Genomic DNA, 272,678 nt, shown 5'->3' on the forward strand with positions numbered 1-272,678 from the left:
TCACTCCCTTGTTTTCTGACACACTGAACTGCAGCCATCAAGTCTAACAGTGAATGAAAGTAAACTGGCCAAATTGTAGTGTTTTCTAAGGTCCAAGGGGCATCGCAAGGGTCCAGTCGTCAAACCTGAGTACTGTATGAGAAGATATTATCAAATAAAAAAACCTTTTCACTGAATGTACTGCATTGATGTAGCTACAGACAAACCGTCAAGACAGGTGGGTTGGCTGAAAGCTTGGTCTTTAGACCTTCCTCTGCAGCCACCCACACACTCTTTCTCCCTTTATCTATTTTATTCAATAACAAACTTTACAATACTCCAGGCTTGGAACAGGGAAAAAAAGAGCACTCTGTTTTTACATCTCAATGATCACAAATTAGCCTATTATTTAATACTATTATGAGGACGCTATATTCTAACTGAGACTGTAAAACCATTATTCTGAGCATTATATGAGGGACATTTCTATAAAAAACAAGCTTCTAAAAATAGTTTTCTAATTATTTTTGTCTCTAAAGGCGTCCAACAAACCTCCTCCTTGGCTCCTGTTGTCTGATAAGGGTCCCCAAGGGTCCTCTCGCTCCTTTCTTTGGTTGGTGGGGATGGTGGTCACCCTCTCAAAAAAAATAAGAAAAGTAAAATAAATAAAAAAACTCTGTCCATGTCATAGGATCTTGACGACACCCAGAGGTGACAGGAGTCAAAACTCATCACACTCAGGAGGACCTCTGGCGCTAGGGAGCTACATGATGCGTGAGTCAGGGCAGAGGTCACAACGCCGCAGCCATGCCGCCTGGGCCTCACCTCCACTTCACATTGTCTAAGAGCTTCTGCTCCTCCAAGTCAAAATACACACACACACACACACACACACACACACACACACACACACACACACACACACACACACACACACACACACACACACACTGTCAATATACTTTGCTCTTTTGTCTGCACTATCACAGCTTTTTCAGAAGTGACCTTTACACATATCTCTTTAGGATGCGTGCGACTTAATGTGTTGTATGCGAGTAGAAAATGTGCTTTTATTAAAAATATCCGCTACAAACACTTCATTCTTGTACAAACATGGCGTGCCGGATTGCCTTCATACATTTATTTATTTGCCTTCTCATAATGACTACCTACACACATCCAGGCACTGAGAGAAAACTCAGGAGAATGAATCATACTGAGCTCCATGCAGTGGCTTCACCCTGAGGTTACAATTGCTTTGTAGTAAAGGGTACACTCGTTACTACGATGATCAAAAAGACATCTTTAATTTGATTAGTTTCTATAAAACACAATTGTTTCTTTGATACAGTATTTATCAGTGCCAATCGTAGAAGAGCAGCAATCTGTGAAGCTTGCTTCAGAAAAAAGAGATTCAGCATATAATGTGGCACAATTGCACTCACGGTCTCTTAGAAAGTGAGATGTTCTCATTGGCTAAGGTTATTATTTTCTAATCAATTCACCATGTAAATGAAATATAAAATAATAGCAGCAATTATCAAACAGGCTGGTTTATTATAAAAATGATACATACTGCTTAGAGATTTGAATGAAAGTGCATATTTTAAAGTTGGAATGTCCATTAAGCCTGCACTGGATCAAAGCGTGGATGCAATAATCTGCCTTCTAAAGAGTCCAGGAGTTGTCTGCAGTACAAGAGGCAGTGACCAGGGATATCCTGGATTTCCAGACTCTTAATATCTGTCAGCTGTGCTTTATTGATGGCTTATGTCAAATGCCATTCTGACAGAGCTCATTAGGATGAAGGGGATCATCTAGGTAGAGGCAGGAGAAGGCAGAGCTGGCGAGCTGCCTGATCACTGTGTGCACAAAGCTCACCGCACTACCTAGAGGGTGATGTCTCTGACAGAAGTTAGCTGACAGGGCTGCATGTGTGTGTGTGTGTGTTAGCGAGTGAGAGATGCAGTGAGGTGGGTGAGGGGGAGCACTGGGGTGCAAAAAGAAAGTATATGTGTATGTGTTGATGTCATTGCCTGGGTTACCGGGTGTCACTGAGCAGGTCCCTGTTTGCTTGATGCCAGGCCTCCAAACATAACTGACAGGCTGAGAGTCATCTCGCTTTCGCCACTCACAAATACTCAAATATTTATCCATGTACAGCCCTCTCAGTGCACTGCATGGCATCAGCAGTCTTGTGCTACAAGGACAAGGCCCTGTGGAGACTTCAGAGACCTTGAGAAGATGAGTCAAATAATTTCCTCACTGGTTCCCGCTCTTGTCCGCTCCACAGTAAATATAACAGCCTCCAATAGTCTTTAAAAAAGAGACTAAGATTACGTTTTATTTGCAGGTGAGCCGTCGCTCTTATTATGCTTCTCATATCAGAAAAAGCACATTTTACGCATCCCCATTCAGTGATTACTCTTTAATAGGCAGCAGCCTGTGTCTAATACTACCCTAAACAGCTGAATCCATATTTGCTATGGCCAGCAGCATTGCTGATGAGCTCAGACTGTTATGTGACATCTTAATATAATGATTAAAAATGCATGTTAGGAGGCCAAGCAGAGGGGTGCTCTGGGTGCTCCTGCCAGGGAAGATTAAATCATATACTTAACAGGCATGCAGGGGATTCGGGTCAATGTAAATGAGCGAACTGTAAAACATAAAATTCAGCGGTGGGTTTTCTAACAAGCAAAGTGATAAGATCAGAAAGAAGAGGACGATGATCAATAAAAAGTCTGGCTGTTAGCCTGCGCACGGTGAGCTCTAGTGACAGTGATATAGCAGTGCTAATTCATATCACTGGTGTCTGTTCAAGAAAAGAATTCCACATTTTAAGTCGGATAAAGATTGGATTCATTAGAGGAGGGATACAAATGCTCTTTTTTAAACTCAATGCATTTGTTACGTAACTGTCAAAGAATGTGACACGAGTTTATTTGAGATCTCGTCAGCATCCAGTTTCATTAACATCCTGCCAAATGGTTTGGCACGCTGCAGCACATCAGCTCTGACAGAGGCTGAGCCAGTAAAAGTCGAGACAGCGTTAATGCCATCTTATCTCTGAAGTTGTTTGTAGCCTGACCAAAAGCAATGCTGGGCCCGCTAATCCCATCAGCCAAAACACATGTCAATACAAGACCCGAGCTGAGCTGAGCTGCACGGATCGATAACCTTTGCTCTTTCATTGCCAGCACATGTGATCATACACAGGTAGACACACAAACAGACCCTCAATTTAAAAAGAGGATTGCAGCCATTCATTTAAACTTGAACACTAAGTGCAACCTGTTAAATTCCAGAAATATGAATTTACAGTGAAAACTGTCATAGTTATTTAGTCAACGAGGGAAAATTATGTTAAATCACACATTTTGTGTTGTTATTTAAAAATTACAATTAAAGTATAATTGATTGAATATTTATGTAATTATTTTTTACAGTAATATTTATTGTATTATTAATACATTTAATGCTGGCCTTATTACATGCCCACATTTAACAAAATAAAACCCACACTGATAAGACATAATTGAGCAAATAGTTGCGATGGTTACTTAATGTTGCAATTTTTGATCTGTTCATTTTATAATAAAACATTCCAAACGAGCATTTCACTGAGTCATCCAGTTCATTCAGCAGGCTAATTTAAAAAAATATAATCACCAAATTTACTAAAGTATTTGATCACATGGCAAAAATTACTTTTCACTGCTTTCACTCAGTTATTTTGATAATGTAAGCTATAGAGGTATTTTACCATCCAATGTAAAGCCTATATCTCGTTCCTGGCAATTAGTCAGCCTCCAACATATAAAGCGATGCTATTGTATACAGTATCTTTGCTTTTTTTTTCTTGCTTTTTTTTGATACCTTGGTGGGTTCCTGAGAGTTTTTAGCATCACCATTTACAATGTTCCAAATGCTTTTAGAAACACTGACTGTCACGGCCTTGTGCTGAATAATACAGCTTTAGAGAGAGCAAGGGAATTTTCCTCAGGGCACAGGTGTGCTCTGATAGTCTCATAAGCCCCCGGCAGCACAAAGAAAGATAGCTGCTTTCTTGGTGAAAAGGAATATGGAGGCACAAGGTGGAGAAACAGATCAACAATGGCTTCTTCGTTTGGGTGTATTTGGTTTTGACCTTCAGACAGAGCTTCAAATAAATGCAACACCGAGGGGGAAATCAAAAATCCCGATGACCCTGAATCTCTACACCCTACGCGGGCCTGGAATGAATATGTGATGTTGAAAGATGTAATACATTTTCAGAAAAGCAGAGAGACGACGTGTGCGGGTAAGGCCTCTCCAGAACTGGCAGCACCAGCAGCCGCAGTCACTTCTTTTCATGTATTCATACACTTGAACACAGAAGTGCTGCCAACATAAACCTATAAATGACGATTTAAAAAAGCATAAGCATCGTTCCAGTAATGCGTACCTAAATGTACACGTGCTAATTGTCTTAACTAATCTTTTGGATAAGCTTAAATTGCTCACGACAGTATAGATAAAGACATGTATTCTACATTTCAGTCTTTTCCACCGTGCTCATAACTTCTGTCTGCAGATGTGGCTGGATGGGACTGAGATGCTCGACGAGCAGTGATGGAGTTGACAAAGTAAGTAGTCAGACTGCTAAGTCAGGCATTCAGGAGAAAGGCAAGACACTTATGGAATGAGAGGTGAAGCTGAGGGAAGTGTTTGCTCAGGAAAATTCAATGGATCTGTCAAACAGGGGAAAAAAGCAATAAAAAAAACTGTAATATGGGTTTGAGAAGAGAATATAGATCTGTATAAGGGAGAAGGTGATAGCTTCATGCATACATACACAGCAAATATCTCAAGAGTGTGCTTGGGAGAAATATCAGCATTTCAAATGGCAAATCTCCCAAGCAGGGATGCCTACAGGGAGGTGGGGGCTCAGAGAAATCCTGCCTGTCCTTGTGTGTCACTTACCAGCCACAGGAAAAGACTTTTTTTTTTTTTTTTGCTGATAGCGCAAAGTGTCTCCATGAGGCTAATGCTTTATGTCAGATTCTATACTAACTGGCACATTAGAAAGAGAGGATCCACCTTTACTTTCCCCCATAAAAGCATTTTCCTTTTGCTACAACACTCAACCGCAGTAAGGGTTTTTTTTTAAAGTATCGACACAGTTGAGAAGCTGATGACTAGGTTCTTAGTAGGTAGTAGAAGGGTATTGTAAAATCCTCTGCCATTCACCCTGTTTTGTGTATTTTCTCTCCGTTTTATTATCTGCACTTCAGCAATGAGGAGAGCTAGACAAGTGAATTGATGGGAGGGTGGAGCGGGGTAGAGGGTTTGGGAGGCGGTGTGGGGGGTGGAGGGGAGACGAGGTAAGGAAGAAAAACAAAACAAAAACAGACAAGGAGTGCCAGGCTCTGGAAACTGGCATGCTGCAGTTGTATGTCAGTCACCTAGCAACAAGTCCTCCCCATCACTTACCCCCCACTTCCCCATCTCCTGCTGCGCTCTCTAATTCAACAAATCTGCTGAGAATGTATGGTTGCTCCTCTAACAAAACGTATTCTGTGCTGGCGGCTAAGGATGTGGGCCTCCACTGAACACACCACTCAGCTGCCCATTGACCACCGGGGCCTTTCTCTGCACACACTAAGGAGTGAGGGACAAAGACCCTGAAAGCAGGGGCAGCTCCACAGAGAAAACATTTGCTTGTAATTGTGTTTGACTGCATAATGAAAATGATGTTCTTTTTTAATTTGGGCTTGTTAAGGCCACAACTATTTTCCTCTGGTCACCTGATTATTATAAAGAACCAAACCCTCACTTGCCCTATTGGGCGCAGAGGGGGGAAATATTGAAAACGGTCCAAAGACCTCCCCACTCTTTACTTTAACCCCTCTTGTGTTTCGAGTGTTCACTGGTAAAAACATAAATATGTAGACTCTGTTCATTACAGGATGGGAGCGTATGCTAGAATGAGTTCCCCCTTTTCTTTTTTTCCCTTCCTTCTAGAGAAAGGATAATAACAGCGAGGCACACATAGGTGCGCACACATACACAAATGGGAGCGCAGCCATGCTTGCCCTGAGTTGTGAAGCTTTGAGAAGGTTAGCATTCCTGGTCCTACTTCAGTAAAACAGACCATTAGTGGGAGCATCGGGGTAGCACCCAAAAGAGTGCTTCAATGGACACATTCACATCCAGTGATTATTTGCACTTTTTAGCCCCCAATTTCCTGTTTTATTTATGTGTGCGTTTCCACATTCATTTGGCTTTCCTCTTTTTCTGCTCACTACTCTCGTGTGGCAAAGGTGAGGAGCATTCAGGTGAATGTTCAGGCTCAGATAGAGAACATTTACAACAGCTTTTGGTTTAATTATTGTTTATGAAGGCTGCTCTACACTATATTTCTGTATTTTGTTAAAATAAATAAATTATTTGAACACTATTATGCCCTTTTTTTCGCCTGGCCGTGTTACATATGATTTATGTCAGAGAATCTTACGCATCTTTGAATCCCTGAAGGTTTCCATTCAGCCTCCCTATAGACATTTATTCAGTGATTTAATTGATTCGAGCCAGGGTCTTGTATTCACAGTCATCCCCAGGAAACTCCTTGGTAAAGCATGAGTCTTCTAAGAGGTCACAGGTAAGAAAAATAAAGGGCTGACCTCTGCTCACTGATATTCAAGCATATATACTAGTTTTCTGCCCTGCAGGCCTGACTGCCACGTTGGCTCGGGTGACCGTGATGGTGGCCTTCCTAACAAACTGCAACACCCTCTCAGGTCGCACCTTTCTGCAAGTGCAACCTCAGAGTCATCTCTGTTATTGAATCTCACAGCATTTATAGAATTAGGTGGATTATGAGAACATCCTCCGGTATGCTTTCATAATCCCTCCAGGCACAGCTAACGATTAACTTGGCTTTCACTGCTCTCCTGATTATTTTCACGTATATGATCAAAGATTTGAACTAGAAAATTCATTATTAAAACTAATGCAGCCTAATGCACCAACACTGCTATTAATTGTGTCTTCAGTCGGTGCACTAATATCAGTGAGGCTATACTAATTACTAAAAGCATCTTTCAGTAAAACACAATAATTGTCCCCTCAGTTTCAACAACAACTGACCATTACAAGCTTTAAAGTACTGCGGCACTTTCATCTTACACTGTGACATACATAAATACACATTACACATAAAAAGGAGAAATGCTAAATGACCGACAAATCAAAGTGCTTTATTATATCCTGTAAATGTACTATTACCATAAAGCAGTCCACCTCAATGAGTGCTGAATTACACTGAATTGCTTTTTGGAGCTAGCAGTATTAAAAGGATTGCCATACTGGCATAGAATACAGCAAATTTAATCTATGCAATATGCAGATTTGTCGCTTGGCAGAACATCAATATTCAACACATTTAATCATTTTAATTTTGGTCATTTTTCAAGTAATAATGCTAAATATTACTCTAGGTCTCGATTCTAAAATGTGAGCATTTCCTTTTATATCAGTGTAGTTAAACAATTTAAAGTTTTAGCCAGGTAAAACAAGCAATCCGAACAAATCACCCCATTCCTTAAAATTAATATCAGGGGCTTTTTGTGCTTCCTTTTTTTAAGAATGACATTTTAGGGATTATCCATGCAAATAACTGCCAGATTAAATGATCCTGAAAATAAGCGTTAAACTAGACAACACCTAAGCCTAATTCTGATCAAATGATGAGATAAATTTCCTCCTCAAGGTGGAAGCCCTTTGAGATTCAAAGCAAATCTCCTCTGTCCTCCTAACTTGTTGTTGGGACCGAGCAGGTGTAAAGACTGAATAGTCTGAGGGGTCAGATGGGACTGACTTACGTCGAAGGATCCTGTCAGCCTGGAGTGGCTAGAGGGTCTGCGGTAACACCCCTCCCACTGAAGATTAACAAGTTTCAGCGCCACATTGACGAGGCTCTGCTTCATTTATTGTTTTTTCCCCCCTAAGTGTCAACAAGTGAGCATGTCTGTCTGTGTGTATTTTCAGGACTTTCACCATAAGGACCCCACCTTTGACACCAATTAAAGAGATTATGTCTTAAGATGAGAGGAAAGCTATAGTTGTGTGTTACGGCAAGTGATTGCTTTTGACAAGGTCAAAGGGTACCGTGCAACAGTGCGTGACCCCAACAGGGCGGAGATGGGAGCAAAGAAAAAGAGAATAATTACTTTTTTAGACACTGAGACGTATTAATGTAACAGTGACAAATACTTGGCCTGGAAAGTATGAACAGCAGTATGCTATAGGGGCAATAAAAAACAGTAATGAACTCTTTCTGAGGGCTTATAGCAGCAGCTCTCTTCTCAAATAGCCTTTACACATCAGCATAAGAAGACTAGAATTGCAAAAATGATTAGTTTTATTTCAGAAAGAATGGCAGTAACTTTATACATCTTTATCATAATTTGGTTTAGCTTCAAATAATGCTCCAGAGTGCAGAATATCACACCCTGCACCCTGAAGAAAATTGATCAAATTGTGCTGGCACGGGTTTTGAAGCAGCAGGTAGATTAATGCATTTGCTGTAGCAGCTGAAAATGTGTCATGTACTCCTCACGTAGATATGAAAACTCATCTGGTATCTTATTCATACCAGGCGTGCAAAAATGACCATCATGTAACAGAAACTGTAAATAGCATTGTCACACTGCTTTTCCATTTGCCAAAGAAATCAGTGAAGTACAAATGAAGCTAAACTTGACTTGCTATGAATAAAAGAGGCAGCTCTGATTCTCCAAAGACAACAGATAGGGCTGATGAGCGTGACATGATGGATCCACTTTAATAGATTATTTAACCTCTGTCATGCGTTTGTGGGTTTTTTTTTACCTTTCTTATTGCAGTCACTAACGCTTTTTTGTATTTAAAAAATGTGCTTAATGTTTTGTTTTGCTTAATTTCTATCTAAAGTTTTCTTATTATGATTATGCAATTTCTCCCAGAGGTTTTACGACAGCCTTAAAGTGTGGAAAATGAACATCATCATTAATAAACTAGCTTAAATAATCGATAAGACGCGGATGTTCATTGTATTTGCGTGGGCTGTTAATTTTTATGACTTCCACGGAATCATTTTTGTTATTTAAGAAAGTAGTATTCTTATTATTGATCAGAAATAAAAAGCTTTCGGGATATTTTATAATGAAAAACATTTTTTAGCTAGGTTATTTATTTATTTAGTACCTTTTAAATGAATGAAAATAAATTATAAAACTGTAGGACATTATTATAAAATGATGGTAACACTTTATAAAAATATATGATATAGTTCCAAGTCTGTAATGGCGTATTTATTTTACAGCTGTCTAGTTTTTCGAAGGGTGACAACGACGATAAGATGTTAGAAAAATGTAGCCCAACCATCTAATTTCTTCTTTAAATATGCAACAGAGGAAATCAACTATATAAGCTTGACAAGCAAAAGAAAAAAATCATTGTTGTGTAATTAACTTTTAAAGAGTCTTAAAGTCACAGCACCTCGAGGAGCTGTGTGCTGCAAAGCCTGTGTGCTAGCTAAGATCATTTCAGAGAGTTTTTAATAGTTTCCGATGTCCTACCTTGATGTGGAGGGCAGGTTCATCCTGACTCAAGTTTTGAGCCAACGGGAGGAAACTCATCGGCCTCCTCCTCCCCGTCTGTACTCCCCCCACCTCCTCCTTCTTCTTGTTGTTGTGTGTTTTCATGTTAATTGGCAGCAGTTGAACTGTGAGCCGTAAATCAAGAAGTGCACAGTGTATTAATGAGTCGGACCACCCAGGAAATCTATTTTCTCCGAACTTTCTTAGCGGACAATAAGAGGATACTCGAGTCTGCCATGCTCCGAAAACTATGAATGAACATTCACAAGAGCAGTGCTCCCCTGCTGCCACGTTTCAGCTAATGGCTGCTATAAGTATTTCTTAAAAAAAAAAAAAAAAAAGTGAAGAATTGCAAACAATAACAAATCATTTGTGGAGGGGGGTTATATGTATTTTTATACTTGAGCTTGGAATCAATTAAAAGACCTTCATTTCTGAGAAAAAGTTCTTTATAACTCTGTTAAAGGTTTGAGCATTTTGCAGATCATTTCACCCATAATAACTTTTTTTCTAATATAGAGGAGGAGTTATTAATGCCAAAATTTTGCAGAAAAGTCAACTTATGGCAGGCTTTATGCAAAAAAGAAGGAAAGACATTTCCCATTACAAGTCCTTTTTAAAAATCCACCTAAAAAAGAAAAAAAAAATCTTACTATAAATAAATGTTTTTTTTCTCCATAAGAGTGGATCCTCAGAACTGAAAGCAGTACTATAATTGTCTTCCATTATTAAACCCCACAAAGCTAGACCATTGGCTACTAAAATACCAAGGTTAGTCTTGATTAAATGTCTTTCCAGGGCACAAAAAGCATGTTTTACATAAAACATCCTTCAAGGGGATTAAAGTATGATGTTGGAAAAAATATATATAAAATATTGCTGATGGCAAGGCCAAGCATCCCATTTCTCAAATGAAAGGTATCAAAGAGATTAAAGAAAAACCATTACAAATCAACATACCACTAATATGCCTGCATCTGCCCTATTACCCCCTCCCTTTCCTCCCCCTCCCCAATTCAAGTCACAGCAACAAGAAAAAGCTGCAACTTTAATCTTTACTCAAAGTACATTTTTAAGATTTCACATGAATGGTTATTAGTGCATATGCAGTACTTTACCATTTTCCGTTTTGGTGACAGGCATTCATTGTAAAACACAAGTTTCAGAGTCTTTTAGAAGCAGCTTACAGGCTAAGGGCTGTTTGACAAAAGGGCTCTTTCTGTTGGTCTCTTACATAAAAACAGCCTGTGAAGGTGAATATTAACTATAGGTTGATTCTACCCTTACAGTTTACTTGAAGCTTTTCTGATCTTTTAACGTTAACCATTATCAGAGCAAACAAGTCCAGTTAATTCAGCTGGTATAAATGCTTCCACACAACCAGCTGCATCAAGGCTTCCCTCTTCTTTCCTCTGCTGAGCAAGGAAATCCTCCTGCAGGCTGAATGCCCCTTACTGGCGACTTTTGTTCTCTCACACTTACCCCACACACTCCAAATGTAACATCCTTCTTGCTGAGAGAGAGAGAAAAAAACTATTTCCTCTCACACCTGTTGATGAATTGTGTTAGTGTACAAGGCTCAGACCGAGCTGTAACACGTGTCCTTATACAAACTGCACATGCCCAAAATAGTAGTTTCCTCACATGGGTAGTGGTGAATAGGGAAACCCTTTTCACAAAAACAGCAAAGAGGCTTGAGGCCAAATTACAGTAATCGTCATTGACAAACAGAAAATAATTCCCAGTTTGGGCAGGAAAGTCATAAGATGCCTCAATAACCTTAGCAGAGGGGGAAAAAGAAGCTGTTTGTGCTTTGTGGGTGAATGGTGCTGAATCCTTGCAGTCTCATTATGCTAAGAATATAGAAGAACAATATAGGAAGCCAGCTTTTTTCAAGTGCGTCTTCATGGTAGCTGCAGTTTTCACAATTTCAGAAAAAATATATGATATAAACCTGGAGGAATGGCTTTTACAAACACACCGCAGCTGTGTGTGTTCAAGTAAACTACTTAGATACCATGGAGCACGAGTAATATCAACTTTTCTTCTGGGCAAAAGTCAAGGAAATCTGAGAAAGCTTCTTGTCTAATTAAAAAAGAAAAAAATGTTTTTCTTGCTTGTTTTTAAAAAAAACAGTATTAAGCTTTATCTTGGTATGATGATGATATAGCAGCTACAAATGACACACTGAAGAAAAAGAAATAAAAGTAAAGGCAATGTTTTGTTTTTTTCTAGGAAATTAATGAAATGTATAGGCTCCTTCTCTTTATGATGCTGTTGCCAATTCCAACTAAAAGAGTACTGAAAAGAACACACGGTATGAAACTACAACTATGCTGTGACCTTACTATTCAGGAAAAAAAATCATACTGACATACATGCAGTCATCAGTTATAGAAAACTATATAGGCTGAAACCAGTATGGGCTATTCAGCTATTTCATATTCAGCATTTGGATCATCTTTTGTTCTCTCACCATGAAGCTGATTAATCTTAACAAATAGAGAGAATTTCTCCATCATCTGCTTTCAAAGGCAGGAGTTGGAGCTCTCGCTAAATAAACTTTATGTGTTTTTTTTTTTTTTGGCCTGTCCCGTTTGGCTCTTTTGCCCTCAGAATTGTTGTCTAAAGGCAAAGAAAGATGCCCAACGGATTTACTTTACCAAACTGACCATCCCAGCCTTGCCGTAATGGTCCATTTGATTCACCTTTTATTGTTTATTTTATTTTCACTTACTGAATACGGGACAGACTTGACTGGGGGAAAGAAGGGGAGAAAGAAAGAGGGAAAGAGAAACAGCTGAGAGGAGGGACGGGGGAGAAGGGCAAAAGACAAAAACCAACAGAACGGGCAGAGAAAAAAAAAATGCATATGTGATTTTTGAAAGAAAGTGCACCGTTTTTTGTTACCAAAAAATAAAAAAATAAAAATCTGATGATAATGTGGATTCAACTGGGCTTTTTAAAATTTTAAAACCTAAAAAGCCATAGAAACTGTGTGGGAGTGATATCAATTCATCCAATAGCTAAATAAGAAATAAAATAAAACTATTCAGATCATTGATAAGTTAGGCAGCAAAAGTCTTAAATGCTTACTTTGAAAACATGTACGTTTGTCGCCAGACTGCTCAGCTCCTGACCTCTTCCATTCTCGTGTCTGCTTATTTAGTGAAAAAAAAGCTTTGTGTTACGTATTCATGTTTCTTCAGAAAAAGAAGAGCAGCAAGGTGAGAGATGATGCTCAATAAACCGGGGGCGCGTAACCACTCGTGTGTCACATAACATAACTCTGTGCTGACGTAGGACATACTGCTACAGACGCTTACAATGGTTTACAACAGAACACAACACACAATGGAGAGCAACAGTTCAAGGTTTTAATTATGGACACAGATTCAGACAGAACATTATGTGACTGTGATTTGTTCCTATCAGATCTTCAGGCCTTGATTTTGACCAGAAGATACAACATAGTTCAATAAAGTACAGTACAGCTTTAAGCTTTGGATTTAAGTGCTGATCCATAGGCTGTGTTGGTTAAATGATCTGTGGTCGTACAAGCAGGAACAGAAGTGCTTGGGTCCGTCGCTCAGGAAAGATTCAGCCTTTAAATCAGCAACTTAGCTCAGCACCACTGTTGATTCAGGTGAAGTTTAATGATGGACCAAGAAAAAATGAGAAGCACAAACCCTAGCGAGGTTAGGTAGAGGAAATATGCTTTATTAAAACAAACCTCCACAAATCAAAATATGCAAAATAGTCTGCGATGGCGGACCTCGCTGAGCTGTTGCACCTGATTGCTTTAAAGGAAGCATGCCCCCAACAGGAGCACAGAGTATTGCAAAATATGTTGACTACTCCCAGTCAGCCGTGTTTAACATTTGGACCAAGCAGAAACTAAATTGAAAGGCTATAAAATATATATCTGGAAATTTCACACATATAAAAGATGTAAGCGCAAACAAAGAGATTCTCCTCTACTCGTTTATGCTACGGGGTCACGTTAGCTAAAGTTCCAGAGGAGATGGCAAGCTTTACCTCTACAGTAAATGCACAGATGGACAATTACATTTTGGACATTTTTCTCATTTCCCTGAGCAAAAAGCCTTAAAGCTTTTCATCAGGAAAGGCATAACGGCTCAATAACACGGCCAGCAAACAGTCCAGATCTCAACTTCAGTAAAAATTCAATGTGGAAATTGAAGAATAGTGAATTTGCCCACCCACCATAAAACCCTGAATGGCTGCAACAAAGTTCAATTTCCGGGATTCAATTTTTTTTCACCCCAACATCAAATTAATCTACTTGCTCACCATTTCTCACCATTTTAGACAAAGCTGAATGGCTAAACCAACATGCTGGATTTCCTTCTTGAAAGACTTGTATAATCATTTCCATTGTTTCAACTGACAGCTCTCTTGTTAGAGCCATGCTTCCTTTCATTACATCAAGCGCAACAACTCACTGTGGTCTGCAAACACTCTCTTTTAACTGCAGACTATTTTGCAGATTTAGATTTGTCTATATTTGTTTTAGATAAAAAAAGATTAAAAGATGTTCCGACTGTTTTTCGTTTACTGGATTTGGGGAAAAATGTGTCATTACTAAAATAACTAAATTTATTCAGAGTAAATTTCATGCATCAAGAATGTTCAGTTATTGATCAAAAAAGGAACAGTTTTGTGATTTATTTAGTCGTTAATAGTAAATCAGTCAAGTGAGCATCTTCTAAGTGTGTTGATTGCATCATTTTTGCCAGGGGTTGTACAGCTCATGTGATTCCTCTCTATCAGCAACATGTATTTAGGGCTTTAAAACATAAAGCCCCTATAAACGCCTGTTAACATTCAACATGAAGGCAATTTCAAAATCACCTTCGCTGAATACACTGTTGGCATAGAAACAGTGACTTGTCAACACTGGTCCAGTGGAAAAGCTGCAAGAGTTGACCCTGCTGCTTTGTAGACTTACAGTGAATATTACTGCTGTGACTCCATTTACTGGCCTGGTTCCTTTAAAAATGGGATTTACTACTTCTAGTCCATGATGTAAAGGGGGGAAAAAATCCTGACTAAGCTAATCAGAAACAAAACTTGTATGCAAAGGCAAAAGCACCAAAAATAAACCATTTAGCAGCAAACTAAGAGGAGTTTTACAGTTTAGTAGCTGCAACTAGGGGCAATACTTCAAGAGCCAGATACAGTTGTGGTCAGAAGTTTACACAGACTCATCAGAGGGATGAATGTTATGGTAATTATGTGCTTTAATGGTTTCCTTGAGCTGTTGTTTTTCCAGGTGGAATAACTGTACAGCATATATCTTTAGTGACTTTAAAAAACAAGAATTGGGTGTACAAGTTTGACACCAGGTGTATCTCTCTAATACACCTGCGGTCAAAATTTCACATATAGGTTCAAATATATAAGCACATTTGCAGTAATATTTGGTTAAATATTCCTTAGCAAGCTGCACCTTGATCAGATGGTTTTTGTAGCCATCAACAAGCTTCTGGCATAATCCGGGCAGGATATTTGACCACTCCTCTTGGCAGAAATAGCAGAGTTTATTTAAATTCGTTAGTTTTCGGAGACGGAGCTGGATTTAGGCATAGTACAGAAATTTTCAATTGGGTGAGCCTGGAATTTGGAAAGGCCATTCCAGAAACTAGGCTGCTAATGCTAGGCTGCTTTATCCATTACAAAACCAGTTTTGATATATTTCTGGGATCACTGACCTGTTGGAACACTACACTGTCTACCTGTTGAGTTGAAGTTGAAAAATTTGAAGGTAGTACTGCTTGCTTCATTATTCCATCAACTCTGCACAATGTTCCAGCACCACTGGCATCAAAACAGCACCAGAGCATGATGCTATCACTTATATGCTTGATAGCTGGTACAGAGTTTTTATGGTTGAAAGCCTCACCTTTACTCCTATAAACATTTACCTGGTGATTTATACAAATAGCTCAATTTTCATCTTATCTGATCACAAAAATTTCCTCCAGAAGGCGTTTGGCTTTTTCACGTGGGCAGCTACAAATTAGAGTTTAGCTTGAAGGTTTTGGAGCAGGAGCTTCTTTCTTGGTCAGCACCCTTTCAGTACAGGTGATGTAAAACGCGGTTCACTGTAGACAGTGATGCTGGTGTTTCCACATATTTCAATTCATGACAGGCTTGAGCTTTGTTGGTTCCTTCGTTGTTCCTGAAGGTCCTAACCAATTTATTCTCATCTGAGGGTGATTGATTGAATTTTCCTCCAAACCTTGGCTGGTTTGTGTCAGTGACATATGTGAATAACTTGTACTTATATAAAACTATTTAATTGATGATCCTGGAATCGCCAGTTGTTTAGAAATAGCTCCAAGAGACCTTCCCAACATATGTAAATTCTCTATTTTAGATCTTCACAGAGTTGCTTGGACGTTCTCACTGCTCTGAATTATGATCAATCCGATGAGTGCTGTCAAACAAATCATTTTATGTTGGCAAAGAGAAAGAACCAGCTCTAGTCGATTCTGAATACTAAAGAAAGGCATCACAGAATTTTCAGCACCAGTTATTAAAGATGGGTGTATGTATATATTTGAGCCTCTTTGTTTACAATTTGACTGTATGTGAATTAGAGAAAGTCCAAAATAATTTCAGACTTGTGCACGCAATCCTTATTTTGTTAAAGTCATTAAAGAAGTATGCTGTACAGTCATTTCACCCTGGAAAAAATGGTTGCAATAAATCAATCACCACCTCTGCACCTCTATAAACTGGCAGGACATATATTTATATATACCTTTATAGCCTTATTCATATTACTCAGTTTTGTCTTAAAACTTGTTATGAGATGTTTTCTAGAAAAGAAGACAAAACTAAACCACTTCAGGTGTTTCCCTTAGTCTGGCTGGCCCTGATGATGCTGTCTTTTATAATTTCATTAAAACCTGTGAACTGAATTTCACAGGTTCATACAGCTCAACTGCCTTTATCTGAGCCTTAGGCCTCTGAAGTGTCCTTGCATACCTGCAATGTCTGTTTTGTAGAAAATGTTCCTGTAGTGTGATAACAGAGAACTCAATAATAGAGTTTGAATGACAGCTTTTTTTTCATGATTTGCAGACTACAAGAGTAAAACAGTCATCACACACACCTTTAACACGTTACTAAATCGGTTTTGTGTGGATTTCTTTTCCAGCTATGTTGTTAAAATAGTTGGTCCGTAGACATATTAAGTTAAAACCCCTCCATAATAACTTATGAATTTCCATCTTTGTCTTATACTGTATTTAAAATTACCGTATACTTACATAACAGTTTGAAAAGACTGGACGCTGAACACGCCGGGAGTGAAACGATGAATGACTACTTGTGTTTTGGAGATGTAAACCACATTAAATAAATTATTTAGTGAGGGTGGATAATTACAGTGATCGACAAATGCGTGGCAACTAATGCTTGCTTGACATGTTCTGATTAGCCCTCATTTTAGCTGAAACCACGGAAGAGGAGGATGACTGGGTCCTGGGGGAGGAGAAGAGCAGGATGAAGATGAGGTGAAGTTTATAGACACGGATGAAGTGAAGTGACGACATGCAAGAGGGATGACTCAATCACCCACTGGCTGCATGCTACCAGAGGTCAGACAGCATGCAGAGGAGATGGGGAAAATGTATGAAAAAGAGACTAAATCCTTGTGACATTATCTGTTTCTTTCTTCTTCTTCTTTTAAGCAATTAATCATTGAGGACCCACTGAGACAGCATGATGACAAGAACCGCATGCTCAGATTTCTATCTTACTGCAGCTCAATGACAGATAGGAGAGCATGCTGGATATGAGAAAATCTCCAGTCAGGTACAAAAAGAACAAATGTTTGATATGAATCATGCTGACATATTTTCACAGTAAAGAGCAGTTGGGTCTTACACACATGGAGTGTGGCTGGTATGGATTGACACAAGACTGATGGAAGTTCAGGACAAGCTATTATATTTGCTCCTGTCAGGTCTATAATTTTGCTCCCCATATCTGAAAGTTTCCATTCCATGTTGGTCTATTTGAAGATGCATGGTTTGCTTCTGTGAGACAAGCCCACTACCTGATACACTCATTTTGCATAAATCATCACATCTAAAGAGGAACAGACATCAGCAAAGAAATCTGGACATCCATGGTTGCAACACCACTAAGGCGAAGATGGCTCATTAGGGCCTGTCCCAAGTCTCCACTCATTTCATTTCATTGTTCCCTCATGCTCACGGTCAAATGCCATCAATTGTTGCACTTCACTTGCCTGCCAATCAAACACATTTTTCCAAGCTGTTGGAGTCTTCTAGTCCTGCAGCCAACCAACCATGCCAAGGCAGGTGTCTATCTCATTGGACACGAGCCCATGTGGGCTCTTGAAATGCAACATTTTCCTTCTAAAATCAGAAGAGGTCCCCAAGTTTGCCGTTTTTGATCGTTGGCATTGAAAATGCTGCCTGTGGAGGACATTTTTACAAATTCCCAATTTAAAACATTAGATTAAAAAAAGTAAGTTGCATTACATCAGTGTAACTTTGATTAGATGCAGGTATGGTAATACTGTAAAGTCAGCATGGCATGTAGTCTACAAGACTGTGGAGCTCTCCTTCTGCTGCTTTTTTTAATCTAAATAAATAAAATGTGTTTTACTTACCAAAATACACTGTCTGCATCCTTCAAGTTTAGCAAAATTGTTAAACACAAGCGGCCTTCCTCTTCACTGCCTTTGTTGCCGTGCGGCTGCTGCCAACTGCATGTTGGAGGCTGGGCATGTGTATCCTTATGTAAGTGCACAAACTGATACAGAGCATGACGCCAAAGAGAAGAGTCACTTTCACCTATACATAAAGCAAATACGCATCCAAGTCATGGTCATTTTTTTTGCTCAAAATCAGCAAAAATGTTGACAAATCAACCAACTAGGCATCTTTTGCAAGGTTCGAGATGTCTCAGTCATTTTGCTAATCCCTTGTAGCTGTGAAACAACTAGTCAGCCACTTGCCAGACGAGTTATTCTGAGACAGGTTTTTTTTCCCCCTCCCCTTCCACACAATGAAATATGAATAGAAGTGGTGGGGATAGTTGGCAGCTGTCAACAAATTCCACAGCTTCCCGCCACCATCGATCAATCAGTCCCATATCTGAAGCACAACTGTGCTAACCCGTTGGCTAGAACTGACATTAATCCTAAACCTTCCAGTCAGCGCGAGGGAATAACAGGATATAAGGTGGTGGGAGCGAATGCTGATACAGGCACTAAAGAGGAAAGATGCTAATGAGTGTATCTGTGGCTCTTTAACGAGCCCGATTTGATGTCCTAATTTACAATGAGCTGTGTCTCAGGGGCGAAGGATAATGAGCAGGACCGGGATTCCCAAGGCAGAGGCTTGTGTAACCCATCTCATGCAGGGGACAGTCACTCCCACAGAGTGTGAGTAAGAGACAGACAGTAGCACAGAGAGCAGGAAGGACATATTCCATGTCTGTAGGAGAGAGGAGGGTGCATGTCATCCCTGCCTGATATGATTGTTTGTACACACCAATCATTGAATCGCTGCGTCCAAGTGAGAAAAGCTTGTGTTCTCTGTGACAAACTGACCTCGGGCAACAAGAGCACTCACAGAAAGAGGAAATGGAGAAGGAAAGCATGGCGGGTGGGGGAGAAGCAGCGGGTTTGGAGAACAGATACCAAATATTGTAGACTGTGATAAAACAATACTCTATTTTCTCACTTTCCTTTCTGTGCTTAAATTACACAAAATTTTGCATTGAAATTTTTATGCTGAGCAGCCCTGGGAAAAAAGAAGAAAAAGTCTGATTCTAGTGCACTCTGAAGCAAATTAACAAATGTGGAGCTCAGTGACCTCAGTGCAGAGACCATGCACACACAGTATGCAGTGCGCCCTACCACCCCCACCTCTTACTGCTGCGTCTGCATGGCTGCATTAGTCAAGCTCTGATGGGTTTTTCCGCCATGAGAAGCAGAGCATGACATGCGCTCAACAATGGCAGGCAGATGACGAGCCAGCTCCATTTGATGATGGCCTCTGTCGCAGCGGCCGCTTTTTTTGATGTGGAGGAATACAAGGGCAGCGTGATTCATTATGGGTGCACAGGTGGCCCGAGATCTAATGAGTCACATTTTGTGCAGTTCAAACGGCTCTCTGAGAGGAATGCACATGCTTAAAAACAAGCGCGTATCAGAGCTCTCGTTGCCACTTTTGCTGCAGAGGTATCAGCTGCTTTTCCTCATGTCGGGAGGACAGATTTCATTCTACAAATTTAAAAGGAGCACCACAATAAGCTTCTGCAACCCTACCAATAACCTGCAGTGTCTATTGCTGATATTTGGATTATACATCTGCTCCTAGTTTCTAGTTAAACCTTTAAACCTCCCAGCATTAAATTCTGCTTAAAAACATTTTAAAAATACAATCACTGAATAAACACGGTTTTTAATCAATCAGATTTCAGAGAACTGTGCATCACAGTTTTAAGTGTTTCTGCTGGCCTCTCTAATCAGTCTTGGTTATTAACACTGCCCCCCTCTGGCTAGTTGGCACTCTGATTAGGACATTGTTTTGCATTGTACTGTACTTTCTAAAGGATCTAATTTATCTATGGCACTGGAAAAGTCTAGAAATTAGAAATCATATTCTGTCTTTCTCATAACAATCATTTAGACAAAATATTAATAGTTCTTCCTTCTATGGATATTATTTGGGAAGCATGTTCTACCTTGTTTAAGCATTCTAGTCAATTCATCACAGGAGCCACAACAATCCAAATTGTGCCTGATCTATTAACTGCTTGCCACTGAGCACCATTTGAACGTTTGACCTTCTAGCACAGCTCCTGACATTATGTTGACATTTAAAGTAATCCCTCCCGCAGTTCTTAATCCCAGTTGTCGTGGACTGGCCTGGCCATTCTCTGAGATCAAGCCCCTCATAGTACATGCTGCTCTCACCACACCCCGGCAGAAAAGGCGTTGAGAAAGGAACAACTTTGACACTGCCAGTCTGCGACATCCTTGTGCTTCGGAGATCACGGCTCAAAGCATGTAGCAATACACAAACTGAGGCATTAAGTTGAATGTACACTGTCATTACACTTTGACAGAGCTAAGGATTAGATTTTCCTAAAATAAATAAATACCAGGCAATATTCAGAGAATCCAGATTAACAACACATACAGCTGTTGTGAAGGCATCTCACATCTGGATGAGGAAAACACTGGGTTTCATGGACACACAGAAAAAAAATGATGAACTCATCTGATTTCCTTTTATTAAGCATGTTGTTCCCGATTTTTCCTGTAACCCTTCACTTTCACAGCTGAGACAGCTTTTAATAAAATGTTTGGCGTTACATAATCTAACTGCAGAGAACGTGTCATTCGGACAACAGGCCCCGACAGATAAAAGTGATTAAATGAGAGGTACAAGATGACAACCCATTTATTTAGTAATACATTCTGCAAACTAGAAATTTTATTCAAACTTCAAAGGCTAAAAAATGAAAGAAAGGAGGGAGGGAGATAGGTGGGGGGGGGGGGGGGGGGATTTGAGTAGCAGGGAGAAAAATGCATCTATTCACAAGCAAGGAATGCAATTTGTTCAATCGACAACACAAATAGAACAATTTAGTTCAGGGAGCAAAGCTTTTTTTTCCTTTTCTTTTTTTTTAAACACATTTCTTTTTTTTCCCGCCATTCCTTTGGAGCTAGAACATAATACAAAATATACAGTTATTGAACTTTGTAAAATCACTCACAGAGGCCTCTGAGAAGCATTTGAATCAACACTGACAATACTTAACTACAGCACTCTAAAGCTATTCTTGAATGTAATCATAAATAGAGCAGACATTAATGTATGTATGCACATTTTGAATGCTTACGAGGTTACCATGTTAAAACACTTGCATTTGTTGAAAGTATGACATCATCTGCAGTGGAAATTAAATAAGCTTTCATGACACAGATTTGATACAGTAACATGGAGAGAAGAAAAACCAAACAAACCCGCAAAGGTTGAAAAGTTCTAACTGGTGACAACCTGGCAAAGTCACTTTGCTGATAGCTTAAGTACCTTAAAATGGACAGATTTCATTTTCTGAGAGTGTAATGTTAGCAGCATTACTTCTCCTCGTAGTGTTTTGTTGGACAAGTACTTTAGGGGGGCAATGTGAGTTTGGGTAAGGCAAATCGGTGAGCTTATTTATGAGCTGAGAAAAAAAAAAAAAAGAAGAGAGAGAGAGAAAAAAAGGTCGAAGCGAGGCTCAGCACGTCCTGTAAGGGGACGAATAAACCACCACCACTAAGGGTCACACAGTAAACGCCACAACTGAGGTACATAAATATGCACAAGAGGGCGCAAGCTTTTAAAATCTCTTCAGCTTCTGCCAGGTAATCCTCTGTACAAGAATATACAGGATGCATTCCAGGCAACCAAAGTAACTCTGTAAATAGCTCTATAATCTTTTTTTTTTTAATACAATAACAATTTTCTGAAAAGAAGAAAACAAAAGCTGATTATATAGAGGATCAGTGCATATGACTCGTCATGTATAGTCACACTTATTTTCTCACACACCTCACATGTTTAAAACCCTGAACTCAATACAATTACAGATTTGAGCTAAGTGAGCATCACACAAGTGCACGAGAAGCTGAAATTACACGGGTGAGTGTTTGAGGGCATTGGCTGGGGTTGAGGGGGAGCTTTACAGGACAAGGCCGATAGTGTTCCTACTTACTAAAACAGGTTGTCTTTTCCAGTAGTTTCTTCAATCGTTACTCTTATTTGTTAACATCAGCACAATTCAGGCAAATACTGTACATGAGTATAACCTTATACCAATCAAACAGACCAGTGTTAAAGTAATGGGCTCTAGGGGAAAAAAAAAACAATAAGGAAAGGCTCTAATTAAAAGTAACTGCTGAACTAAAGACAAAAACACTTACTATTGAGATCACGAGGTATTTAAGGTAATGGAAAAATAAAAAACAATATATGCTTGGAATAATTTTTGTTCAGGTTTTGGGGGAAATAACAGGGGTGCAATGGAAATTTGCAATCACTGAAAACATGCACATGAGGACAAATTATAGACGGGCCACTCTTAGTATCTCACAACATTTCAGCTACAGCTATTCTGAATATTGAAAGGTGCATTTCTACTGTAGGAAGTGGATAACAAGCAAAATTTAAGGAAGGGCCACGACATTAGCTTTAAATTATTCATGTGAAAACACAGGGGCATGAGTTTTGTCAACTGTCTCAACATACAAAGAAAAATGTTTGTTCATCGCTAGGCTTGAAGAGAAAATTACCAAAGTTAGAAATACCTACCAGGATTGCAACAAGCAGTTGGGTGCTGACAGTTGTTAGGTAAGAGACACTTAGTGCACTTAAAAAAAATACAAGCTATGCAGAGCAAAATAAATAGCTTACAGATTAAATATGAGCTGCTCCACACCAAAAAAAAAAAAAAAATCAAATCCACATCCACATCCACTGAATAAATTGAAGTATTTTCAACTGAGTACAGCAGGTTTACAAGTATTATGGTATCATACTAGCAGAAATACAACTCTTAATTTTAAAACCAAAAAGATGGAAATGAAACATTTTTACTCTGCTGCTTGTCTTTTGTTGCAACTTGATTTTAATAAAGGGAAAGAACATTCAGTGAAACCACATCTTCATGCAAACACACAGATTTCCTACTTGAGTTAGCTGCCACTTCAGCAAATCTTTTGATGGTTGTCATACTTTTGTAGGATTACTGGTTAAAGGTACACTATGGAGTCTCTCAGTAAACGTACATTCAACACGTCTTAGCAAATTCATTTTTGCTTTAAGGCCTATCAAACTTTTTCATAAAATCATATTTTCCTAGGCTTCATTCCCTAAAATCATCATCTGGTTTTGGAGTATTTTAATGGTTCTTTGGCACTCTAAAAGGCCCTTCACATGTGCGACAGCATCACAGCTGCACTCGGATATTGTTGTTTGCACAATTCCCTACGCGACAGGCAAAATGCAGCGAAGGAAAACTTGCCTGTTCCACACGATAAAAACAAAACACAAAAAAACCCCTGCAGAATTACAGGGTGTGCAGCGATCAGCGAAACACAAATTTCAGGCCATTCACTTGGCCACAAGCATAAACGAATGCAAATTTCTATGTGAAAGGGCCATTATGTCACATTACTATGACACCACTTGTTGATATACAAATTACTGCCCCCTGCAGTCAGCAAAAGTGCATTTCACATCACCTCAAGGACATTTCTTGCACTTTTTTTCCCTCTAAAGTGTGCACTTGCAGTGCGAGGACCTGCTTATAGATTTCTTTTCAACCAATGATCATAAACTCCACAGAGCACCTTTAAAAAGCAACCAACCAAAACTAAGAAAAATAAACTACAGTTAGTCCAATAAGTAAATATTTATAGCTAGTTTTACTTGTGAAGCGGGCTTTGTAAAACCTCGGGGTTCTTTGGCATTATTTGCCACATTAAGCACATTAGAAAGTAGCTTAGGATTATTATCAAAGTTAGTCTTTTTCCCACTCTTAATAATTAGCCAAATCTAAATGTACTGAAATGGTTAGGATTGTCATCATGATAAATCAAGGAGTATAAATTTAGTACATAATTACTTTGTATTTCATATATTTGGAACCATTCAGTATTAATCACAGGAACACCAAATGGATTAAATGGAAAACTTGGTCAAACACAAACATTTAACCAACCACCTGAAGACAAACAAGAAGGAAAAAAAAAAATACCTAGCTCAAGCAATGATTTATTCCTTAAAAATTTAAGCTGAAAATATATACACACATACATAGGTTTCCAACAATGCAACACACACACACAAAATGCCAGAAAATAAATTTGAAATAAAACTATTTCTCTTCGAGAAATATATCAACTATGTGTGTTAAATACAGATTTATTCAGCGACTATCTTTACAGGGGAGTGGAGCCAGGGTGTTAACCCACAGATCTAACACAATAGCAGCAAACTGTATTGTGCTGTGCCTTGCAGTGTCGTGGTGAGAGTTTTTAACTGGAGAAGAAACTAATGGGAATAAAAAAGGTGCCGCACAACAAGAAAGCTTCGTTAGCAGATTTGTTCTTGTTCTGAATGCCCAAAAGAAAGCCTCGTAAGTTTTAGAGCCAGCAGTTTCTTCTATTTTCAAATTGCCAATGCAAAATTTTGTTCAGTGCTTAAACTGTTCACAACAAACAGATCTTAATCAGATGTAAAATGAAGAAGCTCAAACATATTTGCAACACATACAAAAACTGCATCTAATGGGGGGGCTTGGCATAGGCTGACTAAAGCTGAAGGTGTAATTTAAAAAGAAAAGAAACAAATATGGCACCCACAGTGGTCACTGGTATTCATCTACATTTACAAATTGATATTTAAATATGACACGATGGGATGTGTAAACCTGAATAACCTCCAAACATTTCAACTGAATTACTAGTTTCATCTCAGGTTCTGATAGATACATTTTAAAATCAAACAGGGTAAGATGTAAACTCTGTTGTCCAATGGTGTTTGGAATTAGAAATAATGAAGCCTGTGTTGAGCTGATATGAAACACTGGCTGGGGAAAAAAGGGGGGGAGGGGGCTGAAAACAAGTAAGGGGAGAGCACTTCTTTTAAACTCCAGCCTAGTTTGACCAAAACACCATGCCAAATTGAAATCTGAGCTGCACATCCAAATCTGCATTTTACCAACACATGTGCACACAAACACCCAAGCACGCTTGCAAGTATCTACAGACAAACACGTTAACATGGGACCCATCAGATACCTCTCAAAATTGAAGAAAAATAAAATTCCACTTCATACTTGATTGAGAAACACCTTGCCATTATTATTTGAGCATGTACAGAAAACTACTTACAAAAGTAAAATATAATTAAAACAAAAACAAAAAAAAAGCACAGGGGAAAATAATTAGGACTCAAATGGTTTGATATAGAGCTTACTGTGCTGTCAACTATACAATTTACCCGTTTCTTAAAAGGAGCATAGACTAATTGGAGGAGGAGGAAAAAAAAGAAGAAAAAAAAAAGAGAGAAATAAAAGCGCAGAGACATTGTGCCTGGAGGACAAGCGATAATATTCACTGAATAGACATTTGTTAGAATTCCAGAAGAGCAGGAAAAGGCAGATAGTGCATAAAAGGTTCTCTTTTTCCATTTCTTTCATTTTTTAACTTAAAATCAAGCTGCATTAAATACAGGCTGTTTGTACAGGACAATTGCACTTCACAAAAACAGAAATATACAAATACACACAAGGAAATGTGAATCAAATTAATTACAGCAAAAAAAAAAAAAAAAAAACAGAAAGGGAAAAAAAAGGTGGGGGGAATCTTACTACTTAAGCCGATTATTTAACAAAATGGAAGAAAACTTTGTGGACTCACTTGTTATGGATTACTTTAGAGGAGAATATTTAGGTGGGTGAACATAAAGGGGAGACAAGACAGCGGGGATCCTGAACTCCAGAGTGGACCGGTGCTGCACTGTTCCAGGTTTGTGTGCATGCATCTCCTCTTCCTCCTCCGCCTCCCATGAAATTCCCTTCTTAGAAACCAAAAGCTCAGAGTGACGGAGAGTGACTGCTGAGCTGAGCTGCTGTGGGTCTTGAGAGGATGGTGGTTTGTAAACTCTATGCTGTGTTAGTGGTAGGAGGTTGTGTTACCACATGTCGTCTGTGGATGCAGAGTCCTTGATAAGAGAGGAGAGGACGGAAAAACCCTTCAGACTCTGGCTTTACATCCATCAGAACTCCATAAGACCAAGAGTGCATAGAGATATGTAAAAATTGATGCCAATATAATTACAGTGAAATAAAAGATATGTAAAAAGTATCAAGTACATAAAATAACAATATAAAATCTTCACAGAAAATTCATTACTGATATGGCTGACAAGTGTCATATGTGATTTTGGTTTATAAGGCCAGCTTGTTGTCCTGTTGTTGTTATGGGTCAAGTTAAACTTCAACTGAGGAAGATTCACTTTACAACATCACAATACTGATGCAAATTATGGAACTTCTAAGAATCCTAATCAAAGTTTAAAACTAATCTAAAATCAAAGCTAGGACTTCATTTATGAATGTCTTCTTCGCTAATGGAAGTAACATCTGCCAAATTTAGTGAGCAACACTGCCATTAAACGAATCTCAATCATGAAAGATGATAAGCTCTAATGTTAGTTTCTACTCTGCTGGTTTTCCCATTTATCACAGGTGATGGCTATAGTGTAGCCTTCCACATTTTATACCACTAGCTCCATTTCTTATTTGCGATACGATTAAAACATTCTTCCACTATGCATTCATACAATATACTTTTGTCCCCCTTGCAGTATGTATGTGAGTGGCGTGGGCTGCAGCATTGCGCAATACACACAAGCCGCTGCGCTGCACCACATAATGAGTGCAACAAGTGTGGAAAGCTCTATGCATCTAAGATAAGAAACAAGGGCAGTCTGCTAAAACATCTACTGAAAGTACATAAGATACGGACGAAACACAGCACACTGACTGTGAGGATCAAAGTGTTTTGTAATGTAAAATGGGTTCGACATCCCTTAACTAAAGTGGGCCAGACCAGTGAAACTCCTCTTTCTATCAGTATAACAACATGTAACGCATTTAATCCCTGAGAAGTCTTAATATGAGGAAAAGAAGCGCACCTTCAACAGTAAGCTTCAGTTTTGCTACATAACAAATGTGTAAAATTACAGAAAAATGTATGCTAGCTCAGTGCCTAGACAGGAGATATTTCTACAGTAGGTAGTGAAAAGCAAATACTTTTCTGTCATTTAATTGTTTATCTATTACTTTGACAGAAAAGGCTTTAAAACTTATGAAAATACACTTGAGTTTAAAATCGATGCACTCCTTCACACTTTTCAAAAAAATCTCATTCAGTGGGTCAGATTAGAGACCATCTGGGCCCTATGTTTTGACACCCCTACTCTAGTGCCTAGTGTACTCTAGTGTGCCTGTGTTTTGATTGCCCAATTGTATGGTTCAAATGTTTTCACTAAAATTAGTTAGAGCAACGGTCCCCAACCTTTTTTGCGCCACGGACCGGTTTATGTCCGACAATATTTTCACGGACCGGCCTTTAAGGTGTCGCGGAAAAATATAACAAAATAAAACTGGTACCGGTACCGAAAAAAAAGAAGATTTATTCATAACACACGTGAAAAGACCCAGGAAAACTTAGTTAAAAGATAAAAACGATAACAAAGTAACGCTGAAAACCGATAAAAACCCTGAAAACCATACATTTCACACCTGAGCCTCAACGCTCGCAGCCCGGAACCAAACGACTCATGGACCGGTACCGGTCCGAGGCCCGGGGGTTGGGGACCGCCGAGTTAGAGTACAGGTAAAGTACTTGGTCACAATACCGATAAGAGTACCATTAAAATATTTATCCATTCACATTTCTGATATTGCAATATTTTAAGTAATCTACTACGAAAAACTAGAGTACTGCATTGCAGTTATGAAGCAGTCTGCCACTTCATAGATGAGTTTTTGTTGTTCCTAAACGCTCTCACTTTTTAATAATACGACTAATAGTTGATCGTGAATTATATAAGTAGGAAGAAGTTTCACAAACTGACTTGTTGTAACGATGTCATCCTATTACAGTACTACATTTGAATATAATGACCTCTTCAGAACGATCCATTAGGTTTTGCAAGGTCAAAGGGACCTTGAACTTTGAAAAAATCTAAATGTTTTTCTTTCACTTCAAGAGAAATCTGACCAAGTTCCTACAGGGGGGAAAAATATGTACAATACACACACTTTTGTTTATAACATGTAGAGATTTGATTTTTCTTTAAACTTTTATTTTTAAATGTTTAAACTTAAGGGTTAATTATTAGATTTTACACATTTCTTTATTGATATGATGCACTAAGAATATATTGTGACTACTGTATTAAATAAGTCTGTTATGCCGTTATATTTTTGTCAATATTACTAATGGCGGCTTTCTGATATGGTTTTATCTTAGCAAAACCACACAAAATTGGGTAATTATGTGAGCCATACAGAAATTTTTCTGAAAATGAGAAAAATGCCTCGAGGATGCCAAAAGCAGTACAAGATGTCTCAAATTAGATTTCCCCTGCTATTTAAAATGCCATTATTATTATTATTACAGTTAGTGTTTACAAAAATTACCCACATGATCTAGCTCTGACATATAGCTCGTCTGCCATCATCCTCCCTGCTGTGCACCACAATATAGTAATAATAAAAAATAAATGAATAAATAAAACAAGTGCAGATTTGGATTCAAAGAAACTAACAGCAGTAGTTAAATGCGATAATTTCGTATCCGGATACAGTCATTAGCATTACAATAGAACATGGCTACCAGCTGACAGCTAAAAGTCCACATCAGCCTCCGATGACAATTTTGTAAAAAAAAATAAAAATAATAATAAAAAAAAAGAACATACTTCATCCACCTCCTTTGTGCCTTCCATGTTTTGCAAAGTACACTGCAAAACATACAAGAAAAAAGTTTCCACTAAAAGTTGGAAACACCAAACTTGTTTCATAACTTGAAGCACTGTTGAATACAACCAGGCTATGAAGGTACTTGAGGAAGAGATGCTAACAGCTCATAATTTGTGACCGAAAAGTAAACAAATGACTCAACCGTGCATCACTGGAGCACCCTCTAATTTGCACTCTATATGACGGGAAGAGCAAAATGATGGATGGAATTCACTGATTAGGGTTTCTCAATGAAAAAGCAGGGCTTTAAGAAGCTGACTAAAAAGCTCAACCAATTCAACTCAAGTCAATTATATGGCAATATTATTCAGCCTCCTAAAGGGTTTCAAGGTTAAGTTACTTTAGTTATTGTGCAAGTGTTAAGCAGTTTTGTTATTGCTTTTACTAACGATATCCATGGCAACTCATCTGCTAGTCATTTAAAACAAGAGAAAAATATTTGACTCATCAACTAGTCCACTTTAAATGGACAAAGGTAAACATTTCCCAAACAATTATTTCTCATGTATGTTAGGAACTACATGAAACTTTAATTCATAGTCCTATAAAACCACATTTCAAATGTGTCTTACATGTGTTGCACTTTGGAAACATCGACAGATAACATTTTTGAACTCGCAATTTCCAGTGTACACTAATAAAATAATAAAAATACACTATCTGAATTTGATGTGTATTTATGTAGTCATGCAAATCCTTGATGTTGCATAAAATTTTCATAAAAACCACCACATAGGGTGCGTCCTATGAGATATTTTTTATATATCTCCATTGTTGCACCATGATCCTGGATCCTGCTGCAACAATAAAAACACTCTTCTGTATTTTTTTTTCCTATATTGTCAAGGATATTATTACAAACTTCCTTACCATCCTTACTCTCTAACATGACTACTAGCAGGTTCAATTAAAAGGCCCTAATGGAACACTCAACTCCTCAAACTTTGTTATATTTTATTTTGCTATAGTTTATAATATTAGAATGTTCAATTGCAGATCTTAGTCTTCATAAAGGTTGACATCAAACAGTGAAAATTTTCAGTCAAATCATAGTTAGCCTGTATATGAAAAATTAAGAGACGGGATTTTTTTTTTTGAGAGCTTCAAACTGATGGCTGTTGAACAAAAAAATAAATGTTTTAAAAAAAACACTGAATATTAGCAGTTTGGATCACGACCACAAGGATGACTTAAACAAAGAACATAAGCTACATGAGCTATAATAAAAAATCTCTCTAGATAAGAAATTTATCTTAAAAAATAAAAATAAAAAAAAAAGTCAGTGTGAATATCAGAAACAAATTCAGTACATGAAAGCATAAAAAGAAAAAAATAAATCAGGAGGCTGTTTGCATGCAGTTAACTGATTGTCATCTTCAAGAAACTAGTTTGAGATTATTTGAGCTTTTTCACATGATACGTTATCTTGCTGGCTACACTACCGTCATTAAAGCGGTGGACATCAGTAAAAATGCTAAACTGGCTGTGGTGTTTAAACAATGCTCGGGTTCATCTTAAGGCACCCAAAAGGTGCCAAATAAATATCCCCAAACCATTATGTCAACAGCAGCAGCCTGAATCGTTGATACAAAGCAGGAGAGATCCCTGCTTTCGTGTTTTTTTAAAATTGCTGAATTCTCACCTACCATCTGATTATTGCAACATTGTTGCAGGAGAATCATCAGACCAGACAACGTTTTTGTCCAGTTTTGGTGAGCCTGTGTGAGTTAAAGCTTCAGTTACCCATTCTTAGCTGACTTGAGTGGCACATGGTGTGGTCTTTAGGTCTTCAACAGCAGTATGCGGTCATACTGCTGTTGAAAACCTGCGCCATGGTTTGAGGTGCCACCTTTGTCCTAAGTGGGGTTTTTTTTGAGTTGCTGTTACCTTCTTATCAGTTCATTCTCCTCTGATTTCTGGCATCGACAATGCATTTTCACCGAGAGAAACTGGTGCGCATATTTTCTCTCTGACCATTCTCTGTAAACTTTGAAGATGATTGTGTGGGAAGATGACAGTAGATCTGCAATTTCATAAATGCTCAGTTGCAGCCATGCGACTGATTAGACATTTACATTAACAGGTGTACCTAATAAAGTGGCTGACAGTGCATATTTTCCTTTAAGACATAATAAATTACCTTCCACGTAAGCCTATATGACTTTATTATATTTAGAAGTGTGAAATAATGTGTTATAGTTACTGCTGAAGTTTAGTATCACTGTATTTTTTCCCATCAGATTTGGCAGTGTCACAGTATGAACCTGGCACAGGTTTCCAAAGAGTCACTTAGTCCATAGGTTCATCATGTCTCTATTTTCTCACTGTTCTGTAGTGACAGAGGTTTATTCAGGTGCTAGCAGACCATTTTGCTACCAGCCAGCTAACCCTACCCAGCATGCCATTTGGCAGTGTAATTATGTAAATGTATAATCATTGTGTTATAAAATGATGGGGCAGTTAACCTGGTCCACTCTCAATCCATTCTATGCAGCACTCTTTATGACCAATCATATTAAATTTTGCAGTGCTACAGTAGTTTAGCTGCATCTCAACAATTGATCAGTATAGGCATACATGAAAAAAGACAAGATATTAAAATGGGTATAATTACAATTTTACAATCTATCAAACAAATCTAACAACACACAGCAACATTAGAGTTGCTTAACACAAGGAGTGACGGTCTTTGGAAGGCCAGGACAGACCTCAGATTTTATCTTCATCAACTTTGTCCCCCTTGGAACATTACTGGCGGTATCCCTTGTTTCTCTTCTCTGAAATGACTGGTTTCTGTCATATTTCAGGCCTATTTCTAAAATGACGTGGAACCTGTTCTAATGATTGTTAAACCACATCTTTATCGATAAATATTGAGGTGCGAAAACTCGTAATTGAGGGTACCCGGGGGGTGGGGGGTAATTTTGTAAATAATCTAAGTTAACTTCACATCTTCCTCCCTGAGTTTTGAATACATCTGTATACAACTGCAATGATAACAAGTTGTGAAAATCTTAAAGTGCAAATAGCACCAAAGGTGATCTATTCCCTTAAAAAAAAGCTTGAACGAACAAAGTGTAGAATGTCACTTTAAGTTGACTGTAACAGTTTCTAAGAAGCCTAGTGCCCTCTGAACACAGAAATCTTTGTGTAAACTGGTTGGAAAAACAAATCTCAATTTAATCAATTAGCAAAAGTGAGTCAAAAGGTTTGAGGGTTGTTTTTTTTTGAAGAAATTACCAGTGAAAGTAAATTAAGTAATTAAAAAACCTTCCTTACACAAACATGAAATACAGGAACCAGAGGACAAGTTTTACTGTCAAGGACAAGATGATGTGCACTAATACGTGTAGCTGACTCAATGAGCCTATTTGATAAAAGGCACAATATCTGAGTGGACAGGGGCAAAAGCTCTGAGTCCTGTTTGTATGAAAAGGACTTATGAGAAATGTTCATTTTGAATCAGTTTGAAGAGGACCATTTTTATGCCACACTTATTAGTGACTTCTTTTTTAGTTCAGTTGCATTAATTGGTGAAATTAGCTCATGGTTTTAGTTAAGATAAACATTGATGACAATTGTCTGAACTGCTTGAGTCAATCCATATTTTTTTCTCCCCTGACTGCATTTTGAAAAAGATCTCTTGGCAATATCATTGTTTTACCTTTCTGAATATTTATAGCATGCATGGGATTAGTACAAGTGTGCTTAAAGAAAACAAAAGCATGCATACTTCAAAGAAAGCACATCTGCAGGAAGTTAAAGCAAAATACTTACTGTGTCATCACTTCGATACGGGATAAGTTTGTTGTACACTGCTTCAATAACACTTCGTCTGAGGGGGAAGGCAAAAAAAAATCAATGCTAGTTTTCATTCAAAATGAAAAAATATATACATATGACACCCAGTGTCACAATAGCATAGTTTCCATTCTAACCACAAATATCACTTACTTGCTCGCCAGCTCCCCACCAGGAGGAAGGTTAGGGATGCTCTCAGATGCTAACGTCCGCATCACATGGACCAAATCCGGGACACCTTCATCCCCATGCTTTTTGATTATCTCTGTTGGAAAACACAATTTGATTAGATTACAGCTCTGTTTAAACAACACCAGAATACTTCTAAAAATACACAATTGATATGAGCAATTAAAATATTATATATCCATGTGTACAAGGAGGATAACAAACTAACAAGATTAATATTGTCCAATTTAGACCAAATCACAGCTGTTTAAGTGTGAATATATGTAAAATAAAAGCTTTGTCATAGTAATACTTCTTCCCTGATGTAACACAGAGGCCACAAAACGGTCATCCCAACTAAATAAAATATTGCTAACTTTGATGCTTATTTTTAATAGTAAGCGTAGAAAAAAATTTAATAAGCCTACTTTCATCTATTACATTCAGCCTAAGCTTTGCACAAAATATAAATATAATATAATATAAATTATGTTTGTCTCTGCCTTCTGCTGTTAATGACATTACTAGGGTATCAACCACAAAAGACAATCATCTTTTATTATTACTGGCCCTGGACTTTATGAGCATCTTATAGGAATTCACAGTCAATTTTGTTTAAGGAGCAAATGTAACAGCTATGTAAGTAACTCTTCAGAAATACAAAGTTACGTCATGTTAAGATATACAGTGGGGCAAAAAAGTATTTAGTCAGCCACCGATTGTGCAAGTTCCCCCACCTAAAATGATGACAGAGGTCAGTAATTTGCACCAGAGGTACACTTCAACTGTGAGAGACAGAATGTGAAAAAAAAAAAATCCATGAATCCACATGGTAGGATTTGTAAAGAATTTATTCGTAAATCAGGGTGGAAAATAAGTATTTGGTCAATAACAAAAATACAACTCAATACTTTGTAACATAACCTTTGTTGGCAATAACAGAGGTCAAATGTTTACTATAGGTCTTTACCAGGTTTGCACACACAGTAGCTGGTATTTTGGCCCATTCCTCCATGCAGATCTTCTCGAGAGCAGTGATGTTTTGGGGCTGTCGCCGAGCAACACGGACTTTCAACTCCCGCCACAGATTTTCTATGGGGTTGAGGTCTGGAGACTGGCTAGGCCACTCCAGGACTTTCAAATGCTTCTTACGGAGCCACTCCTTTGTTGCCCGGGCGGTGTGTTTTGGATCATTGTCATGTTGGAAGACCCAGCCTCGTTTCAGCTTCAAAGTTCTCACTGATGGAAGGAGGTTTTGGCTCAAAATCTCACGATACATGGCCCCATTCATTCTGTCCTTAACACGGATCAGTCGTCCTGTCCCTTGGCAGAAAAACAGCCCCATAGCATGATGTTTCCACCCCCATGCTTCACAGTAGGTATGGTGTTCTTGGGATGCAACTCAGTATTCTTCTTCCTCCACCTTCAAACAGGTGCCATTCATACAGGTAACGAGTGGGGGACAGAAAAGCTTCTTACAGAAGACGTTACAGGTCTGTGAGAGCCAGAGATTTTCCTTGTTTGAGGTGACCAAATACTTATTTTCCACCCTAGTTTACGAATAAATTCTTTACAAATCCTACCATGTGAATTCATGGATTTTTTTTTCACATTCTTTTTTGCCCCACTGTATTAATTAGAGATATAACAACTGGCAACCAGACAAGTTCATTCTACCATCTAAAACTGAAAGGCTATCATTAAAATTTGGTAACATGATGCTCAAACAGAACAACATAAGCCCAGGCAGGAATCATGCCAACAGGTGCTACACCAATGGTGATGGTGTAGCTGGCAGCACTTGCCTGTTTTTTTACCTTTACTTGCCACTGGGATACTACATTGGTGGACTGGGACCAAATTTGAATCTCGACTGCAATTTCACCGACAGTGACAACAAAATAACTGGATAAACTGACTATTCTTTTGCATTTGTTTTCACTGCAAAACTCATCTTTTTTATTGTCTTTGTTATAAATCAGACGCTCCTATTTAATTTGTGGCTGTGCATTTTTAACCCCTGTCTAAAAGCTCAAGGTTATTACTGAGTTTATAGTCAAGGCAACACAATGAGAGCCCTCAGTCAACAATCTATTTCAAAGTTAGTAAAAGTCCCAAGGTTTCCATAGTTGATCCTATGGCTGGATTACCGTTTCCTGCAGGTGCTTTGCACTACAGGTATTTTAGAATTCCTCCCCTGGTATGTTTTAAGTATCAGGCAACAGTCTCCCTGTTGCCAACCAAGGCCACTGCCACCTTTGACTCTGTTCGACCCCATCTGCACACACAAACACCCCGTAGTGGATGCAAAAAGACAGGGACTGATAGTTGTCCTTTTGATATCATCTTTATGGACACCATAAATCACTTACTAAACTATTATCAGATGAACCTCCACCACTTCCAACTTTTCAAAAATGCATTTGTTTCTCCATAGTGTAGTGGTTAAAGCATCTGCTTAACATGCAAAATATCTTCAGTTGAAAACCAGGCTGTTAATTTAAATCTTGCCTGGGAAAAACTTACTTTACCTGTCAGCAACACCCTTCATGAAGTTTCACACCCTGTTTTACACTTAAAAGTTTTTTGGGGGGTTTTTGGTTTTGTTTTTTTAATCTAAAGGTTGAATACTTCCAGAACATTAGGGGGTAAAAAGGAAATGATGATCACTGGCAGCATTTGAGAGACTTGACATCACTAGTAAGATATTGTTTTATTGATACATGTGCAAGATGCGCAAATAAACTTAAGATGTCAATGGCAGTCTCACTGTAATCAATGAATTTGAAGTCCTTCATTTGGTGTTTCAATGCTTCATTATACAGTATGATTCAAATATCTACCTTAAATATATCAGATATTTAAGACCCAATCTACAGACATTACAAACAAAACACTTCCCGTTTTTGCTCTTTGATTTTGCATTTTTCATTGCCTCTAAATATAAGTAAGATATATGAGCATTTGTAAACTTGATGTTTTACTCTATAATAATGTCAACCAAAAGTGCTTTTACTACCTTCTACTCTGGCCTCCAGATATTTGTCCAGCTCAGCTTCTCGTTTCACTGCTTCTGAAGATACCTTTGGGGCCCCAGGAAAGCAGACTAGCACAACACTCATATTGTCCCGGCTTCCCTGCAAAGAAATCAAAGATAACAAACAAGAATTTATGTAAATCAACCATTGTACCAAACAGTTCAACAAAGTGTCAGAAGAGGGTTTGTTGATGGTATACCTTGTACAAGCAGGTGTCAACAATTTCATTGCTGACTTTTTCAAGATCATCCGTAACCTCTAGCCTTGACCTCACAAAGTCACACAGTTCTTCATTGGCCATGACATCCCAGATGCCATCACAAGCTAATATAATGAATTCATCTTCCCCCTCGCTTCTCTCTATTGCATAAACTTCAGGCTCCGGAGAAACAAGCTGCTCTGTCGGGCCTTTTCCATGCACGCATTTGTAGTCGAAGTCTCCCAGAGCACGGGACACTGCTAGGGACCCATTAACTCGCTGGATCATGACTGAGCCACCGGCATTCTGGATCCTTTCCTTTTCCAGTGGGTTGCTAGGTTTGTGATCCTGTGTGAAGAAGTGCACAGTGCCACCCCGGCTGAGGAGCCCACGCGAGTCGCCGCAGTTGATGAAGTAGATATGGCTTGGAGAAATCATTACCCCCACTGCAGTGGAGCCACTTCTGTCCACACCGTGCTTCTTCTCGGAGATGGTTCGCATGTGTTCGTCAATCTGCAAGAACCCAGTGCGGATACCATTCTTCACGCTGTCCACACATGGGTCATCCTGAAGAGCACTCTGGAAGTCTGAGTTGCTGGTGATGTGCTCCAGCAGGTGCTCACAGCAGTACTTGGCCACCTGAGAGCCAGCATGCCCATCATAAACAGCGAAGAATGACCACAGGTCGAGACCATGAGACAGACCAATTACCGCTGTGTGTGCATCCTCCATCTCAACCCTCCAACCCTGCATGCTGCTCAGCCCATACCTCAGGTTGTTACCTTCACCATGGGAATTATACTTTTCCATCTTTGGTTTGTCCAGAAATGCACCCATTGTGTCCCTTTAAAAGCCTGTAACACAAAAGAAATGACAAATTCGTTGATTAAGAAAGTGCAGTCCAATCAAAGCCCCAATTTGGAAACTAAAACAATACATGTTGTCTAATTATGACAATGTGAAAACATAAAACGAGTACAAATCTGACAAATTTTCTGAAAAATAGTTTTCTAAGAAATAACCAGAAAGAGGCACCAATTCTATCAATAAACTAACAGCACGTCTTAGATCCATTTGTGGCAAAAGATTAACATCTTGGAGTTGAGTTCAGCCCCTACTAGTCTAAAAATAGTAGACTTGTGTGCACATTTTGGCCACACATTAGGAACACTGCTGGTGTGGATCAGACTGAAACGCCCTCAGGCCAGTGGCTGTCTAGAGTTTACCAATAAATGTAACGAAACGTTTTAAGTTATTTACTTTCATTTTGATAGTCCACTAAACCACTGTGACCTCCGCAATGCAGACCACTTCACCATACTAGCTACCTGGGGTAGTAAAGAGTTGCAGCTACACGCCTGTAGCGCTAGCCCCAGCTAGCAGACTCGATAACCATCACAAGACATAAAATCGGTCAAAACCAACTCTAACGCTGTAATGAACTACTTTACACCATAGTCACGTTTATTAAGGCTCAATAATGCTGCTGGGTTTAGTGAGAAACTTTGCTCTGCAGCCAGTACCGACTACAACTGAAATAAACAAACAGCCTAGCCTACTTACGGGCCTTGACCCTTGTCCCTCACAGCTAACTGACAGGCCTCCCTCCCTGCCGTGGTGCGCTAATATAATATTGAGGCAGGCAAAGCCCTTGGCCTTGCTAATTGCTACATGCTAACACAGCTAAGAACTACGGCTGCCCAATGTTCCTCAACAGCTGCTGGCTACAAAGTAAACATTTAATGACTTACCAAATACCAAAATACTAGTCGACACCAGCGGAAGATACAACAGGGACGATGACCGACTGGCCGCAGTTCGCACCAGAGAGGGTACACCGACGAAACTAGGGGGTATACGGCGGTTTAGCTAAGGTAGCTAGCCAGTTAGCAGCGAGCAATCGTCACTCAAGATTCGGTGCATATAAATTGTGTAGGTGCGGAGATCCCTCTTTGCGTACGTCCGTGATGCATTACATTATCTCAGCTGGCGAGAATATTCAAACGGATTTTCTCGTGGCTTTTTGGGGGGTGGCCGGTGGTTTATGCGGCCAAGCCAGGGGAAGGGAAGCTGAAACGTCTGCCCCAGCCTCTCCACTTGACAGCCTGACAACTTGCTAGCTAACGTTAGCCTGAGCGGCACGGAGCGACGGAGACAGGACCCGGATGTTGCAGGTTGCGCATTCGAAAACATGACATCATTCCTAAAGATCTGTGGCTGGCTGCTCCAGCTGCTACATAGAAACATGCTCGCAAAGCATGTATACCACAACACGGGCTTCCAAATCTGATATAAACAAGCCCGTACAAAATGACAATTAATTCAGTGCAATCCTGCAAACGTGCTGCATAAGTGCTTCTGTCAAAATATGTCGTTATTGCACAAATTCCTGCTTCTTGTGCAATTTCAGTCTGTAGAAGGGAAATGTGGCACCGTTAATGTTGACCATTGCTTGATTTTTGTTTTTATTAATTTTAATTTATTTTATTTTACCCCCCTCCCCCGCCATGTTCTCCGGCGCCACCAATAGGTCGAATTATAGGTGTGTTTATGCACTTTAATCGCTTGCTTTATTTATTTATTTATTTATTTAATTATAATAATTTACAACTGGAAGGTTTCCACCACATTCCTACAGCAAATTATAAACAATTATAAAGGTTAACATGCATGCATAAATTGTTATGTTTAGCTGTTAAGTATAATTCGTGAGGTCTGTCCAAAAAGTTAGGTTACAATATCATAAAAATGAGTGAAATCTTTTTCTTATTTGATTTGTTGTTCCAAAGAATTTTCGAGGAAATTTATAACCTATAATATGTGCAACCACAAAACAAATGAGTTCTACTTTTCAGATGATTCCTGTGAAAAAGTTTATTTTTCATTGACATTTAGCAATCATTTAGATGTACATGTTTCTGGGATTATATATTACATAATATTTTATCTGCAATTCATTATTTTGTTTTACATGTAGTATCTAAAACGTAAGAACCGAAACTTTATGGCAACTGGCATCTACAAACAAAACATTCCCATAAAACTTCCCACGATAGTTTTATTTTGCTGCTGTAGAAACATAAACTAGTCTGATTCACCGAGTGTTTCTTTGAGGTCAGTCACTGTCATACTGTATTTTTTACAGAAGCGGGTTTCCTAAAAAGCTGACAAGTTTTTGCTGGGTATATTTGTAACAGAGGATCTTTAGGCCAAGTCTCATAAAAGTTAAATGAGATGACACAGAGGTTGTGTGTGGCATTGCTCGCTCTTCTGTAACAGGCTTTCAAACCCAGTATCCAAAAGCCTGTGGGTAGAAGATGACCACCATCTGCACCATTTTTACTGTGGACAGTTAGGGGAGAACTTTCTCTAATAGATTGAATTGACTTTGCTGTCCCAACAGGAAGTCTTTTCAATATATCATAACACAATACCAATATTTACTTTGTTTGTTTGCTTTTTTTTATTACTGAGTTCCTTGTTATATTATAATCAGCTTTTTAAATGTCATTTGTTATTTTATTTTCTGATTTTTGTTTTTTAAGCTCATTCATTTTATATTGTTTGACATTTTTATTTTCATGTAAATTTATATTCTTGAGTATTTTACCTTATAGCTATTTTTGTTTTGTCATGTTGTATTATGTCATACTGAGCTATTCTATTTAATTTAAGCAATTCTGTCTTAGGTTACAGCTGCTCTAGCATAATTTCCCTTCTGGGATGAATACTGTAGTATCTTATCTTAAATGCCCTTTAACCTTGCTGAGTTGCTAGACTCCCTTATCATCGCTGTAGCTTTAATGGTTGACAGTTCTTTAAATGAGCATGGTATTCACATGGATGCAGGGGTCTCGAAAATTAAGATGTAATCAAGAGGAACTGAGCAATACATGAATCAATGTAACATGTCATGATCCATTTACTCTGAAGGGTCTGTTTGGTAAAAATGAGATATTATTTAAAGAAAAATTAAAAGATATGTTATGAAAATGAGTTAAAATGTATTACATTTACACTAGACATCCATGAGCCAAAATGTGTCCAGTGTGCTAAGCAATCAAAATTAAGTGCCTTGTGTCTAACTGCACTTGGCCAGTAAAATAACCACCACATGCATGTTTTTCAGTTTGGAGTGTTTCTAAACCCATTAAATCCAACATGAAAATAACACTGTCCTCAGTTAGTTAAACTAGTCAAGATCACAGTTTTTATACTATGCAAATCCGTCCTGCATCAGGCTTGCATAAACCAATGACCGGGGGGATATAGGTTATTTTAATAATAATAACAGATAATAGATGGATATAGGTTACTTTAAAATGAAATACAACATGCAAAACTGCATATCGCTAATGCCTCATACTGGGAAAACGTGTGTTTGCTTGTATTACTGAAATATATCCCCTCATCTTACTTACTGCCATACTATACTTACATATCTTACTGTCTTGGAGCAACTGTGACCACATAATTTCCTCAGGGATTAGTAAAGTATTGTGAGTCTGATTCTGTTCCATTAAATCCTCTCTCATCTAAACTCAGGGCTGGGTTTGGGGGTTTTTTGTTTGTTTTTCTTGGAGACTCGCAGGGTTCTGCAGGACACTGTGTAACAGCTGTGGTTCAAGTTCGTTATTGCAAAAGATAACTGTTATACTGTTATGCAACCTGGAGAAGAGCGATAGATAGGAAGAAGCACGTTTATTTCTGAAGATTTAATTTAGAAAATAAAGCGGAAGTGACGTAGACATCCTTTAACTTAGTTTTGGTTGTAGCTATGGGGTTAGGGTTACTGCTTCATTATTGCAAACATTTTAAGAGATACTTATTATTCTTAACATCTTAACAGATACTCTGACCTGTAACTATCGTAAAATGCTTCGACCGTAAGTAGACACCGTTCGCACATGCGTGGTACCGATCGGATTTCCGGTACGGATCGGGTAGTGACAAGCCACTTTAAAAGTATACGCGTGTACTGTAGCCCACTTGCTTCCACCAAATGGACTGCTGGATTGTGTCTGCTCTCAGCTGGTTTATACCAGTTTATTTACTCATCCATTTACTCTGCTTCCTTTTCGCGGATGCAGACTTCACTCTCCTCTGGGCAAGTCTAGCGGGGCACAAGCCAGGTGAGTCAAACGAAACACACCACATGTTGTCTTCACCTTCTTGTTTATAACGAAGGGAATCCGTCCTATGAGGGGACAAGCACGGGTAACCTCTCTGTTTGTGATTGATCGGTTGAACTGTCAAAGAACAATAAGTTGATTTTATAAGGCTTCGTCTTCAACTCAGATTGACCTCTGAACTCTTTAACGGCAAAACGTCATTTGTGTTTAGAAGATAATGTGTGCCATGCTAACTTTACTCTGATGTGAGCCTCAGCAGAACACACAGCTTCTTATATTATATAGACATGTAATCATACAACAAATTCCGTATAATGTTACAATATGCACTTAATAATTTCTCTGTATGAATGTCAAAAGTCTTCCATTTTAGTGCACTGGAACATTTTCTGAACAGTGACCACAGGTAGTCAACAAAAGTACTAAAGGCAAAACTATCCAAGAGTTCAAGAGTCTTCTGTGAAAAAGATAAAATAAGTAATAATAATTTTGGTGAAAGTAAGAGCATACAATAAGAGTGCCGTATTCAGTTAAAACAAAATCAGGCAATCTTTATGACTCCTCTGTTGCTAACTGCTAAGTGTCGTAAAAGAAATTCGCCTTGTTGACTGTTGTGGTTTGTGTCAACCAGAGAGGAAGCTGAAAGGGCTGGTGGTGTGGATCACTGGAGCATCCAGTGGTATTGGAGAAGAGCTGGCCTACCAGCTGGCAAAGTGCGGCTCACGTCTCATCCTGTCTGCCCGCCGTGAGGATGAGCTACACAGAGTGAAACGCCATTGCTTAGGTAAGATAAATTAAAATGATGTTGTTATGTATTCAACATCCGTGCTTTAACTTTTTACCTTTTCAGTCAGTTCGGTTGCAACTGGGCATTAGCTTGATTTCAGTTCAGTGTTACTTGCTTGTGATCAGCTGAATCATTTTTATTCTTTTATTTTCAAGAGACCTCCAACCTTAAGGATGACGATGTTCTTGTTCTTCCCCTTGATTTGCTGGAGAGGACATCACACGAGGAAAGAACAAAAACAGTTATTCGCTACTTTGGGAATGTAAGGCTTAGTTCTTAGTTTCATTACCACATTAATATTTCCTGACGCCTGCAACTTATTTAAAAGATGCTGGTTTTAAACCAGGAATCAAACAATGACCCAATTAAAATTCTATTTCACCAGATTGTAGATTGATAACTTTTCAAGTCACGTCATCTTTCTGCACTTTTTTTATCCTATCTTATTTTTTCATCCCTCATCAGATTGATATACTCATTAACAATGGCGGTCGAAGTCAGCGCTCTCTGTTCTTGGAAACCAGCGTGGATGTGTGCCAGGCCTTGATGGAGCTCAACTTCTTAGGTACGGTCTCTCTAACCAAGCAGGTGCTGCCTCACATGACGCAGCAAGGCAGGGGGAGCATCGTGACTGTCAGCAGCCTAGTCGGCCTCGCCGGGGCGCCTCTTGCAACAGGATACTGTGCCACCAAGCATGCTCTTCAGGTGATGCGATTTCTCATGACTCTGTGGTTTGAATTTAACTCATTTAATGTAATTGAATGTTTCTGCATCTCGTCTAAACTTAGCGTTAGTTATATATGGGGAACAAAGGAAGGGAAAAAAAACTATTACCGGTCCCAACTGGGTAAGTGGTGTTGCTGTATTTTCCACAGGGTTTTTTCAATGCCCTTCGACCTGAGCTGACTGATTATCCAAAGATACTAATTAGCATGGTGTGCCCAGGGCCAATCCAATCACAGATTATCAGCAACGTCTTCACAGAGGAGCTAAACAAGGTAATGCATTTTATTTGCTGTTGCGATTTCACATTTGTGACATAAGTGCTTTTTGAGAACGTTTGCTTTCAGTAACCATTTTTCCTTCCATTACGTAAAGCCTGTGGCATCAGTTGGAAGCCAGGAACACAAAATGCCAACAAGTCGCTGTGTGCATTTAATGCTAGTGGGAATCGCCAATGGTGTCAAGGAGATGTGGATTGCACAGCAGCCCTTCCTCCTGTTTTACTACGCCTGGCAGTATGCTCCTACGTTTGCCTGGTTCATCACAGACCTGCTGGGAAGGAAGAGAGTTCAAAATTTTAAAGCTGGTGTGGTACGTACATAATATGCACAGGGTGTATGTAAAAGATGGGTGTAGCCACCAAGACAGCATGCCTTGGCCTCTGGACTCGGAATTCTGAAGGCATCATGTTGATTTTTTTTTTTTTTTGCGCCAAAAGTGAACATATTTAGATCAGAGGGTGAGGATATTGGCTCAAGTTAGCAACATGCTAATTAGTGATAAATAGCAGACTAATAAAACTAATGCACAAACTGACAGGCTGTACATAATAGCAGGGGATGTTAAGCAGCACAGACCCAGTTAAGAGGTCCAGTTCAGCTCCCCGTGTCTGTAAACCTGTCAGTCAAAGCATTCAAACCCCCAAATTTCAGCTTGATAAACAGGCAGAGCAAAACATGTTATGAGGGGAAACGGGCTATAGAGACTTTGCTGTAGATGTGTTTTTTCATGGCTGAGCTTGGTTATTGGGTACATAAAAGGTTGATGAGGCCATTGCATGTCATCCATTAGTTTCTGGAGTCTGCACTCAAGCATTTTTGATGCAACCATGTTTTATTATATTTATATATAAATTAATATAAAGCACAAAATCTAAAACTTGTGTCTTATATTGTAGGGTAAAGACCACACAATAATAGATCCTATCTTCTTGCCCTGGTTATGCAGTTGAGCCTTATTTGTGTCCTTTTCACTCCCTGTCATTTAAGTGTGTGAGAATTTTAAAAATGTCTATAGCTCATACATAGAGTCCAGACCTGCTTTAATTCTTCATGGCATAGATTTAACAAGGTGCTGGAAACATTCCTCAGAGATTTTGGTCCATAGTCACATGACAGCACCACACAGTTACTACACATTTATTGGCTACACATCCATGAGGTGACTCTCTGGAGTCCACCAAATCTCAAAAGTGCTCTATTGGGTTAGGATTCAATGACTGCAGAGGTTGTTTGAGTACAGTGAACCCCGTGTCATGTTCAAGAAACCAGTTTGCGTTGATTTGAGCTTTATGTCTCAGGTTATCCTGCTTCAAGCAGCTGTCTGAAGATGCGGTGATAAAAGGGTAATACTCAATTGATCCCAAGCAACCCAAATATCCATCCTTTTATTTTCTTTACACCAAATTCTGACCTTACCATCCAAAGGTAGCAACAGAAGTTGAACCTCATCAGACACGGCAACATTTTTCCAGAGTTCTGTTGTGCAACTTTGGTGAGCTTGTCTGAATTGTAGCCTCAGTTTCCTGTTCTAAGCTGACAAGAAATGGCACCCGGTGTGGTCTCCCTATTGTGTCAATGGGGCATTTTCACCCGAGGAACTGTAGCTCACTGCATATTTTCTCTTTTTCAAACAGTTTCTGAAATACGCTTACCAGCTACATTCATACATCTGCTGCATTCAAAGTTACTCTAATCACTTTTCTGCCTCATTCTAATGGTCTGTTTGAACCTCAGCAGGTCATCTGAATCTTCTTTACTTGCCTAAACTCATTGAGTTTGCTACCTTGTGATTGGATGGTTAGATATTTATGTTACTGATCAGCTGACTAAAGTGGCCAGTGAGTGTAATTATGTCAGTATTTAACGGAGAGGGAGGAGAATGCATATAAATTGCACACTGGACCTTAAATATAAAGAGGTTAATTTACAGAAAGGTCATTTTGCAGCTGGGTGGCCGTTGCTTCAGAAGGATCATTTTGAAACAGAAAGAGCCTAAAAAAACATGAATAGCATAACAGTGAAATCCCTGCCTATAAAGCTCGTCATCTTGTGACCACCTTGAAAAAATTTTTTTTTAAGATGTACAAATATTAACAGCATGTCTATTTGGACGTTTTCCTTTAAATTATTTTGATTTGATTCAGGGAAGTAGAAAATCAGTGCTGACAGCCGCACTCTTCCTTTTGCAGGATGCAGACTCTGCATACTTCACTAAACCAAAGACCTCCTGAAAGCTGCGTCCTCAGGAAGAAACACTTCAATGTGTTCCTAAAGTTGGACTTTGGATTTTTTTTTTCCATCCAGAAGGAAGAATTCAAGGACATGACTGTTTAAAAGCTCAGTTTAAAAGCTCTTCTTGTCTCAGGCGTAGTTAGTCTGTTTTTCCCCTGGGTTTTGGTTTTTGTTTTTTTGTGTTTTTTTTTTTTTTTGGCCTAAAGAATGATTACAGATTTGAATGACCTTTTGGATGACTAATAAAGTTTACTTTAAATTTTCTTTTGGGCCAGGTTGTTTAATGAAACATTAAACTGCTGTTTGATGAGCGATTTTTTTTATTTTTTTATTTTTTATTGTAAGCATATGAAAGAGTAGAGGACTTAGAAAATTTACACTTCCTTTAAAGGGACAAGTAAAATTATCAACACAACATCACACCAAACACTATGCAGATACAGCAAGACCCAATCCAATGCACGTCTTCATAGAAGCTTAAAAATCCTTGTGAGGTTATTCTTTCACAAATCTTCTTGTAGGAGTCTTTGGAATCACGCTTGGGCACTCATACTCAGACTTCACCTGAATAACCAACCGTCTAATGAAATAACGTTCTTAATAGCCTACCAGTTTTGTCCAGGCCCTGGAATCACAATTTTAATGTGATGAGACTAAGTCTCAATTTTAGCTGTTTCTAAATCATGGTGAATTTACTGACAGTCACCTGTTTGTGTTTCATGCACTTTGCAGCTTCAGTTTTAATTATATATATTTTTAACATGTTTCTGAGACACAGAAAAACAACAACCACTATGTAAGTTTCAAAGACTTTTGAAATTGGTGTAAATTCTTGACCCTTATTCTTCATAACCTCTGAAATTCTTTATGGCAAGCTTGATATCAACTTCCTTCCTATTGGTGTCAAGATTGACTCATAGTTTAAAAAAAAAAAAAAAAAAAAAAAGGCCTCAAAGACTAGCTTCTTACAATGACCAGGGAGCAATTTGATGACACTTTGGTGCATTTTCAAGCATGATGGAAAACCATGTCTCTAGGCTAAAGTAATATTTAAATGGTTCAAATATCATCAAATTAACATTTTGGATCCATACACAAGAAATATGATACATTTGGTCTTTTGGGGTAAAAAGTGGGAACCCACAAGTTAATCAGCTTTGAACTCTAACAAGGCAGGAATGGATCCCAATCAGTCGAGAAACCACAGAGTGTTTTAAAAATTATGAAGAAGAAGAATAAAGACTTTAAATATCGCTCTCTAGGTTTAAATTTGAAAATACTAGAGAGGAAGTGATTACACAAGTGGTTACACTTTAACCACCTCTCATTATAGGTTGCGGTGTAGTTACTTAAATCATAAGTTTGTTGGTTGTGCATGTGTGTTGTTTTACAAGGAATGGAGTCCTGCACTGTATCTGCACTGAGCTGCTTCATAGCATTTTGTTTACTTGTCTGTTTAATTGGCTTCATTTTCGCGGATGCAGACTTCACTCTGCTTTGGGCAAGTCTGACAGGGCAAAGGCCAGGTGAGTGAAAGAACCATCCCCCAGAACTGTGAGAAGTTTCTTATTAATAAAGAAGGGGCTCAGATTTGTGATCAAATGTGTATCTCTGCAACTGTTGGGGACAGTAAAAATAAAAAATGTTAATCAGCAAAGGCTAAGTAAGGCAAATTTTGGAAGAGATCATACATTTTTCTCTTATCAATTATTCACAAATGTTTTCGTATCAGGGAGCAGTGGCAGTCACAGGAGGCCTCTTCAGAGCCTGTTGCTGTTACTAAGTGCAAAGTTATCCTAAAGGGAAAGCACAGACTGTCTGTCAGCCAAGGGTTTGTTCTAAACAGAAACACATTTACTTAATAAAACAATCTTTGATAGCAATGCGGTGATTTTTGTGAAGCTGAAATGTGATACCTTAAAGAGGGAAGTTGTGCCCAAGGATCACTGTTAAGGACAACAGCTACAGAGAGCTAAATTAGACTGAAAACCTGCACTGAGACCTGAAGTGTGAATTCATTCTGTACTGTGCTGTACTGAAGGGGATAAAACCGGGATTATACTGTACCATTATAACTAGGCCTGCCATGTTAATGTGTAAGCAGGAGTTTGATGTTGTAGCTAGTCAAATATAGGTCAAACTTTAACTATTTTTATGCTGTTAGATAGTTTTGTAAGGAGCACTTTAGTCTTCACCATAATTAGAAAGTAAAGCATGATGCATAGAGTATCATTAAAACTTACAGGAATCTGGCCTCTTGTACTTGAGTGTAACCAGTGGTTTCCAACTTGTTTTAAACTTTCTTTATTTCCATTCATGAAGACATCTCTTGATTTGACAGCTTAGCAATGATACACCTATCTCTTCGAGAGTTCTCTTGACTTGTTTAGATGTTACTGAAGGGAAAAAAAGGAAAGGATACTGTGACCAGCCACTTTAGTTTTCATCTGTGGTCTTTCAGGCCTTTTTGGTATTTTTGAGATGGCCATCCTTCCATGCACACCCTGGAAAATTTCAAATCAACAGTTAACCTAACCCCACTAATTGCATGTTTTTGACTTGTGGAGGGAAGCTTCAGTACCTGGAGAGAACCCATGCAAACATGGGCAGAACATGCAAACTCCACACAGAAAGGCCCCCACCAGATGGTGGAGTGAAACTTTATTTCCTTTTTACCGATGTACCAGATTATGGATTTGGCTGCTCCTTAGGTTTTTGCTATCTCTCTGAAAGTTTATAAAGACCAAAGAACTGTAGCAGGAAATGTTGACTGTTGTGGTTTGTGTCAACCAGAGAGGAAGCTGAAAGGGTTGGTGGTGTGGATCACTGGAGCATCCAGCGGTATTGGAGAAGAGCTGGCCTACCAGCTGGCAAAGTGCGGCTCACGTCTCATCCTGTCTGCCCGGCGTGAGGATGAGCTACACAGAGTGAAACGCCATTGCTTAGGTAAGATAAATTGTTTTAAATTGTCAAATTATATCAAAGTAAAGTGGATTCCAGCCAAAAGAAACCCACTTAATGTGAAGGAACACTTAAGCTTGGGTACATGGACGTATATGGAGTATAACACATTAATAACATACTAGGTTTCCATATGATGTCAGTTATAGTTTGTTCAGTTTTACTCAAAAGTGACTAAATGAATGCTTTTTGTCCTTTATTCTTTAAGAGACCTCTGAACTTAAGGATGAGGATATTCTTGTTCTTCCACTTGATTTGCTGGAGAGGAGGTCACATGAGACAAAAACAAAAACTGTGATTGGGTACTTTGGACACGTAAGCTCACTGCAGTTGCTCATAGTTTCATGAATTTTTTTGTTGTTGCATTAACAACTCATCTATAACATTCAAATACTGGGTTTGATTTACATAATAGAGACCACCTTTGTCTTATTTTAAAGACATCCTTTAATGGATGGTTAGTTTCACTTCACTTTGTGGATGTAGTTTATTTTTTCATTATTCAAGTCATTTTCTAAGAACCTGTGACAGTGTGTAAATTCAAGACTTTTTACTTTAACAAGGTGTAGAAAACCTGGATATGTATGCCATACATGAAAAAGGGCTAAGGTAAAATATAGCAAAACGTATTTCCAGCTTTTACTGCAAAACCTTCCTTTTGTAGCACATGCAGAAGTCAGTTTGGAACCAGCATCCAAAATCTGTATCCTTCAGCATTAATGGTGTGCTGTCACAGATATGCTTGTTACCTATGCTGTGTGCACCAATGCAGCCCCAGATGCTGACCTTTGGACTTGGTTCTCACAGTAAGCTTGGTTGTCTGTCTCCTTTTCTAGCCCGAACCATGTGTGGCACCCACGATTTCCAGGAACTATTTCAAATTTGGATTGATCAAACTGCAGTTTTAAATCCCCCTGTTAGCTGTGACATGTTCCACCACTTTTAAAGCCTAACACTGTTGTGCCCCTTTTACAAAAGCAGATCTACTGAGATGTATTCCAGCAGTCATCATCTGATCAGAGCCTTTTAACTGTTATTTTAAATCCACATGCACCATCTCTTCTGAGGTTGTAAACTCTCAGATAGCTACTCTGTTTTAAATGTCTGCTGAAAACAATGTTTTTTCTCCATAAACATTCACCCTTACAATTGTGATAGTTTTGATGAGACATGTGTCCTCTATTCAATAATAATAAAAAGACTAAAGCTTCCACTGAAACTAATAAAAACTAAACTAAAACTAAACATTTTCGCACAAAAAAAACTAAACTGAAACAACAAAATCCACTCTGAAAACTAACTGAATCAAAATAAAAACAAATTAGAAAGTACAAAACTATAGGTAGCTGAAATAAATGAGATTTCAGATGTTCTTTTCTATCCCTCATCAGATTGATATCCTCATTAACAATGGCGGTCGAAGTCAGCGCTCTCTGTTCTTGGAAACCAGCGTGGATGTGTGCCAGGCCTTGATGGAGCTCAACTTCTTCGGTACGGTCTCTCTAACCAAGCAGGTGCTGCCTCACATGACGCAGCGAGGCAGGGGGAGCATCGTGACTGTCAGCAGCCTCTTTGGCCTTACCGCTGCGCCTCTTGCAACAGGTGCCTCTGCTAGCAAGCATGCACTTCAGGTGATGAGATTTCAGAAAGGAGATTATGACCATTTTATTTCTCTTAATTCTTTTCAACTAAATGTATTAGTTGTTGGCTTGTGGGAACAGATCTGGATCTCTGCTGTATTATCCACAGGGTTTCTTTAATTCCCTTCGAACTGAGCTGACTGACTATCCAAAAATACTAATTAGCACAGTGTGTCCAGGGCCCGTCCAATCACAAATCGCCAAAAATGCCTTTACAGCAGAAATAAACAAGGTATTTTTTTTAGTTGATATGCCTAATATAACCATTTCAAAGCTATGTTTTAAGTAACAAGTTTTCCTCTCATTACTTCAAGCCTCCACCCACAGTTGGACATCTGAAGAGGATGCCAACAGATCGCTGTGTGCGTTTAATGCTAGTGGGAATTTCCAATGGTGTCAAGGAGATGTGGATCTCTCAGCAGCCCATGCTCCTGCTTTACTACACCTGGCAGTATGCGCCCACATTCGCCTGGTCCGTGTCCGACAGGTTGGGCAGAAAATGGGTGCAGAATTTCAAAGCTGGTCGGGTAGGTACAGAAAGTTTTTATGGTGCAAAATTCCCTTGTAGATATATTATTTACACATTAGTGTAGGTCTGAGAAATTCAAACATCACCATATTTTTACCAAATACTCTGATCAATATGAGTATATATTTGGGCTTTATGAGTTAGTAAAAATCTTTTTTCATAATATTTGTTTTACACATTTTGACTTGGTCAGGAGCATGCAGGTGAACATGCAGCTTTTTTCCACTTTACTTGGGGCACATCAGATGCTGCCCTTTCTTTCTGCAACATTTGTGCTGCTGCAGTATTCTGCAAGGTTAGCTGTGCTAGATTAGACCTGAGACTGGTGGGTTCTCACTGTGTGAACAGGCTGAAAATACTTGAATAAAGTTGAACTATGTGTGTAGCGCTGTCTCTTAACAGCTGGGAGGCTCTAGCTTCTACTGACCTTGGTTGAATCTAATAAGAAGAAGGCAGTGGCTAGGGTATGACAGTGAGCATGACTCCTTCCCCCTGGTGCTGACTGGATAACTGACTGACCAGTGTGTCTGGTGGCCTCTGCTGGACAGTGACAGCTGAGGGCCATGCAGAAAGGTCATGCCACTACTGGCTAGCCATTGTGGATTCACTTGCTTGGGATGAAGGAGGATCATTTTGGGACCAAAAGAAAAAGAGGAAACACTATAAAGACTTACAGAATCTAAACATTCCTCTACAGTGAAATAGTTGGGCAATGTAAGGGGCATGCTTGTGACCAATAAAGTATCTCAAGATTTACAGATGTTAACATGATATATATTCAGACAATTTTCAACCTTGAATAAAATAATTTTTCATTTTTGGTGCAAATCAAGTGCTGACAGTTAGCATCTTCTTTTGTAGGATGCAGACTCTGCGAACTTGACTAAACCGAAGACCTCCTGAAAATCACATCCTCAAGGGGAAATTGCATTCCTAATGTTGGACTTTGTATTTTTTTTCTCCTTTTTTCAAAATTTCTGCTTTCATGTCATGTCACCTTGGGATGGCTGTTGCGGGCGATAAACTGGCGATGTATAAATGAAATTGAATTGAGTCTTGAAGTAAATATTTAGAGACATAACTGGTTTGAAAGCTCCGTGCCCTCTTCCTATCTTAAATGAAATGTTTGTAACCAATAATCAACTTGTGGTACACAGCCTTGAAGAATGGACAACAAGCTATAAAGACTATATTAAGAATGGCAATGTTTCTGCAACGACCCTTTAAATGCCTACAGAAATTGAGTTATGTTCAGTTTTCTCTATCCCGGCAAGTTTGTTTAATGAAAAACAGCTTTTGACAAGCTATTTTTATTGTAAGTATATACAGCTACACATATAAAAATTAACAATATGTACAAGAAACTGTGGACAGATTCATTCTAGATTGTAAACAAGTGAATTGTAAACAAAACAACAGCACTAAACACCATACGTGTACAGCGAGACATCCCCAAGGCACATCCTTGATATTCTTTAACAAAGCAATAAAATCCTCATTCCTTTTTGTGGAAAAGTGAGGGAGGATGGGAAGGGGGATCACATGAACATTAAAAAGTCGAATTAAACCAGAGGTATTTATTAGTCGTCTCCTGGAGAGGAGGGGTCTTAATTTATTCACCTTTTGTTTCAGCACAAACATTAATAAACACAAATGTCTGTGCTTTGGTGGCGATGCCACTGCTCCATCTCTCAAATTAATGTGAAGAATTAAGTTGGTTCCCATGCCGACTTGACACTTCATAAACTCTGAGTCAACAATTTAAAATGTAAAACTCCTGATTTAAGATTTCTCTTGACTTTGCTACAGTTCAAACATGAATTTCTGTGGTACTCCCACCTGAAAGATGGAACCACAGCTCAGAGGCAAGGAAAGTGAAGTGGGGCAGATGAGTAAATAGGGTATCCTAGAGGCGGATCGGCTGCCTGAACCGTTAGGTTTCTTAGCATGAAGGGGTGGGCCTGAATGCTGTACCGCTCCTCGTCATCATTAGTAGCATACAGAAGCTCCCAGGAGAGGTTTGCCCACTGGCCTCTCACCCCTTCTCCATTGAGACGGCCCACCTGTACAAGCTGCTCCTGAAGGGTCAGCACTCGCCCTGTGTAGGTACCCTGCACACAAGGACAGTCAAAATGTTACAAACTAACTAGTGGAACAAACTAAGCTGAACACATGGATTTATGAGAACCTTAAATTTTATGTCAACTGGATAATATACTGTAATTATAATTGTATATTTTGTAGCTTAGGTGTAAATGAGGCTTCGTTATGTCTTATTACCATTGTGAGATCATGTCCTAGTGAGAATAGAAAGGGTTTTTCCTGAAGAACGCTGTCATGCCAGCCTTTCTCTGTCACCAGGCCGATGTACCAGTCCCTTTCATATTCCTCCAGAGTGCTGAACAACTCTTCAGGGGACTCCATTGGCCCCAGGCTTGCTTGATCAAACAACAGCTTGAAACTGAACCTGAGGGCAAACAAAAGCATAAGGCAGAACTCTTATGGATGCTCTGGCTCAAATAAGTCTGGCTGATTATAGTAATCACAATCTAGAGGTCCTAACTGGCAATTTTACCTGAAAGCCTGAAGTGTGAGCTGGTAAAGTTCTTTACTTGAAGACAGCCACTCAAGTCCTTCTGTCCACGGTACATCTCCACAATACAGCCTGTACACATAACTAGGACTGGTGAAGGCAGACTCTGCCCCCAGTGAGATGAGACACGAAAGTGCAACATGAATATGCAGTTCCTTCAAAGCTTCATCTTCCTTGAGGGCTTTGGTCATGTCCTCTGAGGTTGCACCCTGCACAGCAGGCCCAAAGCGTCCCAAGGTAAATCGAAACCAATCCTCAGGAAATAAAGGCCTGAGAGACAGCAAGCGGGATGGTAGTAATGGTGCTGTCCTCCACCCTTTTGGTAGGTTGAATACCTCAGACTGGGGGCAGCTGAAGTTCAGATGTGGGAGAGAGCCAGACCTTTCACCGAATACCTCTGAGTTATGGCCTTTATCCACAGCTGGCATCCCAATACCCAGTCCCAGAGGCTGCAGTGGCTGCAGTGCAGAGAGGGCCATGTTTTCAAAAAGACTGTCCATCTCCACGGAGCCCGGCAGAGAGGCCCCCATCTGCAGGGTGGCGTGTCCAGACTGGGCTTCTGCAGTCACTAATGCAACTGTCCGTCTGGCTGGTTGAGGGCCAAATAAGTCATCCTCATCTGACCAGTCACCAAAGGAGGTCAAACTGGAGCTGTCCTGTCTGAACCTTATAGAAGACACATTGGACTCCACCATGACAGCCTCAGGTGGTTGGTTAGAAGTTGTCTGGGCTAACTGTGAAGACTGGGATTTCATCCCACCAACCGCTGACACTTCTTCACTGCTCCATAAAAATCCTTTATGTTTCTGCACACAATATCGCAGGAGCAACCAGATCAGAGCCTTCATGAAGTCATCCTGAAGTTTCCTCAAGTTGTCATGAGAGTCAATGATACCAGACAGCACATTTCGGGCATCAGAGTAGACCCGTACTGCAAGTGCAGCACACGGGGTGAGGGCATTGCCCCAATGCAGATTGAAGCCCTGGGTGAAGCCGAGCCGCTCAGGGCGTTCAAAAGCAGCTTCAAAAACCTCATCCACCCTCCGTGCCTCCACCGTGTGGCAAGACGTCTCCTGCAGCTCCAGGCCCTGTAACAAACACACCCCACCTTATGTAATCTTTTAGATTCTTACATAGATTATTAATAGACAATCAGAGGGATACAGTACCTTAATGTTGACAGTGCAGTAGCCATATCCCCTCTCCAAGATCATTATCCAAACCATGCGGTCCTGAAAGCGGCCAAGAAAATGAGAGCCTGGGGCTAATGAACCTGAAAATGGAGAGCGACTCATCAGTTATCCATACATCCAACATGTAAGGAGATGTGACTATGAGCACAGAACATAAAACATGTAGCACACATATGGGAGTCTTTCATTTTGTATCAGCTGTGCATCCCTCTGCTGACTACATGGATAACGTAGTTACTGGATGAGCTGCTTGGAGATGCATCCTGTACAATAGTACAGGAAGGTCGTGCTACTGATTTAACTGGCTGACTGCACAGAGATCTAAATATTAAATCTCTTCTTGTCCCCAGCTTTCCATTAGTCCCTAAAACTTTGCTCTTTTTGTACAAAGGTGGATTTTCATTTTCTGAGACAGAAGACAGACGTTTAATTCAACACAGATGAACAGCAGCAGCAAGGTGAAAGGAAGCTTTTGTTTTAACCTGACTAGTGCTCGCTTGGCTCAAGGATAATGTCATGTCCCATGCTGACATCTTAGAATAGTCCCAGCCGCTACCTCATGATGTGAAGTGACACACTGGGCAGATTTCTTTCCTGCTCACTGCACCACGGCCCCCAGTGTGAGCAAAGCAAAAGAACACTACAAACTGCCACCGTTTGACTGTGAGCTTCAGCCTAACAAGCAACTTTTCTGAATTATACATCACAGCCACAGCTTCCCTAGCTCAGAAAAAACAATAAGACTGACTGATTACATCACCTTGGTTTTATTCAGTCTTAAATCATCAGTCCATAAAAAACAAGTCCCTACTTGCATGTTCCCCCCTCCCTCTCTTTCCCCCACCTGATTGGGAAGAGAACAAAACCCGAGCAGCAGCTCAGTTTAGCCTCGGCGTATTACGCAGTTAATGGTGTGGAAATATTTGGATGTAATGAATAGAGACCCAAGCTTTTTTTTTTTTTTTTCCAGGGTCACTTCACAGAAAGCTCAACTGGATCACGTAAGTTCACATTACTGCCCGTAGTCCAAAAAGTCTGCTCACAACAGAATTCCTCTTACTGTGTAACCGTATGAAATGATGCTTCACTGCTTTCAGATCTGCATACAGTCCCCATTTGACCCATACAAGAGTTCAGTTGCTGCAATTACAGCCCACGTCAAAACACACTGTTGTAAAAAACATATATATATATATACTTTTTTTCTATATAAGGTGACCTCTGTTTACCGAGAGCTGTAAAAAGAAAAACTTAATGGAGAAAAATACTGTGTGTATTGTAAGTTAAGCAAAACCAACTTTTAAGACAGATTTAAATTTAGATACTGTGACTGATTAGTTAATAATTAACAGGTTTCAGGTGCTTCATAAAGGAAGTGAACACTATTAGCTGTCCAATTTAGATGCCATGACGGGTTTTGTCATTATCTTAATTAGGGCTGTTCGACATAACGTTATACATCGGATGACGATATAAAAACGTCTATCGTTTCATTTTACGCTATCGTTTATTGTGTGGTGTCGCAAAATAAACGTTTATGGCAATATTTTTTCATGGTTTTGATGGTCACTGTAGTGGCTATATTAATTTCTTACAGTTCTCTCTTTCTCTTATATTTAATATAACCACACTACAGACGGACAAGCGCCTGTTTTTATGTGTTGTCATTAGTAACAAAGACGGTAAAACCACTGCGTGTCCGCTTGTTTATTTTCCACATAAACCTTTCACAATAAAGCTCAAGATCCTGTTGAGACTTTTCAAAATAAACTGAATCACATAAAAGAGTATGCAGAATATTAACGGATGAGAAGCAAAAAAGAGCCGTCAGGTGCTAAAAAATAAACCTTAGACTCAAATGTTAGAACAGGCTTTTCCCCGCAGCACGTCGTGTAATAAATACTCACAAAGCAAACGGCGGCCTTTACAACTTATGTCAAAAAATATATAGTTTCATGTATCGCCAGCTGGAAACACTTCACGCAAGTCGAGCTGCCCGAGATTCACAGAATTTACTGAAAATGTTAAATTTTTGTGATTTATATCGTTATCGGACGATAGATGTCTTAATATCGGGATATGAGATTTTGGTCATATCGCACAGCCCTAATCTTAATGCTACAATTGTATTTTTCTAACACATAGATTTTGTATCAGCGGCTTATTTATTAAGAAAAGAAAAAAAAATTTCAGGCACGAACAACTAACCCAGTGACCCTCTTGCAAAGGCCGTCCTCAGAGCACAGGCAAGACTTCCACTCATTTGCTGGTAGAAGACAGAATCCGGGCAGGGACAGGCAGTGCCCACGGGTCCTGGCCAGCTTCGCTGAGGCCTGGGAAACCCCACAAGGAAGATGGGCAGAGTGAACAGGGGCAGCAAAGGGGCAGAGAGCAGGGCAGAGACGATCACCACAGCCAGGACCAGAGGGCATAGGGAGGCGTTCAGAGCCAGGAGAGTTCCAGCCGACTGACGGCGCTGCTTCTTCTCTGTCCAAGATGTCACCAACACAATCAGGGTGAATTTCAGCTTGGCTAGAAACTGGGTTACTCTGTCAAACAGGAGGCCCACCTGTAGCCAAAAGACAACAGCAAATATGAAGCGAAATCTTACATGTCCAATATGCAGGCATTAAATTTATGGCTGTGTGGCTATTTTAACTCTCTTTCCCAAAAGGGCAAAAGCTGATGACCTCCCCCTCTACCCCTAATGCTGAGTTCTGACACCTCAGTATATCAATAAAGATATGATTTGATGAGCATCAGATTAGTTTCAGGGTTTTTCAAGGGTAGCTGCACAGGCAGAGATCCACCCTCACTAATTTCTGATGCACACCCAGTGATTTTGTTTCACACGCAGGCCTGAAATATGACTGAAAGCACTCAGTTCAAAAAAGTGCTTCAAATGTTAGTCCTAGTAGGCTTTCAATGGCAAATTAGTTAATATATATATTTTATGAGGTGTCAGAGGAACATTTCATGTAATCAGTACAAAAACAATGTCAAAAAAAACTGAGGATAACGTGTCAAATAAATCAATCTGCAACAGCAGGGGTCAGAACACTTAAGTCCTCCGACATTAAACTTTGTAAAGTTGGTTGCAGGTTAATGCAGAAGCCGCAAAGCATGGTCCCAATACCTCTTCTTACCGGTTGTGGGTTCAGGGGACCCTGGTTTACTTTTTTTATTTTTTTATTTTTTATTTTTTGGAACAAAGCGCTCCAGCTTCTATTCAGCTTTTTTTACTTTGGAAAACCCTGCCAGGAACTACTGCCCCGGACAACACAGCTTCTAGGGCTTAGGGTCAGCAGGACACACAAACCTTAGCACCGCGTTAAAGGTGAGTCTTCAGGGGAACTTCAAAACAGAGCTAATGCTCCATTACATCAAAGGGAGCTCGTTGAGGCTGTTTGTGCATATGATCAGGATCCCTCCTGAGTGTCTTGCTTTGGAGGTTTACCAGGCACACTAAGCACTTTCCAAGATGCAGACCATAGGGAAAACACAGAACTTACCAGAGCTATGGATATATATAGCCTGATAGTGTATATTCTTAATTCTCCAGGAGGAGGTAGAAAATACTGTTGACGAAAAAGATGTCCAAAATACCCTGCTTGGCCATTCATTATCAAAGCTAGTAACATGTTGAGAGCTGATTTGAAATGAGGCACTTGCATTTGGAAGCTGCTGCTTCTATCCCTGATCTCTAATGTTATTTTCTTCTCAATATCAACAGCCGACAACAAAACAAGCCACACTGAGTTATTCAACTCAGGGCAAGTAGAAAAATACAAAGATGCCCCAATCCGGATAGTAAAGAGTTATTTGCGCTGGTCAAAGCACAGATAATTGTGACATTTTTCACTGTTTTATATTTAAGGGTCAGATTTTAAAGCGTGCACTGAAGAACTTATGGTGGGTGAAAACTTTGACCTCACCAGAAGAAGCTGAACTCCGGTACCTAAGTCATCCCACCCTGGCAGCACATTGTTTCCAGCTGCAAGCCGCACCAAGATCACCACCACCATTTGGAGCAGAGCATCTTCTGAACTCTGCCATCCCTGCATAACAACAATAATAAAGAGAAGCTGTTAAAATCAAGCAAGAGGCGCTCACTGATTAATACATTTTTATTTTCATTTTGATAAAAGGAAAGGATAAATAACTGTCAAGAGGACCCGTTTTTCCAGTGTCACCCTTTTCAGTCTTCTTTTGACAAAGATCTGTTATTTAGGTTGTTGCCCAGTTTAAAATCTCCCCAAAATTGCTTTACAAGTTTTTATTATTTTGACTGTGAGCAAGCATAAATGTTAAGTATACCACTCTAAAGGCTCGAGTAAATCCCACGCTCAGGGAAACCGTGTGGAGCAGCTGCAGAGACTTATCCATAGCCAGGAAAGCAATCATTGCAAATGGAAACACTGTGAAGTAAAACACACACAGATCAAACACATTCAAATACAGTTATTCTCACACTTGAGAAAACTGTTAACACTGGACAAAAGGTGACTTCCAATATGTATTATAAAAACCTCAAAACCTCACCCAGGTAAATAAGGACTCTTCTGATTGCAGCAGCAATGTACAGTCCTCTGTTTCTCTGTTTAAAAATGTGCACATTGGACATCCCTTTAGGGTACAGGGGATTGAGGAACACCCCTCCAAATACATAGGCCCCTTGGATCTCTCTGAGAGCCCAGCAGAGGCAGAACAGTATGAGGAGGAGGTAACTGACAGGAGCCTGGGGTCCTGTAATCAGGCTGCGGGACTGAGCTGATCCGATGAAGTGATGCAAAACGCCTGCCTCTGCCATTGCCACCAGTAGCAAGCTCAAATATAGCAGTACTTCCCTGCAGCCTAGATTCCAGCCAAAGGAAGTTGGAGGAGGAGGTGACGGCCCCCCTCTGAGCAATTCGCGGTCCCCAAAGGCTGACCTGGAACCTCTGCAGAGTGTGCCAACCTGGCTGAGATCCAGACTCAAGAGAAATCCCATAGCAGTGGAGAGGAGAACCACACCAAGTGTTGATGGGATGAAGTAATTACATACAGCTACGCCAGCGGATACACCAAACATCAACAGCAGCCTGTGAGACAGTACACACACACAGACACACACAAAAAAATTAGGGCTGATGATAAACAGGGTAATAAAACACTGCCAGTGGAACCATTTAATCTGATTCATCCATCCGTCCATTCTCGTGCGCTTATCCTTATCAGGATCGTGGAGGCGGCTGAAGCCTAGCCTAGCTATCATAGGGAGAGAGGCGTGGCACACCCTGGACAGGTTGCCAGTCTGATATAGGGCTAACACAGAGAGACAGATAGTCATTTCACACTCCCATTCACACCTATGGGCAATTTAGAAATGTTATCTAGTTTTACCTTCTGAGTTACTATAATTTCTTTTGTTTTGCTTCGTTTTCTTTTGGATGCTCCCTTCAGGGGTCAAAACAGCAGATGATCTGCCACCATTTCATCCAGTTCTTAGCATCTTTTATTGTCACACCAACACTCAGCACAAATGCATACCTCATCTTACAATACTGAAATGCTAAACAGAGTTTGTCCACTTTAATCTCAGGATATAGAATGACCCACATGACTTTTTTACAATATTATTGTTTCAAAAGTGAAAACAAATGATATACAGTTGTGGTCAAAAGTTTACATACACTTGTAAAGAATATAATATAATGGCTCTACCGAGTGTCCCGTTATTTCTAAAACTCTGATTTTTCTCTGATAGAGTGATTGGAACAGATACTTCTTTGTCACAAAAAACATTCATGAAGTTTGGTTCTTTAATGACTTTATTATGGGTTAACAGAAAAAAGTGATCACATCTGCTGGGTCAAAAATATACATACAGCAGTGCTAATATTTGGTTACATGTCCCTTAGCCATTTTCGTTTCAATTAGGCGCTTTTGGTAGCCATCCACAAGCTTCTGGTTGAATCTTTGACCACTCCTCTTGACAGAATTGGTGCAGTTCAGTTAAATTTGATGGCTTTCTGACATGGACTTGTTTCTTCAGCATTGTCCACGTTTTCAATGGGGTTTAAGTCAGGACTTTGTGAAGGCCATTCTAAAACCCTTATTCTAGCCTGATTTAGCCATTCCTTTACCACTTTTGATGTGTGTTTGGGGCAGAGGTGGGACCAAGTCATTGTTTTGCAAGTCTCAAGTAAGTCTCAAGTCTTTATCCTCAAGTCTCAAGTCAAGTAATGTCAGGCAAGTCAGAGTCGAGTCTCAAGTCACTGGTGTAAAAGTCCAAGTAAAGTCACAAGTCTGAAATTTTGAATTTCAAGTCCTTTCGAGTCTTTAAAAAAAAAAAAAAAAAAAAAAAGCATGTTGCAGTTATATGCTAAATGTAAATATTAGACCATGTAATTTTTAAATCTGTGTTTTTCTCAACACATGACAAAATAGTGAACTTAGAAAATATACACAAATTGTGAAATTGCACCTCTTTAAAATGCAGCTCTAAAAATAGAATATGAATGCTATATACAACTGAGTAAAAATACAACGATGCCAGAAAGGATTATTGCACTTAGTGTTATTGCACATGTGTGGATGTGTGTGTTTGTTCAGTTAAAGTCTTTGTTGTGGAGTCTGACAGCAGTGGGGAGGAAAGACCTGCGAAATCTCTCCGTCCCACACCGTGGGTGCCGCAGTCTCCCACTGAAGGAGCTGCTCAGTGCTGTCACAGTCTGCTGCATGGGGTGGGAGACGTTGTCCAACAGGGATGACAGCTTAGCCGCCATTCTCCTGTCACTCACCACCTCCACTGGGTCCAGAGGGCATCCTAGAACAGAGCTGGCCCTTCGGATCACCCTGTTCAGTCTCTTCCTGTCCCCAGCAGAGATGCTGCCGCCCCAGCAGACCACACCATAAAAGATAGCAGAAGCCACCACAGAGTCATAGAAGGTCTTCAGGAGTGGGCCCTCCACCCCAAACGACCTGAGTCTCCGCAGCAGGTACAACCTGCTCTGCCCTTTCCTGTAGAGGGCGTCTGAGTTATGAGTCCAGTCCAGTCTGTTGTTCAGATGAACACCAAGGTACCTGTAGCTGTCCACAGCCTCAATGTCCATACCCTGGATGTTCAGTGGTTGCAGTGGAGAATGCTTGTGCCTGCGGAAGTCTACCACCAGCTCCTTGGTTTTACTGGCGTTGATCTGGAGGTAGTTCAGCTGGCACCAGTCCACAAAGTCTTGAGTCAGTCCTCTGTACTCCTTGTCGTCCCCATCAGTGATGAGGCCGACTATTGCAGAGTCATCAGAGAACTTCTGCAGGAAGCACTGGGTGGAATTGTGGGAGAAGTCTGCAGTGTAGATGGTGAAGAGGAACTGAGCCAGAACCGTTCCCTGTGGGGCCCCCGTACTGCAGACGACCCTGTCCGACACACAGCCCTGAGTCCTCACATACTGTGGTCGGTCGGTGAGGTAGTCCAGGATCCAGGTAGTGAGGTGATGGTCCACTCCAGAGTTCACCAGCTTGTCCTTCAGAACCGAGGGAAGAATAGTGTTGAAGGCACTGGAGAAATCAAAGAACATGATTCTCACAGTGCTTCCAGCGGTCTCCAGGTGAGCGAGGGAACGATGTAGGAGGTGAATGACGGCATCATCCGCTCCAATGCCAGGCTGGTAGGCAAACTGAAGTGGGTCCAGTGATGAGCTTGTTAGGCGCCGAAGCTGAGCCAGGACCAACCGCTCCAGGGTCTTCATCAGGTGGGATGTCAGAGCCACCGGCCTGTAGCTGTTGAGGTCCTTGGGGCGTGAAGTCTTTGGCACTGGTACAACACAGGAGGTTTTCCAGAGTTGTGGGACTCTTCCCAACCTCAGGCTCAGGTTGAAGAGGTGCTCCATCACCCCACACAGTTGGTCCGCGCAGGACCTGACGACCCTCGAGCTGATGCCATCTGGGCCCGCTGCCTTCTTGCCATTAATCCTCCTCAGTTCCCTCCTAACCTGGGTGGTTGAGAAACCTAGCTCCAAGAATAATTTTCACCGACGGTTCTGAGATAAGCTGCATGTTATTCTTGGATGCGGTTGTAGGACCGGCTTTAAAATCGCATGACAAAAATATCATACATAAATAAATGATTTTTTTTTTTAAATATCATTTTAAAAAAAAAACTGCATCACCAACGTAGCCTGGAAAACATTTGCTAGTTAGATAAAGTCAGCTATCTCATCGTAGCATATTTATATGCATATTTATTAGGGCTGCCACAAACGATTATTTTGATAGTCGACTAGTCACCGATTATTTTTGCGATTAGTCGACTAATCAGATCATCATCCATTGGACGTAAAACTACAGCTTATTGCACCAGCAGCATCTGCTCTTATATAACTATCATTAGCTTACAGCTTTAAGTGTTTAAGGTCTGTGCTAACTAAAAATAAAGACAAGATGATAGTTTATTAAACTTCACCGAAACAATCTGCAAATTTCATTAAAATTTAATAAACTCCTTGCTATCTAAAATATAACAGGACACCGTTGTTGGAAACTGAGCTGGGCTGCGCTATGAATTCTGAGACACAGCTGCTTCTTCTTCGGGGTTTAACGGCAGCTGGCATCCTTGTACATACAGTGCTGCCATCTTCTGTTTCAGTCCGTTATTACACTCTTAAATCCTACTACTTATTCCTGCGTCTTTTGTGATCTTACAAAGCTTCAAACGACGCGTCGACTATTAAATCAGTCATCGACGATTTTGATAGTCGACGTAATCGTGACTAGTCGACTAATCGTGGCAGCCCTAATATTTATAATTATACGCTTCTTGGAGTGAGCGCATACACTCGTGAAGTTTACTAACTTCCGGTCACTGCAACAAGCCCAGGTACAGTTTACCGACGGATGGGTACAGGACCTTGAAATGCACCGTGTAGAAAGTAAAGACCATCGTACATATCATAAGTTTACCAGTCTCACAAATCGTCGTCATAAATACACATTCGTTAACCGTTTATTAATAGGACCTTTGAGCTCAATGGTAATTAATTAGCAGTGGAAATAATTTCTGGTACGCGTTACAGAAATGTAGCAGTGACAATAATACTGTATGCTGTAATTGTACTGGGCAATTAGTGATACAAAACAACTGTTTTATCCTGTGAATAAAAGTATATGTTTTTGTCAATGTACCATAATAACAGAAGCGAAACGCAATATTGTGTCAGGACAATTCACTATTTATGCACAATAAACAAAGGAGCATAGCGCGACAATTTCTGTTCAGCGCCAGACTTGCTTGTAACCTATATCACCAATTATGTTAAGAAAAATGACGTATTAACTACTACAGCAGACTGACCTTTGTGGAAATGCTTGGAGCAGACTAACCTGTGAGCTGGAGTGTTCTGGGACGTTATATTTGGTCTTTGAATGGCTGCAATCCAGTCCATCCGTCGCCTCTTTGTTACTTCGGAAACATGGCTCGAACAATTTCTCTTCAACGACGTAATCCGATAACAACCGATCTCTTTACCCGTCGGCTTCCCGTGGCTGTCATGCGACCGGCTATTGCAGTTAATAATACAACAGCTTCTTGACATTTTTGTGTTTCTTTTTATCGCTGTGTGACTGATTTTAATTGAAAGCCTGCGTGCGCTAGTACCGCTTGCCACGAGTTCCCAGAATCCTTTGCGGTTCTACCCGTGAATGACGTCACATTTTCAATCTCTATATAATATGCATGTTAAATTTTATATTTGGGGTAAAATATCAAGTCTTTTCAAGTAAACCGGTTCAAGTCCAATTCAAGTCCCAAGTCATTGGTGTAAAAGTCCAAGTCAAGTCACAAGTCTTAGAACATTTTTTCAAGTCAAGTCTAAAGTCATAAAATTAATGACTCGAGTCTGACTCGAGTCCAAGTCATGTGACTCGAGTCCACACCTCTGGTTTGGGGTCATTGTCCTGTTGGAACACCCAACTGCGCCCAAGACCCAACCTTCATGCTGATGATTTTAGGTTATGTTGAAGAATGTGAAGGTAATCCTCCTTCTTCATTGTCCCATTTACTCTCTGTAAATCACCAGTTCCATTGGCAGCAAAACAGCCCCACAGCATAATACTCCCACCACCATGCTTGATTGTAGGCACGGTGTTCTTGGGGTCAAAGGCCTCACCTTTTCTCCTCCAAACATACCGCTGGGCATTGTGGCCAAAAAGCTCGATTTTTGTTTAGTCTGACCACAGAACTTTCCTCCAGAAGGTCTTATCTTTGTCCATGTGATCAGCAGCAAACTTCAGTCGAGCCTTAAGGTGCCGCTTTTGGAGCAAGGGCTTCCTTCTTGCACGGCAGCCTCTCAGTCCATGGAGATGCAAAACACGTTTAACTGTGGACAATAACACCTGTGTTCCAGCAGCTTCTAATTCTTGGCAGATCTGCCTTTTGGTGATTCTTGGTTGACTCTTCATCCTCCTGACCAATTTTCTCTCAGCAGCAGGTGATAGCTTGCGTTCTCTTCCTGATCTTGGCAGTGACGAAACAGTGCCATGCACTTTATACTTACAAACAATTGTTTGCACTGTTGCTCTTGGGACATGTAGCTGCTTTGAAATGGCCCCAAGTGACTTTCCTGACTTGTTCAAGTCAATAATTCGCTTTTTCAGATCCATGCTGAGCTCCTTTGACTTTCCCATTGTAGCATTTGTGGGCGTTAGTATCCAATGAGCCCTATTTAACCTGTCTAAGAGAAGTCACCAGCTGTAGTCATTCATAATCACTCACAAGAAGTTAAGAGGCCATGCTATGAAGCTCAGTTCACTGACAACTTTCTAAGTCACCAAAATTGCTAATTCATGTTGCTGTATGTATATTTTTGACCCAGCAGATGTGATCACTTTTTTCTGTTAACCCATAATAAAGTCATTAAAGAACCAAACTTCATGAATGTTTTTTGTGACAAAGAAGTATCTGTTCCAATCACTCTATCAGAGAAAAATCAGAGTTTTAGAAATAACGGGACACTCAGTAGATCCATTATGTTATATTCTTTACAAGTGTACAGTTGTGTAAACTTTTGACCACAACTGTAATTTTTCAATTGTAGTTTGATGTCAGCTAATCGTTTCAGTGGTACCTGAGGTTGCTGGACATGGGTGAGCCTCCTAAGCCAAACACAAGAGTCTGCTCCATGCCCCAGAGGAGCAGAGCATCCAGGGGAGGCAGGATACCAAACGCCCACAGCAGAGGTAGAAAGAGGAACAGCACGTGGAGAACCTGGCTGGCCAGATGGAGTTCAGGGACAGCATCAGAGTACCTATAATCACAGCAACATGTCAGAATTATTATGACAGAAAACACAAAGTACTTTAATAAAATCATTAATTTTGTCACTCACCTATCAGCCAAATCCACAGCAATGAAAATAAAAATGTAAAGAGGCCGCGTGAGTGGGGTTATCTCGTAAGTATCCTGTGCCTGAAAAGTGGCTGTCTCTGTAGCTGTATTTACAATGAGAGAATATTCAGCTATACACAGCGTCACCCAACTCAGGACGAAGACCACCAGAGATGCACCAATACTGCCATAAAGAGCAGTGAGTCTGCCAAGGAACACATACCATGTCCCAAAGCCACAGAGCACCCCAGCTAGCACTGTATGCAGCACCACATTAAGCCCAAAACGCTTTCCAGGAGCAATGAATCGAACAGTCTCTGTGCTGACACAGTGGGTAAATTCCACTTCTTCTTCATCAACAAGGATGTTGGATGCACCAAGTCTCTCCACTGTGCCGCTCCTCCGTGCAGCATACAGCGCCAGGGCCTGGACACCCGCCGCAGCCCCACACATAAGTATACCAGAGAGCACCGCAGCATGGAGCTCCTGAAGCAGCTGCAACTGACTGAGCAGGGTCCCGAAGCCCCCAAAAAGCCATGGTGTCAAGAACAACACTGCTTGATTGACATATACATAAGGTGGGGCACAGTAGCCCAACTTGAAGCGTGGACCCCCCAACACAGTTTGGGGGAAGCGCTTCCAGAAGAACTCCTGCTTGTACTCATTAAGAAGGGGCACATCTGGCCCCATTCTGACCATTCCCAAAAGGGTGGTAGGTCATCTCCACACACCTGAAGGAGAGTTTCCATTCATCATCATCATCTCAGAAACAGTGAAGCACCCTGCAATGGAGGAACAATTAATGAACAAAGTTTAGATGCACTAATAAGACAAAGAAACCATACAATAGGAGCTCCATCCTGTGCTTTTTTGTAGTCTCATTACACAAATTAGAGCTAAATAAGCCACAACAAATATATTTTTCACAGTGAAGTACATTCATCATCATTATTTGAGAATACCTTCCTCCAGCTCAGGTAAATGTTACTCCTTACAACCACACTATTATTATAATTTTTAAAGCTGTTTATCTACAACAGCACATCAATGGGTCACATTTTCCATCAGGGGAAACTCAATTTTAAGACACCACGTAAAATCACCGCTTAATAATGTGCAGCACAAAAAGGAATGGCAAACAAGAGCCACAGCTAGTCAGTTGCCAGGAAAACAAAACACAGCAACAGTAGCTTGTGGGTGCGCTTACGTGGGCTAACCTGCTAAGCTAGCAGGGATAATCATAAGTCTCGCTTCACAAAATTAAACCAGGTAAAAGAACACTGAGCACTGGGCATAGTTTTTGTCCCTTTATTTCAGCTAGCTCTATTACTGTTAGCTAACGAAGGCACCAAGTATTTTCATCTTGACTATGTGCTAGATTACTATTATTAACAGGTGAATAACAGCTGGTTGGCCACAATGTGAGATACACTTACCGTTAACAGCCGAATAGCCAACTGCAGACAGTTTTGTCTTTTTTAGTATTTGAAGATGTAATAAGGTAATATTATGGAGAAACGGGCGGAAATTGCCAACATTACCGTTAGCTACCAGCTAACCATTAGAAAGCCAGGCAACATCGGCATGATACACAGCCAGATTCTAACCAATGAGAGTTGAGGAAAGAAGAGCGCGGCGCCTCTGATTGGCTTAAACCGTACAATCCCCGCCCATTCAACTCAAGGGCTCTGCCACATACCATGGACGGTCTGTGCCACACACACAACTATTAATACAAAAAGGAACATATTTTTGAAAAGAGTTTTCACTTTAAGGGGAATATTTATTCACCACACATCGTTGAAAAAAACCGACTTCTATAAGCCGACAGACACTTATAATAATATGCACACTTGGAAAAACATCTGTAATGTTTAAAAAAGCTTTAATTACAGGTATCAGAAAGTTCAACACGGTCTAAATTCTCTTAGGCTCTTTCTTGTAATTTACAAATCCTGGTGCATTTTACTTTATATAGTAACCATTGTATAGTATTTTAGCTTTTCTTGGCACAGTATCTTCCTATTTATTTATTTATTTTTTCCATTTTTGTTTTTCCAGAATATTTCTAATTCATATTTTATTTGTGTCCCTTGTATTGTGGTAACGAGTGATTTTCCCCAGTGTGGGATTAAATAGTCTCTATATCTGTTTTAGTCTTCAGGAACAGTTCTCCGGGCTTCTTTGAGGATATTGTTCCATTCTCTGTCAAGAAGATCCCACAGTAGTTCAGTAATGTTGAGTTGCGCACTCTGTGGAGGCCAGCCCATGACTGATAGTGATCCACTGTGTGTTCTTTTATCTGGGTATCCTTTATTGCATTGGCAGGGAGTTTAGAATCATTGTCATAATGAAAAATGAAGCTTTTGCCAATGAGATGTTTTCCAGGTGGTAGAACTGATGGTACTTTTCTGGGTTCATAACTCCATCAATTTTGACAAGATCATTACCATGATCACTTGCAGCCCCAAACCATGACATACTCCAAAAAGACCCGTTGTCACTGATCGTCAGCCTTTTCTCTGTTTTCCCTCTTCCCTATGAATGGCTTCTTGACAGCCACCCTTCCACTGAGACCATTTCTGACGAGGCTTCAGTAAACAGTAGATGGATCAACGGAAGGGACAGATGTAGATTTCTTAAAGAAATTACTATCAAATACTGTTCATCTGCTGTGGATAGATTTTAAGGTGTGCTACTTCTTCTGCCCTCAATTGGTTCAGTTTCCTCAAATTACAAGCTATGTACACCATCCTAAAATATCTCACATTTTGGAAAATGTTATTTTTTTTGCATGTTATCTTTGGCATTTTTCATTTAGCTAAAGCCAAATTATGTATTTTTGCTACAGGCTGCTGGCAACAAAGTGCCTAAAGATACAATTTCAAAAGGATTCTTTGCCAAGTTGTCTGTAATACTTATAGACTTGTTCATCCCTTGAGTTAGGTGCCTGTTTTATGGTTGAATGATTCATAGGTCAGTTTTAAATGACTTTAAAAAATGAAACATTCCTCTGAAAATGGTCAGGTACAAGGACTGGACTGAAAATGACTGAAAAAGCAGTCATTGTCCAAAGAATAACTTTAAAAATGACAAGATAGTCTGGTTTCTTGGAAGCAAAATATAAAGAAATTAGGGGTGGCTTAAGACTTCCACTCAGTACTGTAGATCAACAATTTAAGAATAGAAGTTCTCATTGTGAAAATGATATAATTACAACTATTGTATATCACCTCACTTATTTTGTGAAAACACTAACCAGCTTCATTTAGACCTTGTATAATTAAGTTCAGACATATACATTAAAACTAAACTTAAAAAAAAATACAGATACCACTCTTATAAAACAAAGGGGTTTACCATTCTAACCTGCTTTTCACTGAACAATGGAAAGACCATCCTTCTTTGCAATTATAATGACATCAAATGGCGCATCCCATGGGTTTGTTTATCTTCTTTATCCAAAACAATTTTTCAACTTGGCACTTGCCAGGATCTTTAAATGCCGTTTCTAAAGCGCTTAGTCGACCCTAATAACTGAGAAGGGATTAAGAATATTAATATTGCATTCTAAATCCTTGTTATCGTGTTCTTAACACAAAAAGAGCAAATCCAAGCAAGTGTTTTATTTCAATATAATGAAAGTGATTGTGGCAAAGTGTCTACTTAGAAAGAAGCGGGGCAAAAAGGGAGGATCATGAAGCGATCACTAAAAAGGCCAAGATACAAACACAAAGAAAAATAACAATCGGGGTCAAAAGAGATTAAATTGTTGTTGTTGTTGCTCAATGGGGCTCAGGGGATAAGGGTGGGCAGGAGGTCATGTTTCCTTGTCATCTTAAAAAGCGATTTCTATTCCGCATAGGACACAATAAACCATAATAACAGAAAAAAACTCATCAATAACGGCAACATGTCCACAATCCTCCCATAGCGCCGCGTATTTAAAATCATTGCTGTGTTTTTGTCAAAGCCCTCTGGTGAAGAATATCCACTTGAATTAACACTTAAGTCATTAAAGGAGAAACACATTGCAAATTGTATGAAATATGAAAGGCTGATACCAAATTACCCAAAAGCAAACCATCTGACAAAGCTCCGAAAATTGATTCCTGATAAATTTGCAAGAAAATTATGCATTCGTTCTCTTGTTTGGTTGTTCTGTTAACTTGTTTTTGCCATTTCGCAATACACTTTGCGTGATTGAAATAATGTTATTAATGACACACAAGTTCAATAATGTTATAAACGACACATGATTCCTGAAATGGAAAGCAATTAAGATTTAATGCCTCTGTGATGCGGGCTCTTATCCAAAATGTCTGCACAAAATAAAAGCATTTTCCTTTTCATTCTGACTGTCACTCTCACTCCATTCTTTTCTCTCCTCTTGCCAGTCACGATTTATTCCACAGGAAACAAATTACAGGCAAATCACAAGCGACAGCAATAACTCAATGACAGATTTCAAGAGAAGCAATATGTCAAGATAGAGGATGTATTTGTAAGGATAAAATGAACTTGGGCCATAATATGCACCTTTTGAGAACAAAATAATTTTCCTTGATGACTTGCAGTTGGTCGTCAATTGCAAGTTCATTTTTTCCAAAAGCAATTTCAACTCAAGTGATGATGTTGATGAAATTGTAGCCCCTATCAAAACACTTCTAAAAGTTAATACAGGTTGGCGAATGTGTAATGCATGTGGAGTGTAACGTCGGTCATCCATTACACATGCGGCGCATTTTCGACAAGCACTGCACAACGTGCGGCGTTAACCTCCGCATCAAACTTCAATCCGCGTCGTCACCCCTCTAACCTCCCCTCCAACATTTGAACCTGAGTAGATAGCTGTGAAAACGCGGTCCATTCAGCAATTATTCACAGAGTCTTGGACTAATGGTGCTCTGAATGCACAGACACAGCAAATGTAGGGAGTTAGTGGACCAGCAGTAATGGCCCCATGCAGAGCATGCGTTTTTCTGTGTGTGTGTGTGTGTAGCGAGGTTTTTGGGGGGAAGGGGGCAGGCATCATCTATAACAGATTCACAACAAGCTCAAACATGTCTAATTCTGAATCCAGATTACAACTGCAGAGGACAGCTCACTCCCCCCTTCTCCACCCCTCACTCTCACTCTCTGCGTCTCTTCTTCTCCTTCTTCTCCCTCTCGGTCACTCCTGCCTTCATATAAGGCAGATGAAAACATAACCTGTCACATTCCATCCCATTAAACCAGCAACAAACCATGTGGTCTACTCACATGGAGGAGCTAGGAAAGGCAGCGAGATAGACAGAGGGAGCAGTGCATCTGGGTTCGCACAGAAGTGATGAATTATTCACAATCTTTATGATAATGTCGTTTTAATGTAAGAAACACTGAAAGATATGCAGATATGAGACACGCCGTGCAAAGTGGCATGCTCACTATAAGCTTACACCACGCACGACAGGAATTAGAAATATATTTATAACCATCCATACTGCGCATACTGTACTCAAATATAAAATGTGTAATTATCCTCTGCAGTACCTAACGCATTAGAGCACTCACACTGAGCCCCCAAATCTCTCCTGTGCTTTTTTTTTTTTCAAGAGAAGTACATCAGCTGCCATTTGATGTCAGGCAGAGCAGGGTAATGACAGTGCACTCACTTGTGCAGTCATTAGCCCCGCTTAATGCTGGGAATTAACACAAATTAAGTGAAGTTAAGTACATGCATTAGGGGAGCTTGTTTGGGGAGAGCTTTTCACTTTTTCTGCGTAGAGCTGGCTTATTTCTGGGATGTTGAGCAAAAAGGCTGCACGGAAAGAGAGACACAAAAGTGAAGTGCAAACATCCTCCTTCAGCTTACAGCATACAGGTCAAAACTCACTGACTGATTAGCAGTGTTAATGGAGCTCTAAGGACACCTAGTGGTCATGTTAACACCACCAATGCATAATCTCTGCAGCGAACACTGTGTCTTTTAAACTGGCGATTTCATAATTATATTCCTCTGTGTAATTTTGCACAAATTTTGTTATAAAACCTCAAGTTGCTATGTTGATCTAATGTATGATAGTCAGCAGAGCAACTGTGAAAGCAATGAAGCTTTTTATTTAAATGTTTCCCGTTGCAGTAAGGAGTTTTTACTTCACATATTTATGCCTTATGTGGCTTATTCAGACTGGTGTTTTTGTTGACTGTGGCACCACTAGATTATGCCAACAGGAAAACAGGAAGAATATATTTTAATGCTCCACTGAGCTAACATCATAAACACAAAGTGGAGTGGGTTCATTACAACACAGGAGATTTGCACGTTAGAGACGAAACTGCTGTGGGCTTTTCGAAAAGAGGCTAACATGATGAAACTGACAATCTCTGAAATCCATTTGGACCGTATTCAAGATTATATCTTTATCTGAGCGACTGCAGATTATTGTCCACAGAGAGGTGTGCTAAAGCTGGATTATCCACTTGTTGGGGATGCATCTGACCCGATGGACGCGGCATGCCAGCCTCACACGCCCTTACATCTGTGTGTTTTTTCTACTTGTTTGCAAAAGATGAGATGGCATTCAAAATGACACCAAAACCTCTCATCCTCAGATTACCATGGTTAGTGATCCGCATATAAAAAAAATGAAGTCTCAATCATTATATATGCATTTGAGAGGAAGGCACGACATGTGCCCCCCCCAAAAAACGGCCTAATTTACATCAGAGGCAGTTCAGTTTAAAGTGCTGCTTGTATTAACTAATAGTAATTTATTAAAACATACAAAAATCCCACGATTTAGATACACATAGATTATTGTTGTCATTAATTTCACACCAGGACATAAAAACACACAACAGCAATGGCCGCCATATGTGTTCACCTCGTGTTCCACCTCTTCTGATTCCTACTGGGGTGGAAGTCTACCGCCATTTGGGAATCTGGAATACAACAAGTGTAAACAAACTTTTAGTTTACTCTGAGTTCTTTTTAAAAGTTTTCCATCAGGAAAAATAAGGAGAAAAAAAAATCAGATATACACTGTTTTTTTTCTTTTACCAACCTGCTGTCTTGTTCTTGTTGTCTGTTCCCAGCAGTGGTCGGAATGTTGCTTCCTGTTCTTCGGTTGTGTCTGAAGTAAATATCAGTTTGGCCACTTCGAGCAACATTACTGTGTTTGTGCTTCTTACCTGGGTGGGGAGTTAATACAGGCGTAATATTAGATATCACTGAAACGTCTATCATTCTTACTGCGACAGAGCACAAAGGAGAACAGCTAATCTCTATATAACAAGTTACATATGGCAGCTGAAAACAAGGCATTTTTACATCAAGAAGAAAAAGAAACCCAATTCCAAGATTCCAAGACGTTAGGAAACTGTGTAAAACTAAAAACCGATTACAACAATTTACAAACCCCATAAACCAATAATTTTATTTACCGCAGAACACAGTAAATATCTCAAATGTTTAACCCTTGTATGGTGTTCGGGTCTGTGAGACCCGTGTTCAGTTTTTTCCAAAAGAAAAATTAAACAATTAATTATTTTTTCACGTGTAAATGTGTTGTGTCTTTCCACTCACTCCACTTGATTATAACTGATTTATTTATAACATTTTATATAAAAGAAAAACGAGAAGCACATTAATTCATAAATGTGATCTAACAAAGGGAAAAAATTAACCATGTTTGCTGTTCATATGTCTTGTAATTGGGATGAAGTAAACATCTGTTGAGTAATTTAACATAAAATTGTTTGATAGTGTTAATTTGGAAAGCCAAAACTCTAGCGGGTCCACCAGACCCATGAACACTGGCTGAGTAACAAAAATACGAACACCACACAAGGGTTAAACTGAGAAAATTAAAAATTTTAAGGAAAAATGTTTTCAAATTTTGAAGGTGATAGGAGCAACACCTCTGACAAAAGATAATTGGTAGAAAGGCGATAAAAGGCTGGAAAAAGTAAGTGGTACTAAGAAAAAACAGATGGAGGAACATTTTGCAACAGTTTTCTACAAAAAAAACTCAACACAAAATTAAGAAGACTTTTAATATCTCATCGTCTACTGTACATAATATCAACAAAAAATTCTGAAATTCCAGAGAAATCTCTGTGCGCAACAGATAAGACTGAAAATATTGGATGTCTGTGATCTTCGGGCCCTCGGGTAGCACTGCATTAAAAACGGACATGATTATATCATGGAAATCACTGCATGGGCTTAGGAATCCTTCCTGAAATCATTGACTGTGAACACAGTTCACTCCGCCATCCGCAAATGCAGATCCAAGCTCTATCACACAAACAAGAATCCATTTGTGAACATGAGCCGTCTTCTCTGGGCCGAAGCTCTTTTAAAATGAACCGAGGCAAATTATAAAACTGTTCTGTGGTCAGAGGAATCCAGATTTTGCATTCTTTTTAGAAAGCAAGGATGAAAAATCCTCCAGAGTAAGGAGGGGAAAGACAATCAACACTCAGTTCAAAAGCCTCCATACCGGTTTTAGAGCAACATATGCACCTATCCAGACATCTTTTCAGCAAGACAATGCTAAACCACATACTGAACCTATTACAACAGCACAGCTTCATAGTAGAAGATGTAGTGCTGAACTAGCCAGCCTGCTGTCCAGACGTTTCACCAATCGAAAAGATCTGGTGCACCATAAAACCAAAAATCAAACAGCTCAGCAGATCCAGGACTATTCAGCAATATATTTGTCTCCCAAATGTCAAGCAAGTGATGTAGACATCAGTTCCCAGATGTTTATAGACTGTTGTTAAAAGAAGACCGACTGCTACACAGTGGTAAACATGGACCTGTCCCAACATTTTTAAATTGTGTTGCTGCCATCAAATTGAAGAGAATCTTTTTCTTGAATGGTACATTTTCTTATTTTAAAACTCTGATGTGTTTTCTGTGATCACATTTTATTCTATTTAGACTTTACACAGCATCCCAACTTTTTTGGATTTGGGTTTGTATGTTATACTCACATTTGTATGTGTAATGGTCTTCGTCTATGTTATTTTGCAGGACATTGTGCCCGTGCATCACATTCTGCGGCCCTCCGCTTACACTCATTACTCTTAGAGTGGGGTTGTGGGGCACGAGCAGTCCAGGAAGGTTAACTTCACTTGTAGGAAGGAGAGCTCCGGGATGATGGGAGTATGGCTTTAAAAAACAAGGAGGGAATAAGGAAAATGGACATAATTCTCCAGGACAGAACTGATGTGAAGCATAACATGCAAACATGATCTATTAAGTGCATCTAAGTTCCTCACTAGTATATGTATTCTAACATAAAACATTTTTTCTCCACTTTTCTATCTCTGCTGCTGTCCACGGTCCATGCAATGTGTCCACTACACCCTACACACTTGCCAGGGGACTGGGGATTAGATTGCTTGCTGTTCCACATATGTAAGCATCTTATAGGCCAACAGTAATTACTACGCATAAATAACAACATTTACATTCAAGCAAAGCAGCTACAGGCACAGATTGAAAGTGATAACTCAGATGGCATTCATGAGAGTCAACAGAGGGAGGGCTGCATTTGTGTTTTTAATGAGAAAACCCAGGATCTCTGCTCATTTCCATACTTACGTCTAACAAGCAGAGGGGGGTCGTGTTGACCTGGCTAATAGGGGGTAAATCCACTGGTGCATTATCGGCCGGGCACATTTCATCTAATCAGCAGGATGATGCTAGCAGGCTTAGACCGCTTTTAATTCAGTGCTGCGGGAGAATTACTGTCCCGGTTTCTCATTACATGAACATTAAATCAGTCATACTAATATCAGTCATACTATTCAGGGTGGCTGTGGTTTGGATGTTGGCATTTTGACTCTTCCAGCTGGACTACATCTTTCATGATAAGGCCCATTATGCTATTTTGCATACACAGTGTCTTCATTTGTACATTTGTAATTCAGTCAGAATTAAAATTCAACTAAAGTACAGTAGGAGAGGATAGGGGTTCGTATCTCAGCTATACGCTAACATTACATGTATTTGTTAAAATTTCCAAAGACTGAGGTCAAGAGTGTTTCCCACCTCTCTTAGAAACAAAACAGAGGGAAATTGGAGTTTTGCTGGCTCAAAGCAAGAGTTAAAATGTATCTTAAACATAATCTTTGGAAGAAAAAATTACTGTGTAACATTTAACAGGTGTGACGACCCTACGCATTGGATCGAGCATGCATTTGTACAGTTCTCACTGATGAATCAGCATTGAGGAGTTCCACCCTGGTTCTTTCCTCCAGAGTGATGTCCACACCATCCAGGACCTGCAGCTGGGGCAGGCGAAGCACCACTGCTGGTCTGTGGACAGAATTGCGTGCCACCTGAAAAACAAAACAAAACAAAACAAAAAGACAAACAAATGTTTGGTTAAACAGTCTGGCTATCAACCACTCCTCAGAAATATTAATTCTGGAGATGAGCCCAGTCTGCTTTGAGGCATCTGGGATAAATATGATGCTATGTGGCTCCCAGTGTATTTACCATGTTCCCAGCAGCTATTCCAGTGACCCAGCTGACAGCAGCACATAGGTCCCTTCCCAGCTGAGGGCACCCTGTATGCCAGGCTATACACCCAGCCTGTACAGCCACAGAACTGCCTGTTCCTGCAGGACACTTCTGCTTTGATGAGGTTGTGAGTGCATGCCAATGGATGTCCATTGAAAAAGGAGGAGACAGACTTTGGCTAGGGAACATAGCTAAAGGATCTCATGCGGTCAACAGCAGGAGGTATTGTCTCCAGGGTGGCTGTTGGCCTCTACCCCCTGGCAGGATTAACCCCACTACCACCACCACCCCCACCGCATGGGAACAGAAGGGGGATGAGATCGAGCAGTAAAGAGGCTACCGCAGCTGAGCATTACCCAGTGGACAATAGACAGGCCCTGGGCTGCAGGCACTGCTAAGGCCTGCATGAGCTCCAGATGGGTGATGTAACAGGGCCAATAGCACACAGCCATTTGGTCAACGAATTTGTCTCTGATGCCAGCCAGTTTGAGGCACAGCAGACGGTCCATCGTGTAATCACTTAATTTGGAACCTCGGAATTACCCTGTGTTAGCGTATCGGATTGTGAAAATGAGAACTCGGCGTGCTTTTGATCATTTGTTCAAGAGATCGTGAGTTCAAGATATGTTCTGTGACTGACAGCAAGTGGATGCAAATAAAGACAGAACCCACCCAATGGACAAACTGCCTATAAAACTTGTTAATACTCACAGGATTGCCAACAACAGAGAGCTCCTTCAGTGAGGGAAGAGTTTCTAATTTGTCAAGCTCTGCGATGTCCTGCAAAGAAGTAGAGAGGCAAAGATTATTTCAAAGTTCTTTTTTACTCATAACCCCTCATTTAGCTGTTCCTTGCTATGTGTTGATAACAGAGGCATTTGCATCAGGGCTGAACCTTTCATAATTTTGGTGTGGGCAGGATGGAAGCAGCTGATGGGAGAGATTACATGTGTGAGCCCTCATTAATCTCATGAGAGACTTTGGGCACGCAACAGGCCATGGGGATGTTTTCTCTCATTCCCAGCTTTATACTCGAACTTGGCTGTGATTCAAAGACGCCCCCACTGTGAGGAATAACGCTCTGGATGATTGCTTTATTTCTATGTCTTAATTGAATGCGTGAAAACATTAAGGAAGTGATGGGAAGAAGGAACCGGCAACAAAAGTGCAAATCACTCGCTCTGTGTGAGGAGATGCAGCCCGAGAAGCTGATTACACGTTGTCCTGATTGTTCCCCTGATTCTTTATACACACGGCCGTGACCTTCAATCAAACTTGATTCTCCTTAATGCGACCCCTTGCATGCCACAGTGGGTAGTAATGACTCATGATTACTATACTTCAAGTCTTACTTTGCAAATGCAGGGAAAAGTAATACTGCTGCACAGTGAACAAAATACATCTGACACATGTGAACCAATCAGTAAAAGTTGGTAGTAAATCGCAAAACTGCACAAAAGATGGCTGTGACCTCGGCGGTGACCTCAAGAAATCACGGCGTTCTGAGTTATTCATGCAGTTTAATTGAATATGCCGTTTCATTAAAATTGTGAATATAAACATTTTTTTAAAATCTAGCATGCGAGGAGGCTGCTACTACTACCTCTGCTGAAGCTGAATACCTGCAGCTTGTTCATGTCGAGGGAGAGCTTGCGAAGCTCAATCAGAGGATCGAGATGGTTCAGCTCCCGGATCCGGTTCTGTGCCAGGTGCAGCTCTAGGAGGAGAGCCTGGGCTGCGAAAGAGTTCTTGGTCAGAGTTTTAATCCGGTTTCTGTTCAACACAAGCTCTCTGAGTTGGTGAAGCCCTTCCAAGCCTTCCACTTGGTTTATCTCATTGCCTGTTGAGAGACCAAACTTTAGAAAATCAAAACGAACAGACATCCCAAACAGTACCCTAATATTTCTATATACTAACTACTAGAGTAAATTGCACACCCTGAAGAATATAAAAGGCAGAATTTTAGGCCCATATAAACACTTCTTGGGTATTTCTTGCTTGACTCGGCTGTAAACAGTGCTGAAATTACAAACCAAGCTTCCAAAGGTTTCTAAGAAAGAAAAGTAGGGTTGGCTTTGTGGGACAAATCACCCCAGCAAAGCAAAACTCAATCAAAAGCCATCAAAAGCTGTTGAAAAGAAAGTCAATCATTCTTTTCTTTGCGTCTCATCCCCCACCTGGCCTTAGGTCTATTGGGGAGACTTTGCTCTTTGCGCTTGCCTTTTCACAGCCTCTGTATAGTACACTTTTAAACGGCTTGCAGAGAAAAGGGTGGCAACGTCAACCATACATACCTTCAAGGAAGAGTGCTTTAAGATTGGTGAGCCTGCTGAGCTGCAGATTGGCCATATTGGAGATGCCATTGTGACTCAAATGAAGCACCTCCAGGCTTCCCATCAGTGGCTCCAGGCTGCCAGTGGGCCCAGTATCCCTTAAACGCAGTTAGAGAAAGGCCGTTTGAAATCTCGGTGGTTAAACGAGCACCTCGTTGTCCCTCCCGCTGCCACGTCTAACTGGTCAGACCTCACAGGTGCAGACCACATCAAGGCAATCACAGTCTGGCTAAACAAATGGATGGCTCTCACAGCACTACATTGTGTAGTGGTTCTGCACAACAAATATTTCATCTAATGTTTATATTAATCTACAGACTAAATAGGTTTTAATTGTTTAGTTTATTGTAGTCTTTACCTCAAAGGAAATGCCCCATTTTAAATGCTTACTTTTTTTATATATTAAAAAAGAATTTCTCTGACTGAAACTCTGACTATAAATAAATTCATCATAGTTTGCCAGCAGCTTCTGTTAAATTTAAGGCAGCTCACACATTGGCTGGTCAGTGCTGCCCCCTCATGGTTAGACTGCACAAAACTCTATTGAAATACTTTTAAAAGAAGCTTGTTTTTGCACAAAACCCATAAATAAAACTACACTAGATTACCTGCTGGCTTTAGATGTGCTCTGTTGGCTGTAGCCACTGGAGTGCACTTTGCTGTATAGTATCTGTCTGCTTGTCAGATGAGTCTGAGTCTTCTGCCTGGGCAGAATTGACTCTATGTGGTTATAGTTGAGACACAGAGCCTGTAAACAATACAACATAAATAATTTATTTGAACATGATGCATTTCCAGCCAGTGTATTACAGTGTACTGGCATTTGGTGCACTGTGTACTTTGATGTTGGGCAGGTGGATGAGGCCTGAGAAGGATGTGAGGTTGCTATGGTCTAAGTTGATGCAGCGCACATTACGGAAGAGTTCTGGTGGAGACAGATCAACTATCCTGTGAGAAAAAAATATATTTTTAAGGCTTTATCTTTCTTTATAATCTGTTTTATTACAACACTGTTATTACCTAATGGAACAGGCCTGAAGGTTTAGGAGTGTGATTTCTGTGTAGTTTGAGTGGCCCAGCTTCTCTGCCACTGTGTCGGTGGTCAGTCTTCCCATAAACATATTCTTTGCGCTCTCACACTCACTTGCTTCCTAGAGAAAACAGCAGAAAAGAAGAGCAATTACAAAATACTGGAAACAACCACTGTAATATGACTTTTTAAGCTCATACCACTGCAATTCCATCCAGAGCTTTGAGGAAGGGGAGATGAAACACTACATATATTCGATAGTTTTCCAGTTTCTCCACTAAAGGGTTCCCACAGAGATCCAGGATTAGGAGGTTTGTCAATCCCTGAAAAGCAAAATGGTCACATAAGCTCACATAGTAAAATGAATTTAAATTAAATTCTACTCTACTTATTTCACCTTCTCATCCATTTTTAAATGTTAACTAGATGCTCACTTTCAGACAGTAGATGTCTCTTGATGTAGAGATCTGGTTGCTGCCGATGTAAAGTTCAAGGAGAGACCGAAGTCTCTGGATGCCATGAAGAGAAGCAATACAGTTGTTCTCAGCTGACAGAAAAGACAAGCTGGACAGCCCGTCGAGAGTTGAGACGTCCAGACTGGTTAGCCGATTCCCATCTACACTCAGTTTATTTAGGCAATGGAGTCGTGTGAGGCCTGAGGAAACAGTGACCAAATACAGACATGGAAACAATGACGGCACTGTGTGATTTCTCCTTGGGAAGCGGAGAGTGCGACTGACCACTGAGTGTGCAAATACTGTTGTTGTTTAGGGACAGTTCTTCCAGCTTCAGGCAGTTGTCCAGACCCTCGACTTTTGAGATCTCGTTATCATTAAAGGAGGCCCAGCGCAGGTTCACCAGCTTACTTAGATTGATCATCTTGGAAATCCTCTTGTTGTCAAGGTTCAGGGTGGTGATCTGGTCAGCAATTTGGTAGACACAAAAGGTAACGAAGATCAACATCATCCCACCTAGTACCGCTCCTAAAAACGTCTTTACTGAGAAGCCCACATGCTGAAGCTCACTTTTGCAGTCCAGTCTTGGTCCAGTTCTTTACCAAGACCCCAGGGTGATGGACTCAAATGATACAGGAGCTGGGCTGTTGACAGCAGACTAAGAGTGCGGGGACGGTCACTCTTGGTACGCGAGTGTGCCAGAAGAGACGCCTACGAGCAGTGTCAACGAGTCTGATTGAATTACCATACTTCACTTAAAACATTTACTTTAATCCATCAATTTTGGATTTGTTCATTTAAACAACGTCTCTTTACATAGATCAGCTCAACCAAATAAAATCTAGTATATAAGAAGGAATATTGACAAAATCTTCACCTGGTTAATTTTGGACCCAGCTGCCATCTGAACAGCTTCAGCAGCCTCCTCCTCTGCTACCAGCACATCATCCAGGTGTGTGAGGTTCATGAGATGGCCTAGTATGGTCATTCTGACTGCCTCGGGCTGGAAGAAGGGAAACATCTTCACTCAGTCACTTCTACAATTTGAGGCCACTTTCAGTGGTATAGTTTGAAACATAGACTCAGATTCATATTTTTAACATATATATTCTGAGCATATACATAGTATTACTATTGCTGAGGTTCAACCTTGAATATTTCGAGTTATTTTTTCTATTTGATCACAGCACACACCCTGTTCCAAGGATTGTATCGGGTGTCCAGTTTCAGCAGAGCAGGTGTGTGTTTTCTGAGCACAGCTGTATCCTCTCTGACCTTGGTCAGCTTGTTCCAGCGCACATCGAGTTGTTTGAGCTGTCCCAGCCCCCGCAGACCTTCCAGAGTCACCAGGTGGTTAAAGCTAGCGTCCAAAAACTCAAGATTTGGCTGTAGTTTAGGTAAGAGAGCAGGTGAGAGTTCCACTTTATGGCTATGCAGCCACTATTCAGTTTCACAAATAATAGAGAGGGACATCATAAAAGAAGCATTCTTTGACTTAAACACACTCTTAAGTGTTATCTTAACATTATTTTGTATTACCATGTGAGAAATGTCATCAAGGTGCGTGAACTCATTGAAGCTGACAGTAAGATGCCTTAGAGCCGTGAGGCTGGAAATCTCCTTTATGTTGCTCAGGCTGTTGCCATGAAGGTTAAGCACCTGGAGATTCAATGCAACAATGATGGTTCAAACTGAAATGAAACTGCTTCATATTCAACCTCTTATTTAAAACGGCAGTGTCAGGGCTCTGTGTGCGGGCAGGCAGAGAGGAGGATCCAAATGCAGGACTCGGAAAACGGAATGCAACTCAAAAACCTCAGCTTTATTGCTGGCCAGAAAACAAAACATGAAGTGAGGACTGAACACCGAAACCAAAAACACACAGGCATAATCTGAGGGTACGACACGACACTGGGCATGGGAAAACACAGGGCTTAAATACACAGGGTAGTAATGAGGAAATGGGCCACAGAAGGGAGACACAGCTGGGAGAGATCAGGGCTAACGAGACATGGGGAACAAAGCTGCACACACTAACATAAGACAAAGTCTTTCACAATAAAACAGGAAACATGAATCACAACTCAGAGACATGGACTCAACACAGAGACAGAAAATGAAACATGGAACTGAACTATACATGAAACCACCATTCCTAAAACATGGATAATAGAAACATGAAACTCTAATAATGATAATAATGATAATAATAATAATAATAATAATAATAATGATAATAATAATAATAATAATAATAATAATAATAATAAACATCACAACAAGAGAATGAGAAACAATCCAAAACACCAAGATAACTGAAACACAAAATACCAGAGAAACAAAGAATAATCCATGATGCAAAAGTGAACCAAAACATAATAAACTCAAAATACTGGGTCCAACGGACCCAGAACCGTGACAGGCAGAGCACTTACTGTGATTTGACTGAGGACATTGGCTCGGGCAACACTAAGCAGAATTTTATCATCCAAGCTCAATAACTTGGGCTGAGGTTTAAGAACAGGTTCCCTGTTGAGGACTTCTTTGTCCAGAGCAACATCATTGGAAGGATCTCTGTCTGTGCTATGGCTCAGCAGTGTAGGTTTGTCTTTGTCCTAGACAAGGCAAATCAAAATGTTTACAACATGTACTGCCAACAGATGCATTTTTTTAACTTCTTTTTTAAAATTAATATTATAATTAATAAATATGACGTCTAGATAGATAGGTGGGGAGCAACCAACACATACTCATCATAATTCATGCACAGAAACATAACCTGCACAAACAATTGCACTTTCATGTTTCTAAACTCTTAGTTTAGTTTAGTTTCCCACATGAAAACAAACCCATCAAATCAAGGGATGTAGCGCGAAAACTGCAGCTCAGCTGTCTGATCTCCAACCTCAATAAAAAATGTCCTTCATCTATTTAGAGGCTTCCAACCGATGCAGCTAACTCTTAGAAATGATGACAGCGGATATTTTAGATCTGTCACAGGCAGCAGATGAATAACCTGGTCTGTACAGACAAAAGTAAACACATTACATGTCAATAATTGAAGATCCAAAAGTCAAACTCCAGATCTGCCCTCATTTTTTCTGAATAGGAACTTTAAGTGCTTGATCTATGGCATCCAATTCACGATGAATGCGTTGAAGGTAAGCTGAGGTTCAGTACCTTGCCCACGAAAAACATGGGCATCACCAAATTTGTGATTACTAAATAACCTGCACTTCCTAAATCACAGGGATTGAAACTGAGATTTAGGCATGTTATCGCTTTAAATAATGCAGCAATTTTTCAATATTTAAATATTAAAAGATGAAGAAACACCGCCATTGAGAACAATTGTGTTTCATCTGTAACAGTCAAAGGAATGTATGCAATAATTTACCTGAGTGATGTATTCATAATATATGATGTATTCGGGCAGGACAAGCTCGTGGTCAAACACAAACCACTGCCTTCGGCGGGGACTGGACTCAAGATCAGTGTGTGTTTTCTTGGAGCCAGGTCTTTCTGAATGAAAAGGACACAGAGATGTAAAAATAATTGGGAGTGAAGAAATAAGCAACAACAATTACAAAAAAGGCAACTGCTGTTGTTCCTTTTAATTCAGTGAATACCTTCACTCATTGCAGATCTGTGCTTTGTCTCCACACTGCGATACACAGAGTAAACTCCAGGATAATTGCTTCTGTCCACCGGTTCTCCATCTCGGATGGGCATGCTTCTACCCACGAACACTTTGGAAACATTGACCTGACCTACAAGCAAAAGAGCATTAGCAGTTTAGCTTCTAAAAAAACAGCATAAAAACATAATGAAATGAATGAAATCTGTAAAATGACCTCACCGTGCCTGAAGGGAATCGTATCCATGCTGTGTTTAGTGTGACCTTGGCTGGTCTGGCGAAGTGTGTACTCAATTCTGGACTGCTCGTTCAAACTCAGGCTATTGGAAAAAGGTATAGCACCCTCTTTTCCCATGGCCTAATTTAGAGAGTCATCGCGTAAAAAAGTGAAAGCGTGAGAATAACACAAGTCAAGCATATTCTTCTGTAACCCTAATGTGGTTACCTCTCCATACAGACACAAATCAGGCACACATAAAGTTTCACACAAATATAAATTTCCCTCATTTTAGTATTCATTGCAATCTGCTCCATAAATGAGCGTGATAATTTCTTTTTGCACATATCGTTTACTGCACTGTGTACAAGTGTGCAGGCGTTGAGTGATAAACTGTCTAATGTGTGGCTAATTAGCTTCAATTACTCCCCTAATTGTTAGTAGAATAAATGTGTGTGATAGGAGCTTGTGCATCCTTTCTGGTAGCACACATACCTTCTGCTGCTCTGTTGTTTTGAAGCCTTCCTGGAGAATCTGCAAAGTTTCATCCTTCTCACATTTTTCAGGGTCAACTATGTAGAATAAATACTCCAGCTGACGTCTGTAATTCCTGCTTAGAAAGAATAGAGTTACAGTATGAAGCTTAACATAGTCGTTAAAATCTGCTCATCATCTGTTTCGTGCCTTACTGGGAAGATAAATCTTCGCTGGCTAGCAAACGGTGAATCTTGTCCTCAAAGCAAAGTCTCAGTGCACTATTGTGGATGCGGATAACTCTATTCACCCTAATATCAGTGATGCCATACGTTTTGTAGTCTGATGGAGAGAAGCGGGAAAGTAGGAGGTCACAACAAGAAGTAAACCTGTCGGTCAGAGCAAAAGAGAAAAGAAGGAGAGTATATTTCCCATTTGTTACTGTGAATTGCATAGTGGTTACAGTTACAGTGGATGATACTGAACAGTAAAAGTACCAAGGATCTGTGGAGCAGCCCTCCTCCAAACGGATATTTCCAACACTTTCTAGCTCCATCAGTAGAAACTGCACCGTATACTCCATCCTATTTGTGGCTCGGGCCAAATCACGCTCGTACCAGATGTGAATCCTGAATATAAGATTAGGAACATCAATTTTTCAGATTAAAAGTTTCAGTTTAGCTCTGTGCTGTCCCCTAAGAGATCAATTTACATACAGGGAGTGCAGAATTATTAGGCAAATGAGTATTTTGTCCACATCATCCTCTTCATGCATGTTGTCTTACTCCAAGCTGTATAGGCTGGAAAGCCTACTACCAATTAAGCATATTAGGTGATGTGCATCTCTGTAATGAGAAGGGGTGTGGTCTAATGACATCAACACCCTATATCAGGTGTGCATAATTATTAGGCAACGTCCTTTCCTTTGGCAAAATGGGTCAAAAGAAGGACTTGACAGGCTCAGAAAAGTCAAAAATAGTGAGATATCTTGCAGAGGGATGCAGCAGTCTCAAAATTGCAAAGCTTCTGAAGCGTGATCATCGAACAATCAAGCGGTTCATTCAAAATAGTCAACAGGGTCGCAAGAAGCGTGTGGAAAAACCAAGGCGCAAAATAACTGCCCATGAACTGAGAAAAGTCAAGCGTGCAGCTGCCAAGATGCCACTTGCCACCAGTTTGGCCATATTTCAGAGCTGCAACATCACTGGAGTGCCCAAAAGCACAAGGTGTGCAATACTCTGAGACATGGCCAAGGTAAGAAAGGCTGAAAGACGACCACCACTGAACAAGACACACAAGCTGAAACGTCAAGACTGGGCCAAGAAATATCTCAAGACTGGTTTTTCTAAGGTTTTATGGACTGATGAAATGAGAGTGAGTCTTGATGGGCCAGATGGATGGGCCCGTGGCTGGATTGGTAAAGGGCAGAGAGCTCCAGTCCGACTCAAGACGCCAGCAAGGTGGAGGTGGAGTACTGGTTTGGGCTGGTATCATCAAAGATGAGCTTGTGGGGCCTTTTCGGGTTGAGGATGGAGTCAAGCTCAACTCCCAGTCCTGCTGCCAGTTTCTGGAAGACACCTTCTTCAAGCAGTGGTACAGGAAGAAGTCTGCATCCTTCAAGAAAAACATGATTTTCATGCAGGACAACGCTCCATCACACGCGTCCAAGTACTCCACAGCGTGGCTGGCAAGAAAGGGTATAAAAGAAGAAAAACTAATGACATGGCCTCCTTGTTCACCTGATCTGAACCCCATTGAGAACCTGTGGTCCATCATCAAATGTGAGATTTACAAGGAGGGAAAACAGTACACCTCTCTGAACAGTGTCTGGGAGGCTGTGGTTGCTGCTGCACGCAATGTTGATGGTGAACAGATCAAAACACTGACAGAATCCATGGATGGCAGGCTTTTGAGTGTCCTTGCAAAGAAAGGTGGCTATATTGGTCGCTGATTTGTTTTTGTTTTTGAATGTCAGAAATGTATATTTGTGAATGTGGAGATGCTATATTGGTGTCACTGGTAAAAATAAATAATTGAAATGGGTATATATTTGTTTTTTGTTAAGTTGCCTAATAATTATGCACAGTAATAGTCACCTGCACACACAGATATCCCCCTAAAATAGCTAAAACTAAAAACAAACTAAAAACTACTTCCAGAAACATTCAGCTTTGATATTAATGAGTTTTTTGGGTTCATTGAGAACATGGTTGTTGTTCAATAATAACATTATTCCTCAAAAACACAACTTGCCTAATAATTCTGCACTCCCTGTACACTGTCTCTGTATCTCATCAAAAATGCAAACTCACTCATCTAGCCTCCTGGTCCATAGTTTGAGTCGTTTCCTCAGCGCTTCAATCTTAGCGTGTACTTTGTGCTCCGTGGCTGGATCCTGACTTATGCCACTGATTGATTCATTTCTTTCTGTTAAGCCTTCATCCAGGTGTGGTGGCCCTTCTTCTACGCTTTCTGACAGGCAGGTAGGTTTCTTGCAAACAACTGGCCCCACGGAGAGCTCACGTTCGAGCTAGAAATGCATCCAAATTATAATCGTTCTGTGCACACAAACACCTGAAGCTTTTTAGAGCTGCTACAAAAAGACATTTTATGGAGAGTACATACAAATTTAAGGGCACGAGTGAGAGTCTTGATGCATTCTTCAGGTGACTGCGATAGAGTTTTCTTCCTCTCTATCAGACTGAGCCGGGTCTCTGCTAGTTTCCTCTGAGCTGTGCGTACACGCATATTGTAGTACATCATTTTTTTCATCACTGCAGACTAAAAGAAAAATGAAAAAAAAAACCCTCTTATTTCAGGCTAAAACAAAATAACAGATGCATCAAATATAACTGTTAAATATCTTTGTAAAAAACAAAAATATCAAATGTGGCAGATTAAAGAAAGAAAAAAAAAAGAAAAACAAGAAAACAAAATACATCCACTAAAAACATGTAGCTTATTTTTATAGAAACCTAGAAGAAATACCATAAGGCAGGGGTGTCAAACATAAGGCACAGGGGCCAGAATCAGCCCACCAAAGACTACAAACTTGCCCACTGAATGGCTCTGGAAATGTGAAGGACATACATTTTAGAATTTTATCTGTATTTTTAAAAGTTTTGGAGCTTTTAATACAGATAAACACCAAATCAAATAAATAATACACAAAAAACAGAAAGCTCCTGTTTTTTTACCACTATAGAAATTTAGGCGTTTTTTAAAATATATTACTAATATTTAGGTATTTATTCACAGACAAAGGAAAAAAAAAACCATTCTGTCAATTAACAATTTTTTATTTTATTTTATACCAAACTTTTTCTGTAATTTTACAAATTTATTTCAAACAATTTAAACCCAAAGCAGCATAAAAAAAAAGCTTGGATCTTATCAGTACCTCAGCTGCTTCCTTGATTTGCTTGCTGGAGACGTCGTAGATGTCGAGTCGCTGGAGGCTTGGCACGTGGTAAAGAATGTGCGTGTCATAGTTACAAAGGAGACACACCGGGTTTGGGGTTGACGTGGGGTCTTTCAATGCTAACTCACTCAGACGGGGCAGTCGGGCAAGCTGGCTCAACTCCTGTTACAGGAAAAGATTCAAGACTCAAGGTCAATTTTAAGGCTCTTCTAATGGGCAGGCCTCAGCTTACATCAACAATCCCATTTGTTCACATCCAGCTCCCAGATCTCTCCGATCCTACTGGCAGAGATCTCTTACACATCCTAAGGTCATGTTTCAAACAAAAAGGTGACAGAGCCTTTGCAGCCGCTGCTCCACGTTTGTGAAATCAATTACTGCATGACATAAAAAGACCCCCCCCCCCATCTCTGCTTTTAAGTCTAGGCTCAAAACCACCTTATTCTCTGACCTTTCCCGTCCACTAAGCTCCCCTCTGCTTGTTGTCGTTATGTGTCTGCACATTTGTTGTTAGCCCTTTGATCTGTACTCTGTCTTCAATTTTTACTTTTTTATTTGATGTTTGTAATTACATGTGGATGCATGTATATAGGATTACTCATTTGTACAAAACCTGGTCAATGAAAGCTATGTTTACATGTGATTTCTAAATAAATATTATTTACTTACTAGGACAGCAAAGTTTCTGCATATCCTAAGTACGTTTACCCTAAAGGACACTTTTTTTTTTTGTTCTCAACAGAAACAGAAAATTTAAAGTATTTTAAACAAAAACAATGACACTGCATATATTTCCCCCCCACTATAAGATAAATTACATTTCCAGAAGTCACTGCAATATTAGTAATTATAAAGAAACTATCATGATCGCTGCATACTGAAATGGATGTTTCAACACATCATCTTGACGATAGCACTTCTATTCTTTTCTACATTACCTACACTTAAGAAGAGCTAAAAAAAAAAGATGTCACATTGTATTGACATGGTGGCGAGATTTTTTTCTTGATCCTGTAGTTACGGTGGGGTCTTTTGAGTGAATGGTGATAATCGTGTTTTTTATAACAAGCCGGGTGCAGAGGAAAAGGTGGAGATCTCAGGTGTTACGTCAATCAGAGAAGGAAACAAAAAAACTTTTCTGCGTTTCTTGACAAAACGACCTTGAACAACAATGATCAGAGTCATCTGAATGAGCCAACAGGTACACCATTAAATGTATAATATAAAAGTGCCGATTTGAAAAACAAAACAAAACAGGAAAACCTATGTAGTCTTTTAGGAATGTATATCACTAAACATATAATGGCAGAAATCAAAATTATACTGCCTAATACCTTATTGAAGGTCTTATTGAGACAGCATATTGTTGTAATGATTGAAAATCCGAAAAGACCCAGACCTCAACGTTTCACAAGAATTCAGGAATGCCCTTTGTCAAGCTACAGATTTGAATAAGATAATAAGCTGGTTTAGGGCTAAAGGTGGATTGCAGGAGCAAGATCTGAGGTGTTAAACCAATCAGTCACAGAGATACGAAAACCTTTGTGCTTCCTGTCAAAATGTCCTTGAAAAAACAATATTCACGTGTGCTGTGAAAGCACGTCTCAGCTGAAGCATGCCTAAAATGTGTAACTAACACAAACCTGCACATTAAAAAAAATACTCTTAGGCATACTCCTAAGATATATTATTTAAATAAATGCATTCATGAATGTATATCATTGAATGAGGAATGGGGGGGAAAAAATGAAATTATGGCGCACAATGCCTCAATAAAGGTCTTGCGTTGCACGCCTGTTGTTGAAATGACTGAAAATGTGAACTAGCCGAGACCCCGGCATTCTCCCAAGAATTTAGAAATGCCCTTTTGTCAGACCAAGGATTTTAATAAGATTTTACAAAATAAGTAAGAAAAGTTTTTAGAGAAAGTATTTCAAAAGCATGTTTTCATTTTTAATCTTACCTTAAAGGAGCTGATCTTGTTTCCAGACAGATTGAGTTTCTGAAGGTTGACATTAGGATCAAGGCTGTGCCCTTAGAAGAAGTTAAAAATTATTTGATTGCCATCATTATTTTTCACATAGCTCGCCGACTCTCCATCAAACTGAACACAAATTACTCTGAGAACATACCGATCTTTTCAATAATGTTGTCAGCAAGGTTTAGTTCTTTAAGGTCTAGAAGTGTGTCCAAGCCCTTTAAGAGAAAACAACAACAACAACCACATGTGGAGACTAAGTTAAGCCTTTCTGAAGGTCTTTCAAAGTTAACTTTGGAAATTGGCCGATTTTTCAGTCCAGTCATTATACCCGATCATTTTCAGACCAATGTTTGTTTGTTTAGCCACTCATCACTGACCCATGAGTCGTTCAAGTATTTGAAAAAAGCACCTACCTCATGGGATGAACCAGTGTTGTCTCTAAGCACTTTTTAAATTGGTTCTTTACAAAAAAAGAGAAAACCAGACAAGTGGAGGGAAAAAGGGAGACCTCAAAAAACTATCTACACCATCTGAAATTGATGGAATTATTTAGGCAGAAATGTACCATCAGCCTTTGAGCCACCATTCAATACCATCTGGAAAGTATCTGATTGACAACTGCTTCATTTTCCAGCAATGATCCCAAACACATTGCCAATGCAGTAAAGGTCTACCTTGTCATGCTAAGATGGTCATATCAAATATTGACTTTCAAGCTTTTCAGAATTCTACAAACTCTGTTTTTGACATATATTATCATATATGTTTGCATGTTTCAATAAATTGCTGCACCTGCTGTATTTCCCATTTTCCTAGCAAAATATAAAGAAATGAGTGGTGGCCCACAACTTTTGCACAGTACTATGTGTAAAAGAGCAGTTTTGTTCTGCTAAATAATTAAAAATCTTGCATTACAAACACAGAAAAGCAAAGGAGATACAACTCTAACCTTAATCTTAGTTATGCAGTTGTTATTGATCCACAGCACCTCTAGGTGGACCTGCAAGTCCAGATTCTTTATTTCACAGATTTTGTTCTCATAAAGGTACAGTTTCTCCAGCTGCAGGCAGTTCTGTAGTCCAGATATTTCCTGCAATAAAGAGAAAGTAGATTGTTTGATGCATGTGGCACAAAACATACATGCTTAAATGTGCATGCGACACCTGTTTATATCAGTCCTCATATAGTTCATATTTCTTTCACGGTTTTCAGACTTTTTGGGACAAAAAAAATCAGTGTATCCATGCACCTCCTCCTTTTTCAATCCAGCTCATTCACAGTTATCACCCTGCCTGCAGGAACACCTGCACGTGTGTCTTTGTCAGCTGGGAATAATTATGCTTAACACACACGATTCAATGGTGGTGTGAACTAATATTTCATATTTTATAGGTGAAAGAGACCCATTACTAAAGAATCTTCACTTGCATCCACATGGCAAAATATCTAAAGGACAGGAATGATTCAAGCTATCACCAGTTGTTGTTACCAGCATTTATTAGCATAGCGAACACACCGTCAGATGGCACTGGACTATCCAGAGCTCCTGAAGCAGAGGACAGCACTCAAGCCCATCAATGTGCTCTATGTTCTGGCCTATTATGGTAAGCTGGGACAGCCTTGGGAAGAAGGAAAGGCCAATCATGCGGGGGAAACCAGAGAAGAACATCTCCAGTGATGTGATGTTGCTTCCCTCTTGTGCAATTTTTTCATAGGGGACTCCATTAGCCATGCACTGTTAATTAAAAACAGTAAAGAATGAAGTAAATAGGAGAAACCCGCACTGATTTTTTTATACGTATTCAAAACTGAATATTTATGTGATAGTTACCAGTTTTTTGATCACTTCCTCTTCACTGCGGTTCTTTTGCTTCTCATTTGACAACATATCTCTGCAATTAATTAAAAATATGTTGCTGAAAATATCCTGCCTTATTTTTACTGAGAGAAAACGAATGGACAAGTTAAAGTAGAGAGTTAGTACAGGTAAACCTACCTGTAATAACTGAGGTCAGCAAGTAAGAGTACGAAGTCACCACACATCAGCGCTAGCTGTGCTAGCTTCTAACGTTGTGCTTGTAAATAGTAAGTACGACGGGAGACCGTTTAAATATCAATCGGCTAAATTTAGTGTACATCTAAATCAAAATTATTTTCCATGGAGAACTGAACAGCAGCAAACCTCGCTGGTTGCTTTAGCCAGTGTTAGCCATCAGTCTGTATCCAGGCAAGAGCGTCTGGTTGCTAAGACAGACTGCAACTTTTTGAGGTCCTGCTCATATTAAAAGCGGCCGCATGAGGGCGCCATATGGCAAGGGACATTTTTTTAAACATCAAACCATAAAATGCACACAACTATTTCTCCTTTTAAAACATTACCATGGGATACATGAGGAATTTTTGCCACTTTTGAAAAACTAAAAACATATTCTTTTCGCATTATTAAAAAAACATCTTTATTATTCTCCTCTTTAGGCCATGTGTCCAGTTTTAATAAGCTAACTGTCGCTATTTTCACAAACCAATGCTAAGCACTGGTTTGACTGAATCCTCTGACCTCATTTATAGGCCGAAAACACCTTTTTGATCTTTGACTGTGTCCCAAATAAAGTGGTGCCAACCGTAAGGGCTCGCGGACACTATGACGTCAGCGTCGGAGCAGTGAACTAAAACAATCAACCTCACTCCTTCTCCTTCTCCTCTCGCTCCCGACTGCACCGCCTCATCTGTGGCGTCCACAAACCCCGGTCTCAGCTGACAGACGCCAGCCAGGAGCCGCACTATTGTTGTTGTTGTTGTTGCGCGGTTTTCTCCGTCACACATCCTAGCGCAAACGATTACGGCAGAGAGAGAAGCGGCAGCAGCTTTGTGTAGCTAGTATAATATCATCTGTCCGACGACAGGAAAAAGGCATGTCTGCGCAGCCCGGTGAGGAGCTAGGCTCGGAGGGGAAGTGGTTTGGGGATGACTATGAGAGGAACGGCCTGTTTGGTAACACACAGAGCCGCTTCGGCGAGCTGCGCGAAGAATTGAAGCCGAGAGGCGGCGACGCGTTGGGCGACCTGGATCAACAATTTCATCCTTTCCAGGACGACGGGAAAAGGCCTCCCGTTGCTATGGAAACTGCATCTACAGGTAAAGCTTGCACTTATTGCCCTTAAATGCTTAAATATGTGACAGTTTATAATCAGTCTAGCCACGTTACGTGTCTTCTTTTTCAGAAGGTAACAGGACGATGTTACGGTGTGAATAAATACAGTGTGAGGGACGCAGGCGAGAGCATTTATCAGAGAATTAGCGTTACGACAGACGGCTTGTCTGTAAGCCCGGGATAAAACTTCCGAGCTCGAAAACAAAAACAAAGCCAAGAGGAAGCAACTTCAGTGATGCCGTAGGGGAAAAAATGGCAGACATATTTCCAAACTAAACTCGGCAACAGCCCTTTATAGTTATGAAACGTCATATAGCTCATGACCGAGTGGTTTTCCGCTCAGGAGACAAGAATCTGCTTGGATGAAGGCAATACCAAATAGCCTGTTGAACTCTGAATGGCCTGTTCATTACCATAACTACTGTATCATCTCGTACATGTGGGCTAGGTCTACATCTATATTAGAAATATTTGCTTGTTGAGAAGGTGAGGCTACAAATTACAGGCCTTAGCTTACAAAGCCAGTGTCTGGATAGAAAGAGAACAGCTTAATCCCTAAGCATAAGATTTCATTAGTCCAGTAACAAAACTAAAAATACAAAAAAGAATGGGTAACAGAGAGGACACGTTTATAACATAGATGAATAAACATGAAAGAACCTAATATAATGATAATAATAATAATAATAAGAACTCACGAACTAGATGAGTTTGGAAAGGTTTTGGGAACTTTAGGGGAGTTGTTGTCTGTCTTTTATATTTATGCGCGAGAGAGGGGTTACATGATGCATCCCAGTTTTTGTGTGCACCTCCGTGGATAGTGTCAGTGATGTCATCACATTGCTGGATGCTGGACTTTGTGATAAGATAAGGCAGACCTTGGTTCTGGATCCGTCATCATTCTCCTTAGCACTGCTCATCTCAAGCTGCTATTTTTAATCCTTAACAGTGTTCACTGTTCACTTGGCGAGCAAAACTAGAGCCCTGCACTTTTATTCACCAATCCACTGAAAAATTCATGAGCTTGTGCTTTTAAAAAAAGAAGAAAAAAAAGAGCTGCCCAGTTTTTCTTCCTTGCTGCTCAGGTTTTTCACATTTCACTTGCTGCTGCTTCTGCAGCAGCTGCTCCAAAACAGAAAAGAAAACATCTAGCCACTGGTAAATCCTTTAAGGACAACAGCATAGCTGAATGCTTAAATTGGACTTAAATCCTTTGATGCACAGAGTTGTCCATGACAGTATCCAAATCTGAATTGTGCAGTAGGAAAACCGCTTGGAAAATTGACATAAAACACACAGAAACGCTGCTGAAGCGTTTAAAGCAAGTCAGTGTGACATTTTAAACTGGCTTGTCAGCGTTTGTCCTCGTGTTCTAGAAGACGTAAACAGAGCACTTGCTCTACTTTTTGGCATTCTGTGCCAGACAGGCTCAAACATGGGTAGGTGCATGCAGACAAACACACACACACACACACACTTTGTTTTGGTTCCTAAAAGAGGAAAAGAATAGCTTTGTGCTGTTCCTCGGACTCCCATTGAGCCGTATCCATACCAGTGAAGTAATCCACTTTGTCAGTTATGTTCTTGGTGGGAACAGTGCAGATCTCATCACATCTAGCAGGGCAGAGAGGACGTTTCACTCTTATGTAGTCATGTTATCGTCCAGTCTGATCTTTGTCAAAGACATTCACTCCTAAAAGTCCACTCATGCTTTTCTTTTTCTCTTCTCTGCGTTGCTGAAAAAATAGTTTTGAGGTTGGAATTTTTTTGGCTTTGAACAAAATGAGATTGGAAACCATATCTTTCTGCAGATAATCAATCCATGTCTGTTCTAAATCATGTTCACAGCTCTGATGTACCCACAGACCCCGATAATGCTGATTTCAGCCATATTAAATCACCACAGGGCAGAACCTTATCCTCGGATCGGATAACCTCTTTGATCTAAAAGTTTCCCATCCTATAAAAGTTTCAAGAGTCACGAGAAAAGGAAGGAGCGGAAGGAGCTCTGACCAGCTCTGATGTGCTGCGAGAACACAACAGTTGGGTTTGGTTGTTCTGTAGCAGATGGTGTTTCTGATAGCTTGGGCCTGAATTCTGCCAGTGAAGAAAAAAACTGAGCACATAAGATACACAAACAGTGACACTGCCTTTACTTTTTCATAACTCCTCCTGGTGCATCATTTTATCACAACCTGAAAAAGCATATCGGTCATAAGAAACTTTCTACTCCAATCCAGTGGCTGATGGGTGGATTAGACTCACGTTTTTCTCCTTTTAGCACAGATCAGTGACAAGGATGAGACAGCATATGTCTGGCTGGGACTTTTCCATATCTTTGAGATAGAAAAAGCACTTAGTGGACTGCATAAGCCAGCACAGTGCTTTTAGCCGTGAGAGCTGTTCCCAAGGGGAGGGGGGAGGGGGTAAGCAGTACAAGGTCTTTTCAGAGCAGATGATAAAGATGCAAGATAAAATAAGAAAGAAGGGGGCTTAATGGTTAGAGAGGTGAAGCTGTGATGACAAGGCTGGTGTTTCAAAAGGCTGGCGTGATGGGAAAGAGTAAAAATATGATAGACAACACTTTCCTTTAAGGTTAACTTTAACTTGGTATCTTATGGTCAGCTGTGAGTGTTTCTGCTGTTGCATGAGCCTTACATATCTTAATAATAGTTCATCTGTCCACCTTTTCTTCAGCAATCTTGATAACTCAGTCAAACTTGGTGGATGCAATGCTGAAGAGCCGAGCGAGTGCGTTGATGAACCTGAGGTTCAGTGCATAATTGCCCATATTCTGGCTGCAAGTTGCTGTCTGTTACCCATGCTTCCTGTATATTGACTGCTGACTACTCCATTCTGTGTGTAGGAGTGGCATCCACAATCGCCACGCTCTCCACGGCAATGTTTATATTCAATTAATGCATCCTTATGCCAGTCCTCTTTTCACAACCATAATTTTTAGCTTGTCTGTGTGTGACACGTTTAGGAGACATCTGTAAATTGTAGCTTTAAAGAATTAACCTGGGTTGCAGTCCTTCTGAGTTGGCACTAGTTTTAATAATGTGTAATCTGGATTTACAGTCTCCTGGACCTGTTACCTAATGCTGAGGCATATAAGGACAAATAAAGGTGTGGTAGACCAAACTCAAGAAGCTCTTTTGAAGAGGGACCATATAAAAGCATTAGTGCGCTCATTATATCAATAAGTCAACATTTTAGATCCCATGTGTTCACCCGGAAGGCAATTCAAAGCCAACATGTGAAACATGATGCCATGTATCTGATCTTACCAGCTCTCTAGCGCTGAGCAGAGAGTCCTGAGTAATCCCTGGGCATAGTGCGAAAGTGCTCTCGGGATTAGAATTACTATCAACAAAGGCACTCACAACGAGCATTGACCATTAGTTTTTTTTTGTGTGTGGGCGTGTAAATTATGGTAGTCTTTGTCAGCTTGCCTTCCTACCTGCATCCACACTTTTAAAAGCGAATTGCTGTTTAAAAGTCACGCTAAATTGACCCGATGAGAGCGGTGTGCAGACGCTCGGTCTGGATCCTCCCACATTCTCTCTATTCATCCATAAAGCTTCATCCAAGCAGGAAAGATAGAATCAATACACTGGAAGACAAGCACTGTATAACAGCTACATTCTAAATGGGGATAGATTTTATTTAAACTGCCTCTAAATGGATTTATTTTTGACAGAGGCTGCTGGAACAATAAAAATTGTCCTGGTGGCTTTAAGTGATTTTTTTTTAAACAGTGGTGGATTCACCAAACATTTCTTACAGTAATTGTATGCCCTTGTCATTTCGGATCAATGCAGCAGAGCACTTGAATCCATCTGCCCAGCTGCTCTCCTATCGACCTCAGCTCTCAGTATAGGCTGTTTTTGTGCTCCCCTTTTTTTCTTTTTCTTTACCATCATTAAAATGTGGTACTCAGTGATTGGTATTCATCTGCTTGTACATGAACTTAAATGTAATAGCCAGAGCTTTTAGAGCCAGAGACCATTACAACTTTAACTTCATTTAAACACTGATATACAAAAGACTCAATTTAGAAATCTATTATTATACCAGCTACCAGGAAATCATAGTGAACCCTAGAGTTATAATTTCAATCATCCACATCAATCACAAAAGGCAAATACTTAACTTTCTTCATAAAATACCACCAGTTAGTTAACCCTTGTATGGTGTTCGGGTCTGTGAGACCCGTGTTCAGTTTTTTTCAAAAGAAAAATTAAACAATTAATTATTTTTTCACGTGTAAATGTTTGGTGTCTTTCACTCACTCCACTTGATTTTATAATAGATTTATTTATAACATTTTAATAAAGAAAAACGATGAAGCACTTAATTCATAAATGTGATCTAAACAAAAGGTAAGGGAAAAAATTAACCATGTTGCCTGTTCATATGTCTGTAAAGTTGGATGAAGTAAACATCCTGTTTGGTAATTTAACAAAAAATTGTTTGATAGTGTAATTTGGAAAGCCAAGAACCTAGCGGGTCCACCAACCCATGAACCGGCTGAGTAACAAAAATACGAACACCACACAAGGGTTAAATAAATTTACCAGCATGTAAACCACTTGTGCTCTGCTAACACACTTACAAAACCCAATAAAGGGAAACAGAAGAATAAAAACAAGTGAATAATATGCACTTCCATGTACCTTTGGCTTATTTAAATGTTTTGTGATTTTGACACATGCACATGTCTTTGGATATAGTCCATGTTTAGCATGTTTTTGTGCAGTTTTTGTCTTTCCGGTAAAGAAAGGACAACTTGTAGGAAGTTCAAGCCCCAAATGCACAGATGGGTTGAAAGAAGAGCACTGTAATAGAGCCATTTCCACAAGGTCATATGGTGAAAGAGAACACCTGAAAAGTAACACCATTGCTCATTGGGTCATGGGTGGAGTAATGGATTCCTAACAGAGCTGTGAAGTCAGAGATGCCTAAAGGAGAAGCTCAAATACACTATATGTTTTTGAAGAACTGCACTTTTGGGGGGGGGTTGGGATTTTACTTCCGTACACCACAACACTTGAACTCAAACAATAAAGATTATTTTAAGTGTAGACTGTCAGCTATAATTCAAAAGTATTGCCTTAACTGACGTTTGATACACAGTCCCCAATATTTAGAAGTTCAAAATGAATGGAACAAACTAAAATTTTTAACTGTAAAGATTGTTATTTATGCTTGGATAAAACTCTTTTTCAGTAAATGAATGGCTGGTGTCACATCACCACATGTTGTGTTTCCTCCCTTGTTAAGCTTGTCGCTCTGCCTTAAGTTTGGTCTTCGGTAACTAAAAAACATTCTGTTGGGTTGAGATGAGGTGACTTGGTCAATGAAGAATATCTCATTTAGGGGTGGGCGATATAAACGATATACGATAGAAACTATATAAATTTGGCCAACGATAGAGATTTTGACTATACCGCTCTACCGCGATAGCGCATGTTGATGATGTCTTCAAGCTGCACCTGTTTTGGTCAAAAGCATCGCAGCGGCTACAACCATTATCATCGGCAAATTGTGCCGCACGACAGTCATAGCAAAGAGATGAAGCACTTTTGAAATATGGGGAAAGCCAAAAACTGCGCTTCCTCCACTTCCGTAACATTGATTCATTAATGTTGAATTCTCTCGCAGCTGTTCTATTCCCATGTTGTTGCAGTATATTAATAACTAACCTCGTATTATGGATGAATAATCTCAGTTGTTCTCCTGACTGAAGTTTGGCCCATGTATAGCATCCTGCTATGCGATTGCATTTGTGCCTGACCACCAGAATCCCTCACGTTAACTTTTATCGAGTGGGAAAAAAAGTTGGCGTTCATCCTCCAGCTTCACTGTGCTAATGTTATGCTAACATAGCTGTGTCGCTAGCAATCACGTAGCACAACATTATATATCAGGTAGTCCAACTTCAGTAACCCTGCAAACGTCACTGCTGTTTAGTTTTCTGTCTTCATTTATGTTGGAAGTTGTAGCAGAGCTGTACGTTTTAATTAGTTTCAAAAATCTCTCAGAACATGGTATGTCATGTTTAGGTGGAAACTAGCGAGCTAACTTCCTGTTAACTTGTAACTTCGTTGAATGTATTAAATTCTGTTTTCATCGATGCCTGGATGTTAAACTTAATTGTTACACCTGGTAAAGCAGCAACGCTGATCATTTTATTAAAGATGAAAGAATTTAGACCGTTTTTAACTCTCAGTGTTCGTTTGACTTAGGGACCTGAAGCCCAGATTACTCCGCGAAGCTCCTCACTACGGCAGCCGTAATGCTCTGACAATCCATCAAGCAGTGCTGCTTACCAAAGTTTTTAAGTGCCTTATAGTGTGGAAAATACATTATACAGAAGAAAAGAATATATCGCAATATATATCATTACTGCACATGCTTCAAATTATACCGCGATATGGATTTCAGGCCATATCGCTCAGCCCTGATCTCATTTCTCTGCTCTGAGAAACTCTGGGTTGCTTTTGCACTATGCTTTGGGTATTTATCCATCTGAACTGTGAAGAGCTGTCAGATCAGTTTTGCAGCATTAGGCTGAATTTGAGCAGAGAGCACAGCCCTACACACTTCATAATTCATCCTACTGCCTCTTATCAGCAGTCACGTCATCAATAAACATTAGTGACCCGGTTACACTGGCAGCCATACATGTCCATACCATAACATTATCTCCACCATGACAGATGGTATGCTCCAGATTATGGGCTGTCTCTCAGTTTTTTCCATACAATTCTGCTCCCATTATTAAGGTAGAAGTTAATCTTGGTTCCATCTGAAAACAAATTCTCTCTTTTAGGTGTTTTCTTGCAAACTCTAATCTGGCCTCCTTCTTCTTGAGTATAACCAGTTTTCATCTTGTTGTATACGATTTGTATTTGCATTCATTTGCATCCACATCTCTTTGGACCTCATATTGAGAGTTCCAGTGATGCCAAATATAAGTTCCTGCTTAATTTGACAATTGTAATGCCTAAGCAGTTAATCCAGTACTTTAGTTAAAGCACTTGAATTACAGGTGAAACCCCATCTCCAATCACCTCTTGATTTAGTTTTTAATTCTCAAATCCTGTGGGCCGTACAGAGGCATAAATTCCCCCCAAAAAGTCATCATCCAAAGGCTTATGAAACTAACTGTATGACTGGGACTATTGAGGGTCTCTGTGTGCTCGGACAGTGCAGACAGACAGACTTATGCCAGAATGTCAGTCCAGCTTGTTCTACGGATCATGGAATCAGCAGCATGCCTTTTGACTCTTTCCTGCACTGCTGCCTGCAAGGAGTGAGGCACCATGATGCTCGAGTCTGTAGGCATGCTTTGTGGGGGGGGAAAGCGACATTTCTTTTTGCATCTCCTCATTTTCAAAGTTTCTTTTTTAATGCTTTTTCGTTTTTATTGCACACTGAATGACTGCCATATAGGCGGCTCAGTGCACCTTTATTTCCAGTGCTAATATATTCATGTTGCAACTCCAAACCCTTTTGATATCTGTGCTCACATTTGTGTGTTGCCTGATAATTAGGAGCCCATGCCTTGGTGTAGCACAGATTGTCAGGCTGCATTAGTTTCAGAGCTGCACTGGCTGCACAGAGGACAACAAAGGGACTGCCCATTCACAGCACTGCGCAATCCTTTCAGTGACATGATTATGTTGTGTGAGCTGAGAATTCCTCTGTTGTCTTTTCCAATCCTGTCCCAACTGCAGTAAGGCATTCGTTTCAGCCTTGTGGGTTTTTTTTCCCATTGTCTGGGTGCTATATCAGATCAGCAGATTCAAAATGCCCTCAATCTCCACCAAGTTTGTCAAGCGGCTGCTCAGAGCAGCTGCTCTCATGGCGGTTAAAGACAGAAATCGTGCCTCTTAATTGTTGAACGTGCTGTTGAACTGTATTTCCTGTGTTGTTATGTAAAAATGCTTGATATAGATGGAAGCAGTGGGGGTGTTGCCTACAATCAACAGGAGCATGAGCAGTTCCCAGTTTGGGAGATGACCTTGCTTCACAGTTTTTAGTGGCTTTAAGTGCTTCCCACTGCACAGCATTTGTACAGTGAATCAGTGAGTGTTAAGATTATGATGCTGTTGCCTGTGGGACGATTGATGGGACCTATACCATAGTAGTGGACTAAGAGGATTACATGTTGCTTCACTTTAGCAGTACATCAAGGGCATTCATGTTACTGAGCTGAATATGGCTCAACAGCAACCTATTGAAAAACGTGTTGACCTGCTTTGCTTTCCTTCCGTGCCACATCACGCTTTCCCCTGTATCTCAGTTTGTGTGTGTAGTGTTTATGTCCCTGTACTGCGGTATGATCTATTGTTAATGACTGAGGAAGCAGCAGTTGGAAGGACAGCCGAAGGAAAGGGTGGCGGGGCTTTTCAGAGGAAGCAAAGGGAGGGACGGGACGTCCTGACCTGTTGGGTCTTCTGTCAGTCAGTCTGCATCCTCCAGAGCTAACCCGAAGGCTGCTATTTAAAATCTTACCCCCTCATCCAGCCCAGCAGCTGGATCCAGCCTATTTATAGCCTCACCGCTGCCCTGGGAGAAGCAAGGCTGGAGAGCAGGGGGGAGGAGCTGGATTTGTGGAAGCATAAACTCTGATTTGTACACAGCATAATACAAATATTAACATTATATGGTATATAGTTTGTATTTTTGTGGGACTACTGTGATTGCTGATGTTCATTTTATACACATGTTGCACAACTAAAACTGGTATAGGGTGAACAGATTCCAACAAACTAAATGTGGGGCAAAGAGTAGGCATGTGTGGGACAAAGTGGAACAATACTAAAAAAGGGTAGGCTGAAACTGAAGAAATACACAAACTATCCAGACATGTTTGGTTAGGGATGTACCCATAGACCTGCAGATGTGTCTCTTTCAGCCATGTTTACTTTTATAAAGTAGAACCAATAAAAATGTCGGACATTGTCTCAATATGTGTGACAGGAGGATGAGATAAAAATGTTGCAGTTTTATATGAAGTGGGACTCTTTGTCAACTTAGACTGGGAAGCTTGACATGAATTCTTCAGTTGATCCAAATTTATTAAAAGTTTTGCCCCGTCCCCTGCCCTTCCCTGAGCCTGGTTCTGCTGGAGGGGAAAAAAAGGATCTTCTTCCTTCCTACTGCCACCACGTGCTGCTAATAGTAGGACATTTGATTGTTGGTCTTCGTCCTACCTTAAGGCAACTGTTGTCATTTGGCGCTATAAAAATAAAACTGAATTGAAATTAAAGTCAGGAAATGGAAATACTTGACTTGACCTTTGCTCCTGATTCTTAATGTTCTGACATTCCTTCCTGTTTTATGTGACATTATGTGTCATTGTTATGGGTGTTTATTAAAACCATATTAAATTAAATTATTAAAAAAATATTTAAAACATTTATGGAATATTAAAATACGTGAAAAACATCATGGTTGTGGGAAGCCAACAAGCCACTGCTTTAGCACTGGGAGTATCCTATCAGTAAGTAAACTTCATTACAATATAAACTAAAACACCGCATTAATGAAGCATGGACATTCAAATTTATAAAGTGAGTCAACTCCAACTACAGCTCATGTCTGACTTGAACTGACTCACCTGCTTAAGCAGTAGAAATAGAGGACAGGACTACACTCCTGTAATGGGAGGCTAAAATACTAAATTAAATAATCCTAATATAAGCAGAAGTTGCCCGTCAGGACATACCTCTGTATTGTTACTGCTTATCCATATCTTCATGGATCAGTCTTAATATACATTACAGTGACTAGAAGCAACTGATGAAAACCTTTCAGCTTACCACACAAGTGGATAAATCAGCCCAGTCCACAAAGGAACACACAGCACAGTCCAGAAAGACGGCAGGGAGTAGTCCTCACACCTGCCAGCAATCACCTGTTTACCACTTCAGTTTGCATTATGTGAGACTGGTTATTTTCCTGCCTGGTCCTCACCGTTCCTGTGCTGCATCATTAGCATGTGTGCATAAGCTCATTTTGATGACACTATTTTGTGAAGATGGAGAACTGGTGATTACAGAGTAGAAATGTGATTACAGAATACCCTTTGCTGGCATGATTTAGAACAGACTTTGGCTCCGACACTGTGTTTTTTGGGGGAGCCTGAACAATCCCCCTTTGTCCCTCGTCGGGTACAAGTACGCTCTGTTACCGCATCCCTCCTGATCTGCACAGACAGGCACCCAGTCTGACTGTGCTGCTTTCACAGCCCCTCTTTTTGGCAGCAGATCCAGCTGAAGCGCAGCCTTGTTTAACTGGATGTTTTCATTAATCAGACTGCTCAGGCACAGGCTGGTTTGATTCTGTGTGACACTTATCTGTCACCTAAGTTTCATGCCTCTCTCTCACTCTTGCTTTCTGTCTGTCTGGTTGTTTTTGTAGATGATCCCATGTCTGGCCTGTTCAGGAAGCCTATGAATGATGATGGTGATGTCTACACTTCCCTGCTGTCCAATCAGACCTTCACAACGGGCCAGGAAGCCTCCTACCTGTCTGACGACCTGAAGCCCTCTAGCCACGCTTCAGGTTCTTCTTCCTTGGATCACTTCTCAAGTGACACCTACAGCTTCAGCTCCAAGATGACTTCCAGCCAAGCTAGTGATGCAGCAAAATCTCTGCTGGGCTCAGATAAGACAGAATCCTACAACTACATGGACATCAGCCACGGCGACGAGCGCCCTGACCAGCAACAGGGGGCTCTGCACAACCTGCTGGACAAAGGCTCAGCTGGACATGACTTATTGGGCAGCTACATTGATAAGAATCCCAGAAGAGATGAGGATGATGAGGATGAAGAAAATCTAGGTCCGGCACTGGGCTCGCATTCTTTCCCCTATGTTGAGGAGCCATCTGATGAGGAGCTGGGAGACTACCGTTCCTACCGAAACCTAGGCGACACGCCACAGACGGCCAGCCCGGTGAAGATCACTTTGACCGAGTCCCAGCCAACAACTACTAAGGCAGAGCCGCCGCCACACCCCCCCTCAGTCAATGCGTCTGAACGTGAAAGCGTCCTCAGTGTGGGCATACAGGGGGTCCCCACTGTCACGCTGTCAGAGCCAGAGGACGACAGCCCAGCCTCCACTCCCAGTGCTTCACCAACAAGTAGGCAAAGCACATAGTCACACACAAACACCTTTCACCTGTGCACTACATGGATAAAAGTCTGTAGCTTGGTATATCAGCATCAATACACACACACACACACACACACACATTAGAATTACAGGTTACGTTTTTTCTCTGTGGCTGGGGTGTGCAAATTACCATATTAATAGGAGAAAATGCTAACATTTAGCACTTGTAGACAGACTTTATTTGCTAAAAGAAAAGAGTTTTATTTATTCTTTCAAAAGTTATGTAATCTAGCTTTAAGTCATGTATGCACATACTGTGTGTCCAGATTTAGTGTCCAGACACTAATGCCTTCTTTTCTCTGGATTTTTTTGTGAGCAGAAAAAGATTTCCCCTCTCATGACATATTCAAGTCTGATGCAGTTTCCAAAAGCAGCCCAGGCACAAAGGGCAGTGGCAGGGACCATGATGGCAGCAGCGCAGAGTCTGGGGACTCTGAGATTGAGCTGGTGTCTGAGGAACCTCCTAAGGCCAGTAGCAACCCATTTGCCCAGCCACCTAAAAGCAAGGGCACGTTCAGCCAGCCTAACAACCCCTTTGACAGTCCCCCAGTTGCCAAGGGTGGTTTAGGCCTCGCTGGCAGTCACGCTCCACCCACAGCTTACAGCATACTGAGGGAAGAGAGGGAGGCAGAGCTTGACAGTGATCTCTTCATTGAGTCTGCGTCCGAAGAAAGCCCAAAGAGAGAGCAAGGCTTCAGTGGCCCCAAACAGGGAGTCAGCCCTCCCTCCCCCCTGGTTCCCACCACTGTCCCTCCCCGCAGTACCACTGAGGGGGCGCCCGTTGAGCCCCTGGTTTCAGAAAAGATCAAGAGCCCAGTGAAAAAGGAGGAGGATCGCCCTAGCAAACCAAAGCCCCCAACTGCGGCCGTGCCTCCCGAGGTGCGATCAGAAAAGCCCCACCAGGAAGACATGCACAAAATCACCAGCGAGGGCAAAGAAGACCTGGGAAAGCCTATTGCATCAACTTTCCTGGAGGGCTTTGATAAACAAAAAGGTGAGTCCTAAAACTGTTGCTGTTATATCTTCTTAGGTTTACACACAAACTTATAACTTATTTGTGATCTTTTATTTGTTGCTGTGCTCCCATCTTAAATACTAGCTGTCAGCTCATGGAACAAGTACTAATTTATCTGCTGGTGTTTATCATAGAAGCTACTTAATGGACTGCGTGTTTTGGCAATGATTTGTTGACAAGGCCGTGAAATAGCTGCTCAGTGTTTATCTCTGTACAAGGAGTGGGTGGGAAGGCTTGTCTTGCACTATCCCCACAATTGGTTCCCCCTGGTGGTGTATAGAAGGAAAAACAGAGAAAGGATATGGTGCTTTAAAATGCAAGGCAACTGAAAATCAGCTACAGTTTCAGGCCTGTGACTCTAATGATGCAAATGATAAGAATTACAAATGTGCAGGAGGGGGTGGAGGGCTTCCAGCATCTTGACAACATCTGGCTTCACACATCAGCCTTCAGCCCCCTGAGATTAGATAAGTCAGACATGCCACTCACAGTGAGCAGTTAATGCTGGATAGCCTGCACCTTTTGATCTCAGCAGGGCTATTTTGATTTCTATTGGCTGTTCTGGCTGTCAGTGTAAACAGCGGGTTTACATAATCCTGTGATGTCAAAACTGGGGCACTCTCTTACTTAAGAGCTTTGAAGGAATCCTCTTGAATCCCCCATGTTTGTAGAGCAAATAAAATAACCTCTGATTTAGATTTTTTTTTGTCTGCGTTGGTTCCTCTGTGGCCTCTAAGAAAGCATGGGTTGTACCGACACCCTGGTTGAATCAGGTGAATAGCTGCATGTTTAAAATGTAAACTGACACATTTCATAACAGCTGAATGCATTTGTTTTACTTTGTTTACTGAGGCTAGAAGAAGGTTCTGGAAATGCTAGTAAAAAGCAGGTCAGGTCTTTTTTTTATCTCCACCACTAGAGGGCATAGTGCACCTTTGTTATGTTAGGCTGTGTTGAAGGGGAGAAGATTTTGTTTGCATCAGTCCATGCACTTCCATACCAGTTGCCATAGCAACAGCGATGGGGGACCAGGTTAGCTTTTTCATTTCCTCTCCATGGGTATTGGCATGAAGGCCCGTCAAGCTTGTAGAGGAAGCAGAAGGTGTGAGGTGTGGCTGTCAGCGGGTGGAGGGGAGGAGGACTGAGGGGACAGGACTGGCAGCTTTGATGGGATTGAAAACTGGTATTAGCACATTGTTTTCTGTTCAATGTTGACACCACACAATGACTGTGCTCTTTAAGTTGCATTTTTACACATCCAACTTTGCTTTTTTCTGTCACATTTTCCAGCTTCATTTGCATTACAAATGTGTTCTGGGGAGGAAACCATAACACACAAACATCCCGAAGGCACTAAGCAAGGAGCATTGTGCTGTAAATGCACAGTGTCTCTTGTTATGAATTATTAAGAACAAGCACTTTGCCTCTTAATTTGCCAGTGAGTCATATTGGAAAAGGCTATTTTAATCTATGGCTACAATCATAAATTGTGTCATGTGCAAATACAGAATAACGAATCTGGATGGTTGCCATATTTTTCAATGCTCATAAAATATTCCATTGCATCCTGTCTGGTGTGCAGCATGACATCAGACTATAGAATTCCCTTTTTTCTTCTTTATTTAAGGCTGCACAGCATGTGGTATGTGCTATATTTAATGCGCATATTGCAAATGATTCAAATACATATGATGCCACACTGGAGCTACGACAAAAGCAGCTTTCTAAACACCACGTGACCCTGCATCCACCTAACCCTTCCGTTGCTTTTACCCCCACTATTACAAATTAGATGCTCTGTTAGGACTTTTATTGTGAAAGGAAAGAAGCTTCGATTGTCACCACCCCCCAAACCCCCCGGGCTCTTAATCATTGCATGGATGATTTGCTGCAGCAGAAACTGTGGTGTGGTGTTTACAATTTACCCCCCTCCGCTCCATTCCCTCCACACAGACAGGCACATACGCACTTTCCCTTCTCCTTCTGTTTCTAGCCAGCACCGCTCCACAAGCATCAGTCTTTGTGCTCCGTGCGCCGGCAGCACCTTGGAAACCTTTCCTCCCTCCCTTCCTCCCTCTCTGTCGTCTCAGCCTCTCTCTCGCATCCTTTTTCGACTATTCATGCCTTTCTGGGATGAGTGAGTGAGTCGGTGCGACCGAAGAGCTAGGCAAAGAAGAAAACGGAGAGCAGAAAGAGAAAATCAAGAGAGAGAGAGAACAGGGACAGAAACTGATCACCAGCATGCAGGGAGCTGCAGACGTGACCAAGAAGGAATGCTCCTGGAGCAGTTGGAAAGGCCAGGGTACTGACGTGTTTACTGTGATTTGCTCATTTATTGTCTGTGCATACGTTGTGGCCGTGGAGGGGTAACATGGTTATTTCTGCATGTAGGTTAAACATTCATGTGTGTCACCCTTGCATGTGTGGTTTGCATGTTACATATTAGCTGTAAGCGTACGGGATTCAAACTGTGCCGTTTGCTGTTCCACCTTTCTCACGGACACGCCCTTATGACGGATCGTTTCTTGTTTCATGTCTGTGCATCTCACAAAAAAAAAGGAAAACAAAGGGAGGGGGAGGGGGGTGAGAGACGCTGCTTGGTGTTTTGGAAAATAACTGTATCCTCATCAGTGTGCTGGGAGCCATCTGTTTTGGGTGCATGGTAATATGGATGCTAGTGTCATGGACCAAGGCATATTGCTGTAATCACCCTCCCCGCTTTGCGACTGTGTAGGGAAGCTGGTTTATTATGGCGGATGCTCTGTTTTGTGTAACGAGGCAGTCACAGCATCCGAATGGCACTGACAGACTGTCTCCATGGTAACCAGGGCGCACCCAGTCCCATTACATCAGCCCTTTCTCTCTGGCCGCCATGGCACCTTGCAGAGACTGGGCCGGAGAAGAGCATCCTCCGGCCGTCTGTGCCAACATCAAGGAAGAGCTTACAGAGGGGGCCGATTGTGGTTCATTATCTGTCGTCTTTTTAGGTCTAGTTAAGCCATAGAAACATGACAGACTGGTCTGTTTATTGTATCACAGCAGAGACCATAACAGTATCTGATTCAGGATGACAAAAACATCCTATTTGTTATTAATGTGCTGAGTCATTATACATTTAATTTGATCTACATCGATACCCCAGGCTGTGTAACATTATAGCCTGATGCGAACGATACACAGCATCAAGATCGCATCAAATTAAGTCACCGCAGTCAGCACAACAAAGGATGAAAGTGAGCTGATTTATCTTCTCCTTTTAAATGCCTGTGCATCATCATTTTGAAGCTGTAGGCATTTTTGTGTAGTCATTCTCATTGCCATACAAAATACTGATTCACTGCCACCAAACTCATCAGGGTTGATCAAACTATGATGTAGGCTTGTCCAGGGGTGAGTCATGGATACATGATGTAATCAAAATAATAAAAAATGACAGGTATACAAAACAGCTTATGGGTTTTCTATTGCACACTGTTGGCCAAAATATATTCTCTCCACTGCGGATGCTTTTCTATCTGCTGCCACCTGGAGAATTTAACTTTATAAAGTCACAGAGTTTTTAAAATTAAGAACACTAGTGGCAGCTCTAAAACCAACTGTCAAGACTGTATTAGCTTTTCAAATATTATAATAATCTTTTTTTAATCTTACACTGGGCCTCAGTGCAGGCCCTTAGCTCACCTTTCAAGCCAACTTCCTTGTGATTGAATGCCCCTCACAGTTCGAAGGTTTGGACAGCAGATGTGTGGGGTTTGATATGACTCTGACATGACCACATCAGAAAGATCCCATCCCCTGTTTTTCTCATCATAAGAGTAGAAAAAAAATATCTAAAACTGAGAGTCAGCGCAATCTGAAGTCTGAGCTATTAGTTCAAACCTCACTCTTTGATATGTTGGTCTTGTTTGATATGAACACAGTGCATATATATATATATATATACATGTATGGGTGTGGGTGTGTCTGCTTTCAGATAGTTTTAACAGTCTTAAGTTGTCATTGAGCTGTGTTAATATAGCATTAATATATTAACCAATATTAGAGAATAATAATGATCATGATGAGGTACCATCCCCAAGTCCAAATCACAGTGGCCGTGGTCCAAATCTTTCCCGACTCTCGGCTGTGAAAGATGGTTGCAACAGAAGTCTTGTTGCATGTTTTTTCCATCTGGCTGATGGCTCATTTCAGGCCACCAGGATGTCTTCAGTGATTTAATGAGGTCAGGCTAAACTAGTTCCACTACAGAAAAAGGGGGATGGGAAATCAAATTATTGGCACTGGTGTTAATCATTTTCTGTTTTGTTCTTTTTTGCTCAGTGTTTGTGTTCAATATCAGAGCAAATAATTATATCATTAGACTGGGCTGTCAGGCAGCATTTGTGCTTCCTGTGTACATTCAATCAGCTTCCCCCCGTCATCGCTGTACTTGGGATTTACATCGTGCTATCATACCTAAGGGTTTCCTTTATATGAATATCAGACTAAGCTGTTAAACAGGCTTTTGGTGAATGGGCTGCACTTGTGGTTCTACAGACCACTTAAAGTTTCTCATTCACCCATTCAAAAAAAAAAGTGTAGGAGCCGAAGCTTTAGCATCTTAAGAGACACAATGTCTTTTGATCAATATGAATTCAAACACTAATTTTGCTCGTGATGTGGTTGTTAACTGTCGACTTATAATGTATAAGCCTTTTAAACACTCACTTCTCTTCATTATACACTGACACAGCCTTGTCCACCCATAAGCCTTCTATTTAACCTGCTATTGTCCTTTTGTGCTCCACAATAAAGGGAGTGGCTGTTCATATGTCGGGTGCAAAGACACATTATGTGCCGATGTCTCCCCAGATTCGGAGAAAATGAATCTCTCTCTGTTCCCAAAGGAACGTTCTTTCCCCTCCCTTCCTGTCTCTCCATCTCTCACTGAACGGTGGGGAGAAAATGGAGCATGGTAACTATGGTAACTGCATCAGGCAGGTGCTCAGCAGCGCCATGCCACCAAAGCGTTTTAATGGAGCAGTCTAGGAAGATTATTAGCTGTCGTAAGTCAAATCGTGCAGTTTTAAGTCTTTTGGTTCTTCCACTCTGATGTGCTGACTTTTAAATTAGTGGCTGGTTGACGTTCTTTGTCTCATCTCAGCTAGTCTGCGCTTAAAGTCTGAGCATAAAAGCACTCCAACAGAGAACGAGTGTGTGTTTGCATGTGTGTGTGTGTGTGTGCTGGATTGCAATGTGGTTCTTTGGCAACCGCACCCCATACACGTCCCTCTCCATCCCTCAGCCCCCATTCCTGCTCAGGCGAATGCTGATTTGCTGGTGTGGCTGTAGCCCCTCCCCTCCTGTGCAGGGGGGGGGACTCCCCTTTCACCGCTCTCCTTTTGTCCGTGGATAAAGCAACTGCCTCTTTCCCTGTTCAGCCATGGGAGCCGCAGGTCAGTACTCGCTTCTGCTGCAGCTAAAGCTTTTCAGTCTGCGTGCCATCTGTGCGGCGCATCACAGACCTCAGTCGCTGTTGCCTTGTCAACACCTGTCACCCGAGCAGAAATGTCTGTTGTTGATTTGTCTGCGCTACCTGTGCCTGCCCGTGTGTGTGTCTTTGTGTGTATTGAATGTGAGCATCTCCGTTCAAATCAGTAGCCACATGGAGAGCCGTGCCAGCAACAATGGATCGAATGGGGAGTGGTCCATGTGCAGCTGCTGTGACAATGAATGAGTCTTTGATTTCACAGTGGTGGTGTTGTTTGGGATAGGTCTTGAGCATTTTTGTAATGTATTTTAGTTACTAAGAAGACAAGACATGCTGTTTCACAGTGTGGGAACAGTGTGTGACGGAGCTGAGACTCACTCAGTGACAATCGTGGTTCTTTCACATCCAGGTTTAGCCTCCCTCTTTGGCATCTACAGATGCCTTTTAGTGGAGAGTAAAGATGGCCGTCATCACTATGCTGCTCACAGCTCCACAGCTAAAATTAGAGCGAGCAGGCAGGCAGGCGGACAGCACAGAGGAAGACACCCAAGAAACCCCAGCAGCGATCTTCTGTTCTTCGTGGGCACAATACCTTACATTAAACAGTTCTCCCTGCATGTCATCAAGGATTTAATGGCGTCCGTACTATAGTGGTTCTGTCTGGCTCGCAGTGGTAGCGGTGTGCTTGGAGTGGAGGGGCAGCCGGTTCAGCAGAGGTGAAAGGAGCAGCCGACAGTTCTCATGGAAACAAGCCCATGTTTCCAGCCGACTGCCAGAGGAGGACCCGTCGGCTGCTGGAGCTGTAATGGTACACTGAGCTAATCCTCAGTTATCACTTTGCTTTGCTAGTGGCTTTAAATTACAGGGCCCACCACCCAAAGAAGAACAGAAGGAAACCAGTGCAGCAAGACACATGACAGCCTGGGGGTATGTGTATATCCAAAATATTTCTTCCTGTATGAGGGAGCGTGCTTCACAGGAATCATTATGTTTTGTAATGAGATCCTGATGCATCGTCATCCTTCATCATGATCCAGAGCTGCTGCTCTGACCAGATCACATTGAGCCATAATCTGTGAACTGCTGATAGTGCTTCTATTTCTGCTGCTGCGTTCAATGAGCTATAGGTCAATCATTAATTCTGCACTGTGAGCAGGCAGTGCAGGTGTACCTGGAGTGTAACGTGCCCGATGGTATGTATGTTTGTATACGTATGAGACCCAACCAGATGCTCCTGATTTTAAGCACACGTCAGGTATAACAATGAAGCCCTCCGGCCTGGAGTGTCGCAACACAGATTGAAGCACTTGTTCAACTAGTCAGAGTCAGTTATTACCTTTGGAAAGGTCGCTCTATATATAGAGGTAAAGAAACTTAACCGGCACACCGTCACTGGGACACCTTCATTCTGCCTAACCTAATGAAAAGCTGGGTTATGAAGCTGGGTTAAAACAAGATAACGTGACAGCTCTCTGAGGACCCTGGGTTGTGAACAGCTTCCAGTAATTTGACCCAAATGTGTGGTGTGTAGACCGCAGCAGCCTAATCCAGTTTGTGAAACGTACATCTGTGGATACAAATTGAACCTAAAGAATGCTGGTTATGGATCCTAACACAGTTTACCTTTGTTCTGTCCTTCCCTCCCCAGCGATTGATCTGCTCTACTGGAGGAATGTGAAGCAGTCAGGGGCCGTGTTTAGCAGCGTGCTTCTGCTCCTCTTCTCCCTGACCCAGTTCAGTGTGGTCAGTGTCGGAGCTTACTTAGCCCTGGCTGCCCTCTCGGCCACCATCAGCTTCAGGATCTACAAGTCTGTACTGCAGGCTGTGCAGAAGACAGATGAGGGACATCCTTTCAAGTGAGTGGAAACAGTTGAAGAAAATGACCAGTTTGCATTAAACAGTCAGTGACATTCACATAATGGATGGCTGTGGACATGTATCACTTTTGTCTGCTCTCGTATATGTTACCAGGGCCTACCTGGAGATGGAAATCGCTCTGTCTCAGGACCAGATTAGTAAATATGCTGACAAAATCCTGCTCTACACCAACACCTGTATGAAGGAGCTCCGCAGGCTGTTCCTTGTACAAGATCTGGTTGACTCTTTGAAGGTTTGCATCACATTTAAAAGAAGATCACTGTTTGCTTTTTAGCCCTGCTGAGAAGTCTGCTAGCTCTAACTTTAACTACACTTTGTTTCAGTTTGCTGTTCTGATGTGGCTCCTGACCTACGTAGGCGCTCTCTTCAACGGCCTGACACTGCTCATCCTAGGTGAGCTCATCCTGACTTTCAGGCACTGCTGTTGACTCACTCACACTCCATCTGAAGCCTAATAATCATCAGAATACAGAGCCTTATATATTGGGAACTAAACAGAAGTATGAGATGTCAGTCACCATGAGAGAGCACCAAATGCATTTATTGGAGGCATGTACTGCTCTATTTCATGTATGTGTTTGCTTTTCCAGTTTACCTTAGATAAGGGAAGTGGTTGGGGTGTGCTTGGCCTCCTGTTGAAACAACTTTTTTCCTGTTTTTAACATATTTCCACTTCAGGTCAGAGTACTTTAACCATTATTTTTCTGTGCCTCTGCAGCTGTGGTCTCCATGTTCACCTTGCCTGTGGTCTATGAGAAACATCAGGTAGGAATGCACATCAACTCAAGAAAGCTATGGTTTGGAAAAAACATTGCTCAACTTCTAAAAAGTCTTTTTTTTTGTTTTTAGGCACAAATTGATCAGTACGTGGGACTAATACGGACCCAGGTCAACTCTGTGGTGGGCAAGTGAGTGGCTGCCATTCAGTTATTTTATTTGAGGAACTTTTTTGCCAAAGAAAGGGGGGGGGAAAGTTTACAACTTACCAACTTTCATGTTTGTCTACTGCAAACAAATGAAGGAGAAGTACCTGCCATTTTCAGTGGTCACAGTCAGACTTCTCCAAAGTTGCTCAGTGTCCAGTATATAAGTGAACTTCTACTGGGCATCTTTCATATATTTATGCAACTCAGTGGTTCTCAAACTGTGGCATGGGCAAATGAGGAAAAACAAATATAGGTTTGCTGATGCTATTGTACATTTTATTTAACTAAAATTATCAGATACTATTGTTAATGATAAAAATATCAAAACTGTGGGATGTGAAAATACTAATTCTAACTGCTTAGCAAATTTACCTATTCTCCAGCCACTTTTGAAGAAATGAAAAGCCACAGATGTTTGCATTATGCCCAGGGTGTTTCTTTAAATAAACTCATCAACACCCCTCAAAAATCAAGGAGTTTTTAGGTTTGTAACTGCTTTTCATACCTAAATATGCACTTCCTGGACGCAGGTTGCTAATTTTAGTCAGACTCTACTTGCCGGGTCCATTGACTACCATAAAAAGAGAACACACAAAGTCATGCCCTCCTTAAATTAAAAAAAAAAGAAAAAGAAAATCCAGCGTAAACATCTTGCTGTTAACATAAAAATTAAATTCCTGTTTTCTCTGTCAAGGATCCAGGCAAAGATCCCTGGAGCCAAGAGGAAGGAGGAGTAGACCCACGTGTCTCACCGAGAAGCTGACAGTCCAGTCCAGCTCGGAGTCAGGCCCACCGTTAAAGAGCCTGGTCGTCATCTGTGGGGCGTAGTGCTATGTCATCTTGGTGTTCTCTAAAAGCATCCACTGGAGAAGCCTTCACCTTGTCTATAGCAGTCTAATCACTAACACACACACAAACAGTCACACGTATGCACATAATCCTGTTTCTAGGTAGACAAGTACACAACTCGAAGACAAAAAAAGAAACTGACTTTTTTTGTGTTGCTTATTATGAAGTGCATGAAGTCGAGCCTTGGGTAAATAATATTTGATATCTTTTGTGCAGTTTTTAAAAGTCACGCTACATCTTTTGCTTTGCAGTGCTTACCACAAACTGTACGGTTTGGCACAAAATGGCTAAACGCCCACAGACGTGCTCTGCTGCCAATGTTGAATACCGCTTCATGTTTCTGAGTTAGCAGATGGGGCTTCTCTCAGTATATGTCAATATATATAAATATCCAAAATGATTTCCTTTTGGTGTTTCCAAGCACAAAATAATTTAACGATATGCGTCTTAGATGTGGTAATTGTAGGGTTTTTGCTTTTGTATAACCATAAGGAACAATACCCACGCTCATGTTTTAGGTACTATTGTACAACTTATGAAGACAAGGAGTATCTGGTGATATTTAGCTTGTTTGAATAACTGTCCAACTTTGTACTATGTTCAACTATACTCTGTAGTTCTTTAGACCCTGGACTCTTTAACTATTTGCACTCACAGTATGTATTTAATTACAAGAATAAGAAAAATAAATGTACCTTGGTGTAAAACTTCTCCAAAGCCACTTTACTGATGAGTTGACGTTCATAAGATGAAGTCGTGTTTCTGTGTGACACAACAGCTAAGTTTAAGGTGCTAACACTTAGAATGAGAGACTTGGAATGACGAGCTATAAATATAGGCCAATACATTCTGGCACCACCACACCTCTAATAGTAGGAGACAGGTGTGTGTCTGTGTGTGTGTGCTGACAAATTTAACTTCACTCTTGAGTCACAATCAGAAGACTGACAAGCTTCATCTGTTGCAGACAACTATTTTTAATGACCAACTGCAGAAACACAAGGCAAAGAGGCTGAATCTTATCAATGAACTTCAGCAGCCACCAAGTTAAACAGGAAGTGTCTAGGTAACCGTAAATGAAGAAAGGAAGGAGGATTTTCCTGTTAGGATGAAAGCTACAACAAAAATTGGACGTGAAACTTGGGTGGGGGAAAAAAAAAAACCTCCTCCGAACAACAGTTAAAGTAAAATTGAAGTTAACCAAATCACAATGCAACACTTAAACAATCATTTTTAGTTGTTGAGCACAGTTACAGGGTGTAGCTGGTAGAGAACGGCTCTGGCGTTTCCACCTCTCGCCTCCACGATGTCCATCCTCAGAGAAGGATCCACCTGCAGGATAAATACATATTTTAAAGCACAAGGACCTAAATGTGCCTAAGCAGAGCAGATGATCAAATGAATAAATAAAAGTGCACTGATCTGCTCATTACCTGGTTCCATTTTCCCAGTTTTTCAAACAACTGGGGAGCAATGGCTTCCCTTGGCGGAGACTTCGTGAACAGTCTGCACAATAAAAACAGTAATAACTTAAAAATTCAGCATTTTTACTGTTTTTTCAAAAAAAACATTTTTGTTGTCCACCAAAGACATTTTGGCCTTCCCTAAAGAAAGACCATCAGGAAAAAGCTCCCAGTCCTCTGGTAGAGCAGGGGTTGTCAAACTTTTAGGGGCCAGGGACCCCTTACAGGGGTAAAATTGTTCCAAGTACCCCCTTCTAATCCCCATGCTCAGACTGCCTTTTGTACTCCTAGATTATGTAGGAATAATTTATATTTTAAATTTTTCAATATAAATACTCAATCTGTTTCAAAGAGCTATGAACTTCATAGAAAATAAACAAAACAAAATTTAAATAAACGTGAACACTTTTAAACTCCGGGCAAATTCAAGATGTATTTAAACTCAGAGCATTTTTTTTTAAATAAATCGGAAAGCTTTCAAAAAAAATAAACAGTGAAAACACTGGAACAATTTAAATGAACCCATTTTGTTTCATGAGCAGTTTAAAGACTATTTAATTGGTTAAATTTTAACACAATGAACATATTTCCCTTATTAAAATTATTTGCAGAAAAATGAAAAATCTAGCAATTTTGCCTTATCTGGCTTTATTTCACACAGTCAATCCAGTCATCAACAACAATTATTCCCTAACTCAGTGAGAAGGATGAGCGCGTCTCTCACTACACAGTTTCTCTATTCTTGTAAGGATGGATAACAAACAGACTCGAAGATCATCTTCCACTTATAAACGAGCTCTGTACTTCACAGTCAAAGTTGAAAATGATGATTTACAGAGGTAAGTGGCAGGAAAGGGGAGCAATATTTGCATACCCTCAGGAGCCAGTTTGGGATGCCACCCTGTCATCTGAAACCAAATGTGCACTGAGGCACACTGAACTTTTTCTGAAGTTGTTATCAGGTTCACCATTAATTTTTTCTGACGCATGTTACCTTTTCACTGAAAAAAAATTACTTTGTTTTATCTTTAAACTCTGGGTAATTTTTTATGTGATGCCGCTACAGCTTAGCTGGCTTAATTGCTTGATTTGCTATCACTTGAAGACACACAACACATTTGGGTTTTCCATCGTCATTCTTGATGAAGTCAAACTCGAGGTAACTGTCATACTTTCTCATTTTAGCTGATCTGGCTTTTGCGTTATTTGATGAAGCTTTGAGGATAAAGAGCACCCACAGGGCGAGTGGGTAATTGTGTGTGTGTATATATATATATATATATATATATATATATATATATATATATATATATATATATATACATACACACACATACACACACCTCAATTGTGCATGTTGACCCCTCAAAGACCTGAGCCAGGAACAACCCCAGTATGTATCTATATCAGACCTGATGAGGCGGTCCCGACAGTCTTCCTGCAGCTGGCTGATCCTGTCAGTCCCCAGATGCAGAGTGCCATTGGGGCCTTCGCACACGAGGTGGTTTATAGCCATTCGTAGAGCATTTATCTGAAAACAAAGAATCAATCAAGTGCCACATCATTTAAACAAACAAGTGAAGTACTACCATCCACACACACCACCAGTGTTGGGGAGTAACGGAATACATGTACCGCCGTTACGTATTTAGAATACAAAATATGAGTAACTGTATTCCGTTACAGTTACCGTTTAAAAAGGTGGTATTCAGAATACAGTTACTTTGTTGAAATAAATGGATTACACGGCGGTACTTTCCTGTTTCATCTTGTCGCGGGTCAGGACTGTTTGGGTTTTGTTTGACAGCTACGTTCTTTCGTTCCAGGCGGCAGCGTTACGGTTGCCATGGTTACAGGGCGACACTCTCTCTCTCTCTGCGACTGTGTGTTTCCTGGGTGAGAGAGCGCCTTTTCGTTGTTGTGCTAAGCTAACAGGCAGAATGCTACAAGCATAGCTCTAAAGAATGTAGCATCATGGGCAGTGTAGTCCGTGCTGCAGGGAGAATGGACTGCCATACACGTTATGGGTCTGTGAGCGCGAGGAGGGAGAAAAAGGCGAGTGGAAAGGTACGAGTTGCCATCGAGGAAAAACGGGAGCTGGAAGCATGTAAATATAATAACAACCACTGCAGCCAAGAAGAGAGCCTGACGAGCCCAGTTGTAAGTAAGCTGTTAAGACTCGACTGTACACCGTGTTCGTGTTTTCCTCCGAAAACAATAAGTTCCGTTGGAGCAGCCTTTCAACGCCTCTCTCTGTCTCTCGCAAGAAAAGTTGACCCACACAACAAAGTAAAGCTATTTTTCGGCTACGAGCCGACAGGGACCCCGCCGTATTAGTCAGAGGTCCCTTTACTACAGTTCGGAGTCGCGGACCTTCAGTAATAGTAATAAATCACACAGCAATAGTACATTCACGTTGTTGTAAAAAGCATGATAATATATTAAGTAATCCAAAGTATTCAGAATACGTTACTCTCATTGAGTAACGTAACGGAATACGTTACAGAATACATTTTGGGGCATGTATTCTGTATTCTGTAACGGAATACATTTTAAAAGTAACCTTCCCAACACTGCACACCACTGCCAGTATCACAAAGCATAGCTACAAACTGTATAAAAAGTAGTTTAGAACTCTATTTTCAAGCTTCAACATTAGCACTAATGACAGAAATGACCACATCTGGATCACATTTGGATGAAAGGGTGGAGAGCTAATGTATTAGCAAATGTTAGCAAACTGCATGAGTAAAGTGCACACATACTTACACATAATGGTTAGTGTTGCCAGATTAATAAAATACTAAAATTTCCCCAACAGCGAAGCACACACAGCAAGCCGTTCTTAATATTTGGAGAACTGAAAAACTCTTATTATGCCTGCCATGTAGGAACCTTCCTAAATGACACTGACTATTCAAACATGCACAAAGATTTCTATTCAGAATCCTTTGAGTGGCTGTTTTGATGATTTTACACAACGGTCTCTGAGGTTAAATTTACCTCAGTGATGTCGTCAACATCAATCTTCACATCAAAGGACAGTTCGATGTCATGTTCAGGCAGGATGGCTTCCTGTTTCTGACTGTTGAAGCCTAAGCCACAGAGTGCCCCAGTGTAGCAGGTTCTCTCTTCATCAGTGCTAAAAATAAATATGTTAGGTAAATAAGAATGTGAGTTTCTGTACATATATGTGCAGCGGTAATGCACATTTAACCAACCGTAGCTCCATGATGGGAGTGAAGAGCATCATTACAAGTGCAGGCAGTCCAGGGATGTCTGGCAAAATGGAGGTGTCTTTCAGCAGAATACGGGTACCTGCAACACAAACACACCCTTAAAGCTCTACATAAGATAAGACCCATTGCCAAGATCAAAACAATGCTCTCATAATCTGACCTGGAAAAAGTCATCTATGGCTTTGTTTTCTCTAGGCTAGATTAAAGCAAACCCTTCTATTTGGTAAAAATAAAAAGTTAGTCTGTCACCTTCAGCTAGCTCAAAATGCTTTTAGTGCATTATTTTATTGATCACCTCTAAAGGAGACCAGGGCCCAAAACAGAAATACTGAATTTTTGAGTCAAATTACAGCCTCAGATGCTTTTGGCTGTTCCAAAGTCGAGGTTGAACTCTAGAGGTGATGGTGCTTTTACCATTAAAGCGCCTCTGCATTTGAACCACCTCGTTATGTCATCCTTTCTGTGTAAATTTAATATTCTGCCTTGCTTATATTTCAAAGTCACAAATATTATGATTAAAGCTGAATTTAGAGCTCAAGCTTCTTGATGCAACTCCCCAATTTATAGTCTTGGGAACAGGACTAGGAGGACACTACCCTTGTAATATTTTGTTTATCTGGTACCTGTGGAGCTGACTGACACAGTCCCAGCCACCAGCATCTTCTGATGTCTGCAATGTGGGTTTTCATTCAGAGCCAAGGAGTTGATGCTGTTCTTCTCTATACATACAGTCCTACAGGAGGATACAGTGATCATCAGCTGAGGCAGAGGGAGGGTGGTTGTAGGTACATATTCTTGTTTTGCTTTGTTTTGTTTTTCAAATCTCTGTAGTGCTTACTTGTAGAGCGTGTTGCTCCTCAAGCTGTGGAAGCTCATCATATGAGGACTGGTTGGTCCATGCAGACGAACCTGCAGTGTCAGAGGGAATAGCAATCAGACATAACATGATGCATTCACTGATCACAGTGATGCAAAACTGTGTCGTCACTGTTCTGGCTGTCACATTGAATGGGTGTGCCTCTGAATGAACACAAACACATGAACTGAGCCACTGAAATGGCTCCCTCTTCTGGATAAACTGACAGCAGCAAACAGTAAAAAAGGCGGTGGCATCCATCACACATTCAACACCAAAGACTCAGTGTTATTCAAAACCCACCATTAGCTATAGATATTGTCTTTCTAACAATTCACTCAAAACCTTAAAGATCTTCAACCATTCTAGTTTTACTAGGCTAGGATGCTTTCATGAGAAATTACCAGCACTGCACAGGCATCACAGGAACACGAAGGTGACAATTAACTACTTTTGGGGCATTTGTATTCCATTTTTAGTCTTGATTTCAGAATTGTTAAAGCCCTGTTTACTAAGCATGCTGTAACATATTTTCTGATTCCTTCTTAGAAGCATCTAAATGTGCAAAACTTTGCCTGGATTGTTTCGTACTTTTGTCCTGGAATAGGACTGGGGTTGCTTGGAAAAGTGGGTAAGCAGGCTGTCGATGAGCTCCTTCTCCTCTTTTTTGCGGTTGCTCCAGGTGTTGCTTACAGAGTTGGGCACATATGTACCTTCCTCCATGTCCTTGTACAGAGACATCAGCACCTCATGGTTTTGCTGCAAGAGCACAAAAACATTCAATACTTTGACTGAGAAAAGCACAAAATGCTTCAGATCTATTCATACAGAACTTTTTGTCTCAATGCATCTCAGTCTGCCTGCAGCACATGCAGCAAACCTGAGGCCAGACATCTCAAATAGTTTGTCTTTAAAATTCTAGCTTTCATTTTTACTTCAATTAGCTAAAGTATTTTTTCAATACAAGTTTTGTTTTAAAAAACTGAAATAACTTCATCTTAAGCTGCTAAGAGAACTAGTATTTCTTTCTGCTTATTGTGTCACCTTGGAGTCAAAGCTCTCTTCAGCCTTCACAGCATGTCCTTCTTCCACCAGCAAGTCTACCACGCTGGTGTTTGCTGTCTCAGAGTGGATGAGCAGATCCACACGCATCACACCATAGAGGATGGAGTACAGGGACACGATGAGAGATTGGCCCTTCACTAGATTGATGAAGCGGTTGCGGGCGCGGCTGCTCCACTGGTTCCCCAGAATGATGGACTGATTTGAAGGACGCATACCAGTGACCTGGAACTCCTGAGCCTGATATGATAAGCAGTTTATCTGTTACTATTAATCTGGTGTGCATTTTATCTGCTGACTGATTGTGGCATTTATGATGTTGCTACCTGGAAAGGATGAGACAGCAGATCAGACGGCAGCTCTCTGAGGCTGCTGCAGGAAACGATCTCATTGTTGCCATAGTCCAAAAAGAAGACCTGCAGAAAGATGAGACGCCTGGGTGATATATTTGCAAAAATTACCATGTTCAAAAAATGTTCTCTGGTTTTAGAGACCAAGGAGGAACTACATCCAATTTCATGAAGCACTGAAATACCAGGACCCAGATCTATTTGAAGATTTCAAGTTGAGCAAGTTGCAGTTCTTAATAAAAAAATTACAAACAAACAACATCTACATTTTTTTCTGAGACATATATATATATATATATATATACATATAAAATATTTAAACTAGTGCGTTAGAGCAGTTAGCCTGTTAACGCCGTCCAGCCCCATGCACGGGGCGATCCGCGGTAACTCGTTAATGGAGATTTGCGTTAATGTCATTTTAACGAAATTAACGCCGACAGCACTAGTGGGAACAAAATTAATATGACTGCAGATTTATGCCGACATCATCCTAGTGGAAGCAGACAAAAGCAACAAGCACGCATGCTACAAACTTTACCCGAGTCATTTAGACAGCCGTTAGCACATGATTCTCCTTATGGGACTTGATATGTTTAATATGCTGTTGAGAATATAGCCCAGAAGAAGCGTATAGTATAGCTTTTATTTTGGAAAGAGCCATTTCTCTGTAATAAACTCTCTTTTCCAAAGATGAGGGATTTCTCGATCAGATAGATTTTTTTAATTTTTTTATTACTTTGTTGTTTCAGCAACATTACATTTAAAAACTGTACGTTTGAGTTAAAATATATATGTATAATTTTAATAAATGACAAATTAAAAAGACATGAACATTTTTTTGTATCGAAAAAATATCAAACCGTGACACCAAAGTATCGAAGCGAACCGTGAATTTTATGTATCGTTGCACCCCTAATAAGTATATTTACTTAGGAAAATGAAGAAAGTTTAATTGTATTCCGGTAACTGCAAGTACTGTGTTTTTATCTTTTTTCAATAAAAATATTTGCAAAAAGAGTTCAAATGGAAAAATTACAGCTAGACCTTCAAACCAATAAGCTCAACTCTTTCCCCTCAGATGCCTGTTTGAGTGTGCATCAGAAGTCAGTGAGGGTGATCTCAGCCTACACAGCTCACCCTTGTAAAAAACTGTGACCTGATCTAATGGTCAAACATATATACTGAGGTTTCAAAACTCATCATTAAGGGTACTGGGGAGATTGTCAAATGCCATCTTCATGGGTGAACTTCTGTCTGGACTTTAAAAAGGTACAGAATCCTAACTACGACAGGCTAATCACAAGTAAAAAAGATAGAAAAATAGAAGTAAAACTTGCAGAGAAAAGTTACAGAGAAAATAAACGGGTGTCCTAAATTTTGAGCAGCAGGCTGCAGAGTGTAAGTAATATTTACCTCCACTGTGTTGCCACGCATGTGTAGGATCTTGGCACGGTAGTACATGTTCTGCTCATTGAACTCAGAGTAGGGAGCCAGGCACAGCAGGTTGGGGTAGAGCGACACAGTTAAAGGATGCAGCGTGCATGTGTTAATATCTGCTGTCATTTGGCGCTGTTTTTCCAAGCTGGCTTCATCTGCTTGGAACCCCCAGAAATGACCAACCTCCACCACCTACAGCAGATTTCAGAGACGATACATCCATTAATATTTATTCAAATAAAGAAAGTCGGGTATTTAGTAGGGGAAATAAAAACAGAATAGAAGACTAACTTTTGTGATGTTCACCACAAACAAGCGATTGGGGGGTAGCCTGGCGGGGTCGATGGTGCTGCTGACCACTCCCACTGGGCAGACAGACTGGCTCTGGAAGTCAACATTCACGCTGCACAGAAACAGAGATTTTAGGTGATGCTTCGCTGTCACCACTGACTACACACTGGCATGTGTGTACTTATAGCCATTTTACTGTGATGAGTTAAACTGAGTCAGCATCTCATTTTAAAGAGTAAACAGATGTCTGCTATGTGTTCACCAAAATAAAACATTTTAAGAACAAGCAAACGTACAATTTTATTCAGAATTTACCAGCAATAACAACAGCTGAACATTATATTTTATGGAAAAAAAACACAAATTATGAGGAGAAGCTAAAACTGTATTTTATCAAAATATGTCAGCATTCTTACAATTAAATAAATGTGTCACCCTACAGCCCAGCAGGGGTAGGAAGAAGCTGGCACTGCTTTGCCTAAAACCTCCACTCTGAGTCCAATGATTGCTGGCAAGAGGCATGCAGAGTGCTAGGATGTCAGATTACATTAAGGTTTAGGGCCAAGGCACTGACCACTGCAGCCTGTTATGTAGGGGTTAGATTTGCCAGAAACACTGAGTCCTCAAATGACAGACACAGCCACAACTTAGTGGTTAAGATGACATTTTGTCCTTGCCGAACATGTTCAAGATTTCAGCTCATGACTTAGATTTTTCTCAGAGAGACAACTACATTTGGCATCTGAAATATGCGAAACTCGGCGTACCGTGAATATTTCATGTGAGTTATGTGTCTGTTCCCAGCGCAGTTTTCTATTTGTTCAATGGGGTAGACTGACAGCTCCATTGCAGGGCTCTGATGGGCCAGCAGGAGGGCAAGAGACACTTCAGGTAGCACACCAGAGTCCTGGGATGTCCTGTAGAACTCCACATATGCTCTGAGTGCGCGCACACACACACACACACACACACACACACACACACACACACACACACACACACAAAGTGAGATTAAAACTAAGTGCACAAAGGTTCAGGCAGACAAAGTACTGAGTGATGATGTTTGACTTGCCACAGTAGCCTCTAGTACCTGGAGCTATCAAAGGAAATGGCTTTGACCTGTCCACAGAGGCGGAACAGGCACTGCAGCTGCTTGTAATACAGGAAACTGTACGGTGGAAGGTTCCTCAACTAAAAACAACAGTTTGATGATACAATTAGAAAAACAAAACTGACAATTTAATTGCCTATAAACCAAATTATAATTTGGACAAAAATAAAAAGTCTGGGTCCGAAAAGTGAATGCTTAATTGCCTTAAACCTTTCTAAAGGCTAGCAGCAGTGACAACCTCTTCTAAGTTTGTGGTGAAGCGGCCCTTATTTCTTCACTTTGTGATTATTTTCCTAATGAACCTGGGCTCAGTTGATAGTTTCAGGTCAAACGGAATAAAATAATTTTGATTTTAAAAATTTGGGTGATTATTAGAGTGATAAAAAAGGATTATTCTGTTTATGCTCAGCTGCTCACTACCTGTGAAATGTAAACACCTTTGAGTTACTGTATCTTACTTTGTAATAACTTGTACACTCAAATTTTAACCGTACAGAATTTCCAACTCATCTGTCATTACACTTGTATCCTTCCATTTCTCTCGATTAGAAAGTAGGATGGCTAGCATGTTGCAGCCTCCTTCATCGACATCATCATACCCGACGCATACACAGGGTCTATCTTTAACCTCCTAGGACCTGGTGTCCACATATTTGAACATCACATTTTGGGTTGTCTAGACCAAAATACTAAATTTGGGCCTACATGGGCCTGATATCCACTTACGAGGACATTATGCTGCCACTGTTCTATCAAAATTAAAACAAATGTACTCTTATGTGGATCTAATTTTTCTCAGAAACAAAAATCAGGTCATTCTTTTTTTTTTTTTTTTTTTACATTCATCAGGTCCCAATCAGCCCAGACACCAAAGAGAAATTGTAAATGCATGCCATGAAAGAGGTCAGGTTTTAGGAGGTTAAAGCAGCTTTGTATTATCCTTCACACAGTTTAAAATCACACTTGGAGCATTTCAGAAGCAGAGCGTTCAGTCTGTGTGGTGCCTTTTATTAAGAAAATTTAAAAATGATCCAAATTTGTGTCTCAGTGGTTGGACTATATATACATATCTTTCTTTTAAAAAAGGGAATGAGTTGAGGGCTGCTTCTTGGCAGCTTTTGAAACATCCTAAAGAACAAACACTGTTTTGAGTGGGCACAATCAACTCTGGTGGTCAGAGGTAGAAGCCAGGAAATGATGCTTACAGAATATTTTTAATGCTTTTGAGAGCATTATGGCCAATTTGTGAATTCAAGTATGGAATGGAGCTTGGTCTGTTGCAAAAGCAGCAAAATTGGCTTCAGATTCCAGCTAGACAAGCAAATATAAATGTGTAGAGCAGGCAAACACAGAGACACTATTGGCTACAAATTTTTGTGGAGACGTGACTACAAACAAGATCACTTGATCTGTATTTAAGACAATTTAATTGGATAAGTGGAAGAAATCGATGGATGGATGGATGGATGGATGGATGGATGGATGGATGGATAGATACTTTATGCACTTTTAATTAAAAACTGTCCATCAAACATCTTTAAAAACTTTAAGGACATGCAAGCAAGCTGCGAAAAGGGAGTGAGATAAATTTGTCGTTCTTAGACATTTACGAGAAAAGTAAAGCCTGTTTTAGGTAAATCATCAGCCAGCTTGAATTGTACATGAAGTCTAATAATGATAACAACAACCAATTGCTTATTAACGAGTTTATAAATAATTCTTATTATGTTAATAACGTAATGTGCTATGTTAACATGAAGTAAAGTGTAGCTGAGCCAAGCTGCAGATGAGGTAATAATACCATCACTGTCGTTCTGGGGTTGAAGCCACTCAGCTCTCTGGAAGCCAGGGCTTCATCTATATCCACCTGGAGAAAGTAGTTTGGGTAGTACGCACCAGCAATGACCACCTAAGAAGCAGTGAGTCACAATTTACATCAAACTGACAGTCAAATATACTCAGACATGCAAAACAACCCAAAGCTCCTTACATTGTCACACTATGATGTTTAAGACAATTTATAAACATCCCACAGTTTTCAGCAAAGACTAACCTGAAGAATGAATGCCTGCTTGCGTGCACTGGTGTAGTCTGAGAACTGGCTTTCCTCTGCTACATTCATGTTGAATTGGGACACACGCTTCTTCAGCTCCTCATACAGCTCTGCAACCTGGTCAGCAATTTCAGCAAGCAAGTATTTATACTTTCTTTAAACTGCATGTCCAACAGCTAGAAAACATTGTAAGGACTATAAATTTTAATACCTAATTTGCAAAAGACATCATGGGGTTACCCATGACCTCACAAAAGGAATCAAATTTAAATTAACTTAGCGCAAAAAGTAAGGCAATTTGTGTTTTGTTGTTTATTGCTTTGTTGTAACAAAGCTTCCTGGCAACACTGTTGGAAAGCCTGTTAATTTCCCCTGAAACTGTGGCTCATTTGCTTACTTTCTGTGCCAAGTTTGTATCAGCTTAAAATACACTGCAATTATCACTTAACACCTGCTATTTAATGCACTCAGGTCACGCCTTCTCCTGAAATGTTATTCTCTGAACACATGCGACTTTGATCTCTGTACCTCTCTGATCCTCTTGATCTGAATGAAGTTCTCCTTTCCCCAGTCCAGTTCATCCTAAGAAGAAAAGGCAGCAAATACATTTAATTTTTGCCAAAAACACAAAACAAACAGACAAAAAAAACAAAAACATTGTTATAATGTTGTGTTAAGTTTAATTCACTCTTAGAATTTGAATACCTCAACACTTTTATGGGAGGCTAAAAATTCTAAGTAGGTACCCTGATCATTTCTATTATACCTAGATCTTTCTGGCCTCAGCAAACAACAACCAGGCTATAACAACAATAACAGCAGCTACTAAGAACTGTTATGTGAGGTCTTTGACATGAAAAACAGGGCACAGAATATATTGCAAAAACACAGGATAAATCTTGTTTTGAGTGACAACTTCACAGAGTCAGCTAGAAGTTAAACTGTAAAGAAGATGGTTCTACAGCAGGATAATGATCCAAAAAATAGACCTCAAAAGTCACCAGGTGAATAACTTTTTTACTAGAGACAATTGCTGTACGAACACACAAAGTGCTGGCAGGTTGATGGGGATGGTTCATAAAAAGCCCTCCCACATAGTGCGTGGGTTTTGTTTCTATGGCAACATCATCTAGACAACATATCACCAATCTGACCAGTGTTGTATGATAGACTATCCTTGCCCCTTTCCTATTTATTCCCTATTTCTTATTCCTAGACTTTAATCCCTGTGACGCTGACATGGATAGTCAGGTTGGAGAGACATGGTCAGAAGAAGCTGCTCCTCCATTTTTTGGCTACCCATTTAATGTGATTTGTTGCCTTAAAAACTGATAACAGCAATGGCACCGGCACCTATTATTGTCTATATTTTATAGAGAATTAGCCTTGGAAAATCACTTGCCACAGGATCCAAAATCCTGAAACCAGGAAGGAAGATAGTTGTACATTTTCTTTGTTTCAAATACTGTAGTAATATCTCCATTAGCTCTAATAATACCCTTTTAGTTGTCTGAGTGAAAAAGTGAATTGCTGAAACAATTACACTACTTCTATTCTTTCAGAATCTCTTGGTATAGTTTGCCTCCTAAGAGGCTTTATGATGTCAGAAAACGTCTCGAGCAGGTCTGACTGTGAGTTAAAGTGAGTGACAATCAGCACTTATTGATCTTCTTTCATTGGTAAGTAGTTTGTACAAAGCTTTCTGGTGTGCTTGGGGTCATTATCCTGGTAGGGTGGCTCACATCGCTGAAGGTTAGAGTAATTTAGTTCATAGTATACCTTTGGGTGCCTCAGCTGTCCTTTCTTCTTGGCTGAGTGCCATGCCTAATATAAAGAAACGAGAGAGAATAGAGCAACCACACATGAAAATCCACTCAAAATCAAAACCTGCTGGAGATATGTAAAAAATTCTTTACCTTGAAGGCATTTAGGAAAGCTATGGAATCACTTGGTGTGCCACGGGTAAAAGCCAGCTTGCTCCTGGAGTTACACATGATACAAAAAAATAATAATTACAAAACACACAACCCATATCTGCTTTTGACCTGATTCTAATGTAAACATGTTACAATTAGACACGTGACCAATATAAGTATACACTGGAAGAAAAATTACTGACGATCTAAACTAAAAAATCCCAAACTGGAGGTGAACAGTGGAGTGATGTGACATTATTTTTTCATACTTTTTCATTTTTGCTGGAATGTGAGCATTTTTCTGAATGCATCAGATATTACGCTGCACTAAACATGTAAAGGTGCGTCAAAAGCTCTAGTTTAAATCAAGTTACTTTACTACGTAATGCATGAAATGCAGCCACAGTGTTGGTACACAAAATCTAATGTGACATCATGAGTCTGTAAATCAGTGTACCTGCTGGATCAGACTCACCTATGGCCAGCAATCTGCTGCATGGACGGTATCGCAAAGAAGCTCTTCAGAGAGTGAGAGGCAGCTGAGAATGAGAGAGTATGTTGTGCAAAAGTATTCCGAAAAACATGTTACACATTTAGGCTGTAAAGCTATGTCTCTAGAAAACATGCCGTAAACAACAGATACCACCAAGTACCATGATAGACTAACCAATGATGAGGCACTCATCCAGGCAACCAAAGACGTGGCCCAGGACAATCATCTTCCCCAGGTACAGGTCTAAAGGCAAGTGAGCCAGCACTCGGCCCAGGAACGTCAGCTCACCATCTTCATTTTGACCTCTGCTTTCACTTTTCACAGACAGCGCACCCATCTGCAGTGTGACAGACAGCATACTCTATGCACACAACTAATGAACTTCTAAACTCATAACATTTTAGCTTTAACATATGCGTATATACACACACACACACACACACACACACACACTAGGGGTGCAACGATACTCGTATCGATATTGAACCGTTCGATACAGTGCTTTCGGTTCGGTACGCATATGTATCGAACAATACAACATTTTTAATTTATTTTATCAACTTTTCTTCTGACGATGCTGTCTGTGTTGAGTGCTCAGTGAATCTGCGTTCGACTACTCCGCTTGGCTGCACTGTCTAGCACAGATCCACTGAGCGCAGCGCAAGTTAGCAAGACAGAAGCTAAGCTCTGGTTGCAACATGGCAAATTGAACCTCCCCCACCCTCATTCAGATCTGGCGTTTGGAATTATTTTGGTCTTCATGTGACGTATGACCCTGAAGGTAAGCGCGTCATGGACAAAAGTAAAACAGTATGTTGGATGTGTCACGCAATGCTCAATTACATGGGTGGGAACTACTGCGTTAGCACAGTTAGCTCGTTAACGTGTTGACGCCGTCTGGCCCCACGCACTGGGCGATCCGTGGTAGCACGTTAACGGAGATTTGCCGTGTTGTGGCGTTAACGTCATTTCAGATTAACGCTGACAGCACTAGTGGGAACAAAATTAATATGACTGCACATTTACGCCGACATCATCCTAGTGGAAGCAGACAAAAACAACAAGCACGCATGCTACAAACTTTACCCGAGTCATTTAGACAGCCGTTAGCACATGATTCTCCTTATGGGGACCTGATATGTTTAATATGCTGTTGAGAATATAGCCCAGAAGAAGCGTATAGTATAGCTTTTATTTTGGAAAGAGCCATTTCTCTGTAACAAACTCTCTTTTCCAAAGATGAGGGATTCCTCAATCAGATAGATTTATTATTTTATCCCTTTGTTGTTTCAGCAACATTACATTTAAAAACTGTACGTTTGAGTTAAAATATATATTTATAATTTTAATAAATGATAAATTAAAAAGGCATGAACATTTTTTTTAATCGAAAAAATATTGACACGTGACACCAAAGTATCGAAGCGAACCGTGAATTTTGTGTATCGTTGCACCCCTAGTATATACATACAGGGAGTGCAGAATTATTAGGCAAGTTGTGTTTTTGAGGAATAATGTTATTATTGAACAACAACCATGTTCTCAATGAACCCAAAAAACTCATTAATATCAAAGCTGAATGTTTTTGGAAGTAGTTTTTAGTTTGTTTTTAGTTTGAGCTATTTTAGGGGGATATCTGTGTGTGCAGGTGACTATTACTGTGCATAATTATTAGGCAACTTAACAAAAAACAAATATATACCCATTTCAATTATTTATTTTTACCAGTGACACCAATATAACATCTCCACATTCACAAATATACATTTCTGACATTCAAAAACAAAACAAAAACAAATCAGCGACCAATATAGCCACCTTTCTTTGCAAGGACACTCAAAAGCCTGCCATCCATGGATTCTGTCAGTGTTTTGATCTGTTCACCATCAACATTGCGTGCAGCAGCAACCACAGCCTCCCAGACACTGTTCAGAGAGGTGTACTGTTTTCCCTCCTTGTAAATCTCACATTTGATGATGGACCACAGGTTCTCAATGGGGTTCAGATCAGGTGAACAAGGAGGCCATGTCATTAGTTTTTCTTCTTTTATACACTTTCTTGCCAGCCACGCTGTGGAGTACTTGGACGCGTGTGATGGAGCATTGTCCTGCATGAAAATCATGTTTTTCTTGAAGGATGCAGACTTCTTCCTGTACCACTGCTTGAAGAAGGTGTCTTCCAGAAACTGGCAGTAGGACTGGGAGTTGAGCTTGACTCCATCCTCAACCCGAAAAGGCCCCACAAGCTCATCTTTGATGATACCAGCCCAAACCAGTACTCCACCTCCACCTTGCTGGCGTCTGAGTCGGACTGGAGCTCTCTGCCCTTTACCAATCCAGCCACGGGCCCATCCATCTGGCCCATCAAGACTCACTCTCATTTCATCAGTCCATAAAACCTTAGAAAAACCAGTCTTGAGATATTTCTTGGCCCAGTCTTGACGTTTCAGCTTGTGTGTCTTGTTCAGTGGTGGTCGTCTTTCAGCCTTTCTTACCTTGGCCATGTCTCTGAGTATTGCACACCTTGTGCTTTTGAGCACTCCAGTGATGTTGCAGCTCTGAAATATGGCCAAACTGGTGGCAAGTGGCATCTTGGCAGCTGCACGCTTGACTTTTCTCAGTTCATGGGCAGTTATTTGGCGCCTTGGTTTTTCCACACGCTTCTTGCGACCCTGTTGGGTATCTTGAATGAAACGCTTGATTGTTCAGAAGCTTTGCAATTTTGAGACTGCTGCATCCCTCTGCAAGATATCTCACTATTTTTGACTTTTCTGAGCCTGTCAAGTCCTTCTTTTGACCCATTTTGCCGAAGGAAAGGACGTTGCCTAATAATTCTGCCCTCCCTGTACATACACATATATATCTCTATCTATCTATCTATCTATCTATCTATCTATCTATCTATCTATCTACCTACATACATACATACATACATACACACACACACACACACACACAAATCTTTTAATCATAAATCAGCAGTCCCCAACTTTTTTTGCGCCACGGACCGGTTTATGCCCGACAATATTTTCATGGACCGGCCTTTAAGGTGTCGCGGATAAATACAACAAAATAAAACTAGTACCGGTACGGGAAAAAAAGAAGATTTATTCATAACACACGTGAAGAGACACAGGAAAACCGAGTTAACGATAAAAACGATAACAAAATAACGCTGAAAACTGATAAAAACCCTGAAAACCATACATTTCACACCTGAGCCTCAACTCTCGCGGCCCGGTACCAAACGACTCACTGACCGGTACCGGTCCGAGGCCCGGGGATTGGGGACCGTTGTCATAAATCATTTAATAAAAACAGCCATGTTATGCTTTTTGGAGTTTTTCTTCATTACTTCATTCTAGCATGTGTTCTTTTTATACACATCCTCCCTTAGGAAGTAAAGCAGTTTGTCAACAACTTGGAAGGTCGGTAGTGCAATCCACAGCTCTTCCTTTTCCTTTTCTACCACAGGAAATTTATTTTGAGTGTCTTCATAGTTTTATTTTTGAAATACACCAATTTTTATACACTGCAGGAAAAACGAAAATAAATATTATACTGCAAATTTGCAAAAAAGTACCATATGCATCAAAATAAACTATTTCCAGCAGTGCAATATGAGTCCTAAGCATCCCAGAAACGACACAGAAAGTCATAAAGTCAAACATAACTTTTAAAAAGACCAGTATAGGCTCATGAGGCCCTGATGGTAAAAAAGACTACATTTCCGCGAAAATGACGTCACTTCCGGTTTCGGGCAGGTAATGGCGGACATGCTAAAGTTCGCGCTGACGTCTATTCCAACGTAGGAAGTGTTACGAACAGCTGATCGGATCAGCAAAGCGTTTTACTGGAATATTATGTTTTTGTTCCTGCAAGCGCTTTTTATGCAGTTTTTGCAAAGCTTTATGTGGAAGGAAACCGTGACCTAGGACAAGCTGATGGCATAAGATGTAAGTACAACTCCTCCAGTTTCATATGCAAAAAATATTATTGCGCTAGCTTACGTGGTTGCAGAGCTACCGGGATTTAAAAATAGTTACGTAAAAGAGAGCGTGCCCGCTCCGACCGGCTCTAAAGGGTTAAACTGTCAGCAAGGAATTTGCATTTGCACTGTTACATTTTTATATAACTTTGTCTAGTGTCAATTATATCGTCAGTTATATCGTTACCGCAAATTTTCAAATGTATATCGTGATAAATATTTTTGGTCATATCGCCCTGCTCTAATTGTAGGGTCTTTGACTTACAATATAAAGCGCCTTGAGGGGGCTGTTGTGATTTGGTGCTATATAACTGAATTGATAAAACTGAACTGAACTGAAAAAAGTGTGCATTATGGTGAAAAAATGAATTTGATTTAAAAGGTGATTCCAGTGCTCAGTTATACAAAAATAACTATGTAGTCATTTACCAAGAGGTAAAATTAAATACTTAACAAATGCTATTAAATCAGAAATACTAAAATAAAAAGATAACATGCACATTTTCATTCCCTTAGCCTAACACACGACATCATTAATATTCGACATGGCCCTATTGTGCTCTCATGCTACATAAACTATGTGAACACTGGCTGACGCAAAGCTCCTCTCGGAGAACTCAAGGTCTAATCCTCAGACAGAGCTGGCGGTCAGCTGCCCGTCCAAATACATAACAATCACCATTACAGCTACACATTTGCCTGCACTTGACTAAACAATAATGCCTCTCTCAGAACACAATCATCAAGTTACACTCTCTACCTCTTTGAGTTGCAGCACAGTCCTAACTATGTCAGAGAGGTTGGGAGGTGAGAGTGCTGTGGAGAGGAGGGTGCGGGGATCTCCCATGTCCAGCAGCTTCACTTTCAACAAGACAGTGGAGAGCGGAGCAAGCTGAGGAAATGGAAAATAGTAGAGCACAGATCGGTTTTCAGAAGTAAGGTCTGAACTGCATTAAAAACTGGTCACTGGCACAGTCCCTTACCAGCATCTCGGGAATCATGTAGTCTGGGATTTCCTTTTTCCAAAACTCTTTGGTAACAAGTCTGTAACAGTAGCCCTTTGACACTCGACCTGCCCGACCTGTCAGGAAACAAACATTGAGTTAAAGGCAGAAGTGATAGTAAGCACTTAAAAGGTCTAAAATGGTCGTACCTCTGCGTTGGTTGCAGCTGGTTTTGGAGGCCCAGGTGAGATGCAGAGACTCGTAATGGGTATCCGGGTCACACACCAATTGGCGAACCAGGCAGAAGTCAATAACTGTCATTAAAAAAAATGCTAATACAAATTAACTTAAAATAAATACATAAATAGATCTCAGAGAACAAACCACTTAAAACCACATGGGAGCACGATGTGGGCAGTTCTCTTGTAAGTCATGAGTGGAAATCACATTGAGCAAAAACCTTTTCACATAAGCTGAATATTTTTTACATCAACTATTTTACACCAGAGCACCATAGGAGAAATGATTCAACGCAAATCTTTGCTCTAGGTGCAAGACAGACAAAGCGACCTAATTCATGTAATATGGAAATAAACATTAACTAACACATGTTGTCAAATTTTAGGAGATGACATAGTGCAGTTATTTGTTTTTCTATATTTATTCATTGTTGTTTACCTTACTAATTGTATTGTTCTCTCTGATGTTGGCAGCGACACGACCATTAATTTTGATATGGCCTTTGTCTGGTAGTAGGTGCAGGTGGGACTGCTACTTGGGAATTATTTCTTGTATCTTGCTCTTATTTTCTGTCTTATTTAACTTCCTTTTTTCCTTACAACATTATTGATATCTGTATGCCTTAATTCTCAGTTTCTTGTAAATAAATGATGAAAGAAGAGTGACAATAGATGAAGTCAAATTTTTAAAAATTTAAAACTGAAAAAACCCACCATATTTGACATCTGGAACAGTCACTGAACTCTCTGCAATGTTGGTGGAAAGGATCACCTGTGAGGATTAGAAGATAATTGGTATAGCAGGTACGGACAGCACATGCAAAAAGTTACGATCAACAGCTTTTACCTTCCTGTATCCAGGAACAGGAAAGAGGAACACGCCGTTCTGCTCCTCCAGTGTCACTGAGGAGTGAAGAGGATAAACCTGCAATCTGAAAAAAGCAGCATGCTCAGTTTGAACTTAATGTTAAAGTACTACTCATTTACCTTTACTGATCTGCTACTTCTGCACCTTCCCCACTATCTACAGAGATTGGATACTTTCTACCACTGTGCATCACGTTCATTGTGCATCTTCACTTTGTGTTTCACTATGGGAGATACAACCTACTCCCAGATTGTGTCAACCCTGAGCCAGAGATGACTGTGCAGCATCCAGCCTGCGAAAATGCACAAACATGTGTGGCATAGCTTAGTTTGCTGCTGCACAAATATTCTGGACCGACATACCTCTGAACAAAGCTCAGAAGGTCAAGGTCAAGGTAACTTTATTTATACCCATAGGAAAGGTAAATTTGCTTTACAGAAAAATGATAGCATTTGGCATCCCTTAAAAAACACACATACCTAATAAAGATATAAACCTCACTGTAGCACATATAAAGTAATTTAATATTTCGAATCAAAAACAAAAACAGTTCTTATTTAAATCAGTGACAGCAACGGGGACAAAGCTATTTTCATAACGCTTTGTCCTGCATCTCGGAAATAGAAACCTTCGTCCCGAGGAAAGAAGCTGAAATTTACCCCTTAGAGCAGTGGTTCCCAAACTTTTTTCGCTGGGCCCCCCTTTGTTTTACAGAAAAATGTTCGCGCACACACACATGTACGCACTAACACATCCTCCAACCACACGCCCATATTTTGCTCAATTGCGGTTTATTTCACACCTCAAACATTTAGTGAACAATTAAGCAAATACAAGTAATCTGCAGGTAGTAATAAAATAAACTACTAACTCTTTTACGCTACGTCTGCACCTACACGGGTATTTTTGAAAACGCAGCTGTTTCGTCCACACGTAAACAGCGTTTCAAATCACCGAAAACTGAGATTTTTTAAAATCCTTTTTTGCGTTTACGTGTGGACGAGGAATACAGAGTTCGTCACGCAAAGTCAAAGGTATGTGCCTTTTTTCACGTCAGCTGTGCGCCACGTTATTGTTTACATGAGAGGAATTGCAGAATGGCAGATAGAAACAAAATACTGTTAATCTGACTATCTTCAGGTTTTACACGCAGTTACTGTCCCTCCATTTACAAAGGCAGTCATTATTTTACGTGTAGTTGTTTTTTCCTGTGTAATAATATTCAACATTGCTGTCAATACATTAAAAAAAAAAAAAAATGCCTCTCTGTGCAAAATCCCTCGCTCACCTGGAGACCGCTGGAAGCACTGTGAGAATCATGTTCTTTGATTTCTCCAGTGCCTTCAACACCATTCTTCCCTCGGTTCTGAAGGACAAGCTGGAGAACTCTGGAGTGGACCATCACCTCACTACCTGGATTTTGGACTACCTCACCGACCGACCACAGTATGTGAGGACTCAGGGCTGTGTGTCGGACAGGGTCGTCTGCAGTACGGGGGCCCCACAGGGAACGGTTCTGGCTCAGTTCCTCTTCACCATCTACACTGCAGACTTCTCCCACAATTCCACCCAGTGCTTCCTGCAGAAGTTCTCTGATGACTCTGCAATAGTCGGCCTCATCACTGATGGGGACGACAAGGAGTACAGAGGACTGACTCAAGACTTTGTGGACTGGTGCCAGCTGAACTACCTCCAGATCAACGCCAGTAAAACCAAGGAGCTGGTGGTAGACTTCCGCAGGCACAAGCATTCTCCACTGCAACCACTGAACATCCAGGGTATGGACATTGAGGCTGTGGACAGCTACAGGTACCTTGGTGTTCATCTGAACAACAGACTGGACTGGACTCATAACTCAGACGCCCTCTACAGGAAAGGGCAGAGCAGGCTGTACCTGCTGCGGAGACTCAGGTCGTTTGGAGTGGAGGGCCCACTCCTGAAGACCTTCTATGACTCTGTGGTGGCTTCTGCTATCTTTTATGGTGTGGTCTGCTGGGGCGGCAGCATCTCTGCTGGGGACAGGAAGAGACTGAACAGGGTGATCCGAAGGGCCAGCTCTGTTCTAGGATGCCCTCTGGACCCAGTGGAGGTGGTGAGTGACAGGAGAACGGCGGCTAAGCTGTCATCCCTGTTGGACAACGTCTCCCACCCCATGCAGCAGACTGTGACAGCACTGAGCAGCTCCTTCAGTGGGAGACTGCGGCACCCACGGTGTGGGACGGAGAGATTTCGCAGGTCTTTCCTCCCCACTGCTGTCAGACTCCATAATAAAGACTTTAACTGATCAAGCACACACATCCACACATGTGCAATAACACTAAGTGCAATAATCCTTTCTGGCATCGTTGTATTTTTACTCAGTTGTATATAGTATTCGTATTCTATTTTTATCTTATTGTATATTTTTATTCTATTTTATTCTACTGTATATAGTATATTATTTTATTCTATTCTGTACAGCTGTGTACTGTATTTATTCTTATTGTATTCTAATTTTTGCGTCATAACTTTTGCACTGTCCACTTCCTGCTGTGACAAAACAAATTTCCCACGTGTGGGACTAATAAAGGTTATCTTATCTTATCTTATCTTAAAATGGGTTCAAAAACATAAACAGCTGTGGGAGACTGTTTGTCCGTGATTTGAACCGGGGGATTAAATCGTGGCAGGATCAGCCTGATATTATTTGTATCCCGCTGTAACTTTACTGTATAAAGAGCTAACATCTCCAACATGTCAGGAGTAGTTAGTAGTTGGTCATTACAACAAGTGTTTGTGAACTAAAAATCAAGAATGTGGGATACTGTTTGTCCGTGATTTGAAGAGCCCAGCGCTGCTCCCAATGAAGGGAAAACCAGTTCTGCAGGGAGACCTACCTCCGCACTTGTGCAGGTGAAGCCAAAGAAAAGATTTGCTTCATCATATTTTCTAGTCTTTGGCTTGGAAGGAAGTTGGTTTGGAAACATATTCAGCGATGCTTCATCTCCTGCTTTGCGTTTGTGTGGGCGCCCGTGCTAGCTTATTTTATTATTTTACATTTACAATTTTTTTCCCTGGGGACCCTGTGATGCCCCATTGAAGAGCCGTAGGCTGTGGATCTCTTAAGATCTCACTGTTGGGTTTGTAAGGCCATGTTACTCCTAAATTTCTATCTTGTTCAAAGAGAAGATATAAAACAAAGTTCTAAGCTAACCGACCTTAGTGTTCTCCTTTTTAAAAAGAATCGATAAGAGAATCGATAAAGAATCGAATCGTTAAACAGAATCAAAACTAGAATCGGAATCGTGAAAATCTTATCAATACCCATCCCTAGCGACCACTAATATTATCGGGACCCTGGCTCTTGTTCACATTAACTGTATGAAAGGCCTTTTTGACATCGCTGAGTTCAATGATAAAGTGCTGAGTATCTCTCAGTTTCTGTTTCAGTTCCAAAATATCCTCGCTAAAATCAGAAGAACTAAAACGAGCATAAAACATACTTAAAGCATTTGCAAAATCTCTGTCTGGATTAAAACCATCTAAAATGACCTGACTACTGCTCTGGGGATTTTGAAACCCTGCTATGGTTTTCATACAAGTCCAGGCAGACCCAAAATTTTTTGCAGCAAATTTGCTTTCAAGAAGGTTTTTGTAGCTCTGTTTTGCTTTCAAGATCTCGATTTTCAGTTCCTTGGTGGCTGTCTGAAAATCAGTAACAGCCCCCTCTTTAAAGGCCTGTCTCTTTTTACTTAAACAGGATTTGACGCTTTTAGTGACCCATGGCTTATTGTTAGCGTATACTTTAACGCGCTTACGGGGTATAATCATATCTTTACAAAATACTGCATAAGAGTTAGTAACGTCCACCAAAGCGTCAAGATCATCTCCACAAGACTGAATAAAAACTTCCCAATCTGTACACTTAAAACATTCCTGCAAGGTAAGCACAGATTCTTCTGACCATATGTCAACATCCTTAGTCTTTGTCTTCTCTCGTCTTAAGACAGTTTTATATATGGGCAGAAGATGCACACAGTTATGGTCAGAAGATCCCAGAGGAGGAGGCGGGAGGGATTTATAAGCATTCTTCACCGATCCGTAACAAAGGTCCAACATTTTATCCCGTCTGGTAGGACAGGATACATATTGATACAGATTGCCCAAAGTTGATTTAAGAGAGACATGGTTAAAGTCCCCCATTATAAAGTTTGGGGCATCAGGAGAGAGCGTCTGCAGCTTCTGCACTACAGGTTGAGGCGGGGTGAGCCCTCGCGTGAATGTAAATTACGGTAATAAAAAGTTGTGGAAACTCACGAGGGAGATAAAAAAAAAAAAAAAGAGCGCAGTGACACGGATAAAAGTTCAACATCTGGTGTACAAATACACTCTCTAACAGTCACAGCGCTACAGTAACGTTTGTTGCTACAAGCATACTCCTCCTCCTTGGGATTTCCCTGTTACCCATGCATCCCGATCCCGTGCTAGCCCGACGCCCCGGAGCTAGCGATATCTTCGGTCGGGTGACCAAAATCTATCTCAGCCCCGCCCATCGGGCTATATGATAACCCAACTTCTCACTGTTGTGGAGCGTGTGTCACTTTGTAAGAAAACTGTCACTTCCTTCAATCAAAACACATGCCAGCGATAGAAACGAAAAGAAAAAAAACTTAAAAACTTAGGATGCCAAGCTCTCACTCACTGCCGGTCGCATGCGCCCTGATGGACCTTTCAGGTGTGTCCTGAAAGGTCCATCAGGCCGTACTCCTAGCAAAATGAGCTCATATGGTCTTTACAAGCCAATAAGATAACCTCAGATGGAACAGGTTATCTGATTTTCTGAACACTGCTGTTCAGTCCACGTATATTTAAGGCCTGAACCGGGCATAAGGTGTTAACCCTGCAATCCTCTGCTGAGGAGAACAGTGGGGGCACCTGTATGACATCTATATCATCTCAGGTACAAAGGCTGGATTGGGCCTCAGACACACTTTAGGGAGACCTGGGGCTAACTGTAAACACGACGGGTGAACGAACAAAGACAGATTCTTACTCTGGATGGCATTACCTTGGCCTCCAGTAACGCTGTGAGGAACCTTGGAGTAATTTTTGACCAGGACATGTCCTTCAACGCACATATTAAACAAATATGTAAGACTGCTTTCTTCCATTTGCGCAACATCTCTAAAGTTAGAAATATCCTGTCTCAGAGTGATGCAGAAAAACTAGTTCATGCATTTATTACTTCCAGGCTGGACGACTGTAATTCATTATTATCAGGATGTCCTAAAAACTCCCTGAAAAGCCTTCAGTTAATCCAAAACGCTGCAGCAAGAGTCCTGACAGGGACTAGAAAGAGAGAGCAGATTTCTCCTGTTTTGGCTTCCCTTCATTGGCTTCCTGTTAAATCCAGAATTGAATTCAAAATCCTGCTCCTCACATACAAGGTCTTAAATAATCAGGCCCCATCTTATCTTAATGACCTTGTAGTACCATATCACCCTATTAGAGCACTTCGCTCTCGCACTGCAGGCCTACTTGTTGTTCCTAGAGTATTTAAAAGTAGAATGGGAGGCAGAGCCTTCAGTTTTCAGGCCCCTCTTCTGTGGAACCAGCTTCCAGTTTGGATTCGGGAGACAGACACTATCTCTACTTTCAAGATTAGGCTTAAAACTTTCCTTTTTGCTAAAGCATATAGTTAGGGCTGGACCAGGTGACCCTGAATCCTCCCTTAGTTATGCTGCAATAGATGTAGGCTGCTGGGGATTCCCATGATGCAGTTTTTCCTTTCCAGTCACCTTTCTCACTCACTATGTGTTAACAGACCTCTCTGCATTGAATCAGATCTGTTATTAACCTCTGTCTCTCTTCCACAGCATGTCTTTATCCTGTTTCCTTCTCTCACCCCAACCGGTCGCAGCAGATGGCCCCGCCCCTCCCTGAGCCTGGTTCTGCTGGAGGTTTCTTCCTGTTAAAAGGGAGTTTTTCCTTCCCACTGTCGCCAAAGTGCTTGCTCATAGGGGGTCATACGATTGTTGGGTTTTTCTCTTTATCTACTGTACAATATAAAGCGCCTTGAGGCGACTTTTGTTGTGATTTGGCGCTATATAAATAAAACTGAATTGAATTGAACTGTAACTCCCTAACTTGCTTGACTGGGTTAGTCCAAACGGCAGAGCAGGAAGCACAAGTAAGAGAAACTTCAGCCCCACTACTTCACTAAGCTCAAAGGGTTTGAGAGAGGGGGCATTGATAGACAACTCTTCTAATGGAACCAGTGGTCTACAGTCTGTGAGCTTATGATGCAAGCCCCTCATGAAACAACATACCAGAAGGTGCTGTCCAGCAGGTTTATCAGTAAACCCCACACTGCATGCTGAAACAGCAAGGAGGAAGCCCTTTTATTCTAAATCGTCTTAGTGGTGCTCAGAGGGAGGCCTGCAGCATTCTTTCCTTTCATGGGTATGCCTGGCTAACCCTAGGGAGGATCAGGTTGAGAAGCAGGAAAGCGTGGAAGCATTTGCATGTACAGTGACGCGTTTGCATCATGAGAGGGCGAAAACAGCAGGCACTGAGATATACGATACAAATCAGCCTTATCTCAGCCACCTTATCTCAGTTCCAAGTCCTGCAGGTGAAATCTCCAAACAGTTGGATCCCCTTGGACAAAAGATGCCCTCCTCGTTCAGAATTCCTGTTGCGAGTTGACTAAAGGGACAACAATCTGGTGTTGCTGAACACAGTTGTTTCTTTGGCTAGCCCGTGAAGCTGTGGTGAAAGAGCACTGCCCTGGCAGCTGAAATAAGTAATTATCCATGTAGTTTTCACTAAACATGTTACCCACAGAGAAATGGCCAAAAAAAAAATGTTGTATTGCTAAGCAGATGCATCGCATTGCTTGCAGCTTGAGCACATTTATGTGAGCCGCAGCGAGCCTCTGGGAGCAAACAACAGTCACTAACCTGCCATTATAGTAGTCGCACCCCACAGCGTCGTATGTAGACAGTGGTGTGTCTGTGTTAAGGAGTTTACTGACAGTACTGCATACTTGTATATCCTTTAATAACAAAATGTAGTGAGGCAATCTGTCTTATGTGGCACATGTATGTTTGAGGAAACAGAAAACAACCTGTAGTATGACCTGTACAGTGATGGTAGACATTACATTAAGCAACTCTGATCACGTGTACAATTCTCAGCAGGTAAATGCATTTGCTCACCTTTTGTGAACCAGCTTGGTCAAGGCCTCCTGCATGTAGCTTATCTCATATATGCCAGGGAGGAAAACCAAAACACTTCCTCTCTCTGACAAAGTCATGCCTCCCTCTTTCTCGGCCTTGCTGCTCACACAAAAATACATGTATGCATATTCAGTTAACAAACAATTAAATCCTTGCCTATTTACATGTTCAAGCAGTTCTAAAAGTTACAATACTTTGGCCTTACCTGGAATTTTTGCCCTCCATTTCATCAAAGCTCTGGATGAGACTGATGGCAAGACTGTACATATCTGCTGTGATGTATGGGTCGCCTGGATGTGCTGATTCAGTCTAAAACAGACACAAAATTCAGATACAATAGATTTGGCTTCAAGGCAGAGAACTGTACCAGCAGCAACCATTTACTCTCTCAACTACCTACCCTATGCGGAGACAGGTGGTGGAGGTCATCCAGGTAGAAATCTTCAGTGGCATAGGATGCCCCTTCCACTTCAAACACATAGGCTGGGTTCAGTTTGCCACGAATAGGAGTGGCAAAGTAGTCAGCAAACTGCTTGCAGTTAATGGTGGCTGACATAAGGATTATCTAAAACAAAGACAGACTCTTGTGAGTGAGAGTACAAGTGACTAAGCATGAGGAAGACGAAGGAAGTTTTTTAGCCGGACCCAACAGTTACCTTGATGTGGTAAGAGTTGGAACGGAGGAGTTTTCTCAAAACTAGCAGGAGAAAGTCCATTTCTGATGTGCGCTCATGAACCTTGGACAAACGCAGAGTTGTTAAAAGGTTACATTTTGAACATTCAAGAATCACTCATTAAATAATAGGATTAAATTATTCTTAAGCTTATAACAGTACCTTTTGTGGCAGAAAACTAGAAATTACTTTGGATTAAAGTATTATAAATGGTAGACAAAGACAAAGAAGAGTTGTTGCAAGAGCTGAACACTGGCATTTACTCTCCAAGTCTGATCATTTTTAGGACTGAACGCCAGTGAAGAACACTCCAACATGCTGGTCCAAAGTCTCACACAATTTTCAACTTGATTTAGATTTGGAGGCTGTGAGGCCACATCACTTTGATACTTATCAAATCATTCAGTCATCCCTTGCACCCTATGGGTGGGGGGCATTGTCCTGGAAGAATCCACTCTCATCACAATAGAAATGTTCTGGCACTATGAACAACTTGATATTGATTTGTAGTCACCCTTTATTCTAGTGACACAAGTGTCCAAGGCAATTAACTGCAGGGACCAAGTGGTAAGGTACTTTTTTTTGACTATTTCACCTGTCTGTCATCAGATTTAATATTTGTACTTCCCCCAAAATAACTAAAAAAAGTGAATAAACACAAATCCCCCCTTTTTTTGGCAGTAGCTAACAGAGAAACATATAAACATGAAAAATTTGACATCTGGTTTATGCACCTCATCCACAAAAATGTGGGAGAATTCAGTGAGGGACTTGGCCTGAACCAGTTTTTGCAGCAGCACTCCTGTAGTCATGTAGATTAGTCGGGTATGCTCAGTTGCCATCTTCTCCAGGCCAATCTGAACAAATATATACAGGAGTTGCATTCACAAACTTGTCAATTAAATACATATTTGCATTTTCATAAAAATCCACAGGGAACGTAGTTGATTTGTTGTTTGCTAACTGGAAAAGTCTATAAAGGCACCTTCATGACAGGGCCTAAAATCTCTGGAAGGCATCCATTTGTTCTCGTCTTTTGCTTTTTCAGGTTTTTTCTTACTTTTATTAACCTTCATTTATACAGGTAGTTCCATTGAGACTCAATGTCTCATTTACAAGAGAGACCTGTTCCAGACAAACATTAAAATTACAACAATAAAAGAAACAACAGCTTAATTTGTGTAATGTACACAGTCATATCAAAGACAAGAACAACTTCCCAGTGATGATTTCACAAAAACGTTTGTATGTCTTTCGAAGTCTGCAAGTAAAATCAATTGAGAGAGACTCAAATCCATCTGTAATGTATTCCATGACGATGGGGCAGAAAAAGAAGAATGCCTTTTACCCAAGCTCTATATGAACTGATGAAACTTGAAAAATCCTGTCATCTTCAAATACCAACTTGCAGATAATCTTTTTATACCATCTGCAATTTGATTTCTTTAGAATTTAAGTTTTTGTACTGTTTTGCTGCATTATAGCACTACTTGGATTTATTGAGCTCTAAAAAACACAACAAGATTACTTTTTACTGCCTCAGGAAGGAACAGCAGAGGCCACAGAGGAAGTACACTTCCTCTGCTGTAGCTTTAGGCTTAAACTTTTACAGGGTTTTAAAAACTGATGTCTGCAATGCCAAAATGACTATTTGTGGTTCTGACTGGAGAAAACATCAGTGAACCTCAACAAAATCGATTGCGTATCCATGTTACACTTTTTGCTTTGCCAACTTGCAGCTAAACAAATATATAGATATAACTCTCCCCTATTTTAATGTTATAATGGAAATTATACCATAATGTTTAGTTTCTGTTGCATAAGCTAAGAATTTTTTCTCCTTCTAAAACTGACTATTTATCATTGCTCCCACTGTCAGTGACATCATCCTTAACTCCAGAGGTCTGCATCAAGCGGAGGAGACAACAGTTATTATTAGACACACAGTTTCAAAGCTCTGCACAACACAGTCAGACATCCTAGCAACAAAGCATACAAGAGCTTGTTAACACATGCATGCAAACACTCTGAAGTTGTGAGAAAGATAATAATGAATGCTCTTTGTCTAAAGTTTGAATCAATATGGGTCATTGTATCTTGGTTTTCTACTACTGCTACATGATCGAAGAGCAGTGTATGCAGTTTAAGAAAATCACATTCTATCCTAATACTGCACCAACCTGATATCCCACCAGACTACCCAGGGTACACTTCCGCTGTTTGGCAACCCATCGAGCAATACTGGTGGCTCCAATTTTACGTGGTTGGGTGACTACAATGTTGCATGAGGCATTTTTCTCATTGTAATAGTCCAGAATGTACTGTGGCAGCTGGGTGGTCTTGCCACTGCCTGTGGCTCCTTGAATGATCACTACAGAGTTGTTTTCTATGAGGGAAATCAGCTGGAAACAACCGCAAACAGACACACACATAAAAAACACAAAAGGACACGTGCACAGTTAAAAAGAAAGGCATTTGATAAAAAAAAAAAAAGGAAGGACATTTAGCTACTAACCCATATCATCGAAAAAACAAATGAAATTTGGAGAAAAAGTTATGAAATTGTTGGGCAGATGGATGTGGTAAGCTGATTTATGGCCTAAATTTTAGACTTTATAATCTGCATTAAGAAAGTCCAGCTTAAATGACAGCATTATCTCCTAAAACACACACACACACACTACTCTGTATTAGTCAACAAATAATAATAGACTAGGGAATTTGAAGTTAGCTGTTGTCCATCAGCATCAAATAACTTTGTTGTAATGTTCATCTTGAGCAAACAGCAAAATCTTAAGTGCTCAAGTGTCCTGGGGACATAAAAAAAATTTCAGTAAAAATGACGAACAGAACCTCGGGATAATGAAAGTGCACTACAGGACCATCAAGCTAAGTCAATCTCTTACCTCCTGTCTGTTTTTGGCTATGGGCAAGTCTGGATACTCATAGCTTGTGAGTGGAGGAGGATTAGCATAACCTAGTGAAAAGAAAAGTTGCAGGAGTAAAAGGAAAAATAAAGTTTTAAACTGATTAAGAATTAAGCTTTCTGTATATCCCAAAATACACAACCTAGGCTCAGAAAGGCTATGACAAAATTAGTACTTACGCACTGCAGGTTCTGGTTTTTGCAGCCTCTCTCCATCAGAGATCACAGGTTTTGGGCTGCCATGCTCAAGAATCTTTGCTGGACTGTAAGAAAACCAAATCTGAGAATTACAAACAAATCTAATGTAGTAACACCAAAACTGTACAAGATACGATTAGCTGTTTTGGACTAAAAGACTTTAACGTTTAAGCTTTCAGTTTCGACCTTTATACCGCAATTTCCTCACAACGCAAAGACAAATATATGTACTGGTAAAAACAAGACAAGTTGGAAGCCAGGATTTATCAAAATTATCAATATTATATGAAAATCAGTTTCCTTTGAGTGTAAGAATTAATTTCAGATCATTACAGGAACTGTGAGGTTGAATATAATGCTAGATGTTGTAGCATTTTTCTCAACATCAACAAAGATAAAAAACAAAATGAACAGGAAAATGCTCCCCTTCTTTATACGTGGTAATCCATGTACAAAACCCAATTTTTTTTTAAAAGAAAAAAGCTTAAGTATGGCAATAAAAGAAAAAAAGGGGGCTGTATAACCAAACATAAGTCAACATCAGTTAGTCACAGTTAAACTCACAGATTCATAAACCTTTTGAAATATTTTTTGTTTTTAAACATACATTTTCTAGAAGAAAGTTTCACATTTTTTCCTCTGCATATTTCACTTCTTAATGGAATTTCTAACTAAGTTTTTGCATCCTCTCTAATTTCCCTCTGTCAGCTTGACCAGGCCCACAGCGCTGCAGCCTGAGGAGCATTCCCGGTTGTGTGTGTGTTTATGCATGTGTGCCTCCTGCACTCTTAGCGAGGAGAGAATTTTATCACAACAGCAGACAAAAACCCTGACAGTACTAGGAGCTCAAATGCACACCCACGACTTGTGCGCACACACGCACCCTCGTCCTCTCTCTTTCTCTCCAATGCACACGTTTCGTGCAAGCTACAAAGCAGCTGACCCTACAACAAAAGCTGCACACTGCACAGAGGAGAGTGGGGTGAAAGGAGAAGAGAAGTGACAGCTCTTAGTCAGTTATCCGTGTGCGTGTGACTAACTCTCCTGGAAAAAGTCTGCATGACAGGCGCAGTGAGAGGACAGGACAAAAAACTACAAGACAAAAACATTTGCAACAACAAAGCAAGGGAAGGATTGCTGCCGGACGTAGTCAACAGTGAGAGGAGTAAAGTTTGCACAGGCAGATCCATGGAGACAAGACGCTGGAGGCTCTACTCTGTGAAAAGCTCTTCTTTGCCCAATTTCTAAAAAGCTCAGACAAGAGTCAGCAGTGCTGTTTCACCAGTAAGTACATTTCTTTCTTTTCTTATTCATCCAGATATTATTGTGATAACAATTTTTTTTAAATTTTTAAAATCTGATTTGCAGCTTACTAAGCGAAAACCCTTAAGGTTTTCTGTATGGCTGACCTCTGACCCCACAGGCAGTTTAATCCATCTGAATCCCAGGTGGAAACTCAGCTGATCTATCAGCTTGAATAAAAGGGCCAAATACGCACACCTGGGACATCAGCCTTGAAATCAAAGTAGCCATCAGGCAGGGATCAAAGGACAGAATAGCTATGGGATGATCATTTTTCAATGTCAAGCTTAAATTCTGAATTATTAAAATGTCACAAAGAGTCACAGACTAGATTTCAGTTATAAACTAGATTTACCACATAAAATTAATAAAACATTCTAATCAAATAATTTTCATTCAACCTGAATAGTCAAACCCATTTCAGTACAACTGCAAGATTTTTGACAATTAGCAAATTAGCATTTCCATTTTCAAGAAAAATTCCTCTGGTTAGCGGTTAATTTTGACTTGAAATACACATTTTGGGAGGTGATAACTTGGGTCACAGTTAAGGAAAGTCTGTTATCTTAAAAGAAATGGATCCTGGTTTTTTTGTTGGTTTTTTTTTGGGGGGGGGGGGGGGGGGTGGATTTAAATAGCAAAAGAATTATTTTATATTACAGCATGTTAAATCCCCAGAAAGTTTTGGGTTTTTTTTTTGTTTTTTAAATGTAATCACAGTGTATTACATTTTCCTTTAAGGGAAGACCAAAACCTCTTTGGTACCCACAAACATTTTTAATAAAGAGGGAAAAAACCCATTATTTTTTTCTAAAGGTTTTCAGAGAAGAGTTTTAATTTCCCTGGCTTACCTCAGTGTTTTTTCCTCATCTGCCTGACTTAAGCAGTTCCTCACTTGCTGTTATGCCGTCCTGTCATTTGCAGGTGCAACCGTTATAGAAATTTGTTTTAAGCAACGTCTATTCCAGTAATTCAGATGATTATTATGATTCTGTTGTGTTGTGAAAATCCTGTCTTGATGCTAAAGATAACTAATTATTCTAATGTCTTCAGCTTTTAAAGACAGCGTGCTGTGAATGCCATGCCTCTGTTCAGCTGGATGAAATGGTCGCATGAGACAAGAGTGCAGGCTCAGGATGAAACACCATCTCTGAAAATCTCAGGGGGGTTACCCAGCCGCATGCTGATCACAGAGCTCCTGTGGCATGTGGAAGAGCGCGAGCGGCTGGCGAGAGAACTGGAGCGTGAGCATAGGATGGCTCACAGCGCTCTGGGTCTCCACTGGTTTCAAAAGTACCCCAGGTTGCGGACCCTCATCCCCTCATCAGAACTACAACAGCTGGAGTTCTTGTGTGCCCAGATCCCATCTATCCAAGCAGCCACCGTCCTCTCCAGGTGTTTAGTAGTACCCATGCATTCTTCTGTCCTCACATTAGTAAGCTGTCAAAGATACTAGCTGCTACTGCATCAACAGGGCCTGACAGCAGGCAAAGCAGAGAAGACCCAAAGGGAAAGGGAGCTAGGGCGAGCTGCCAAGAAAGCCATTATGTGTTATTGTCACAGACACAGGCGATACAGGGTGTTAACATGTGAAGGTGAAGGACGCCCTGTAAGGGTGAGTGAAGCCAGGCTGCCGGGGTTGCCACTCGTCTGTTAGCCAGTATGGAAAAATAGCTGTTAGACATGGTTGAGCAATGAGCACTGTGACCTACTTACATATTCCCCATAAAACTCTCTACCAGTTCACTACTGTGTGCTTACATAACATCTTAGCCAAGAAAAACATATTTAATAAGATGTGTTATTATGCTTTTATCATTTACAAAAATCTTCGCTGTTGTCCCAGATATGTCATTTTTTGAAACTGTGAGAGAAAACAGATAAAAGCACACAGGTCCAACATTTTAGGTGAAGCACAGAAACTTCACATTAGCAGGCTGACACCATGCTGATGGAAATATTATTTCTTAGTTTGTAGATACTCAACTCCTCTGCTTGCATCTTATGGGACTGACATGGTTGTACATTTGTAGACCATCATCTACATGCTGTAGCCTTGTACTGCCAACAAAGGACAGTGTCAGTTCTAGTAGTTGCCACTTGAGTATGGCTCAAAAAGGAAGTCATTCCCTAAAGCAGGGGTGTCGCACTCCAGGCCTCGAGGGCCGGTGTCCTGCAGGTTTTAGATCTCACCCTGGGTCAACACACCTGAATCAAATGATTAGTTCATTACCAGGCTTCTGGAGAACTTCAAGACATGCTGAGGAGGTCATTTAGCCATTTAAATCAGCTGTGTTGGATCAAGGACACATCTAAAACCTGCAGGACACCGGCCCTCGAAGCCTGGAGTTCGACACCTGTGCCCTAAAGGCTCCCATTTAAATTTAACTTAGCAACATTATAAAGCATCTACAGCTAGTTTCCCCTTTATAAGTCCTCTGAGTGGGCTGAATTTGTTTATAACCAACTGGATAACCAAGTTAGGAGTGTGGTCTCAATAATTGACAGGTTGGGCAACTAGAGCTGGAATCTGTTAGGGCTCATCCACTACTGAAGGTTATTAAACTGATCCTCTTCAACATCTTTGTGCTGTTATTACCTTGTGCCTTTGTTAATGTACAGACCCTCCCAGCAGTGAGTGCTAAAGTTTTATGAGTATTTACAAAGATGGCGCAGTGACAAGATTGCTTGTTAGAGTGACTCTGATAGAGTGACTCTGATTTTTTCCGACTGACTCTATTGCATATGCATTTCTGAGAGTTCCTTTCTCAAGGCACAAAATATAGGGAAGTGAATATTTACATCACAAGCAAACCCGCAACTCTGAGAGCCATTTACACCTGCTATTTTGACCTGTTTAGTAAATCTGGCACTTAATTTGTTAATAAGCACTAATTAGTCAATATGTATGTATTTTCACTGAATCTGTACAGTTTATGAACCCTTGTTAACCTTAGTTAGCTAAGGTTAGTAAGCATGGAGGTAAATTCTGGCTCCATGCTAATGTTAAGGCAATAAAATGTGAAATCTAAACCTCTGGGTGAGGGCACAATCACTACACGGCTGCTGCTATGAAGACAAAAGTCATAATATAGAAATAACATCTCTGTCAAAGCTTTTCAAAACTTGAGTAGATTTCATGTCCACTGTCTCTAATGTAAGAGGTCAAACTTTACCACCAACCCCTTCAGCAGAAAGAATAATAACCAGATAGGAGTGTGTGACTATTTCATAAACTACAGTGATACTGTGTTTTTAGGAACAGAGACATATTTCAACGTGGCTTAGTGTGACTGATTTTCAAGTCAGAGACGAGAGGACAGAGCGCAAAGGAAACAAGAAGGAATAAATGATGAGGAAATGAGAAAAACCTCTCCAAGAACTGTTTAATTAACTATAATGTTGTATGTTTCCACAGGTTTCGTGAGGTGCTTGCCACTAACAACATACGACCCTGGGAGCTGGCATCTGTGTTTAAGCAAATACTAAAGGACTTCCTGAGCCAAAGGGGATATGATGAAGAGGATGACCTCTCAGTGCAGCCGGTGCAGTTCCAACCCATGGAGGCTTGGACCAGCCGGTACAAAATGAAGCAGGGGTTTGTCACACCCACTGTCCCCAACTGTGGCGACCATCCAAGGGAAGAGATCCCAACGGTCTCTGGATACGTGGATCGGGTCATGCGCCACTCTGGTTCATTCACAGCACACAGGGACTGGGACCTTCCATATTATTATCCAGTACCTCTCAGGTCCAAAGGTGCTTACAGCACCACACTGTGAAAGGACAACTCTTTAACCATCTGCAACCAACAGCATGGAGACCAAATCGCAATATGCGTCTTAGATATAGACATTTCACTAGCTTTACCAAAATAGCACTAGGCTAGGTGTTATATGTACTCAAATGTTTAATGGCAATAACTAATTCTTATCCCTACTTCACAGCCTGAGTTGTTTAGTTACTCCTTATTCTAAACCTTCAATTGAACAGCTGGAGATGCATTTCAGAGATGTCAAGAACCTGGAGTGATTTTAATAGTAAAAGCACTAGATGCCTTTTTGGCTTTTGGCTAAGTGACAAACTGACTGAGTTGGTCAATTTGTGGTAGCTCATTAAGAGCTCAAAATGTCCAGCTTTTGGAGTGAATACATGTGTAAAAACATGACTGGCTCACATATAGTTAATGCAAAGATGTAAACACTCCACGTTACCTTATCTAACACAAGTCAGTCAACTTTCCTGTTATTGCTGGCCAAAACCTCTTGGGTGGCAAACATTTTATATGCAGGAAAAACCCTGGAAATCTGAGTGAGCACTCTTTAATGTAAATGTTTCAGACTGAAAAATAAAAAAACATTGAGCTAAACATTTTATATAGATTAGGCAGAACTCATCTTGATTTGTGTAGGACTTGTTTTTGTTCTTGTGTATCAGTGTTTAACTTCCTTTCGGAGTCCTAAATCCCTTGACAAACAGCAGCTATTGTTCTGTGCTACAGTTAAGACACCCTTCAGGAAGAAGTGTAGCAATGCACTATTTGATGGTCATTAAACTCAATCAACCAACTTGAAAAACAGATCAACGTGTAAATGGTAATAAATAGTATGATTTCCATTTAGCTTATCAATATACTATTGGACAAAAAATATTATTAAGTTGTTGCCTTGACTAAAGAACGTCCTTTATAAATAAAAAAAAACAAACATTAAAATAAGATTTACTATAATTCAGTTTGCATTAGTGAAGGCCTCAGTCGGATCAACACTGATAATCTAACCATTAATTTTTGATAATTCACAGGTAATGAAAACCTTAAAATAAAGAAAAACATGCAAAGACAAAATGATATTTTTCACTTGTCTGTTTTAGATGACCTGCATCAAACAACATGGTAAGAAAATGTGGGGACTTATGCAGTCCATCTTTGGGACTGTTTATCAGACACACATCAACAGCATCCACCCTTATAATATTAGGTCAGTGGTGGGGAACTCCAGGCCTCAAGGGCCGGTGTCCGGCAGGTTTGAGATATCACCCTGGGTCAATACACCTGAATCAAAACTAGTTCATTACCAGGCTTCTCGAGAACTTAAAAGACATCTCGGGCAACTCATCGTGTACCTGGAGTCAAGTGTTTTGACCAATTCAATATAACTATATATATTTTTAGACACAAGTTGTAACGGCCGCCAATTTTCTTTGTACGAGTTTATTATATGGCGTGCTGCGGGGAAAAGTCTGTTCTAACATTTAAGTCTAAGGTTTATTTTGAGAACCTGAGGGCTCTTTTTTGCTTCTCATCTGTAAACTCTCTCACGTGATTCTTGCATAGGTGGTAGAAGAGGTTTGTCATGCTTACGTCTGTGGTGGGGACCTGTTTGTGGTATTATTTGCAGAGTACAGATTTCTGGTCCATGTCAGACTTTTCATAACCAAACTATCTCCATGCTAGAGAGTTAGCCCCTTGTTTAGGAATAAGATCCTCAATTAGTTTTGACTGGTCCTTCCGTTTGGGGCTACCTGTTCTGCCTCATTTTTACTGTCCATGCTGGTATTCTCTGTGCCTGCATGGTCTTCCAAATTCAGTTGAGGAGGCAAGTTGGCCATTTAAATCAGCTATGTTGGATCAAGGACACATCTAAGACCTGCAGGACACCGGCCCTTGAGGCCTGGAGTTCCCCCACCCCTGTATTAGGGGATCTAGTGTAAGATTTTAAGAGGAATCTGGTAGCTTTGGTAGAGCAAATATTTGTTACATTTCTTAAAACAGTGTGCATTTGCTTGGATGACACCGGAGTTTTTACCCTTATCTCAATTTGAATACTTAAAAAAAAGACCACTGGCAGTGTAAAAACAAAGGTTAAAATACATTCAGATTCGAGGTTTTAGGAAAACCATACAAAAACGTGCAGCTGTATGGATGAAACCATTAAAATATCCCCCCGTTTGTTTTCTACAGATCCGGAATAATTTGTGTTAATTTTGGTCGTTACGCATTTACCCATTACGGTGACATTTAAGCATGTCTACAATGTAATTTCTTCTATTTGAACTTCACTTTCCAATACTTGCTGCCAAGCTGAGACATGATGTATATGTCCGCCAACGACTTAAAACACTTGATAAGTTAAAAACAATTTAACGGTATCACTTTGAGCAGCTAAATCTAGCAACAACAACAAAACCATACGCCATTAATTTTTCTAAAATATTTAAGTGTCTAACACCTGAATGCAAAGCTAGACCATGCTAGCATGCTACTTAGCTTAAGGTCAACCACGTTTACGCTAACTAAACCATCATACCTGCTCTCTTTCGACGATGGTTCATCGTCTGACTTCCTCTCAGCCACTTCTTCTGTGAGTTTAATGTTCGCAAACCTGTTCCCTGAAGTGAACCAGTCCGATATTTGTTCAGCGGTAAATATTTTCTTCATTTTGCGCCAGTAATTGTATTTTTTTTCCCACTTCGCTGTGATAGCGGGTAACACGAAGACGAAAACACGTGAGGCAGGCGCAGCTCTAAGGTCTCCCACTGGCGGTTGGAATAAAAATGGCAAGTCTACCTGTCTCTCTGTCTGTTTTTTAAATGAACCTTATAAACAAGTTATCAGCACCCACAGAAGATACACCACGAACAGGGTAACCAAAATTGTTATAGTTAATACTGTACTAGTCATAGTATTATTGTTAATTTTTCTGCTCTTGGTTTGTTTTTACATGACTAACAAATGAAAACATTTTAGTTAACTGTAATACCTTTGGTATGTGGAACTAGGCAAGAAGATAATTATTGTATACGATTTGTCACAATAATGATAGCAACCAAATAAAATATTTCTATATTAAAGAACAAAATCAGAGAAATTACTATCAATTATGACTTACCTGTTTAGGTGATCTCCACTATCTATTTTTTAAACCACTGAAAGCTAATTCGGTTGGATGTTTTATATCTAAAGACATACTTGACAGCTTAAAATCAGATTTATGTTTGTGCACTGTCTCATGTAAAATGCCAAACAAATTTCTTAAACAGATGTAAGCATTTGTGTTAACTTAATATTTAGCATAGTGATTTCTAAGGTGTGGGCTTGGATGTCCCACTGGGGCATGAATTTAGTGAAGTAATCAGAACTCATAGAACAAATCCAAATGACTTAAGTTACCAGGTATTCTGTCCCATATTTTCTGTCATTAGTGAGTAAACAGGTAGAAAGGAGCAGTAACTATCAGGTAGGAAATGAGAAACTGCAAATAAAGTAAATAGAAAATTAAAAGAGGATAAAAATGAATCTGCGAAGCCAAAGAGAAGATACTTCATCTTCATTTGTGTTAATCAGATTTCTGATTGAAGCTTTGGGGAGGTGCAGAAATTCTTTATATTCAATTGGGCCATTGTTAGAGTGAATTGTTAAATGTTTGTCATTTTATGTTTACCATTTGTACATTGTTTTAACTCTGTGAAAGGAATTCTTTCTGTCCTCCCCTCCCCAGATTCACGAGGTTCTGAGTGGGGAGGGGCAGTAGTGTTTTTATCACAGGCACATCCTTGTGAAGGTCTGTTTGATGTTGGTAAACTTCCTCCCCTTTGTATGGAGCACACACACACACACACACACACACACACACACACACACACACACACACACACACACACACACACACACACACACACACACACACACACACACACACACACACACACACACACACACCTTAGAACCATGTGGGCGTGGCTTTGTTCTGATGTTTTTTTTGTGTGAACTGTCTCTCAATAAAAGGCAGCAAGGGAGGTCAGATGTGAGGTCATTTTCGTGGTGGACACAGGCCTCCCTTGCGCAAGTGATTGATCGATCGACTGTCTTGTTTTCTTCATGATGAATAAGTCTCTAGAATTAGCGGGGCTTGTGGAAACACAGACCCAACAGCCATGACATTTGTAGGTTTAACAAGGATGATTTTGGGGATTCCTGCTGTTGTTCAGATAAAATAAAACATTTGGATCAGGCTCCGAAATACTGACATTCAAACTTAGAAAAGAGAAAAAATTTAATTGCAGTATTTTTTTTTTTTTTTTTAAGTTCATTGTGCTAAAAAAAAGAAAAGAAAAAGAAATTCATTGGATATACATCACTACAATGGTAAAACGGCAACTAACAATGCCATGTACAGAATTCAAATCTTCAGTCATACAACACAGCACCAAGCATATACACCGACAAAATGTGAACACAGACTCCATAACCAGAGAACAACGTGATATCAATCTAACCTAACAGGACCAAGAAAACGTGGGCCTGCACTAACAGAGGTTTAGTCACAGCACAGTGTCAAAGTCCAAAAAACAGAAGTAGAATAACATTATGGCAGAAAAAACATAAACTTATATTTAAAAAAAAAAAAAAAAGAAGAAAAAAAGATTTGACTGTTCAAACAAGCATCAGAGGTTTAACTCCAGCGGTGGACATCCAGTGTTCTCGCGCATTAAGCTAATCTCCGTTCGGAGCTTTTCGTTTTCCTTGAAAACACAAAGAAATGCACAGATTTGATTGATGTCATGAGTTATCAGTATTCACCTGGTCATAGAAAAGCCTTCTTTAGTCTTAGAGGAGAACATAGTTACCTCCTGAAGTTTTGTGTTGTCCTTCTTAAGCTTAACGAGATACTCAATCCTCTGTTTGTGATTCTTGTGTCCCACAAGTTTTCCATTCTCCTCAGACAGCTTAATGTTCTGTTTACGGAGAACCTCAATCTCCTGTAAGAAAGCACAAAAAGTTGCAGAAGTCACAAAAGCCACCTGTAGGTTCACAAATGTGCAATATGCTAGACCCCGACCCATAGCAATATATATAATACTGGCTCTTTACCGATATCCGTATCAACATTTATAAGAGCCAATAAATGAAAATGTATAAGGGTAAAGAAGAGAGGGGAGAAACACCCTGAACTTCCCGGTTAATAACACAGGGAAGATCCAGAATCAACCAGCTGATCAGAGCTGAGTCAGGCAGAACATAAAGGAGTAATCCCCAATTCATAGTGACAATAAAATAAGATTATTTTAAAACTGCACTTTAAGGACTCATAAATCACTACACATAACAAATGTTAGAAAAACAAAACAACAACTCTGTTGGCAACAGTATTAGTCTTAAAAATACTATATTGTCTTTGTAAATCTGGACCCAGTGTTCCAGATGTAAAATGAGACGGCTATGCATAGCACAATCTTTGTATGGCACATGATTTTTACCTGGATTAATTTCTCTTCCTCCACTATCCTCTGGTTCGTCTCTCTCAGCTCTAGACAGCGGTTTCTCAGCTCAGTGGTGAGCTCTTGAATGCAGGTCTGAGACTGAACCAACATAGACTCCTGCGCCTGCAATCTAATCGCAGAGAGGAGAAGAAAACAGAGCAGGCTGTAAAATCTGAAGCTTAAAAAAAGGTTTGAAGCATTATGCAAGAGCAAACAGATCAATCTGATGACACCAATCCATGCAGATGCTTACTTTTTTTGAGTTTCTGAAAGCTTCTGCATCATTTTGCTCTGTTAATAAATACAAGAGAAACAGGACATGAATAATTATCGGTAACTTCATTAATGATAGAATTTTAAAGCAGAAGAACAGATGCAGACCTTCTCTGTTCTCTCCTCATCTAGCTCTTTAAGAATGGAGTGCTTGAAGGCTTCATTCAACTCTTCACTGAAACACATGCAAGGTAGCATTATTTATTTTATTTATACTTTTTCATTATAGGTGGCCTGAGGATTGCATAATCTTCAAGATACTCAACCCGTTATTATTTCCATTTTGGGTCATCTGGTTCTGCTTAGTGTAAAACTTATCAAGCAAAGCCTGGATCTCCATTCGAACCATCTCTTTCTCACTGAGCTGCGTCTGGGAGAAAGGCAATACAGTATATGAATGTTGTGTATATATTCAAATAGGATGCATTCATGACAAGCATTTCATGAAAAATGCAAATAAAAAAATATTTAAATACAGCAACTTCAATAAGAACTTCATAAAGAACTTATTCGAATCTATAAAAACAAAGCTACTTGATATAAATCAGTCTAATTATGAAAGATTATAGATTCATTAATTTTTCCACAAATATACCTTAAGCCGTTCGATTTCCTCATTTTTGGCAGCTCTCTCAGCATTCAGCTCTGATAAAAGAATTTCCATGGTCATCATGGAAGAGCGTCTATTCTCCAGCTCCCGCTCCTGGATTTCCAGCACCTGGCTCAGGTCCCTGTTGAAACTTCCAGGGGTACAGGGTGTCTTAAATTTAAAAAGAGGGAAAAAAGAAATAAACAAGAAAGTTTGTATATGCTATGTTCTTAAGTGCAAATTTAAAAACATACATTTATGAAGGGATATTTAACTTCTTCACGTTCACCAGGTATGTTAGGGCTAGGTTAAACAAGCACACATGGTTGATAGGCAAAGATTTTACACTTTCTGACACAAGCCTCTACTTAACTTCAGCTTGTGACACCCTGACGTTTGGTTTTTGTGTCTTCTTCTGGTGTCGCATTAGAGATCTTTCATATGCAAGGTGAACATGTTAACCATGAGACCACTGAGCCATGACTTGCAGCTTCTCAATTTGGGTAAGCCACGGTTGGATGTTAAGCTAAATTTGGGCACCAGTGACCAGGTAGATGTTAAAAACATAAGCAGGTTTTACCCGAGGAAACGATTTAGGCGTTACTGTCGGTTCAACGGGTGGCTGGAAAGCTCCATTCCTGATAGTTTTCTCGACAGCTTCTTGCTGTCGTTGCAGCTGGTAAAAGGTAGAAATTAGGGAAATTGGTAACATTGATGTGTTATTTGATTGACTTAATTGAATAAATAAAACAAAATAAAAAAACTTTACCTTCTGCTGCAGATTCTGTATAATGATATCCTTCTTGGCGGTTTGCTCTTGAGATGCCTGCAGGAGGCTGTTTTGCTCATCTAAGACTTTAGTAAGCCTTTCAACCTCCTCAGTGGCATAAACAATCTCCTCCTGCAAAACCTCAACCTGAAGACACACAATATATACAATTTGTATCATTCAACTCTATTCTTTGCTCTTAATTACTTGTGATGAATCTACAAAACACCACAAATTCATTTACAGTCATTTCATTACCTCTATTTTGTTGGATGCCACCCTCCTGTCTAAAGTTTCTTTAAGGTCACAGATTTCTTCCTGCATCTTACACTTTTGCTCCTTGATGTTGTCCCTTTCACAGCATGCAGCGTTGCATTTGGCCTGGAAGAGCAATGAGATTAACTGTATAAAAATGCACTATAAAATGGTTGTGTAACGTAAAGGGTAACTACAGCAAACAGTATAAGGATAACGTAGGAGTAAGATTACAGTGATGTCTCTGATATCTTCATTAAGATGAACAATGGTCTGGTCCTTGTGGCTCAGCTCACTGCGGAGGTCTCTGGTTTGGTTAATAAGGTCTAAAACAACATCCTGTAAAACATTACAAGCAGTTTTTAGAAGGGCAGTAGAAATACAGAAGCCATATTTGAGGAATTAAAGATACGAGGCTTACTTTGTCCTGTTCAGTCTTCTGTTCCAAGCTTTTTATGCTTTCCTTGGCAGAGGTAAGATTTTGTTCAAGATCAGCAAGAGTGGACACCTTTGAAACAAAAATGAAACAAGCAGGTTTAACGACTAGGCTGCAAATACTTATATGAAAGTTTTTTTATTTGCAGAGATACACCTTGTTCTTAAGACTGACCTGTTGTTGATTTTGTGTTATCAAGTCTGAGACTTGTTTTTTGAGTTGTGCATTCTGCTCCACTGTTTCAAGAAGTTCCCTGAAGGATACGAAAGCGACCCATGTTAATGTAGTAATTTAACATTTTAGGAGACAAAAAAAAAAAAAAAGATTAAAAGTTTTAACTGTGCAGAACTTACTTTGATGTACTTTCTTTGTTTTCCTTTAACTGGGAGACTAAGGTGTTTGTGTGCTCCTGCTCAGTTTGCAGAGAATTATTCAATTTCTACAGTAAAATAAATAAATAAATAAATAAATAAATAAAAATTAAGGATAGAAAGTAAACATCATGGCAACATTTTCAGACAAAGCTGTCGTAAACCCTGCGAGTTCACTCACCATGATCTCGGCTTTCAGTTCGTCGATCTCCTTCTGCCTGTCATCCAGCTGCTGTCTTGACTGATCAGCCTCAAACTTGGCCTCAGCTTGAAGCTGGTCAAACGAATCCTGAAGTGTCCGATGCTGCTCCAGAAGCTGCTCCCACTCCAGCCTGGAATGAAGATGTTGTCACGTGAACACATCAACATACTAATGAGGCCACAGCACTGCAAAAAATAAGAACCACTTAAATCCAGCCCCCTCTACTTTATTGGCTGCTTTACTGCTATTTAACTGGATTCAAACAGAGGGAACTGGGCAAACTGTTTTCTGTAATGAACCGTTACAGCTCTCTGGTGATGGCCACACATATTTTCCTTCAACTCTATATTTAACGCGAGTTGATTTGATAGTCTTTATGTTCCCATAAAGCTAAATGTCACACAGTTGTGTAACACACAGCGCCATTATAATAAATTTATGGAGAAAGCACATTTATCAGTATTAACACAATCCTAAACTGAATTGAAAGCTTTTGAAACAACATCAACACAGATTTGTTTTCAACAGACTTTCCATAATTCAGCATCATTTTCATCAACTTCAATTCAGTTGTTCTACATGTGGTTCTACATAGCATGGCTCTCTAAGAAAAAGAAAAAATGTTGTCCACCCCAGTATTTGACTCATGCTTACTGGACTTTGTCAAGTTGGAGCTGTGTGCTGATCAGACTGTTGGAGAGCTGACTCATCTCTCTCTGCTGCTCGCTCTGACTGTCTATTAGCTTGTTCTTCACAGAGGCCAGCTCCTTATCGGACGACTGCAGCACCAAGCGCAGGTCACGGATCTCGCTCCTCAGAACTGAAAGAAGTGCAAAAGGACCGTGGCAAACTTTTCCCATCGCTGGCTAAAGTCAAAAGTTCTTACATTTCTTAAGATGAGCACAAGTTCATGCAATCAGCAGAAACATCACAGACTAACCTTCTGCAGCTTGCTGTTCAGACTGAAGGCTCTGTTGCAGGTTGTTAATAGTTTCTTGCAGACAGAGTTGATCTTTATTCCAGTTATTTCTTTCAGTAGAAAGTTGCTGTACAACAGTGTAAATAATCAGGAAATCAATTTTAAAAAGGACATTTTCCAATTTCTCATGCAAATTAAACATTTCTACCTCGTCCTTGCAGTCAGATTCCTGAGTTATCACAGCCACCTGTTCCTCAAGTTTGGAGATTTCTTGCAGCATCTTGCTGTTCTTCAGCTCCTCTTCATTCAACTGCGCCTGGATGCGGCTAGCTTGATCCTGATGACAAATCAGAAAAAGTTTAACACAATAAGTGGACTTTATGCGGTCATTTTATTTGCATAGTATATGCAGACAAAAATCCACACTGCTTTACCTGCACTTGACGCAGTTCCTCCGTCAGGGCCATCTCAGTCATGTCTGATGGAGGCTGCTCCGACCAAATGCCGTTTTCATTACCGTCCATCCCATTCAGGTGCTCCGGGCTGGAGAGCGGCACGAGGCGGGACCGCAAGTTGTATCCTCTGGTGGGCGTGCTGAGAATCTGGTACAATAGATATTTCATTATTGAAGCCCAATTCATTTTTTCATAATCCTAAATAGAGATTGGACCTAATGTTACCTTATAGTTAGTCATTTTTGCAACGACTAACCTTTAGAGTTTCAACATGAATTCGGTTCAGTTCAGAAACCTCCTGTTTGTTATAAGCATTTGTAGCTTCCAGAATCTTCTCCAAATGTTTGTTGGACTTCTCAAGGTATCGTTTCTCAGACTCGAGCTGAGCCATCTGCTTCCTGAAACACAAAGCACCACTTTAATCTTCGTGAAGTTTATTTGTGATTTAAATAATACATATTAAAAATTCTTTTAAATACATTTTTGACACAGAAATCAAAGCTGAGCTGTGTTTTCATATATGATACCTCTTCTACAAGAGGTAGAAGGGATGTTAACATCAGATTTATATTAAAGAACCTCTTTAACTCTTACTTGGTGACATCTTTGTACTCTTCAAAAGCCTGAAGGGCCCCTGTCAGGTCTGACTGTCTCTGAAGGAGCTTGGCATTGAGTTTCTCAATTGTCGCTGCCGAGGTGGTATCTGTAGCCACAGAGGCTGAAGAGACTTCTGAAGCTGTGGAGCAACAAGTGATAATTAAAAACAACAGTATATTATAATTCACAGTTTTATTTTTCCAAACATAATTCTCCAATTTTTGGATGGCAATCTTACTTTCTGTGGGTCTCTCTGACTCCACAGCTTTCTGAAAGGCCTCTTCAATCTCCACAGCAACTTGGGCTGCAACTTCTTGAGCTTTCACCACTGATTCAAGCGAACGTAGCTGACGGTTCTCCTCTCTGAGGCTGTAATTCTCTGCAGCGTAGCGAGTCATCTTTGGGTGATGTTCAACCTTGTTCAAGGCAGAAGTGTTTTAAAAAAATAAATAAAAATAAAGAGTGTGGTGGTGAAGAAAGTGAGAAATTAATTATGGCACATGTAACCTTGCTTTTGCCATGTTGTTATATGAAGAAAAATATATATGCCACTGGAGTGTATTTTGATTTTAGTTTCTCCTACAGCTTGCATCTATACAATATGCAGATATAGTTTCAAAGCCTTTAATTTAAGCAGTGGGCTGACATTTGTACCTGATCCTTCAAGATCTTAATCTCTTCTTTCAGCTGATCAATCAGAGCCTGAGAGTCCTTGTCTGACAGCAAGTTTTCCCCTGCCTTCAGTTTTTTCTCCAGGCGAGAGATGTGGTCTTCTCGAAACCTGACAATCATTCGGCTGGAATGGATAAACTTGTCTTTTTGCGCCCAGGCCTCCTCTAGTTGGGCCACCTTGGTGAGTAGCGCCTGAGAACAATCAAACGTAACTATAAGTTTCACTATAGGTTTTTAAAATACGTGGCAAAATAAACAAATAAAAGCTTCATCTTGCCTTTTTTTCCTCATCTTGTTTCTTCCACAGACGAATAGCAGACATAAACTTTGCTTTATATGAGACATCATGATGAGTCTCGATGGATGAGCCTGGATTGGTTAGAATAAAAAAAAAAAAAGTAACTTAGTCTATGCTGAACTCTAAAACGGTTTAAACAGGTTGTTAACGGGCTGAACATTAACATATGTTTGATTCATTGTTACCCATGTGAAGTTCAGGTCCTCCTGGTGCTATGTCTCTCCCATAGTCCACTCCCTGAGATGTGAGCGCCTGAGCAAGCTGCTCCTTCAGCTTCTTCACTTCAGCCTGCAGCTGCTTCACATTTCCCTGTGTATCTTCATTGATGACAGCCTGGCAAGGCACAATAATTATACAGAGATAGGAAAAAACTGTAGTGAGAAATCAAGACACACTTGTTAATTCTAAGTTTTAACTAAGTATTTGGCTCTTATGACTTATACCTTATTTTTGATCAACTTTGCTCTCTGGGCAAACTGCAGGGTGGACAATGTTTCTCCAAAACACTTTGAACCAGGGTGGACGTTGGCTATGATGTAAGTCTTGGCATTCCCTCCAAGAGAGTCCTGAAATTACAGTGACAATAGAATTGTTAATATATCTGAACATTATTTCACATATAATTCCCCAGAAGTTACACTGTGAAATTTTATGAATCTCATATATTCACTGCAATCCATACTCTACAACCTAGGAAATCACATTTGCAAGTTAAGACCTAAAATAAAGAGAGAAAACCTTAAAAATCAAGCACTGCAACGATAATGCCTGACTGTGGCGCATGTCTGCAATTATTATTTCCATGCTACATCCTCCTGAATTTGCATCTACACATACCCTGAGCAGAAAGGTGAGCTTTGAATCCCTGTAGCAGATGTGGCGATTCTTTCCATTAGACACGTCCACCAGCGCCATGATCACCTGGCCAAGGCACATGAGGGAGCGATTGATACTGCTGGCCTCCTGAGCAACAGAAGCAGAGCAGACAGCAACTTTTAGAGACCATAAAACAATGTAGGTCCAATAGTGTGAGGGCATTAAGACACAAAGCCTTCACCTTCAATCTCGAGCCCTCTGTGTGTGTGTCTTTCTGCCTCTCAGACCCTGCCAGATCAACCAGGTTCAGCTGAGACATTCGGATGTTCACCACTTCATTGATGGACTCCTTGGACTCCAAAGTCATAGTGAACACTGCGTGGGATCTCGAAGACTCGCGATTCATCGAGGTAGAGGCCACACGTCGATTGCGCCAGCCCATAGAGAGCACCTAAATGGTTTAAAACACACATTTTATACAGTCCCACAGCTTGTTTTGTTTTTATGAAACTGGATAAATTCACATACAAGAACATACAGGTTTCATACATTCTAATTGGTTAGACAGTAAACATAAGAACCATCAGCCACAACAAACTGGGACTTTATACCTGGTACGCTTCAGCCGCTGAGTTCACAAACTTCTCCACGACTCCCTCAACAAAGACACCTTTCTTGATGTTCTCCCTGAGAAAAAGGCTGGCTGAGGCCGTGTCCAGAAGGTCATAAATTTGTTCATTGTATATCTCAATAAATGAACATTTGCAGAGGAAACTCTTGGACTGAGAAGACTGTTGGGGAGGGGAGAACAAGTGAAAAATTCATTTAAAGAACAAATTTGAACAATATGTCTTTCAAGATAATAAAATGTTAGTGCTCACCCTTTCCACTTCCCTGTTGATGAGAAAAAACAGGTACTCAAAACTTCGAGGAATGACCCCCCTTAGATCATCTGTGAAATTATCCAGCTCGGATGGCCCTGAAGCAAAAGAGAGAAAAATTATTTTAGGTTATATGATTGTTCGATCATATTTATTCTAAAATGTAAGTGATATTACAGAAGCCGCACCAAGCATGGTGAAGGTTTTTCCAGAGCCTGTTTGTCCACTGCAAAAGAGGAGACCAATAAGGAACCAAATGGGTAATTCACATTAAGCACACTGAAGACTGGCTGTGCCATAAATTGATTTTATGAAGTAAAGAATGGGAAGATCACTTACTAGGCAAATATTGTACCGTTATATCCATTCATGCACGACTCAACAATATTCTTGGCCACACTGGAAAATACAGCATCCTGTAGAAATGTTACAATTACTTTTTTAGTCATAAAAGCTACATCTCAGATCAGTAAAATAAAATTTAGACAATTAATATTAACAGTGACACAGTGGCATTTTTATAACCGAATAATCAATAATGTGCCTCAAACCTGTGTGGTGTCCATATCAGCAACATGATCATAGGTGAAGGTTCGTGGTTCTGGTTTTGAGAGCAAACGGATGGTGTTTGGTGACGTGACAGAGAGACACAGGTTCTGATCGCCATCTGTGGTCAGCCCAGTGTCCCGGGTCAGAGGTCGTACTCTGACAAAGACTTTAATAGAGTCGCTCTCACTGCTTTAAGCCCAGATAATAACACGACAAAGAGCAAGATATTTAAGGTGAAAATAGCAAGAGTTAAACACTGTTAAAAAGAGCAGCTGCTAATTTACTGCATGGTTGTTTTAACTATAACTATTGTCTTTCCAAAAGCATCAAAATAACAGTTAAAGTGGCCTCATTAGCCACACACCGTACCAGCAACAACACTATGCATTATTGCGTGCATTATTTCATTACATTGGCTCATTTTTATTTTACTTTTCCTGCTCCATAAATGTGCTGCATACAGCTGAGAAATTTATTTTTACAAACAGATTACACCAACATAGTTTGTGAGCCTGCATGTTTGCTAATCCATACAAATTACAGCCCTTTTAGAGATCAATCCTAACGATGTGACCAACTATCTCACTTTGGTCATTACATTTAGTCACTTAACTCCTAATCATAAGGAGGGAAACAGTTTTCTTTTGATCCTTCTTGGTAGCAACAGAGTTAGGGTCGTATTAGTATGAAGCAGCTCTGGTTTCATTTTACCGTTATCCTTTTAGGTTTGTAGCGTCAGCGTTTTAAACTAAAAAAAAACAGACGGCGTGACAAAGTATGATTACCTGGCAGCAAGGTGAGCTGAATCAGCAGAGCCTGTTAACAAAATCATGACCATGTTAGATGTTGATTTAGCTTTGCAAGTCGTTTTTAGAGCTAAAGCTTCATTAATAATACAGCGTTCAAGTATCATGCTTAGAGCTTCCATACATACTCGATGCCAGGCATCGAGTTTCATAGCAGCGTTTAAGCTAATTTTACTCCTGTTAGCTGAACAACAAAAACATGCATTTGTGCTGCTCTACCTTTCCCACTGGAATTCATTGTTGACAGCCGAATATTCTCAGTTTCCTGGTAAAATATATTTTTCACAACATTTCGATTAACAGAGGCAGGAAGACAGCACTGTTTACATCCTTCGAAATTGGCGGGCAAGTTTGCTCCTACTTCTTCTTCTTCTTCCTTATGAACAGACTATTGAACGGGACATACCGCCACCTGCTGTTCAAGTGAAAACTGTTAATTGTTTGTTTTGTTCTAGGGATTTTGTCTTGTTTTGTTTAGGTGAGTGAGTATTTCCAGCAGATCCCAGGAACGACATCCCGAAATCTCTTTCTTAACCCTGTAATATGTAGGGACTTTGTTACTATCAGTCTTTCAAGAAAACAAAATGTCAATTGTAACAGTTTCATAGGCATAACCTTTTATTTTTTGCATCAGTAAGGAGATACCAAAAGAATTATTAGCCGAAAAGCATATCTTGGTATGGTGTGAAGTGTGCCCCTGATAATCTGAGACAACTGGATAAGTGGAGAACAGAAGAAGTGACAAGATTGAAAAACTGTCCACAGCAAATGAACAGTATCTGAAAGTTATGTCCTTAAGAAATAGGACAAATCTAATAAAGACCTGACATAGGACCTGCGAGACACATCTGGCCCTTCAGTTGATTCATCAACTGTTCACCGAAGCCTTGTCAGAAATAGATTTTTGACAACCATATTTCCACTGACACTGACTGAAAATCAGTAGCAGCAAGTCTTATGGACTGATGGATCCAAATGTGAAATGTCTGGTTAAAACTGTCAGTATAGAGAGGTATGAAAAAGGTCCAACAGTGTTTGTCTTCAGACATCTGTAAAACACAGTAGAGGATTTGTCATGGTTTGAGGCTGCATTTCAGTCGGGGGTGTTGGGGACTTTGTCAAAAGAAAGAGCCAAGATCCAAAGAAGATCTTTGAATGTCTTTTTTTAACCTCATATACTGCAGTTCTTTGTATGTTTTTACATGTTTCAATAAATCACTGCACCTATATATTAAAAGAGGGGGAGGAGGTCAAGACTTTTCAACAATACTGTAGGTAATGTCAATAAACTACCTCTTAAAAGTTCCGGGTGACAATAGGCTAATAATACAAGTTTAAATACACAAATCAAAATGCACAATGCTTATGTAGGTAAAGAGTTCAAAACTAAAGAAGACTAAAGACACCCGATTAAGAAATTTTCAAACATAATACTAACAGCCTGAAGGCAGAAATTAGAATGATAATTTAAAAAATCAGAATAAAACAAAAACAACCAAAAAAGATAAATGATGAAAGAAATGATTGGACATAAACAATGTCATTTGGATCACGTTAGACTAATGATGCAGACGCTCAAGTAGCTGTGTCGTTTGATGAAGTAGATTATTGATAGATAAGTAACAGACAGAAAACCTACTTCACCTACGGGATAGTCTAATGACAGAAAATAAAAACAAAAATAAACTAATCCCTTTCTAATGTAGTAAAGTAATTCAAAATCCAGAACTGTAACACAAAACCTTATCGTATTTTTTTTCTTTAAATATATGTTGTTGTTTTTATCACGCTGTGTAGTAGTTTTGGTTTAAGGAGTGTGTAACATTTTATTTTAGAGCACATTACCTTGCCACTCCTGTCATCTTTAAAGCTGGCTCGAGTGCGCAGTCACCAAAATACATCACATCCGTTCTTTCACGGATTGGCTGCTTGACCGGGAAGTGCGTTCCCTTTGAACGCTTCCCCCGATCTAATTGGTGAGTTTCACGGCTTTTAAAATCCAAACGGTTGTCACCCAAACAAGGCGAGGGTTTTTCAAAAACGACTTTGTTTCTTATCGTCACTGTATAGACGAAGACCCGGTTTCTCTCAGCACCATATGTTTTATTGAGGTAAGTGGTAGATACACGGGATTACAGTTTAGTATGTTATTTCTGGCAATGTTTGGTATTTTAAGATGTGATGTTGAGATTTTATTTTCTTCGACTTTCCGTTAACTAAAGTGTACCGGTTAGCTAGCAAAGGTGCTATTGTCACTTTACTGTTGACGTTAACTATATCAGTGCTAGTGTGTACAGGGTGTCGAAAGTTGAATTAGCTTTAATGAAAAATTTGGTAAAATTGAGTAGGGAGTAGATGTCTGTTTGTTGTAACCTAACCACATCGTGGCTTGTACTCTGCGGTTTATGTGCATTGTTGTTCTCTTACTAATAACTAACGGTTGAATGAAACACTGCTCTCCTGGCATCCATCAGAGACAGTGGGGGGGTTTATCTACCGCTTCAGTGCCAGCAAACGGCTGTCTTGTACAGCCATTAAGACACCAGGGAAGGTTAGTTCGCTATCCATTATTTGTAACCAGGTTTGTAAACTTAGGCATGCTAACCTTTGGCTACAAGAAATCACGTGTTGCTGCTTGGTCATATATGCGATTCATGTAGTTTAACCAGTTAAAATAACTTGGAAGACTCATTCCTCCCAATAATGCTTCATTCATCTAGGGCTTAATACGTGACTTAGACAGCATTAAGTCTAAAGACTAAAAGCCAAGGCTTAGATAAATATTTATATACCAGGATTTATCAAAATTGGCGGATAAATATTTAGGATTTTATTTTAAACTGATAATGCTATATTATCTAAAAGCATTATTTTTGTTACCAAGTTGTTGACATTGACTGCCATTTGAGTGTGGAAAAAATAAACTCTTCAAGACCATCTGGTGGCCAAACCATGCAACTGCTGCAGCGCTAATTCTACCTAAAATATTTTGTTGTGCACAAATGCACAAAACAAATGTAGTAAAGTGGTGGGATCAAAGGCAAACGGTAGCCTTACTGCAAACCACCCGGAGAGAGGAGTTCAAATGAGTTCTAAGAACTTCACCAGGAGAAGTACCGACTCAATATATCTGCCTTGGTTCTTGTGTAAATCTTACATTATTTTTCTCTCTTGCTCTCCACCCACACTGAGTAAACTGTAACCAGAAGAGTGCCTTATCAACTGGTTGCAGCTTTAAGACTGACGCCTCCTTCAGCGGTGAGGGTTAGAGGTCCCAGTACAGTCGCATAACAGTCTTTTCCTCTATTTTTTTTTTTTTTTTTTTACAGGATGAGCTCTGTTGATGTTAATGATGAAAATCGTGGGGTCTGCCCAGGAGGAAAGCACAACTCTCCTAACGACATATTTGCCCTGGATCAGCCGACTGGAAGGCCCTCCATCCTACGTCAGACAGAAAACCTGCCCAGCAAGACTGTACCAAAGGGGGTAAAAGTAAAAAAAAAAAAAAACAACTTTCATCCCATTCCATTGTATAGTCACAAGGCAGTGTAGCCCTGGGCAGAAAGCTAATGCTAATGACTGTCTTTCACTCTTTGACTATGATGAAAAATTATTTACTTTTGGTACTATATGAACTCTGACCTCAGCCTGTTTGTCTCTAACCAGTGTTAACAGAATTTTAATAAGATGGACAAGAAAACCTATATGAAGAAAAAGAAAAGCAGTTATTTGTAGACAAAAGGTTTTTCAAGGCTCAAAACCAGGCCTTTTGGGGGCAGCTGGCTACTTCTGACTACTGACTAAATAATTTTTGTGTAGGTTTGTTTTCAGACTCCAAGAAGAGACCCTGTGACTAAAAGAATTCTGTCTCCCAACAAGTCTGTTAATTTGTTGAGTGTTGACGAGAATACGAAAGTTATGGATTTGGATAAATCAAAGTAAGTAAATGAGTGTCATTCACCAGTATGCCTTCATTGAACAAAGTGTTGCATTTAGGTAACTTATCATGTTTTGGTTTTGTAGTACTTTGCCACAGGAAGCCACTGAGCAACTCAAAGAAGGTAATTTATTTATTTATTTATTTTTAAACTTGTAAGTTATGAGCTCTTTATGTGTTTTCCCCCTACCACTGCTGAGAGATTAGCAGATACCTTCATTACTTTTTTCTTTCCCCCTGCAGAAGTGTCCTCTTATCCCGATGACAACATGCCAATACAAAGCAGAGGTGGCTATATGCTGGATTTTGGAAACCTTGATGACTTCAATCCATTTCAGGGGTCTAACAATATGGCTCTCTCACCTATGAGGCCTGCTGTTGAAAACCCCCCTGCAGATCATAGCAAGTCTGAAAACACACCGCCAGTGAACATCGTGGAGGAGCCTATCAAAATGGAGTCGGCACTAGATGAGACCCTTCCATTCAGCGCGTCTGTAGAAAACTCACTCGCTGATCTTTCTGCCGATATCTGCTCCACGGAGAGCAGTGTGGTTATAGTGAAGGTTCCAGTGGTTGAGGAAGACAATTCATGGCCTGCTACACCTGATGAAAAACGGCTTGGTGTTGCGTCTTCAAGCACAGATCAAGAGAAGTCGTCCAGCAGTTTTGCAGAAGATGCTCCACTCTCAGCAAAAGGTTCTTATAACTTCAATTTTGACAACCTTGACGCAGTCAATCCTTTCCAGACTGGTGGCTCTAAAATTCCAAATTCACCTGTCCTTGGGCGAAAGGTGTCAAATGAAGATGCACTTGCAGAGGAAAGCAAACAATCTGTTGTTGAGGTGGCCCAAGAATTGCCTGTTCAGCACGAGGTGAAGCATGACGCTACAGTGGATCTGATATCTGCCGACACAGCAAAACCCCCTCCTGCTGAATCCCAGCCGGCTGATGACCCAGTCAAGGAAGGCCCAACCAAGAACGGGCCTGTCAAACTTGAATTCAATTTTGATGATGGTGCTGAAGTCAAACGGAAACCGCCACCTAAGAAATTTGGCAAAAGGCCAACTGGTGTAAGACCTAAAGAGCCAAAGCAGGTGTCTGATGTCAAACCACCAAAAGAAGCTGAAGTGAAGCCTGAAGTCAGTTATGGTGATGCTGATGCTTTACAGCCTAAAAGTTCTTACTCGTTTGACTTTGAAAAGTTTGACGACCCAAACTTCAATCCTTTTGGCACAAAAACGGCCATAAACAACTCCCCCGTGTGCAGCAGGAAATCCAGCCCAGAACCAGTAGAAACCGCAGTTCAGGAGCAAACTGATGTCCCTGTGACAAAGGAGGCTGAACCGCCAGCACGGTAAGAGAAAGTAAAGGCTTAGTATCGTTATTATTAGCAGCAGATGCTTCACTTACCAGTAGTGCCATGTTTCACTGTAGATTCACTCTAAAAGTTTTCATCTTCTCAGTGCTGAAGACAGTTTGCCAGCTCCTGAACCAAACCATGTACAGGTAAGTTGGAGGAATGTACTTTGATGCAACTCTCAATATATTGTGTATGTGTGGGTTGTTTTTAACAAACATCTGTTTATTATGGAATGACAGGTTGCAGATAACAAGGTTGTCTCTGACCTTGACACCAAACAACCAGTGCAGAATCTCCCTGAGTCCTCTGAACCCTCTCAGCCTGAGCAGAAGGCACAAGCTGGCATGCTAGACTTCAATGACGAGTTTGTTCCTGGAGCAATGTGTGAGTAATTGTTGGCTTCAGCTCTGTTTGAACCAAACCGTGCTTTTGTTCAATCCTTAGCAGTAATGGAAAGCTCTTACTGCTTTTAACCCACGATCTTTATCTCCAGTCATGACCAGTGACTTTGATGGACAGATTGACTACCTCGAACAGTTTGGGTCCAGCAGTGTAAGTGCTTTCTTTATCTTTGCTAAATGACTAAATCCTCAACCACAAGGTTCAAAGTGTTTACATTTTCTCATCAATAGTTCAAGGAGTCCGCACTGAGGAAACAGTCCTTGTACCTAAAATTTGATCCCCTCCTGAGGGAGAGCCCAAAGAAGTCTGCAGGCCCGGGTGCTCAGATTCAAGCCCCCCCCCCTGCTGCCCCTGTTTTACGGTACGGTGTAGTTCTGTTGTGCTGCTGCTCTCACTGGACATTAGAGCCGAATTTGATCAGCTTTTGATTTTCTGTAAAATAAATTTATCGGAAGGGAAACCTCTTCACTTTGTTCTGTTTAATTCAGGCTTGAAACACCACAGACTGCAGATAAAGTGGCAAATGGTCCACAAAAAGATGATTTCAGACTGCTTGACGATGCAGCAGCATCGGTGAGTCTCTTGTACTCTGTCCGCTGGACCGGTAATTTCTCGTCGCCTTTGTTATTTCTGCTAACTTTGTTGAAATCTTCTCCACTTATGTCATCTAGACTCCAGTCCTTGAGAGCTTTGTCCCTCCTTTCCCGCAGCCAGCAAACAGCGAAGATGCTATCATCGAAGTGCTGAAGTACAGTCAGAAAGACTTGGATGCAGCAATCGCCAAAGTGCAGGCAGAAGTAGGTTGTCTGGCTTTTCACATCCATACAGCATTTGAACACAAAAACATCCACATTAAATTATGATACTTATTTATTTTAAAATAATCAGGTTTAGCCACACTTTAAACACAAAGATCAAAATTTGTATCTACATGTAGCAGCCAATCAGAAGGTTAAAAGTAAAATGGCACTAAAGTAAAAAGGCCAGAAAAGATCAATGGGATTATTTTGAATTGTGGTTTATGCAAAGCTCCTCTGGATCCAAAGAATAAATGCTTGGCATTGAAGTTGAGTGTAATTTTTATTTTAAAAAAAATTGAGTAATGGGTTTTCTAGATGATGGGCACCATTCTTAGTCTCAAGGAAAAAATAAAGTGTACATTTCTCTCTCATATAGGGTAAAGAAAAAGAGGACCAGTGGAGTATGAAGAACAGTAAGCTGCTTGATAATGAGCAAGAAATGAGGTGAGCTGTGCATCATATTAAAATTTCTTGTTGTTTTTATATAAAATCAATTTTGAAGATCTTTGACCACATTTTGTCTCCGTCATAGGAAAATAGTAGCTGAATTTGAGCTCATGATCACAAAGATGATGGGTAAGTTATATGTACATGTTGCGCTCATCAGAAGGGTTAATGTGTGGGGTATTTTGTCAAACATTTAATTTAAAATTTCCTGCCACTGGTCAGCTGATCAAGAGAAGGAGAGGGAGGTGGCCCAGGCGAAGCTCAATGCGGCTCTGTTGGAGAAGGAGCAACTATGCAGCGACCTGAACGCTATGGAGAGATCTTTAGGCGAGCTCTTCAAGAGGCTGGAGAAGTACAAGGACGTTATAGAGGGTTACAAAAAGGTCAGCTCATGGAAGCCAGACAAATGTTTGCTATAATTTCAAATTATTATTATTATTTTTTTTTAATGTTAAGGTTTAAATGTTGAAATATTTTCTGCATCCTCTACCCAGAATGAAGAGACTCTGAAGTCTTGTGCACAGGACTACTTGGCAAGGATCAAAAAGGAGGAGCAGCGCTATCAAACACTTAAAGCTCACGCCGAGGAGAAAATTAGCCAGTAAGAAACTCTGGCCTTTTATGTTGAAGCATCAGGAGACTTGCGTTGACTAACTTGAATTTAATTCTCACCATCAGTGCAAATGAAGGAATAGCTGAGGTGCGATCCAAATACAAGGCTGAGGTATCTGCACTTCAAGCACAGCTGCGCAGAGAGCAGCTGAAAGTGCAGTCACTGGAGAAGAGCTTGGACCAGAAGGCAAGTCGGCATGTTGTTTTTCATGAATTTGCAGCAGTATTATCACTTTTCTTCTCATTTCTAAATTCTTTTCTTGTTACAGGAGAAAGAGGCAGAGGAGCTCACCAAACTTTGTGATGAACTCATATCCAATGTGCAAAAGGGCTGAACTTGGTTTTAAATGCTGTTTGCTTCTGTTCTTTATCTTCATGTCCAGAGTGTCTTCTTGTGTGGTGAACTGTTTGTCTCTTTCAATGTTATACTGTAAAAAGGTTAATAAAAAGGATTTATTGATCTGGTGATCATTCTTGCATCAATCTTTAGTTTTGCTTGTATGCTATACTCAGGGATTCCCAAACTGTGGGCAGGTGAGGTACTGCATGTAGCCTGCAGTTATAACAGAATTTATTTTTTTATTTTTTTTCATAAAACAATTTTTCAAGGTAAATCACTTTGGAGTGAGCAGTTAAGACTGGGTAGACTCCATGGGATTTTCTTGATGTTCTAAGTGGATTGTGGCACTTCTGACTTTAGCAATGGCTGATATACAGGACCCTGACCACTAGAGGGCAGTGCATGCTCTCATAATTTAACCTTCTCAGCTGGATTTTGTATTCTAAGCGTTATTTATGGACACGACAATACCACAGCTTTTTGACTCAGAGAAACACACCTGCTTTAAAAACAGGCAGCTCAGTGTACTCGGCCGTCATCTGTCTGGAGCCAAAGCTCATCTCCATCCTGCCATACTTGCAACAAAACAAGAGCTCACTTGATACAATGCTCCCCTTCTTTCCTGAGTAATCACAGGGTCCCGTCACATCACTCCCACAGCAGGACAATGCACTTCCTAAATGGTGAAAGGAAATCCTACCTAGATTGGAGTTGAATGAGTAGATGGTGGTGGTGCAGACTAGAGAGGGGGGAGGAGAGGGTCAATTCACTTAAATGAGAAAAGATGCTGGTTGTTTGGTGTAGTCTTGCAGGGGCCATCACTCATCTATAAAGCAACTGTGAGACTGCTCTTGTGTCTGTACAGTATCTATTCATTCATCCCAGCACGTTCTGCCCCTCTGTGGGCATGCCCTCTGTGTCACCCTCGACGGACACTTCAACCCACTCAAAGGAAGAAAGCTGACCTGCGTGCCCTGACGGTTTCATGAAAGGTACGCCTTCATCACAGTGCACACTGCAGCTTTTAACTAATACCCAAAATCCACTAATCTTCAGGAAGAATGCATCTGTTTTTGTTTCTGGTCATTTAATCAAACTATCAAACCTTCAAACTTTTTTTTTTTTAAACCTTAGAGTACATCAAATAAGATTGTCAAATACAACCAATTACATACAAAAAATACCTAAATATTGGCATGAAGTAAATGTGAATAAACTGAGTGACAATATTCAAATATGTACTATACACAACAACGTAATAACATTACATAGATATGCAAAACGCTTTACTCTGAAAAATAAACCTTTGATACATTTTTTAGCAAAATAAATTAAATAGTCATCAGTTTGATTATAAATGACTACAGCTTCATGAACTGTGGGTGGAAAAGGTTGATGTCAAAAAGACTCATCTTCTCTTGTTTGTCAACATACTACTGACTACAGATGGGAAGCTACCACAAAAAAGGTTAAAAAATGATAATGTAGACCAACACAGTTGACATGGCAATGTAATTATTCCACTCTGTGAAAGACAATAAACATTTATCAGTCTATTCTATATCACTTTTGACAGAAGTCAGGGATGGAAAAAGGTAACATAAAGGATAGTGGTCAGCATTCCCAGCATAATGCATCTTTAACAAACAAAAGGACAACCTGAGTAGGAGCGTAAAACCAGCCCTTTTGTAAGTCTTGAGTACCATTTTCATCTGTGCGCTCCAACAGCTGAGCATGTGAAAGATAAAGACCAACTTTCACTTGAGAAAATGGAAAATTCATCTGATGAGGAAGACCTTTCAGCTGGTCCTAATAGCTGCTATTAATCTCACACTCTTAAAAAATAAAATAAAAACATCCCCGTCCTTTTTAGTAAGTGCCCGCCAAGGATTGATCCATTTGTAGTGGTGTGAGAATCTGACAGGTATAAAAAAAAAGAGCAACAAATATGGAAGTTTTTATGTAATAACAAAAGGTGTGTATCACTGGCCACTGTTTTTCCACACATTGTACACTTTTCCAACAATCTCCATTTTAAAAAATTAATGCCAGGTGAGTGTCACTCCAGAGTTCCTGTTCAGTCCGCAGCTTAATGTCCGCAGCTTAGAGGAGAGTATTTGGGAATATTTGGCACTAACACTGAAAATGAATGTGTTGATGCTGATGTACTTTCCCATCCACGTGGGAGTGAGTGTGTGTGTGAATGTCTGTGTAGATTTTGGGGTAGATTTTAGCGGGAATTGTTGGTCCTCCCTGGCCGAGGAGGAGCTGCTGCTGCTGCGCGAGGTACTCCTCATAGTTCATGGATGTCACACAGTCTTTCTCGGGGCTGGAGGAGCTGGACGAGGGAGCCGCGCAGCCCCTGTCCCGCTCCCGGTGCGGCAGCCGGTGAGAGCTCTGCAGTACCTGCGCGGCCGGGGAGCTGGGAGGAGGACAGTGTTTTCTGCTTTGGCAGAACCACAGCAGCACTGTGCCAAAGATGAACACTATTACTGCAGGGATGCCAATGATGACAGGCCAGGGGAGGGAGCTGGAGGCTTGCGGAAACATCGGTGTTATGTGAGGCTTAGTGTCTGTAAAAGAAAATGAGATTCCAGCTTTTAAATGTTTCCATACTCTGTTGTCTGCCAGCAAACTAACAGTTGTAGTTTTATTATCACATTACTTGTTGTTATTCATCGCTGAATATGGGTTGCTGAGAAAACATATGTTTGATTTAAAATCATAAAACAGAACAAGAGAGGAAAAGGCATGAATTAAAGTTTAAAAATGCTACATTTTTACTGAATGATTAATAATTAATTGATGGGAAAAATAGCCTAATTAGTTCAAAACATACTGATGCCTCCAAAGGTACCTTTTCCTGATTTATGCATGCATATACTATTTGCACTAATGCAGATACATAAAGAAAAAAACACAACATTTTTGTATATGTAATTCGATTGATAGGTTGATAGCACTGGGCTTTATCCAAGCTTTTCTACAGTTTACTGTAACACTGCAGACAGACATTCCTCGAGCCTCACCTGGCAGCACACTGAGGAAGGCACTGCGGAAGCTGTAGCCCATGGTGTTGGCGCCTAAGCAGATGTACATGCCGGCGTCGTCCTCCTTGGCGCGGCTAATGAGCAGCTTGTTGAGGTAGGAGCCGTCGGGCCTCGACCACACCTCACCCGTGGGGAGCACCACAAACCTATGGTCCCCCACCTCGATCGTGGAGTTGTAGCGGCTCTCCTCGTTGGTCTCCACGCGTTTGAGCCACTGAATGACCGGCTTAACGTCGCTCCTCACTTTGCACTGGAAGGACGTGGTGCCGCCGTAGTCTACCGTTGTGTTGACCGGGTGGGTGCCTGTCAGGACAGGTTTGGAGTTTGTCCTCTCTGAGTGAACATACAGAGAAAAACAAAACAAAACCCAACTTGTCAAGATGCACACAGACATCTTTTGACATGACAGCCCCTCTGCGGACAGAGGAGGTCTTAGTCCTCCACGCTGTTATTACCCTCAGGCTTAGAACTTATAATTGACATTGAGGGAAGAATACCACATGTAACACAAGAAGTATGTGTGATTAGTTTCCTCTCTTTCTTTGCTCCTGGTTGTACAGCACACATTTCTCATGGGAAAAGGGGGGGGGGGGCAGTGGGTCTGGCAGACAGCTGGGCTTTAATCAGCTCCAGATTGGGTGGATGGTCTCTAAGCTGAGCTCTCTCCCCTCTGTACAAACACCAAGGCACAAGCCCCCACTCTCAAACTTGCGTTCTTAGTATTCTTCTCATATACATGATTACACATTCATCCATGCAGGAAGAATATGGATACGGCATGTTTTTCCTTGGTCATAATCAGACCTGAAACAGTGATTAGGCTGTCTGAATTTCCTGCGGCGATGTACATAAAATCACAAACATGAGACGCACAAACAGCAGTAACCATTTAAAATAATTTGCTCGGCCTCATCTGTTAGCCCTAATAATTCCAGGTGAGCGTGCTCGGTATGTGTACAGCTCAGCTCTCTGCGGGATACTCACGTATGACCTCAACTTTGTACGTGGCGTTGATCTCCCCGGCACAATTGGAGACCCTGCAGGTGTATTTGCCGCTGTGCTCTGGCATCAGATTCTTCAGACTCAGAGTCCACTTCTTCTGACGGCCCTCGCCGACCTCCTGCTCCGTCAGCGGCCGGTCGTCCTTCAGCCACACGATGTCCGGTCGAGGGTTTCCACTGGCTGCGCACTTGAGCCGCACTGAGCTGCCCACTGGGCGAGCTATCACTCTCTTCCTCATCTTTGTAGGTTGAGTGAAGCGGGGACGCACTTTGGAGGAAAGTACAAGCTGGTTACTTTGAGTAGATAGTATAATTTACCTTTTTTCTACATTTCTCAAGTGAGGTTTTATGTTTCTATTGATATCTATAGAGTTTCTAAAAAATTTCCTTATTTCCTGACCTACACATACTTTTATGATGGTGGAAGTTTGTATTAACCCTCAGAGGTCTGGAGGAATGACTCTGACTCCTAACCCTGTGCTATATGAATATGTAGTATTTGCTCTTTTTTAAAAATTATTCTCCCGAGTCTTAGCAGTCAAAAGTAAAATAATAATAATAATAATTCTAACCAACATGCATCAAAAACTATAAAGATATTTAACAAAAAAGGACTTTTTTTCTTGTCTCCAAGAAGGACAGTGTTCAGGGCTGGGGTTCTTGGTCATTACTGATGACTTAGACTTAGACAAACATGTAAGTAATCCCTGTGAGCCAAAGGTTGAGGCTTCAGACTGCTTACTTTTAGTCAGTTTTTTAGTCAGTGAGAGTAGATTTCCTGCGTGCTCGGGCACACAGTTCTGGCTGTGATCACAGGAGAGTCTCTTAATGAGCGACAGCTAATCAAAAGATATTTAGTAAAGGGGGATAAAGCAAAAATAACCAATTTAGGAAAGTGAATAAATTGAGGAGCTTCTTTACATTTTGCTGGGAAAATATGTATTGACACGTGCAAAACTTACATGGAAAAACAGCATATAAGACAAAAACAGCAAAAAACGGCTTTCTTGTAATTTCTTTAAGTCAGGAATAGTTCTCCAGGCTTTCCGAAGGAAATTCAAAGCTCTTCTTTGGAAGATGGATGCCTTTTGTTCTGTTCTCTGTCAAGATGATCGCACACTGCTTCATCAGTCTTTGGCTCAGTGAAGGCCAGCTCATGACTGATAGTGTTCCACAGTGTATTATTTTCTATCTAAGTATAGTTTTACTGCGCTGCAAGTGTGCTTGGGATCAATGTCATGCTGAAAAATGAAGCCTTTCGGATGCTTTCCAGATAGTATTGCATGGGGGATCAAAATCTGCCAACACTTTTCTGTGTTCGTAATTCCAACAATTTTGACACGATCCCCAACACCACTGACTGAAGTGCAGCCCCACACCATGACAGAGCCTCCACCATGTTATACAGGCTGAACTCACGGTTGCACCAATGATGTTTTGAACCAAAAAAATTCAAATAATCAACAAGACCTGCCCACCATTCAAGGCTTTCAGCTAATGAGTTTTTACGAATTACCTTGTTGGTTCAAAACTACAATTTTACGGCCATCAAAATGTGTTTGTCATTTTTTGCTAATTCAAATAAAGAAATGGAAACAAATGATATGTTTTTGCAATAGTCTACTAGTAACAAAGGACGATTTAAAATTGTAACTTTTTTTTTTGCTGTGCTGTCTGTTATGTGTGGACACAGCACTGGTTCATCCCTTGAGTTAGGTACATTTTTATGATCAGATGATTCATAGGCCAGTGGTGAGTGGTCCAGCAAAAACTGGTCACGTAGAAGGAGAAAAACTCTGCATTAGCTCCTGAAAGCCTGGAAAACTGTTGCCCAAGACCACGTTAAACACTTACAAGAAAGTCTGACTCCTTGGAAGAGAAATCTAAAGAAATGAGGGGTGGCTCAAGATTTTTGCACAGTGACTATTACACATAGGTTTGCCCACAGCTGTAAAAGTAAATATGACTTGCAGTACATGCAATAAAGCATTCAAAACAACTCAATTAGTCCTTGAATTTCCAGCTGCAAAGTCGAGAGCATGCACAGAAGTCTTACCAAATTTTTCACCACCAAGCTCGGCTCCATCCGGTGCCCTCAATCCAGTTTTATCAGAACCCGAATCATCTGTTAACACAGCAGAAAAACACAAATAAGTCAACAAAAGGCTGAGTGAGACATTAAGGTCCTCACTACAGTATAGAAGAATCTGAATAAGTAACAATTATTGCACATTTACTGTTTTGGGTGCATGAATACAACATCCGGTACACACTGACATTTCAGATGACAGGCTCATTTTAAATCCTTCCATTACAATCCCCCTCTTCTATTCTGTTATAGTCATTTTGCAGTAGCGGTGACCGGATACAAAAACAAGGCAAGAAAACTGTTCCTGGCTCTCACCAATTCAATTCAGCATTTATCGACAGGCTCTTCTGAGAGTGTTGCATGCTCAGGTCATACTGTGCAGCGTTTGGAAGTAATATGACCAGTTTATATAAGCTCGCTTCCAGGAGACAGCTGTGGAGTTTATGTCATTGGCTGACATCATACAGCTGAGCTGAGACAGGGGCTTAGAGGAAATATAATGAGTGAAACCTAATCGATGAGTTTGTAATGCGTATTCACTTTTCGAGTTAAGCAGTGATGAATTAATGAAGCAGATCAAGTTTCTTGCCAATATTTACCAATGAGTGCAGATGGACATTAAGCAGGTTATTATTGAAGAAGTGTTTCAATTGAATGATTTATTTTTGCGATATTAATGAGGTGCAATTGCACAAAGCATCCTCACGTTAAAAAACGAAAAAAGAAACCAGCGTATGTGTAGCATTTTGGGAAAAAAGGATTCTTTTTTTGTCATTTAGCAGCACCTCCATTTAACAGTATGTTTTAACAGCGATCCCATAGGAAAATCTCCCAGCCAGTTTATTACCTTCTAAGACTCGTTTTGATTCCCGTTTCAGGGCAGCCTCACATTGGGATTTTTTTTCAGATGCAGTTTGGCACACTCGATTCCCTCTCAGGGTTTGATTGGGTCAGGTAAAGAGACCAGATGTGACTTCTAACCTCCTCATTCTGCCTCCCTCTGAGTCCCCCCGAAACCCTCAAAGCTCTCTGGGGTTCTCTGGGTACAAACCCTCCTTTGTTTGTCCCCTGCAGCACCAAGCCCAGCCATGATGTCATGGCTATTTGAAGGGGTTTAACTGGCCAACTATAATAACCCATTCCTTTAAAAAACAGCCTCCAGTGGAAGAAATATTTCTCTGTTGCTCACTCGGACTCTCCACATTCCTCCTGGTTCCTGAACCTCCCAATCCAAACAGAACATGGTCCCACACTGCCGGGGTTTTCTTTCTGACTTTTTTCTCTTTAATCTATTTCCTCTCTACTTTTTGGCAATTTCAGGGAACAATGGTGCCCTTTATAAGTCTGTCCTGTTAAAGCTATCCCTTGCCACTATTGTCCTTGCACAATGTTGGCTCACTGGACTGCAGACAGGGGTGATGTAGGACATCTCCTGGCTGCCATATGAAGGTTATTTTTGGAAATCTGAAAAATAAAATCAGTAAAGGAGAAGTGCTTAAGAAGCCTCCTCTATAAATGAGCATTTTTGTGTCCAGGAAGGTTAGTAAAAGCTGTTACACACTATGGAATCAGTGCTCTCTGTGTGAAGTCACAAATTCTTCACGCAAATGGGACAGTGCTCCAGTGAGACTCAGACTAAGCTGGCTAAAATACAGTCAATCTTTTTCCACACAGCTCCCATTCATTCATGATCTAGCTACAGTGTTTGGGGTCTGACGCCATTCCCTCCCACTTCATTCACAAATCCAGCCGCAGGAAACAGGTCACGATACACTGGCCTCCTGTGCCAGCTGAACCACAGGAAAAGGCCTGGATGATTTGGGGTCACAATGAGCTCCAGATGTTGTTGGGGACACTAATGTCCAGGGAAAGTTATGCTCAGTGGCCTTGCATCACACTCTGGAAATCTCCAAACAGCTCTCACATGTGATCAGTGAGACACATGGCAGTTTATCCAGCCTGACAACATCTCTAGAGAGAGGAGAAAAATGAACAATGCGAGCCAACATTTTCACCCTAAAATAAGGAGCGCTAATCCTGTAATATTTAATCTGCACAGACATAAACATTAACATGCAATCCTCTAAATGCTAATCAGACAATCCCATATTAATCCTCGTGAAGCCTTGCTGTAGCCCGAGCAGCTGAGGATGAGACTGCTGCATGCATCGGTCTATCCTGGCAGGGGTGCTAGGAGGTGATGGGGGCCAGTTGTCAGGAGACCACCCCAAACAGGGCCCAAACAGCCAGCTGGAGGGATTGAGGAGGCGCCATGTTGCACTGACTGACCAGATTCTTCAGATAGCTCTTGGGAGGACACGCTGTCCGCTGGCAGATGGGAAGAGGGATATCTCTCCAGCCTCAGTGGAACCCCCTCCACCCCGCCTCCACGGATCAGCCCGCAAAACCTCTCACTCTCGCACTTCCAGTCTCACTCCACAATCTTTATCTTACTGTTTTTCTTCTGCTTGGCCTCTCTGCCGGGTCCCAAGCGATGTCTTAGGAGTTATGCTCTCCATGCTGAACTTGAACAGCTGCCAGGATTTAGCTGACCCTCCTCCCCTGACCGGCACTATAACTGAATGCAGTTGCTCCTCTTAACATGTTCGCTCCAGTAAAAATAATACACGCACATGATGGATACTTCAGTTGTGCTTGGAGCCCGCTACCCCTCATTTACAGAATTTCAAATAAATAAACTATGTTCTCTGATCTCTCTAAGCACCATAATTTATCCCCTAAACACACACACACGGACAGCAGGTTTTACAGCATGCAGCTAAATTAAAAACCGTACACAATTAGGTGATTCAGTGTTACTGGAAAGTGTTGCTCATGATAATTGCAGACTATTTGGCTGTATTAATCTGACTTCAGTCCTGCAAGTATTTTGACAATGAGGCTCCCATAATCTTTGTGGCAACCCGAATGAAAATGCACCCCTGATGGAACAATTACCTATAAAAACAAACGCTGCGGCGATGGCCTGCCAGCGAGTAATGGGATGATAGACAAGAGAGCTGAAACAGAGGAGGGGGTGTTCTTGAGAAATGCAGAGTCCATTTGTTATGCACTCATTGCCACCAGCACCCGAGGATAAGTAGGAAATGGAACAAGCCAGTTCAGGATTAAGAGTCAGGCCAGAAAGTCTCCAGGTAACTCCATAAAGGGTCAACAGACTTCTGATAACAATCTCATGGAAATATGCTTCCAAGAAAGACTTAAGATTAAACTTGCAAAGGATTTTTTTTTAAGAAGTCTCAAAGAGGAGTAGGGCAATGCATGCTCTACTCAAAGCAATCTCTGATCTCAAAGGAATCAGTGCCAGCTTCATGCCAGCAACATCTAACTGTTCATTTGTCTTCTCACTCAGCGGAGCCACAACAGAAAGTCAAACCACACAAATTATCCTCAGGGAGAAAGTTATTTATCAGTGAGATTAATCGGTTAACTGTGTGTGAGAGTGTGTATGCCTGCGTGTCTTTATCTCCCAACTTTAAATCAATATTTAAATAAAAAATATAGCCCAAATAACCTCTGGCTCCACTCTGGATAAATACTTCATTTTCAAAAATCGGTCATCTCACATGTTCAAAGAAAACATCGGTCTGGAAAGTTTCGGAGCTCCTTTTTTCTTTTTCTTTTTTAATACTTATTTGGTTGTTTAGTTAAGCTTTTTCTCAACTTGGAAAGAGATCTAAAAATGTCACAACTAGTTTATATTTGTCAAGTTTCAATGAAAATGATAAAGTACAATCCCCTAAATAATACTCCTTGCTTTTTCACAAATCTTTAAGGAATACAAAAAGTACTTGATAATTGTTTTTTCTGAATTTCCAGACACAAACTGACAGAATTCCTGGAAGTGCAGGCTGGAAAGTTTCATAATAAATGTTTATTTACTAACAAAACAGTTTGAACATGCTGCGAAAAGACCTTTTCAACATAGACGATTCATTAAATTACTTGCCTAACTTACTTTAAGTAGTTAGATTACTCGGCAAACATGTTTCTGATTTCAGGGGAAAACCCGACACCCACATCCAAACATATAAGGACCCAACTACCTGCTTCCACTTTAACTCACAGTCCCAGGTCAGCTTCTGCTACAATTACTACATTTCAGTACTTGAACCTCAACTGGACCTCAAGCTTCTATCACTGCTTTCACCTACACATACATTCAATGGCCATTTTATTAGATACGTCTTGTTATTACTGGGTTAGAACCCCTTTTGCTTTCACGGCACAGATTCACAGAACAGTCCTCAGAGTTTTTGGTCCATGTTGACACAAAAGCATCACACAGCTGCTGCAGATTTGCCAGCTGCACATCCATGATGTGAATTTCATGTTTCACCCCTCCTAAAGGTGCTCTACTGGACTGAGATCTGGTGGCTGAGGAGGCAATTTGAGTAGAGTGAACTTACTGTCATGTTCAAAAATTTTGAGATGATCTGAGGGCACAGGCACATTATCCTTCTGCAAGCACCCATTAAAGATGGATACTCTGTGGTCACAAAGGAATGGACATGGCCAGGAACAATACTGTCGATACAAGGCAGGGTGATGTCGTGCCTCCCATCTGAATGCATCTGAATACGTTTTTCTAGTCTTATATAGTCCAATTTTGTGAGTTTGTCTGAATTTAGCATCAGTTTCCTGTTCTTAGCTGACAGGAGGGGCACCTGGTGTGCTCTTCTGCTACTCTTCTACATACTGTGGTTGAAACTAGTGGTTATTTGAACCGAAGCACTCTGGCCTTCTAACTCTGACCTCCGACAACAAGGCATGTCACATTTGTCTTCTTATGCTTCTTCTCTGTAAACCTTAGAGATGGTTTTGTGGAAAAATTCTAGTAGTGAAATTTCTGACAATATTACCTAATAAAGTGACTGGTGAGTGTATGCCTAGCTACAGTGAGTGCTCACACGTCATCTAAAACTTCCAGCAATTCAGATTTAACTCTAACTTTAGCTGAACTCTGTATTTTCACTACCAAGACTGCCAGCTCCATCTTTAACAAATTCTTTACACTCACTATAAAAAGTTCACAGGAATGTCCTTTAACTACACATACAGCCATAGCCACGTCTGACTTTGATACTATACAGCACAACTATACTACAAACCATTATAGCTGGCCCCGTGCCCCAGTCTCCAACCTTTCATTTTAGCCCAATCAACAGACACCCTCATTTTCAACTCACCAGCAACAGACAGAGGGAGACCCTAAAATAAACTTTGGTCTCATCTATTCCCCACTCATGCGCATGCTTAACTGCAATAAGGGCCGTTTTCTGAAGTGATTTGTGTTTTCTGCTTGTGCCTGATTATGGCTCTTCTTCGTCTGAAGCACGCCTGTCACAAGACCCGACTGTAACTCCTCCTGCGAGAGCGCACAGACTCTGGCCCAAATTAGGCATCTTAGAGTAATTAGAATAAACACAGCCTTCACGCTCCACTCCGCTCATTCATCATGTGCTGCTGTAGCGCAGAGGAAATGCACTGTGTTCAAAAGTGTGCAAAAGAGTAACACACTCGGTCAGATTGTGCTCTTACAAGAGCTGCGGGAGAGGCTGGAGACAAACTTTTACACTGAATGTGTTTCTTATTGTGAGGCTGCAGACCTCCTTCCTCTAAAGAGTGTGGCCTAAGGAAAAGGAAGAGCTGGAGATCCAATTGAGTCACGGAGGATGAAGTAGTATGAAACAATATCCCGTGCCGCTGTTGACTTTGGGCAGACAGAGGTAGAGGCAGCAACACATAGAACAGATGAGAGGATCAGCCACTAAACCTCCATAAATCTACTTGTTTTAGACCTTGACCTCTGTGAGCGATGCTTTCGTTTAACATTTAAACTGGGGTGAGATTTCTGACTGCCGGGAAAAGCTACAAATCTGGCCCCTAAACACCACAGCAGAACTGATGAGGCCCGACAGTACAAATCAGGGACTGACTCACTGCCGCTGTTTCTGGTTTTAGTTAAGAGACAGGTGACTTCATGTTTTATAGTTGCTGCATTAACAAGAATGACACATTTTTCTGCGAGCCAATGATCTCATCTCGTGAGCCTGCCGAGGGGCAGGTTATCCAAACCGAACTCCGTCCGCACTCACCAATGACGATGAGGGTGTAGTTGACGTTAACGCTACCAAAGCCGTTTGTTGCTTTGCAGATGTAGGTCCCCGCATCATCCGTCTCCACCTCTTTGATCTTCAGGCCCATGCGGAGGATGCGGAAGCGTATCCAGCCACTGTGGATGTTGCGTGCGTCTTTGGTCCACATTTTGAGGGGTGGAGGGTCTCCTTCCACCGGACATGGCAGCTTGATGGCACTGCCCACCCGGGCCGTCTGTCTGTGCTCAACTTTGTCAGACACCCGTGGAGGTCCTGAGGATGCAAGAAAATATGCAATTATAATGTCTCATATATTTCCTCATATGTAACAGCTCACATTTAAGTCAGTAAATGTGAACGCTCACTTTCAGATCATCTTTTTCTCTTCTTTGCTTTTTATGATGACACTGAGAGCATCTTCAGGCAAAACCAGTGAACAGAAACGAGAATTAAAAAGATGTTGAAGGAAAACGTTAGTCTGGTTGGTTTTAGACACCATTAAAATATAGTGAGATAGAAATCAGCTTAAATCCTTTGTAGACTCATGATGAAATAACATTATAGCTCCAAAGCACTACATAATCTTCTTTTCACAATCGAATGTCCCCACTCTACTGATTTTTGGCTGCTTTTGTTGTTCTTTACTATTTAAATGCTTTATACTTAATATATTTTGCTCATTTACCTGCTTTTTGTCTTCTGCCTTTCTTTCTGCAACGTTATTGTTGTCTGTGCAATAATGTGCATTGCATCACTGTCAACTGAGAGCCTTATAAAAAAGGGGGCCACGTGATAAAGTTGTTTTGTTAACAGTGAAAATGTGTTTCTGTGGCTGACCACAATATTCAGATGGTGCTCCACATCTTTTAGCATTTGTAGGCCAAAAACATTAAAAGCACGCAGCAACTCACTGTGTTTCCCCCCATCATAGTGTAACAGACAATGAAACATCACCTGAAGAGGGATTAAGAGTCTTTAGGATGAAGTAGACATGTATCATTTAGTTTGTTTTTCTTCTTTTAGTAACATTTAAAAGTAACAGCAGTCAAACCATTAAAATCTAAAAATCTTTTAATTTGCATGACAGATTATAACTGAGTGATAATGAAAAAACAGCTTTATTCACACTTGCAAGTGGAAAAAAAAGCATGTGAATCCTGACTTATCAGGATCAAACCAGAGTCTAAAACAGTGAGATCAGAGGCAGATGAAACGAGATAGAGGCAATTTGTCATCTTCTCAATGATTACCCAAAATCTTGAAACCAGATTGTAATAATTGGTTAAGCCCTGTCGTTCACTGCCTGCACAGAGAGGGTGAAGTGTTCTGGCTCTGGTTATGTGTAGCGTGCAAGACATCAAAGAGATGAGAGGGGGCGGTTCTCAGCGAGACGGACAGCAGCCTATTCTCCCGGCGCTTAATTGGCTCGGGTCTGGGCCCTCAGATCTGGTGAAGTGAAGCAGGCCGAAACACCCTGTGATGGTGTTAGGAGGCCTGCGCCGCTGGTCGCACAGCGCCGGGCCTCCGACTAACCCCCCATCAAAAACTAAACAAAACCCTGAATTACTGAGCAGAGCAGACGCGGAGGAGAAACAGGAGCTCGAGGGAGCGCAAAGAGGGGGAGGAAATGCAACCAAACCCTATACCTGCGACAGACCTCAAAAGTACACAGAGCACAAACTGCGGCTCAGGACAAATGGGCGCTCTGCTCGCAGTAAAAACAATGGAAAGGGTATGTACGCATGGCCTCTCCCAATGCATGCATGCATACACACGCACGCACAGGAGTCACATTCCTTCAGTGCATTTCACACATATGGTAAACAAGAAGTTCATTATCCTGACACAGGTAACTCCCCCTGGCATCCATCACTTTGCTTACAGATGTATCTCAGCTGCAGGTACAACATCTGGGCCGCTATCATTTCTAAAGCCAAAAATCTTTAACTCTGTCAGGGCTCTGTGTGCGGGCAGGCGTAAAGGAGGATCCAAACGCAGGACTCAGACACTAACTTGAAACTCAAAAACCTCAGCTTTATTGCTGGTACAAAAACAAAACATGAAGTGAACACGGACTATGGAGAACAGAAACACACACAGGTATAATATGATGTTACGACATGACCCCGAGCATGGGAAAACACAGGGCTTAAATACACAGGGTAGTAATGAGGGAATGGGCAACAGAAGGGAGACACAGCTGGGGGAGATCAGGGCTAACGAGACGGGGGAGCTAAGCTGCACACACTAACATTAGACAAAGACTTTCACAATAAGACAGGAAACAAGAAGTACTAAACCAGATGCAGACATGACACTGAACAGAAACTGCAACACACATGAGAACCCAAAACCTAAGAACTGATCCCTCACCAAGAATAACAGAAACAGATCCATAATGACAATAATAAACAAAGCACCAGAACATCAGAAAACAATCCATAATGCAAAAATAAACCAAAACATAATAAACTCAAAATACCGGGTCCAACGGACCCAGAACCGTGACAGACTCAGTCTCTTTTTTTCTCGCTCAAAAAAATACATACAGCTGTATAAGTAAAAAAAAAAGAAGAAATATTTCAGCGTAAAAGCAGCATAAAAGCAACGAAACCCTCTTTCCTTCACCCATAAACTGAGAGTTTTCCCTTTCTCTCTGTGGATGTCCTTTCCTGGTCCACAGCACGCACAGGAAATTGGAAGTGTCATTGTTTATGTCTGTGGAGAAAATGCAACCGCAGTCTTTTTGGCTGTTGTCAGCTGGCCCGTATCTCACTCCACAGCTACTAGGAAATCAGAACAGAGACGCTCACTGTTTCTCCTCTGTAGGATCTGATTTAGGACCACAGACACGTCCCAGCGTTGGCTCAGTGCTGCTCGAGCTCATATGGACCGCGAGTCCTAAAGGATTTAACCGCCTCGGGAAAACATAAATACATTTCTGCCAAATCTTGAACAAATAGGCTACAGTTATCTCTTCCGACTTATGGTCTCACAAGCCACTCAACCATGTGTCCCTTCTGGATTAATGGAGAGGAGTGACTTACAAAAACAAGGCCTGATTCATGTCAAAGGTTTAGCTGAAGTAAAGCATCAAAACAGATTGAACTTGCAAAGGAAATGCTTCTGTCAAAGCTGCAAAATATATTTCTTGAGACGTAAGTACAAGTCGGAAGAAAATAAAAAGAGACAAGAGAACTTCTGAATGCCCCGTTTCCATTCATAAAAAATAAATAAAATTTAAAAAAAAAAAACAAGGGTGAACTTTATTTTTTTTGCACTTCTTTGCAGAGTGTTCGATACTTACAGTAAATTCACGCCGACCTTCCAGAGGAGGATTTCCTTCCAAGCTGAGATTTCTGTTGGCTTTATGTTTGTGGTGGTTTTGGCTAACCTGAACTCTCACTGCTGCTTCATTTACAGGCCCATTTTTCTGTCGCTAAATGTGTCCTTTCCAACATAAAGGAATAATTTGAGGGTTGGAGAAGTAACCTTATTTCCTTTATCAGTGCAAGTTAGATGAGAAGAAGTTTCTGATAAATACTGACACAGGAAAAAAACAGTTCCATCTCTAACCTCCAAGTTTTTGTACTTGAATAAACATGATATGATGTGCCAGTTACTGAATCTAAACATAAAGGCAGGAAGATTTTGGTCTCCTTAAATGTGTCTCTCTATGAAAAATCTATGGACTGGAAACGAGAGGAAACTAGAGGAGTCAGAGAGCGGCACTCCCCCCCGAAGGGCAATGACTATACTAAAACTTTGATGTTTTATGATGCTTTTATTGCAGACTGACAGGATGACGTCAGTCTGTTTTCATAACAACACTTTGATGTCTGACCTTTGACCCCATGACCTTGAAACATTACATACTAAAATGGTGTATTTTATCTTCTTTATCCATATGACTGGAGCAGAACTGGCTGAAATCTTTGGCTTATCTAAGCTGTAAAAACTCGAGATTTTAAAATATATTCAAGCAGTTTGTGATTTTGCAAAACTTCATGGCAGCATTGTGAGGCGCAAATTTTGACCTTCAGCGGACGCTAGCAATAAAGGTCATATTCAAATGCTTAGCCACCCTAGGTACTGATGTCCCCAAAGGCCTAGTATATTGTTGTGAATTTTGAAGATAATCCATAAAAAATGAGGGTAATACAAATTTTCCTGATTTTCACATTTGGTGTGACCTTGAAGTTCCAATTTTCACCACAATTAAATCAGATATGATATGAAAACTGTAGCCGCTAGACAGACAAATAAACCAAACTGATTACATACTCGTTCCTCTCAGGGCAAGTCTGGTTGTGCTTAAAGGTGAAAAAAGCTGCCAATCACCATCATGACTGACACCCTTCATGTTGTGTTATATTAATGTTTTCTTTCTTTATAAACAGTCAACAAACAGTGTTTTCTACTAATAAAGGCCTTTCCCACAACAGCAACATAACTACTTAATAGATAAGAATTAAATACCTGAAGAAATCCTGTTGTGTATTAACAAAAAATGAAGCCAAATCTATTCTATATAATGGCCAGCAGGTGGCAGAGCCTGTGGTTCCAAAAAGATGTACAATTGTACAGAAAACTGCGAAAACTACGATGGTTCTCAAGCTGAATAGTTTCTTTTCTTTTCTAGTTTTGAGTCTTATTGATAATGGCACGATGATACGTTCATCTTCTTCTTCTCATGCAGCTTGCGGGGGCTGGAGCCTATTCCAGCTGCCATCATTTTTAAAAATTATTGTCACGATTACAGCCAAAAAGCACACAGCCTTGTGAGATTACTGCAGTATCCCATGGTTTCTCAATCAGATCTACCTTTTATTGGGAGTTACAGAAATCCACAGCAGTAAAAAACATTGCATCTAGCTTGACTAAACATCTGTCAGAAGCAGAAAAGAAGCCAAATGCCATTGTCAGGTTTTTCATTGCATTGGCCAAAACCATCACCGAGCCATTAAGACGCACAACTTGAAGTGGTGTTTTTTAACATCAACTTAGTATTCATCTTGAAGGAAAAATGGTCATCTTTTTCCTTGCAGATGAATACCTAAATACATAACATCAAAAATGTCGTAGCAAGAGAGAAATTTGATTATAACTGGATTAAAATCCCTCAACCGACTGAGCCTGGTTCTGCCGCAGGTTTCCTTCCATTAAAAGGATTTTTCTTTCCTGCCCACTGTTGCCAAGTGCTTGCTCATAGTGGATCATCAGATTGTTGGGTTTTCTCTCTTGCATTGTAGGGTCTTTATAATATATAGCACTTTCAATCAGCTTTTGTTATTGGGCCCTATTTAAATCAAATTGATTAGCAATATGTTAAAAATTTCCAAATCAATAAAACAAATTCCGAATTTTAACTTGTATTTCTGTCTCTTTTTATTTTCTGTCAGTGGTGTAAACATTCAGGTCAAAGTATTAGCAAGCTAAATAATGAAATTCACTGAACTTTATCGTCTGTTTTCTTTTTAGTTGTATCAATGACTGCATGAAAGATGGACGACGCAACAGCTGCCATGTTGCACTTTTGCAGCCTGAGTTTTCTCAGTCATTGGTGTGGAGGGGAAAGCTATCCGCGGCGCTGTCTTCGGTGGGCCTGACGGTCTCCGTGTCTTGTGGTCCGGGTCATGACACTTCAGGGGTGGGTCTCCTTCAGGAAGTTGCAGCTGTGATTTTTAAATGAAAATACACTGGTCCTTGTATATAATAATAATATTGTTTCTTACAAATAAATACTGTTCAATGAATAATTGCTTACTATCATTTTTTTAGGAAATGGGTTGTTCTATTGTTCTATTAATGGAAAGATGCTCATGAATATGTCTTCTAAGGCTGTTTTCAACAGTTATTTCTGATTGTCTCCCCCCCCCCCCCCCCCCCCCACCTTCTTCCACCCATTTAAAAAAATACTACAAACGCCCCTGGACAGAGCTCAGTGTCAACCTGACTGAAATTGCTTCATTGGACATAACTGTATAATAATCGGTCTAATATTTTTGCAGTTTATGGCAGGAATAAAGCATATGGCTTAGATCTGTCACATCGATCAATTGTGCTGGGATCAATTTTTGAATAGCGTGACTTTGAAAAATAGACGCTATTTATTATCTAAACTTGCATGAGTTAAAAACTGAGAGCAGTCGATACAATTTAAATTCCATGACTTACAATAATGAACAACAGACCACACTGACACTATACAAGAACATCTGACGTTTAACATGATCTACTTTCATGTAATGAAAATGCTAAAAAGTGTCTAAATTGAGGAGGTGCTGAGGAAGACTCCATTACTAACGCTGTTAAAATGAGTTTTTCAGCAGCAAACTGAAGGCTGACTGGCTGCTCTCACCTGTCCAGCAAGTCCAGCAGTTCTCAGTAAATGATGGCTACGTTATTGCTTGAATTGACCAGCTAGCTAATTATTCAAAAACCAGAACACAAATCCAAGTTGGTGTGTTGCCAAAAATATCAAAAGATTCCTTCGGTTGTGATGAAAGGGTCTGGGTGATCTTGAACTTGGACACTCGAGCCACTCCTGAGCTTTTTTGGCTTATTACAGTTTTGGCTGTTGCTCCGAGTGCGAGGAATGTGCAACAAAATGACTTCCTCCCTCAATCTCCGTTCCTCCAAAGCTTTTGAAGTCTTTTTTGAAAAACAAGGCATGAAGAAGTGCTGAAATCAAGGACATCGTCTGAATAACTTCAGAAGTGTTTGTGTTGTGTGCATGATTGCATCGTTTCTTCGAGGGTGGGGGGGCTCCATTCTACTCCTCCACCTCCGCCCTCTCAAGGACAGGTTCTCTTAACCTTGGAGTTAAAAGCTTTGAAAGCACACAGAGGCCTTCTGTGCAACAACAACTCCAGGTCTGAGAAATGGGAAATTATTGCCCTTTTAAGATACACAGTTTAAGATGCCTGATATTCAATTTGTCATCACACCATAGAGGAGGTCGATTGTACTGCAACAGACTCTTTTCTGGTTACCTCACAAAGTATCAGTCCTCTACAGACACAGGGATAAATGGACATCTGCCCGACTCATGAGAAACTGGTGAGCGTTTACTTAAATTGTTGGAATTGCTGGAAAATGATACACGTGACCATATGGGCTTTTCCGTACTGCTGCGCTGGTAAAGCGCTGCTTATTATAAGCGAGCTTCATGTGTGAATGGAATCTTTCATAGTGCAGGAAGAGGAGGAGGAGGAGGCCTGGCGACTCACAGAATTAGCTCTGTTTTTCTTTGCTCAATTTGGTGATGGATTATTTTAAGAGAAAGGGGCACATTCAATAAGAAGCATTCTTGTGATTCAGACTAAATATAGCCAGCTTTTACGAAACCTTGTGAGCGGGTTAATGAGCAGTTGATCTGTTGTGCAGGCATCTGTGGAGGGAAATATGTTAGGAAATGTCAGGAAGAGAATGAAAGAAATAAAAAATAATAAATTAAAAAGTTAAAGACTACAAAAGCTTCCAGGCTTGAGCAACGCTCAGATGTGCTGGCAGCTTTCTCCTTGTTTATTTTTTTTCCTCTTTTACTAAACACCTGTGGATTTGTAATGATGTGTACATGCATTTTCTAGTCCATACAAAGTGCTTCGGCCTTAATCATTGCAAACATGTGAATAAAAGGCTGACTAGGCTGCTGACAGCCGTACCAATAGAGAACAGCTGGAAGTTAACCAACCACAATGAGACCAACCCCATAATGCACGCAACACTGTCCGCCTCAATGCACGATACAGTTATTCAAACATTTTCCAATAAAAAGCATTTTGTTGCTTAATCTCCAGCCAACTGCAGGAATTTTCTAAGGCATCAAAAGGCTTTTGCACGCAGGCAGACTGTAGTGATTCATTACTAAGATAAACACAGATCTGAGCGAATGTGTCTTCAGTGTGCAGTATTTACATAAAGGATAAGAGGCGCAGAGACAGACAGGAGCTGGAGAATGCTTCCTCCTCCTCAGGAGCACTGTGTTAGCTCAGCAGAAGGCAGAAGAAGGAGTTTAATGGAGCCTGTGCATCCAGGGAAGCATTCTACAACACATTTTCTTAAAGCCTTAGGACCAATGGCATAATACAAGTTAAAAAAAATGAACAAATAAAAGCAAAGTTCAAGGAATATGAGAGACAATGAGGGGGGTGAAAAACTCCAGCTGGAAACCAAATCCAGAGCCGAAGACTTCACTTGAGACCGGAGGGGTTGGGTGAAAGGTGAGGTGGACACCGCAGCTCAGGGAGTGTGTGAAAGGCCAGAGCTTCTGTTCAGGGGCTGCTTCTGCTGCGCTCGGCTATACATTTCACAAACAGAGATAAAAATCTGCATAAAACAGTGAGACCGGGGAGGAGAGCCATCTTGGCAATTCAAGAAAGGCGGAGGTGAGGGTGGGAAGGGGAGGCTGGGTGAAAGGGGATGGGATACGTGGAGTGGCGAGAGCGGTTGTTCTGACAGCAGTGAGGCAGCAGAGGGTGAAGAATGCCGTCTTTTCTTACCCGTCCAGACGTCCTGCCCAGCAGCTTCACCCAGTGTGGTAATCAATACCGGTTATTTTCCCCTCTCGCCTTTCCAATCAATAGATAAGAGTCGGGTAAGACCAGTCGGGACAATGGCTCTTTCTGTGGCACCATCAGATCTGGGGTGAATAGCAACTGCTTTAGTGGTGGGAATAGTACAGGAGGAGCTATTGGATAACACGAGGGACTAGAAAAACAGCAGAAACAGGGTGGAATAAAAAGAAAAGGGGAATAAGATGCTCCTGTCAATCTATCTGATTAAAGAAGAATCAGAGGAGTAACATCTCTGCCTCTGCTTCCTTCGCCCAGCAAAACAACAGCCTCCTGCCGACTGCTCATCAAAAGAACAGGAAAGAAACAGAGAAGAATTACTCCAGCGTCATAAAGCTCCGGGAAACATCTCCATCACGCGGCTTACCCTTAACAGGCCCTACTGTGGAGTCTTTGAACTCTAAGCTGCTATATTTCATTAAACTTGACGGCCCCAGCTGCCTCGGCTGGAGCAAAAAGCCTGTGCGTGTGTGTAAGCTTTTTTAGTCTCCTCTCTACTCTCTCCTGTGCAACTTAAACAGTTAATTAGTGAATATTTCTACTTGTAAATAAACCAGATTAATTCATTTAAATGTGGATCAGAGGTCTATTATTACCCCTGAAGCAAAGACAACCTCTGCTAACGTCAGAAAAAGTACCTTATATTATATTTTATTATTTAGACCCTTGTTTTTGGAACAAATTGATCACAAGAGAAGATGTGCTGAGAACCAGGTGGCTTACTGCCAAAAGCATCCTGGGGAAAACTTTTATGATTATGTGAAAGGTCTCTTTCACTTCAGGTTAAGGGGTTTCCATGAAGACTGTACTTTTCCAAGTGTGTGGAAGTATGGAACCCTATGGAAAGTCTTTAACCTGAATTAATAGAGGTCTTTCTTGTTGCGTTTTAGTCTTAATACTAGGAAGTGAAAAAGGGGGTTTGCAGTAGAACACCTCCTAGGTTGGTTTTCCAGGATGTTACCTGATCAACCAGCACAGAAAACGGGACATTTCTTTATTTATGGGCTGATCAGGGATCGTTGATGCCTGTTTGTTTCTCTGTGTTAGCAAGATTACCCAAACACTGAAGGAAGGAACGCGATAAAGATTGGAAAGGATCTTTCTTTAAGTCTGTGCAGTAGGGCATTGGCCTTGACGAAGGAGCTGCCCTTTGAATGCTCTTTTAATTACAAACACTGCTTTCAAAGAGACTTGAAAGACGTGTCAAAAAATAGCACTCTGGTTACAGTAGGAACTTCACTGACTTGTGCTGTGTAGTGGTGGGAAAAAGGAGTCAGGGGATTCCCCTTCTTTTCACTTTATTTAAAGGTGAATAGCACAATATCCTGAGTGATGTTACTCATTTACAGTAAACAGAGGTACTTTAAATGATTTTAACAGTATCATGCCATCAGAGAGCTGGTGCATCAAATGTGTAGTAACTGCCCCAACAAAACGATATTTGACGACCTCCCCTTAACCCTAAATGACGAGTTTTGACACCTCAGTAATATGTGATATAAGATGTTTGGTTTGGTTTCTATGGTTCTTACCTTACTCAATGACTATTTTGCCAGTGAAATAAAAGCTGTGAGTTTGAGTTTAACTGTGTTTGCTAGTTCCACTAGCTGCTTGTCACGTAACAGTCCATGACAAGTTTCCCGGGGTTTTTTTTCATGGGTAGTTGCACAGTTCCGAAAAGAGCTTTAAGGGTTATTCTTACTAAGTTTTCAAGAGGTAAAGTGCAAATGCAATTTAACAAATGCATAACTCACACCATTTTGATTTTTTAAGTCTACTACTCAGCCTTTATAAATGATGAAACTGTATATGTGTGAGATTGTCAAACACACTGTTGGTTATGGTCATTGTTGCTGAAGCCCATGCAGAATTGTCTTAAACCTGCATTCTTTGCAGTGGCCAGCAGGGAATGACGTTTGTGGTTCCAAAAAAACAAAAACAAAACCTACTTTTCACTTCATTATGACCTCCGTCAATACTTTCCTAATAAAGTTATGATCTCAGCAGCTACTTTAAAGTCTTACTTTAAGTAGACAATATTGTATAACATATCTCCACATTTAGAACAAATAAATGGTAAGACTGGGTATGCTTTATCCTGTGACTGAAATGCGTGCAGTGGCCTCATATTCTAAGTCAGATCAACTCCTCGCTAGGCATGTCTGTTATCATAAAAAACTAGATGCTAAACTTAAAACAGTAAAGTAAAACAGAGTGTCACAATCCAGTGGATAATGTCATAGAAGCTACATGTGTATTTGAAATACTGATTACAGTACTTATCAAATTTAACAAAGGAAGTGCTGTCAGACTAGGAAATGTTTTCATCTGGAGTTACAAAGTCACGTTTTTCCTCAAATATTTCTGAAATTTAAATATTTTCCCCAAAAATTCCTAGAAAATTGAACATACCGACGGAGTGCCACAATCTTTCATGCAAATGTGAGTCTTGCTGCGCTTGTCCCGTCATAAAGAGAGCACAGCAAGTGGCACTCTAGCCGTTTTATCTCACTCCATTAGGCTAAGGCCTGGTGCACACACACGGGCTGAGTGTGTGCTTAGGGCCACTTATCAGGGAAGAGGCAACAGCGGGGAGGCTGTGAGGAAAGAGGAAAGCCAAACAGAGTGGCAGACACAGAAGGAGAGAGCAGAGACGTGGAGAGAAATAAAATCAGGCAGAGGAGAGAGAAGCAGGGTGAGGGTTAAGGAGAGGAGGGTCACTTTAGAGAGCAGAAGGGAGCAGAGGCTAAGATGGCAGAGAGGCCTTCTTTAACAGAGCTCATAAGGAGAGGAGGGCTGCAGGGGGGAGCAAAAGGCGATTAGGTGGGCCTAGGCGGCAGCAACCAAGAATCCCAACAATCTCGCACCCCACTCCCTGGCCCGCACTCAGCCTCGGCCACATGACACACTCAAACAGACTTTGCCCTCTCTCCATTACAAAGCAGCGCACCAACAAGCACCTGTTTATTACTGTCTGTCTAATACGTTTGGAGGTTGGCCGACCACTTGGCACTAAATGGGACATTGTGGGAATGCCCACATGTTTTGGCTGCACTGCACTGCCAGTGCATTGTTTCTTATTCTCCCTCGCAGACAAACAGATATGAATGTTTAGACACAAACTCGTATTAATCTGTATGTTATCATAGTCCCCCTCGCCAGAGAAAACACAGGGTGTTAAATATTAAACTTCAGGTTAGTATTTAACTGCATAGAGCAGTTCTCCCTCACAGCATCTTGATAAGATAAACTGGTATTCTAGACACTCAAATGGTCTTAAAAGAATAACATTTGTGTAAATTTAATCCCTGATTTGTTTTTTAATTTATGTCTGTACTAATGTGTAAGACTTTGAACTGGTTAAACTGCTCAAAAAACTTCTAAACTCAAACCTAAAATAGCTATTTAGGTGTCACAAGCAGATGTTTTATGCAGGGTGTAAAAAGCCAACAAAGTTGTAGAAACCACACACAATAATTGAGCAAATTTACCCCCTTCAGACATCAAAGGATACTTTTTGTGTTTTTAATTTTGGACTTAGACCGTTGGGCATCCAAGAGTTCAAGGAGCTGCAGCTGAGTCTGAGCCAGGTGGTGAAAAACCTGCAAAGACTTTTGCTGGCATGATATCAACTTTGCAGGTAAGGCTAAGTCTTTGCATAAGTCACCACATGGAGGCTTTTGCAACCTTCATTGTATTTACCAGAAACCAACAATAACTAAGCTGCTGGGTTACTTTAAAAGCTATGCTATGCTATATTCCAACACCTGATTTTTATTTTTATTCTTAAATAGCACTTTGCATGATTCACAGTTCAAAATAATCCTTATTTATCTCATAGCAGATCTTTTTGGAGCTCCTCAGTTCGTTTACCTTGTGGAAAAAATAATTTTGCCGTTTGTTTCTTCTGTTTGGCCCCTTGAAAGCAACAGATTTGAGCAGTGTGTGGGTGAGACTTCTGTGCTCACAACCAGACTCATTTCAGTCTGTACCAAAAGCTACTGACCCTCTAATCCCATAGTGCACAGATATATATAACCAATGGGATACATGGAGTTTTAAGATGTGAAAAGGGAAAAAACCCTTGCAGATCACTGCTTCAGAGCACAAATGCTGCACAAAAAAACTATTTCCTCATAGCAAGACTTGTTTTGTTTTTTGGGTTTTTTTTTCCTCTTATCTTTTAGCAGTGAGATGCATCCTGCCTCTCACACCCTCCTCCTTCTCCTTCATCCTTACTGCATTCCACAGTTTGGAAAAAAAAAGTGTCCAACCTGCATTTGGCTCATTGTGTACAGTGAGTGACAGAGAAGCACAGAGACTGTAAACAAGAACTATCTGAGTCAGACATGCATCAGTCACCAGTGGACCCAAGTGTGTGTGTCTTTGCGATGATGATGACAGCTAAGCTTGGTGTGAAACACCTCTTATGGCTTTCCAGGAACCTTACACCAGTGTACAGTCTGAGGACAAGCCAATCTCCATGACACTAGGAAGCACTTTACACCAGTGCCTTTGTCAACAAGGCCTTTCAGGACAGGGCCAATGACAGACTGTGATGTAGCAAGAGTGTTTGGGCAGAATGGAGCAATTCAGACAGCGGCGGGAGGGAGGGAAAAGCCGGGGGTGGAGCAGGTGAGGGAAAGAGAAAGGCGGGTGAGACAAGAGACGAGACAGAGCGGGGGGGAGAGAAGGGGAGAGGCAAGACGAGACAGACGGAGGGGGTGGAAGAACTGGCAAAGCTCTCACTGACAGCAATGGGGCCTCCTTGACAATCCAGGAATATTGTCTGAAATCAATCTGTCATCATGGAGCTGTTGAGTCTGTCATTACCATGTGGTACTCGCCCTTTCACAGTGACAATTTGTTCAGTGCTTTCCCAGTTCACCTTACTACTGCACTGTAGAAAGGTCACTGCCCTCTATCCATCTCTGTCTGCTAGTCTGTCTGTCTCCCTCTTTGTTAATCAACTGTCCACACAGAGCTTTGCAGCCCTTTTACCGGAGTGACCTGCAGAGAAACAGACGCCTGATGACCAGAACAGACGTCCTGCTGCAAGAACATCTGTTACATCATCGATTTTCCATATTTCCAGATATCAAAAATAAGCAAACAACAAAAAAGTTTTCTAGAATAATAAGTCCAAGAGTCTACAGCAGTAAACAGGGCTTTCAGGTAAATGCTAACAAGTTCACTTTTAAAATTGTGGCATGCTGAATTTTTTAGATTTAATATCTAGCAGTTGCAAGGCATTAAGGCTAATAGAAACTTTGGTCATAAACCAACATTTTGGGCTCATTTTGACCTTTGACCTGATAATGGGTTCATGTAAAAAGTCAGTGGACTCATGTTTTTATAATGAATCCTCTGGGAACCACAAATGTCTGGCATTCTTTCCAACAGTCATTAATGACTGTTGGACTTTTAATGAAGTAAAGTTACTCTCATAGTGAACTAACATGAGAAAGCCAAGGATTCAAAGAAGAATAGACTTCCTGTAAAGCGTGAATTTCTGCCCACAATGTGGTGCCAATCCATCCAGTATAAGCAGTCAAGCGTTCACTGAATTAATGAGCTATTTGACCCGTTGTTGGTGTTACTAAAGGAAAACTGAAGGGATCAGCAAAGTCAGATGACATCATCCCCGAGGGAACTTGAATTTCTGGAGCAAATGTTGTGGCGGTCCATCCAAGAGTTACATAACATTTCAATCTGAACCACAGACTTAGCCACTGCGACTCACTGATTGGTGGACTACCAGGTTAGAAGTATCAAGTGTTGTGTGATCAAGGTGAAACCCCGACAGCTGAAAAATAAAGCCAACAAACAGCACCAGAAACTGCAGTTCCTCGAGTGGCCACTTGAGGATGCCTCCAAAAGCGAGTCATTAAAATCACCACAGACTTCCATGTCATTTTAGTCCAGTTTTACAGCATTTAATAGACATACTTACAACCTGTATAAAAAAAAATCAGTGCTGGTGTCAATGAAAAGTTTCCATTGAAGATGGTGAATTTAATAACTTATCCAACTGCATAATGGAGATTTGGAGTTATGGGTGTGTGCCTAAGCACGTTAATTGGAATAATTTTGGCATCATGATCGGTGCCATTTTGGATTTTTTGGAACCAGAATTAAATATATATTTGTGTGAGTGGGTGGTCCATGTAGCAGAACAGAGGTGCCATCGGCACAGTATCACAAGGCATAGCTAGCGCTGTTGCCTCACACCAAGGAGGTCCAGGTTGGAATCAACCGGCTGGCTGGAACCTTTCTATGTGGAGTATGCATGTTCTCCCCATGCTGGCGTGGATTTTCTCCAGCTACTCCGACTTCCTCCCACAGTCATTCGCCTCTGGCCCAATGAAAACTGGGATGAGTTCCAGCCCCCAAACCACAACTCTTAATTGGACAGGCAGTAGAAAACGGATGGATGTCCATACTTAGTAATGTCACTGACTATGAACATGTTCATAAGTGCAAACCTATAAATAAAATAAAAATTGAATTTCACTCACTGAAATTGAGCAAAATACCTCTTGGATACAATTAAGTGCACAGCAATACATGTAATCTGTCTGATAACTGCATTAAAAAAAGAGCAAAAAGCTACCACAAGTTCCAGTGCTGTGGTGATCCCAAGCAGACAGCTCTCAGCTACGACCACAATTGTTGGCACCCACCTCACTCAGAGTCTACACCAACAATAAAGTAAAACTTTAGCTGTTAATATAATTTAAAGTAGTTTTTTGGTATGAAAGCCAGAGTCAGGAGGATTCATCCTCTGGGGACCTTTACTGTACAGATTTCATAGTAACACAACAGCTGTTGAAATATTTTAGCCTGGACAGACTGACACTGCCATCATTGCTGTGCTTGCATGGTTGAAAATACACAAAAATAATGGCCAGTTCAGCTAATCAAGGCACACAGTAACTGTATGATTGGCATATTGCCACCGTCTGCCAAGTCTTAAAATCTATCTACATCCAGACTGGGGACTGATCCAAGGCCTAAGCTCACATCTCTGTGCAGGAGGAAATCAAATCAGTTTCACTGCATGGTGCAGAATTCCAGCCTGGGACAGCAGTAGCTCTGCTATAAAATATGACAGATTATACTCTTTCCCCCTGAAATGACTTTTCCTCCCGCTGCACTCTTCATGTCAAGGGGGACAGATTTTTTCTATTCATTTGAAAAAGTGGTGCATCCCCAAAATAATAATAAATTTTTTTAAAAATTAAAAAAATCAGAGCTTCGAGCCTTCACATCCCGTGCAGAAACGGGCACATGCAGATTCCATCACAACAGCCTGGATGCTCACAGAAAAATCCTCCTACTTTGGCATATTGTGAGAAGCGGTAGCCTAGACCAGACTGTATAACTGGAATCAATGGGGACAATGTATAAATACTTTCCAGGGTCATTCAAAAGGATCCTTAACGATAAAAAGTGGAAGTGAATAAGCCTCAACGCCAAGTGGGGTCTTACTGAAGCTCATCAGAGGAGAACTGAAACAAGGGGGGGGGGGGGTTGAGAAGAGAAGCAGAAGCCTCATTCAGAGCTCGTTATCCCAGCCATGCCTTGGCTCGGCTTTCTTTAAGCCCGGCCAGCCACCACTGTTGCCACCACCATAACTTTCAATCATCCTTTTAACTGCTGAGTGGCAGGGTTAGTCAGAGGTTGGAAGGGGTTGTGTGAGGGACTGTCAAGAGATTCCAGATTAAACCCTAGACAGAGGAAGAAGAAGGAACACAGAAAAACAAAGATAGAGCAATCTTTAATGGTTTGATGTGTAGTAATGCATTAAAAATCAAAAAGTTGACTCAAAACCAAAAAGAATAAAAATAAAAGTGGATGGAAAACAATAAGGATCTCCTCAGATGATATGCAACAGGTTCACCCTGGGTGCACGATTTGGTATTCTGATAAGTCAGTCAGAGACTTCAGCAGCACAGATTCTAGCAGGCTGTGGCAAGTACAGCAAACAGGCACACACAGTCAGATGGGGCAGATAATATTTCTGCTCTTTAAATCAGCCTTTTATTCACTAACATCACAATGGCAACTCTCAAACTTGTCCAAACCTGCTCAGTCCAAGAAACACCTTCGAGGCCATCATCGCATTAAAGTTGACAGTATAGATAGTATTTTCCCGAGGCAACAAAATGTTGCTTTGGTACATATTTTGTTGGAGATACAACCAGGATCTAACGCCAGATGAAAGATGTGGAGAAGCAGGAGAAGAAGGAAGTAAAGTTTCAATTTCTGTAACACCCCCCCTCCTCCCCAAACTCACGTGCCCAGGTATGCATCATAAATCTAGAAGTTAAAATTTACAGGAAAACAAACCTCGGCTTCTCCTGTTGAGCAATGAAAGTGGAGATCAATTGGCATGTCATCATTTCTCCTACTAAAGTGACTGAGCGAGCAGCTGTGGAGCACAAAACAGGGAGGAAGGTGGCTGGGTGGGGGAGCGGGGGGTTCGGGGAGGCTCTCCATGACTTGGCTCCTCGAAAGAAAAGAGAAAACAGAGCGAGACTGCAGAAATGAAGGAGGCTTAGAAGGAGGGGTTGCGCAAGACAAACACTTCCCGCTGTGGGGCTGAAATGTTATTGTAAGGTCACTTGTAAGGTTCCAGGAAGGCAGGGACCCTTGCCCCCCTCCCACCTACCCACCCACAAGGCTTGCTTCCAGTCACTCCGTCCACTCGCTTTCTTTGGCCAAGGGTGTAACGCAGCAGCTCTGAGAGTGGAGTCTAAACAGTGTCCGGTGTCATCTTATTTAACACCAAGCAACTGCCAATTAACACAAATCTGTTATTCATACGTCTGCTAAATAGTGCAAGTCAGACCAGCGAAAGGCACAAAGTCGATTATCATCTGAATGGTGGCCGTCCCGACGCCTCTGTGCGAGCAGCTCCGTGGGTTTCGCGAAGGTTAACAGGAGCAAAAGGAATTCTATTTAGCTGAACTCAAATCCATTCAGCAGGCAGGAAGAGTGTGTGTGGTCTGAAAACACTCCCAGAGCCAACTGCCCAAACAAACTAATGAGCATTGTACACACACACACACACAGACATGGGGACTTTCTTAAAAAGTAAAAAGAAAGGGGGAAAAAATCTGAACATTAGCATACAGCTGAAAGTGGCAGACAATACTTTGTTGAAATTCCACATGAATCTTAATTGAAGTGTCCATTAGAGTCAGTCAATGAGTGGGAGTGCTGCTCACCAGGATTATACGACCCCGCTAAAGTAAACACAGAGTGACCTCCATTATGACTACTTATCACGGCTACGGCTCTTTCCTTTCGTTCCCCTTGGAGAGGTGAAGTCGGACACATTCCTCCCACCAAATGTTTCCTCCTGAACTGACAGGGTCAGCATTGTGCGCTGATAGATTGGGAACAAGGATTGTTATAGCGCTGCTAACATTATTTCCGCGATAGAAACAGAGGGATTTGTAGGCAGGAGGTATATTATTTCCACCTGGTTTAGAGGGGAAGGAGGTGGAGTGGGAATAGTTGTTGGTCTACCTCTGAGGTTTTCCAAATTGCCCCGCGCTCCTTGGATGTCTCATTATCATGACTTTTCTCAGGGTAATTTCAGGCTGCTTAATAAAACGCACGCATATATTCAGAGGCACGAAAGCAGCGCCCATTCGCTCTCGTAACTTCTTCTCACGCAGGCCTACGTGGCACCACCTCAGGAAAAGCAAGTCCCCCGTCTGCTATGAGCTTAAATACACGGCAAATAAGTCCAGTCAAAAGGGATGACGAGGGTTTAAAATTAATTACCGCCGCCCTGTCCAACCTTGGGGGACCACTGCACACAATAATCCATCCATTGTTCTCTGCAAATGGACCCAGCCTCTGTAAATATGGGGCTGTGAAGGGCTGAGAAAGGCTGGGTGGGAGTAAAGGTCAGCTCGAGCCTTGTTTTTAACGACAGCACATTAACTTAACTGACTTCCTTCGACTTTAGACTGGTAATAAATGAGAGGAAATGCAGAGAAAAAGAAGGGGACATGTGTTTAAAAGGGTGGCATTCACTGGTGGACGCGTGGTGTGGGAAACAGAAACGATGCGCCGGACCAGTCGCGGCTTAAAGATGAAGTGCGTCTTCCTTTGACTTCTGCTGTTTGGTGTGGGATGAAAGACAAAAAGGTAACATGAAGCTGATTTTATTTCCAGCACTAAATGAGGCATTAAAGTGCGAGTTGCATAAGGAGGATTAAAAAAACAAACAAACATGTTAAACAGCTTTTCAGCTCTACCCTTTCTCATTCCCCCACCTCGTCTCACCAGCTTGGCCCACAAGCCACTGTTACACCTTCTTACTATGCAGGAAAAAAAAAAAAAAATATATATATATAAGAGGACTTTGGGGCATTTTGTTGCTCAGAAACTAGCGTCATTACGGTTTAAGGAAATGGAAAATGGTCTGAGAGCCAAAACAGCCTTGTGATTTTAAAAGCCCTTGGCATGCAGTTTATCTCATAGTGCATTCTTGGTATGAAACCATGATGTAACTCTGCTATAAAATGTATATTTTCCAACAGGGTCGCAGAGGAGTTTGCATGCTCTAAACTTTGCCAGATAGCTTTAGAAGTGAAGGAAATACGTGTGGGGTTAAATCACATAAGAAAAAAGGAAAGGGCTAGTGCAGCAGCTTAAAAGGACCACTGTATTTGATGCCTGGTTCTAATTAAAATGCACCAAAATAGTACCATTCATTGTGCACATTGTTAGCTAGCCCCGGTGCATAACAGGGACACCTGGTGCCTCTGTTTTTTTCTCCCAGGGTGCATTTCTGCAGATCCATATGTCCAGGCTGCTGCATTCCTCGTTTAGCAGAGCCGAACAGTCCCCGGACCTGTCACCACGTTAGAGCTCTGCTGGGACACATCACCGAGCACCTCCTCCAGCTGCTTGGGGAGGCAGAGCAGCATATTTGGGGGGGGGCGGCAGAAGGTGCTAAGATGGAGGAAGTGCAGTGGCTACAAGGGGGTCCAGCTGTGACGTTGCAGCACAGAAAGAGGGAGGTCTGTGTGTATATGACTGAGTGTGTATTTGGGGCTCTCTGTGGTACTAGGGCAGGGGGTCCTGGGTCAGATGTCACCTGGTGACTGACAGCAACAGGCTCAAAGTCGTTCACCCAAACTTACTGTCCTCTCAGGTGCACTGCCTGAAGTGTTTAGATAACAGCAGTAAAGTAACACTCCCTACGTGTTTTTACTGTTTCACACACAAGCGAAAAGGGGGCCCGTCCTTTATGATTTCATTTACATTTGTCAACGATGTCATCATACACTGTTAAGTTTTACAGGGACAGCTTAACAGCTCTGCTGGCCTTCGCTTCACTACAAAAGCAGAAGCTTTGAATCAACTACCCCCACCTACAGGCTATATTTCACAGCATGTCAGAGTCAAGCTGTTGCATTTGGACTGTAACACAGAACCCACTGTATCCCTGCTTCTGTTGGTGGAACTGTGGGATATTTACACTTCACAGACTGTCAGGGAACGTACAAAAATCATCTTGCTCAGACTCCTTGCCAGCCGCATATCTGCAATTGTACATGTGTCCCTGCATCTGCAACCACTTTCAGAGAAATTATGAAAAGCAGGCTGCAAATGCTTCCCATTGCCTGACATTAAATCAGCTCAGGACCCATCGGACCTCGGCTCCCCACCGTCCAAGCTGGCTTCCCCGTTTTTCTTTGCTCCCTCGCTGACATATGTTAATCTGTAAACACAGAAAATTGCCTGTCTAATCTGATTTAGCCTTCACATCTTGTTTACTTTTGGTTTGGTTGTGCCGTGAAGGCACGGCTGCCACGCTGTGAATGAGGCATTGTCTGCAGACCCACAGATGTAATCTCCCCCTCTAAACTGCCGCCAAGCCTCCCACCCCCGCCTCCTGCCCCCTTCTACCTTGAGCCATGATAGCCACATGCAGGTATTGTACCTATCAGACGCCTCTTGAATCCACTCACACGCTGAGCGGGGAGAATAAAGAAGGCGCTATAGAGCCTGCTTGTTTTGCCAGAGAATAATCTTCGGGGGAAATGTTCTGGTTTTCAGATTTCTCTCATTAAAAACTGAAGCGAAGTTACAAATTCTGCCTCTGGCTTTGACTCATGCCACTGGATTGCATCAGACATGGTTCAGTAGTCGGTGATGGTGGATGAAATCACAGAAATTGTCTCGAGAGCTGTTCACGAGCTGTTGACAAGCTCACTGTAAGTTGTCTTTATAAAGCAGAGTATTGATACTGGCACAAACAACAGCACAGTGAACTGTGGTGAGACTGAGGTTTCCCACTCTCCAGTCGGGGTTACGGTCAAGAAAATATGCACGCACATGAACACACACACAGACACAGGGTGTTGTGAGTCAGGCCCTTTGGCCAGCTACTTGAGAGCTGGACTCTTACACCAACTTGTGTTCTTTCACCCTGGGAAGCTGATGGATGATGTTTGTTTGGTTTTGCTGTAGCGAATGCACACACACACACACACACACACACACACACACACACACACACACACACACACACACACACGCTGCCATGACTGAAACACACAAACTAGGGGTAGGGGACGGGCTGGTTTGCCCTCTCTCATTCTGCTGTCCTGTGTTGATTTTGGGCTGTGTTTAGAGATTTTTGTGAGTTTTAAGTTTTCCATCTCTTCTCTGCGCGACAGCATTCAAAACCCAACTGAGGCTTTCTTCAGGCTCACAGGAAACCAGCCAGTCAGCTTGGTTAATAATGAGCTACGACTGCTGTATAAATGAAAAGAAAAACCCAAAAAATAAATAATTTTAAAAAATGAAGCAGCTCACCTCTTACGCAGTCAGTCAGCAAAACAGCCTCAAAGATGAGTAACACAATCTTCAGGATGTCCATGCTGTCCAAAGACAAATTCATCTTCCCTAAACCTGAAAGACACATGCACAAACAGTTACACTGCTGGAGGATATCAAGACATTTGTATACAAAATAGTTTAAATACTATAGCTTGCTTATAAAAGTCCTGACCAAACCTAATATGCACTATATCACTAACAAACTGGAAGTTCCCAAACTAAGACACCTGGGATCTTTTTGTGGTTTATAAGGAAGTTTAAGGATTTTAAAATGAAAACCAAGCAGAATTTATTTAATGGCAATATTAACATATAAAGTTAACGTTAAATAACACAGGATGTGTGCAGTTTTTCCACTCCTTCCAACTACAGGTAGACACCTAGGTTTGGGACTCTACATTAGGGTCAATATTGAGGGTTTAAAAAGTGCTGAATATCTTAATAGCACAGTTATGTATCTAAACGACATATTCAGATACAAAATCAAGGTCTGGTAAAGCAAAGCGTTCATGGAAACTGTTGCTTTTGGCTAGTTTCTTGATGTGCTTACAGTAAAATATCCCTCCAGCTGCTCAAATGAAGGTCGGGTGAGAATGCAAATAAAAGTATAAATAGGACTTTAACATACCTTAATATTCAGTGAATTAAGTCAGCCTCGTATCAGCCTCTTGACTGAAATGCTTTTAGCTAAAGTCCGTGTCGAGTCCATGAATCAAAAGTGACAGCGGTCGACTTTCCACCGACCTCTAACAGACCAGCACATGCCTCTCTCCGGGATAAAATAACGGATTCACGGCTGCAATAAAACCGGACACTTCCATAAATCACAATAACAAAGTTTCCAAAGTGTTAGGGAAAAGAAAACTCAGGGAAGTCCAGTCCGGTCCGTGTAGTCCGCTTCATCCACAGAGTGACTTTTCCAGGAGCGCGCACACAGCCGAGACTCGCGCTGCAGCTGCGGGCCAATCACAGCCTGCAGAGCCCGGCCACGTTTAACTCTTTATCTCTCAAACCAACCTCTTCATTACAGAGCTGTTATCCCACCGCTGTCAGCTCAGCGCACGGGAAAGAGATAACAGCTGCAAACTGTTAAGAAGGATGCCATGCAAATAATGGGCCTTATATAAGCCATTCTATTGTTCTAATATAATATCTGATAAGAAATAAACACAATGAAAACAGTGGAGGGGAACATTTAGATTTTCAGGCTAATGTGCATCCCTGTATGGAGGTCCCCAAGTGCCAAAATGAATCCAATAAATACATCATTAAATAATAACGTTAATATGTCATTAATTAATCAAACTAGGCAATAAATAAATGCATCCATAATTATTTTAAGTATAAGTGATTTCATTTAAAACACTTAATAAAATATAATGTTTTACTTGTTTCTGATTGTGATTAATTAATGACACGTTTAACCCTCTAGAGTTTAAATCACATGGCCAAGTTAAGATTATATAGTAGCAAGATGCACTCTCACAGAGTCTCTGTTTCAACTTGTGTCAAAACTGTGACTTTTTAGCTTTCAAATTGTGTTGATAGGCCAAGTAAGTCCAGAATAAATATTTTACTCTGAATTCTGTTGTCAAAATTCAAAGCAGGATTTTTTTTTTGAGGAAACCCCCAGAGCCTATTTGCAGAAAAACGCATCAACTAATCAAAATGTATTTGGTTGCGTAGGAAGAGGGAACAGTTGTGGGAGTGACGGTGGAGAAAAAGTGAGCGATAACAATAGCGAGTTTTCACATCTGAGAGATTTGTGACATTTAGAATGTTTGCAGTGTATACTTCAAATCAAAAGCAGCCACAAACAGCCAGTTGATCACAGAATATTCATTATAAGTTCATTATTTAACTATTACTTCTTTCCCATTTTAATTAATTAATAACAACTTAAATTATTTAATGATATATTTATTTAACTCATTTTGGCACTTGAGGCTCTCCATACTCATGTGCACTAAGTCAGAGATGTATTACATGAAGACATTGGTTTTAGCTGTTTTACATAATCCAACTTAAGTTATATTATAAAAAGATACTTTTAATACCTAAATGAATCAATATATAAATTATATTGTTTGAGTATAATTACACCCTGATTTTTTTACTTAGGAGCTACAGCTTTGAAGTAAGTGTCATCATTAATGTAACGGATACCTGGAAATACTGCCGCAAATGCCCAGATTAAATTACGAGCTTCAAAAGTCAAACTTATAGCTCCATACTGTAGCACCCTGTGCTGTGAGTAACACCCATTCAGTATCCAGATACAATGGTGCGAAGCCATGAACATGTGCTGCCACCTACTGGCTACAGATCAGCTTCTGCCATGCTGAAGAATTTCAACTACAATCACTGCTTCACTCAGTAAGTACTTGGAACTTAGGTGTTTTACTGATGTTTTGGCTCTCATTCAGTATTGACAGTCATGTTGCTGAGTTATTTGGCCCTCTAAAGGTACCTTTAAAGAGGGATCTCTTAAGGTTTGGTTCTCATTGGATGCGTCATCACCCCTGTTTGGATGAATGGGGTGGGGATGTCCAACATTACATCCCTCTCTGCTAGATGACCCGCCAATGGTTGATCAAATCTCAGCAACAACAAACCATAGGCCTGGTGTCGTAATCCAAAGCTACCTGGTAGCTTTCATTCCTCTCCATGTATTCCTTCCCAGGAACAATCAGCTACTTGATCACCTGCTATAGTTAGGAAACTTTAGCTGTGTCCAATATCTGCTTTTAGAAATCCTATAATTGGGCTGGATGAAACTCTGACAATGTGGTACTCAAACTCCATAAAGAAATTCAGTTAAGGAGGATCATCAGTAGGCCCACACTGCCCACTCCAGTGCCAGGAATATAAATGGCAAATAGAAGCTAAAATTATTCCAGGCTTTAAATGATCATCTTTACATAATATCAAGACAGACACATTTCAGCTCGCAACTGTTCCAGTCATGGGACGGTGAACATAACATACGCCCTGCAGTTTTTCAGTCTCTATCCGTTCCGTGAATAAAGAGAAGACTACTTTTAAACAGGAAAAAAAATCATTTATTTCAATATACATTGCATTTAAAACTATATAACAGTATTTATTCAATATTTTACACAGCTCTCATCATGGAAATGGACTGAAGTTTTAGAAAATAAGACCAAGCTCTGAAATAATATGATATCCCAACCTTTAATTACTGCATGATTCCATGTTTTTTTTTTAAACATAAAGATAATTATAGCTTCATACATTATTTTTGTTCTTTATAAAAGAAAAACCACACCTTTCCAAAGTAAGTTCATATGTTTCTTTGATGAAAATAAGATTGATACAGCAGTATTTAGTGATTCTTAATATGTAAAGCCTGAGGAACTGCTTTAAGCCAGAGCAGAATGGATAGGATGTGATATTTCGTAACAGGTGCTCAGTGGTCCATTTTGGCCACTTGAGAGCAATCAAATGTACAAACCAATATACTGTAGCTATGGAAGATACTGTGTATGCTGTCATTGCTGTGGAAGCAGATTTAAGAGCAGAGAGGAAGTCGAGAGTAAATGACATCAATCTGGGAACAAAAGTAATCTGGTCCTGACCGTCAGTACCACCAGAGGAACGGATGAATATAATTCAGTGTAAACACATATCAGCAAAACATTGCTCTTCTGAAAGGGCCTGTAGATGCATTTCAAACAGCAGAGGGATGTCTCTTAAATGTGGAGGCCCACTGCAATTAGTAGTCACAATATTGCACTATAGCATCATGAGAAAGAGAAACCCAGCGAGTATCAACGGGCCTGTATTCCTGTAGGCCAGCACCTGAAAAGGCCTCTGGTTCAAAGCAAATTATACACATTGTGGTGCTAATCAGGGCACTGAGTAATGAGAGGTCAACTCTCCACTAGGGGGCCTTCCAGACCTAACAGTGATGACTAAGAAATCCCTTTTATTCATCTCAGCGTGCAGGAGAGTCCCCGGAGAAAACTCAGTGTGCCGTGGTGCAGCAGTAAAAGCAATGGGCACAGCCCATAACCGTGGAGAGGTGAATGGACAGTCTTGTTGAAATTCAGACTCCATCTTACAAAGTGATACAGAATCAGACATTCACTGCCATTAAAAGCATGAAGGAATCTCAATATAAAAGTCGTCCATCGTTCACTTTTGCTTGACTGGGACTGGTGGACTGGTGAAGGTTGCTTTTCAGTTCCAGTGCAGAGCAAATGTTTACTGAAGACATTTTAGTGTTTTTATTACCAGAATTACCGTTATTTACATGTTGATCACAACTTACATTCTTTTGATTAATCCAAGACTCGTGACAGTTCGGGCACAAATATAGGAAGCTCGCTAAAGCATCGGAAATATTTCACAAAGTCCTTTCATTTACACCGGAAGCTAAAAAACAAAAAGGAAAAATAAGAAAGAAGAGGGGGAAAAAGGAGGCCTGTTTCGATTTTGCTACAGAGGACCGCTGCACAATGCCAGTTTAATATCTGTTATTGCCAGCTTTTCCTCTTTCCTGTTTTTAAAAAACATGTACAGGCATTTGTGCATCATGTGGGTGCGGAGAAACCTGCTGACACACCAGAATCTCTTAGAAATATTAAATCGGAATTCAGTGGCTTTTTGTCTGGAATTTCTGACGTGTCATCTTTGAATGGCCATGCTTAGCTGGTACAATTACGACCATTAGGGGTTACCCGAGCAGTGCTGCTTTTGCTTTGTACACAGCTTTCTGTCTGTTGCATATGTCCTTGTTGTGGCAGACTGTGCATTCGCATGGTTTTCTGAGGTCAGATGCCCGCCTTGTCACTGTAGAAGGGCGTGACATGGAACATGTAGCAGTGTGTGCAGACCCTGACAGGCTTCACCTGACCGTATCGAGGCAGCGGAGCAGAATGGGAAGAGCAGCGAGAGCAGAAGATCTGAAACGACACATCATGCAGTGTATCACTTACCATCCACATGATAACGCATGAATTATCAGTTTGATCGAGTTCACGTTAAACCGAACAGATCGTACCTTTCCGCAGCTTCTACAGTGATGTTTCCTGCGGATAACAGTGAACGGAGCCTTGCAGGCAATGCAGGAGTTGCAGGCTTCATCAGGGACCCAGTCAGGAGGGTCTGCACAGAGCCAAAAAGAAACAGTAAACACAAAGCAGAGCTGTCACCAGCTTAACGTTTGCTGAGAGAAGGAGAAAGGAACTGGCTGACATTTCAAAAAAAATCTGTGTGGGTCTGTTTGTGGATTTGCTGACCTTCGAACTGGCCCTCACGGGCCTTGGCTGCCAATTCCGATGAGGAAATGGTCTCCTGACACAGAGCACAGTCCTCCAGGACTGCGCTGCGCATAACAGGCCCCGCTGAACACCATAAAAGAAGAAATGTGTGTTGTGTGACTGATTGTTATTTAGTTTAACAGCTCAGTTATAAACAACAGTGCAAAACTGCTGTTAGCAAAGACCCTATAGTGTTTTCTAAGCTGTTTTCACATATGAACTTAATTAACTGTTAATATGAAACAGTAATGGGAGGATGAAGTGACTAGATAATGTGACTAACAGCATGCAATTTAAGATTGCACTGCTGTGTCCATTACTGTGCAAGCTGTCGTTTTATTACATTTGTCATCAGCTTGTTTTGGGCCAAGCACCTGGTTCTGTTTTGATGTGGTTGTGTATTTTTCTTAGCATATTTTTCCAATATGACACAACCAGAAAAAGCCCCACTAAAACACTGCGTGTACTAGGGAGCTGGCAGTGTAAAAAGACATGCCTGATGTGCACTTGCACCCCTGTCAGGTGCCATCTAGAAAATTTTGGGGCGACAGTGCAGGCCTAACAGCTTTATTTAAAGAAAACAGAACTCGAGGAAAATTTAACTCTACAGCCAGAGAGAGAGACTGAGGAGGAGCTTCTTCCCGCAGGCGATACGGTCTCTCAATCACACCACCACACAGTACTGACCCACACATATGGTTCTTACACACACACTGGACTTTCTGGACTTTGGTTTTGCACAACACTGGTCACTATATTCTTCATTTCCGGTTAATACTTGTACAGCTGCTGTTATTGTGTATATATTTATTTATATTTAGATTTCTTCATACATTCTTATATAGTTCTATATTGTGTATTGTGTATTTTGTTGTACAGTTATTTTATTTTCAACTTTAATTTATATATTTATCTTTATCTTATTCTTCCCAGTTAAATTTACCCTTCATTCTAATTTGTGTTGTACAGTTATTTCATTTTTAACCTTAATTTATATTTTATTCCTTCCTAGTTAAATTTACCCTTTTTAATTTTTCATATTTATTTCCTATCTTATTCATAGCCTTTTCCTTTTTTTGTTCTCTTTGGGTCACGAGCAGTTGTCCAAGCATTTCACTACATATCGTACTGTGTATGACTGTGTACGTGACAAATAAAATTTGAATTTGAATTTGATATTCCTTACAAAGACCCAGCTACCACCGTTTTTCGTCAGTTTCCAACCATGCCATAAAGAGCTAAAATGCTAGTAACATTTGCTATTATTTATTTATGTTGCATCTAACTGAGACTTTTGATGCAAATATCAGGTGTTGCAAATGTGGCAATGAGGATAAAGAGAATAGCAGTATTTGAACATGCTCTCCAGTGACTACATTTGTGAATTTTTGTTTTTCAAATGGGGGATTAAATTCCATTATAATGGGATTAAACTATTATTATTTATTTATTTTTAAACAAGCAGTTTTTCACGATCAGAAATGTGTTCTGTTTTATGTTAAGCAGCTTTTTTTGCTCACTTGGGGGTGCGCACCTATCACTGTTAATTTAGAGTTAATTTTTTTCACATGGAGCCTCATTAGGGAAACATCAGGCTCATTAAGTAAGGTGGTAGGTATGGTGTGTTTTTAAAGAGCTTTTCACTGAAAGCAGCTGCCTTCAGAAAACGATGCTATTCGAGTGAACAATGATCACTCTCTGCACATAATTAATGCAAGCATTCATTTTTACACTGTCACACGATCCATAATCCATTGTTTTGATTAAAAGAAAATCATATTGTGGCCACTGGTTAAATCTTTATAAGAAAGTTTAATCTTTTGAGCAATATGACTAAATACTAGTTACTACTTCTGCTTAATTCAAAAGGCTGTTTTGACTTCAGTCTTTAGTCTGTTAAAGAGAGAAAGCAAAATATTGTAACACTAAAAATATCTCATAATCAAAAAACACCTTTCTGACCTTTCTTCTGCTTATCATTGTCTCCTTCCTCACACTTGGTTGCCATGACTTCAAAAAGAGTCTTGAGGATGCTGCGAAGGTCACTCGCATAGTTGGTCTGCAGCTGATCAGCAACACCTGCATCACACAAAAACACAGAATGGAGATCAGGCCAAGCGAGAAAAAGAGGTGAGTAGAGAGCGAATCAAGAATGAGAGCTTTTATACCTGATATACAGACAAAGAGACGGTGGATGAGGTCGCTGCTGCTGTGGAAACGAGATCTGATCTTGTTTCTGGCTGCTGCTTTGGCAACTTGTACGGCCAGCTGGATCTCCTGCTGGTCTGGGTCTTCTGATGTCCCTGAGCTGGGAGTCAGACTGCTGACAGGACTGAAGGGAGCGGTGAGACACAGTGAAGGATCATCAATTAACATCTGTCCCCAAACGTCCATACATCATTTTCACAGTCAGTTTACATCAATAAAAGCAGATTTCCATATTTAAAGTGGACCAATTATCCTTTTCCTGATTTTCCTCTTATATATGCATACAAATTCACTATGTACGAGACATCCTGAGAGCCAAACGGTTCAGTTTGCTCTTAATGCTCTGCTTCTGTTTTCTTTTTCTATTCTTGAAAACTGCACAATGTAGATGAGAGTGGATACTCATAATATAGTCACTTCTGGTACACAGCTCTGGCTGTGACAACAGCACCCCTACAAAGCCTCAGTTCAAACCTTCTGTTTGCAAGAGGCAGCCAATCAGAACAAAAGTGGAGTTGCCTTAAAGTGAAAGGAGCTAAAAAAGCTTGATTTAGACAGTAAATTAACTAATGGTCCAAAATAAAATAAATGAGGACCATCTTAACTTTGCAAAGCTACTCTGGTGGAGTCCAGGAATAAAATCTTTGAAGCTCCACTTTAATACAAAGTGGAAATAAATGCACAATAACACCATTTACTCTGCCCAAATTAACAAATGCATCATTTTTTTAAAATTAGCCATTAAAGGTTTCTTTAGTTACTGTGAATGTGAGCAGGAAGTAAGCACAAACATGAGACAGACACACATTTGGATGAATGATTTGTTACCTGGGTGTATATGCACTGCTCGACAGACTACATGTGGTGACCGACACACTCTCACAGTCACTACCTGACACAGAGCTGAGTGGAGAGTTCTGAAAACTAAAAATAACCAAATACAGAGATTCATGCATATATATAAAGACTTAAACAAAACAAACGGATATGAATATTAAGAGAAAAGAAAGTGGAAAATTGTGATGAATTAAGGAAAACAAAACAAACTGGATATGTGTTAATGGAGCATGGAGGAGTCCATGTTCGCCACATAAAATATTGTAAAATGAAACTGAAACACACCTGGAGCTTCTCCTGTTGTCCTCTTTGGTGTACCTCTTCATATCCTTATTTTCTGGATTTTCGTTATCCATCTCCTTGTCCCTCTGTCGGCCGCCACTAGTATGTCTTTTTTCAGTCCTCAGCTGGTGATTACATGGGGAGGCTCCATTTCTGACACTAGAGCTACAATCCTGAGCCTGGTGTCCCAGCCCAGGAGCCTCTTCAAGTGGCTCTGCAGAGCGGGAGGAAGGAGGGCTCAAATGGGCCACGTCGTCCTTATTGTTGTGTTCGTGAGGACGAGGAGGGAGCCGACAAGCAGAGGACTGAATGACAGCGCTGGAGGCAGGCGTCGTACAATGTTTGTCCAATCCCAGAGCGAGCCCTAAACCGAGTCCAGTAGTCTCTGTGGTGATGGCATCCTCGTGGCCATCCTCGCAGCTGCCACAGCAGACGCAAGAGTTGAGCAGGCAGTGAGTGGCCACCAGGGGGCCACAGGGCTCAATCTCAGAGGGAGTAGGCCGAGGTAGCAGCAGCTTGTCCACAGCCAGTTCTGTCAAGCTGGGTGAGTGAGGGTTGAAGATGACTGTAGCAGACAGCTTCATGCCTCCCATACGATGGGCGATGACTTCAGCTGTTTCAGACGCTGTCCCCTCTAAACCCATGTCCCACCCATTGGTGTAAGGCAGAGGTTCTGAACCAGGGACATTAGTACAAGGGGGACACTTTGCAGTTGGGCAGTGTGTGTTCAGGTTGCGTGGCTGTGGACAAGGCTGCTCAGATGTTGTCTCAGAAAACCAGCCGTTCCTAACCGAGTCTGGCCTTGGTGCGAGCTTGCGCTGCACAGGACGAGCAGACTCTTTGGGAGGAGAGGTGACATAACAGCGAGGCTCTCTGGTGATGTGTTCTCCTGCTGCATCCAGGTCCTCCATGAAGAAGACCCTGTCTTCCTCTGTACAAATGCCCGTCCTTCCTCGGCTCCCCAAGATTCTGCGTGGAGAGACCTCTGTGCTGGAAACCCCACTGGAGCCTGCAGGCTGTCCTCTGTTGGGATCGTGGGCTGGAGATTGACCCTGGCTGGGAGGCGACAGCAGAGTCGACATCTCGTCTCCCACGCGGTACACCATCATGTTGAGCTGCTCCAGTTCCTCCTCATCGTACTGCATGGAGCATGCCAGCTCAGCCTCCTCTGCCTCCTCACAGAGTAAACCCTGCTCCTGTTCCTCCTCTCCCCTCACAGTTTCCACCTCCTCCCAGCCTTTTTCCACTCCTGCCAACTCTTCCTCCTGACTGGGACAGACAAGCGCAGCCGGTGGCTCCTCTTCTCCCTCACTCCCCCTTTTGGAGATTTCATTAGCAGGACTGCAGGACGAGTGATTCTCTTGGACTGGAGCTGGTACGCCGTTTGTGGCCAGCGCCTGGCTTGTGGACAACTCCCCTTCTTGAGAAATGCACAAGTTTCTCTCTAGCGTCATCAACTCCTCCTCAGTCAGGGTCTGGAGCAGGTCTCTGAAAAAAGCAGCACAGGATAGCTGGAGCATAGTGATAAACTGTGAAAAAATACATTTGTTGCCATGTTAGATATTCATGGCTTTTACCTTATTTTCTTCAGTAAAGTGCGAAAAGGCCTGAAGAGCTCAGACATATCCTCTGATTTTCGGTCTAGGTTGAGAGGTCCCTCTGGATACACAACCAGCCCACTAAAAACATGTTTAAAATTCTGTAAGAGGGTGCAAAGGAATGGAAAACAAAGAGGGCAGTGAAAGGACAGGCAACACTTACCACACAATGGCCAGTCTGGGAATTGTAAACATCAGTGCAGGTTCATAGTCATCAATCATGTCCTGTGTGAGATAGCCCAACTTCAGGGCCCTGAAATAAAAAAAAGTAGTCAAATTAACCGCATCATCTCTGTGTGGTATTTCACAGAAGAGGATTATTTAGCAGAAAAATGTCTGTCTATAAATTCACCTCTCCACAGTCTCACAGAAGAGCACAATCACCTCCTGCTGTACATAGTATTCTTTGGGAGACTTCACAGGCACCATGGCTGACACGTAGCTGCCAGTGGAAGAAAACAGAAAGTGGAAAGTAATGACTTTTTGGCACACTTGCAGAAATATCATTAAGTGGACGATAAATCTAGATTAACCCAGTGCATACCACTGATAATAAAGTCTTGTCTCTATTTTTACCTGAGCTCAAACTCAGCAAAAAGGCTGTCAAAATGTCGCAATGCGTCCTTCATGCGGTCTGTGTACAAGTTGAGGTCTCGCAGGGCCTGGTCTCTGGTGATGTTGCGTACCTCCTCCAAGCTGCGAGTAAGATCCTTAGCTAGGGGTCTCATAGCTATGCTCTCTATCTCCCTGTTCATGATAATGGAGCCTGCAGCCAAACACTGGACAGGAACAAGCAGAGATAATATAATTATGCACAGAGAATTAAATTGTTTACGATGGCACACTTGGCATTCAAAAAACTCAGTGTGTGAAAAAAAAAAAAATTAAATATCATTTTGTTTTGAGCCAGAGAAAGGTCATTTTTTCCCAGATTGATGAAGTTGTGAATACACTACCTCGGCTCCAAACCACAGTTGCCCTGCCAAGTTGTCATGACGAATCTCCTCGGGGAACTTGACACAAAAATCTCTGTTGGCCCGGTCGAAGGGGATACATTCATCCATGATCTGACTGATGATGTTCAACACGTTGTCCTGCAGATGAACACGGGAGTGACAGAAAACTAAATTGAACTAGTGGCAGAGAAAAACACGAGCGAGTGAAAGTCTGTTCTTGAAAAGCGTTTTTTTGTTTTGTTTTGTTTAACTAATCTTGGTCAATAATCCGTGCTTAAACATCGGTCACCCTTTCAAGAAGGCCATTATAGCGCAGTGTCTGAGGACCATTGATTAGGACGTGAATGGGAACAACTTGACAAACACATGAGACCATTATGGCCCTCACAGCTACATTTTCCTTCAATAAAAACATTGAACTAAAGCCCATAATTCCAGCAGTGAAAATGCACTGTCACATACAACAAGAGCTAATCAAGAGCTTATGTGCCGCTGGCATGTACAACAGCCATAACAATGACTTACAATGAGCCTTTCACTCAACCGCAGCTGCACTGTGCACTGTAATCTTGTCGGGCACAGCACTGCGTCTTTCTCTGCTTGCCCCGAGGAGAGAGATTAAAAAGCTTTGAGAGGGAGAGCTTAACCACTGATTCCTTTATGGCTGTGTTCTGCACATGTGTCTGGGGCCGGTCCAAGTGCCACCTCAACGTCTGTGAGCGCCTCCCAGCAGGGGACACTGGTGATAACCTTCACTTATGTTTGTTTCCACGTATTCAGGAGTTGCGACTGCAGCGACACCCTGAATATGACACAAGACTAGCTTCCTTCCTCCTTTTTTTTTTTAAGCCCATCTCACTCTCCTTATTGTCCTCATCTGGCCTCTTCTCTGCCTGTCTCTTATGTTTCTCCATCCATCTCAATCTTTGTCCATTTTGAAAGGCACACGCACGCCTGTTCCAGCAGGCCACACTGTAAGAACAGCAGTGCCAACATAATGTGAGCAGCATGCCAGCAACCCCCGCAGAGGTCCATGAATAAGAGCTGATAGCTGCAGTGGCAGGTTCAAGCACAACATTTTGGCTTGAATGTACTTGCTTTCTATTCTTAGGGCCTCTGGGCTATGGGGTATCATGCTGCTTCAGTCATTCTCAAAAAAACCTTAATGCCTTTGAGAGAAGCCACTCTAAAAAGCCTCCTCTCTAAATGTATAAGTGCTTAGGAATGGCTGTTAAATATTTTCATTGAAAAAAATCAGAGACTAATTAAAAATCAGCCTAATTGAGAATATAATGGAGAAGAAAAAAAAGGTGGCAGCACGGCAGAGGGAAGGATGGAGAGGAAAGAGAACAGTCGGGGATCAAGTGATGACCTTATTAGGTGGTTCTCCCCGTGCGCTCTGCCAGTGGGGAGGAGGCTAAGGCACAACAGGTCACATGAAAACCTCCCCTACCACCTCTAGGTCTTTCAGCATGACGCAGCATAGCAGCCATCACTCATGCCCAGCATCACCCGCTAATCTCCTCTCAGCCTTGACCTCATGAAAACCTGCAACAATGCGCTGCACGAGCACATAAATAACCCACCATGAATTCACACCTTAAGATTCTTGTTCTGTGGCTCAGATTCAACCTGATTTATATTCAGAAGATTAAAATGAGACCAATAAACCAACTCTAATCCCAAAAGGAAATCATCTCACGTTATAAAATGCCTCTTTCTAAAGAAGCCACTCCGGTAATCATTTACAGAGAGCCCACGTGACACAGGGCTCTGTGTTATCAGAGCAAAGTTAACTGTGTCAACTGATGGCTTCCAAGCAAAGTCTACTTATCTCACTTATCAGCAAGACTGTTTCATGCAGTGTTTACTAAGGCAACAGTCATATCACCGCGCCTGTGTCCGGAAAGGGATAATAGTGGCTGTCTTTATTTTTAGTTGAGAGGCCAAATCAGGTTAGAGTCAGGAAATCATGTCAATTACATTAAAACAAGCAAAGGAAATCAAAACCAAAACCAAAATCGGGGTTAATTTACCTAAATTACAGATTCGCGTATCTACATGCATTGCTTGTAATAAAAGACAGTGAAAGTTTTGCTTGTTATCTGCCAACCTGACAGGATCTGAACTGGTTGACCAGCAGGGTACATCTCTGAGGGTCCTTCCTGCCGTCAAGGCTATCCAGCTCTGTGGCCACCTGGTTCAGCTCTTCATCGGCGTAATAGAACTGGGCCAAGAGCTGAGGGTCTGTCCTCTGCACAGAAACACAAAGCAGTAATTTCAGTATTTGACAATCAAAGCAAGGCAATGTAAATGGCATAAGCTTATAAGTTTCAATTACTTTATGATGTGTATCTATCCTTTTATCCTTTTATCACTGACTGTTATTTCTTACCATCGTTCATCTATAGAGATTAGGGGTATTATTTCTATTCACTTCTGAGTTTAACTATTGTGCCTCATCCATCACATAAAGCCTCTTCTCACTTTTTGATAAAGGTAGCCTTAGCTACAAAATTAGCATATTAGTATTATACTAGTATATTAGCATTTTCTGCAAATAATATAATATAATTGGCCATCTTTAGGCATATTTGAGTATTCTGGGTATTAAAACATAAGCACTGAATGGAATTATTAAAGACAGAAAGCATTTGAAATCATCCTGAGTGACACTGATCCCCCAGAGCAGTAGTTTCTGAATGTTACTCTGTCAGACAATTAAAAAACCATGAAGTGTTCATTTAATATTTTAGTGAATGTCTTTCATTTAGTAAACATTATTAACTTAGCGGCAAAGCAAGCAGTTCAAAAAGGTTGAGCACCCCGCCTGGTTCTGGACGGGGCACAAGGCACAAAGTCATCTGACCTAATCTTACATGTCATAAAAAGCACAGTGTTTACAGAAGAAATCACTATACATGAAAGCAAACAACAAAACCTTTACTAGAAACAATACAGACAAGGTAAAGCAAGGACTTGGAAGTCTTCAGACACTTTGGTAAGATGTTTGACTCCTGACCCAGATGTCGATATATAAAATATGTCACGTAACTGTTGTGTTTTTACTTTCACAACAGTCGCTGATATCATCTACCCATGCATTTTCTTAACAGCTGATCTTCTTCAGGGTCAACTCTGGACAGGTTGCCAGTCACAGGGCTAACAGCATGATCGCTACCGATGGCTTTTGTGATCATTCTTATGAAGATACATATACTCAAACTGACTTTAGCATTCAGTGCACACTTTATGGTTATGTCTTAGTGTTAGCCTGGATTGGATTTAGACAGACACTCATGCATCTTACCACAGGCCTTTTTCGCAGCAACCCTCTCACATTAAGCAGCAGGGAAACACAGGTGTTACTAACGACAGTGGCGAAGGTTCTGCTCGGGTTTAAATATGATTAATAACACCTGTGTTACCTAACCTTTCATAACAAAATTGGTGCTGTTTAAAATGCCCTAAAAATAAAACACAAGAAGTCATCCAATAGCGGCCATTGTGTTGCGTTTATCAGACATTTGTTACTAAAAAACAGAAAAATTGACGCTCTGCTCACTTAACAAAACGCTACGGTTATACAGCTGAAGCTAAACAAGATTTTTGGATGGATTTGTTGGGTCGGTGAGTCACTCACACTCAGGGTTTGAAGGGGGAATTTCTAACAGCTGAGCAAAAAAACAAAACAGATTTCTAGCTGAAAGATGATGTCACGATTCAAAATGGATTTCCTAATTATATTACTTTCATTACAGGGTGTAGATCATTATTCATCATTGTATGCTCTCTCTCTTGTTAACTGTATGCATTGAGCCTTGTGTTTGGTTGATTATTACTGATTATTATTTCTCCTTAAACATGGCAACATTTAAGGGAATTAAGTGGAATAAGATTTATTGCCAAGAAGCATAGTTACAATAAAGAACCACCCTGCAAATAGAAAGGAAACCAAGTAAAAGTAATAAAAAATATTTTCTAATTTGCTCTTCAACTCTTTACTGAGGAACTAATAATCAAGTAAGAGAACTGTATGTTGTATTCATTCATTACCACTTGTAGACTGCACAGTGGATTTCTAGGTATAAATACATTTTGTTCTCTATCTTACCACTTTCTGCGTAGGCTGTACAAGTCAGTGGTATAATGTATTAAATCTCTGTTGTTATTAATGTTGTTTTACCACTTAACCTTTTGTTAACAGGTGGAGTGTTTATGTAAACGTACTTTGTACCCAGCTGTCAATTTAACGCTTCAAGGCAACTTTTCATTTCTCATACAGGAGCTAATCTCACACGAAAGGAGCAAAATAAAAAGAGCACAACAGAGGGAGAAGTCACGCCAAAGCAATTAAGCACTAACAGGACACAGAGGACGTATAACAAACCAACATACTGCTGATCTTTAGGGACAAAAATAAAATCAGGTAAGTAGGGCGCTGTAAAGGCCAGCGTAACGCAGGTTGCTTTCCCATTTGCTGGGATTGATTTGTGAGAAATACAATAGAAATTCATATTCGTACATACGCACATTTCACAAACACATACAGTATGAGGAAATAAATGACTAACCCTGCTAAAATCTAAACAAAAGGAGCTAACAAAGGTTTATAAGCAATGCTGTGCAAAAGTCTTGAGCCACACCTTATTTCTTTAAGTTTTGTTAGGAAAATAAGAAATCTGAGCAGTGTTTAGAGGCGCAAACATATGAAGGGCATTCAGAGTTGTTCTTTCAAGTTTGGCCACATTTTCTGTCCTCTATCAAGATGATCCAACACTGCTTCAATAATGCTGAACTTGGGGCTCCTGTGTGTGTATTTTTTTTCCTATCCAGGAACAATTTTACTCCATTTGGGGTCATTGTCATATTGAATAATGAATCTGTTGCTTTCCAGATCGTACTGTATGGTGGATCCAATCTGACAATAACTTTTCTGCACTCATAATTTTAATTCTGACAAGATCCCCAACATGACTGGCTGAAAGACAGACCCAAACCATGACAGAGCCTCCACCGTGTTAGAGATGGCTACAGACACTCACTGTTGTACCCATCTCCTGATCTCCTCCATACATTTGACCCAGAAATTAACATTTTGGGTTCATCACTCCATAAGACATGTAACCACTGATTTTCACTCCGGTTATTGGGCCATGTATCCAGTCTTTGCTTAAAGACTTGACTTTCAGATACTGTTCAACAACCTTTCATAGTTTTCAGCCCTGTCACTTCTTTGTGCCATGATATGTCATGTTTTCAGATAATATATCTTTGGGAATTACATTGTTGGTGCAAAAACTATTTCACGCCCATCAAACTGTGTTAAAACTGTGAAAATAAAAACGTTTTGAAATACCCTCAGAAAGCGTGGAAAACTAACTAAACTGCTTAAGGCAACTTTAAGAAATTACAAGAAATTTTGGCTCCTTGGAAGCAAAATACAAGGAAATGAGGAGTGGCGCAAGACTTTTCCACAGTACTGTGGTATAAAAGCTCCCTGGAAGAGCAGGTGTAATTAGAGAGCCTAGCGCTGGTGGATATCTCCTGCCATGTGCTCTTCACTGTGGCGAAAACGCACAACACAGCAAATCACTTCAAGGCTTAGCGCGAAGCACACACACACAGCCACAACACACCAGGCAGAAAAAGATACGTTAAAAAAATGGAAACACAACAACGGTTCATCTATAATTGCAATTCAAACTTAACTGGACAATCTAGATACCAAATTTCCATTTCAAGTGTGCACAAACGCATACACACACATCCTGCGAAGGGCTTCTGTTAACCAAAAGGTTAATGGTTCTGAAAACGGCGACCACATACCGATGTGCATCATCACAAACCACGCAGCCTCAGTGATGGCACAGGAGCTCAAAAGGCCAGCATGACTGTGCAGACTGGAAGCAGAGAGAGCTGCACCAGTAAACATTTGCCTGCTGTGCACTGACGGGAAGTGTTTTTTTATGACGTGAAAAACCAGAGAATACTGGTATTTATCGGAACCTCTCACAGGATCTTTTCCCTTAAGTTTGCAGTGTTTCCTGTTGCACGATGCTCTCCCCATGGAGGCGTGCTTCTCTCTCTCTCTGAATATGATACATGGTGCTGTTCCCTCACTCTCTTGCTCATTAATAATGAAACAAACAGCAAGAAGAAAACAGAGATATCTCCTACAGCTGGGTCGCATTATTACTGCGAGGTGGAAAAACTACTGTGAACATGCTGCTCTAGAAAGGTTATTAGCAGTAACCAAACACGTCCTGGCAATCCTAATTAACACGTAGCGCACAATAAAAGAACATTTTGTACATTTTTTTTGTCAAGGTCAAACTTTTATTAGATGACAATGCAATCACAAGGAAGATAATGTGTCTTTCCCAGGTAAAGACCCATGTTAAGATGACTGGAGAACAGCGGCACTAAAGTGAAGCAGATCAGCATTTCAATTCGAGCTTAGGGCTCTTTCAGTAGGGCAGATGTTTGTCATTGCCAATACGACACCCACTTTGTATCCAAACACAGCTTTTCAACTTGCTACGAGTAAAATCAATAATATCCCAGCACATTTTGTTCATGTGTGTGAATTTTTATGCAATGTTTCATATGCCGTGTTATGTTTACTGAATAAGATGGAAGCAGGGAGCAGAGAAGGCCTTAACAAGGTTGCTTTACACCCTACTTACATAGACTATAAATGAATACATGATAAATCCAGGGTAATACTAAAAATATTTTCATGAATGAAAATGTTTTCAGTGACTTCAATCTGTTTATGAGGATAAAAACACCCAAATTGTGAGAAAAATGGTAGATTTATACAGGAAAAGTCAGATCACTGAGACTAAAGGCAGACTTCTGGGGGAAAAGGCCATTAAATGTTAGTAAAAGTCATAATTCTAAGATTATCAAGATTTTTTTAGTGGTCCAAAGTTGAGTGAGCATTTTTTACAAGCACTCTTTAAATCTTTAAATGACCATTTGTTCAACCATTTTTTTAAGTGACAAAACAGTTTAGGAAAGAAGAGAAGATGAGCTTTACAGAGATAAGCTGTGTATCACGGTAGCACAAAGTAATCACTGCTATCTTAACACTGACAGAAAATCCCCAGCTCCGCCTAGTTTTTACCATGTGAGCTTCACATGACCTTACTCCTTGACTATGTTGGGAGGGAGAGAAAATTCATATGGTTCCTGAAAGATGAGATAAGTCCATCAGGTCTGCATGAAACTTGGGTGATAAAGGGTTAAAGGGAATATCATCTGATACTGATGTTTAGCTAATAAATAAATGCTTCTGTCATTTAATGAGTGTATTTGGCATCACTGTAATGGAAAAAAAAATGGAACCATGAAGAGGCCGCTAGAAAAGCTGCAACCACCAAGTACCTGCTGAGGAGTCAGCTGAATGGTAAGAACAAGATCCGGGCCATCAACACATACGCCCTGCCCGTGATCAGGTACCCTGCTGGGGTAATAGGCTGGCCAAAGGAGGAGATAGAAGCCACTGACATAAAGACAAGAAAGCTCCTTACCATGCATGGAGGGTTTCACCCCAAGTCCAGCACCCTAAGGCTGTACGCTAAGCGGAAGGAAGGGGGCTGGGGACTGGTGAGTGTCAGCACCACAGTCCAGGATGAGACAAGGAACATCCAAGAATACATTGGGAAGATGGCCCCAACTGACCGAGTGCTCAGTGAATACCTCAGGCAGCAGAAACCCAAGAAAGAGGAGGGAGACGAGGAACCATCATGGAAGGACAGGCCCCTGCACGGTATGTACCACCGGCAGATAGAGGAGGTGGCTGATATCCAGAAATCCTACCAGTGGCTGGACAAAGCTGGACTGAAAGACAGCACAGAGGCACTAATCATGGCAGCACAAGAACAAGCTCTGAGCACAAGATCCATAGAGGCTGGGGTCTATCACACCAGGCAAGACCCCAGGTGCAGGCTGTGTAAAGATGCCCCAGAGACAATCCAGCACATAACAGCAGGGTGCAAGATGCTAGCAGGCAAGGCATACATGGAACGCCATAACCAAGTGGCCGGCATAGTGTACAGGAACATCTGTGCCGAGTATAACCTGGAAGTCCCGAGGTCAAAATGGGAGATGCCCCCAAGGGTGGTGGAGAATGACCGAGCTAAGATCCTGTGGGACTTCCAGATACAGACGGACAAAATGGTGGTGGCTAACCAACCGGACATAGTGGTGGTAGACAAACAGAAGAAGACGGCCGTAGTGATCGATGTAGCGGTTCCGAATGACAGCAATATCAGGAAGAAGGAACACTAGAAGCTGGAGAAATACCAAGGGCTCAGAGAAGAGCTCGAGAGGATGTGGAGGGTGAAGGTAACGGTGGTCCCCGTGGTAATCGGAGCACTAGGTGCGGTGACTCCCAAGCTAGGCGAGTGGCTCCAGCAGATCCCGGGAACAACATCGGAAATCTCTGTCCAGAAGAGCGCAGTCCTGGGAACAGCTAAGATACTGCGCAGGACCCTCAAGCTCCCAGGACCCGAGCTTGAAGGATAAACCGCCCGCAGGGGCGTGCTGGGTGTTTATATATATATATATATATATATATATATATATATATATATATATATATATATATATATATATATAACTAAGTGTCTCTGAATGTGTAGGCTAATGGTAAATGAACACAAACGAAATATTATTCATACAGGAATACAGCCAAATGATCGCAAGATGAGGTATTTATCCTCTTTGTCTAAATTCGACCTCTGAACAGAGAGAAAAGCTGTGACATCAGCAGTGGCAAGACAGGCCAGTTCGACTGGACAACTGAACAACAATGAGCGAGCCTATGATACAAATGTCAATGACCAAACAGGAAACAGGAGTGGGGGACAGTGAAAGACCTTTTTCTAGTCCGGACACAACACTTCTCACAGTCTGCCGGCATTCAGTTGGAGACTTTCTGAAGGATATAGGCCAACGCTGAAGAAGGAAGAAAAGAAGTGTTTGAGACAGACACCATGCTATAGCCTCCTCCTGCTGCATTCCTCACACAAGAGGAAACATTCCTGCAGCATTGCATCATGGGGGATAAGTCAAAGGCAAGCAGTGTTCACGGCATGCTGATTTAGGTAAAGGCAGGAATGCGTGAGCTGTTTGGTCTACAGAACCATACAGCATTGAATAATAATTTAATAAGAGTTAGTACAAAGGTATGAAAGGACTGAATTTCATGCAGTGTAGACGTCTGCATCAGCCCCCTTTTCTGACACTAGTGTGAAAACCTTTAAGACAGCTGCACCAGCTCAAGTGAATTTAAATTTAGTTGAGTTATAATGTGCTACATGTGAACAGACACAACATTATCAGACTAATGCAGCCATTACAAAGACATACAGACTACAGCAGCCCATTTTCAAAACCTGAAAATCTTCTGCACCAAAACCTTTAATCTCATCTCATCCATTTTAGCCTTTTGACGTGAATCTCTTTCCCCAGATTCAAATTCAGGCAGGGGCCTTTCTGTGTTGAGTAAACATGTTTTCTCTTGGGGTAACTCACTTCATCCCACAACCCAATGACATACATGGCTTCATTAATTGGTGATTCTACATTAGTTGTAGGTGTGATTTATCCCCCGCCTCCTGCCCCATGACAACTGGGATAGGTTCCAGGACCCCTGCGACCCTCAATTGGATAAGTGGAAGAAAATAAATGGGTGGCTGTGTTGACACTGCAATTAAAACTATAAGTGATCTCCTGGGTTTTCAAGACTTGTACTCATTGTTCCAACTAACAATGCAACATCTGGTATGAAATGCTCACAGCTGAAACAAGTCTGTCTGAAGGCGTGCCAAACTAGGCGTGCCTAGACAGGCATTATGCAAATGTGGCACATGGTTATGTAGATAAGTCATGGAATAAAAGCTTGGACTCCAAACAAGGAGTTTCAGGCAGTAGGAGTGGACTTAGGACCTTACAAACATTTTAACTGCACATGCTGTATATTCTGACACCCTCCAGGAGAGGCAAAACCCAAATTATTTTTTACATTAGCGCCCACTAGATGAAAAAAGACTCATAACTACATTTAAAAATAATAATGTATCTGCAAGGTCCCTTTTACACTCAGTAGTTAAGTGGTATCGACTGGAGAGCAGAACACATGTTCGTTAGAAACTGATGACATACTCACTGAAATAGCTTTACTGGCCTTTAAAAGTAAACCGATGACTTATTCACTAAAAAAGCTTTCCAGACCTTTGAAAGTAATAAAACACAGATCAGTCCTCTGTCACAGATTCAGATCCACAGTCTCCACTGGTAATATACTTTGTTACATGCGTCATGAGTCAATGATGATGTTACAGGCTCTTCTAAAAAAGCAAACAAAAATTAAAAAAGGCTAGCTATCCATTGGAAACAAGCGCCTGCGTTCATCTGCCTACATAAAAAAAACTTTGAAAGTTTAGAGAAAATTGTTAAAAGTTTTAGAATAACTGTGAAAATCTCTCTTAAAATTTCCTTAAAATAGCAGAGTCATATCGTGGTATAAAAGTTGTAAACATCTGGGGGTTTGACTCCCGAACTCGTGAGTTGTGTTATCATCATTCAACACCAATGACAGCTCTACCTTGCGTGAGGAAATGATTCAGCAGATTTGGCTCTTGTCCCCTGTGGCGTGCCACTGTTATAGTCCTGCTGTCACTTGTCCTGGGTGCCCTCTGTCTGGGATGACTCTAAATCTCCATCCACTGCGGTCAGAAACTCATCATTTTAGGTGACCAAGATCCCAAGATTTCATCCAGAGTGACAATTAGAGTAAAAACCCCTCAAACATCATTTCACAATGACTCAGTTGAATTTCTGCTGGGTTTTTTTGTTCAACGTTAACATCAATAACATGCGGTGTCGGCGTGACTCTCATTGAAACGTGCTACTGAAAGTTCCCTGCCGCTGTGTGATCAGCATTTTGATCATCTCAGCCAGCTCTTTTCTTGAGCTGCTGATTTCATTCCTATTCAGACTGTGCAGATGATGACGGTTGTCAGGCTAATGCTTCATGAGCATCCATAGCATCGGTGCATGCACATTGAGCCCACTTGAGGGACTTATGCGAAACCTTGCTGTGCCCTCCATACTCTATTCCAGGCTCAATTTGCTGCCTTCTGGCTTCCTTCCAACGATCAGAGGCAAATATTGTAGGGGGAAACCAGTTCACTCTGCTTCTTTCAGTCAGCTGGCAGACTGGCAAAAAAAAGAAAAAACAGAAAGCAGCTGAGAACAGTTCATCACCTTATTTATTATTCAGGACTCAGCATAAAAGCCATGGCAAGAGCAAGCCAATCTTTTTGGTAGAAAACAAGGAAACTTCTGCAACCATTATTTATATGAGGTTTGGCAGAATAAAAAGTATAATCTTTCTAAGAATGCCGTGTTATGCTGATTTACTTCCAGTTATGTTGAGTCATTCCCTTCGTATTCAGCTCGCGTCAGGAGTTTCCTTCCTACCTCAGAGTTATTGATAGTCGGCTTTCATCCATAAATACCACATTTTAAGATATTTAATACATAAATCTTTAACTGTGTTCATGTCTGAGGAGTATTTCTGCACAAACCAGCTGAAAGTTGATCTGGGTCCACAGCACGCTACCAACTTAACTGAGTGCACTGACTCAGTATTATCAAAGTGCTCAACCCATCTGGGCTGATGACATAATCTATGAGCCCGTCTGCTCTGTGAGGGATGGAAATAATCCGGTGTTGTATTACAGCAATGACCCAAGCATGTGCCCAGCACATGGTCCGAGCAGGCAGAGTGAACACACAAGTGCACTGAGGATTTAGGTGGCCCTGGGGCTTGTTCAGTATCCCACCCCCCCATGGTCATGTGGTGACACATGGGGACACCCCTCGTCCCAAAAACCTCAGCGTTCTTATGCAAGAAATAATCTGGTTATACAATCCGGTAATGTTTTCTGGATCAAGGCTAGAGAAGGGAACGCTTTTTTAGATTTGATAAAATCACAACTTTTTTTTTTCCATGTATCGCTCGGTGTCCCAATCAGATGAAAGCATTCGTGGAGATGCTCAGACCCTTTTCTTATGCTGCGATGACCAGACTTTAAGAATTTTCCTGATTTTAATGAATCAACACGCAAGTCCGGTAACGCACGTCCTCCCCGTAGTTTTGTCACACACTTCTAAGTCAATCGAGCTAATTCTGTCCACATACTGACTGTTGTGATCACTGAATGAGAATGAGTATTGTCCAGGATGTCACACAATGACAGCCCGGGATAACTACAGTACTTGTGTGGGCAAACACACACCTCTGTTTGGCGTCGGTGGAGATTAAAGCTGCGGTTATGCCTGATGCATCAGTTATTGCGCACAGCAATTATGACATCAACGCAGCGTTGTAACCTTTTATACTTGAGCTTCACTTACTGCTGTCTACCTCTAAATGACAGACGTCACTGCTGAGAAAAGTATATGCTACACGACTGTAATAGCAACAGAAGAGGTGATATAAAGGAACTATGTCATTCAAGCACAGCGACAATTATCGGTTTATCTACACTTTTCTGTAGACAGTCGCACATTTTGCTTTTGGTTGAGCAATCCCAGCACAGCTTCTGTGACAACTGGGAATCCAACTGATAGTCTGTAAATATGCTTTTAAAGGAAGACCAGTACATAGACTCATGCCTCCACGTCAACCAGTTTGCATGCATGCCACGTGATGCAGGTTACAAAATTAAACACACAACCACCTGACATTGGGTCATCAGCAATAATGACTACTTTTTATGCCACCATGAGCAAAGGTAACAACTGCAAGCGTAAACTAAGCTTACATTTATGCCAGTCATCATGCTTGTGCACATGGCATTATACCTAAAAGCCCACTCCTGATACCTCAACGTCACTGCAAAACAGCTAGATGCATACCCAGCATTAAAATTTAGATTAACATGATACAAAGGTAAGTGGAAAACTGCTAAACTTTTACTGAACACAGACTGTTTTGTTAGTCATGAACTGCATTAACTTAAAGCCTCCCTTTAGCACCAGAAGTAAATTAGGCCTTGAAACATTGCAAAGTTTTCTAGTGTTGATAAAGAACGGCATTACTTCTGACTGCAACCAAGTTACTGGCCATTCTCCCTCATTTCTCTCCCATCCTCTGCAGGTGGTAGGCAAAGCCCAAGGTGTGGGGGAGGGTACTTCATTCGCAGGTGCTTTGCTCATAGCCGTCAAAAATCCTACATTTTTAAAATGAAAAGAAATAAACGGAAAAGTCATGTTAAAAAGTTATTTTTAAAATGATCTTACGGCATTTTTGTAGCAATGAAAATAAATAAAACACTGGAACCCGATGCTTCCATAGGTTAGGGTTAAGGTTAGTTAGAAACCCCTCTGTCTGTGCAAAGGAAGTGTCGGGACAACCTGTGTATTATCAGAAAAATACTGCACTGCGGGATTTAGTACTAGATGCTTCAATATGGATGGCAACAAATAAACACAAGTAACTGGTTTGTCAGTGGTTCACCCTGCAGCAAGATAATGACCCAAAACATTAGAGGAAGAGGACAAGGCAGGCTTCAGATGATGGAAAACCAGCAGTCTCCAGACTGAATCCCCATTTAGGTGAACTCGATAAAAGGGTGAAGCAAAGCAAACTAAAAGAACAATAGGTTTGGTGCTGAAACATCCAATGTGTTATTTCTTGTGGTCTGAGTTTAAAATTTAGGATAACATAAGATATATTTTATTTATCCCATCATTGTTACATTCATGCATTACAGCTGCCAAACTACTAATCTGTATCTTTCCAATTCTTCAAAAACAGTTTTACCTATTACAGAGCATTACTGTGTCTAGAAGAAATTATAGATTTTCATATTGTTTCCCTTATTGTCACTATTATATTTATGTGCTCTCTCTTTTCATTTTAACTTAACCATACCAGTTTGCGCAATCTTTAAAAAAAATAGCTCTTGCTATTGAGGCCTTGAGTACATAAAAGCTACAGAAAAAACGACACAAACTGATAATCTGATAATTACTTAAACAGTTAAGCAAAGAGTGTGTAAAGCATGAATGTTCTTAGTTATAAAATTCAGTAAGAAAAACCCCTACAGTGTTGATAAAAAGCTGCATTATTCTCAACTAAAGCCAAATCCAAAATCTAACCTAGAAATACAAGCCTACTATTCTCCTTTCCTTCTGTCACTCACATCCTCTGCTGGGAAGACAAAAGCCAAATCATGAGGGGTGGCGCTTCATTTACAGGTAATTCCAAGAACAGTCAAACTTATAAATACAGACAAAGGTGATCGTGATGTTTTTCATCAATGATAATGAAGAGAGCAATTTAAAAGGTACCAATGCCAATAAAAACAGGGTGCAGAAAAGTGTACATCCCCCTCAGTCAGGACTGAGACTTGCTGATTCTCTGTGGTACTTCAAAATCTCACTGTTTTCCACGGCTACTTTCCTTCAATCATCGTGCCCTCACACCTCTTGGGTTCTGCTTACAGTCCTGCAATGAATTTAAAAAGGCTTTCAATTGCCTGGCCTGCCTGAATCTGCACTAGGGTCAGCTCTCTAAATCCCAGCAGCTGACACCAAATCAATTACCACGTGGCTGTTGGGTAAGCAGAATGGGATGTCCACAAGGAACTCCAGAAACTGGGCTAAATATGAAACCACAGTGACCACTGCTCACCAGTCTGCAGCAAATATGCAGAACTGGCTGTGCAAAGACTAACCCCAGACACAAGCACAGCGAGAGCATGGAGCAATTATTACAGAATAAATACGCAGCTATGGTTCCCTCTGATAAGAATATATATGAAGTGTAATAAAATTTTAAATGTTGGAGGCATATTGACAAGAAAACGAAATCAAATGAATTAAAGGTACAAACAAGGATTATGTAAATACTTTACATGTAATTACACATTTGTTACAAAAGACATAATAAAGATTAAAATTGAAAACTAAAAAAAGAAGCAAAGTTGTAAAAATGCACTCTTGACCAGCATAAACTCAAAGATATATACTACTATCAATATTTGCATTGTACATAAACATTGCGATGAAAATCATCATATCACAGACCACAAGCTGACATCTTCAAATGACATAAACCCAGTGTTTTATTTAAAAAGCAACAATTCAGAATTAATATTTATCTAATTATCTGAAAATTTATCAGATTTTTTTTTGCTTCTATTAATCGTTTCAACTCTTCTTCCTAGAAGCCATTTAATAATTCAATAAATGTATTAGTAACAACTGTGTTAATGGGAATGAAAACTTGTGTTAGGTTTTGGTCTTTTAAAAAGCCAGAATGTGAAGCGTCACAAGTCTGATGACTGTGCCTTTTCCCACTTTCCAAACAGATGCGTCTGTTAGTTTGTGTGTCATCGCCACCTCTTCATACATGAACATTTCTTTTCAAATCAAATTCAAATGATGCATTTCAAGAAGGGCCCACACGGCCGGCAACAAAGAGAGAACAAAGGGAAAGCAAAAAATCTGTTTCTTTGTCGAAACCGTCAGCTGTCAGCGCGCCTCGCTGTCTTTCTGATGGTGTAAATAAACTTTTTCAGAGTATCTCATATGATGGTTTGACAGTGATTTATGAGCATGATAAATACTTGCCTGCCTTGACGTGTTTCATTTACATGTTAATAATTTTACAGCATTGTTCTTTATATTAAAAATGCATAGTTTCGAGAGATTTGATCTCATGCAAGCTTTGTTTACTGTTATATAAAATTCCCTCTGAGTTTTTATGCAGGAATGTTGACTCAAACATTGGAGCAGCTCTCCCCAGCCCAACAACAAATACCTGCTGAAAATTAATTTTTATCGGTTAGCTTCTTTAATCTTCCTCCTATTAGTTTGGGCCATAGTTCAGATCTAATGTGTGTATGATGGAATAATTGCAAAATGACATTGCTGACTGTGTCTTTATATGTGTGTGTACTTATCTTTAATTTGTGGTTTTAGTCAAACTGTTACGTTTTTTTAAAGTGTTGTACAAATGAAATTATTATTGTCAGTATTATGACTATTACTGTGTTGCGAGCTAAAAGCCAATCTGTTTCCATGCTAAAGATTAAGCAGCAGCACACTATAAACAAAAGTTATCACCTGCTTCGTTCAGATAAAGAGGAGTGCAGTATGAGCTATCTACACATTAAAATGTCCTGTGGGGAGAGGGGCAAAATTAGTAGCGTGCTGCAAAATGGGGTGCGTGCACTGGGCTCGGTGCGACCTGTGAGCCCCGTCACACTGACAGATGAGGTGGTGTGAAGCTGAAGGTCAGCTCCTGAATGCCTGATGGAATACCAGCACAGAGAGGAACACAGGTTACAGAGGAAATGCCCAGGTTTAGCCGCCTGTCTTTTGTAATCAGTCACTGTGCAACTTGATGAGCGAGAGGTGAGGAAACACTCGCCAACATTGGTCTTGGCTTTGTTTTCTGCAATGTGCAATGTAGCACACTCTTATTAATCCTTCTCCAAGCTTATCTTTTTGATCTACAACTCTTCTCCACACTAAATATAACTTGAGTTACAAAACACACCAGGTAGGAGAGCTCTTTATAGATATTTGGGTTGCTAACTAGCTGCATAAAAACCAGCTCAACCAGTTTAAGGATCTACAAAGTATGTAGAAAGCCTAACCTGTCAATACTGCAGTATTATGTCCTTCCAACCCATGCGTACTTCTTAGCAGGACATCCATCTTTACACATTCATCTTGTCCAGGAACTAATGCATTGAGTTTGACTAAGAAGGGATTGTGTGGCAGGGGCAAAAAAAGTCCTGCTCTGTGTGACTTATCTTAGAGGTACAGAGCAGCTATGGAAATATCAATAGCTCTGCTTCAGTCAAAGGAACAAGCTGATTCAACATTTTTCTATCTCCAGGAGAGCATAGTTCAGTGATAAACCACTTACTGTTGATGGAAATGACAATGCAATGTGGTATTTGACAATAAATGCCAAAATATGGGGGATGGAAACAGATTTTAATTAGTACAGAAATATTTTCTCTTAGAACAAATTAAACAACTATTGGCTAGCAAAGTGCCTCTTCAGCACCATGTGCCAAAGTCATCTGAACTTTCTTTCTTTATTACTGTTGCCTTTTCATGCTGATTGGCACAACTGTAGAAGCTTTTAGCGCCTCTCCCCACTCCTTTGAGGCAGAACTGGTCATTTAAATCCCACAGACTCATGCGTAATTCTTTTCAATCCTACCATAGCTGTGATTTGGCAGAAAAGGCACTGATGCAATAGCTCAGCACTTTAGAGGCAGTAGTCGTTTACGAATGTAACAATACTCTGGTGAACCCCAACACTTTGGCCTGACCCCAGATCACCGAAATGCTGCGACAGCAAATACAGTTTGACTCAGGAACAGGGAATGACGCAGGTGTGTGTATGTGGTCCAGAACAGGTGGACAAAGTGTAATCAGAGGCCTTTTATCTAAGCCTTGTGTGACACTACTGTTGCAAAAGCTCTTATTATAATTACCCAATGATGATGTGATTCAGCAGTTTTCTATTATCAAGAAGGCTGACTTATACTCTACTTATGCTCCCAATTGGAAATACGTGTTGCCAAACCTTTTAAAGGTTTCGGATGCAAAACGCATTTTTCATGTATTAAACACTTTTTTTATTGCCAATGTGTGAATGAACTGTAGAAACTCCCTTCCTCCAAGGCTAAAAAAATCCCTTTACATTGAACATGAATTGATTACGTTTTATTTATTTTCAGCGATGCCCAGGAAACCCTGTCTCCAGCCACCTCCTCAGTTCTTCTGGGGGAACACTGAAGTGCTTCTAAAACAGCCAAGAGATGTCTCCAACATGTCCTTGCTCTGCCCCTGGACCCCTTCTTTATGGGATCGGAACAACTCACTTAGGAGGTGCCCAGAACGCATCTTAAGCCATAGGTTAGCTAGGAAAATAGATTGGCACTTAAATCGACAGCTCAGCTCACTCTTTACCATAACAGGCTGGCACCACTCCATCTGTTAATCTCCCTGAACTATGTTGCTCTGCTCACATTGTTGCTAGCCAATCGAATCATAATGTAGGGCAAGTCCACAACAGTCCCAGTTTCTCCTACGGCCTCTTGGGAAAGTTAATTGCCCACCCATGGTCTATGCTCTATAGTTTGGCTCAAGCTCGGTTAGCTTGCCTTGTGAGTGATCACAACTGCTTAGCTATGCAGCATATCTTGTAATCACCGCTGTTTCGTCCGATGATTCCTTGAGTGTGGAGTTCAAACACACAGTGACCTATCAGCTGACTTACCTCTTATCACAGGTATCATAATAACAAGGGTTTTTCTGAACATTATCATCGAGGAACTTTCAGTAAAGCAGGAGCATGCCAAGAAATAACAGTTACCTCCGCCAGTCAACAGCTTGTTTAAGAGGCTTAATAATCTTTAAAGACTTACAATGTACAGCAGCTATGACACAGGTTTAACCTTTTAAGTGCAAGCCTTAAGTCAATATACTGACACAAACACACTGCTATAAAGTTAACAAGAATTTTCAATCCAGAGAAATGTTCACGTTCACTCATCCTAAAAGGTGCTGCAGTTGGCATATACTGAACTGTTCATTTAACAAGGCAACCAAGCCTTTAATACTTCCTCTGCTGTGTCAGGCATGTTTCCACACTTTGAGCTTGATTTAAGGAATCACAGCACATCCATTACTAGCGCACCCAAAAAGTGACGATTTTGCTGACAAATGTGTTTCCCGGGCAGGATTTGATTGTTTTGCCTTTTTTCAGACTGTATTCACAAATGGTATACAGAGCTGAGACAATCAATATTTTAAATAAACTGCATGAGAAAAATAGCTGGTAGGTATTTTGGTGGTCTTTAAGGCTTCAAATACAAAACAATGTTTTCTTAAAGTCCACCTTATCAATTGTAACAAAGTGTCTTTGTCCTGCCTGATATAAATAAAATATATTTGGACTTTGAACTGATACTACAACAAAACCATATTAATATGTCACCTTCTACTTTATAAAAGGTTTGGATCTTGGAAAACGTCGACCAGAATAACAAATTCAGGTAAACTGTGCCATGTTTTATTTGTTCTTTGTTTGGAATAAACACATACTTTTATTTTAATCATGTTTTTTGCACTTTTTTTTATTTTTTAAAAAGGTGCTATTTTCTAGCATGTATATGCACCAAATGATAAACCCGTTTATTAAAAAAATATCCAGCAGAATCAATAATGAAAACAAATAGTTTTTAAGGAAATTAAAAACATGAGCTTTTGTTATAAAAATATATTCTCCTTTTAAAATATTTCCTCTTATGTGGTAACGACTTGATAATGACACTACTATTACAAGCAAAACGAATATTTTTTCAGCTGGTCTTCAGTGGTCTTGTGATTGTTATTAATCACTGATTTATTAAGGTATTTCAAACCTTTAAAATAACAAGACAGAATCACATGAACACTAATGTCAGCTGAAGACAGATGTAAGTAAATGAGTATTAGCCCAAATTGGCAGACTGTAGCATTGTTAGTCCTGACTGCAGCTTCAAAACAAAAGCATCAACAACAACAAAGGGGATAGCTGCTGATTAATACAGTGTAACATCAGGAACACGGGCTAACGTTAGCAGATGTGCCGACAGTCTATGAAATGATCAGGCTAGCGAGCTCTATGCATAAAAAATGACTGACTGCAGGGGCTGACACAACAACTTACCTTGGGCTTATACAGCCACTTTCGAAAGCGGTTCATCGTTACCTCGCCACCTTCCTTTGTCACCAACCCCTCCTCTCTTCTCCTGTACCTGTGTGTCTGACACTATCGGCGGCTGGCTGGCGGCTAAGCTAGCTAGCGCTTCTTGGGTCCAAATAGGAGGAAAAAAGACAATGTACGGCAAGTTGTCCTGAACGTTACACCGAGGCTCTGAAGGCGCACAAAGGAGGTATTGGGAAATAACCACTTATTTCCATTTTCCCTGAAGCCCGAGGTTAGCAACCTGTCCCTCCACCTGCCCAGTCACTTTCCAAGTCCCCGACGATACAGACAACTGGAGCACCGAAGGCTCCGCTGTTCTCTGCCCCTCTAACGTTACTCGATGACAGTCACGTTGACAACATTCACCTCCCACTTTCCCAGGAAGTGGTGCGTTCAAGTGCTCCTCCAAAAATAGCTTCTTTCTCCAAAAGAACTCGATATAAACTATAGCACAATTCTACAATCCTCCTTCTTAGAACCTTACTGAGTTCCTTGGACTACCCCATTGTTCTGAATATGGGTTATTATTATTTTGGTTGGATAAATACAGCATAATATCTCATCATTTGCAATTCATCCCAGGATGAATTAACCTCATTTTGAGACTAAGTAAGGGCCATATTATTTTTATTGCTTTAATATGTAAACCCTTCAAATTTAAAGATGGTTTACTTTTGTCAAGGCGCGGCTGTGTGGCAGGCAGGAGGAGGACCCAAACGCAAAACTCACAGACACGGAGATGAACTCAAAATCACAGCTTTAATGCTGGAGTGGCAGAACATAGGAAATACAAAACTAAACTGGGAAAAGTAAACTAACATACGCAGAGAGACACAGGGAGATCCACACAACATGAGGGACGACGTCACACTGAACAGAGGGAGACGCAGACAGAAATACACAGAGGGTTAACGAGGGAAGTGGGAACACACGGGGAACACAGGTGACACTGATAATCATAACGAGACAGGGCGGGGTGAACTGAACATGACATGTACGGGCGTGAGAGTCACAAGGTAAACAGGAAGTGCACAGAGGTTCAGACAGGAGGAGAGAGAGCACGGGGAAAACACAGACATAACGGGCTGGGGAAACATGAAACAACCACAAAGGGAGACGAGGGCTCATAAATACATAGAGGGCACACAGGGGGAAGAGAGAGCACGGGGAGAACTTAGACATAATGGGCAGGGGAAGCATGGGATAAAACATAAGGAGAGACGAGGGCTCACAGATACACAGAGGGGCACACAGGGGGTAAAAGCCATGAAGGGAAAACACTTAGGGAACAACACAACAGGGCAACTCAGAAAACATGGCCTAAGCAAGGAACAAAATACAAACATACAAGGAAACTAAGAACACTGTGCCAACATGGCCCAGGACCATGACAGTACCCCCCCCTCAAGGGCTGGCTCCAGACAGCCCAAACACAGAAAAACAAAACCAAACAGAAAACAACCCAGGGCGGGCGGCGGGGGCCCAGGACGGAGGGCTCGGAACAGAAAACAAAGAGCACAGAAAACACCGGAGCCCAAGAAAACAACCCAAAACACAGAGCAGTTCAGGGGGCCGACCGTGCGGAAGGCAACGGCGGAGACGCGGAAACAGTTCAGGAGGCCGACCGTGCGCAAGGCAACGGCGGCGACGCGGAAACAGTTCAGGAGGCCGACCGTGCGCAAGGCAACGGCGGCGACGCGGAAACAGTTCAGGGGGCCGGCCGTGCGCAAGGCAACGGCGGCGGCGAAGGAGACGACGGAGCAGTTCAGGAGGCCGACCGCGCGGAAGGCAGCGGCGGCGGCGAAGGAGACGACGGAGCAGTTCAGGAGGCCGACCGCGCGGAAGGCAGCGGCGGCGGCGAAGGAGACGGCGGAGCAGTTCAGGAGGCCGACCGCGCGGAAGGCAGCGGCGGCGGCGAAGGAGACGGCGGAGCAGTTCAGGGGGCCGACCGCGCGGAAGGCAGCGGCGGCCCTCCAGTCTCAGGCGTGCTGGCCATGGCCTGGTGGGCGCAGGGCCAGACGAGGCGGCAGAAGCGGAGGCTGGACCAGACGAAGCGGCAGAAGCGGAGGCTGGACCAGACGAAGCGGCTGATGCGGAGGCTGGACCAGACGAAGCGGCTGATGCGGAGGCTGGACCAGACGAAGCGGCTGATGCGGAGGCTGGACCAGACGAAGCGGCTGATGCGGAGGCTGGACCAGACGAAGCGGCTGATGCGGAGGCTGGACCAGACGAAGCGGCTGATGCGGAGGCTGGACCAGACGAAGCGGCTGATGCGGAGGCTGGACCAGACGAAGCGGCTGATGCGGAGGCTGGACCAGACGAAGCGGCTGATGCGGAGGCTGGACCAGACGAAGCGGCTGATGCGGAGGCTGGACCAGACGAAGCGGCTGATGCGGAGGCTGGACCAGACGAAGCGGCTGATGCGGAGGCTGGACCAGACGAAGCGGCTGATGAGGAGGCTGGACCAGACGAAGCAGCTGATGATGCTGCAGCGGACGAAGGCTCTGAGGAGGCTGCAGCGGACGAAGGCTCTGAGGAGGCTGCAGCGGACGAAGGCTCTGAGGAGGCTGCAGCGGACGAAGGCTCTGAGGAGGCTGCAGAGGCTGAGGCCGGGCCGGGCGAGGTTGCAGAGGCTGAGGCCGGGCCGGGCGAGGTTGCAGAGGCTGAGGCCGGGCCGGGCGAGGTTGCAGAGGCTGAGGCCGGGCCGGGCGAGGTTGCAGAGGCTGAGGCAGAGGCTGGCCCAGGCGTAGCAGAAGCACAGGCGGATGTAGCCGGGCCAGGCGATGACGAGGCGGTCGCAGATGGCGGCTGGACAGGCTCCTCGGGCCCTCCAGCTGATGCGGCGTGAGGCTGAACGGGCCCCTCGGACCCTCCAGCGGAGACGGGAGGCTGAACGGGCCCCTCGGACCCTCCAGCGGAGACGGGAGGCTGAACGGGCCCCTCGGACCCTCCAGCGGAGACGGGAGGCTGAACGGGCCCCTCGGACCCTCCAGCGGAGACGAGGAGGTGCTGGCCGGGCTCACTGGAACCCCCAGCGGACGAGGTAGATGGCGGCGTGGGAGCCGCGGAGTCCTGGATGAGCTCATCCGAGCTCCCAGCAGGAGCTGATGTAGAGCCAGAGAGGTTTGGGACCCCTGGCTGAATGTTAAGCTGGCTAAAAAACCGCACTGCTACGGGGAACTGGGCCAAAGGTTCAGGTGCGAGTTGAGCTGCCGGACACACGGGGACCTGAGCTGCCGGACACACGGGGACCTGAGCTGCCGGACACACGGGGACCTGAGCTGCCGGACACACGGGGACCTGAGCTGCCGGACACACGGGGACCTGAGCTGCCGGACACACGGGGACCTGAGCTGCCGGACACACGGGGACCTGAGCTGCCGGACACACGGGGACCTGAGCTGCCGGACACACGGGGACCTGAGCTGCCGGACACACGGGGACCTGAGCTGCCGGACACACGGGGACCTGAGCTGCCGGACACACGGGGACCTGAGCTGCCGGACACACGGGGACCTGAGCTGCCGGACACACGGGGACCTGAGCTGCCGGACACACGGGGACCTGAGCTGCCGGACACACGGGGACCTGAGCTGCCGGACACACGGGGACCTGAGCTGCCGGACACACGGGGACCTGAGCTGCCGGACACACGGGGACCTGAACTGATGTCTGTAGTAACGGTGGTGGTGAGAGTGGAGTAGGTGGTGGAGTTAATGACTCCACAGGGGAATGAACTAGAGGTAGTGACGGTTGTGGTGCTGGTGGTTGAGTGGGTGACTGTGCTACTGGAGGCTGCACTGGAGACTGCACTGGGGACTGCACTGGGGACTGCACTGGGGACTGCACTGGGGACTGCACTGGGGACTGCACTGGGGACTGCACTGGGGACTGCACTGGGGACTGCACTGGGGACACAGGAGACTGCAGTGATGGTTGTAAAGTTGGAAACCGAGCTGACGATAAGGCCGATGATTCCTCTACCAACTGAGCTATTGACTGGGCTAAAGATTGAAATAAGGTTTGTAGTAAGTCAGGCTGTGGATGTGACTGTGCTATGGGAAACGAGGCTGAATGTGGTGGAGGTGGCGACTGAGCTTCGGGCCGGGCGGCTAACAGAGATTCATGGCGAGCCACTCCTAGCGACTCTGTAGGCCTTAAGCTGTCCATCTTAGGAGTAGCAGTCTCTAAAACAGTCATTGCACAGGAAGATCCAGGTTTAGCAGAGTCAGAGTCTGTAATACCGGGCACAAAGGGATCCGTTATGGACACAGGAGCATTCACACAGACCGTTTCTAAATATACAGGTTGGGGAGCAGCATAGTCCAGGAGTGGAGACACACCACTCACAGTCTCACACTCAGCAGGTACAGAGACCGCAGAACTGTTAACTTCACAGTGCTGTTCACAAGTATGCGGCTCAAAAACGGTCTTTTGCTTCTCTACGGTGAAATAATCTGTCTGTGAGTTAATTGCTGCTGACCTGGGAGGAGCACAGGAAACATAGTCGCTCTCAAACACGGGCGTGAGGGTAGGCACTGCAGGACCAGAATTAACAGACCCAGAGTTAATGGCCTCAGGGATGACGCGCACGGGGCTTATAGTGCCAGGATTCTTTAATTTAGCATGAACAGCAGTCTCTAGAGTGGTGATGAAGTCAGTCTCGTGCGTAATAGAAGCGGAGGCGAACGTAGAAACAGTATGAGGCCTAGAAACACGGTCATATTCAACCTTTTTGTTCTTCTCTGGTGAGTTACGGACGTGAAAAACAGCGGACTCAGAAAACGAATACTGTCCGAGACGGTCGGGCTTGGAACTCGCATGGAAAAAACAGTCAGATTCACTCACCACCGGAGCTTGCTCAGTAGCTTTAGCGTGGCGACGGCGTGAGCGTCGTGTTTTCCCGGGAACTGTGCCGTGAGTTCCCGAGGCAGTGGGCGCAGGCACTTCGGTGATGTCGGCTGGCTGAGCCGATGACGAACCAGGCTGCGCCGGAGAGACAGGGAGCTTGTGCAGCTCCGAGCGTGGAAGTCCCAGGTAGAGCGCAAAAGCCTGCAGCGGGGTAAGGCCGTTTGTCGTCGGCTCGAAACCACTCCCCGACCGCCGAGTAACCCTCTTCTTTGCGCGGGACGTGGGCGGCGACCGGAGAGGCGAACCAGAAGTCGAACATGCCGGAGGAGTTGTGGCAGGCGATAGGCTGACTCCTCCAACTCTTCTTACCGTGGGACGGTGTGGGGAAAAAGCAGCAGCGTTTGCAGTTTGGAGGCTGCGCGGCCCACCTAGAGCCAATCGAGTCCCATAGAAGGCAGACTCGCGCTCCCGGGCATGCCGAGCCTCCTGCCTTCTCCTCTCGTTAGGGAAGGCGGGGTCTGCTCGCTGCCGGTTCCGTAGGGAGTTTGCTGGGTCCATTACTGGTGACGTCGTACTGTCAAGGCGCGGCTGTGTGGCAGGCAGGAGGAGGACCCAAACGCAAAACTCACAGACACGGAGATGAACTCAAAATCACAGCTTTAATGCTGGAGTGGCAGAACATAGGAAATACAAAACTAAACTGGGAAAAGTAAACTAACATACGCAGAGAGACACAGGGAGATCCACACAACATGAGGGACGACGTCACACTGAACAGAGGGAGACGCAGACAGAAATACACAGAGGGTTAACGAGGGAAGTGGGAACACACGGGGAACACAGGTGACACTGATAATCATAACGAGACAGGGCGGGGTGAACTGAACATGACATGTACGGGCGTGAGAGTCACAAGGTAAACAGGAAGTGCACAGAGGTTCAGACAGGAGGAGAGAGAGCACGGGGAAAACACAGACATAACGGGCTGGGGAAACATGAAACAACCACAAAGGGAGACGAGGGCTCATAAATACATAGAGGGCACACAGGGGGAAGAGAGAGCACGGGGAGAACTTAGACATAATGGGCAGGGGAAGCATGGGATAAAACATAAGGAGAGACGAGGGCTCACAGATACACAGAGGGGCACACAGGGGGTAAAAGCCATGAAGGGAAAACACTTAGGGAACAACACAACAGGGCAACTCAGAAAACATGGCCTAAGCAAGGAACAAAATACAAACATACAAGGAAACTAAGAACACTGTGCCAACATGGCCCAGGACCATGACAACTTTCTTTTTCCTCATGTAATAAAACATAAGCAACAGATAAGAAAAGTTTACTAATGACAGTTGTTTTCTGTTACCTAAGAAACAAATTGGAATTTACTACATTAAAATAATTTTAGAATCTGGAGGAAGTGTGTCAAATTGACACTAACAGTATATTCCATAAATCACAAAAAATGATTTATTTAACATTTTATTTAATAACATTTTTATCTTCTTAAAATGTTATGCAATAGCTTCGCTGGCCCAGCCCACTTGAGATGAAATAGGGTTTGACCCCCCCTTATCTAGATTATATCAATAGTGTATGCATATATTTAAGTATGAGTAGTGGAGGTTTTCAGTTTTTATAACTAAGTTGTGTGAGAAAAACAATACAGTAGCCCAATGTTGTTTAATTTTAACTTTAAAATCAAATGTCAGGCAAATACAGGGAAATTTCATCAAATAAATGTATGATTTAGGATGTGTACAGATGCCATTCTTTGCAGTAAAGACCATCCAAATGAGGAGCAGCAAATTAAGCACATTTTTTAGGTTTGTAAAAGAGATTAGAGAGAAAATATCAGTGGGGAAAACAATTTTCACTCAAAATACACTTCCAGGTTATTCCTTAGCTTTCGCCTGTATTACATGATTAACATCAGCAGTGTGTGTTTGTCCAGAAGCTATTTTGGAGTCATTTCAACTTTCTGTTTTCTAATACATCACATATAGATTAATCATAACATTAGTTTGGTATTTCCTAATTTAAATTCAACAAATGACTTTGTTTTCACTCCGGTTAAGAAATATGATTATGATGATCAGGTTAAACCAGGAACTCAGATGCTCGATTCTGAGAATAAAAACCCAGTTTGCATGTGATTTACCCAGTAATTAGCTTTTGTCCCTCAGATACCAACAACGTAAAATCCCTGGTAAGCTAGGAAACAAATTTTTTTTGTAAAATCATCATTTTTTAAAGCACAAGCCAACAACTTTCCTTCGGTTTTTAGAACGGGTTTCCATCTTGACCAGATGTTTTAACGTGTCAATTTGATCGCTTTCTGTCTATTGTAGAATTTCCAAAAGCACATGAAGGCAGCAGGAGACCAGCACAGCCCCAGCAAGACGTCACAACACGCTACGTCATTATTATTGTTATGGACGCCAACAAAGGATGAGGAGGGCACTCTGTTAATCTGTACGGATTAAAACTGTGAAATATTTAATATGTTAAACTGAACAATAATAAAACGCCTCTTTTGAATCTAAATAATTAATTTTTTTGCTGAAGCATTCCTCGTTTAACATTTCGAGCTGGGACGTATGTCTGTTTACGCCTGTTTTTGTTGCTAAGCAACGACGCAACACAGCGACGGCTGGAGACTGTCTATGAGTCGAAGACAGCAAATGTTTTTTGTGAATTGATGTCTTTCATTAGCAGCCCGGTTGGCTTGTCTATCCCAGGGAGAACTGTTTGTTCTCTCATCTCTCAATGCGTGAGCTTTGCTTATATAAACAGTTTATTTTTGGGCTTTTCTAGTGGATTTAAGATGGCATCAAACTATGCATCACTTGTGAAGGAAGCCGTTCAGCTCCTCGACAAGTTTAGAGCTAGCAGACAGTGTTTGGATGACTTCACAGAAGATGCTATGAAGGATCTGCAGGTATGTCAGACTCAGATCAATGTGAGTGGATGCATAGGCCTGCTTCTGATTAGTCTGTATTTCTTGTTTTGTCACAGGACATGGACATGCTGCAGAGGAAGTTCATTCTTGATGTTGTTTCCGGATGTGTTGAGCAAAAGAAGCTGCTGGATGTAGTCATCAATGCCTTCTTTGGCCAGCACGTAAAATCAGTGTCCAGAGGTGAACGTAGCCAGTTTGTTGGTGAGTAACTTCATTGCTACTCCTGATTTCAGCCTGAATAAAAGAACTGGCACGTTTTAATGATCGTCTTGCTCCCCAGTTATCTGTTACCTGGCCACATTTCTTCTTGATGACCTCGGGCTTCAGTGTTTTAGCAGCATTGTTAAATCTCTGGACATCAAGAAAATGCACATGGTAAGAAACACAAATTCTGGGTGCAGAAGAGGGAAATTAATCAGCAGCTTTCTTATGTTTCACTTTTCAAAATTAGTTTTTAGGTTTCTTCTTCTCAAACCTCACCACGTGGATACAGGATGAGTGGAACAACATCTATGATGCTGCCTTTGTGGAGAAACAGTGGGTTGGGCCTCTACTCAGGTGAGAAAAGCATGATAAACAAAAATACTACTTAGGTAATAACACTATAATAACTCAAAAAATGAATGGAAAACTTAAATCTACACATTGTGTAATTCACTGACAACAAAAAGACATGACAGCAGTCAGTAGCAAACAAAATTTTTAATCCTTTGAGGGCTGTATTCAGTGATTGATTTGACGCTGAAGTCACATGAAGTTCGGCACAGCGTCTGTAGACTCTTTCATTCCTGTCACATAGGCTCAGTGTGAACATGCAAGAGAATAGGGAACTAAGGGGTGTTCATGCCATTGATCATTGAGTCTGTTTCCTCACAGTCTGGTCAGAAATGTGCACAAGTATTCCAGTGGAGGTTGTTTTGTGAGCAGAGCATTTCAAATTCAGACAACCCAAATGTTTGCGTGTGTGTCCTTTAGGTGGCGCCCTGAGATAGATATTCTCATGGACCAGCTTGCAGTCAAGATCTCTCAAGGGAATCTGCTCAAGAAAGCTGCAACCAAAACCACTGAGCCCCAGGAGTTCGCCCTCACCGAACCTAAACCACGGCCTCTACCCATGCCCGAGCTCATCCCACAGCAGAAGAAATGCAAACCAGTCAGTATCAGTTACAAAAAGTCCTTTAATTTGAGAATTTTTCATGTCCTCAATCCTTAAAGAGAATGTAAGCTGTAAACTGTGTAGAGGCTGGTGCGTCACTCTTGTTTGTCATGCAGGTACCAAGCAGCACCTACAAGGCTCCAAAGGAGAAGCAGATAATCGAGGAGAATAAACAGAAGAACCATCAAAAGGCTCAGGTACAATGAATCTAATACAAAAGAAGATATGTTTAACAGTTAAACGGCAGCTGGCACATTTAAGTTCAATAATAGTAGATATTATCAAAAAATTTTATATTTTTAAATTCAATTACATATACTGCCATTAAAAAGTTCGCTTATCTGTTTTCCACCAAAGGAGCTTCTGTATGAAGCGAATATCAAACAGTTCAGATGTGGAAATCCACAGAAGTCTGAGCACACAAAGGTGTGTATGTGTGTGTGTGTGTGTGTGTGTGTGTGTGTGTGTGTGTGTGTGTGTGTGTGTGTGTGTGTGTGTGTGTGTGTGTGTGAGGGTGGGCTTGTATTCTGTTGGCTTCAACACCATCTCATACTTGTTCCACAGAGAGTGATGTCCAAGATTGAGGAAGACTTGGATTCAAGGCTCAAGCCTAATTCCTTTCATTCCCGTGGAGCTCCTTCCAGTAATAAGGTAAGACCTAAGTACTCTGCCGGTTTCTAGATAGCCTAATGTTGGTGTAATATCTGCTGTCATGTGTATATTTTTTACAGGCTGTCAGCTATCCGATCAAACTCAACAATGCAGCTATTTTAAGGAAGGAGGCACTGTATAAGCGTTGGGTGGAGGAGGAGGTCCAAAGGTACAGCACAGCTTTTACCTGCTACTTTGACCTTTTCCAAGGTGTCTGCATAGTGCTCCACGAGGATGAAGTGCAAATCAAACACATGAAAAGTTGCGTCCTTTGTGCGTCTGTTTTTAATACAGAATTGAGCGGCTGGTGCAAGGCGAGCGCGATCCTTCATCTTTCCTGCAGTGGCAAAAGGAGATGCGTGAGAAGGACCTTCAGGAGCAGTTGCCCAAGATTGAGCGCCGACACCTGGAGGCATGCATCAGTGAACAGGAGGCAGCTCTGGCCCGCAAACGTATAATGGAGCGCAATCAGAAGGCTGCGCAGCTGAAGAAAGAAGAGGTAGGTAAAAACCAAGTGGCAACTAATAAATAAAAGGAATTCACAGAGGATTAAACTTGTTGTCGTCTTCTTTATGGCTTGTTTGCTTTTTCTAGACCGCTCAGCTGATGCAAAGATATGCTGAGAAAAGGTTGCAAGAGGAAAAGGAAATAAAGGATCTGGTGCAGCAAGTGGCAGATGGCCACAAGAATTCAAAGGCAGCTAAAGAGAAGTTACAGAAGCTGAAGCAAAGCATAGGTGCGCCTCCTCAAGCAGCTTGTCAAACGGGGCATTTCACGTGTTTCTTTTTGCTGTTCACATCAATGTCATGACAAATTTCACAGTGAAAGAAGTCTCCGAACAGAACCAGGAGCTGCTTCGTCAAGCACTGGAGGAAGCAGAGGCAGAGATGAGCCGCAAATTTGAAGTCATCCGAGAAATTCACTGCATTGAGTCGCTTCCTCGCATGAAATTCAAGAAATTTGATGACACAGACGTAAGTGAAGGAAAGCTGCAGTACTATGCAAAAAAGAAAAGTGGTTTCAATGTGGATCAAGACTTTTGCACAGTTCTGTATCTTATACTGAGATGCTGTTATCGATCTCTGTGTCACAGTTATCTAATCCCATGTCAGACTGTAGGCCATGAGCTGCTGGGAGAAATGTCGCTGTATGAGACGAAGGAGCGGCTGGCCCATCTGAAGAACAAGCAGCAAGCAGAGCAGGAGGAGAAACGGAAGCTCATCCTGGAGGAGAAGCAGAAACAGAAGCAGCAGCTGATGGAGAAGCTGGATGCCATCAACTTCCACAGCAGCGTCCTGGCACAAGCTACGGCCATCAGGTCAGGAAAGTGGCAAACAAAAATACTCAAACGCAGAAATGTGCACATGTGCATGTACTGATGCTAGTTTTGGCATGTGGCAGGAAAGAGGAGAGGAAAGCCGAGAAGGAATTAATTCAGCAGGTGGTGGCTCAGGATGAGACGGTTTTAGCTCTGAAGAAGATGCTTGAAGAGAAAAAGCAAGAACGTCAAAAGCTCAAGCAAACTGAAAGCAAGGTCAAAGCCCCTGAACAGACAGGAGGACACACAGGGACACACAGCCAGGTGAGTGTAAAGTCCACAACAAAGAAGAAATGAAAGAAGAAATAAAACGTATCCATAACTCCTTTCTCTGTTTCCTCTTTTGCCAGGCGAGTGTGACAAGCTGGGAGGAGCTGGAGCAGAGCTTGTCGCGCCTTGTAGAGAATTTTTCTTGACTCAAGCTATAAATGTGTTTATCAGGCACTGCAATCTTATGACTGTTTAATTTAATAAAACACGTGTGGATAACATGTGCAGTCATTTGAAGTTGCACTTATGTACTGATGTTGATCGCTGCTTGGTTTTCTGCAACAGTCGAGTATTACGACTTTTCTTATTTTTTGTTTCAATTACTGCCAAAGTTATCGAAACTCACGTCTGTACGTAACATGAAAAAAGGAAGCGAGCCTTCAACCGTGACTGATGAGGAATGTTTCCCTTCCCCTAAACAATACTGTTTTCTGTGGCTTTCTGTGGTTTTCTGCGTCTTGCTACCAATTTACTGTACTAAATAAATACCAAGAGTCAAGTATCATATCTTTTGGGACTATCCACAACAACAAAAAAGAGAACTACTGCAAGCATAGACACAAGAATTGAACAATATACAATAACATTTCTCTGTGATATTCTATATTTAGCACAAAGCAACATAAAGTATATTAATGATATGATTTTTTATTTTTTTTTGTAAAAATTAATTAAGTAATTTTCATGATAAATTCGTATTACTGCTTGGACCTAGTTTGAATCGCTTCACCTGCGGACCGGGAGCAACTCTGAGCCTAATGCATGATGTTTTAATAAGGCGGTGGTGTCCCTGTTGGTTGTTCCTTGTAACTACACCAGATCTGTCTTGAATTGAGCCCATTTCTCTCGGTTTTTTCCCTCTAAACCAAAATCACATGATGCCTTTTTGTCATATGACACTGATGAGTGGGCTGATTCCCCTGACAGCGTACTCTATGAAAACAAAGGAAACGCTGCCACATTTAAGAGATGAGATGCTGTAGACAAGCATTGTTTGGTGGCTGCAGTCGGTAATCTGGAGCATGGACTGTCGGGGAGTTCTGGCTGCGATCACCGCCGCTTGTTTCATAGGTAAGTGGAGTGGCTTGTACCGTTAACGAAACGGCGGCGGTAATCCTATAAACCAAGGGTCTAATACAGAGATTTACTATATAGTATGAAAAAAAGCATGAAGTCACCTTAGGTTAATTCACTACTGAAAAGTGCTGATGGTTTGTTATTGAAAGTATAGAAACAGTAGAATCAGTTCTAATGTTGTTGCATCATGTAATTTAGACTTTGTTCAAAGCAAAACTTTATTACACACACTTTTCTTTGCACCAGGACACCATAATGAAATTAATACACTGGCTCACTGTATTTCCGTGGTACTTATTGCTTTTGTATTTCTGTTAATATAATTTTATCCGTTTTTACAAACTCCCTGACTTGTAATTCAAGAAGCATATCTATTTGGGAGAGAACTGCTGCCAACCCAGAGGAGACTGGAGCTGAGAAATCATATGACCCCTTTCTGAATAATTGCATTTCATGAGGAGGATGGCTCCTATTCAAGAAAGCAGTTAAGCGCAAGGCTTATGTGATTACTACCACAATATGGGCTCTGTTTTGCTGATGTGCCTATACCTTTTGCAGCCACCTTTTTTTCTTTCTTTCCCTGTTGGATAAACTTTTTGTAAAATCATTCAGCTATAGTTGATTGAAGAAGTTCTTCCTCTTTTAATAAAGGCAATGCAGCAAGGTTGGCTCTCAGGTCACTCATCCACTTGCTAACATTTATTTTTCATACTTCTGTTGTGTCCCTGAGGCTGTGTCCTAGCTCAGTGCGTGTCTAGGGAGGAGGGACGTGAGGGTTCAACCTCAGTCCACAGCAACATTTCAAAGCAGGAGACTGAATCATGGAGAGATGCAGGGAGACAGGAGTTAAAATCCTGGTTATTATTTGCAATACTAATAAATAAACAAAAACATTCAAAGAAAAGGTATGCAGGAGGGTCCCCCAAAATGTTTGCTTACACTGTTTGTATTAATTATTAGTGATCATACCACATATTTTTGCTTTTATGCACTCGAGCCATAACTTTTTCACTACATTTAGGTACTTTTGAACCTTTTTAAGACAGCTGACCGCATATATACCATTGTGTCCTTCCTTCTCAGGCTTAGTGGTGAGCCAGACCACTCTTACTCCTGCTGTGACAGATACCACTCTGATCGAAAATGTGACCAGTCTGACTCCGACACCCGTGATTTTCAGCAGCACCACCTCAGGCTGCTTCACTTTTAACCTTTCTGCTTGTGAGCCATGTGCACCGGGGTCACAGTACGACAACAGTGAGTCAGTGACTATCATCTGCCATGGCTTTATTTTATGATATTTCTAAATATGCTATATTTAATGTCCTTTCTGTTAAGTACCTGGCTTTGCTTTTGTTGATATTAAAATAAGCTGTATGATATTAAAGCAGCAAAAATGAAGAGTAAAATCAACTTTTTGTCAATCCCCCCCAGACACCCTTCTGTGCACGTGCTGTCCTGACTCAGGGCGGTGTGTATTTCCTGGCGCGTGCCTGCCATGCACCAGAGGATTTTATCAGCCACTAGCAGGACAGCAGCAGTGTCTACCTTGCAGCCGGGGCTTCTACACCAAGTAAAGACTAATTTTGTTCCAGCAAATTCAAACTTCACTTTTTTTTTTCTCTCTTTTTAAATAGAAATCCAGAGTTTACATCACTAATAATTTTTTCATATGCTGTATCCACTTCAGTTTCACTGGAAGTCCATTATGTCGCCCTTGCCCTCCTGGGTCCTTCAACAATAACACTGGTGAAGACTCTTGCACAAGTTGCTCACCAGGTTTGTTTATCTAGCAGTTACTCATTGTTTTCTATATCAGAAAACAGAGAGTGTTGATTCCCATACATATGCTTTAATTGTAAAATATTGCTATAAAATACACACAACTTAAAGAGAAAGGCACGCTTTATGCTTTTGATTATTTTCTGTTACAAAACAATGGATCCTCTTAGTGGATGTGGTTTCAAATAATAGCTTAAGGTTCAGGCTTCAGACTCCTCTAAACATTTGCTCGGTAGCTTTTCCGTATGATGTCACTCTGAGGTGATATCTGTATTATGGTTATCTCAGGAAATTTGAACAGGTCCCCTTAAAGTCTATAGATATGCTTGCATTAGTATATGTTGATATCTATAACTCAAAACCACAAATTATGTATATTTCTGTTCGTTTTTTAGGTTTCTTTTCATCGCAGGGTAATTCTACTTCATGTAAACCATGTGCACAAGGACGTTTTTGCAAGTAAGTTGGACCTGATTGCTGCTGGGACTGCATTTCTGTTTGTGTGTCCATTTTTCTGTTTTGTTGTTGTTGCCCTGTAACTGAGCAGAACTCAGTGTTTGGAAAATAACTTATCTAACCACCAAACTGAGCATCACATGCTTTCATCTCATGGTTCTGAGTTGCCTGCACAGTTGCACGCCACACAAACACACCCACACGCACAGACACACACAGGACTAGCTACACAGTGTCTGCTTTGAGTAATCTGCAGCTGGCACAAAGTCACGAATGGCATGCACAGCCCTGTTTAAGTGGTTTATGTGACTCCTATTGAAATGAATGTAGTTTTGATTCATGACAAAAATGCATTATCCCTCCATTACAGTTTGAGATATGGTTACAGGGGGCTAATACTCCTTTGGATTTTCCCAGGTTATTTTTGAGAGTTTCCAGACTAGATAGGATATGTAGGCTCACGCGGTCTAGATGATGTGTCCCAAATAACCTTCACAGGGAGGCGTATTGCAAGATTCTTAATCACAGCTAAACTGTGGGTGTAAAAGAGCAACAATATTAGCTCCTTCTGTGGATCTGGGGATTTATGTTTTTTACCATTTAGAAACTGACAGTCATTAAACACTCATAGTCATATTAAGCAACTTCTCCATTGGCAGAGCTTCAAGGCTTCATTGTGAGAGTCTGGTGACCTCTTTGCCTGCTGAAAGCACTTCCTAGGGCTGATTGCAAGTTTGCTTCTGCACTAATAAAAGCGATATTCCTTTTTAGTCTGTCCATACTTGCCAGCCAAGCCTGAAAGCCTATCTCCTCACTGCCAGCGTCTGCCAGCAGGTTCCTGGGCTGCTGCCATGATAGGAAGTGATGTCTCACAGCCACGACTCCATATGTTATTTACAGATGCTAAAAATAGTGTTTGGGACTTGGCCTCTCTTTATTTTTTTAGTTTGATGAACTACCTCCTGCCACCACCAAGTTACAAAACATTTCTCCAGTAGTCACTGTTTTATCCACTGATCTAACTGTTAACTATTGACAACAACCATTCATATTATTAGTAGGATCTTTGATCAGTAGACCTGCTCCAAAGTGTTCACATGTATTTTACAGCTATAAATGTTGTTTGTTTTTTTTTCCTGACAGCTCATCGGGTTGTACTCAGTGCCAGATGTGTCCTGGAGGCACAGAAGCTCTGCAGACTGCCGCTAAGGACTGCTCTCCATGTCGGCCAGGTAAACTAGAGTATCTTAAATGGGCTGTCACTTAGTCATTTGTGTGAGTGTTTGCTGTGGCTTGCAATAGAGAAAGATAAGAATTGCTTTCCATCCCAGTGATGTGTGATTTTTGAACAGGTATGTACAAGGCCGCCCGTCAGAATATGTGTCAAATCTGCAGCAGTGGTTATTTTCAGATCCACTGGGGCCAGGAAAGCTGTGATATCTGCCCAGAGAATCACTACTGCCCTGTGAGTGCGCCACACTCTCTCCGATGAAATACATGCGTGTGCATTTAAAAGATATTTAGCGACAGAGCATGTTATTCTCTCAGAGTCCTGACGTGAACCCCATTCAGTGTCCGAGTGATGCCTTTTGTCCAGAGGGCAGCCTGGCTCCGGGCTACTGCATGGAGACTTTCTTCCGCAAAGCAGGGGACACTTGTGAACTGGCTCCTGTCACTATTGCTTTGTTAGTTATTGGAGGAGGGGGTGAGTAATACTAACAACGATTGTTTGATCCAAGCGATTTATTTATTTTTTGTGTCTGGTATTGTAATGGGTCATAAAGTTGCCTGTTTTCTGTAAAATTCACATTCAAATGAATTGAAAAAAGGAAAAAGTGATGAAACAAACTGGATTTTCAGTAACTTGACTCAGTTATAGTCCTGTTTATTGATATATAATAACTGTAAATGAGCCATGTTAATTCAAGCTCAATTCTTATGGCTAAATGCAGTCCTGTCAGGTGGTTCAAATAAAGATATAGTGAATTGAATTAGGAGTCATGGTCACATGCTAAAGCACTCTATGCCTGTAATGACGTGTGTGTCTCTCTCATATATGTCTGTGTGTTTTTTATTCCAGTGGCCTTACTTTTTATCATTTTAATGCTTTTACGTCGACGAAGAGAAACTGACGGAGAGCTGACAGTAGCCCGGGCTCCACTGTTACGAAAAGAGCGACCTCAAGGACGATACTATGGCCTGCCCTGTGATGCAGAACCTGTATATGCGGGCTGGTGAAGCACTAAGATACAAGAAGAGACACTGAAACACTGATAAAACTCCCTCCCTCCCCTCTAGAGACTACACCTTATCAAACCACCAGCCTGTCAATTGCAATGAATCACTGGCCAGTGGAGGTTGATTCTTTGGTGAATTCTTTCTGTCGCAATCGTTCCACTCAGAGAAAAATATTCCTTGTGTAAGTGAGGTTATTCGATTATGAGAGGTACGCTGGAATGACGAAAACAACATACATCCCTCTGCTTGGTGACAGCCTTTTTCACTTATGAAAAGCACTTTTTTTTTTTTTAACAAGGTAATTGATTTACTTTGCATTCCTGTTTCAGTGCACTTACATTAACATCTGTTGTCTCAGTGATTACGTGTAAACTGTGGATGATACTTTTTTTTAAAAAAATTTAATTTAATTATATTTCTTTTTAGATACTTTTGCTTAAAGGTTTTTAACTGCTTTTTAAGGTTATATTTGTATGTTTTAGAAGAAAATAAAATATTCTGATTTCTAACCCTATTCAAATGCTATGTTATATTGTGGACTAGCTTTAAAATAAATGAAAACAAAAATCTGTATTGTCTTGATAATTTGTCCTAATATGCTGGGACAGTATAAAGTAATTTATTTCGAATGACCGTTAATAGGTTGTAAGTAATAGCACCTGTTATCATTAGTGTCCTCATATTAATTTATTTACTGGAGGAAAAAATCTTTTGGTGATATATCTTTTTAACAAGTACTGATTCTCCATATTCAAAACTTTTGATTGGCTGCATGTACTATATGTGTAATTAATTCAAATAATATATATATGTAAATATATAAACTTTTTATAAACAACTTTAAAACTCAAGAAAGACTCACATTTCACAGATTTCAAAACATTTTGAAAGACACTGGCTAATTTAACCAAGAAAAACAACGTAATTAATATCAGAACAGAATGTGTAATAACAACTGCCTTTCAGCAACATACAACACAAAACTGTAGTGTATTTTATCAAAGACAAACAGTGACAGTACAATGGCCTGCCAGCAGCAAAGAGTAGTGCTTTTATAACAGCCTTCAAGTAAATCTGGTGATATTATACCTTCCATTAGTGTGTAGAAAGTGTAATTTAGGCTGTGTTTTAATTGTTCAATTCTTGCTCCTGTATGCTGTGAATGTGGTGTTATACTGTCTTCTGCTAAGCAGAGAATTAAGAAATACAAACACTGTCTTAACCAGCTCTTTATAACTACCACAGCTGACATTACATGTGTCGCTTGTCTACAAAGCTTTGAAAGTAAAATTAGTTAAAAGACATTCTGAAGCAGGGCAATGGTTTTGACTTTAAAATGTATTTGAATACGTTTTAAAGCTTTTCCTACTGATAAAGTCCTCCCCCACCATGGCCATTCATGCCACAAAAAAGTAGTTAAGTAATAAATAAACAATTAAATGACAGAAAAGTTCCTGTTATCTGCTGTAGAAAAGTCTCTCTCTCTTTTTTTTATTTTTTTACAATGGCTCTACAAGAATAATAAAAAAAGCTTCTGTTCAACAATTACAGACAGTAATTGAGAATTGAGAAACAAATTGAGATGTTCTGTTGAAATTGCTCCTCTTTTTCATATATTTACTGGGCTTTTTCACATGAATAATTAGTTTGACATGTCTGCGCTGTACCATCGGGGTTCTGATCACTCCCCAGATCATTCTGCAGTACTCCTGCAACACCAGATACACAGTTGGAGAGAACCGCGCACCTCAGGAAGAACAGATGGCCGTTACAACCCCCCACAGCCTGACACCTTCCATCAGGGAGTCAGGCTGATGCTGAGGATGCCTAAAACCACAGAAGTATGAATCAATCAATTCTTTAGAAATTAGTCATGGAAATATTTTTTGAACTATCACACTCTATTCTCAACATTAATCAGGCACTTGAATCCTCTTTTGCTAGTTTTATCTGTAACAGGTCACTGCTGCAGGTTGTATACTGTATATATGTTTCAGTGTTCTGCCTTGAAATGTTATGACAGTTGCAACCACTGTGTTGGAGTTCGGATATTCTGTCTGTGCCTCCGTGGGTTTCCTTCTACAGTCCAAAGATGTACATGTTAGGTTCGTCTGTCCCTTTGTGTCCTCGCTGTCTGACTGGTGATCTGTCCACGATGTACTACTTCTTGCCAGGTGTCAGCTGGTATAGCTGGTGAAGAAAATAGATGGATGAATGGATGGATGCTGTGGCATAATTATATTTACTGCACAACACAGCCCTACGCACAGCAGTCATTTTGATGAATCATAGCAGGGAAAGCACAGGCGTTATTAAGAACATCAATCACTATTTCATTTAGCTATCTAGATTGTGGATATTTGCTCCAGCTACATTTCTGTCATGGGCTATCTGTTCAGTAGGTACGGGGAAATTTGCCAGACTAAATAAATAAGAAAACTGAAATACTGATTTGGTCTTCCAGCAATGAACAATTCTTTCCAGATAATGTAAAAGTTCAACAGAAGAATGTGAAAAAATGGCAACTCTCAGGATCTCATGTTTACAGTGTGACAGCTATGTAGACAGACACAGCTGGAAGCTATATCATACTGTATATACACCAAGTAGACTGAATACAGGAGTATTTAATACATTTGTATTGGATAAAATGTGGTGTAGTGTGGTGCAGTGCCTGATAATCTTTTGATTACTGTAATACATGAAAGTTATATTGAAAAGTTATAAAGGACATAAATAAACAGTGCCACAGAAATACTCAATTTATGTTAAACCCACACAATGACATTTTACAAAAGCAATGGTACAGTAAAATACTAGGTATTTTATTGTAAATGTTTTTATACATAATTTTATTTTACTAAACAAAAGCAAAAGCTTTTTTAAGCTCGTCAGACGGGGGTAAAACTCTTACTTAGGCCAGTCTTAAAGAACCAACCTTATGTACAGTATTGTATTGTCCATAAACATGTTTTATTACACTGAAATGTGTTCATATGCGATTTATGCACATTTTACAAGTTTGGTTTGTCTCAAAATGACTTGAATGGTTCTCTCTCTCTCTCTTTTTAGCCTGCTCTGGTTTGCCATATCCTGCACAGCACAGCCAACCATGTCCTTCACTAGGTGGCGGTAAAGCGCTGTGTCGCTTCAACTTAACTTCATGCTTTTAACAAGAAGGTTTGTCCTAACGGGCCACCGTACTTACTTGGGCGTTCAGGAGGAAACATGGCGGCCACCCTGGCAAGGAGGCTGTCCGGTGTGTAACTGCAGTTTGACATTAATACAGTTTTATTTCACCCTCTTGATGCGGTGCTTGTTTATCATCTGTGTGTTACCGAGCAGTGCTGTTCAGTAACACATACAGAAATAGCTGAATTCGGTTTTATATTCATGTGTTTCTCTGTCGTCCTTGTGTTTGACAACAGGGTTGCTGAGGCCGCTGTCCGTGTCTGTATGTGCCCGGACACCACAGACCTGTCAGTCCAGCCTCGTCCAGTCTGCGCATCTCTACAGTTCTTTTACAGCCGCTGTCCGTGCTCCTCTCCAGGGTACAGTGTGGCAGACACCACGCTACAACATACTGCAGAGGTAAGGAGTGAAGGAATAGAAATATGAGGGCGATGCATTTGAGTAATTAAGCTCCCCAAAGTAACAGGCTAGGTTAATGTTCGTCCTAATCACGATTAGGTACAGGTTTTCCTCCAGGAAACCGTTTCACCGAATTGATAATCCGAGCTAATCTCATTTTGTGACACTTTTGTTGGTAGTGGACAGCCGGTATACAGCATAGAGGACTTGCAGTGACACAGCACCTGCTTTCCACGCTCACTGGGAGTGTTTTGTAGTTGTTTGTTTCTACTGTTGGCAAAAGGCGTCTTTATTTCGGATATAAAACACAAAAAAACTGAGATGACTAAAATGTGACTTCAACAGCTGCATCACAGAGTCTTTATAATGTAAGCACTTTGCAGCGGGTCTGAAAAAACAATAGAGTTTTCTATTATTTATTTTACCTAAAATAAATAATTTATTTCACCTTTTTGGACCCCCATTTTTTCTTCATAATTTCCTTAATTGTAAAGGCAAAACAAATTCAATGATGTGCTGGGAACTGACATGACAGCATGTCACAGCTGCTGCAGATTTGTCCACTGCACATCCATGATGTGAGTCTCCTGCTCCACCACATCCCAAAGTTGTATTCTGGTGATGATGGAGCCATTTGCATACAGTCATTCTCATTGTCATGTTCAAAGATATGAGTCTGAGAAGATTTGAGCTTTGTGACATGATGCTTTATCCTGCAGCCGTCAGAAGATGAGTACAGAGGTCAGAAAGGGAGGGACGTGGTCAGCAGCAATGCTCAGCTTAGTTGGTGCTAAGGGCTCAAAATGTGCCAAGAAAATATCCCCACACTATTCCAACATCAGCAGCAGTGTCAATAGTTGATACAGGGCAGTTTGACCTGTTTTCATGTTGTTTACTCATATTCTGACCCTACCATCTGAATGTGAAGCAACAATCAAGACTCATCAGACCAGGCAAGCTCTTTCCTGTCTTGTTGTCCAATTTTGGTGACCCAGTATTAACTGTAGCATCAGTTTCCTGTTCAGAGATGCTCTTCAGCACAGCTTGGTCATAATAGTGGGCATTTGAGTTACTGTTGCTTTTCTATCAAGTTGAAGCAGTCTGGTCATTCTCCTCTGACTTCTGGGCCCTATTTCAGGAAGCCGGTTTAGTGCAAACTCTGAGTAAGTATACCCTGAGTTAACGAAAACTCTGGGTTTTCGGTTTCACAAAGCGAGTTTAGATTAATTCTGAGTGAGTTACTATGACGACACACTCCGTGAAGCTAACCTGCCCCCTAGCAGGTTTACTTCAACTAACCCTGACCTTCTCCGCCTCTTTGTCAGAAACCTGACTGTAGGAAGTGTCGGACATGGCGTGTCCCTTCCTTGAAGAGCCAGTAGATGTTGAAGCCCAAATTCTCCGCAGAGCTCTCCGCCGGGAGAGAGTGATCAGAGCGCGTTCGGACATTTTATCATTTCCTGATGATTTCCTGTGTGAACGTTACCGTTTCTCAGCACAATCTATAATTTATTTGAATAACATCCTCAGGCCTAATATTGCTCATGTGACACATCGCGGACATGCTCTCAGTTCATTACATATTATTTGTATTGCACTTCGGTTTTTTGCAAACGGGAGCTTTCTGTATAATATTGGTGACGCTGAGCACGTTTCCAAGGCTACCGTCTGTCGGGCAGTCAGGTTGTTACAGTTGCACTGAAACGTCTCCTGTACTCGTTTGTGGTGTTCCCCGGTCATAGACCCACAAGATTTATCAAAGAGGGATGCCACAAAATTGCAGGTAGCAGGATGAACGAAACTTAATTCATGATGTGGTGATACTTGAACTACTACTTAAATTTTACATTTATGTTCACGGTTCCCAGGCGTGATTGGCTGTACAGATGGCACTCACATTCCAATCATTGCTCCTTCAGTAAATGAAGGAGACTATGTGAACAGGAAGTCTTTCCACAGCATTAATGTACAGGTACATAGTTCCCTGTAGCATTTCAAACTAACAAATTATTTCATTATAGTAATGGATGCTAATTTGTGTTCTCTGCACTGTGAAGATCATATGTGATGCTGCCAACATTATCACAAATGTGGAAGCCAAGTGCTCAGCCTCTGTGAGTGGTGGTGGTGGAGGACCCCCACCTGTTTTTCGGGCCTCCGCTTTTTTTCTGTTGGCTATAACGGGTCACATTTGAGCATACAGAGTAAGCAAATATGTACTTGTAATGTGCTCAGATAATTTCAATAAGTGCTTACAGAGGGGAAATTAATGTAGCCTCTAACTGCAATTGATTTACAAACAGACCAAGCACTATGGCTCATAATACAATTACACCTTACCTGTTTGGACTATATTTTTATATTTCATTTTTACTTGCTGCCAGGAATGTTTGGGGCCTGTTGGGTTGCACCTGCGCTCACATCACATGACAAAATAAAATGTATAAAATAAAAAATAAAATATAATAAAATAACGTGTTAAATGGGTGGAAATCCCTAGATCAATGTTTAAATTAACACTCACGCATTGACTCTGTCGGCTTTGTTTTGCCATGCATGCTCCCTTTCTTTTGCAGCTGAGGCTGTGTTACTTTTTTTCCGCGGAATTTGCATGTTATCGGCATATGCTGCCATCAGAATTTCGGCCTCAAGCGCTGTAAGATACATTGACCGCGCCTTCTTTCCCTCCGTCTCCATGGTGACTCGCTTAATCTGTGCTCCACTAATCAGGGCTTTATGTATCCTCGTGCGCGCGCTTAATTTGGGGTTAAAGCAACTCCGCGTTGATTGAACTAATTGTTATCAGCCTTTCTGCAACCGAATATTCCGAGTTGGACAGTTCGGGGTTACTCAACCCTGAGTATCGTTTTTCACTCTGAGTTTTCTAAACCGGCTTCCTGAAATAGGGCCCTGGTGTTGAAGCATTTCCACCCAAACTGCTGCTCACTGGATACTTTCTCTTTTTTTAGCTCATTCTCTGTAAACCATAGAGATGACTGTTTGGGAAAATCCCAGCAGATTAGCAGCTTTTTAAATATTCTGACCCTTCTGACACAAATAACCATGCAACCATGTTCAGAGTCACTTCTTCCTCATTCTGATGCTCTGTTTTCATTTCAGTACATCCTCTACATGACAAAAGCCACTCAGTTGCTTCCATATGAGTGGATAATTATATATTTGTGTTAACAAGCTGGTGAACAGGTGTACAAAGTAAGTATGTTCTTTGTAACAGCTGTTCTGCTTCTCTCTGTTGTTGCAGGGTGTCGGCACTTGTTCCTAGTCTAACTCAGCAGCCAAGCAGAAGTCTGACTTACTATAGTGTCAAGAAGGGGAAGAGAAAGAGTGTAAAATCTGTCACAGATAGGTTCATGAGGCTGCACTGTGGCCTTTGGATCCGACGCAAGGTTTGTATGTGTTACAGCTGCTTGAGTCATATGTTAATTGTAGGTAACGTGTTAAATTTAACTTCTTGATTTTGAATATGAACAGGCTGGATACAAGAAGAAGCTCTGGAAGAAGAAACCTGCCAGACGAAAGCGCCTCAGAGAGATCGTATTCTGTAGCAAAACACAATGCAAGCTTTTAGATAAAATGACAACCTCATTTTGGAAAAGGAGAAACTGGTACGTCGATGATCCATACCTGAAGTACCACGATCGGGTCAACCTCAAACCCTAATTTGCTGATTCACGTGACATCATGACATCTTGTCTTCTGCTTGTAATGTAATGATGTTGTATATGTGTCAGATAAATCATCACATTTTGCCATACTTTCCCTGTAAGTTTTCTTTTAAAGCAAATACGCAGAAAAAAGAACAGACACAAAAGTTCTGCTTTATATTTAATGGTTGTAAGTTGATTTCACCAACGGAAATATTTAAACAAGTGAAACAAATTGATAGTCATGAACCAATATGCCATCACATCACGTCTTTTTGTTTCATAATTCACAATTAAGTTTAAGTTGAATTAACTTGACATTCTGGCCTGCCAGAAAAAAAATCTGAGGATACGTTAGTACAATGACTTGCGTGTCTCCCACTGCTTAAAGTGTTAAGTGGCTAATTTACCAGTTAATAAGACATGTTTGTATGCGTATATATTTATTTAACCAACTGATAGCCATAACATTTCTTTTTATAAATCAACTAAAGAAGAAAATGTTTACCAGCAAGGCATCTGAAGAGGCCAACAGCTTCACACAAAAGCACTTAAGAAATCAAATTCTCATACAAATTAATAACAAAACATCATGCAATGATGACTTCATCAATCTACACACAAGTATACAGATCTGCAACTTTGTAACATGTTTTTTCCTGTTTTGCTTTGAATGAATTTCAAAGAAATCACCTCCAACACTACCACAGATACTACTAATGCTTAAACACATCATTTGATTCCCCCCACCCCCCATTTTTTATAACTTTTTATCTGTTTAAAGAGCATTTTATGTGCATAATAAGTGTATCTACAACATCAGAGTGAGTGACGTGTAAACAGAACAGTTGTACCTGAGAAGCTTTTTGTTTCAAACCCACCTTAAATGATACAGATACATAGAGGAAAGTTAGAAATCTACTGGGCTAATCCTGTCAATCGACAACCAGCACAGTGATACTTTGTTTAGAACGTCGCCGAGGTTCAGGCGCAGCGAGTAAAGTTCAGGATGAAAACAAACAACGCTTCACCACGCACTGCTAATTCATAAAGGTTGTAAACCTGAAAAACCACTAAAGTCACTCTCGTGATTTTCTAAATAACAACGGAAGCAAATAACGGTAACGAGAGTCGGGCTTAGAGTTGCTCAGTTCACAGCAGAACATTGCACAGTGATTTTAAACATGTAAATAAAAAGATAAAACAACCATGTCCATATACAGTTAATGTTTAACCATGTAGTATCCTACTCTTGCTACAGCAGAAAAGTGACTTAATCCTAATTGCACTAAAAACTGCCAATTAAATGACAGAACATGCTTAGAAACTAAACAGATTGTCAAAAACAGTCAGCTCCACTAACGAAACATCTTATGTAATGACTTTTTTTCTCTTTTCTTTCTTTCTTTTCTAAATCTGTGATGCACGTGTTGTTTTTTGGTACACAAAAAAACTATTTACCACCGAAAAAACGCACAATAATGAAAGTGATTGATGGTGGTGTTCAGTGACTTATATTTATTTATTTATTCAGCTATTTTAGATTATTGAGGGCAGTGATTTCTATTCTAAACCTAGTGCATATTAATAAGAACACTGTTGGAAATGCAACATTTAAGTTTCTGCTATCTCTTTTTTTAAGGCTTTAAGAGAGAGGTAATAAACAGAATCATATCTGTCACTTGTTGCTTGATCTTCGCTTGGATAACTGATTGATTTATTAATACTTTGTTGTGATAATTATTGAAGTGCAGAAAAGCTGCTCTCCAGAGAAAAATTATTTCACGTGGGTAAAAACAGCCCGGTCTATGCTGTTGATCCTTGGCTTCTATCACATTCTCTTGCTCACTGTGCCCGCTGTAATGTTCAGTGACAGTACATTCTGTTTAATAACAGCAGACTAATGCCTGGGAAGACACACATGCATTTGCCTGTCCAGACTTGATAGATTAAAAACAAAGAAATCATAAAGATGAAGCACACATAAACCTGTACATAAATACATATTCAATAACCAACGAACTCAAAGTGTCTTCTCAGCATGGCACCCATTCACTCATTTCTCCTACCTCAACATTTTAAATCATGAGTCACTTGCTATATGCTGTATATAGAGGGGTCATCATAGGTCACTTTGGTAATACCTTATTCCAAAGCAGGGCTGCTTCAGTCATGTAGCTTTTGGCCATTCAGTATTTTTGTTTTAACTTCTTGCAGAAAAGGCAGCTGGAGTAGTCTTGAGGACAGTTTCACATGGCTTCATTGTTCGAAGAAAGAGCACTCCTGGATCTTGTGAGAGGCCTTAAGACTCTATGAGGAGGCTAGAAGGGACGAGAGAAGCGAACAGAGAGATGGAATTCAGTCAGCCAGTAGCTGCAAGGAGTCGCAAAGTATTTAAAGGATAAAGGCTGGCATTATTTTGTATTTTTCTTATTGTCAAGATGAAAGCAAAACTAAGAAACAGTTTCCCTGTTTTTCCAATTTACCTCTCAGACCAAAGCCTGTTTATTTCTACAGAAGTCATTAACAGGAGAGGAGATTGCAAATATTTACTTTAATTCCTTTTAAGGAGCAGACGGCAATTTAAAAAAATGTACTGTAAACATTACAAAAGAGGAGTAAACATTGTAGTAGTGAATAATCTTCTTCTGTGGATTATCAGCTCAGTGTGCTGGGACCAGACTGTCTCTAGGGTAAAAACACAGCATGTAACGCTTTCAAAGGTTGCCAAGTGCAACACTTTTACTGAAGAGGCCGCCTAGTATCACTATGACTGTGAATGTGTTGTGTTTAATTCTTTGTTAGGGACACCTGTTCAGCTGCTTATTAACACAAATATCTAAAGAGCTAATAACATGGCAGGAACCCAGTGCATTTACGAACAATGACCTGCTGGATATTGAGCATCAGAATGGTGAAGAAAAGTGATTTAAGTGATGGCATGGTTGTTGGTGCCAGATGGTTCTGGTCTGAGTATTTCAGAAATTGTTGATCTACTGGGATTTTTCCCACACTGCCATCTGTAGAGTTTACAGAGAATCGTATGTAAAGAGAGAAAAATGCAGTGAGTGGTAGTTTTCTGGGTGAAAATGTCTTTTTGATATCAGATGTCAGAGGAGCATGACATGATTACCCAAATAGCCACTCTTTGCAACCAAGTTTATGCAGAAGAGCTTCTCTGAACACACAAGAGCAAAAGATCACTTCAGGTGCCACTCCTGCTAAGAACAGGAAACCGAAGCTGCAATTTCTACAGGCTCAAAAAATTGGACAATAGAAGAAATGCTGCCAGTATCCTAGTATTTTATAGGATACTATGGGTCCCTTAAAATCAACTCTTTATGACCACAGTACCTATCGTCTGATGGCTGCTTCCAGCAGGAAAATGTTGCATGTCACAAGGCTCAAATCATCTCAAGCTGGCTTCTTTAATACGACAGTGAGTTCACTGTTCTGGCCTCCACAGTCAACAGATCTCAATCCAACGTAGCAACTTTGAAATGTGGTGGAACGTGAGATTCCCACCATGGATATGCAGCGGACATATCTGCAGAAACTGTGTGACGCTATCATGTCAACCTGGACTGGAATCTCTGAGGAATGTTTCCAGTATCTTGTTGAATCTCTGCCATGAAGACTAAAGGTAGCTCTGAAAACAAAATAGGCTCCACCTGGTAAGAACAAGGTGGTACTTAAAGTGTCTGGTGAGTGTATGTTGAATCAAATGTGGCACAGAATAGCTTAAATGACATCAGTGTTTACTGACTGTTGAGAGGCTGTTCATAATTTTAATATGCAGCTTAATTAAGAGCTTTTGTCTTTAAAACTTGAATTTGGCCTGGTGGTTAAGAGAAGCATGCTTTACTGTTTTTCTCACGTTTCTCTTGTCAATAGCGAGACCTTAGAGCAGGGGTGGGCAATCTCAGTCCACGAGGGCCGGTGTCCCTAGATCTCACCTTGGGTCAACACACCTGAATCACACAATTAGTTCGTTACCAGGCCTCTGGAGAACTTCAGGACATGTTGAGGAGTTAATTTAGCCATTTAAATCAGCTTTGTTGGTTCGAGGACACATCTAAAACCTGCAGAGACACCGGCCCTCGTGGACTGAGATTGCACACCCCTGCCTTAGAGAATAGTAATGAATAGGTAAGTTTGGCCTTGCATCATTGGAGCTGTTACTAACTGATTGGGAGGGGGAGGGAAAAAGTCCTAGGTCTTGAGGCGTAAATGCACATTTGTTTCTCAGCAGAGTATTTGTGGTATCAGGGGACTGATGTGGTAATAACTTAAAAACAACAAAAAACTACAGTCCCATGTTGATTGTGATGAAACATTATGTCACTTAGCGCATGCGCTGTGGCTCACTGATGTTTCTACCAGGGTTTGGGTCGCACAGGAATAAGGAACAAGCTCTTTCAGGCTTTAGCTACCCAGGCAACACTCATTTGTAGTATCAATTCATTGTTGATTTTTTCATGTGATCTTCTGACAACTGAAAAAAAAATATTGCCAGCTTTATCCTTTAATAATCCTGCTTTATTTAGCTGTTCATTGAGAACGCCAATCAAAGACATACTAGGTGTTGAGGTTTATGAATGAATGCTGGTTCATTCCAGGGAAGGATTTCACACAAACATTTCCACATCAAAACTAAAAGTTATTCTAAATGGGTGAAACACACTAGAAGGCAAACCGTGTGAATTTATCAACAATGTTTAATATTTCCAAAAAATCTGAGTCACTGCAATCATGCAATCATTATTTGAACTAAATAATGTTTCTACCAAGTTAATGCATGATTCAGTTTCATCAGTGCAGAAATTCTATTAGCAATCTGGCTCTCCACCATCGCATAGGTACTGGACCATGATGATTTATTTAGGCACGCAGCAGCAGAAATTAGTGAATCATTGAGTAAATCACCATTCTCAAGGGGCAGTTAGGATCAGACAGCAGCTGAGCAGCCACGTTCACAAGGCAGTGTACCTCAGGAGCCTTCCGCTTAGTCAGCCTGAGCTGTGGAGATTTTGACGCTGCCTGCGCCTCTTTCCTCACCTCCTCAGGCTGCTCCAGAGCCACCGGAGTGGGAGGTAGAGAGGGTGCGGAGGGTGGGGTGGACTGGGGTGTCATAGTGGGTGTAATGGGCGTGGGCTCAGACTCAGAAGTTGAAGCATTCTGGGACAGAAACTCCTTGGAGTCCCACTGGTCCAACCCCAACACCTCAAACTCAGTCATGTCAAAATCCTGCCCTGTACCGTGGGAAAAGGTCGGCAGCAGGGAATGAAAAACTAACCAATCAAAGGCCTAATGCTTCCCATTTCATTACAGAAGAGATGTAGCTGATTTTGGTCAGTTTGGGGATTACGAATGCTCATATCATAATGCATCATCATCCTGCATGCTGCACGACTGAGATCAAACACCAATTTGCTGCAGCAAATACAAGCATAACAAGGCTGTTCTTATTAGCCCTCCTTATGTCCTCCTTTCTATTATTTTAAGAGTCAGAGTAAACCTTCTTAGCCTGTTTTCCATGTCAAATAATGCCACAACAGAAGACAAAAGATAATATCGTAGAAGCTTTAGTGATTTTGCATTTTGGTGATTTTGTTGTTGTCAGCAAATCCAATGATCTCACAAAAAGATCAAAACCACAAAAAAGCAACTTTCTGATGCCTCTGCGCCTTAAGCGCCATTGTTATACAGAAAGTATAAAAAACACATTAATGAACCACATCTTAGCTCCAGCTGACATTTATTATGATTCATATTAATTTTAACTCCACCCCAAACCAACCATGCAACTAAAAATACAGCTCGCCAAATGTGTATTAATCCACAGCTGAAAATAGTCCCCAACAAATGTATCCAAGTAGCTACACTGCCCAGCTGTTTAGGACATTATTTAGACATATAAACATATGCAGCCTTAAAATGAACAACAGACAACGTCTAAGTCACAGAAAGTAATGGTTTTGGTCTTTTACTTGGATTTGTCGGCAATAACAAAGATCCTCAGAATGAATGAAAATTCAAACGCTGGCTCAGATGTTTACAGCAGCTTGGTTACCAAATATTCGATGACATACCCTTGCTAAGATTCATTATTTAATAATACCGTAACCCCATCGATATTAACAGTTGTTGTTACTTCTAAATTTAATTACATGAAAATTTTTTTAAATTATCTGAAAAATACAGCACCGAATTAGTACAAATAATAACCGATTCCACTGTTAAAGTTGGCACAAAATCCCTCCAGCTGCATGCGAGTTTTGTCACAGGATGGTTAGCCCTGTGAGGGCCTGACCTGCTCCAAACAGGAAGGTAGGGCTGAGGTTAGGGGGCCAGTCAGGAAAGCTGAGGTACTAAACAATATCTTTGGGCTTAAACGAGCTTGAACAGGAAAACAGATATCGCCTCGATAATCTGCGTCACACAAACCAGGCAGGCACTGCTGCAGCATTGTAATGGCTCCTACAGTGTGCTCATCGAGCCCATATTTCCATATTTTTCGGTATGTTGTGCTATTTAACTCATTTACATTTTTATAATGCTTTATAAGACTATTATTTGTTGTTTGTTTATTTAGTTTTCAGGGCTACTGTAGGTGGCATGAAGCAGTATGGAAATCACATCTCCTCACCCTTGTAGCTCTCAGACTTGCTGCGCATCATAGGTCGGGTTCGGTGCTGTGCGGCTGCAGGCTGCGTAGAGTCGGAGCTGCTGTTAACAGGGTCAGACTGGTAGGAAGAGAGATCCTGCATGCTGAAACTCCTGAGTCTGTCTGACAGAACTCCTTGACCCTAAACCGGGAAAGGCTATGTTTTAGTATCAGCAGCAGTGTGAGACAGGCTGGGGATGACATGGCATCATGAAATACACAAACATTACAGTAATCTGCTGCGTCCTCTGCTTCAAAAACAAATGTTCAAAGCTTCATGAATGTGATCGGCCGCAAAAACAACAAGCTTGACACATTATTTACAATGCCCGAGCACCGTACCCCCAGTGCAGTACAAAACAAATGTCCAGAGTCTGCATTACCTTTGTTGCAGCCATGACTGCAGCTGTGGCTGCAACGTTCAGTCCTTTTCTCCCAAAATGCACCAGTGTGTCATAGCTTTTGTCCTTTGCTTGGCAGATATACTCATCAATGTCCTAAACAAAGAGCAAAAAAAAAAGAATCACATGAACATGATGTATCTCATTGGCATTGTGTAATTGCTGGACAGCTGTTTCATGTGTTGCTTGACTGCATCATTTCATTCTGTGGCTTTTGATCTTCAGAAAGCTCATTTATCCATTTCCTGCCACACAAACAGAGGGGGGGAAAAAAGGTGGAAAGGAAAAGACGAATGGAAGAAGACTGTGACATGTCTTTGCCTTTGTCCAGCGGACACATTTTTAAAAGCTTAAGTGGGAAAGTGAATTGGCACAAAGGCACTTTTGTTCCTGAGACAGTCGCAAAACTCCAGTTCTATTAGACACAAAACCACGCGTGTTAGCTTAAAGCCTAGACTGAACATTTTGCCCCCTATGCCTTTCCTTTAACGGCACCAGAGGAAATAAAGGAAGATACAACAACAAAAAGGAAAGGGATTTCACCTTTTCTTTTGAGGAAAGCGTGGGATGAACAAACTTCCTGTATAGCACACTGGAACCTTTAGTGTAAGGGGATAGCAGCCACACCACAAAGGCTATCTTCAGTTCATAGTAGAAAGGAAGCCTGCAGTGAAAACACGGAGTAGCAGTAAAACACAATAACTTGTGTTTTTTTATGTCTGCCATAAAGATTGTTAATGATAACCCTACAAGACTCAAGACAAGAGTTGAAATATATTCCCCGGAGGGCCTCTGTACGATCATTGACACAAAACATCTGCAGTCACCTACCAACAAAGAAACATGTCTGTAAACACTTCCACAGATGTAAATAGGGCAAATATTATCCAGTACATCATCCATTTCACCTGCAATGTCATAGAAAAGTCAAATCTGTTAATGCAAATCCACATAAAACATTTCTATTTACTAATACATCATGGTGTTACTATTGTAAAGCTAAAAACATTTTACTCACGTATTCTTTCACATCTTTGGACTTCACAGCTTTATAAGAAGAGTATGCAGGATATAGTGTACCAAAGACGAGTCTAAAAGACAGAAAACCGATTAATATTCAGACATAAAAAAACGTGCCACAAAGACATGTTTAATGCAATAAAACATGATTAAAAACAATAAACTGCTGTGAAAAAGTCTATGTTTTGTTTCCAAAGTGACAGACTTTCTTGTAATTTTTAAATTGATCTCCATCAATAATTCTCCAGGCTTTCTGAAAATCTTTCAAATGTCTTCTTTGGACACTGGCTGTTGTTTAACTCATATGCTGTACAGTCTTTGTACTGCAGGAACTATCGGTTCCTATGACTACCTGTGAATCCTTTGAGCACCTAACCCAAGGGATGAACCAGTGTTGTGACTACACATAACTGACAACTTAGTGAAGAAGTAATTTTATACCTTTAGGCACTTTGTTGTTGTCAGGTTCCCATAAAAACACAGTTTGACAGGCATAAAATAGTATTTTTGGACCAACAAGATGATTCCTAAAGAGCCAGTAGCTGAAACTTTGTAATTTCTCAGCATGGTGTGCAGCGTGTCCTTAAAAAATTTGAGGAAAACTGACAAGCAGAGAACAAAAGACATTTGATAGAAAACAGAACAAAATGCAGGCAACATCCAAAGACAAGCTTTGAATGTCCTTCATAAGCTTGGAGAACTATTCCTGAAGACTACTTAAAGAAACAACAAGAAAACTCATCTGTGAGAGTGGAGGCATTAAAGAATAAAAGTGAACACATCAGATTTTTACTTTAAAGCTTATTAGTATTGCACAGCCTGTTTTTTTCCTCTATACTCTATTTTCATGTGTATTTGCATGTTTTTAATAAATCGCTGCACCTATTTCCCATTTTCCTAGCAAATTACGAGGGGTGAAAGACTTCTCCACAGCAGTGTATGCTGTGCATTAAAGCAATCCATATATAGACATTTGGGAATAATTCTTTCTTCTTAAGCATTTGTATGTACATTTTGTTTTGAATCTTTGGACCTCTTGTAGACATTTACAGGTTTCCAGGAAAGATGAGGTCAATCAGAAACTGTAAAGTATTACTCATGGCTAATACGGGCTTGGCAGCTGACAGATAAAGTCAAGTCATTTCAGGTAAAATTAGTTCACATATGTTGTCTTTTTTCTTTAAATTCCTCCTCTTATGCAAGCACCTGTGCTGCTGGGTGTCCGGACAGAGACGTGGACTCTGTGAAAGTGCTACAACCAAGCAACAGCAACAGCTGCTTAAGTGCGACCTGATCAAATTACTGACCCACATCATGTTGCTCGGGCCTGGCCGGCTAACTCGGAGTTCAGAAACACAAGGACGCTTAAAATATCGACGCAGCTAAAACCTTTCTGTTGGCCACCGATCCAAAAACGAATCTGCATAACCAGGTTTTGAGCTGCCAAAGCGCTGGCAGTCCAATCAGTGTAACAAAATCTCGTTATCGAAATGTAATTGCTTCCCTATTTCGAGGTTAGAGCCTACTGTTGCTTTACACAGTCTGCAATGATGCTGATTCATAGTTTGTGCAGGCGAAAAATAGCCATGACCTACACTAATAATAATAGGAAACAGGCAGCTATTGATATAAAAACATGGGGGTATATGCATCCACTCTTATAACATGAAATGCTCTTGCATTGTAACCTGAGAAGGCTGACCCATCCCTTTTGGGTTTTTTTTTTTCCAATGTGGGACATCCACACTCAATATTGGTCCACTCAAAGACCGCTCCTGTTGTTCAGACACCTCGCCACTCAGTGACATTTAGGGCTTCTGGCTATGAAAGAAGCCCCCAGATTTCAGGATCTGACTCATTTTTATCATCTCGTATGACGATAATACATTATTCACTCAATAACGTCATCTCTTTGTCTAGAATAAAAAACAAATCACTTGATAAAAACAAAGAGTGGCAGACTGCTGCGCGCTGCCAGCCTGTTAAGAAATACAGTAGGTCTATACAGGCCCGGGGCTCATTCCGGCTGAAACGACAAAGTACAATCCCATCAAACCCGGGCTGCTTTCAGTCAGAAATGAACAGCACGACACTTGCTCTCTATGTTGACGTCTGATTCTGATTAAAAAGGCTGTCAGGCAGAAATGCGGGGGCTTGTAAAGCGCGCAGCTTCTCCACCGTTAATGTGCGTCTCGATTTGCCACCTGCAACAATCAGGCGATGCGATCTGTTCATATCCCTCTATGACAGAGAATGTTTTAAATGAATTTAAAAAGGGGACTTACACCACAAGTCTAGAGATGATCCAGGAGACCATTGCGCTGGGAAGGCGACAGGACGCGCTGTCTGCAGGGAGGAGTTTCCTCCAGATGACAGGCGCGTCCAGGCGGCTGCGTGTGGACGCACACAGGCGGCAACGTGATGCGGGATAAACAGTGAGCGGCCTACAGCTCTTATCCATAGATGGCAGTGTTGCATTGCACAGACAGCAGACACACAACATGCCGGAGCGTGAGTCCTCAAGCCCACAAGGGTGTGTGGATGTGTCGATGCAGGGTTGCAAAGGAGACAAATATCTCCTGTTCCCCCTCTCCGTGCTCCTTTTAAGCGTTTGTATTCTGTAATCCCTTTCAAATTTACCTTTTAATACTGCAACCAAATCCCCGTAAAGCTCAAAGATCCACAAACTACCTCCTACTTGGAATAATACGGTAATACTACGTGGCCGATATGTTTGAATGAATACTTTTGTGGTCATTTAAATGAAGGTACACACACACATGCATTACTGCAACGAAAAC

At 41.1% G+C, this 272,678-nt stretch overlaps 16 protein-coding genes across 29 annotated transcripts; 8 read left to right on the forward strand and 8 right to left on the reverse strand.

Annotated features, from left to right (window-relative positions):
• Positions 1-12,965: 12,965 nt before the first annotated feature.
• On the reverse strand, positions 12,966-38,650 carry ppm1aa (protein phosphatase, Mg2+/Mn2+ dependent, 1Aa). Of its 4 annotated transcripts, none has more exons than XM_026151213.1 (6): positions 38,183-38,648; positions 36,432-37,285; positions 36,214-36,331; positions 33,180-33,291; positions 33,003-33,060; positions 12,966-13,236 (listed from the first exon to the last, which is right to left on the reverse strand). In XM_026151213.1, exons 2-6 carry the CDS (start codon positions 37,266-37,268, stop codon positions 13,228-13,230), a joined length of 1,134 nt encoding a protein of 377 aa, XP_026006998.1. In that variant the 5' UTR covers positions 37,269-37,285; positions 38,183-38,648; the 3' UTR covers positions 12,966-13,227. The 4 variants fall into 4 exon arrangements, with proteins under 4 accessions (XP_026006998.1, XP_026006995.1, XP_026006996.1 ...); XM_026151210.1 differs by lacking the exon at positions 12,966-13,236 and adding an exon at positions 13,244-17,117 and having other exon boundaries at positions 38,183-38,649; XM_026151211.1 differs by lacking the exon at positions 12,966-13,236 and adding an exon at positions 26,008-26,395 and having other exon boundaries at positions 38,183-38,646.
• A 2,619-nt stretch (positions 38,651-41,269) lies between these two features.
• On the forward strand, positions 41,270-46,298 carry dhrs7 (dehydrogenase/reductase (SDR family) member 7). The gene is made up of 7 exons (XM_026151815.1): positions 41,270-41,563; positions 42,195-42,347; positions 42,506-42,612; positions 42,816-43,055; positions 43,226-43,348; positions 43,449-43,664; positions 45,544-46,298. The coding sequence occupies exons 1-7, from the start codon at positions 41,434-41,436 to the stop codon at positions 45,583-45,585; spliced, it is 1,011 nt and encodes a 336-aa protein (XP_026007600.1). The 5' UTR covers positions 41,270-41,433; the 3' UTR covers positions 45,586-46,298.
• A 236-nt stretch (positions 46,299-46,534) lies between these two features.
• On the forward strand, positions 46,535-52,288 carry LOC113011939 (dehydrogenase/reductase SDR family member 7-like). Its single transcript, XM_026151817.1, has 7 exons — positions 46,535-47,112; positions 48,380-48,532; positions 48,756-48,862; positions 49,939-50,178; positions 50,297-50,419; positions 50,502-50,714; positions 51,578-52,288. The coding sequence occupies exons 1-7, from the start codon at positions 46,962-46,964 to the stop codon at positions 51,617-51,619; spliced, it is 1,029 nt and encodes a 342-aa protein (XP_026007602.1). The 5' UTR covers positions 46,535-46,961; the 3' UTR covers positions 51,620-52,288.
• pcnx4 (pecanex 4) lies at positions 52,011-67,466 on the reverse strand. 2 transcript variants are annotated; one of them, XM_026151814.1, is made up of 11 exons: positions 67,298-67,466; positions 66,085-66,643; positions 65,602-65,781; positions 59,045-59,583; positions 58,820-58,920; positions 58,438-58,560; positions 56,711-57,071; positions 54,479-54,582; positions 53,292-54,397; positions 52,997-53,183; positions 52,011-52,827 (listed from the first exon to the last, which is right to left on the reverse strand). In XM_026151814.1, exons 2-11 carry the CDS (start codon positions 66,558-66,560, stop codon positions 52,576-52,578), a joined length of 3,429 nt encoding a protein of 1,142 aa, XP_026007599.1. In that variant the 5' UTR covers positions 66,561-66,643; positions 67,298-67,466; the 3' UTR covers positions 52,011-52,575. The 2 variants fall into 2 exon arrangements, with proteins under 2 accessions (XP_026007599.1, XP_026007598.1); XM_026151813.1 differs by having other exon boundaries at positions 65,863-66,643.
• Positions 67,467-72,581: 5,115 nt separating this feature from the next.
• On the reverse strand, positions 72,582-103,513 carry lrrc9 (leucine rich repeat containing 9). 3 transcript variants are annotated; one of them, XM_026151028.1, is made up of 33 exons: positions 102,919-103,513; positions 91,763-91,823; positions 91,448-91,666; positions 90,881-91,021; positions 90,083-90,146; positions 89,914-89,984; positions 87,930-88,112; positions 87,155-87,310; positions 86,842-87,059; positions 85,027-85,158; positions 84,745-84,918; positions 84,551-84,668; positions 84,061-84,196; positions 83,831-83,971; positions 83,599-83,723; positions 82,637-82,816; positions 81,741-81,860; positions 81,396-81,587; positions 81,079-81,204; positions 80,772-80,912; positions 80,487-80,664; positions 80,181-80,401; positions 79,947-80,069; positions 79,737-79,867; positions 79,556-79,664; positions 79,325-79,464; positions 78,678-78,814; positions 78,006-78,223; positions 77,095-77,163; positions 76,074-76,199; positions 74,847-75,024; positions 72,908-73,034; positions 72,582-72,785 (listed from the first exon to the last, which is right to left on the reverse strand). In XM_026151028.1, the coding sequence occupies exons 2-33, from the start codon at positions 91,817-91,819 to the stop codon at positions 72,752-72,754; spliced, it is 4,485 nt and encodes a 1,494-aa protein (XP_026006813.1). In that variant the 5' UTR covers positions 91,820-91,823; positions 102,919-103,513; the 3' UTR covers positions 72,582-72,751. The 3 variants fall into 3 exon arrangements, with proteins under 3 accessions (XP_026006813.1, XP_026006812.1, XP_026006811.1); XM_026151027.1 differs by lacking the exon at positions 102,919-103,513 and adding an exon at positions 91,928-92,479 and having other exon boundaries at positions 84,551-84,665; XM_026151026.1 differs by lacking the exon at positions 102,919-103,513 and adding an exon at positions 91,928-92,479.
• Positions 92,651-115,123, forward strand: rtn1a (reticulon 1a). Of its 4 annotated transcripts, XM_026151031.1 has the most exons (9): positions 92,651-93,066; positions 103,520-104,242; positions 104,594-105,268; positions 112,408-112,615; positions 112,731-112,869; positions 112,961-113,030; positions 113,356-113,402; positions 113,487-113,545; positions 114,258-115,123. In XM_026151031.1, exons 1-9 carry the CDS (start codon positions 92,844-92,846, stop codon positions 114,298-114,300), a joined length of 2,187 nt encoding a protein of 728 aa, XP_026006816.1. In that variant the 5' UTR covers positions 92,651-92,843; the 3' UTR covers positions 114,301-115,123. The 4 variants fall into 4 exon arrangements, with proteins under 4 accessions (XP_026006816.1, XP_026006817.1, XP_026006818.1 ...); XM_026151032.1 differs by lacking the exons at positions 92,651-93,066; positions 103,520-104,242; positions 104,594-105,268 and adding an exon at positions 106,949-107,591; XM_026151033.1 differs by lacking the exons at positions 92,651-93,066; positions 103,520-104,242; positions 104,594-105,268 and adding an exon at positions 109,277-110,724.
• A 245-nt stretch (positions 115,124-115,368) lies between these two features.
• tdrd9 (tudor domain containing 9) lies at positions 115,369-153,776 on the reverse strand. The gene is made up of 35 exons (XM_026151030.1): positions 153,350-153,776; positions 145,722-145,804; positions 145,522-145,592; positions 144,796-145,017; positions 143,350-143,472; positions 142,598-142,678; positions 142,342-142,506; positions 142,147-142,250; positions 141,921-142,040; positions 134,701-134,785; positions 134,568-134,625; positions 133,824-133,928; positions 133,654-133,751; positions 133,431-133,562; positions 128,858-129,020; positions 128,666-128,729; positions 128,191-128,254; positions 128,054-128,098; positions 126,803-126,856; positions 126,275-126,391; positions 126,023-126,130; positions 124,201-124,301; positions 123,878-124,048; positions 123,111-123,222; positions 122,796-123,011; positions 121,359-121,448; positions 121,015-121,272; positions 120,562-120,729; positions 119,953-120,023; positions 119,738-119,847; positions 119,097-119,193; positions 118,879-119,017; positions 117,288-117,406; positions 115,846-115,918; positions 115,369-115,744 (listed from the first exon to the last, which is right to left on the reverse strand). Exons 1-35 carry the CDS (start codon positions 153,478-153,480, stop codon positions 115,646-115,648), a joined length of 4,017 nt encoding a protein of 1,338 aa, XP_026006815.1. The 5' UTR covers positions 153,481-153,776; the 3' UTR covers positions 115,369-115,645.
• Positions 146,532-151,417, forward strand: rd3l (RD3 like). Its single transcript, XM_026151035.1, has 3 exons — positions 146,532-147,023; positions 148,095-148,436; positions 150,460-151,417. Exons 2-3 carry the CDS (start codon positions 148,123-148,125, stop codon positions 150,821-150,823), a joined length of 678 nt encoding a protein of 225 aa, XP_026006820.1. The 5' UTR covers positions 146,532-147,023; positions 148,095-148,122; the 3' UTR covers positions 150,824-151,417.
• Positions 153,777-155,110: 1,334 nt separating the features above from the next.
• On the reverse strand, positions 155,111-165,585 carry kif15 (kinesin family member 15). Of its 2 annotated transcripts, none has more exons than XM_026152194.1 (35): positions 165,410-165,585; positions 165,170-165,200; positions 164,387-164,570; positions 164,175-164,251; positions 164,024-164,061; positions 163,836-163,933; positions 163,566-163,745; positions 163,196-163,405; positions 162,976-163,101; positions 162,582-162,704; positions 162,324-162,471; positions 162,118-162,209; positions 161,823-162,032; positions 161,407-161,584; positions 161,166-161,307; positions 160,828-160,969; positions 160,551-160,718; positions 160,325-160,453; positions 160,138-160,243; positions 159,852-160,017; positions 159,177-159,327; positions 158,978-159,063; positions 158,799-158,877; positions 158,610-158,696; positions 158,423-158,527; positions 158,192-158,314; positions 157,934-158,080; positions 157,745-157,840; positions 157,171-157,335; positions 156,842-156,945; positions 156,684-156,750; positions 156,556-156,593; positions 156,300-156,432; positions 155,670-155,801; positions 155,111-155,564 (listed from the first exon to the last, which is right to left on the reverse strand). In XM_026152194.1, the coding sequence occupies exons 1-35, from the start codon at positions 165,426-165,428 to the stop codon at positions 155,487-155,489; spliced, it is 4,158 nt and encodes a 1,385-aa protein (XP_026007979.1). In that variant the 5' UTR covers positions 165,429-165,585; the 3' UTR covers positions 155,111-155,486. The 2 variants fall into 2 exon arrangements, with proteins under 2 accessions (XP_026007979.1, XP_026007978.1); XM_026152193.1 differs by having other exon boundaries at positions 155,112-155,564; positions 164,387-164,573.
• Positions 165,586-167,168: 1,583 nt separating this feature from the next.
• tacc3 (transforming, acidic coiled-coil containing protein 3) lies at positions 167,169-173,216 on the forward strand. Of its 2 annotated transcripts, none has more exons than XM_026152196.1 (17): positions 167,169-167,301; positions 168,520-168,682; positions 169,010-169,128; positions 169,214-169,251; positions 169,371-170,481; positions 170,591-170,633; positions 170,727-170,871; positions 170,981-171,039; positions 171,120-171,250; positions 171,378-171,462; positions 171,561-171,686; positions 172,066-172,133; positions 172,222-172,265; positions 172,359-172,519; positions 172,631-172,737; positions 172,815-172,935; positions 173,018-173,216. In XM_026152196.1, the coding sequence occupies exons 2-17, from the start codon at positions 168,521-168,523 to the stop codon at positions 173,081-173,083; spliced, it is 2,586 nt and encodes an 861-aa protein (XP_026007981.1). In that variant the 5' UTR covers positions 167,169-167,301; position 168,520; the 3' UTR covers positions 173,084-173,216. The 2 variants fall into 2 exon arrangements, with proteins under 2 accessions (XP_026007981.1, XP_026007982.1); XM_026152197.1 differs by having other exon boundaries at positions 168,520-168,676.
• Positions 173,217-174,163: 947 nt separating this feature from the next.
• Positions 174,164-207,718, reverse strand: LOC113012268 (fibroblast growth factor receptor-like 1). Its single transcript, XM_026152367.1, has 7 exons — positions 207,425-207,718; positions 206,773-206,868; positions 185,348-185,620; positions 179,196-179,264; positions 177,123-177,407; positions 176,118-176,471; positions 174,164-175,661 (listed from the first exon to the last, which is right to left on the reverse strand). The coding sequence occupies exons 2-7, from the start codon at positions 206,855-206,857 to the stop codon at positions 175,222-175,224; spliced, it is 1,506 nt and encodes a 501-aa protein (XP_026008152.1). The 5' UTR covers positions 206,858-206,868; positions 207,425-207,718; the 3' UTR covers positions 174,164-175,221.
• Positions 207,719-209,897: 2,179 nt separating this feature from the next.
• Positions 209,898-238,368, reverse strand: zfyve28 (zinc finger, FYVE domain containing 28). Of its 2 annotated transcripts, XM_026151926.1 has the most exons (14): positions 237,731-238,368; positions 220,076-220,216; positions 217,963-218,100; positions 217,583-217,785; positions 217,359-217,448; positions 217,170-217,259; positions 216,986-217,087; positions 215,412-216,896; positions 215,118-215,213; positions 214,250-214,413; positions 214,044-214,160; positions 212,061-212,165; positions 211,823-211,926; positions 209,898-211,724 (listed from the first exon to the last, which is right to left on the reverse strand). In XM_026151926.1, exons 1-14 carry the CDS (start codon positions 237,764-237,766, stop codon positions 211,593-211,595), a joined length of 3,003 nt encoding a protein of 1,000 aa, XP_026007711.1. In that variant the 5' UTR covers positions 237,767-238,368; the 3' UTR covers positions 209,898-211,592. The 2 variants fall into 2 exon arrangements, with proteins under 2 accessions (XP_026007711.1, XP_026007712.1); XM_026151927.1 differs by lacking the exon at positions 215,118-215,213.
• A 6,664-nt stretch (positions 238,369-245,032) lies between these two features.
• Positions 245,033-249,201, forward strand: cfap99 (cilia and flagella associated protein 99). Its single transcript, XM_026152300.1, has 15 exons — positions 245,033-245,564; positions 245,642-245,786; positions 245,866-245,960; positions 246,037-246,143; positions 246,561-246,738; positions 246,858-246,938; positions 247,099-247,167; positions 247,306-247,392; positions 247,473-247,561; positions 247,687-247,891; positions 247,987-248,128; positions 248,215-248,366; positions 248,505-248,710; positions 248,794-248,974; positions 249,061-249,201. Exons 1-15 carry the CDS (start codon positions 245,325-245,327, stop codon positions 249,124-249,126), a joined length of 2,043 nt encoding a protein of 680 aa, XP_026008085.1. The 5' UTR covers positions 245,033-245,324; the 3' UTR covers positions 249,127-249,201.
• A 629-nt stretch (positions 249,202-249,830) lies between these two features.
• Positions 249,831-254,929, forward strand: LOC113012149 (laminin subunit gamma-2). Its single transcript, XM_026152169.1, has 9 exons — positions 249,831-250,051; positions 251,141-251,314; positions 251,492-251,630; positions 251,748-251,836; positions 252,235-252,298; positions 253,439-253,527; positions 253,648-253,760; positions 253,844-254,000; positions 254,376-254,929. The coding sequence occupies exons 1-9, from the start codon at positions 250,003-250,005 to the stop codon at positions 254,531-254,533; spliced, it is 1,032 nt and encodes a 343-aa protein (XP_026007954.1). The 5' UTR covers positions 249,831-250,002; the 3' UTR covers positions 254,534-254,929.
• A 2,778-nt stretch (positions 254,930-257,707) lies between these two features.
• mrpl35 (mitochondrial ribosomal protein L35) lies at positions 257,708-261,899 on the forward strand. Its single transcript, XM_026152217.1, has 4 exons — positions 257,708-257,792; positions 257,962-258,124; positions 261,387-261,531; positions 261,617-261,899. The coding sequence occupies exons 1-4, from the start codon at positions 257,762-257,764 to the stop codon at positions 261,803-261,805; spliced, it is 528 nt and encodes a 175-aa protein (XP_026008002.1). The 5' UTR covers positions 257,708-257,761; the 3' UTR covers positions 261,806-261,899.
• A 58-nt stretch (positions 261,900-261,957) lies between these two features.
• Positions 261,958-272,287, reverse strand: reep1 (receptor accessory protein 1). 2 transcript variants are annotated; one of them, XM_026152215.1, is made up of 8 exons: positions 272,163-272,287; positions 269,876-269,948; positions 269,689-269,765; positions 269,401-269,521; positions 268,840-268,953; positions 268,439-268,598; positions 266,779-267,041; positions 261,958-264,110 (listed from the first exon to the last, which is right to left on the reverse strand). In XM_026152215.1, exons 1-8 carry the CDS (start codon positions 272,192-272,194, stop codon positions 264,039-264,041), a joined length of 912 nt encoding a protein of 303 aa, XP_026008000.1. In that variant the 5' UTR covers positions 272,195-272,287; the 3' UTR covers positions 261,958-264,038. The 2 variants fall into 2 exon arrangements, with proteins under 2 accessions (XP_026008000.1, XP_026008001.1); XM_026152216.1 differs by having other exon boundaries at positions 266,848-267,041; positions 272,163-272,285.
• Between the last annotated feature and the right edge of the window lie 391 nt (positions 272,288-272,678).

The sequence above is a fragment of the Astatotilapia calliptera genome, chromosome 19 (genome assembly GCF_900246225.1).
Source record: "Astatotilapia calliptera chromosome 19, fAstCal1.2, whole genome shotgun sequence".
Lineage (NCBI taxonomy): Eukaryota > Metazoa > Chordata > Actinopteri > Cichliformes > Cichlidae > Astatotilapia > Astatotilapia calliptera.

Coding starts and splice junctions, on each gene's coding strand:
- ppm1aa (XM_026151209.1), bottom strand. CDS start 37,268: ATGGGTGCATTTCTGGACAAACCAAAGATGGAAAAGTATAATTCCCAT. Junction 36,332..36,431: donor TTGACACCTGCTTGTACAAG/GTATACCATCAA, acceptor ATTTCTTTGCAG/GGAAGCCGGGACAATATGAG. Junction 33,061..33,179: donor GGTGGGGAGCTGGCGAGCAA/GTAAGTGATATT, acceptor CTTCCCCCTCAG/ACGAAGTGTTATTGAAGCAG.
- dhrs7 (XM_026151815.1), top strand. CDS start 41,434: ATGGACTGCTGGATTGTGTCTGCTCTCAGCTGGTTTATACCAGTTTAT. Junction 42,348..42,505: donor AGTGAAACGCCATTGCTTAG/GTAAGATAAATT, acceptor TTTATTTTCAAG/AGACCTCCAACCTTAAGGAT. Junction 42,613..42,815: donor TTATTCGCTACTTTGGGAAT/GTAAGGCTTAGT, acceptor ATCCCTCATCAG/ATTGATATACTCATTAACAA.
- LOC113011939 (XM_026151817.1), top strand. CDS start 46,962: ATGTGTGTTGTTTTACAAGGAATGGAGTCCTGCACTGTATCTGCACTG. Junction 48,863..49,938: donor TGATTGGGTACTTTGGACAC/GTAAGCTCACTG, acceptor ATCCCTCATCAG/ATTGATATCCTCATTAACAA. Junction 50,420..50,501: donor TTACAGCAGAAATAAACAAG/GTATTTTTTTTA, acceptor CATTACTTCAAG/CCTCCACCCACAGTTGGACA.
- pcnx4 (XM_026151813.1), bottom strand. CDS start 66,560: ATGGTCAGAATGGGGCCAGATGTGCCCCTTCTTAATGAGTACAAGCAG. Junction 58,561..58,819: donor TTACTCGAGCCTTTAGAGTG/GTATACTTAACA, acceptor GTTGTTATGCAG/GGATGGCAGAGTTCAGAAGA. Junction 53,184..53,291: donor CTCACACTTCAGGCTTTCAG/GTAAAATTGCCA, acceptor GTTTGCCCTCAG/GTTCAGTTTCAAGCTGTTGT.
- lrrc9 (XM_026151026.1), bottom strand. CDS start 91,974: ATGTGTGGTGACTTCGTACTCTTACTTGCTGACCTCAGTTATTACAG. Junction 80,070..80,180: donor GAGACATCTACTGTCTGAAA/GTGAGCATCTAG, acceptor TTTGCTTTTCAG/GGATTGACAAACCTCCTAAT. Junction 73,035..74,846: donor AGACCATTACACATACAAAT/GTGAGTATAACA, acceptor CTCCCCACCCAG/GTAAGAAGCACAAACACAGT.
- rtn1a (XM_026151031.1), top strand. CDS start 92,844: ATGTCTGCGCAGCCCGGTGAGGAGCTAGGCTCGGAGGGGAAGTGGTTT. Junction 104,243..104,593: donor TCCCAGTGCTTCACCAACAA/GTAGGCAAAGCA, acceptor TTTTGTGAGCAG/AAAAAGATTTCCCCTCTCAT. Junction 113,546..114,257: donor GTCAACTCTGTGGTGGGCAA/GTGAGTGGCTGC, acceptor TTCTCTGTCAAG/GATCCAGGCAAAGATCCCTG.
- rd3l (XM_026151035.1), top strand. CDS start 148,123: ATGCCTCTGTTCAGCTGGATGAAATGGTCGCATGAGACAAGAGTGCAG. Junction 148,437..150,459: donor GCAGCCACCGTCCTCTCCAG/GTGTTTAGTAGT, acceptor ATGTTTCCACAG/GTTTCGTGAGGTGCTTGCCA.
- tdrd9 (XM_026151030.1), bottom strand. CDS start 153,480: ATGAAGAAAATATTTACCGCTGAACAAATATCGGACTGGTTCACTTCA. Junction 145,593..145,721: donor AAAACCAGAACCTGCAGTGC/GTAAGTACTAAT, acceptor TCTTTTCACTAG/GTTATGCTAATCCTCCTCCA. Junction 119,194..119,737: donor TGTGTCAGTCAGCTCCACAG/GTACCAGATAAA, acceptor TTTGTGTTGCAG/GTACCCGTATTCTGCTGAAA.
- kif15 (XM_026152193.1), bottom strand. Junction 160,970..161,165: donor GAGTACAAAGATGTCACCAA/GTAAGAGTTAAA, acceptor TTTGTGTTTCAG/GAAGCAGATGGCTCAGCTCG. Junction 159,064..159,176: donor AACTGAAAGCCGAGATCATG/GTGAGTGAACTC, acceptor ATTTTACTGTAG/AAATTGAATAATTCTCTGCA.
- tacc3 (XM_026152196.1), top strand. CDS start 168,521: ATGAGCTCTGTTGATGTTAATGATGAAAATCGTGGGGTCTGCCCAGGA. Junction 170,482..170,590: donor GAGGCTGAACCGCCAGCACG/GTAAGAGAAAGT, acceptor TCATCTTCTCAG/TGCTGAAGACAGTTTGCCAG. Junction 172,936..173,017: donor AGAAGAGCTTGGACCAGAAG/GCAAGTCGGCAT, acceptor TTCTTGTTACAG/GAGAAAGAGGCAGAGGAGCT.
- LOC113012268 (XM_026152367.1), bottom strand. CDS start 206,857: ATGAATTTGTCTTTGGACAGCATGGACATCCTGAAGATTGTGTTACTC. Junction 179,265..185,347: donor CTACACCCTCATCGTCATTG/GTGAGTGCGGAC, acceptor CTGTGTTAACAG/ATGATTCGGGTTCTGATAAA. Junction 175,662..176,117: donor CTTCCTCAGTGTGCTGCCAG/GTGAGGCTCGAG, acceptor TTTCTTTTACAG/ACACTAAGCCTCACATAACA.
- zfyve28 (XM_026151926.1), bottom strand. CDS start 237,766: ATGAACCGCTTTCGAAAGTGGCTGTATAAGCCCAAG. Junction 218,101..220,075: donor ACCAGTTCAGATCCTGTCAG/GTTGGCAGATAA, acceptor GTTCATCTGCAG/GACAACGTGTTGAACATCAT. Junction 214,414..215,117: donor AGCAGTGCATATACACCCAG/GTAACAAATCAT, acceptor CGCTCCCTTCAG/TCCTGTCAGCAGTCTGACTC.
- cfap99 (XM_026152300.1), top strand. CDS start 245,325: ATGTCTTTCATTAGCAGCCCGGTTGGCTTGTCTATCCCAGGGAGAACT. Junction 245,565..245,641: donor ATGCTATGAAGGATCTGCAG/GTATGTCAGACT, acceptor GTTTTGTCACAG/GACATGGACATGCTGCAGAG. Junction 246,939..247,098: donor AGAACCATCAAAAGGCTCAG/GTACAATGAATC, acceptor TTTCCACCAAAG/GAGCTTCTGTATGAAGCGAA.
- LOC113012149 (XM_026152169.1), top strand. CDS start 250,003: ATGGACTGTCGGGGAGTTCTGGCTGCGATCACCGCCGCTTGTTTCATA. Junction 251,315..251,491: donor GGGGTCACAGTACGACAACA/GTGAGTCAGTGA, acceptor AATCCCCCCCAG/ACACCCTTCTGTGCACGTGC. Junction 251,837..252,234: donor TTGCACAAGTTGCTCACCAG/GTTTGTTTATCT, acceptor TTCGTTTTTTAG/GTTTCTTTTCATCGCAGGGT.
- mrpl35 (XM_026152217.1), top strand. CDS start 257,762: ATGGCGGCCACCCTGGCAAGGAGGCTGTCCG. Junction 257,793..257,961: donor CCTGGCAAGGAGGCTGTCCG/GTGTGTAACTGC, acceptor GTTTGACAACAG/GGTTGCTGAGGCCGCTGTCC. Junction 258,125..261,386: donor CGCTACAACATACTGCAGAG/GTAAGGAGTGAA, acceptor CTGTTGTTGCAG/GGTGTCGGCACTTGTTCCTA.
- reep1 (XM_026152215.1), bottom strand. CDS start 272,194: ATGGTCTCCTGGATCATCTCTAGACTTGTGGT. Junction 269,766..269,875: donor CCAAAGATGTGAAAGAATAC/GTGAGTAAAATG, acceptor ATGACATTGCAG/GTGAAATGGATGATGTACTG. Junction 268,954..269,400: donor CGCTTTCCTCAAAAGAAAAG/GTGAAATCCCTT, acceptor CTCTTTGTTTAG/GACATTGATGAGTATATCTG.